This window comes from Pyrgilauda ruficollis, unplaced genomic scaffold, assembly GCF_017590135.1.
Source record: "Pyrgilauda ruficollis isolate IOZ18807 unplaced genomic scaffold, ASM1759013v1 scaffold59, whole genome shotgun sequence".
Taxonomy (NCBI): Eukaryota; Metazoa; Chordata; class Aves; order Passeriformes; family Passeridae; genus Pyrgilauda; species Pyrgilauda ruficollis.
The window spans coordinates 4,428,986-4,663,781 of NW_024527599.1; the positions used below are offsets into that span (position 1 = coordinate 4,428,986).

At 51.8% G+C, this 234,796-nt stretch overlaps 13 protein-coding genes and 2 non-coding genes across 20 annotated transcripts in view; 8 read left to right on the plus strand and 7 right to left on the minus strand.

Annotated features, from left to right (window-relative positions):
- FOXN1 (forkhead box N1) overlaps nucleotides 1-15,046 on the minus strand; it is an 18,340-nt gene extending 3,294 nt beyond the window's left edge. Inside the window, exons 1-6 of the mRNA XM_041482830.1 lie at nucleotides 14,927-15,046; nucleotides 11,533-12,027; nucleotides 9,348-9,458; nucleotides 5,549-5,676; nucleotides 4,691-4,787; nucleotides 1-183 (exon numbers count right to left, since the gene is read on the minus strand). The exon at nucleotides 1-183 is cut by the window's left edge and continues 25 nt beyond it. Of these exons, the coding sequence (XP_041338764.1) occupies nucleotides 1-183; nucleotides 4,691-4,787; nucleotides 5,549-5,676; nucleotides 9,348-9,458; nucleotides 11,533-12,027; nucleotides 14,927-15,046 (1,134 nt within the window). The remainder of the gene's footprint in view (nucleotides 184-4,690; nucleotides 4,788-5,548; nucleotides 5,677-9,347; nucleotides 9,459-11,532; nucleotides 12,028-14,926) is intronic.
- Nucleotides 15,047-54,177: 39,131 nt separating this feature from the next.
- On the minus strand, nucleotides 54,178-66,088 carry SLC13A2 (solute carrier family 13 member 2). Its single transcript, XM_041482655.1, has 12 exons — nucleotides 65,987-66,088; nucleotides 62,859-62,987; nucleotides 62,385-62,521; nucleotides 61,088-61,308; nucleotides 60,014-60,191; nucleotides 59,675-59,797; nucleotides 58,500-58,721; nucleotides 58,266-58,363; nucleotides 57,313-57,434; nucleotides 56,028-56,189; nucleotides 55,057-55,194; nucleotides 54,178-54,309 (listed from the first exon to the last, which is right to left on the minus strand). The coding sequence occupies exons 1-12, from the start codon at nucleotides 66,086-66,088 to the stop codon at nucleotides 54,178-54,180; spliced, it is 1,764 nt and encodes a 587-aa protein (XP_041338589.1).
- A 2,882-nt stretch (nucleotides 66,089-68,970) lies between these two features.
- SLC46A1 (solute carrier family 46 member 1) lies at nucleotides 68,971-73,886 on the plus strand. Its single transcript, XM_041482600.1, has 5 exons — nucleotides 68,971-69,291; nucleotides 69,676-70,528; nucleotides 70,888-70,971; nucleotides 71,903-72,059; nucleotides 72,596-73,886. The coding sequence occupies exons 1-5, from the start codon at nucleotides 69,058-69,060 to the stop codon at nucleotides 72,669-72,671; spliced, it is 1,404 nt and encodes a 467-aa protein (XP_041338534.1). The 5' UTR covers nucleotides 68,971-69,057; the 3' UTR covers nucleotides 72,672-73,886.
- A 950-nt stretch (nucleotides 73,887-74,836) lies between these two features.
- SARM1 (sterile alpha and TIR motif containing 1) lies at nucleotides 74,837-85,894 on the minus strand. Its single transcript, XM_041482897.1, has 9 exons — nucleotides 85,381-85,894; nucleotides 82,064-82,682; nucleotides 80,767-80,979; nucleotides 80,553-80,644; nucleotides 79,309-79,544; nucleotides 78,845-78,938; nucleotides 77,693-77,882; nucleotides 77,482-77,603; nucleotides 74,837-76,989 (listed from the first exon to the last, which is right to left on the minus strand). Exons 1-9 carry the CDS (start codon nucleotides 85,797-85,799, stop codon nucleotides 76,860-76,862), a joined length of 2,115 nt encoding a protein of 704 aa, XP_041338831.1. The 5' UTR covers nucleotides 85,800-85,894; the 3' UTR covers nucleotides 74,837-76,859.
- Nucleotides 85,895-86,954: 1,060 nt separating this feature from the next.
- On the plus strand, nucleotides 86,955-92,436 carry VTN (vitronectin). The gene is made up of 9 exons (XM_041482606.1): nucleotides 86,955-87,192; nucleotides 88,882-89,024; nucleotides 89,491-89,610; nucleotides 90,082-90,366; nucleotides 90,473-90,612; nucleotides 90,867-91,023; nucleotides 91,132-91,281; nucleotides 91,802-92,074; nucleotides 92,256-92,436. The coding sequence occupies exons 2-9, from the start codon at nucleotides 88,898-88,900 to the stop codon at nucleotides 92,372-92,374; spliced, it is 1,371 nt and encodes a 456-aa protein (XP_041338540.1). The 5' UTR covers nucleotides 86,955-87,192; nucleotides 88,882-88,897; the 3' UTR covers nucleotides 92,375-92,436.
- A 163-nt stretch (nucleotides 92,437-92,599) lies between these two features.
- KIF12 (kinesin family member 12) lies at nucleotides 92,600-96,517 on the minus strand. The gene is given in 17 exon segments (XM_041482891.1): nucleotides 92,600-92,664; nucleotides 92,797-92,933; nucleotides 93,032-93,153; nucleotides 93,230-93,313; nucleotides 93,400-93,571; nucleotides 93,747-94,006; nucleotides 94,094-94,198; nucleotides 94,310-94,428; nucleotides 94,515-94,650; nucleotides 94,864-94,955; nucleotides 95,192-95,327; nucleotides 95,413-95,547; nucleotides 95,642-95,717; nucleotides 95,869-95,990; nucleotides 96,072-96,150; nucleotides 96,277-96,401; nucleotides 96,404-96,517. Coding segments are annotated over 17 exon segments (2,079 nt in total).
- A 736-nt stretch (nucleotides 96,518-97,253) lies between these two features.
- On the plus strand, nucleotides 97,254-97,910 carry SEBOX (SEBOX homeobox). Its single transcript, XM_041482737.1, has 2 exons — nucleotides 97,254-97,538; nucleotides 97,662-97,910. Exons 1-2 carry the CDS (start codon nucleotides 97,254-97,256, stop codon nucleotides 97,908-97,910), a joined length of 534 nt encoding a protein of 177 aa, XP_041338671.1.
- Nucleotides 97,911-98,599: 689 nt separating this feature from the next.
- Nucleotides 98,600-100,929, minus strand: TMEM199 (transmembrane protein 199). Its single transcript, XM_041482599.1, has 6 exons — nucleotides 100,718-100,929; nucleotides 100,571-100,644; nucleotides 100,405-100,494; nucleotides 99,496-99,532; nucleotides 99,086-99,198; nucleotides 98,600-99,002 (listed from the first exon to the last, which is right to left on the minus strand). Exons 1-6 carry the CDS (start codon nucleotides 100,887-100,889, stop codon nucleotides 98,907-98,909), a joined length of 582 nt encoding a protein of 193 aa, XP_041338533.1. The 5' UTR covers nucleotides 100,890-100,929; the 3' UTR covers nucleotides 98,600-98,906.
- Nucleotides 100,888-108,274, plus strand: POLDIP2 (DNA polymerase delta interacting protein 2). Its single transcript, XM_041482738.1, has 12 exons — nucleotides 100,888-100,894; nucleotides 100,945-101,002; nucleotides 101,364-101,445; nucleotides 102,026-102,123; nucleotides 102,886-102,982; nucleotides 103,448-103,523; nucleotides 104,112-104,219; nucleotides 104,441-104,577; nucleotides 105,494-105,520; nucleotides 105,706-105,831; nucleotides 106,235-106,314; nucleotides 107,796-108,274. The coding sequence occupies exons 1-12, from the start codon at nucleotides 100,888-100,890 to the stop codon at nucleotides 107,908-107,910; spliced, it is 1,011 nt and encodes a 336-aa protein (XP_041338672.1). The 3' UTR covers nucleotides 107,911-108,274.
- A 1,877-nt stretch (nucleotides 108,275-110,151) lies between these two features.
- Nucleotides 110,152-116,136, plus strand: TSR1 (TSR1 ribosome maturation factor). The gene is made up of 15 exons (XM_041482422.1): nucleotides 110,152-110,289; nucleotides 110,367-110,470; nucleotides 110,757-110,973; nucleotides 111,054-111,188; nucleotides 111,502-111,929; nucleotides 112,187-112,346; nucleotides 112,645-112,814; nucleotides 113,094-113,290; nucleotides 113,701-113,863; nucleotides 114,089-114,199; nucleotides 114,510-114,642; nucleotides 114,986-115,102; nucleotides 115,369-115,509; nucleotides 115,618-115,692; nucleotides 115,788-116,136. The coding sequence occupies exons 1-15, from the start codon at nucleotides 110,184-110,186 to the stop codon at nucleotides 115,964-115,966; spliced, it is 2,436 nt and encodes an 811-aa protein (XP_041338356.1). The 5' UTR covers nucleotides 110,152-110,183; the 3' UTR covers nucleotides 115,967-116,136.
- Nucleotides 113,351-113,441, plus strand: LOC121361864. Its single transcript, XR_005956408.1, has one exon. It is a non-coding gene; the product is annotated as a small nucleolar RNA SNORD91 family (small nucleolar RNA).
- On the plus strand, nucleotides 114,690-114,782 carry LOC121361865. Its single transcript, XR_005956409.1, has one exon. It is a non-coding gene; the product is annotated as a small nucleolar RNA SNORD91 family (small nucleolar RNA).
- Nucleotides 116,137-116,464: 328 nt separating the features above from the next.
- SRR (serine racemase) lies at nucleotides 116,465-118,560 on the minus strand. Its single transcript, XM_041482423.1, has 7 exons — nucleotides 118,383-118,560; nucleotides 118,068-118,203; nucleotides 117,779-117,882; nucleotides 117,588-117,707; nucleotides 117,422-117,496; nucleotides 117,005-117,214; nucleotides 116,465-116,744 (listed from the first exon to the last, which is right to left on the minus strand). Exons 1-7 carry the CDS (start codon nucleotides 118,539-118,541, stop codon nucleotides 116,547-116,549), a joined length of 1,002 nt encoding a protein of 333 aa, XP_041338357.1. The 5' UTR covers nucleotides 118,542-118,560; the 3' UTR covers nucleotides 116,465-116,546.
- Nucleotides 118,561-118,618: 58 nt separating this feature from the next.
- Nucleotides 118,619-222,603, plus strand: SMG6 (SMG6 nonsense mediated mRNA decay factor). Of its 6 annotated transcripts, XM_041482420.1 has the most exons (20): nucleotides 118,667-118,726; nucleotides 119,161-119,186; nucleotides 119,569-121,321; nucleotides 123,157-123,349; nucleotides 124,025-124,135; nucleotides 124,834-124,940; nucleotides 125,559-125,637; nucleotides 126,347-126,457; nucleotides 127,040-127,252; nucleotides 141,626-141,687; nucleotides 145,240-145,385; nucleotides 169,095-169,211; nucleotides 169,729-169,897; nucleotides 178,146-178,347; nucleotides 206,224-206,400; nucleotides 209,318-209,467; nucleotides 216,268-216,421; nucleotides 219,610-219,821; nucleotides 220,072-220,153; nucleotides 220,562-222,603. In XM_041482420.1, exons 3-20 carry the CDS (start codon nucleotides 119,574-119,576, stop codon nucleotides 220,690-220,692), a joined length of 4,164 nt encoding a protein of 1,387 aa, XP_041338354.1. In that variant the 5' UTR covers nucleotides 118,667-118,726; nucleotides 119,161-119,186; nucleotides 119,569-119,573; the 3' UTR covers nucleotides 220,693-222,603. The 6 variants fall into 6 exon arrangements, with proteins under 6 accessions (XP_041338350.1, XP_041338351.1, XP_041338349.1 ...); XM_041482416.1 differs by lacking the exon at nucleotides 119,161-119,186 and having other exon boundaries at nucleotides 118,619-118,726; XM_041482417.1 differs by lacking the exon at nucleotides 119,161-119,186 and having other exon boundaries at nucleotides 118,619-118,726; nucleotides 209,321-209,467.
- Nucleotides 222,604-222,895: 292 nt separating this feature from the next.
- Nucleotides 222,896-227,411, minus strand: HIC1 (HIC ZBTB transcriptional repressor 1). The gene is made up of 2 exons (XM_041482690.1): nucleotides 227,061-227,411; nucleotides 222,896-226,367 (listed from the first exon to the last, which is right to left on the minus strand). The coding sequence occupies exons 1-2, from the start codon at nucleotides 227,110-227,112 to the stop codon at nucleotides 224,422-224,424; spliced, it is 1,998 nt and encodes a 665-aa protein (XP_041338624.1). The 5' UTR covers nucleotides 227,113-227,411; the 3' UTR covers nucleotides 222,896-224,421.
- Between the last annotated feature and the right edge of the window lie 7,385 nt (nucleotides 227,412-234,796).

The window sequence follows — 234,796 nt, forward strand, 5'->3', positions numbered from 1 at the left end:
AGCAACTGGGTCTTTCCTCTTCCATTTCTGAAGCTCCTCCTGCATCTTGTCAATCTTGGCTGGGTTCAGAGCCCACAAACAGCCCTTCCGAGAAGAATTCCCTGACTTGTTCTCAACTTTCTCAAAGCACTTGTTCAAAGACAAATTGTGGCGCACGGAATTCTTCCAACCATCTGGAGCTGTCTGGAGAAACAAACCCAATGTAAGAACAAGCTAAAAAAAAAATAAATTAAAAGCTAAAAAAAAAAAAAATTTAAAAATGCATGTGTGTATATATATAACTGTGTTTTGACTGGTGAGGTTACAAGAAATGCTGTTTAAGTTTGTGCCTTCTGCAGTGAGAAACTTGTACGTTAGAGGGAAGCCACAAAAATGTTACAGTCATGTTGTGTGGGAAGAGAGGGATCAGATAAAATAGTAACTGATCTTCTAAGCAAAAAGGTTGTCAGAGACCTGCTGGATCTTTAAGAGTGAACTTGCACATCACAAGAATTAAGTGTGCAAAAATTCGTGTTCTAGAACTAACCAGAAATCGATCAGAATCTATCTTAGAACACCTAGAAATATTTCCAACTCTTCATTAAAGTACTGGGTGCTACCTGGGCTCACATTCAGTGTCCAGGCAGACTTCACAGGGATTTCTCATGCCACTGTAGGTGTAACTTTGTGTGCTGGCCAATTACATAAGCAAATGGTTTAATCACAAGCCCTCCAGATGAGATACAGGTTTCCACAGCTCATCACTCATCTCTGTGCTTTGCATTTGCTTTTAAATCAGCAGCAGAAGCTGGATTGAAACTGGATCATTAAAATGATTATTTTCTTGTTTGCCAAAAATTCTCATATTTTCTTTTCAATTTCTCATAAGAATTGCAGGAATGAAACAGCTCTGAAATGTGGGGAGGTTGTTGGTGGCTGTTGATTCATATTCATGGATGCAAATATTTATCATAACTGTTTGTATCAAGCAGATAATTATTGAACAGAGAGCATGAGGAATAAATGTGGGTTTCCACAGTCTATTTTAAAATGTTAAAAATTAGAATTTCCCTCTTAGGTTCATTAAGGTTTTTTTTTTTCCATTTTATATTTTTTATTAATAGGATCCTTCTCTCATAAAAAGCCAGATTTTTGATAGTTTGATAATTTCTTTAATCATTGTCTAGTCCATCAGACTTCCTCTCAGACCATCTTTTATAAATGGATCTGAGCCCATTTGAAATTTTGGCTTTCACCAGGCAGACTGTGAATGTTGAACCTACTTTGATGAAATTATTTTATCGGGATTTAATTTTTTTGTACATGCTTTTATAAGAACTGTAAAACCTGTTGTTTTGTAGCTTGTAAAGAACCATTGTGTGGATAAAGCTTTATTGATGAGTTGAGGACCACATTTAATACTCAATTAATTAAAAAATAAATAGATGTGGAATTAAATACATACTATTTACTAAAAGAGAAACTATTTTCCCTTCAGAGCAGCAGAGTTTCTTCCATTTTGGCCCACCTGATGTCAGCATTTCACTATCCTGACTCATGGGTGAGACAACACAGATTGAAACAGAAAGGAAGAGAAGAGAAGAGAAGAGAAGAGAAGAGAAGAGAAGAGAAGAGAAGAGAAGAGAAAAAAAGAAACCCCAAACCTTTAAAGACTTTTCTGCCACAGAGTCATACTAAACATGACAAATCAAATATTTTCTCCCTTGCAGATAACATTCAAGTAACTTTCTGGCAGTTCCAAAAGTGAATAAAGCTGTTCCTCCCAGGCAAATGATGTATTTAGCTACTGAACAAGCTGACCTGGAAGAATATTCCTGTTTCTTGCCCTGCACAGAGGCTCCACACCCCCCTGTGTACCTAGACAGGATAATTGGTGTTTCTGCTCAGATGGGAGCGGCACGGGCTCCTCAGAGGATTTCAGAACGTGTGGGGGTGTAAATTAGGAGATGGTTTTAGAAACTGTACAAGCAAAAAGTACATGGATTGATTTTGGAGGCTGCTGCCAGGAGCGGAGCTGGTTCTTGCATTAAATTTGGGACTGCTGAGCTGTGAGAATTTGTTTGCCCAGGTAGGGCTTAACACCCTGAGTGTGTTAAGAGAAAAACCACCAGTTTTAAAAGCAGGTGTGATTGTTAAGTGAACAAATTTTGGCTGCTGGGGCTGCTCTTGAGTAGGAATCTCCTTGCTGTGGCTGATTTCGGCCATGGTTGCATTCAGCAGGTGAGGATAAAAGTGCAGAATCACAAAATCAGCTGGGGAATCCCAGAATCATCAAGGTGGGGAAAGCCCTCTGAGGTCACCGAGTCCAACCACTGACACAAGGCCACCAGCAATCCACGTCCCCAGGTGCCACATCTACAGCCCCTGAGCCCTTCCATCACACCACGGACCTTTCTGCCCTCTCAGCCCACTGGCAACAACTCCAATTAAAAAGATTAAAGCTTTCTGTTAGACTCACTAATCACTACAAAAAAAAAAAAAAAAAAAAAGAAGAGAAAATTATTGTCCATCCCCACTGATCCTGACCAGCTCTTGAAGTTTAAAGAGTTCAGTGATCTTGCAAAACCCTTTCTCTTTAAATCTAGGTCTCAAGAGAAGGGAGAGGTACATCAAAGACTAATTCAACTTTAGCTGCGTAGATTTTTTTTTTTTTTTAGGACGTAGGAGTTGGATTGCTCTGTTTCAACTAGAAATGAGATTGTTGCATCACAGAAACTAAATTTGCTGTGGCAGCGAATCCCAGTTAATTTGACTCGGCTTGTATCATCCCATGTCTCCCAGCAAGGCTCTGCGTGCACTTGCTCTCTTTTTTTCTCCAACCTAAATTTCTTCCCCTCTCCCTGTTGTATTCTGATTTTTAGTGAGCACTGGTAGCAGCAGCAAAACGTTCTTTGCTGGTTTTTATGTGGTTTTATTTTGCTGAAGAGTCTCCAAAAGCAGGGAGGATGGAGGATATAAATTTTTGCCATGTATTGTTAATTCTCTGCTGTAAAGACCAGAGGAGACAGAGACTGATGACTGTAAATGTAATGTCTGATTGCTCATTCTCCCCTGGTTATTTTAAGGATGTTACAGTCAAATACATTTGGCTGCATTTGTAGGTAAAATGCAAAAACAAAGCTGCTACAAAATAGGGAATGTTTGGGTAGCACCCCCTGCTCTATTCTTTTCCTACAGCAGTAACCTCACCCTCATCAGTTCTTAAATGAATTTTATAAAAAGACATGAGGTTCTGAAAAACCAGGAAGGGCCAGGATGGTGACACCTGGAGGAGCCACAGTCCTGAGTCCAAGGGATTCTGCCCATGCTGGCAGCAGCAGCTTTATTTGATTTAAAGCTGCTGATTAATTTTATAATCAATTGTGTTGTAAGGCAACAGAGAATTAATTTCAGTTTGATCTGGTGAATGGACATGCATGTGCCTGTAAAAATTATTAATAATATTTCTACTTCTCTGCTTGAAACTCCTGCTATTTTCCTGTGGATTCCCCTGGGATTTCTAACGGTAGATTTCTTTATTTTTTTCTCCCTTCTCTTGCTTGTAACAAATGATGGAGTACTTAGTGATTCCTTTGGGAGGAAATCTGGGAGTACAGGAATGTGATGGATCCTGCCAGTTCTTCCTCTGTGATAATGTGTATTTTCTTTGATTACTGACATATTCAATCTCCTTTTTTTTTTTTTTTTTTTTTTTTTTTTTGGTGTGTGTATGCTCTATTTATCCTCAGTGTCCAAAACCACTGCAAAATTGTATTGGAACATTTATTTTTCATTACTCTCAGTGTTCCTTTATTACAAATGTTTGAACTGCCTTGCTGTGGCTGTTTTAAATTCCCCTTGATTGCTGCAGGGCTATTTGCAATAGGAAACAGGACAGACTCACTGGCTTTATTTTCATTTTTGGGCCTTGCTCAGGGCTGAGCTCACCCACTGTGGACTTCAGTGAGGTGCTTTTGAAGAATCAGCAGAAAAAAAAAAAAAAAAAAAGCCCTGAGTGGAGCAGCACTTGATGATTCCATTACAATCTGAACTAATCCTCCTGCCCGTGGATCCCTGTGCTGAGTGAGCATTTCTGCTCCCTCTCCAAGTGTGAGGAGCCATTCCCTCCCAGCAGGGATCCAAATTTCGGCGGTGCTGCTGCAAACCATCCACCCCTTCCCTGCCCAGCTCACCGTGTCATTATGAGCTTAGTGCCATTATCACACCTGGCACTTTTCTTTGTGCAGGGCATGCTGTTGCCCAAGATGAATATCCCAGCTCCAGGATGGAGTGAGAGAACCTGGAATTCTCTGCTTCCACACCGGCCCAAAGGTGCTGCTGGTGGCAGAGGAAGCTACAAGACCAGTTCTGCCTGTGTTTGAGACCTGAGAGAAAGCAGTGAATGTGTTTTTTTAAATTATTTACCCTTTTTATGGGCTGCTGGTGAGGAATGGTCACTGTTATACACACAAGCTCACAGCTGGAACAGTTCTTAAAGTCTTCTTGAGTTAAATATTGCCACATTTCACATTTCTGCCTGGGTGCAAAAGGCTGGGTGGCTTGTGACCATGGGAGGATGTAGTGTGTAATTGATTTGGTATTAATCTCCAAAGAAATAATCCCTTTTCATAGCGGGAATCCCATCCCTTCCTCCCTCTGCTGACAGATAAGCTTAGAGGGAGATTCCCCTCCCCATCCCTGTGGAACTCACCTTAAAGTAAGGGAAGTGTTCCGTCATGAAATTGTAAATCTCACTGACTGGCAAACTCCCTGTCTTGCTGTTTTTGAGAGCCATGAAGATCAGGATGCTTTAGGGAGAGAAAAAAAAGCATTTTAGCCTCTTCTGCCCGACTCCTCACAACCAAAAATAGATCATTTTTTGCACTGTGTGTAGTTATTCTGACTTTCACTGTCACAGCACAAATACAAACGTGATTTTATGTTTCCACTCAGCTGTTTACAACAATCTCCTAACTTCTCCAAGCTCATCTAGAAGGTCCAACCTGGGTTTAAAATAAAAGAATACAGAAAGTAGAATCAAGACCTTCAAATCCTGCTGGTGTGTAGTTATTGAAGGTTTTGTTTGACTGGTGAAGGCCACAAAGAGGAGCAAACTGACAGTGACAGAGGGACAATTAAAATTTAATTGTATGATCTACTTTGGGGGCTAAACCCCTGTGGTGACTGCCATAGCTGATACATTTTCAAGGCATTTACTTGCTCAAGTAACTGGGGGAAAAATCAGTTTTAATACAGAACAGACAACTAAGTAGCAGCAGTCTTGTGCTGATGAAATTCGCAACACTTAAAATTTTGCATTAGAGAAACCTCTCACTATTTTTTTTCTTTGGGGAGTGATCAGGACTGCTCCCCTGCTTTACAACACTTAGTTTCTCTGCCTTGGCTGGCCCCAGAGCCTGGAACGTTTTGTGATCCACAGGGACAGGACAGAACACCCCGGGAACAAGACAAATAGAGCGAACGTGTTGCTGCAAACGATGCTGGAAAGGGGCCAGGGGTGAACAGGGTATTTCCTGTAAGGTGAGGGCTTGGAAAAATATTGGATTACCTGTAGGAGTAGATGGGTTTGGGGAACAGAGGCTGCTGAGATTCTTGGCTGCTTTGAGGAGCAATCCTTTGGTAGGGGTAGTGCGAGGAAGCGATGTAAGTCACGGGGTAGCTGCCTCCTGAGGGGTACTGGGGGGACAGCAGAAATGTTATTTATTTTAGCAACAAACCCCACAAAACATTCCCTAATAACAGCATTATTTATGAGGATACTGTACCGGAAAAAGTATTTTCTTTATTGCCTGCTATGAGGAGCTGTGTGCTATTAATTGTCCCCAGATAATTCTTAATTTTATAGACCTAAAGCTTATCTCCCTCCAGCCATCTCTTTTGAAGTATTTCAGCCTGCTCAGCCTCCCCTGAACATGCACACAAATAAGGAATGATGTCATTTTATTGACATTAAAACCCCAAACCACCAGAGTAAAAAGCTTCAATGTTCACATTAGAAAAACCAGCTGAGGAAGTAAAGCTGCTAAAAATGTAGGAAGAAACAGGGAAGTTTTGCTTGAGCCTTATTTGGTTTTGTGTGATATTTTTGGTTGCTTTTTTCTTTAGGTGGAGAGGGTACAGAAAGGCAAAAATTGAAAGCATATAATATCTGCTCCTAAGGGAATAGCATCCCAAAATCTCAGTTAAAATTACTGCTACTGTGCAAGGCAGGGAAAAACCCAACAAACAACAACAAGAACTTTAATGGATGCACCAGAATATATTTAAGATGAATGTATTATTATGGAATAAGTCAGTGTTGTCATTCCAGGGGTCAGGAGAGCAGCATATGTGACATTTTTGAGATGGTCTCACACTGCCTGTCTTGTGCTGAGGCTGTTGGGCTGCTCCCTGTCTGTTCCCTCACAGTCAATTCCAAAGAAAAAGCTTCTCCACAGGGCCAGGAGCTCATGTGCCACCACCTCAAGTGACTTTTCCACTCCATTTTCTCTATCAGAAAGCTGAAAAGAATAGCCAGGACCCCTAAAATCAGACAATATTTATGCCACTCTTGTCCTGGGGCCAGCCACAGAAGCTCCCTGAGGAATGCTGACCTATCTCTCCAGGAGATCCCTAAGCCTGTCCCAAGACACACTACAGTGATGGGATCACCAGGATAAAAAACCAGGTGAGAGATGAGATGATCCACACAGACAGCCTGGATTGCACCAGAGCTTCCACAGATTTGTCCTCAGTTTCTTAACACAGCACTTGGTCTTTTCCTTCTCTGAATATTCCACTTTTTTCTTCCTCAAATTACAGTTTAAACCTGCTGCAAAGAGACTTTCAGGAGCAAAGGAACGTGATTCAGAGCAGATAAGATAACATCAGCTGGCTCTCTGGGAGAGAGGAATTTCTGCCTCTTCCAGATGAATCTTTCCAGATGCCAGGGGTGAGGACATGGCCAAAATTAGAAGTCCTGTCACACACTACTAAAAAATCTAGCTGGATGCCTTCCCTGGTACTCAGAGGTTGCTGAGCCCTGTCCTGGTGTTTCACTGCTCAGCTCCAGCAGTCCTGTGCCATGAGGTTTGTGTGGTTCCTCTGGAAAATTATCATGTAGCTCTCAAGACTCATTGGGAAAAATCCCTTGGACATCTCCTTAGTTTCTAATTCTACTTGCTTTATTTTTTTTTGATCAATAGATTTGATTGCGCTTGGTCTTTGCCCCCTTAAAACAGCAAAATATTATTTATTTCCTCTGTGCTCTGAATAATTGATGTCATTTTCTCAGTAATTTTATGCTGGCTGCTGGCGTTTTTCTTGCCTGTTTGCTTTTATCTTCCTTACACTGAACTGCCTGAAATGGAATGTGGAAAACCAGGCTGAATAGACTCAGTTGTTTGCATGGTGAAAGAAATGAAATGTACATAATTAATCATGTCCTGCCTTGTTAAACTAAATATTGGGCACAATTAGAGTCTCCAGAGCAGCCGTGAACTAATTTTTGCGTGCACTGTGGTGCTCCCTGCCTTGTGCACAGATTTTCCCCCAAGAGCAGGAAACCAGGCAATTCCTACAACTGATTTTTATTTGTTTTGGTGGCTCTTTGAAAAGAAACAACCCTAAGATAGGGCTGGTTTTGATGTCACCATGAAAGGCCAGACCTGGGCGTTTTAGGGATTATTTCTGTTTTATTGGTTCCATGAATCCTTTTTGAGGGAAGGGAGGCTGGGGAACGGGCTGGGATGACAGGCTGGAGCTGGTTTTACAGTCTCCCGTGGCATGAGAGGTGTTTTATGGTGGGTGGGTGAGTGACTCCAGCCACTGCCTGCTGCTCACTCGGGTCAGTAATAACTCATTTTTCTTCTGAGTCACCACTTCTGTGTCCAGCCAAGGGGAAGGTGAGGCTGTTTTATCTTCTGCACAAAATTAATGAAGGGGCTGAATGCCTCTCATCCCTCTAATGAAAACTGGGGCCCAGCTGGAACATCCTTCACTCCAGGGCCCGTTCTCCAGAGTGGAACTTCCTCGGAGGGATTGAACTTGCGCTGCCCCATTCCAGCTGGAAATGTGAAGAGTTAATAATGGGGCTGCTCCACGCAGGAGGGGTTATTCCACTTTTCACATCTGCATCTCAGCTCTTTTCATTTCCCAGTGTGTGATCATGGCACGGGAACAGCAATTCTACCTCTTTTACCTCTTACAGCTTTGCAAATGATTATTTTTCAAATTTTGTTTTTATTTTATTCCTGAGCAGTAGAACACGTTGCCAGACTTTTTCTACACAAACACTAAGCACAGGTATTGAAAAGTCTGACAGAAACCTGCTGCACTTCAGAGATTTTGTCCCAGTGCCAGCCTGCAGGTGGATGGAGGATTTTCCTCTTGGTGCCTGTTGGGTCTTGCCTGGCAGCTGCCAGGAGTTTTAAATCTGGAGGTTTTTGGAATGTGATCAGTACAGAAACAGCACTGCTGTCAAACCAGAAAGGACAGGGGAAAGGTGCCTGCTGCAGAATGGATAAAGAAATTAAGGATATTCCACGAATTCATAAGATAAGTGGGGTTTCTGCACACAGAAATGGCATTTTTATAGTGAGTGAGATATATGGAGCTGTGACATATCCACAGTAGTTTATATCTGCAGCACAGCTTTTTTTTTGGCACCATTTTCTTCTAAAATAACAATAATGGATTTCTAAGTTAGGATGGTAGTGCAATATCACCTCTTAATTTATTTTATTTTAATTTTATTTATTTATTATTTTTATTTTTATTATTGCCAATTATGCTTCAGCTGAATAATCTTTCTCTGGGGATGATGTAAGAGACAAAAGGTTTCAAAAGGGGTGTGTGTGCCATCAAGCACAAGGAAAGTGAACATCATTTTCCTGTTCCAATTTTTCTTTAAAATATTTTTCTATGTTTGGTCTGAATTTTAACAATCCATTTAGTTTTTTTTTTTTTTTTCCTGAAGTTAAAGGAACTTAAGTTAAAGGAAGTTAGTGTGTCACCCTAGGACACACAGTTAATTAAGATCCTGAAATATCAAGAGTTACCATTAATTTATCTGGCTCCAAAGCAAATTTTCTTGAGTGTAATAATAAAAATATAAATATCCAGTACCAAGATTCAATTTCTACAAATTTTGGTTTGTTTTTCTTTTTTTTTTTTTTCCTCCTTCATGACCATCTTAAATTGCATTTAGCTGTGGTTCTTTTTAGATCTTATTCTCATAAACAGACTGTAGGCATATAAACACAACCCTGCAAACCCAAAAACTTAAAGATATTTTTAAATCCTTTTAAAAAAAAATATGATTACCACAATTTTTGTACCATTTGAGTGCTAAAAATCAGGGTGCTGACCTGATGGAAAGGGTGAGAGGAGCAATACATCTGCTGCACCTGGGGCTGGTAGCAGTACAAACCAGGCTGCCCTTCCAGGGGGGATGTCCTGAGCTTCAGGTCCGAGTCCTGCTGCAAAACAGCCAAGGGAGAGTAATCAGAGAGAACAGCTGGATTTAGAACAGGATGATTGGTCCCTGCCTGGGTTTGCCTTCCTTGTGTTGAGTTTTTGGGGATTAATTGTGTTTTAGTGAGGGTTAACAGAGGTTGGTTTATGTTTTAGTGGCAGATCTGGGATGAGCTGTCCCTGGGAAGGGCCAAGGCCAGGCTGGAGCACTGGGACAGGGCAGGAGGTGACACTGGATCATCTTTAAGGTCCCTTCCAACACAAACCACTCCACGATTCCATAAAGACACGAACCAATTCCTGCATTTCCATAACTACAACTCGAAAAAAGGAAATGATATGAACCAATTCCTGCATTTCCATAACTACAACTCGAAAAAGGAAATCCCAGCCCACATCCCATGCAGAGGGCGATGCAGGAAACGTCAGGCTCTGTTTATATTTTTATTTTTTTCCCTCCCTGCACACACAAACCTCACACTCCAGCTGTCATTCCTCAGTGTCTCCCTCGTTTTTCATTCTCCCTGATTTTATCTTGCAGGCTGGCAGTGCCTCAGCTGCCTCTGGAATTTTGGCATTAGCTGGAGGGTGAGGTCTGTAATGTACAGGAAGGAGGTGGCAGAGAGAAAAATCACACTGGGCTGGCTACTGGGTTCAACCAAGATGCAGGAAATGTGTAAAAATGGAGGAATTCAGTGAGAATCTTGTGTTTTCAAGAATCCAATAGCGCTTATCCTTCTGCTTTAAAACATGGCCAGTTTTAATGGCATTTTAGTCGGTCTAAAAATATTAATAAATAAACATATATACACATTATTTCTTATGTATATTTTATATATCATGCATGTTGTATATCTAATAAATATAAAATATTCAGTATTTTTATGTTATATTATTAGAGGCACAAACTAAACTTGGTTTGACATCCACTACTAATAAACATCAGTGTTATCTTGGTGACCACCAGATGAAGATTTTCAGAAATCCCAACTTTCCAGCAGTATGGAAATGATTTAAAAGTGGGAAGTTGGGTTCTGGCAGGACCCAACAGGGAGTAGCTACACGTGCTTGTAAAGGGCTCCTGCTCTGCTGCCTTTGCATCCTGCAGCCCAGGGATTTGGGAAGAAAATGGGAATATTTTTTTTTTTCATCAGCTGCTCATAGGTTTTGCAGCATTGAACTCCTCTGACCTAGATGAGTGTTTATCCAGGAAATAAGAGATTTAGATCAATTTCCTCCTTAACCTGGATGGCTTCAATCCCCAGGTATGTTCCCTGACAACATCTCTCCATTCCCCTGGTCTTAATCCAATTAAGACTTTTTTTTAACTCCTCTTTCATTTGGTAGCCCTGAATTCCTCCTCTCCCAGCCGTTCAGAACCAGCTCAGGGCTCCCCTCTGGCAGGTGGAGTTGTTCTTTCTGGCTGCAGGAGATGATCAAGATGCACTTTGCACCTTGGATCACAGCAGAGATATTGTGGAGACACTGGAGGGTAATTTAATTTGCTTTTCAGGGATCTCTGCCGCCCTAAGTAGGCAGTTGCCTCCATCTAGTACTGAAATTAGCCCAGGCAACTTTGCACTGCACATATAAACAGAGCTGATATTTATTTTTGGTGGGACTCATGTCTTGGAGTTTCTCTTCTATTTGCACTGAGAAAAGTGCAGGTGAGCTGTGGGACCAAATCTGCTCCACAGCCTCATGCTTGAAAATATTGTTTTGTGAACTTTTGTCTCTAGAAAACACCAGCTGATGACAAATTTGGACATTCAGGATTCGTGTACCCCTGTCTGATGGAAAATAATTTCTCCTTGTGCCTCTTTCCAAGGATTGTTTGAGGAAAAGCCCAGAAAACAGAGAATTTGGCCAAATAAACACGGATCTGCTAATAACCCTAAATCTAAACCCTACATCTGCTTTAATAACCCTAAAAATAACCCTAAATCTGCTTTCCCTGACCTCTAGCCTGTATCCTGACAGAACGACAAACACCAACGTAGCCACTACAACAAAAAAACCCTTCCAAAAGCGCATTTTTACCCCCGAAAAGAGGGAAAACAACAGCAGAACCCCACTGACCATGGCCTGGGAGCCGTGCTCCTGCCCCGTGGTGCCGTACTGGAGGCTGTCACACCACGGCTGCTCCGCAGAGATATTTGGGATGTGGGTGGGAAACGCCTCCGGCTCCTCTGCGGAGCCCGGCAGAGCCTCGAAGCCATCGATGCCCCGATGGCTTTTGAAGGGAGAAGCTTCTGGTGGCAGGGCCTGGTGAGCTTCCTGGAAAACATCCTCGCCGATCTGCCTCTTGTAAGGGTGGAAGGGGCTCCTGCTGCTCTTGAGGAAGCGCTCGTAGCTGCTGGTGCTCTCCTCGTAGCTGCAGCGCCGGAATTTCTCGGAGCTGAAGGATGCTCTGAATTTGTTCTTGCCGCAGGGGATCCCTTGGCTGGCAGGGAACCGGCCCTGGATGGGGTCCTGGCATGGGGAAGCAGGGCTGGGGCTGGCAGAGGATTCCGAGCTCGTCCGCTCCGTCCTGGAGTCCGGCTCGTAGGGCTGGCAGCTGTAGCTGGGGTTGTCCTGTGGTGGGACATGGATATTCATTTATGGAAGGTCAGGATTGAAGTCTGAGCAAATATTTTGTACTGTTTTCATTGTCTAAGTTATTTGTTTATAGAAATTTTAACATAGAAATATCTAGAATATATATAACATGTATGTATATAGCATTTATATTTTAATTACATTAAAAACTGCGATGGAATATGGACATTTATTTAAGGTCAGGATTGAGGTTTGAGCAAATATTTTATATTATTGTCATTGTCTAAGTTATTTATTTATAGAAATTTTAACATAGAAATATCTAGAATATATATAACATGTATGTATATAGCATTTATATTTTAATTACATTAAAAACTGCGATGGAATATGGACATTTATTTAAGGTCAGGATTGAGGTTTGAGCAAATATTTTATATTATTGTCATTGTCTAAGTTATTTATTTATAGAAATTTTAACATAGAAATATCTAGAATATATATAACATGTATGTATATAGCATTTATATTTTAATTACATTAAAAACTGCGATGGAATATGGACATTTATTTAAGGTCAGGATTGAGGTTTGAGCAAATATTTTATATTATTGTCATTGTCTAAGTTATTTATTTATAGAAATTTTAACAGAAATATATAGAATATACATAACATGTATATATATAAATATACAACATTTGTATTTTAATTACATTAAAAGCTGCAATGGAATATTGACATTTATTTAAGGTTAGCACTGAAGTTTGAGCAAATATTTTATATTGTTTTCACTGTCTAAGTTATTTATTTATAGAAATTTTAACATAGAAGTATATAGAATATATAAAACATGTATATATATAACATTTATATTTTAATCACATTAAAAGCTGCGATGGGATATTGACATTTATTTAAGGTTAGGATTGAAGTTTGAGCAATTATTTTTTATTGTCATTGGCTAAGTTATTTTATTGTTGGCTAAGTTATTTTCATTGTCTAAGTTATTTTATTATTTTCATTTATTTATAGAAATTTAAAAATATAAAATTTATATTCTAATTACATTAAAAGCTGCGATGGAATATTGACATTTATTTATTTAATGTTAGTATTTAAGTTTGAGCAGATATGTTATTATTTTCATTATCTAAGTTATTTATTTATAGAAATTTTTAAGTTGACATTTATTTATTTAAGGTTAGTATTTAAGTTTGAGCAAATATTTTATTATTGTCATTGTCTAAGTTATTTATTTATAGACAATTTTAAAATATGAAATTTATATTTTAATTACATTAAAAATGTAAGTATGGTAAGTATGAAATGACCAGCTCTAACCACCTTCATGCAGGGAAGCCCTAAAAAAACCTCAAGGGTTTTCTGGTTGCTTGGTATCCAAAACTCTTCATCAATTAATTACTAAAAGCAAGGCCAGGTTGGACTGGGCTTTGAGCAGATCTCCACATTCCATCACTTCCCCTCATCAAGGTGGCCACATCTCGGGTTTCTGTGTTGAGGTGACCCCGAGGTGTTAGAAATTCTCTTTTTTTCCCAGCCCCACGACAGAAGAAGAAGTTGAGATTCATCAGTTCTGCTTTTCAAGGTTTTTTTTATTTTATCTTATCTGTTACATTCTTTCCCTGACCTGCTGAGATCTGTCCTGCAGGTCGGGTTGTGGCACAGTGCCTGCCCTTGGGGTGGCGTTAACTTTTTATACTAAGAACTACTTTATTTATAGATTATTTACAATAATTTCCCAATACCTATCACCTACGTTAGTCTATCTCTACTTTACACCAATCCAAAAGTGTCACCACCACAGCAGAGGACGGAGGACAAGAAGGAGAAGAAGGAGAAGTAGAAGAAGAAGGAGAAGAAGGAGAGGTAGAAGAAGAAGGAGTAGAAGGACAGGACACACCCAGATTCCTTTATCTTGCCTCTTGAACCCCCATTCTAAAACCCCAAAATTCTACTTTTCCACCCCGTGACAGACCAACTATCATTCCACTCAAACCCTTGCGGCTTGTACATCTTCACACAAAGTTGGTAATTTTTTCCATGGGCTAAAATCGAAGGCACAGGTGTGTTTGACTCCGTTGCCTCTTGAACCCCCATTCTAAAACCCCAAAATTCTACTTTTCCACCCCGTGACAGACCAACTATCATTCCACTCAAACCCTTGCGGCTTGTACATCTTCACACAAAGTTGGTAATTTTTTCCATGGGCTAAAATCGAAGGCACAGGTGTGTTTGACTCCGTGCCAAGCTCTCTGAGCCCCCTGCCAGGGTCTCAAACCACCCGGGGCAGGCAGAGGAATGTCCTGGTTTTCCACAGCCATGCTCATTTGGAGGCACGAGACAGGCTCTGGGCAGACACTCCAACATCCCTGTGCCATCTCCTCCCTTCTGCCCTTCAGCCAGCAGCAGCTGCTGCAGTGCTCTGTGATCTGCAGGAGGAAGGCTGGAGCAGGGCTGAAGTCTGAAAATCTGAATCTGGCGCTGAAAATCTGCATTTCCCTGACATCAGGGATCAGCAAACACTGGGGAGCCTTTGGGAGGACGCACACCAGGCAGGAGCTGTGCTCAGGGAGGGGGAATGGGATGGCCTGTGCTCTACAAAAAGGCAGGCCAGGGTATTGAGTGCTCCCCGCCCTCTCCAAATCCCAGAAATCCCACAAGGAAAATCAGGATAAATCCAGTTCTTTTTGCAGGGGAACACAGCACAGCTTTCCCAGTCATTTTTAGGAATGGAACGGAACATTCAGCTGGAGTTTAAGATTAGCTGAGCAGCATAACTCAGGTTTCTACCCTTCAGGAATAAAACTTCCAGTATTTGCTCTGTCACCAGTAGGTTTGGTGAGATTCAGCAAGAGCTGAAAGTTTATTTTGATCTTTAAAGAAGGAGAACAGGCCTGGGCCAGTTGTACTCACGCTCTGCTGAACTGGGGATATTGAATCCCCCTGTGCCTTCATCAGGTCCTGCTGGTCCCTTTCCAGAGTGTCCGAAGGAGAAAATTTAATATTGGACTGGTCCTGGAGTAGCGAAACCATCACCAAACCCACGTCAGACAGAAATCCTGTGAGGGCAAAAATCAAATTACAATAAGCACTTTTTAAATTTCGTACTGTGAGACAAACCCCTTGCTGGGTGCACAGGCTGGGATGTGCAGCTGGAGCCATCCTGAGGAATTCCTGACACAGTGGAATTGTTTTTTAGCTCTTAAAGAAATGTTCTGGAGATGCAATTCCAATGAAGATGTGGCACGGGGTTTCTGTAGATTCACCACATAATTTTTATAAAAATAAGCACTTTCTTTGTTTCCTATAGGATAATAAATTAATGAAAATGTACTGTTTTGGGGTTGTGCAAATTTAGCAATGTCACTTTATTGAGAGATTGGGATATAAATGCACCCCAGCTGTTTTCAGAGAGACTATATTAAAAAAAAGGATATTTTTCTATCACTACTCAGACTGATGGATACAACACACTTATATTTTCATTTTGTTTTTTATTAGTCCCAATCCCTTCAGCCTTTATGTGCTGTTTGCATGACTTAAATGCATCTGAGATATGTAAATGACTTCATCATTCCATCCCTGTTTTTGTTAGTTGGATCTCCTCTCAAGTTCCCAATCTTTGATCTTTGGATATAGGAGCCATATCTGATGGTGTTCTTTGGATTAAAAGGAATAAATTTAATCTTCTGGTCTTTTGTTTTCCTTGTTCACTGTAACCTTAGAGTAAAACAAAAGTAGAACATGCATCCTTTTATGCCATGCACCAAGTTTGTAGTTACATGAAGGTGTTCATGCTCATAATTTCAATTTCAGGTGAACAAATCAGGGGGAAAAAAAGCCACTTTAATTCAAGAGTTAATCTGCCAGGTCTTTGCCACGTGTTGAAATAGCTGCTAGGTAAATATCTAAGGGGTTTGTTAGGTTTGCTTAACAAAGATATATCACCTAAAAATGTGGAAACCCTTTTTTGCCTTTATAGTTCAAAGAGAAATCTGTATTTATGATGAGCAGAACTGCACTGCCCGGGGGGATGGAGCACAATGGGGCTTGGAAATCAAGCAGGAGACCTGTAGTAGTACATCAGGGGAAAAAAAATGATGTGAGATGGAGTTCAGAACGTCTCAGGCTCTTCTCCCAGTGGCTTGACTGGAGGCTGATGAGGAGAGAGATTCCTCATCTTGAAAGAGGCAGGTGGGAAAACTGTCAGCTGGGAAAGAGATGCGAGTGTCTATTTGTAATTTGTAATTTGTGAGTGCTCCACGCTGGCTGCCCTCCCAGTGCTGCTTCCCCACTTATCTTCAGGTTATACAAAGCTGTCTCTGACCTCTCTTTTATACTGCAATTTTTCAGCCCAGCTGCCTCATTTGTGGTCTGGAGCATTACAGTTTTATTAAAAGCTTTTGCACAGGTACAGTTCTTGCCTGGTGCCTTCTGCATTGTGAGAAATTTTCCCAAATCCTTTCTGAAAGCAAAGGGAATTTGTCAGGGTTGTTTGGAAAATCAATACAAAAGGTCCAGAAAACCAAATCACTCTGAGACCTTTGCCAGGTTCTGTTGATAAATTGCATTTTGGTAAGGAAGGAGGAGTCTTAGTCACATTTTACACTATAAAAATTTCCCCCTCTGTAGGGAAACTGCTTGCATTTATTAAATGAGAAGCAGCCATAGGGAAGGTATTTTTCTTTTTTTACTGTTAAATGAGAAGCAGCCTTAAACAGTGTTGGGCTGACAATCTGTACTCAGTGGTGGTTTTGGAATGCCTTTGTCAGGAATCCATCCTGGAGGATCTGCCATGTGGGGATAAATCCCAAGGCTACAATCCCTGTGCTGCTTTCAGGTTCCACACTGGCACCTCAGTGAGAGCTGCAGCTCCAGGTTCTGCTCATCCTGGGACGTTGTGGAAATGTCTTGCTGTGAGAGAAAAACCTCTGGCCATGTACTTCTGATTTTTGTTTTATTCTTGGAGCCCAAACCTCTCACTTCAAAAGCCATTTGCAGCTTCATCCTTGCTGGTGTGTCTCACAGCAGGTTGCAAATGCAGATCAGTTTAAACTGCCAAATCGACATACTGAAAAATCTTTTTGCTGTCGCTGTTCATTAAATCTTTTGTTAACGTCCCTTAGAGACATTCTATTTTGTTAAAAGAACATGTAACTAAAAACCAACCAACAAACCAAAACCCACAAAAAAACAACAACAAAAAACCCCAAACCAAAACAAAAACCAACTCAAAACCACTTTGCATTGTTCACATAGATTTTAGCAAAGACAAATCACAACACTCACTGACAAATCTTCTTAAAGAGCAGAAATTACAGCCAGGGGAGGTTGCCAATAATCAGGATTACAATAAATCATTTGCAACAAACTGTTCCTGGGAGACAGAGCTTAAGGAAGTTGTGGGTTGCCTGGATGTAGGACGTGCTAAAGCAAACAATGATGCTTTGATTTGGAGAGAGGTATCTGATTATCCCAGCTGCAGCTGGAACCATTTCATGTCATTTTGGCTGCTGTAAATGTTGCGTGACCATGCAGGCTCCTGTGATAAGATAACCACCTCGAAAATAAGAAAAGAGTGAGAAAGTGTAACCTCAGCTGGTGTTGGGGTAAGCGAGGCAGCAGCAGCTGATCTATTAGCTCTGCATGACTGAGCCCGAGGCAGGAATCCACGGCCTGAACAATCCCTGGGCTTGTGTCTCCTCTGCCTCCTGCAGCCACCTGAACTGGCTGGGTGCTGCTGTGAGTGCCCTCTGCAGCCCCTGGGGCTGGGGCTGCTTCTCACAAAGGAGTTTGGATGTTCCTCAGCTCCCAGTCCATCCTCTGCTCCTGTGTGACCTGCTCACTTCTCTGCCCAGAACCCTAAATCATCATTTGCCTCTCCACATCACACTGATGTTTCCCAAATAACTCTGTGGGATCTTCTTTTCCCCCTCAAGTCTTTATGGAAAAAGGAGCCACGAGGTTTCAGAATCCCATTTTTCCTCTTACAGTTAAAAATCCATCACATGTCAGCCAATGATGTCGTGTGCCATACATCACAGAAGTGCCCAGAATGTTGTGATAACACTTGTCATGGAGACAGGAATTTTCTACACATAATTAATTATGGAAAACCTTCAGAAAAGGGATTTGTTAATAAGCATCAGCATTTTTTCGGAAAGGATTTTAATGAATTCAAGACTTTTCTAAGGTTATTCCTGCCAGGCTGACACTGGAGGTTGTGCTGGCTCATCAAAGCTGTCACTGCTTTGTTGATCCCTGACATTCCTGTCACTAAGGCTTGCCCTGTTTTTAGGAGACATTTTCAGGAACAGGATTGGAACCTGCACAGCCCAGCACTAAACTCTGGTTTGGCCACATGAATTCCTCATTGCTTCCTTGCTCCTCTTTACAGGATGCAAGAACCTTGATTACAGGATACTTGAATAACTTTACAGAGCTTCTAAGGACTGTAATTTCTTTTCTTCTGGATTTAAATCTGCCTGTGAATTTGTTTAATTTAACTGTGCTGGTTTTGCTTTCTTATTCAAAGGTTCTGAGCTCAATTCTCTCACAGTTAGCTGTGATTGCTGCCCATAATTGGCTACCTCTGGATATTTAGATATTTATTTACCTTTTTGCACACTTAGAGAAAAATAAGGTTAATGTGACAAAATCAAGGATGAGTGAAGAAAATTTGCACTTATAAGACCCTTTCTGCATCCAGTGACATGGGATGTGTTTGCTGCCAGCTAAGTAGTAAAGTACTGAATTCCTGTAAGAGAAGGATGCCATTTTTAATGAAATAATTCCTGAATTATCAGGGTTTGTTCATTAAGGACTACCTGTAGGCAAGGCTGCATACCAGGTGAGCACTGGGGACTAATTGCCACCATGTCCAGCTGTGCTGTCCAGCAGGAGGGGTTGGGAACTCTGGAACATCCAGGTGTCTCCTGGATGAGGTGGGGAGAGTGTTTGCAGCTGGTTTTTAATCTGCTCTAGGAACACATTTATAAAAAACTACAATTCTCTGAAAAAAAAAACAAACAAAAAACCCAAAAAAAACAAAACAAAAACCACCCAAAAAAAAACCCTTTAAAAGGCATTTATCCCACATCAGTTTTATGGGGGAAAAAAACTGAGGCAGAACCAGGAATTATTTGTTGGATTGCAGAAAATATCCAGGTGATGTTTCAGTGTGGTCCAGGTTCCTATCCTTACATCAGCATTTTAGTTTTTCTTCTTTACTTATATTTTATCCTGCATCTTTTACTTCTGACGCCAACAGTGAGGACGGTCTGTCCCTGCAGATAACTTTGTGAATTATTAAATTTTTCTTTTTTTCCTGGATGAAATGTACTAATTTCTCATTCTGAAGCCATTCCACACCTTAGACTGTACTGCAGCCCTTTCCTGAAGGATTTCTAGTTCTGCTGACACCTTTCTGGGATGGAAAGGCAAAAACACCTGTGGTGTTTAAGACGTAGGCACACCATGGTGGTTGCTGTCCAAGCACACAGAAATTCCCTCAAAATAGAGAAAAGCAGATTATAGAGCTTCTTCTCAGCTTCATTGCAGGTCCTGTTCGTTCTGGGAATGGATTTTACCTCTAGTTCTAAAGTATTAATTTATGCAGAAGTAGAAAGCCCGACACAAATTCACACTGTGGCTGAAATAACACTGTAAGGACTCCCCTGTTTCTTGTAGACTGGGCAGACTCATCATGTGGGAAGTTATAAATAGAGAAAAGTCCCTCACAGGTGCTGAACTTGCACAATCAGCCCGGCAAAGAGGGAACTCAGCACTGAGCAGAAACCAAGCATGGAGAAATGAAGCTGAGAAGGAGAATGAGTTTGTCAGGTGCACTTGGTTTTCCCCTCACCTCTTTCCTCCCCATCCTAAACACTAAAACACCTTTCCAACTCCACCAGTTATGCTGTAAAGTAGATGTCAGCTCTCCCTGCCAGCCCTGCGACTGGGCTGTGTTTTCAAACCCAATCCTTTGCATACCCTGTCCTGTTTTCTGGGTGAATGGTTCTGCTGCTTCCTGAAGGAGGGGTGTGAAATTTCATTGCTTTCTTGTAGACATCTAAGCATGAAGTCAGACACGGTTCCAAGGGCTGGGAGCAGTTAATATGATACAGAAACTGTGTGATTCTGTCATGAATAACCAGCTGGGTTGGCAGGAAAAACCAGCACGGGAGATAACGGCGTTCGCTGGCTGATGGCAGCAAATCTGTAACTGAGTCCTCTGGGCTGAATTCAGAGTTTTACTCTGGGTCTGGGCACTGCCAGTGAGGAGAGACCAGAAACACAGCAAAGCTATCAACACAACCATGTGGTTTATAAAAACAATTGCTAGGAGGAAGAAAGGCTGAGAGCAGCTGCAGCCAAGCAATGGGATGGTGGGTAAGGAGGTGCCTCCTTTGGCTCAGAAATTCACCTGCAGATTGCTGAAATCTGGGAGAATGCAGCAGGGAATGAGCACTTTGTCCTTCTCCAGGCATCCCTCACGGCCCCTGCACCTGTGCTTCACTCTTACCTTTTTTACAGCCCTGTTTCACACCATCATTTGTGAGCTTCAGTGTCCCTTTCTCCTATAATTATGTGTGCTGTCTCCCACGTGTTCCTTCATCCTTTCCTTTCCTTTCCTTTCCTTTCCTTTCCTTTCCTTTCCTTTCCTTTCCTTTCCTTTCCTTTCCTTTCCTTTCCTTTCCTTTCCTTTCCTTTCCTTTCCTTTCCTTTCCTTTCCTTTCCTTTCCTTTCCTTTCCTTTCCTTTCCTTTCCTTTCCTTTCCTTTCCTTTCCTTTCCTTTCCTTTCCTTTCCTTTCCTTTCCTTTCCTTTCCTTTCCTTTCCTTTCCTTTCCTTTCCTTTCCTTTCCTTTCCTTTCCTTTCCTTTCCTTTCCTTTCCTTTCCTTTCCTTTCCTTTCCTTTCCTTTCCTTTCCTTTCCTTTCCTTTCCTTTCCTTTCCTTTCCTTTCCTTTCCTTTCCTTTCCTTTCCTTTCCTTTCCTTTCCTTTCCTTTCCTTTCCTTTCCTTTCCTTTCCTTTCCTTTCCTTTCCTTTCCTTTCCTTTCCTTTCCTTTCCTTTCCTTTCCTTTCCTTTCCTTTCCTTTCCTTTCCTTTCCTTTCCTTTCCTTTCCTTTCCTTTCCTTTCCTTTCCTTTCCTTTCCTTTCCTTTCCTTTCCTTTCCTTTCCTTTCCTTTCCTTTCCTTTCCTTTCCTTTCCTTTCCTTTCCTTTCCTTTCCTTTCCTTTCCTTTCCTTTCCTTTCCTTTCCTTTCCTTTCCTTTCCTTTCCTTTCCTTTCCTTTCCTTTCCTTTCCTTTCCTTTCCTTTCCTTTCCTTTCCTTTCCTTTCCTTTCCTTTCCTTTCCTTTCCTTTCCTTTCCTTTCCTTTCCTTTCCTTTCCTTTCCTTTCCTTTCCTTTCCTTTCCTTTCCTTTCCTTTCCTTTCCTTTCCTTTCCTTTCCTTTCCTTTCCTTTCCTTTCCTTTCCTTTCCTTTCCTTTCCTTTCCTTTCCTTTCCTTTCCTTTCCTTTCCTTTCCTTTCCTTTCCTTTCCTTTCCTTTCCTTTCCTTTCCTTTCCTTTCCTTTCCTTTCCTTTCCTTTCCTTTCCTTTCCTTTCCTTTCCTTTCCTTTCCTTTCCTTTCCTTTCCTTTCCTTTCCTTTCCTTTCCTTTCCTTTCCTTTCCTTTCCTTTCCTTTCCTTTCCTTTCCTTTCCTTTCCTTTCCTTTCCTTTCCTTTCCTTTCCTTTCCTTTCCTTTCCTTTCCTTTCCTTTCCTTTCCTTTCCTTTCCTTTCCTTTCCTTTCCTTTCCTTTCCTTTCCTTTCCTTTCCTTTCCTTTCCTTTCCTTTCCTTTCCTTTCCTTTCCTTTCCTTTCCTTTCCTTTCCTTTCCTTTCCTTTCCTTTCCTTTCCTTTCCTTTCCTTTCCTTTCCTTTCCTTTCCTTTCCTTTCCTTTCCTTTCCTTTCCTTTCCTTTCCTTTCCTTTCCTTTCCTTTCCTTTCCTTTCCTTTCCTTTCCTTTCCTTTCCTTTCCTTTCCTTTCCTTTCCTTTCCTTTCCTTTCCTTTCCTTTCCTTTCCTTTCCTTTCCTTTCCTTTCCTTTCCTTTCCTTTCCTTTCCTTTCCTTTCCTTTCCTTTCCTTTCCTTTCCTTTCCTTTCCTTTCCTTTCCTTTCCTTTCCTTTCCTTTCCTTTCCTTTCCTTTCCTTTCCTTTCCTTTCCTTTCCTTTCCTTTCCTTTCCTTTCCTTTCCTTTCCTTTCCTTTCCTTTCCTTTCCTTTCCTTTCCTTTCCTTTCCTTTCCTTTCCTTTCCTTTCCTTTCCTTTCCTTTCCTTTCCTTTCCTTTCCTTTCCTTTCCTTTCCTTTCCTTTCCTTTCCTTTCCTTTCCTTTCCTTTCCTTTCCTTTCCTTTCCTTTCCTTTCCTTTCCTTTCCTTTCCTTTCCTTTCCTTTCCTTTCCTTTCCTTTCCTTTCCTTTCCTTTCCTTTCCTTTCCTTTCCTTTCCTTTCCTTTCCTTTCCTTTCCTTTCCTTTCCTTTCCTTTCCTTTCCTTTCCTTTCCTTTCCTTTCCTTTCCTTTCCTTTCCTTTCCTTTCCTTTCCTTTCCTTTCCTTTCCTTTCCTTTCCTTTCCTTTCCTTTCCTTTCCTTTCCTTTCCTTTCCTTTCCTTTCCTTTCCTTTCCTTTCCTTTCCTTTCCTTTCCTTTCCTTTCCTTTCCTTTCCTTTCCTTTCCTTTCCTTTCCTTTCCTTTCCTTTCCTTTCCTTTCCTTTCCTTTCCTTTCCTTTCCTTTCCTTTCCTTTCCTTTCCTTTCCTTTCCTTTCCTTTCCTTTCCTTTCCTTTCCTTTCCTTTCCTTTCCTTTCCTTTCCTTTCCTTTCCTTTCCTTTCCTTTCCTTTCCTTTCCTTTCCTTTCCTTTCCTTTCCTTTCCTTTCCTTTCCTTTCCTTTCCTTTCCTTTCCTTTCCTTTCCTTTCCTTTCCTTTCCTTTCCTTTCCTTTCCTTTCCTTTCCTTTCCTTTCCTTTCCTTTCCTTTCCTTTCCTTTCCTTTCCTTTCCTTTCCTTTCCTTTCCTTTCCTTTCCTTTCCTTTCCTTTCCTTTCCTTTCCTTTCCTTTCCTTTCCTTTCCTTTCCTTTCCTTTCCTTTCCTTTCCTTTCCTTTCCTTTCCTTTCCTTTCCTTTCCTTTCCTTTCCTTTCCTTTCCTTTCCTTTCCTTTCCTTTCCTTTCCTTTCCTTTCCTTTCCTTTCCTTTCCTTTCCTTTCCTTTCCTTTCCTTTCCTTTCCTTTCCTTTCCTTTCCTTTCCTTTCCTTTCCTTTCCTTTCCTTTCCTTTCCTTTCCTTTCCTTTCCTTTCCTTTCCTTTCCTTTCCTTTCCTTTCCTTTCCTTTCCTTTCCTTTCCTTTCCTTTCCTTTCCTTTCCTTTCCTTTCCTTTCCTTTCCTTTCCTTTCCTTTCCTTTCCTTTCCTTTCCTTTCCTTTCCTTTCCTTTCCTTTCCTTTCCTTTCCTTTCCTTTCCTTTCCTTTCCTTTCCTTTCCTTTCCTTTCCTTTCCTTTCCTTTCCTTTCCTTTCCTTTCCTTTCCTTTCCTTTCCTTTCCTTTCCTTTCCTTTCCTTTCCTTTCCTTTCCTTTCCTTTCCTTTCCTTTCCTTTCCTTTCCTTTCCTTTCCTTTCCTTTCCTTTCCTTTCCTTTCCTTTCCTTTCCTTTCCTTTCCTTTCCTTTCCTTTCCTTTCCTTTCCTTTCCTTTCCTTTCCTTTCCTTTCCTTTCCTTTCCTTTCCTTTCCTTTCCTTTCCTTTCCTTTCCTTTCCTTTCCTTTCCTTTCCTTTCCTTTCCTTTCCTTTCCTTTCCTTTCCTTTCCTTTCCTTTCCTTTCCTTTCCTTTCCTTTCCTTTCCTTTCCTTTCCTTTCCTTTCCTTTCCTTTCCTTTCCTTTCCTTTCCTTTCCTTTCCTTTCCTTTCCTTTCCTTTCCTTTCCTTTCCTTTCCTTTCCTTTCCTTTCCTTTCCTTTCCTTTCCTTTCCTTTCCTTTCCTTTCCTTTCCTTTCCTTTCCTTTCCTTTCCTTTCCTTTCCTTTCCTTTCCTTTCCTTTCCTTTCCTTTCCTTTCCTTTCCTTTCCTTTCCTTTCCTTTCCTTTCCTTTCCTTTCCTTTCCTTTCCTTTCCTTTCCTTTCCTTTCCTTTCCTTTCCTTTCCTTTCCTTTCCTTTCCTTTCCTTTCCTTTCCTTTCCTTTCCTTTCCTTTCCTTTCCTTTCCTTTCCTTTCCTTTCCTTTCCTTTCCTTTCCTTTCCTTTCCTTTCCTTTCCTTTCCTTTCCTTTCCTTTCCTTTCCTTTCCTTTCCTTTCCTTTCCTTTCCTTTCCTTTCCTTTCCTTTCCTTTCCTTTCCTTTCCTTTCCTTTCCTTTCCTTTCCTTTCCTTTCCTTTCCTTTCCTTTCCTTTCCTTTCCTTTCCTTTCCTTTCCTTTCCTTTCCTTTCCTTTCCTTTCCTTTCCTTTCCTTTCCTTTCCTTTCCTTTCCTTTCCTTTCCTTTCCTTTCCTTTCCTTTCCTTTCCTTTCCTTTCCTTTCCTTTCCTTTCCTTTCCTTTCCTTTCCTTTCCTTTCCTTTCCTTTCCTTTCCTTTCCTTTCCTTTCCTTTCCTTTCCTTTCCTTTCCTTTCCTTTCCTTTCCTTTCCTTTCCTTTCCTTTCCTTTCCTTTCCTTTCCTTTCCTTTCCTTTCCTTTCCTTTCCTTTCCTTTCCTTTCCTTTCCTTTCCTTTCCTTTCCTTTCCTTTCCTTTCCTTTCCTTTCCTTTCCTTTCCTTTCCTTTCCTTTCCTTTCCTTTCCTTTCCTTTCCTTTCCTTTCCTTTCCTTTCCTTTCCTTTCCTTTCCTTTCCTTTCCTTTCCTTTCCTTTCCTTTCCTTTCCTTTCCTTTCCTTTCCTTTCCTTTCCTTTCCTTTCCTTTCCTTTCCTTTCCTTTCCTTTCCTTTCCTTTCCTTTCCTTTCCTTTCCTTTCCTTTCCTTTCCTTTCCTTTCCTTTCCTTTCCTTTCCTTTCCTTTCCTTTCCTTTCCTTTCCTTTCCTTTCCTTTCCTTTCCTTTCCTTTCCTTTCCTTTCCTTTCCTTTCCTTTCCTTTCCTTTCCTTTCCTTTCCTTTCCTTTCCTTTCCTTTCCTTTCCTTTCCTTTCCTTTCCTTTCCTTTCCTTTCCTTTCCTTTCCTTTCCTTTCCTTTCCTTTCCTTTCCTTTCCTTTCCTTTCCTTTCCTTTCCTTTCCTTTCCTTTCCTTTCCTTTCCTTTCCTTTCCTTTCCTTTCCTTTCCTTTCCTTTCCTTTCCTTTCCTTTCCTTTCCTTTCCTTTCCTTTCCTTTCCTTTCCTTTCCTTTCCTTTCCTTTCCTTTCCTTTCCTTTCCTTTCCTTTCCTTTCCTTTCCTTTCCTTTCCTTTCCTTTCCTTTCCTTTCCTTTCCTTTCCTTTCCTTTCTTTCCCTCTCCCTGCAATGACAGCCTGGGTCACTTTATTTTCTTCTACCACATTATAAAGTCATTTAATATATTCCAATGTACCCCTTTCCTTTCTGTGGCTGTTTTGGTTCCTAGTTTCCAAAGCAGTTTATGGACTATCCACAATATTTTCTATACCCACAATATTTTTGTATAAGGTTATTTTTTTTAGAGTCCACCACTACATTTGAATGAAAAGGCAAACACCAGTTGGTTTTAACACCAGATGCTAAGAGTGGACATTGGTTAACATTTCCAAAAATGCGAGGAGCACTGAATGATACAACAAATAATGTGGGTCAGGGATTGTCAGCTGCTCCAGACCCAAAACACAAGTTGTGGCCCTGCTCCTTGTGGGTAATAAAAGATGATTAATGAGCAGCTGCTCCCATGAATTACCTATTGATAGCTCAAAGGCTCTGGGTGCCACCATGCACCTCATTAACTCTCTGGGGAACTTGTAGGGGGCACACAAAGGGGAAGGACTTTTGGGAGCCTCCTAATTTGTTTTAGGTTCCTTTTTCTCCCCGGGTGAGTCACGCTCATCTCCCTGGGACTTGAGAGTTCATCTTGGGATCTCATGCCATCCTTCTGTCTTTATGAGAAGGTGTGGATGATGATCCACCCTAATGGTTTCTGTTGCTGGCTGTGGCAGCATGTTTTATGACGGGTGTGGTACATTCCCATTTTCTCTGTTGTGCATGTACAGCCCCACCCGTGGCCACTCCCACCCTCCCACTGGGAATCGCCCACAGTAAGCTCTGTAATTACCTTTATTTGATCTGAGAAATGGATTTGGGAATCTTATTATTACTCAGCACAGTCGTAAGCTGAGTATGTTAAAAAAAAACAACAAAAAAAAAAAACAAAAAACCCAAAAACCCCACAAAAAACAAAACAGGAAAAAAAAAAAAGCCAACAACAAAAAACCCCTTTTGGATGTCTGATTCACAGCAGGGATGTGTTAAGTGCAGAAACATCAGAGACACCAGAAACCAAGCTCAGGGGCTGCTTAACTTCAGTTTGCTTTAGTTTTTCTTTGGAAATGTCAGACTACAATTTGTGTAAACACATAGAATTTCACCTGTTCTGAATTCCTAATGTCAGCAGACAGACCTGCCCTGAGTTAGAGTTTTGATTGGAACAGATTCTGTTAGTTTTACATGGAATTAAATGGAATCAGCTCAAACTCCAGCTTGTTCATGTTTTACATGTTTACTCTGGACTGTACAGTGTAGTTGACACAAGCCTCTGAGCTTCTCAGAAAGAAAAAAAAAAAAACCAAAAAAGGAAAGGAAAAAAAAAACCAGCCCAAAACCAAAACAATTTATGCAGCCAAGACTACAATTTGTGTAAACACATAGAATTTCACCTGTTCTGAATTCCTAATGTCAGCAGACAGAGCTGCCCTGCGTTAGAGTTTTGATTGGAACAAATTCTGTTGGTTTTACATGGAATTAAATGGAATCAGCTCAAACTCCAGCTTGTTCATGTTTTACATGTTTACTCTGGACTGTACAGTGTAGTTGACACAAGCCTCTGAGCTTCTCAGAAAGAAAAAAAAAAAAACCAAAAAAGGAAAGGAAAAAAAAAACCAGCCCAAAACCAAAACAATTTATGCAGCCAATTATGCAGCATTTATTTTGGGGCAAAACTCTGAAAAGGGAGGGAAAAAACATCCACCCAAACCCCAAGACTAAAGCTCCTGCTCTGACTTCAGAAGATCAAAGGTCTTTCAGCATCCTTGTAAGAAGCAGTAGCTAATCCAGGCACTGACAGGAGCTCAGCTGATGTGCAGTGGTGTGTCCTGCTGACACCTATTCCCAGGCATGCATGAGAAATGGGGCATATAAAGCAGGAAAATGGAGGAACAGGTCATGGAGAGTGACATTTGTTCCTCACCTTCCACTCCTGGCAAGAAGCTCCCTGTCCACAGAGCTACAGTGCTGTTTTTTCCCACTGCTCCATACTGGTTCTCATGTTCAGGTTTACTGGGAAAACTGGGCTGGTGGTTTGCTTGGATGAGCAGGAAGAGCTTTGGACAAGATTCTTCCTCACCAGGTTTTAAAGGAACAAAAATTTCCACTGAAATCCTAAATATAGACAGAAAATCTCTTTGCACGGGTGATGAATATTTGGTTGAAAGGGAAAATAGAAGGTAAATGTGCTGGGGTGACCTTTAGGGGTCTTAAAGTATTCCCAAACAGCATGGAAAAAGGAGGTGTAAAGCTCCCATGAGAGAATTTGTAGGTGATGGTGTTGTTCTGAACAGTTATGATGAAGATGAGGTGGGAGGAACAGCAAAAAAAAAAAAAAAAAAAAAAAAAAAAAGAAAAAGAAAAGGAAAAAAAAGAAAAAGATGAGGTTCAGTGATGGGGCATGAACCTGACAGGTTAAAGAAGAGTTAAAAACCATTGTTAACCAAAACAGGGCTGCAGTTCTGCACCAGCTCTGATATGAGAGGTCTGTTTTAAACACATAAACCCTCAGAATATTTCACATTTCAGTGCCATGAATTCTCTGCAGTGTAAAAAGTGACACAATTCCAGAAGTTACAGCTACAGCCGGAGCAAACACTGCTTAGGGAAAAGGGAGAGACAGAACAAAATTGTGGGTGAAAAAATAAAAAAAAAGGCAAATGCCTGATTATGCCAACAGTCTTGTCTCCCCCCACAAAACCACAAAGTCATTGCAACCCCAGAATCCAGCTGAGAACTCAGTTTTGTAGTTTAAAGCATTGTCTTTGGGATTGCAGGAAAAGCACGGGACAGGCTGAGGGGTAAATGAGGGCCAGTTTGGAAAATGAAAAAACCCTGTGGGAAAATACAGCCAGACATTGTTGTGCAAAATGAATAACACAGAAATGTGTTAATCCTTTGGGGAGGAAAAACTGCTGGGAAGATGAGATAGGAGTTGAAATTAGGAAGACTAAAAAAGTGGGGAGGGGGAAGAAAAAGCAAATCTTATATTAAAAATAGGGTCATGCATAAAGGCATTAAACTCCCCAGGAAGGGTTTTGTAAGCATTGGAAAACTTAATATTTGCTGCAAATATAAGTACAAAGGAAATTTCCAGGACAAGATCTGAAAAAGAGGGGAAAATATGAAACAGGCCCAGCTAAACCCTTCTGTTTTACAGTCCTGGGATGCAGCAGAGAATCTCAAACCTGTGAATTGCAGCCACATCATTCCTGCCCCCAATTTCCCTTCTCTGCCTCCACTGCCAAACGTCCAGGGCTGGTTCTTCCCCTTTTCCCTGCCCTCTTCCCAAGCACTCCCACCTCTGCTACACCCAGTGTTTTCATTTATCCCTTCAGCCTATTTCTGTCTCACAAACCCTGTGTCCTCACCACGAACACCAACAACACCAAGAGCAGAAATCCCTGTCCCTTGGTTTATAATATAATTTAATTCTATTCTTCCTCTACTTTAATTCTTTAGGGAAAATTCTTTGTGGAAGCTGTTTGTCCCGAAAGAAAAGCAAAACAATGTTTCTTTCTCCAGTTCTCTCCATTCCTGTTTGGAAACAGATTGTTCCAGGCAGCATGATTTAAATGTTTCAAGCAAAACTTTTGTAAAATTTGTTTGTCTGGGATGGGATTTTTCAGGCTGTGTGAAATTTTAGAGGTTTTTATATTGATTTTAATTTTTTCTCAGCAAAACCACAGAGGGGAAAATCTCAAAGTTGGTGATGTACAGAATTTTTTTTGAGGGATAAATGAACCTCTTCAGGACCTCAGTCTTGAAAGTATTTTATCAAGAGTAGCTAAGAAATGGAGACTATGATAAAAGTATTTTCCATGCTTAAATTTCTGGACTTTTTAATGCATATCTGAAGCAATAACCTCCTTCAAGAGCTCTGTTGGTGTCCAAAAAAGCATCTCTGCTTTCCACTGTTTCTGAGCAAGTTCCAAATTCAATAATTTTTGTGTGTCCCTGTTCTGAGTGAATCCCTTCAGGGTGAGCACGTCCACTGTACTGATAACTGAGACAACAAATGTGCTTTTACTTTTTTGCTATCCCAAATTATGGTTAATGAAAATATCTTATGGCAAAGTATGAATAAAGAAATATAAAATCTAGGTTAAATAAACCAGAAAATGCAAAGGAGGAATGCGATTCTGTGATTTTATGAACACTTCTCACTTGTAGGAAAACAAAACAAAAAAAAAAAATAGGGATTTCTTTCACCACAAAACCTGAGGTAATAACACCCTTGAAATAAGGGGCAGGAATTTCACAGAAAGAGCAAACATCCTCAAACTGTGTGTGCAAAAACAGTTTTGCAACAAACACTGAATAAACTGTTTCGCTGAGGAAATATCATTTAAGCAAGAATATTGAATTGTGCACAGGACCTTGAAGCTGTTACAAAATTCTTCACAGAGATGAAAATGAGAAGCAAGAAAATGGTTGAAATTAATTAAGAATCATCCAAGTCCTGCATTTTCCTTGAGCAGTTTATGAAGCCCAAGAGATTCTTTTTGGGAGCCTCATTCTCCCTCTAAACAGGGATTTTGTCCATTCTTAGTGTGAAAATTAACTCCTTTATTGTAACAGAAATTTTGGGGAGCAGCTGGCTCTAAAGAGGTTGGAATTATGCTCATTTCTTCTCTTAACATATTAAATTTCAGCGATACATAAAACATAAATTAACTGATCTAAGGGGATTACCACATTAAAGGCCGAGACACAAAACTAAACCTAATACAAAAGCTCTTCTGTTTTCTTATACATAAAAAATCATGCAAATCAAACTTTTTATGGGTGTTTGTTTTCAACACATAAAGCACAGCTGATAAAGAATATTCATTAAGGGACTAGAAATACAGTTTTGTGTTATTGCTGATGGGATCCTGTGGCAAGCAATTTCAGGAGAAAATAAAAAAGATATTTTAATATATTATCAAATAATATAAAGAAAATCTGCTCACAGATCTGTATCAAGTTTGATAATGGCAACAGCTCAACATTTTGCTTCCTCCTAAAGATCTCTGTGGGTAATCAAATTTTTACTTGTTCCAGTGTTTTTGCTTTCTTGGATTTTCTAAGCAAGTATAGGACTAAATTTATAATATTATGGTATTTTGGACATTATAAAGAGTGATGCAAAACCAGAACAAGGAGTCATGGATTTAGTAGGAGAAAAAAGATGTCAACATGGGAAAGTAGGAACCTGAACAAAGAGACTTTGTAGATGTTTATTCATAAATTAATGAATAAACTTGAAATTAAAGAACATGTTTTTATTTAAGGCCTTTTGCATTCACATATTTACACCCTCTGATTTCATATTTTTTCCTTTTTAAACCCAGAATTTTATATTGTGGCAGCTTGTCAGTTATTAAGTGGGAAATGTGTTTTATAGCCAAGGAGATTTGTGCCTGGGGTGAGTTTTATCTGAGTTTGTTGCAAAGGAATTTCTACGTGAGTTTTTGTCAGCTTTGGCTGCTCTTTGCTGGTGAAAAGGCACAAATTTCTGTGTGGAAGCAAGCTCATACTTTGCTTCCTTTGTCACATTTATTTTTGCGACAGAAGATCTCACTCCACATTTAAAAACCATTTTCCCCCATGGTTGGGAGCTTTTAGAGCAGAGCTAAAAAGTGTCTGGTTTTCAAAGCCTCGGTTTCCAATTCATACCGAGATTTACAGAGCAGAAATTTCACCAGAGAAATTCAGGAGGACTGGGCTGGAAGGGATTTCTGGAGCTGACCTGCTCCAGCCCTCCCTGCTCAGCTGGGTTAAAGTGGAGACAAGAGCAGGAAAACAGTTAAAAAATAAAAAGCACGTGCCTGGCTCCTCCTGTCAGGGAAATCCAGTGTCTGCTCCAAAGCTGTGCATGATGTTTGGCCATTAACATCCCTAATGAGCCCAGCATCAAACTCGCTCCACCAGGGTAAAGGAATTCTTATGGGTTCTCTCATTTGCTCTTCTTACAGTCTTTCTTTTTTCTCTCTCTCTCCGAATAAAACAATGCCACTTGTCACTTTTTTTATTGTGATCCCTGGTGTATCTTGGTTTTTTGTTTTTTTTTGGTTTTTTTTTTTTGGGAAATTCAATGCTGCTGGAATAGGGAGTTTGCAAGAATTGCAATTTTTATCTCATCAGGAATTCAGATGTTTGCATTGGCAGTTAAGAAATAAAGGTAAAAGCTTGACTCTCACAGGTTTCTTGTAAAACCACAGGCAAGTATTATAGATGCATCACATGCTTATTTTGCAGAATTTGAAGATGCTCAATTTTATAATGCATGTTGTTAATTAAATGAAGTTCACTCCTGACACTTCCCACCTTCACTTTCAGTATTCACAGATTCCACATTTTCATTCTCTCTTAAATTCCACTTTGCCTTTCTTTCTCAATTTTTTTTAACCTTAACAGTGTCTTTATATGTGGGAAAGTATTCTATTCCTGTATACCTGCCCTTTTACTATTTTTGCTGAACAGATTTTTATGATTAGCTTTTTCTGTGGGGGCTTTCAGCAATGAGGAACATCATCAATTTAAGCCAAATTTTGCAGCCTCCTTTGCAGTCCTGCTGAGCATTTCTGCATGGATAAATCTGACTTATTTTGCCTGTTAAAAAGAGTTTCCTGCTGTATTTTGTAGAGTCAGAGTGGAAAAGGAGCAGGTGACAGAATTATGCTGAGTTTTAGCTGTTATGTTTGCTGAACACTGAGCTGCAGGGCACTCTCACCTCTGTGAGGATGGGCAGAAATCTAGGAAATTTTACCTTTTTTAAGAAGAATTCTAGAGTGTTTTAACCATTAAATGATTTTTTTTTTTTTTTGAGGCAAAGAGCTTTTCCACACAGGTATTTTATGCTGTGTGCTGAAGTGGTATATACCCACAAACAGTAAATTTCCATAGATTTAAATAAGTGGTGTTATTGCTCAACACCTCACTAGACTGTGTGCAGACTATCCAAAAAAAAAAAAAAAATTACTTTGCATGAGTGGCTAATCTTGGGTAAGTTGGTCCTGGCTTATAATTTTTGAGTCCTTTGAAAGGTTCTTGTAAAAGATGTTGGACAATAATACTTGCTGCATGTTCCCAAAACAGAATCCAGGTGTCACAAAGCTGACCCCAAACCCATAGGGTAGAACAGGTGCTCTCTAGACACTCTGCATTTCAAAGAAAAAAAAAAAAAAAGAACCCATCCCAAATCTATTCCTCGGTGGAAAAGTAGGGCAAACATTAATTACTGACCTTAAAGCACAGTGGAAAACTAACGGGGCATTGCCAAGTCAGAGGATGAGAAATTCTGGAATATTAATGATGTTTGCCTGTGATCTCACCAGTGGAAGAATACCTGTGCTCTCACCTCCCAGAGGACAGGGCTGGGGCTTTGTCAGGGCTCCAGGTTCAGTGGCCCCAATTAATTTAGTTCAGGTGAATTTTAGAGAATCAGCTGAAATTACTGCAGAGCTGCAGGTCTGAGAATTGGCTGGCTACCAGTGGATTTGCAGGACTGAAAGGAGGAAAATCACTCCCTGTCATCAAAGCAGAAAGGGTGAGGGAATTACAGGTGGCAGATTTAAATTTAACTCCCAGAAAAGGACAAAATTTTAAACCCACTGGACTGAGGGGGAGGGAAAAAAAGGCAAAAGCAGAAAAGGAAAAAAAATTAAACTCACTGAACTAAGGGGAAAAAAAGGGCAAAAGTAGAAAACGACAAGATTTTAAACTTATTGAACTAAGGGGATAAAAAAAAGGCAAAAGTAGAAGGTATTGTGAATTTGCTAAGGAGGAATTGTCCTGGAAGTGTAGTTTCCCTGGATCTTGGCCTTGCAAGGACAGAATAATACAGATTATACAGCTGGGTGTTAGTGAGGCTGCTCTGCTTTTGCCTGTGATGTTCCCCTAAGCAAGCTGAGAAAGTGTATTTGAGATAAAACTCAAAGAGAGGAGTAAAGCTGGGTGGAGCAGAGCATTAGGAGGAGTTAGAGACTGGCTGCTGTCACAATGAAAGGGTATTTGGAGTGGATTTCTTCAAGAGCCTGCCACCACTTGGTATTTTCACTAATGACTTGAGTGATAGGCTGGAGAGGAGCTCTAATCAGATTTGGAGACAACTGGGGATGGGAGCCTTTGCCTCTCTAGGTGGAGGGCAGGATTAATATTCAAAAGGAGCCAGGAAAAAGAGTCTGCAGACAGCAAAACACAGCTCAGAGATAACTGAGCTCAGCACCCAGGCAGGAATAAGGAGCCCTGCAGACAGGGAGTGAGGGGAAAGCAGCAATTCTGCACGGGAACATCTCGGGGGCTTGGAGGGCTGTGAGCTGAGCCCAAATCAGCCAGACTGTGGCATAAGGGAACAGGGAGCCAGGCTGGCAGAAATGTGTTCTGTGAGACCTGGGAAGGGAAATCCTCTTGGTCAAGTGACAGCTGGAGGTTTGGGGTTTTGGTCAGAGCATTTCAAGAGGTTGCTCTCCAGTTTGAAGTGCACAGGAGAGGAGGAGGATGGTCAGAGCCCTGGGAATTCTGGCTTGTGAGGAAAAACTTTCAGAATTGATCTGGAGGAGAATTTATACTTCAGGACATTCCAGCTCTTTTTTCCCCCCCTTCTCTGACTTGCTCTTCTTTGCAGCAGCTCAGGAGGACAGTGCCTGGCTGTTTAATTATTCCAGCTGGGAAAATAGTAAATTATTTCCTTCTATGAATTACTTGCATTCCTGGGAGAACAGGTTCCTGTCTAATATTTCTGGCATCCTACCATTTGCCCACAGAGGGGAATGTTGCAGGGACCTGTCCTGGCAGGTCTGTTGAACCAGCAGTTAAGAGTTTGCAGGGCAGGGATACCTACCCATTCCAGGAGCAAAGTACTGGATAGGTGTGGAAGTTGTAAGCTGACACTGGATGAGCTCCTTTGAGAGGCTCTAACAAACTGGTGAGGCAGCAGTACAGAGGGAAACAAATTGGGTTAAAATGACAGCATGTTTAGCTTCATTACATGACTCTGATGGAACCTCACCCTCGATGCTTCATTCATTTCTGAGCACTTCACCAACAGAAAGATAATAATGCTCTGCATTGCAGTGGCCCTGTCTCATCCAAACATCTTTAAATGATTTTACATATATTTACCGAGCCTCAAAAGGCACTGCTGAGATTTGTAAAGGCTGCACAGGAATCACTTTGCTAACCACATGTTTAGGAGCTGCCTCCAGTACCCAGCAAACATTCAGCAGGGCCCAGAGAATGCAGGCTTGGTTTGAAAATGGAGGGAATTTAGATAAAAGACAAATAATGACCTTATGTGTTATTATTTTGTTCATAGAATGCAAAAAGAGGAACCATGCCAGATAGCTCTAAGCCCGTGCATCCTGAATAAAGTAAAGAATAATACATTCTAGCACAGTTGTTTGGAGCAGCCTGGTCTAGTGGAGGGTGTCCCTGCCCATGGAACAAGATGAGCTTTAAGGTCACTTCCAGTCCAAACCATCCTATGATTTTATGGTTCTGTGTGGGCTCTTTTAATTGCTTTTTAAAGGAATAATAGTGGCATATATTCCCCTGGGAAGGGGGACTTTTTTTTTTCCCCAAAAGGGTTTTTTTTTCCTTGCAAAAAAACAGCAAGCCCAGAGCTCTGGGTCATACCCAGGTCTCAGCTCTCTTGGCATGATGGAAACAACCACTGCTGGTAGCTCAGGTGTGACCAGGAGCCTTGGGTGCACAAGATGGGTGAAAAACCCCCCAAAATGGGCAATGTTATGGACAGGACTTAATTGATTTTAAAGAAAACAACAAGATTTGTGTCTATGGGGTGAGGAGACAGCTGGGGAAGTAGCAGAGGATGTGCTAATGAGGGCATGACTTGGATTTCTGTCTGAAGAGCTAATTATTGCCCCAGTCTTATCAGAAGTGGCAAAGTGTCTTTGATCAATAGGACTGGCCAAGACTTTGCTTTCAGTTTCCAAAATCCCAAGCAGCATCCTGGGGTTGGCAGCACATCAGGGCACAGATGCCAGAGTGACTCAGGAGGGAGAGCAGCACCTCACAGCTCTGATCCTGACCCACAAATCCATGGAATTGTTGGGGTGGGGAAGGACCTTAAAGCTTAAACCTTCCACCAGAGCAGGTTGTGGTGATTTAATCAGGGTAAATCACTTTATTCTGGCAGCTCCCAGCCTGCTCTCAAGCAGTGCCACCATGAAGAATTCCTTGGGAAGTCACAGCCCTGGCCGTGCTCACGGAGGCAGCAGAGGAGGATGTGATTTGTAGCTCCCTCCTAATCTGCATTATCTCCATAATTAATCTCTTTGTCTTTGGAGCTAATGATTTTTGAGGTGCAGGAGAGCAGGGAGGTGTGTTTGACCCAAATCTCAGAGCTGGGGCTGTCTGAGGAACGAGAAAGGGCAAGGCCACCACCAGCAAATGCTCTCTGCTGGGAAAAATCCACATTTCCTGGGCTTAGGGACACTGAGCCCCAGCTGCTGCTTCAGCAAATCTTCCTCACATCCAACCCAAATTTTCCTGACTTTCCAAGGGGCAGGAGCCAGCTCCAAAGCTCCAGCAGGAGCCAGGCTGGAGTGCTTTGCATGTGTAATTGTTTGGTTTGTAAGCAGTATCTGTAAAAATCCTTCGTGAGACACTCCAGTGCTTTGAGTCTCTGCTTTTTAAAGGGTAAATACATGAAGTGGTTTTACATTTTTAAAATTTTGTTTGGGTTTATTTGAAATTTTATCCTTTTTAAAATGTCTTGCATGGACTAATGCAGCACTTCTGCCTCCCAACCTATCGTGGTCACTTTGGGCTGTAACCAAAGGATCCCTTTGCTTCTAACATGAGTCAATTATCAATATTTTCTGCAGGGGCTTGGAAATTTCTGTTTCAGATTTTTTTGGAGGCCATAATCTCTGCCTCTCTGTCCTTGGTCATTTACCAGCACATGAAATCAGGTTATGGGAGTGATTTCGTGAGTGAAAGTAGTTCTGACACCACTTCTTGTCTGAAATATCTGGAACTTTGTAGCCAAAAATATCAGAATATTGTCATTGTTGTTAATGTTCAGTTTCCAGAAATACTAAAAAATTACATTTTCTTTTAATTTCTATTTTACAACACAGGTGCTCTGAAAGGACAGAGAATGGAAAGGACATTTTCTGATTTTTTAAAATGTATTTTTCTCATTATCCTGAGCTGCAAAAAAAGAAAACCCGTTGTGACCAGGGATGGATCTGAAGGATTTTACTCCATGTAGGTGAATCTTCCCTCTCTCTACACTTTCCTCTTTCAGATCAGTAAAATCAAATGTTTTGTGTGCTCCTGGCAGGTTCCTGTGCTGCACCTACCACAGTGGCATTTTACAGATATTTCCATTTACTCCCCAGAGTGCTGAACTGACTCTGCCTCTGGCACGTGGCTGCAGTGACACCCAGGAGCTCAGCAGCATCACACCAGAGTCTGTGCTCTTCTACAAGCCAGGACTTTCTCACACTCTGCTTTTACATCTGAAGCTCAGATTAGTTCATTTACATTAACCCTTCTTCTGCCAGTGCCCGTCTCCCCTCAGCAGGATAAACAATCTGCTTTCATGGTGTATTTTCTTGGCTTCATGCATCATAACTGGCTGGCAGAAAACTTCACAATCCTTTGCTCCTTCAGAAAATATACTTTATCTATCCAATAATTTTTTTCCTTTACGCCCATAATTAGTTATTAACAAAATAAATACATTTTCAGCCTACACCTCACCCAGTTCAACATATCTCATATAGTATTCAAATTAGAAACATATGATCCTGATAAACCAAACTTTTATAAAGTCTAATTCCCCAAGATTTAATCTGCTGTCCAGGAAGGCAGGAGGGTCAAGAGTTGAATGACAGATGGTTGTTATTTATAGGTTTAGGTAATTACTGTGTTTGTAACACAAACAGTCCCTTTCTTGCTGGAAATCTAACAGTCTGAAACTAAAAAGTGAAAAGAAAGCGATGTAAATAAATAAGAATTCAGTTTCTACTTGCAGTGCTCACATTCAGCCATTCCTGCCCTTAACACCTCCTGGCTTCTCTCTGGATGTGACTTCAGCCACCTTTCCATATGGGAATAAATCCAAACAAAGTTTTCATCCTCTGCTACAAACCACACGAGGCACAAGCACCAGATTTAAAACAGCAGCAAAGACAAGATTGGTTTCAAAACACAGAACTTCCCAAGGTTTGGATTCACCACTGGAAGAGTTTGATACAAATCTTTCAAGAATTGCTGAGACATGGGGCTTCCTGTATTTTTTCAGCAATACTTTTCTTGGTTTGTTGTTTAATTCCCCCTGTTTGTTTTTTTTTTCTTTCAGGTAATGAAAACACTTCCAGCTTTCTTTATAATTATGGAGCAGAAGGATTGGATTAAGCTGTACCCGAGACGAGAAAATCGACTTTTTTTTCCTTTGGGAAGTCACCTCCAATCTTCCTTTCTCCCAGCACCAATGGATCCATGGACTCACCTGGATCTCCCCGGCTCCTTCTCCTGCTCCTCTGCGCTGCTGGCTGGTAAATACCTGCAGGAGCTGCCGAGGAACAGGATGGAGGTGCTGACCTTCCCTTCCCTCAGCCTGGAGTTCTTCAAAGCCAGCCCCAGGGACTTCACATTAAATAGAGGAGCCAAGGCAGGAGAGCTCTGCTCCCCCTTCTGTTTGGCTTCCACGGCTGAGTTCTAAAAAAGCTGCACGGAGCTGTCAGAGGTTTCCTCTTACCTGGGTACTGAAGCACAACGGCGTGGTGCTGCTCCAGGACAGGATTAGGTCATTCAAACAGCCCTGCAGAGAGAGTGGAGCTCAGCGGGACGGAGGCTCCAAAGGCTGGAAAGATCTGATCTTACATCAGGTGAGAGAAGGCAGCTGGCTGGGCAAGCCAATAATTATGATATCAGCTCTTGTTCGCCTCAGGCACTCCTGCATTTAATAAGAATACAAATATGACTAAGCTGCATTTTTTTTTTTCTTCCCCCTTGTTCTCTTGGTAATTCCTCAGAGAAGTTGGGCAGGTATGGAGCTCTAACTGTCTGGAAAGAGAGTGCTCCCTCTCCACCTCTCTGTTTTCCTTTTGATTTAAAATACCCATCTGGTACCGTGTTTTGCAAACCTATTATCCACCTGTGGTTATTAAAAACACTCTTTCCTGGCATGGAGTTTGCCAGAGGATCCCAAAGCCTCCAGCTCCCAGAAGTAGGTGCCTTCCTTGCATTTGTTCAGCCTGAACTCCCAGCATGGAAAGGAGCCGTGGCTCCACGCTGGAATGTCAAAACATCTCGCACTGTTTAAAGCATCAGAGGAACACTACCAAACCAGGGCACTCAAGATTTTATTCCTCCCCAAAAGTGTCTCACACAGGACTAAATCAGAGGACTAGGTTAGTGTGGGCCTGATTTTGTACACACGTTTCTGTGGGGAGGCGTTTTTGTGCGCAGATCCGTGGAGAGGAGCAGGAACTGAAATGTGCAGTTGCAGGAACGTGTGTTCTGCTGCCCTTACCTGGCTTTGTGCACACTCTCCAATCCCCTGATCACACCTACTGTAATAACACTCACCTACCTCATAGGGTGTTGTGGGGATTAATTAATGTTTGTAAAGTGCTTTGAAGATGAAAAGCCCTGAATGAGTGCTAAATATAATTATCATCATTCCACAAAACAGTAGAAACATCTCCATGGCCCCCAGGTCGTTGTATAGGTACACCCATGTTTATCTCCCACGATTATGGTCAGATACTGAACAAGGCATTGAAACTTTGATAAAAATTCCCTCTCTGCTCTGGAGGATGCCTTTAAATTCATGTTAAGTCCATGCTATTCATGAAGTGTTTATTTGTGATGTCTGTTGGAGAATATTTCACACTGATCTGTGATAGAAAAGCTCTGCCAGGGCGTCCACATGACACAAAAACAGGAAAATCCATGTTTTCACCTGTGATGAATTATTTCCTATCACGAGTTTGCCGGTTTGATTTCATTAAATCTATCAGAGACTTCTGATACTAGAAATGAAGACTTTGTCAATTTATCTGCTGGATCTTCTAATAATGTGCAGTGTTGGTGGATATGCTCTTTCCTGTCTGGAAGATGCCAAAGATAGTGCTGGGTAATGACTTGACTTTCCCAAGGACTTCCACGTTTGATGTTCCTCAGAGCTGTGTGTCTAAAGCTGCCAGGGAAGGTTCTGGGATGACACTCCACATCTCCACTTCATTATTCCCAAATTCTGCAGCACCTTTAATCTCCAGCCCTCACTGTGATGGCTGGGACAGACAAACCTGAGGTGGTTTTTGTGTGGGGACAGCCCAGAAGCAAAGGCAGCCCCCGGTCTGGGTGTCCCCCCAGGCTCCTGGGGTGCAGCTGCTGGCCCCTAAATTTGCTGTTTTAACACCAGCCTGCTGGGTGTGCTCCCTCCAGCTGGAGTCAGTGCAGAGATAAGAGCCTGAATGAGAGTGAGCCACTGGCTGGAGAGCATTATCTCTTCATTCCTGGGATGAGTATCAAGAGGAAATACCCAGAGTGTCAGAATTTGCTAATTTTCCTGTTTCTTACCAACGTGGGTCACAGCCCTGGATCAGCTCCCACTTTTGTGGATGTGAGGAGCACAGCCCAGCACTGCTTCGTGGGGTCTCTCCTCTCCAGTGGCAAAACAGTTTTGTGGCATTTAAAACCAGCAAATTTTTCCCTTAGAGAGTTTTGTTTAAAGCAGTTTTTAGTTCAGGAGGTGCAGATGAACAACAGGAGAGATCAAGGTGTTTAAATCAGAACAACCTTGGTTTTGTCAGATCCAGACTAGACTACTGCAATGTGATAACTTTATATCTCTCCTTGGTCTGGGCTCTTATGGAGAGACTGAGCTGTTGATTTGCTGTACTGGCAGTGATGCTAAACTGTTAAATTCTGTTCCCTAATCTGACATTTAATTTTAGGGGGGAAGAATTAAAATTACAGCCATCAAAGTTGTAAAGTAAATATTCAAAAAGCGAGTCAGTGGAACCAATTCAGTGCTGTCTGTGTCCTCAGTCTGAAGTAACAATGGCAGGTGGAAATAGTTTCTATCTGCTTCCAAGGGCTCCTTGTTTTCCACAGTTTGATCCTTGTCCCAGAAGTTTTCCCTGGACTGGTGCTTTCTGCTTTCCAAAGGAAGTGGAAAAGCTGAGCTCAAAGCTGTGCATGACACCCTGTGTGCAATTCAGAGCATTTGATCAATTTTAACATTAAATATTCTTCGATTCCTTGACATGGAAAAGCACTGCTGACCTCATTATAAACCCCTCCTGCTATTTATAATTGACAAGAACAGTCTTGTTGATCTGGAAATTTGTCAACCAGTAGTTCTCTCTATGAACTTCACTTTTTGCCCAGCCAAAGCATAAATTAATCCCTTTGATTCAATATTCCTGCTTAATTTAGCAGTGGGATAATTGCTTATTTTTAATACATTGTTTATATTTTATTATGCAGTGATGGCAGCAGTATTTGTTATCATAAATAGCTTTGTAGGCTTACAATTTTTCTATCCTAACATTTGGATGATAAGCTTACAAAATGACTTAGGATGTAATCTAACCAGCTATTCTGCCACCATTAAATAGGAAAAGTGGCCCAGCATCTCTCCCTTGGGATCACCTGAGGGGAGACACACCTGGGTGTAACTTTACCCGTCTGCTGGGCTGCCTTTAAATAGTAGTTAGGACTTGCTTTTTATCTTCTGAGATATCCCTAGGGAATACACACCTTGGTTTAACCTACATACACTCCAGTCCATTTCTGTCCCTCAGAAGTAATCACAAGTGCATTTATCTGGCAGTTTGATGTGTGGAGAGAAACACATTGGCTCAGTTCAGCTGAGCACTGTCAGCATCCCAAATATTTCACCAAACCAGAGAATGCTTTGGGCTGCAAGGGACCTTGAAGACCATTTTGTTCCACCCCCTGCCATGAGCAGGGACACCTTCCACTAAACCAGGTTGTTCCAACCTGGACTATTTGTTCCACCCCCTCCCATGAGCAGGGACACCTTCCACTAAACCAGGTTGTTCCAACCTGGACTTGAGCAATTCCAAGGGTTTAAGAGAGTATAGTTCTCATTCCCTCTTCTTTTGGCCAAATTTATCTGTCTTTTGCCCTGTTATTGTTATAGAGGAGCTGTAAGCTGGAACAGTGAAGGATAAAATTCACCAGGGAGATCTGAATTACAGCCTCCAAATCTGGCACACCCAGAAGATGCTCTTTTGTTGGCATTTGCAGAACTTTCAGCTTGCTAATTGTTCAATCTTAAATTAAAATACAAAGAACCATCATTACACACGAAATATCATTTCCTGACCAGTGATTTAGCGCTGCCCATAAAGTGCAGCATGAGGAGCAGTGTGGCAGCCACTGTAAGGTGTCATTTTGTTATTCTGGAAATGAGGCTGAGCTCAAGATGGTGTTAGACTTGACTCTGTGCCTTTCTGCTCTAGGTGAAATTCAGGAAGGTGATCTAGACACGTGTTGCAGTCATTGTGTCACCAGCACTGGGCTTTGCATTTTTGACAAGACTGCTCTTAGTGTGCAGCTTTCAGTGCAGAAGGGAGATAATTAATTAAAGAGAGACAGAGATTGGGCTAATAATTGGGAGTAATAATCTCTGATTGGCCTCACAGGTTTATTTTGTCCCGTGCTTAGTTATTTGGTCCTTCTGTGTTCAGTAGCAGGACCCTGCATTGTTCCAGGCTAGCTGGAGCTGGATCCTTCTCCTGTCCTCAGGGAGGAATTCCCGTTCCTCCTTGGAGCTGATCACTGTAAAAATACAGAATTCCAGGCCTCAGAACCAGGTTGGAATGACCTGTAACAGATCACAAGCCTTCTTCTCTCCTCACAGAACATAGTGAAGAATTGGCAGCATTCTGTCAACTTTCCCTTTTTTGTTGACACTGCACTTCAGAAAAAGCCTTTTGTGATTTTTTTCCCCCTTTTTATTTTTTTAATTTTTTTTTTTTTTTTTTGCTACGAGGTTAACAGAAAGGGAGCAGGCTTTCCTAGCCTGCAGCTGCTGGATAAGTGGTAGCTTGGCAGGCTGTCTTTGTTTGTTTGGTCTTATGGCTTCTGCATTTTTGGCTGCCAGGCTGTTTCCAACATCACAGAGCTGTGCGGAGCGAGGCTGTCGGGGGAGTTCTGGTGGCAGGACAAGGAAAGGAGAGATCCTGCCTTCCACCAGCTCCCAGAGCATGGGAACTGGATGGATGTCAAAGCCAGGGGTGTAGAAGAAGGTGGCCAATGTCACAAGACAAGGAGGGAATCCCAGCAGTGCTGCTGATGTAGGAGGGGTTGTTCCTCTGTCCCGTCTGAGCAGGACCTTCCGAAGGTCAGACCCCAGCAGATTCAGAGCAGAATGCTGCTGCACCCTGGTTTTAAGGCCCTGAGGGACTGTGGGAGTTTCAAGAACATGTGGATCTCCAAGGGAGACCTTTGAACCACATGAGTCCTCCCAACCCAATCCTGTCACACTCCTGACTCTGAATATGTCATGCAGGTTTGGCCACTTAGTGCCCAGGCATGAGCAGGGAAATGATCACTCATCCATGACTTCATTCTGTTGTTTCTAAGGCTTGCTGCCTGCTCTTTTTATTTTCCATTTATTTTAGGCTGAGTGGTGATTTCAGAGGTGTGGAATAACCCACACCTTCCTCTAGTAATGCCCAACTTTTTGTTCTTGGGTTGGTTTTTTTTCTGTTCCTCCTTGCTGATGCTCTGTGGTGAACTTGCAGCATCATTTCTGGAGCTGTGGCAGAGCTCAGAAGCTGAATTAGTTTGTGAATAAGATGTTGCTTGGTGGTTCAGACAAAAATGTTTGCAATTCATTGCACTTCACAACCCAAGGTGAAACACTGTGCTCTGGCACTGTTCCTCTACAGCAGCAGCAGAGAATCTTGTTGGAATTGCTGGAGTCTCTCTCCACATCCTCAGCTTGCAAAGCCTCCTAAATCCCTTCCAAAAAAATTATGAATTCAGGAATATTGCTTTGGATTTTGCCTTGCTCAGTGTATTTTCTATAGAAGTCAGAGAATCCTTCAGCTAGAGATAAAACACAAAACCCTCTTGGCACCACAACCTTTAACCAAGTTTCTCTCCAGTTAGTGACATGATTGGTTCTAAACAGGATGATTAATATTTAGCCAGCTAGAAGACAGCTAACAGTGTTTTACTCCTGCCAGAGGCTTAGGCTAGCACATGATTATCTTCTTATAACTGGCTTGGCAGAAACGTGTGTGTGTGTGTTGGTTTGGTGCTTCTTTTCTTTTCTTTTTTTTTTTTTTTTTTTACCATGTCTAATAACCAGAACAACTGGTCTGTCTTCTTTCCTTCTTGGAGTGTGTGCTTGGATGTTCCTGACTGCTCCATGAGCAGCCAGTGCCAACACATGCACACCCTTTTTGTGTTTCTCCACTTCCACAGAATCTGGGGGAATGATTTTCCCAAGATTTCCCAAGTATCAATGGGAGAAATACACATGCATCAGCAGAACTGGGTTTCATCCAACCATCAGGGTTGTATCGCAGAAAATCTGGTTCAGGAGCACAACTCAAATTCAGCTCTTGAATCACGGAGTCCCAGGATGGTTTGGGTTGGAAGGGACCTTAAAGATCATCCCATTCCAAGCCCTACCCAAACATCAAGCAGGCTGAAATGTGAATTTTGTGGGAGCTCCTGAAGAGAGCACAGTTATACCTGCAGGACTGACAGGTGAAGCTGATGGGTGTGTGATATCACCCCTCCAAGGTGTTTTCTCAAATCCTACCAGCCATTCTTACGTTGATTTTGAAACAGAAAGGAGCACTGGGAAGAGCTGGCCTGGGACACTGGAAAGCACTGACACACTTGGGTTTTCCTGACCAATCACAATGCAAACACAGCCTGGGATGAATTATTTGAGCCAGACTAGAGCAGTGTCTGGGTTTAGGGAAATAAGCAGCATGTTCAGCAGGAAGGTTATGGAGTTACAGCTGTCTGTAGTCAGGCTTTGAGCTGACCTCCCAGCTCCTCTGTTCAGGACTTTGCAGCCATCAGGTCAATAATCAGAATTCCCAGGTTCCCCCAGTCCTGTCCAAACCATTTCCCCATCATTCCTGCACCATCTTCATCTTCACCTTCACCCCCAATAGTGGAAAACACAAAAACTTTGCGCTTCCTCAAACAGCCACTGAAATCATCCCAGAGGTATTATCTTAAAAATGAGAAAATGATTCAATGAAAGAAGGGGTGAATCACGTAAATACCCAGAGTGTTGTACCTCAGCAATGTCCCTCCCTTCTGAGTACAAAGCAAAGAACAAAAGCAGGCTGCTGCCTGGCATGGGCCCCTCCTAGATGACTTACTGGGACTGTGAAATCATCAGAAGCCTCAGAAAGAAGTGCTTAGGCAGCGTTTATAACTTGATTTTCTTCTCTTCAGTCCTCTGTGAGCGTGGACCTGCTCACTGTGTTTAGTCCACGAGATGGATGAGGAAGGCAAATATTTAATGCTCACAGAATTCTGGATGCCTTTTACATTTTAGAGGCTGACAATGGGTTTTTTTAGAGCTAAAACATTGCATGGTGGAAGGGGCATAAACATTATAAGGTCATGAAAATATGAAACCGCATTTTTATTGCTGAGGATGATTTTAAACACACTCTTAGAAAACAGGCAATGTGAAATCTTGTCTGTTCAAAGGGAGAGTTATAATGGGAGGTAAAAATCCTCAGCAGGCCATTAATTCCTCTCTGGCAGCCAAACCAAGATTGCTTCAGCACTTAGAGGAGCTTCAGTTAGAATGAAATATTGATCTCAGATTGCCAGATTTAAAATTAAGTGTGTGAGACACAAGAGTCACAGTAATCCACTCTAGAAGGTACTCAGTGCAAAGTGTGCTGTGAAAGATCCTAATTATTTTATGAAAAATCGTTGTACAAAAGATGAAAAGACCCAAGGAGGATAAAAAGGAAGTAACTGCAACCCTGAGGTTTCCATTCTAAATTCAGTTTAAAACGTTTCAGCTTTAAACAAGTGTTTTGAGTCCGTGTGATTCTCCACAGGCTTCAGTCCATGCAGCTCCTTAGGAAGAACAGGATCAGCTCTCCCTCATTGCCAGCCCTCTGTAAGTCCTGAGTTTTTAATGGTTTATTCAGTGAAATGGGAACACTCTGCAGCTACTCCACACTGCTGAAATGTCTTTGTCAGTGGTTTTTTTCCCTTTCTCATTGCCCTCCTCAGTTGTTTTTCTGCACTGTGTGCTTTTCACTCTGGCTCTTGTGACATCAGTGGCGAATGTCTGTGAGGAATTGCCTCGGGCCAGTGTGACTTTCAAAGGATAAGACAATTTGTTCCCTTGCCAATGAACAGTTTATTACATTTCTAATTATTGTTATTAGTCTGGCAGGTGGTGCCATGCATGATATTTTTACAACTGCCAAAGATGCAGGTACTTCTTTCATGATGAAAAAATAACCTGGGTAAGATTTAAAGGAAAACCAGGTGCTCTGCTGTTGTATGTGCTGGATCATTCTTTGCACTAATGTGGTGCATTGGTTATTTCCAAATCTTAAGTTGAAACATCCTGACTCCTGAAAGATTTTGTTGTGAGACCAATTGTAATTAGAGTGTGTTAGCAGCCCAGGTTAGATATGGAGATTTCTCTCCCTCCCTCCCTCCTTCTCAAACTCTGTGCTCTAATCTTTATTACTCTACTTGTTGTGCAAATTAAAGACTCATCATATTTATAAACTCTAACTCAGAGTTCACGTTAATCACTGCCTAAGAATATTAAATACCCCTTTCCCAATGAAGATCTAGGTTCCTGAACACAGAGATTTGACTTTCTCTGCTCTGTGGGGTTGCATGCAGCCAGATTAAAGACATAAAAATGATATAAATACTCTGTGCTGGTGCAACACCTTAATATCCCTCTGGAGCAGCCCAGTCCAGTTCCACCCACTGCTCCCTGTGCAGAGCAGTTTATAAACTCTGAGCAACCTGATCTAGTGAAAGGTGTCCCTGCCCATGGCAGGGTGTTGGAACCAGATGTTTTTTAATGGTTTTCACCTCAAACACTCCATTATTCCATGACAAATTGTGTCACTTGTGCCTTTCGCACTCTCCTGGTATTGTGTGGCAAAATACACTTTCTTAAAGCAGTTTCACACTGTTTATCCTGTAAATCCTGGATTATTTCATGTTACACTCTCACTAAAGAGAAAAAGTGAATTCAAAAGCAATAGAGAAATGAAACTGATTTATTCACTGATGGTTTCAACAGCCCAGCTGACAATAATTAGAAGGGCCAAAGTCCAGCTAGAACTTAATCTGACCACTGCTGTAAAAGGCAATAAAACTGTTCCTATAAATACATCAGTAACAGAGCAAGAGCCAAGGAGATTCTCCCTCCTTTACTGTCTGGAGAGGGAAGCCCAGTGACAGCAGATGAGGAGGAAGCTGGATCCATCCAGGGACACTGAGGGAGCTGCTGGAAATGCTCCCTGAGCCCCTTTCCATCATTCCCCAGCAGCCCAGGCTGGCTGGAGCTCGCTGGAGGTCAGCAAATGTGACACCCACCTCCAAAAAAAAAAAAGAATCTGAAGGGGAATGCAGGGAATTCCAGACCTGCCCTTGGTGCCAGGCTGTGGAGCAGACCCTCTGGAATGCCATCACGTTGCAGGGATGGGACAGGCAGGTGATGTGCACAGCTGGCAGAGATCCACCAAAGGCAGGTCCTGCCTGACCAACCTGATCTGCTCCCGACAGGGTCAGGGTGGCAGGAAAGGCTCTGACACCGCTTCCCACAGGATTCTCCTGGGGAAACTCACGGCTTGGATGGGTGCACAGCTGGTGGAACACTGGCTGGGGCCCAGGGAGTGCTGGGGAATGGGGTCAGAGCCAGCTGGGGCTGCTCACCTGTGCTGCTGCTGCCCGGGCTCACGCTGGGGCCACTCCTGGTGACAGCTCCACATCTTCATCAGCGGTTGGGTGAGGAGGGTGGGACAGCCTCAGCAAGATTGGATCTCAGGAAAAACATCTTCATTGAAAGGGCCGCCAGTGGTGGAGTCTCCATCGCTGAGGGACTGACCAGAGTGTGGCTGTGGCACCTGGGGACAGGGCTGAGTGCTGGCTTTGGCAGTGCTGGGCTAACGGTTGGACTCGCTGATCCTAAAGCTCTTTGCCAATCTAAACAATTCCTTCATTCCATGTTTGGATTCCATCAGCATTGCAGCAGCAGCTACCTTGTTGTTACTCACGTGGCTGCTGTCTTTACAAACACAAAGCAACTGTCTCTGTCATTCTCATGGCAAAAACAAACGTATTCTGGTAAAAAAATTAATTTATTCTTTTCATATATACCCTTCTTTTCTTCTCCATTTGCCCAGGAATATCAAACAATCCTATTCAGTAAAACCAGACACACAAATTTGCTATAATTAATGCAAATGGATTTCACTGAATTGTATTTTGGTTTGAGGAGTTAAAGAGGTGGGACACTCTTCAGCTCTGTCCCTCCCCTGATGTTTTATTGTGACAGGACAAGTTTCCTTAATGCCACATTTTTGCCCCATAAAAATGGGCCATAAACTTGCAGCGCCAGAAAATTAGGAACGTCCTGTAAGAAAAACAAACCAATAGAACAATTTAGTACAAAACTGAGCGGTTTTGTCTTTCTGTGACTCGCAGGAGCTGCAGCTGTGCTGGGATGGGTTCAGGACTTGGCTGACTTGTGTCTGCACCCGCCAGGGCTCCAGGTAGGAGCAGATCTTGCTGGAGCAGGGAGCATGGGCATGTTTTGGAGTCACTCCCTGCAGGGGCTGTTCAGCAGGTACAGGAGGCCAACAGTGGCACTGAGTCAAAATAGAGGCTGCAAAGATATTACAGAGCTGACTGCACCTGGTGTAGAGGGAAATAAAGATGTCAGTGCCCTCCCCTTTCCCCATCACTTGTCTCATATTTCTGAGATACAGGTGTGTGGTTACTGTGTAAACAGAGCAAAGATTTTTCTTCTAGGCTAATAAGCTGCATGTTTTGGTTTGGTTGGTTTTTTTTTTTTTTTTCCTTACAGTATCTCTGCCAAATTACAAAAGCTTAGAGTGTGAACTCCTGCACTTCCACACCCCTGTGCTCAGTTGGGAGAAAGGCTTTGGTTTCTGAGCCAGGATTCAGTCAGAGCCTGCCCCTCTGGCAGCTCTGCCTCAGCCTTTTCTGAATTTATTTCAGACACTTATTTTTGTCTTGCCCATGCACCATGTAATCCACCAACAGTCAGAGCATCTTAAGTTAACAGATAGTGCATGAGCATGAAATTGGTGCTTGTTTTTACTGCCCCATTCACCAATCTGTTGTGACTATCCAGGTAGCTCTGGCTGTGATAATTGATTTTTGCCAGTAATTGGTGGGGGGGAAACTGCCCTATCTGCACCCTAAAAGTCCTCAGAACTAATCCTGCTGATGCTGCTATCTGCCACAGAGCCTGGGTGATAAAAACATGACACAAAGGTTATTTTGGGTTATGTCCACGGGATCTTGTGGGCTGCTCTTTCTGCTGTGCCAGCTGCAGCTCCCAGTGCCACAGGAGCGCTCGCTGAGGTCTGAGGAGAAAAGCAAAAGCACAGGTGTGAGGAGGCTGCCATTGTCCAGCTGTGTTATCTGTGATGCAGACAAGTGATTTATGATTGCAGGTTTCGTGTAGCAGCAGTGACATCGCCAGAGGTAAGAGCGAGGAGGAAAACTCAGGCTCCCTTCGGGTGACAGACCAAAGGAAAGAGGATCCTTTTTCAGCTTCCTGGCAAGTCTCATCAGGAGAGTCCTAGAGCGAAAAAAGAGAAATGTGGCTTTCCTTCTGCAGTCACCAAACTGCCCCAGACTAAGCAGTGCTCACTGAAGTCCTCACTGGGAATGCTGGTGGCAGCATTCTAACTGGAGCACTCTGCACACACCCTGCTGCTCCATCCCGGCAGGTTCCAGCCGCGCCGTGCCCGGTGCACTGCCGAGGCCAGGATGGTGACTCGGCATTTCCTGGCTCAGGCTCCTGACCGCCAGGGAGGCCTTGCAGGCCCCGGGCCTGCTGCACTGCTCTCCCCTCCCATCGTGCAATTCCTTATTCCTGTGCTCTGTTTTCACGGGCAACCCCGACCGCTTCTCCTTGTGCCTGATGGAAAGGAACAAGAATCAGCAGAATGAATGAAATTTGGGTTTCTGAACTGGGAAATTACTGAAATTCCCTTCCAAAGAACGGAAAGTCCTCGATGGGGGGAAATTGGAGTTGCTCTGCTCCTCATGGACTGGACAGGGATCAAGGGAAGTGAGGAAATTCCTGGAGTGCTGCTAGGTGGGCAGGACCTGAAGCCCTCTGAATGGTATAAATTGGAAGCAGAGTAAGTTTCTGATGGTCTAACTAATTCTAGTTCATATTTCAGGTGCAGTGGCAACTAAAAGTAGTTGTGATTCATTGTTAGATCACAAATACCTCACACAGGCATCCAACATCTGAGCCTTGAAGCACTTGAATCTGGTCTGATTCATAAAAATAAATGTGTTCAACCCTTGAATTAATCATTCTGGTCCTTCTCTATTTTCAAGTTCATTTGGTTTTGCCTCTTTGATTTTTTTTTTCCCCTTTGGACAATTTTCATAAATGTTATTAAATGACTCTGCTGCCCTGCATTGCTTTTGAGAAGTGTTCCCTTGTTCCATCCCTTTTTAAGGGAGTTTTCCAAGGAAAATCAACACCAGCCCAGGTGCTTGGCCTGGATTTGGGGACCCTGGGCATGGCCTGGTGCAGTGTCTGCAGCCAGGAGGTGACACGTGGGGAGGGAACCTGCACCTCCTGCATGGCACCTGCATGGTTTCGGTGTGTTAATATGATTAAAGGATAAATAATGCTAAATGTCTCCTTAATAGGAGAAAATACCCAGCATTGACAGTAGTGATTAAGTTCCATTAAACAGTTGTTAGTTTGGACACCAGGTGATTAGTACATCCAAACCACTTCATTTCCAGACTTTGGCACCTTGCTCATTACTAACTCAAGCCATAAAGTTCAGTGAATCAAGTTGTAAATAGTTTTATAGGTCCCATGTTGGAAAAAAAAAAAAAAAAAAAAAAAAAAGAAGAAGAAGAAAAAAATTGAGGGTTGTGAAATTCCTGGACGATTTCAAGTTAGGTATTTCTTAAGTCCCCGTATTTCTGCTTTCTGTCCTTTAGTTATTCATCATTGCAGAGGGTTTAAACTCTGTTTCTGCTTTGGCAAGCACTAAATCCAGTGGGCTAGTTGAGAGCAGAGAGTTGTATTCCTAAAATAAAATAAACCAAATGGAGAGAGGGCTGCACACAACTGCCAACATGCCATAGTTATCCACAGGAGGAATTTCCTCAAGGACACAAGAGGAACAGCTTTTACAGCTCCTGGAGAAAGATCCACAGTTACCCACATGCTGCTAATTATTGAATAAAACACGGAACCTCATGTTTCTGTTTGTTTGCTGAAAATAATTTTCACCTTTTTGAGAATTATTTCATGTCCATTTTATGATAAAGTGTCCTTCCAAGTAGTTTTTGTTTATTTACTTTTATTTTTAATGAAAGTTTAGGAATTGAGTTGTATGTCCTGGGCATATTTCAGGATGTCAGTGCTATACAACAAGGCTCATTTTAATACCTCTTAAGTGACTGGGAGCACATTTTTGGTTTCTCCAAAGCAATTTGAGGATTAGAAAGATGTTCTGGCTTCATCCTGGTTCAGCTTTCAAATTGCCATGTGTCCTGTTAAGTCTGTTTATGATTTCAGTGACCCTTGCATCACTCCCATGCCACTTTACAAATTGCTGCTGAGGTGTTTATGGCCAGGTGCCTTTCCCAAATGTAAGCCATTTTTCAGGCTCCTGCCCAGAAACCATCAGCTTTTATGGTGTGGTCACAGAAATGGTGTTTTTTTACCAGGGCAAGGCCTCCCTGCTCCCTCAGCGTGCATGTGTGTGCCTGCAGAAACTCCGTGTGTGTGCAAGGCAAGGCAGGACAGCTCCATAACTGCGGGGAGAACGAGGAGGTGACTCCGAGTCACCCACTTACTCACTGCTGGAAACCTGTATTTTGTGGTTTTGCAGAGTAGTTTTTAGGCCAAGGCAGGCAAAAAAGACACAGGTCCCCTCCTCGTTACCAAATTTATCACTTGTGGAAAGCAAACTTGGTGTCAGCTGGGAGATGAGGAGCTGCAGTGGGAATCCCAGCTGAGCACAGCAGGTGCTGAGCTGGCAGTTTCACAGCAGATTGTGAAATTTGATCTCACAATGGGAAATGGAGCCACTCCTTGAGGGCAATATCTGGAAACATAATGGGGAACCACCCTTCAAAGGTGATCCGGGTAATAATGGGGCTTAGAAACACTTTCTACCTGCTTTGCTTAGAAAATTATGAAAATTTTTAATAGTGTTACTGGTTTTTGCACAAGCACACTATATTTAGCCGTACCTCGACTGGTCCTGAGCTCAGACACACCCAGTGAACTGCCCAGTGCCACTGCAAGGTGGAAACTGGTCATGGAATTCTCAGTTCTCCTTGTGTCCTGTTTGTTCTTCTCAGTTCTCCTTGTGTCCTGTTTTTCCCGATATTTTTTTCTGGAATTTGGGCATTTTTACACCCTCTGAGTGACTCCCACTGCAGAAATTCCCTAGCAAATCTGTCCTCACCCATGTTAATGAAGGTGGAACACCCAGCATTAATGCATTGGCCCCATGACACTCTGTGCTACTTGATGTCTCCCTCCTTTCTTCTTGAGATTGGCATAAAGATTGCACCTGTGCTCCTGCAGGTACTTTATGCACACCACAGCCTCTGAATAATGTAGACTAATAGAAAAGACTTCAAAGAGCCATAACAGAGTTTTAAAAGGGCTGGAAGGAGAGGCAGATGGGAAATGTTATAAGAATTCCACCTTTCCTGCTTAGCTAAGCAGTAATTTAGGAGGACATGTAAAGTCTACAGGAGTATTTCAAAGAAAACAAAAAGCAAACAAAAGCAGAGCACACTGCCCTGATGCTGGAGACAAAGGGAGGGAGAAGGGAGAGGCTCTCAGCAAATCATCTGCTCCAGTTTGGCATTTTTAAGTCCTCAGACAGAGGGTGAGCAGAGTAATGAAATCTTTTAGAGAGATTTGGGTGTTGTTTGGTAGAGGTAAACCCAAAGGGAAAGGAGAGTGGTGTAGCATTGACCTGAGCAAGTCATTATGTGATTGAAATCTGTTACCCAGGAGCTCATTAGCAACAGAGAATAAATGCCTTTCCTTCTGGAGCTGTGGAAATTCTGCTGGATCTCTATCTCACATCAAATTAAAACTCTGTCAAAGCCACAGGAGGATTAACACCAGGCTGTTCTTTCCAAGACAGTGATTTCCACAGCCACTGGAACCATCAGTGCTGAGGAATTAATGACCAGCAGACACGAGAATTATCTGGATCTTTGGAACTGGAAAAAAACTGCAGCAAGTCAATGAATTTGGACATTTTATTAATCAAAAATATATTGCACGCTGCCCTCCTCTCTTAATAATTAGGGTAGAGAAATTAAAAAGAAAGATTTTGAGGAGAACATATTGTTTTAGAGTGAAACTCCCTCATTTTCACTCTCATGGAAGCAGTGTGGAGATCCCACCAGAGTGGATTTCAGAAATGCACTCTGTGCAGAATTGAAGCAGGTAACAGAACAAAGGTTTCAGAGCAAACTTCAGGGGCACACGTTGAGTAACTGCTCTGCCTGAACCCAACCTCATTTATGGCAAAGTGCTTTTGGCTATTTGTCAGTTTGGTCATTAGGAATTTATCTGCTACTGAAAGTCAGCTCCAGCAGAATAGGGATTAGATATGGAACAGGATTACATAACAGGCTTTTGCAAAGGAAGATCTTGGGCTGCACAGTCCAAGAAAATTTGACTCAGTAATAATAGCAACATAATTGCTACTTTAAAGATAAGAGAAAATCAACTATGCTGATTTCTCTGATTATTTAAAGATATTGTAAGTGAGAACATGGACAAGCAGTTGATACCTGGAGGACAGAAGCAGTGATTTATAATTAAAAAAACCCTAAACTCTAGAACACAGGGGTACATTAAAAAAATCTTTAATTCAATCATACATACTTTAGGACACAGGGATTTTCTCCTTTTCAAGGAAAGGTCTTACCATGAACTTGCAGGCTGTGATCTGACATAAATAACAGCAGGGGTGGATGCTCTGGGAGAAAATTCATCTTTTACCTTCCTAACAAGGGGACTGCAAATAAATATATTTCAAAATAGGAGGGGCTGACAGTGATTTTTCACACAAAGCCCAGCTTGCTGTCAGTGCCCACAGAGTGTATAACAATCATGTGCACCTTGAACATTTACACATACACAGGAGAGCTGTGGGAGCACAGGTCTGTGCACTAAATCAGGAGCCCAGAGTCTCTCTCCTTCCTTTTCTCTAGTCACACCTCTCTCTTTTTTTTCTTGCTGCAGATTTCAGACTTACTGGAAAAGCACTGGGGGCAAACACCCCTGAAGAGGCAGAAAACCTAAAGGTGGGAGGGCTGGAAAGCCAAAAATCCCCTCATCCTCCTGCTGGGGTGACAAAACCCAACAGCAATCGGGCAATTTTACTGCTGTTCCCATTGGGAGGATTTACTTGTCCTTTTCCCCAGAACAGGCTTTTCTCTAAACCTCTGAGGGTGACAGCCCTGCTGTCCTTGCAGCTGTGGCAGGAGCAGTCCTGGCTCTGTCTGTCCCCAGGTCACAGGCAGGTCCCTGTCCTGTTTGCCCACGATGGGAATGTCTGCAGCTGGAACAAGGATGAAGCCCAGGTGTTGATGGCCATAGTTATGGTCAGGACTCCCAGGATGTTGAGTACAAACCCAGCTTTGGCCTAGGATTAGAAAAGAGAAGGGTTGTTAGCAGCCCTGAGCACTTTTCTCCTTCCTTGATGGTTAGGATGGTTTGCAGGGTTTGATTTTCTCTTTGGCCAAAAAGAGAAAATTTCTTTTCTCTCCACCAAATTATATTTAAGCTGGATTTCTTCACAAATATAATTTGTATAAAGGGAAAGGTTTCCATTGGATAAAACTCTTAAAACTTGAAGTCCCAAACCCTTTTAATCCACTTCTCTTCTGACCTGGTATTTCTCTCTAGTGTCACTTTGGGTTTCTTCTTGGATCAATTATAAGTTAGGGAAGTTATCAAGAGACATGACACTGCTGTCCTTGCATCTTTAGTGACTTCTTGAGGCATCAGGGCACCCGCTGAGATGTGCCAGGCTGTTCCCTGTCCCTGCAGAAGGACTGCCCAGGTGACAGGGCCCTTTGACACCCTCATGCTCTACATTTGGGTTTTTCAAGCAGTTAGACATTGACATCTCTTATTATAAAATCTTCAAGGGGCCCTGGCTGTTCTTTAAAGGCTCATTAGCACCTTTCTAAGATTCTCAGAGTGTATTAGAGACAGTGTGACCCTTTATTAATGCACACACATCTTCTTTCCACTTGACATAAGCCTGGCACACTGACTTTCTAATGCTCCTCCGAGAAGAACCAGCATTAGGAAAAGGAGAGATCAAACCTAGGGGTGAAAATTCTGGAAAGAAAGTGTTGGTTTTTTTTGTTTTTTTTTGCCTCACCATATCAATAACCCTGAGCTGTCCATAGGAGAAGACAATGGCATTGGGAGGAGTTGCCACGGGGAGCATGAAGGCCAGCGATGCAGAGAGTGTGCAGGGCAGCATGACATAGAGAGGGTTGAGGCAAATGGCTTCAGCCTGTGCACAAAAAGAGAGCAGAGATGATGGGTTTGACACCCAGAAATGCACAGAAATCTGGTTGTATTTGTCCGTGTCAGAAGGCTCATTCTTCCCCAAACACTGCAGCCACTCATTTTTTGGTGCTGCTTCAGACACTTCTTTATGCAGCAAATGCAAGAATTGATTTTGTGGTCAGGGCTTTGTATAAATGGATAAATAATGCTTATATTCAGCTCTAAACCCTGGTTAAGAACAAAATTAAATTATCAGGGGAGGCAGGTGAAGCTCTGGAGGTGAGAGCTTTGGTTTAAGGGCTGGTTGGAGTCTGTGGCCTATGCAAAAAGATTTTGGAGGAGCTCATTCCAGTTTCTGTCTGGAACCAGCTTTTCAGTTTGCAGAACTCTGTCTAGCCCAGCAACAGGAATCTCCTGTGGAAATGCAGAAGTTTGAATTAGGTCATGCTATCACCTTCAGAGACTTCTGCAAGGCCTCAGTGAGGGTGAAATACAGTCATGGAATGTTGCAGGCAAGGAAATGCTGCTGCTGCTGTCTCCGTGCAGAACAAATTGGAAAAAACAAGTCCAGCTGGCAGTGACCTCATGTTCAGGCCAGAAGGGAAAGTCTTCATATGCCAACGAATTTAATCCCTTTGCTTTTCCCCAGCAATGATTTCAGAAAGGTTGAGCTAAGCACGGTATGTGTCCGTATGTGCACACACAGATTTTTGTTTCAGGTCTGGTACCCCTGATGGGATACAGGAACCAGTGCTTGGATTTGCCAGCCAGTTAGTTTTGCCAGCTGAGGAGCTGAAAACTGTCCTTACAGGAGTATTTTGACATGCTGGGACTCACCATGGAGGCCAGAATGGGGAGGAAGAGGGTGGTGGTGGCCACGTTGCTGGTGCACTCGGTGAAGGTGGCGATGAGGAGGCACAGCAGGAAGGCAATGGCTGGGGGAGGGATGCTCTGCAGAGGGGTCAGTTTGGTGCCCAGCCATGCAGACAGACCAGATTCCTGCAGGAGAGCACAGAGAGATGCCAGGTTGGAGAGGGAAGAGCCACACCAGTGTTCTGTTGAAGTTCTCATGCCAATTCAGCCCTCCCTTCTCAGAGCAGTTCTCATGCAAGCTGCAGGAAAACACAGCCAGTGCTCACAGACAGGATTGTTCAGGAAGTTAAACAAACAAACAAACAAAAAAAATCAACATCATTTCCCATGGAGATCCTGCATTTATAGTGCATTAATAATTATGTCTCTCTTCAGATCATTACTTGTACATGATCAATATTTGAGGTGCTTTTTTATATATATAAGTGAAGATATTTGAATTAATTTCCTAAAATATTTTAATATAAATCTTATCAGATGCTGTAGTGATTTAATGTCATTTCATCACATTGTCTGAGATCTTGATAACTGTCTGAATCTTTTCACACCCTTCATCCTTGTCAGTCACTGGGAAGTAGCAGCATCCTCCCTGTCATTCTGGACTTTCTGCAGCAGTTTTTATGTATTTGTTTATTTATTCTAGGATAAATTAAAGTGATTTCCTAAATATTTCCTTTTCCAAACATGTACTTTGCCATTTTAATGTTGGTCTTTGAATTCTAAACTAATATTTCTAGGCACTTGAAGCCTTTTAGAATTTCTTTGTTGCCTAATAAATGGATTGTCTGTTCCATCACTTAAATCATTATTGAAAAATAATGTGTAGCACTGGACTTGTTCCTGCAGATGTTTTTTACCTGCTCCTGAAGTTTCTCTAGCAAGCTCTACATTTCTTTTCTAATAGTTTAATTTAAATCCTATTTCCATAAATCCTTGGTTTGAAATACTTTGGAGACCCCTCCTGGGTAAACCATCTCATCATGCTGGCTGCGCCAATTACACTTTATTTAAAACAACCTTTAATGTGTTGGGGCAGTTTCTTAATCAGCCAATTTTCCAGAAACACATTTAATGGTGCTGCCCTGATTGGCACAGGGAACAACCAGGGTTTGATGCCAGCACTCCAGGGATGGTCCCGCTGCCAGGAGCTGGGGAAAGGAGCATCTGACGCTCCGGGTGTGCCCTCTTGTGTCCTGGGAGAGCAAGGTGGAAGAGGAACCAGCCAGGAAGACACTCCAGGGAAGGTTACCTCACTGCCTTTGGCCAAGGCAAAGCCACCTCCCAGCAGGAACACGATGTTCCACGGCATCTTCTCCTGAACGACCTTCCAGTCCAGCAGGGGCGGAGGCACCCGGAACCTTGCCCTGCCCCCTGGAACCCAAAAGAGATTTTGTGAAGCCACAAAGTTACACTCCCCAAAGAAAGGAGAACTTCTTGGTGGGAGGTGAGCTTGGTCTGAAGGTCAGGGCAGGGCTTCCAGCTGTTGGTTTCTCTGGGTCTGGGCTGAAGGCACTTTAGGTGGTATTTCATGTTCAGACTCAGGTGTTTATTATTTCCTACCAGTGAAGCAGCCTCACAGCCATGAGTTCTGCAGCTTTTCATCAGAAGGCACAAAATGGCCAACAATCTTTTGTTACAGGGTCTTTTAGGACTAAACTCTCCAATTAAGAAAGGACACCTGGATTATGTCAGGAATCCCTCTGTCAGCAAACTCTGGAATTATCTCCTGAAGCTGGGAGCACCAGCAACAAGGGTTTTAGAACTTGACTTGCAAAAGCTCTAATGAATGATCTGTAGCTGCTCCAAGAAGCACAGTAGGAGGCAGGGAAGGGTGAGTTAAAGGTGTGGCAGCAATTCTGTGTGTTTCTGTTAAATTGTGTGCTCCCTCCTGAAGATTCCAGCTTGGAATCCTTTACAAATGGGAAGAACAGGAGCAGGAACACTGCTGGGGTAAGAGTTTCCTAATTAGTTGATGAGAAACTGATTAGTTGACGAGTTCCTGATTAGTTGATGAGCTTCCTAATAAAATGATGAGAAACAGAGAATTGTATATGATATGTGCTTTTCCAAACCTAAAGCACACAGCTGGAAGAGCAGCTTGAATTGTTATTTGATATTTGAAATTTCCTTTGTAAACCCAAAATGTGAACATTTCCCACAGAAATGTTCAGACAGGTGATTTTTGGTGCCTCATTGACTCACCTGTTTGCTCTTGGTCTCTGTCCTGGTTGGAAAAGCCAGAAGGGAGGATGAAGAGCAGCACTGAGATGAAGAGGGCCACTGTGGCATCGGTGACATAGCTGCAGCAGAGCAGTCAGGAATTTAGTCAGCTGTGATTTCAGCTGGATAAAATCCATTTAGTCAGCTGTGATTTCAGCTGGATAAAATCCAGCCTGCTCCATTTGTATTCAAAGTGAGGAGGAGAAGGGGCACTACCTTGTATTGTTTTTGTTGAAGAGAACTGTTGCCCAGCCTGGGATGAACCCAGGTTCTCTTGTAAACCACAACACCACCAGGAGAATGAAGAGGATTAAAACTTCTATTTCTGCAAAGCTCATTTTGCCCAGTTTCTTGTTCTCTTCCTTGATGATTTCATAGGCCTGTTGCTCCTTAGCCTTGGCAGCAGGACTGACACCACAACCAAAATTCTTCTTAAAACTGGAAGAAAATGGATGAGAAGTGTCAGAGAAATTTGCCAGGTAAACAGAGACTTAAGAATACAAATTTTATACTCAATCATAATGTCTGTATATGTATTTATATATGAATATTGAAATTAAATATATTGTAACTTGCAACCATGGTGAGTAGGAGCTGCAGGTCTTGACAAGATGATCAGAAAAAAGCTTCCTGCCCCTAAAAGCTCATTACTTAAATGTAAATAAATATCTGGGCATATGAGGGAAAAAAATTTATAGAAATCACAGAATGGTTTGTGTTGGAAGAGACTCTAAATTCTATTTCACCCCAATGAATGGGCAGGGACACCTTCCACTAGACCAGGACAATGTTAATGTGATTGACAAGGCTGTTTGATCACTTCGCTAGGAAGTAAAGAGTTGCCAAGCTTTTTAAAAGGACAGAAAATGTTAAAGGAGGAATTTGAAGGTGAAAATACCATTTCAGGTGTGACAGCACTCTTTCCATGTAAAATGAGTGACGTTGGGATGACACAAACGTGAAAAGCTGAGTGTTAAGCAGGCAGGCAATGCAGGCTGGTTGTGTGATCTGCTCCAGAACCAGCCCAGAACTAATCCTCTAGGTCTGAGCAACCCTGGTCACAAAGGCATTTACAGCTCTCTGTAGAAATCAATTTCCTGCTTTGGAGCACAGCAATCTCCCAGGACACGACAGCAATGCTGCAGAACAGGTTGTGTGCACTCAGAGCTCCCTGTTTTCGTCTGCAGAGTGCATTTAGCTGGGATTTGATCAGGTTCCTCAAAGGAAAATTGCAGAATTTTTAACAGGCACCGAGTGCTGTTCCGGTCTCTGTTGTGTGTCAGGACTTTGCCACCTGCTGTGTGGTTTTTCTCGTCAGTGAAGGGTCTCTGGTGTGGAACAAGCCCTGGTCAGAGCCCACCAGGTGCCTGGCAGGGGCGCAGGGTACTCACTTGAAGCCCAAGTACAGGATCTGCAGCCAAATCCACGCCAAAACCAGCAGCACCACCATGGTGGGGAAGGCGAAGGAGAACCAGGAGGCAAAGTTGATGATGCCACCATTGTCTTTATACATGCTGGAAAATGCAGGTGGCTGTTAGCATCCCAAATTCCACACTCTCTTCTGTCCTTCATTAATGAGCCGGGAAAGGGGAGGTTCTGTGGGGCCCATTAAGGAAGAGAAGCTCACTTCCCAGGAAAGGGACCAAACTGGCATTTTCCTTCTCTGTGCTGCCTGGGAGCCAGCTGGAGCAGAATGCTGCAGTTTGGAGGGTGTGTAATCCCAGACTTACTCATTAACTTGTCCTTGCAGCACCAGATTTGGGGTTGTCCCAGTCAGAGTGGCGATCCCTCCAATGCTGGATGAGTAACAAATGCAGAGGGACATTCCCTTGGACAGCTTCAGGTGTTTCTTCTCAATCTCTTCATTTCTCTTTCTCTCTTCCTCAACTATCAGGACATGAGAATTACCTAGATCCCAAGGAACAAAAGAGATGCAGGAGCTATATTGGACAGGAAAAGGCCTTTTAATTTTTAATTTAATATTTCAAGGCTAGGACACAATGGATTCAGAGCTGAAGGAACCAAAGTTCCTCCTTATAAGGCTGGAATAGTTAATTTTTTGATCTTCTGCCCATTTTCACTGGTTGTCTTGACACAGAGCAGTTTTTCAGAGGGGAATTTAAAATGTGTGCTAAAGTTTGAACCCACTGCTGACACCTCCTTGTGAATGAGGGTAATGTCTGAACTGCACATGGAGGGGAGTGAGGCAAGAATTCAGGGAATTGTAACAGAGCTGGGCTAAAAGGAACTTTTTCTGCACCAGCACCTGTCTGCTGGCACTGAGATTTATGTTCAGAAACTCTGGAATCACCTCAAAAATGGGGAGAGGGCAAGACAGCTGGTAAAGAGATATTGTTGTTTGATTGTGTACCTTTGGATTAGAAAGATCATTTTAATCCCTAACCTTCCAGCTGGAAACAGGCCAGAAATTTTGCCTTGGGAATCCCCTATGATATGATAAGTTACACAGTAGATAATAATTGAACTAACATAAATATGCAGGGAAATAGCAAGCCTGATATAAAGGCTTCCCCTAGTGGAGAATTTGTACTTTTTGTCAGTTTGTTGAGTAGTTATAACCTTTTTGTATTTTTGATTTAACTTCAGCCAAATCAGAATAATAATAACAATAATATAAATTGTAGTTTTGCCTGGTTCATGGAAGAGCCTCCTCAGGGCTGTGTGGTGCAGTCAGGATGCTTTGGGGACAGTCTTCTTTTAGGATTTACTAGGAACAGAAGCTACAACAGAAGAAAGGTCATCCTCCATCACCCTGAAGAAAAAACCACCCCCAACCCATTCACCTTTTTCCTCTGGCTCCTTGAAGCCCTCAGGTGACTTTTCCTGCAGCTCAAAGGCTTTGTTGGTGTGTTCAGACCCTTGGCCAGTGGAGCCAGACTCTGCCTCTGACTTGTGCAGCTGCTCCATCACGGCCTGTGCGATGGGGACCATCATGGCAGTGGTGGCTGTGTTGCTGATCCACATGGACAGGAAAGCTGTCACCACCATGAAACCCATCAGGAGTCTGAAAGGAGAAGGTTTGGAAAAGCCGGGTCAGAGCTCAGCCCTGCAACGCTCTTCATTTTTTTAGTTACAAAGTGCTGGGTTTGGAGAATGCTCAGCAATCCCCACCCAGCATTTCCTCCTGCCCTGGTTCGCTTTGTGAGTGACCCAGTTAAGGTTTAACATCAATTTCTCTTTTTCAACCAATTTTTTGACATTCCTATGGCTGAGAAAGTGGGAGCAGGTAGCTTGGAGCAAGCAGTTTATCCAGTCAGACCCTGCTTATCCCCCATCCTTCAGAGGAAGACATTTCTCAACAGCACATGTCAATGCATTATAATAGATTTTGCAGAGGGATTGCAAGCTGAATTTGATCCCAAATGGCAATCAGTTTAAGCCATAAGGAAGATGATCTCTTTCTTTTTTTCTCATGTTATTTTATCCCACCTCTATTATTTAAAATTCTCTTCTTACTCATCTAAAATTCTAATCCTTGTTTCAGTATTACTCTGTTATTTGTCTCAAAATTATTCTTTAGATGAGATGTAGATTACATATCAGATGAAAAGGGGTTTATCTTGTATGCATTTTTATTCTATTGCTTTGTAATTTCCTACAGTATTCCCTCTTCTTATGAGCTGAAACTGATTAAACAGGGTGGTGTAGCATGTGCATAGCTTAAAGTTCTAGTTTGGAAAACATTTGTTGTTTTCCAAACAATCATCCTCATATTTTCTCTTCTCTGTGCAATCAGCAGCAGGCAGAGAGTCCAGGTTCTCTGTGTTCCAGCTGTGGTTTTTCCTGGCTGTCCAAAGCTGTGCTCCTGGCCCAGCCTGGCAGCACCCTTCTCTTTCCAGCATTGACTCCCTTGTTGCTATTTCTCCACCTAAAAGCCTTTTGGAATTAATAAAATAAAATAAAATAAATAAAGACACACCAGGCGTGTAACACCTCAACATTTGCAAGGCTTGCTCAGGCACTAACTCACTTGGGCTGCAGGAAAGCAATTGCAGGGAAAGATTTGCAGATTCCCATCAGAGATGGGGTCTAATGCCATAAAATCCTGGATCCCACAGCATTTGCACCCCTGTCACTCACAGGGCTGGCCTGACACCAGTGATCAGCAGGACCCTCAGAGCCACTCGCTTGTGCAGGTTCCACGTCTCGATGGCGATGGCCATCACCAGGCCCCCCAAAAAGAGCATGTTGGTGTCCTTCAAGTACTCCTGACAGACCTGTGAGGTGGGAGAAGGGAGAGGGAAGAGTCACAAGAGATGGGGACATTTTCTGAGGGGGTTTGTTCCAAAGGCATTAGCAGGGAGTAGCTCTGGGTTGCATCTGAATGGGAATTTGTTGTGATTTCAGATTAGCAGCTCCACCCAGAGCTCACTCTGGGCTCATGCAAGTTCTAGTCCATGGAGAAGACAGAGAGTAATTATAATAAAAATAAGTTAAAATAAAATAATAATACTATCAATAATATAAATATAATGATGGTCATCATATAATCCTGGGGAATAATCCCAGAATAAAAGCAGCTGACTGATTAACACATGGAACAAAATCTCTTACTGTTGTTGAATCCATGATATTCATGAGTGGGAACAGCAGGACGGGCAGGAGAGCTGTGACAGCCAAAGGCAGGGCTTCTGTGCACCAGAAAAGTGCCATCACTATGATCACATAGCCACACATTGCCTCCTGCCAGGGAAGGGGACAGGCAGTCAGAACACGCTGAACATCGAACCCGCGGCTTCTCCCAAAGCCAAGGCCTCTCAATTGCATCCACTGCCTGATAAAGGGATCAGAGGAGGTTATTTCCTGTGCTTCTCTCCCATCTAGCCTCTGACCTATGCAGATCCTAATCAGATGTCAAACTGTGCAGCAATCAGAACTCTGAGGAGCAGATGAGACCTTCAGAGGGGCAACAATAGCGCCGGAGGAAAAGAGCACGGATGACTTTGGACCTTCATGATAAGGGATTGGCAATCACTGAAACGGCTTCTTGATTGTGCTGATGGTGTTATATTCTGATATCCTGATTGTGCTGATGATGTTATATTCTGTATTTATGTCCTTGAGTTGTAGAATCAGTTGCTGATCCAGCCAAGGCTTCTCCACCTGTTTTTGCACAGCTTTCAGGTCATGGCCCAGGTGAGCCACAGCTAATTCAACAGCCTGGGCTCCTTGTACTGTAAATACTTTTATAACTTTTCACTGGATTTTTAGCTTAGTAGAGACTTTGAGAGGCTTACTGGCAGACGGGTCACAGATCATTTCAGCTTCCACTGACTTTGTGTTGTTTGTTTGAGGAAAGTGAGATGCCCTATTTCATGTCACTTTTTCTGAGAAAACCTTGATTTAGTTCTGCTTTGGACAGCCACTCCAAATTTCATGTAAAAATGATTCAGCCAGTCCCTGTACACTGAAAATATTCAAAATTACTTGCCACAACAGTGGCATTTGGTTGGGCTGAGAAAGAATGTAAGAGGAGGTTTTGGTGTCTTCTGCATTTTGGAGCTTGCACAATTATGGGAGACACCAAAGCCAAAGGAAGAAAACCATGGATGTGTGGTCTTGGATAAAGGATGTCCACTAAAACATACTGCTCAGTATGAATGAAACTGTAGTGGTGCTTTTGGAGGCTGGATTACAGAGGATTAAAGCAAGGAGCTGGAATAATGGGTGGCAGGATTGAATTTGAGATGCTTGGGAACACGCTCAGGAATTCTGAATGTGGTGGGGAGGTTGCAGAGCTGCTGAAGGGAAAGGATGAGCAGGGAGCTGAGCAGTCCACAGAAAGAATAAGACAGCAATCTAGGTGTGAATTATCAAAGCAACCAGGCTGAGGAAATAAGTCTGAGATATTGCCAAAGATATGAAAATATTTCTTTTTGAGCCTTATTTTGGAGGATTGAGAACCTTAATTATTCATCCCACTGATCACTGAGAGCAATTTTCCCTTTTGACAATCCCTTTTCTCCATTTGTGTTATTAAAAGACACAGATGGGTGCCTTTTGAGAGACCCTAGCAGAGCTTTGGGATGTATCTCATAGGCACAGTGCCATTGTCTTCCTTGCTGCTGTGAACAGTCAAAGCTGGAAAAAGGGTTTTCCCAAAGTCAGCCATCCTGTAAGGACACTTGTCTGCCTTTAAACAAGATTTTTAGCATTGTTTGCCCTCAGCTATAATACCTCAGTGTCTAGTGCTATGTCATTTTAGGGCAGGTTAATAGATGAACAGAATAGAAAAAATGTGAAATTCCACCCTGTAGCTGCTGGCTCACACCACTGTGTGCAGAGGCACCAGCTTTTCCTGCTCAGCAGTGGCACAATTTAACCCCAAAAACCCCTTCTCAAAGGTTTCCTTAAGTCACAAAGGGAAAAATCCAGGACGTTTTCAATTTTTTGTCTTGTTGCTGACTGCCTAGAAACCAGAGAGAGTCATTTTCAAAGAGCAACTGAACCAAGACTGCCAAATCATTCCACAGGTATCTCCAAGGACTCACTGTATGTAACAATGCCTCCAGTAAGTGAGTTTGAACTCGTGGCCTTAGGACAAAAAAAAAAAAAAAAGAAAAAAAAAAAGAAGAAATCACTCTCTGTCTCCTTAGAACTTTCCTGATCCTGATCTGTTTTCACTTCAGTGACTCCTTTGCCCACTGAACGTTAACTAGCAAAAAAAGGTACTTTTTCTTTTTCTTTCTTTCTTTTTTTTTTTTTTTTTTTTTTTTCATTTAGCAAGCTTTTAAGTAATAATTTAAACTATTTTATTTGCCTAGTGAGGGAATGAGAGCTGACCAGCTGCCACACTCAGAGCTGAGTTAGGGAGGGAAGGGTTAGGGACATAGAGAACGGAACTTGGAGAAGGAATCTAAACTGGGAACCAGCAGGGATTGGGAGGCAGAGACCAGAGGGAAGAGTTAGGATTTGGTGTCCAAAGAGAAGTGACAGGAGGGGCAGTTTGGGATGAGATATTTCATGGTGCTGGGGTTGTAATAAGAGATCAGAGATCAGATCTTTCTGCATGAAGAGGTTGGGAGTGCAAGAAACAGTGAAGAAGCAGCAGAAGACTGGGAGTCTGTCAGCTCACAGCTCTCTCTTTAAATGATCAATACCCAGAAACACCAGACACTGCAGCTCCTTAGTCAACTTTTCCTGAAGGAACCCTAAGCCAGCTGTCTTCCAGATATGGTGTTTTCAATTTAAAATCTTTGTTTGGGAGGATTCTTACAGAAATAAGTTGAAGCAAGACTGAAATGCATGTTGTTTTCCCTCATGTATCAGAATGCCTTGTCTGTCTAAAATGCCTCTTCTGAGCAGCAGTGACCACAAGGAAAAGAATAAAAGAAGATGTGGACTGAACATTGTTAGAAAATGAAGAGGGGGATTAAAATTGAGCTTTAGGTCCACACTTTCTTCAGCACAGAAAGTCCTTTTCTAAATCAGCCAGATGCAAAGCAAGAGATCCAAAATCTCCCTCAGTCACTGAGTGCTCCTCTAGAAGATGCAATCAGAGATGTAGCTCCTCATCCATCTATGCCCCACTGCTGTTGTATTGCCCCAGTACACTCAGGAAAATAAAGAAAAGAGATCTCCAAGCAGCAGATGCAGGTGCTCTGAGAAAGAACCTCCTCACCCTCGAAAAGAGCAGCTCTGAGAAGTGGAGGCTTTTAAACTGAATTTTAAAAATTCCTTACCTTGGTGGGCAGAACCAGAGGCAGAGGGAGGAACACCAGGGGGACCAGGACGATGATGAGGTATTTCCTGCAGGCCAGCACTGCCTGCCAGGAGAAAGCCATGGTGCTGGAGCTGGCCCAGTGCTGAAAGGCCTGGAATCTGCTGCTTGGAGCTATATAAACACCAGGGAATATTAACCATTGACCTCGGGAGATTGGGTGTTGTTTTTGGAACTGTAATCGGAGAAAGAAGGAAGGGAACAAAGAAGGGAGGAGACAGTGAAAGAGTGTCAGAGCAGGAACTTTCTTCAGAGAATCTTTCAGAAAGTTGATAAATCCATCAGAGAATGAATTCCTTGTGGAGCAAGTGGGTTTTTGAAAGCATGACCTACACTTTTAAAAACATAATATTAATGATTTGGTCTCTCACAATGCCCTCTTTGAATAGGTACTGTTATTACTCCCATTTAAAAAGGGAAACTGCTCCCTCCAAAACAGCCTGAAAAATAATTTCAATTTTCAAAAAATATGGGGGGAACACTGAAAATGGCATCTGTAATGCTCAAATACAGAGGTGTAAAATGTTATATAAACATAATTTTTTATGATGTTCATGTTTGTTCCCTGAGAAATTCCCTTTGGCTGGCAAAACCCACTGCTGTCACCAGGTGCCACACCAAGTCCCCAAACAAAAAGGGACTGACAGTGCTTACCTTAGGTCTTAGTGGATTGGGAAACACTTGGCTACAGGAGATCTCTTTGCAGACACTGGGCTATTTTTATTTTTTTTTTTTCCCACATTTTTGATCCTGCAGGTTTATAGGCACAGCTTTGGGAACTTGCAGGGTGTATTGGGGCAGGGGAGAAATTAAGAAGAAAAGGTGCTGAAGGGAAATTAGCAGTGATTCTTGTCCCAGTTTCAGGCAACTTCCAAAATACAAGCTGTGAATCACTAGATTCTATACCTTAGCAGGAATAGTACTAAACATGTTAAGCCCAGAGGGTAATAAATTAATAAAATAATAATTAAATAAATAAAATAAAATAAGAACAGAGGGTAATTTCTTGTTAATACCACGCTGATGGCTTTATTAGATCATCCAGGTACATCCCTCAGCTAATAATGATAACATTTCCATTGGTTGCTATAAATTATCTTGGTACTGTTTATGGCTTACTGAGAGAGACAAAGGGAAGCACAGCCATTAGGTCATCTGTCAGCTCCACAAAAAGCTTCTGCTCTTTCTGCCTCTCCTCCCTTTTCTGCCTTTTCTCTCAAGAATGTGCTAATGATGGAAAATCAGCTGCCAGATTTGCAAGCTGGACTTGGGCATACTGCTCACAAACAACAGCATCACATTTCTCAGTGCCAGCCCTGAGCCTCAGCATCTCACCCTTGGTACAGAAAGAAAGAGAGAGCTTCCAGATTAATTCTGTTCCCCCACATCTTGCATCCATTGAATGTTTAATTACAAGGTGCAGTGGCAGCAGCCAACAGCAAGGTCATTTTTTTCTGCTTTTTACTCTTATTCCCTAAGGCTGCGATGGAAATCTAAAAGAACACCTCGTTTTTGCATCTCTGTGACACAAAGGTTGGCCTCCAGCTGCAGCCTCATTTGTGGAGTGCAAATACCAGTGGGGAAGGGTCTCAGCTGAAGAATTGTGCCTGTCCTTTAAAAGCAGCACCTCCACAGAGATGTTTGCCACTGTCATGTGAGTCACAACACTTTCAAAGACACTAAAAATTATTTCTGTTAGTGCTTTACTGCAAAATGAGCGGTTTATATCTTGTCCAAGCTTTTCCTGTGGCCCACGAGCAGCTCGGTGCTGTCAGAGGAGCGGTGCCAATTTACATTGGTTTGGAGCTGCTCCAAACTAATAACAGGTTAATAACTAATAAACAGGTTAATACAATACTCTGAATCATGTGCTTTGAATTCAAAGGACAACTTGGTCTTTGCGTCCTGATCTGCTCTTTGAGGCAGCCAAACCTTACAAGAAACCAATCAGCACAGCCAAAACTTTCTTTATTAACTGAGTTTCTAAGTTATTTTGTCCTTTATGAAAAGCAGTATTTTCTAACGTGCTGTGAAGTAACAGAAGTGATCACATATTGCTAAATACAATATTTTGCTGATCCTAGCGCAGTTAAAATGTTGACTTTTGTTTCGCTTGGTTTGTTGAGCCTGCAGAACACTGAGGGGAGCCTTCATCACACCCTGCAGCTTCCTCACGAGGGTGTTGGAGGGGCAGGGGCTGTTCTCTCCTCTCTGGTGACCAGTGACAGGACCCGAGGGAACAGCATGAAAGCATGTCAGGGGGGTTAGGCTGGATATTAGGAACAGGTTCTTCACACAGAGGGTGTTTGGGCTCTAGCACAGGCTGCTCAGGTAAGTGCTGCAGCCCCATCCCTGCCGGGATTTAACTGTGTGAAGATGTGGCACTTGGGGACAAGGTTTGGCGGTGGCTTTGGCCGTGCTGGGTTAACCTTGGACTCGAGGCTCTCAGAGGGCTTTTCTCGCCTCAGAAATGACATGGTTTTGTGGAACATCATCCCCTCAGAGCTGCACCTTTAGCACTTTAGGGCTTGCTGCAGCGCCAGCGCCGAGGGGTCTCGGGAACCGCCGCGGTCCCCGGCGGAGGGAGCGGAGCCGGTCCCGGGCAGAGCTGAGCCCGGACCGTGCTGAGCGGAGCCGAGCCGGTCCCGGGCAGAGCTGAGCCCGGACCGTGCTGAGCGGAGCCGGTCCCGGGCAGAGCTGAGCCCGGACCGTGCTGAGCGGAGCCGTGTCAGCCCCATCCCGGGCGGAGGCGTGTCAGTGCCACTCGGACGGAAGCGTGTCAGCCCCATCCCGAGCGGAGTAGAACCAGTCAGTCCCGTTCCGGGCGGAGCCGTGTCAGCCCCATCCCGAGCGGAGTAGAACCAGTCAGTCCCGTTCCGGGCGGAGCCGAGCCGGTCCCGTTCCGGGCGGAGCCGTGTCAGACCCGTTCCGGGCGGAGCAGAACCGGTCCCGTTAGGGGCAGAGCACCAGTCCCGTTCCGGGCGGAGCAGAACCAGTCCCGTTCCGGCGGAGCCTCCGCCCCTCGTGGCCGCCATGGCCGCTCCGCCGCCCGCCGAGCCCCCGGTGTCCCCCGGCCGGCGCCGCCTGTCGCTGCCCGCCGTGGAGCCGCTGCTGTTCCTGGCCACCGTGTCGCTGGGGCTTCAGGGCCCGCTGGCCACCCAGTACCTGTGGGACCGGCTGGGAGCCGAGCACGGCTACAGCGACCGCAACAGCACCGAGTCCTCCGGCTGCGGGGACGGCAACGCCACCGCCGACCCCCTGCGGCAGGTGGGGACACCGGGGAAACGGGGCGTCCGGGGGGAGCGGAGGCACGGGATGGATGGGGACCCGGGGGGAAAGGCGGGTCCGTGGAACTGGGGAGCCCCGGAGGGAGTGGGAGGCTCACGGTGAACGGGAGATCCCAGGGGAGAGGGAAGCTCTGGGGGAGCAGCGGGGAAGAGGTGCCCGGGCGAACAGGGAGCCCCAGGGGGAACAGGGAGCTTGAGAGGGGCTGGGAGTCCCTGGAAGCAGAGTCAGGAGGGAATGTGAGCCCCCAAAGGGAGCGGGGAGCCTGGAGGGGAAAGGGAGCCTGGTGGAAGCAAGGAGCCCCAGGAGGAGCGGGGAGCCCAGTGGGTGCTGTTGGAGCTCCTCAGCTGCCTGTTTCTCCTGCAGGAGGTGGAAGCTCTGGTGTCCCACTGGAACCTCTACATCAACCTGGGAGGTTTCTTTGTCAGCCTGTTCTCCGTGACTCTCTTCGGCGCATGGAGCGACAGCGTGGGCCGGCGCCCCGCGCTCATCCTGCCGGCTGCGGGCATGGCCCTGCAGACAGCCATCTACCTGCTGGTTATGTACCTGGAGCTGCACGTCGCCTTCTTCCTCCTGGGACGCATCCTGAGCGGCCTCACGGGCGACTACAACCTGATCCTGGCCAGCTGCTTCTCCTACGTGGCCGACACCAGCGAGCGTGGCGCGCGGACGTTCCGGGTGGCCATCCTCGAGGCGTGCCTGGGCACCGCAGGCATGGTGGCCAGCATCGGCGGGGGCCAGTGGCGCAAGGCCCAGGGCTACATCAACCCCTTCTGGCTGGCCTTTGCTGCCAGCCTTGCTGCCACTCTCTACGCCGCCTTCTTCCTCCGGGAGTCGGTGAAGCAGAAGAAGGCGGCCAAGCTGTTGACGCTGAGCCACTACAAGGCTGTGTACAGGCTGTACACGGCCCCGGAGCACCTGAGCTCCAGGTGGAAGCTGGCTCTGTACTCCCTGGCTTTCTTTCTGATTGTCACGGTGCATTTCGGGGCCAAGGACATCTATGTTTTGTACGAGATCGGCTTCCCTCTGTGCTGGGCTTCTGATCTCATAGGGTACGGCTCGGCCGCCAACTACCTGACTTACCTGAGCAGCCTGGCGGGGCTGAGGCTGCTGCAGCTCTGCCTTGAGGACACCTGGGTGGCAGAGATAGGATTGATCTCCAACATTGCTGGGCTGGTGGTGATTTCCCTTGCTACCACAACGCCACTGATGTTTACAGGTGATGCTGAAGGCTTAAATCCCCGTTTCTCAGGCTTTTGGTGAATTGGCGCTGGTAGTGTGCTTCACGGGGAGTTCGGGTACGTGGGGAAGTTCTGCCTTGTGCACCAGCAAAACTGTGGCTTGCTAAGCACAGTGTTGGCCAAACACTGAAGCTGGAAGTGCATCCACGTAGTTCCTAGAACATTAGGTTTCCCAGAACTGCAGACACAGACTGAAGTGCTTTATGAGATCCAGGAGGGTGAATTGTGTCTAAATATAGCAGGGAGACACTGCCAGCAGCTGCAGATTTCTGGGACTGACTTGGGAGGCTTTATTTTTCAGGTGAGCTTTCCCTAATGTGCTGTGTCTTGCTCACAGGTTACGGAATTCTGTTCCTTTCCATGGCAGCCACTCCAGTCATCAGATCCAAGCTCTCCAAGCTGGTCAGTGAGACAGAACAAGGTAAGGAATTGACCACTGTGCTTAAGCCAGATCCTGAAACACTTTTTTCTTGGAATATTGAAACCAGACTCTGGGGAGGTTAGGAATTCCCTGGCTCCTCTGGACTCCTCTGTGTCTGCATTCACCCTCAGGCCCAAGGTATTTTTTTTTTCCCCAAATAATTGTCATTCTTTGATTCAGACTTGCTGCATTTCTGAGATGAGAGCAAGGGAAGAAAAGCAGGAATAGTTCATTCATCCATACATTCATTTCCGAAACTTTTACAAGGAGCAAGAGTTAAAATGGATTATATAACAAGGAGAAAAGAGTCATTCTCCTGCCCATAACTTTCCTCTGTAGATCAGTAACAGTGGGGAGAACCAGGTGTTGTTGGAGGGTTGTATCATTGACCACGGTGAAAGATCACGGATAACCCGAAGGAGGGGCATATTTGCCTTTTGTCCAGTTATGTGTTTGGAGGGTTTGCACTTGCTGTGAAACACAGCACAGGAATGTCTCCAGGGCAGACAAGGGAGGAGGGAATCCAGGTGGCAACGATGCAGAGGTGATTTTGCAATACTCAGGTTTCTTATTTTAGAGCGGCGATGGCACGTACGGCGGATTTATGGTGCTAAATCTTGTGCTGTACTTAATGTTTAACAAGTGATAAGAGGTTCTCTGGCCTGGAGCATTTACAATCCAGCTGATGGATAATATCCTGGTCATCTCCTGATAGAAATCCTGCAGGTTGGTGAGGTGGTCGTGGCCACAGGCTGGATGTGCCGGGCCAGGCCTGTTGCACATTACCACACTTGATATTCACACACCTTTCTGATGGCAAGTGCAAACCCTTGGAAAGATTGGCAGAATGCGCTGAGGGTGATGTGTTACAGCTGTTTACAGGCAATAACCACCTGCCTATCTCACCATTAACCTCTTATCTCTTTTCCAGGTGCTCTCTTTGCTTCTGTTGCCTGCGTGGAAGGGCTGTGTTCACTTGTGGCTACAGGAGTGTTCAACTCTCTCTACCCTGCCACCTTGCACTTCATGAGGGGATTCCCATTTCTCTTTGGGGCTATAATCCTCCTTATTCCAGCAGCTATCCTTGGGTAATTTACTTCAAATGTTCAAAATTTGCCATGCAATGTAATATGGAAAATACTGTTTAGTCTTAGGATAGAAGCTGGCAGTCTTTAAGGCCTATTTTTCAGTTCTGGTTGTGAGAGGGTGTCTGGTGCTCCAGTAGAAAGAGGTGCAGGTCATTTCCTTTGGAATCTGAATCCTAGGGATAAACCTGCAGCCTGAGTAATGTAGCTCCCAATATTCAAAGTGCTTCAAAGCCTCACTCCAGCCTCAATGGAATCCAAAATCTGGAATTGAATTTGAAAGTTCTTCATGGAAGAGATGGAGCTCTCTCAGCAGTCTCTCTTCCTGTAATTTCTTTAGTAATTGAAGCAGAATTTTCGTTGTGATAGAAAACAAATCCTCTGGTAGGTTCTGGGAGAGGAAGTGTATTTGGATTTGCAGAAGTGCAGCAGCTCCTGCCATGGTCAGGAAACTTTTCCTCTGAAAACTTTTAAGGCTCACTCAATTCAGCAGCATCTCCATGTGCCTTTGGAAGCTGAAACTGTTCATTCTTTTCTAGGTGGATACAAATCTGGGATTCAAAACACGACTACAACAACTTCCAAGAGTCTTCCCTGTCCCCCCCAAAAGACTGAATTTAACACCAAGGAATTGGCCAGCATGGCAGTGTCCACCTGAAGGCTGCACTTCGTTCTTCCCTCAAAGGACTGATCAGTGCAGGAGGGACACTCTGCTTGTCCTTACTAACTTTTAAATGCCAAATAATTGGAAATCACAGGAGGAACTTGATTTGGAGCTGTGAATGCCTCCTCAGTGTTGTGTTGGCTCATCTGTCAGAGAAAACCCAAGAGCCAACCAAGCTGTTGTGGGCCTTTTGCAAGGCTGCCTCGTGGTTTGGGGTTTGGTGGGGCCAGAAGGCTCTGCCATGCTTTTAGTGGGGAGAGAGGACTGAGTTCTGCTTTAACTGCTGAGCATTTCCCCCTCAGGATATTCCAGATGAGCTGTTGGTGTGGGTGAGGCACAGGCTGAAGCAGAGGCACCCAACAGTGTCCTGCTGGGGGGGGGGGAAGATCTGTGCTCCAGATCATCATTGCAGTAAAAACCCAGCAAATGTGACATGCCAGACCACAAAACTCCTTATGGAGAGGGGTAGTTTAGCACAGGAGTGCTATTGCTGTCCTTACTGACTGAACCAGCTTTAGTTTTGCAAGTCAGAGGTGTCCTAAGAAGAGGATCTAGTTCATGAAGTGGTGGTTGGAGTGCCAGTGGTACGTCCTGCCTTGTCTGCAGCTCAGCCCAGGATCTCAGAGGTGGTTTTGAGAAAATACAGATCATCTGAGAATACTGCAGGGCCAGTAGAATAAATCCTGGGTTGGGAGGGACCCACAAGGATCAACTCCTCTAGGTGCCTTAATTGACAGTTGCCAAAAGCTATGAAATTAAGGAGAAAATTGTCAGAATTGTTCCCCCCTCACACTGCAGATCTGAGCCCCAGTTTGACAGGTGTGCCCCAGTCATGGGAAATCCCTGCTGTGCTTATCCAGAAGCCTTCCTCAGCAAGCTGGGATAGGACTAATGTCTTTAAGATTAATCTTTTTTGTTGTATGTGGTGTAATCTTGTGTTAATGACTCTGCTTGCCCTGGGATCTGTTGATGCCAGCAAGCAAACCCCATGTCCGTGGTACTTATAATTGTTCTTTCTAAAGCATTACCTGTGTTGCTGCAATCTTTTTTTCTCTTCAATGTACCATAAACCAGCAGTTCTGTGTACACTTAATTGCACATGCTGTTCAGGTACATGCAGTAATGACTTTACTGTTACTTGAATGAATAAAACCTCCATGCTCTTTTATGGTTCATAAAGCTCTGGATATCTTGTGCAGCTGTTGATATCGTTTGTCCTTGACTCATTTGAGGTTCCTCTCCATTATTTTACTTCTCAGTCCTTTATTGAAGACTGCAGTAAAGAAGGAGCAGCATGAATTTATCTGTCTCGTGGAGGATGAGTGTGTGAAAGTGAAAAGTCAGGGAAAATGCAGGTTTGGGACTTGCAAGCAGCCAAAACTTGCTTTTCCTGACCACCAGAGTAAAGCTTGCAGGAGAGCTTCACCTGAAACCTGTCCTTCAGTGTGCAGAAAATGTGAAATGCTTTAACCCAGCTTTGTCCCTATCCACTGGGAGTTTGTGGTAAAAGCAGAACTGGGGAGCAGAGAAGCAAGGAGGCTTTAGGAACTTGGTGTTATGCCACTTGCCCCAAGCAGTTTTGCCAGGGAAGGTAGGAGTTACAGGTCAGATTGCTGGGCTCAGCCTGGAATTGGCCTCCCTGAGGAACAGGGCATGCTGTGAATGTTGCAGTAGATGTTGGTGGGTGAACTGATCGTGAAGTGAAGCCCTCTCCACACCGTGGGTGCCAATTCAAGCAGCTGCTCAGTGATGTGCAGTGAGCTGAAACCTGGCTCTGCGTGGGGACAGATTCAATGGCAGCTATTATGCCTCATTAAAAAAATTAAACCAAAGTTTTTCTAGGCTGTCCTCCAAGAGTTGCAACAGTGGAGGCATGGCTGGTGATAGCAGGCAGTGTCCCTGGGGGTTCAGTGCATCAGTCCATGCAAAGGTGAGTGGGAAGTGAGGGGTTCCTGCAGGAATGGTGCTTGGCAATGTCAGTTCTGCTTCGTGGTGGCAAGGAAAAGCAAGTGTGAAAAGCCTGCAGGGAGAGAAGCATGTGATACAGACAAAGAGGAGGGGATTTACAGTAAAAACCAGATTTATTAATAATGCCTGATTGAATAACTCCAAACACTTTTGACGTGGCAGAGCAAAGGAATGAGGGAGGGCAAGGACAGAGGAATTAATTTCCTTGGGTCTGCTCCAGCTGGAAGGGCTGGGTATGGGATGCTTTGCCAGAAGCAGGGCAAGTTCATTAAGGTGAAGATAATGATGGGGAAACAGGAGGAGTCACAGTCCAGGCAGCTGGAGCAGGAGATGGGATCTCAGGTCAGGTGAGACACCTGAGCTGTGCAGAGCAAGTAAATCTCCAGTGAGGCTGATTGCTACAGAGCTCCTGGGATACAAGACACAGTCATCTTACCAGGTATTATTGCAGGGAGAAAAGTCCTTAGGACTGTTTGTGTGGGACTGCTCCAGTGGCCATGGAGGCCTTGACATTCAGTTACTGAAGGCTTTTCCCTGAAGCAGCTCACAAGAGGCTTTTATCCTTGGGCAGATTCACCTTTGGGCTCATCTGCTGCCTTCTTGTTACTTATTCTGGAGATTAGATGGATTCTAATTCTGATGAATGCTGGGCAAATATGGCTATTAACCTTTCACTGGAGAGCAAAGATGCCATTAACTGTGAGCTGATAAGAACTATCCATAAAGCACCAGAATTAACTTTATTTTTTTTTTCCCCTGATATGTTTGTGGATCAAAGCCAAAAGAAGAACGTGTTTGTGTTCCTGACAGTTAAAGCAGGGCTCCAGGGAGAGCCAGGAGGAGGACAAGGTGGCTGAGACTCTTTGTTACCTCCTGAAAAGTTTGAGTTCTTCTTGAGCAAGGATGGGAAGAGGAGACTGTTGCTTCTGCAAGGTGATTCATCAGCCTGGAGTGTGGAATGCAGGGATTTGTGCCAGGATGCCCATGGTTCCTCACCTGCAGTGTTGGCAGCAGGCACTGATGGTCCCGGAGCATCCTTTGCCAGCCCTTTGCAAAAACTCCACTTTTTCTTGATGTTTTAATGTGAGGAACTGCAAAAAGCCCTTATGGGTGTTGAGAAGAGGTTGATAGGAAGAAACAAGTGCTACTTGGAATTGCATCCAGCAGTGAGCAGAACAACCCCAGGGAGCTCAGCCAGGGCTGTGGGGGTGTGGTGGTCAGCAGAGAGATTCACCAGCTCCTGCTGAAGGCACAGAGCACAGGAGCAGGATAAAATACAGCTGTGGAGCAGGATAAAATACAGCCACAGTGTAGAATAACTCCACAAGCACAGCAATTAGCATCTTCCCTGCATGGGTTTCAAGTTTTCCAGGGTCACAGTCCAGCCCCCAGTGCCCTGAAAATACAGACCTGATAAAGTGATGAAGCTGAGACTTCAGATGGAGGGAAGGAGGGTATTTTAAAAGCACTTTTTGCAGGGATCCTGCAGAAGCTTCACGTGGTCTAACCCCAAATTTCCACTGCCAGAGGTAAGAGCACAAAGTGGTTTTGCAGCACTGGGAGGTGGAAGTCTTTTGAGGAGGGAAGGAGCTCTTGTGATAAAGGGACATTGCTGGGAAAGATAAAGCACTTCAGAAAGCCCCTGTGGGTTATCTTTCCCAAACACAAAGATTTTGTTAGGGCTTAGTTTTTATTTGCTCTTTCCTGCTCTCAGTTTCTGTCCACAGGAATATTCCTGGGGCACACAGCAGAGCCTCACCTTCCTCTCAATTGCTCTTCTCTCCTTTGTGTCCTCTTACGATAGATTCTCAACACTTCTCCGAGTTTCAGTCCTCCAAAGATTCTCCCTCTTTGGACGTGTTTCTGGGGGAAGCTGCAGCTGCTTGTGGGGGTCTGGATGGTGCCAGTCTCCCTCACACCCCATGCATGTCCTGCCACCCCACAGGAGGACGTGGAAGACACATAATCCACCCCAGAGTCCAGCCTGCCTTGGCTCCCCAGGCACTGGGGGAGTGAGTGCTGGGGCCTGGGGCTTGTGTTTGGAGGGAGAAGAGGGAGCAAGAGCCACAGGTTTTCTCTCAAAGGTGGGAAAAAGTCAGGAGGGATAAATTTGGACCCACACACACACAAAAAGGGGTCGCCTGGGAGTCTGTGAGGCTGCTGTGCTGGCTCTAGCTCTGCCCCAGGGAGGGCAGGCAGTCCAGCCCGTTGTCCGAGCCAGCCGAGGAGTCCCGGGAGGAGCGGCCCTGCAGAAAGCGGATGATTTTGTCAATCGTGGCCTCCTGGTACTCGTGGGACCACCTGTATCGAGGGGAAAAATGGGATGTTTACTTTTCCTGCCGTGTGTGGGGTGCCACAAGATAGCTCAGTTCATTTGGGCCAGGAGCCAGAGACCCCTTTCCTCCTCCCCAGCTCTCTAGGAGCTCCCTTTTCCCCAGGGGTGCTGCGGAATGCCCTGCCAGGCTGGGATGTACAAAGGGAAAGCAGGGGGGGAAGAAACCCAGGTGAGCTGTAAAACCTGCCAGCATCACTGCTGCCTGAGGATGTGTGTCCTCCCAGCAGTGACCCCTCTGTCACCCAGAGGAGTCCCAGCACAACACCAGCAGCAGGGATGTGGTGGGAACCTTTGCTCCCTGCGAGCTCTGGAGCACCTGGAGTGACTCAGTGTCCCTTTGACCTGTTCTGCCACCCTCATCTGTTTGTCCCAATGTCCTCGGGCTCTTTGCTACTCCTTATGCAAGCTGTTCTCCCCAGGTGTCAAGGAACCCCATGGCACAGGTGGCCTTTACTTACATGATACCATTAAATTTCAGGACAGCCCTCATGTCCTTGGGAAGCGTTTCTGGGTCTGGCCACTCAAAATGGTCTGTAACAGGTACAATGTTCTTGCCGGAGTTCAGGGCTGTCACAATCTCCTGCAGGAACAGAACATGCAGGTGCTCAGGCCCTCACCAACTCCCTCCCAACAATGTCCACACAGCTCCCACCTGGTGGCAGCTCTTACCTTGTGCACCCAGTCCTTGCACTCGGGGTCCTCCATGCATTTATCCAGTGCGTTTGCTGAGAGGACCAGCACAAAATTCCGGGCACTCAGGACGCTCTGGATCAGCTTATCCTCAAACTTCCCTGCCTCCAGCTTCTCCACGTCGATGAACACGCTGAAGCCGTGGAGCTGCAGGTGGACCTTCAGCAGGCTGGTGGCAAGAGGGGACAGCACCATGAGGGGACGTTTCATTTGCTGCCTCACCACATTGGCTGAGACACGGTGAGACAGAGGAGCAGGGAATGAGATGCCAGCTCCAGCCCAGCTGTCGGGGCACGTGCAGAGAACACCAGGAGCTCCCATTGACACCCTGCTGTGATCCCCTACAGCCACAGGAGGGAGGAGATGTCACTTTGCTTCCCCTCATCCTCTTCCCTGTTGTATTTGTGGGGTTCCCAGATGAAGGAAGGAATGATAAATCTGCCTCCATGTTCTTAGAAGGCTAATTTATTATTTTATGATACTATATTATATTAAAGAATGCTAAACTAAAACTACACTAAACTATACTAAAGAATACAGATGAGGAAAGGGTCACTCAGTGCCAAAGTGGTATTGTAGCAAGGTGACCCCCAGCCAGGGAATAATGTGCATTGACTCCAGTGATTTCAGAAGGCTGAACAATTGCTTTAATAAGTTATACTATATTATACTACATACTACAATAATACTGTACTGTATATTAGAGAGAAACCCGTGACCCCTTACAGACAGTCACGACACAGCTTTGACCTAATTGGTCAATCAATCAAAACAACCATCACCAGAGTCTAATTAAAAAATCCCTTTTGGTAAACAATCTCCACAACACATTCCACATGTGCTAAACAACAGGAGCAGCAAGTAGAGATAAGAATTGTTTTCTTCTTTGTCTGAGCTTCCTCACAGGCTTTCCCCAGGAGAAATCCTGGGAAGGTTGTGCCTGCTGCTCTCCGAGGAGAGAGCTGTGGCCACAAAGTGGTGGTGACAGGACTGGGAATTGGCCTGTCCACGTGTGCTGTGTCCCTGTTTGCCCTGCAGTTTTGGCAGCCTCTCCCTCCTCCCCATGCCACACTTTTCCCACAGCTGACCACCCACCTTCCCCCGGGCTTCTCCCTTCCCTGCAGGGCTCACCTGGCCAGCTGCGAGCCGGTGCTCCTGCGGTAGCTGATGAACACGTCGGTGCCGTCGGACGTGGTTTGCAGCGTGATGGGGGAGTGCAGCGTCTCTAGACAGCACAAAACAAACACCAGCAGTTACAAACCGCCCGGCAGCTCACCCCAGACACCCCAGGGGAGTGAATATGGGAGGGGATTTGAATATTAGAGGACTGGGGGGAGGAGGAGAAGTGTTTCGAAAGTGTTCTATTGTGGATTGTTGTGTGTGTGTAGTTTTCCCCTTCCTTTTGTGTCTATGTAGATTAATAAAGTGTTGTTTTTTTTCCCTCCATTCCCAAGTTAGAGCCTGCTTTGTTCTGTTCCCGGGTCACATCTCACAGTAACCATTTTGGGGAATACACCTCTCATGGGGGCACTGGCACTGTGCCAGTGTCAATCCATGACACCCCTCCACCCCCTTCCCTGCCGGGGCAGGCGCACCCCGGGCCGCGGTGAGGATGCGGACGCGGTGGAAGCCGGTGCGGATGTGGCAGTCCTCCTGCAGCTGCTGCTCCGTCACGCGGTGCAGGAGGTTGCGGTCGATGCCGCAGGTGAGCAGGTTGTAGGTGTACTGCCGGAATTTGGGGTCGATGCCCCCCAGCCAGTCGGCCAGGTTGCTGCGGTCGCAGGTGGAGTAGTTGGCGAAGGTCTTGAGCTCCGTCAGCTCGCGGAAGAACCTGGTGGAGGGACAAAGGCAGCGCTTGGAGACACGTGGTGCCGCGTCTTTTACTGTGGGGGTTTTGGAAGGAGTTTAGATTGAGTCAGAGACGGGAATTCTGAGTTGTTTTAGGGGATGTGGTTTGTTTTTCTTATCTTCTGCATAGGCAGGATGGGTGAGTTCGGCTCACATCTTTACCGCGTGGTTCAGAAGGTCACAAGACTTGCAGCTGCAAGATTTATTGGCCAATAAAACACTGCTAACAAGGATATTTATGCTTTTAACTTAATCCTTAAATATTTTATCTTATAGGCTCATGCTACAATGTAAGTTTTATTAACCAATTTTGTTATAACACACAAACCTACAGTACTGCATTCTAAACTTCTTGTTTACCTCTGTAACTACTTTTATTTTTTCTATATCTTAAACTCTGAAACTCTAAACTTACCTCTTCTTAACATGTCTCTACTTTAAACTATAAATCCACATTCCCACTTCTAGCACCTAAGTTTGGAAGCTTTTCCCAAGGTCTCAAATCAAATCCTATGTTTAATTCTAAGCTTTGGCTTACAGGCCCAAAGTTCTGAGAGTCCCCTGCCTTTCAGATTCCAACATTTTACCGGCTCAGGAGGGAGTGCAGCTCCACACTGGGGTGAAGGATGAGCTCCAGGGACAGGAAACAGAGGAACAGCTGCATGGGAGTGCTGGTCCTTGGGACACTGAGGTGTGAGGAGCTCAGCTAGGGGTAAGTTCCCATCTTTTTGGGTAACTTGCATGATCCCACCTGCCCTGTGCCATAGGTGGTGTTTCCCCCACCCACACCTCTGCTGTGCAGTGGTGCCACTACAGAAATCTCACTGGGACTGCAAAAAGTGCAGTGGAAAAGCCCTGGCAGTCCAGGTTTTGCATTGGAGGATCTCCATTCCTGTTTTTGTGAGAAGGGAAAGGCAGAGACCTTGTCCCTGGCTCTGCCACTGTGGTGATGGCCCTGAGGGAGTCCAGTGTGCCCTGGTGGTGGTCCTACCTTTTCCGAGTGATGCTGGAGTCCATCCCCAAATCCTTCTGCAGCTCCTGCTCTGTCAGCCTCAGGAGAATGTCCCCATCAACCTGGTGATCCTGCCAAGAGAAATCCAGGCTGGAAAGCTCCCAGGAAAAGCTGGGTGAGACGCTTACACCTCTGCTGCAAGATGGGGCAGAAGTGTCCATCCCTGTGTCCCTCCCCCAGCACAGAGCCCTACCAGGAATCTCTGGCAGTATTTGTTGAACCCGATCTGCTGCAGCCACGTCTGCACCTCGCAGGACTTCCAGTTGGGAACCGTGGGCAGGATGCGCCGGGGAACCTCCTCCCCTATCATCCGCAGCACCTTTTTGGCCAGGGAGGAGGTGGTGCTGCTGGTGGAGTAGCACACAATCCTCTTCAGGCTCTGTGTAGCCCCGATCTCACTGAAAATCTGGGGACACGAAGGGAGGAGATGTCACTTTGCTTCCCCTCATCCTCTTCCCTGTTGTATTGGCGGGGGTCCCAGATGAAGGAAGGAATGATAAATCTGCCTCCATGTTCTTAGAAGGCTAATTTATTATTTTATGATGCTATATTATATTAAAGAATACTAAACTGAAACTATACTAAAGAATGCAGAAAGGATACTTACAGAAGGCTAAAAGATACTAATGAAGTCTCTTGACTCTTTCCAGAGCCCCAGCACAGCTTGGCCCTGATTGGCCAATAAAACAAAACAATTCACATGAAACCAGTGAAACAATCACCTGTTGGTAAGCAATCTCCAACCACATCCCAAAGCAGCAAAACACAGGAGAAGCAAATGAGATAATATTGTTTTCCTTTTTCTCTGAGGCTTCTCAGCTTCCCAGGAGAAGAATCCTGGGCAAGGGGATTTTTCCAGAAAATATGACTGCCACACTTCCCAACAAGATGTGCTGGGCCAGGAGAGAACCAAGGTGTTTGGTGAGCAAAAGATACCGAGGTGTAGCTGCAGCTGTGGTTGTGGGTCCCAGGATGAGGATGAGAAGAGATGAGAATGAGAGAGATGAGAATCTTGACTCCATGTTTCAAAAAGTTGATTTATTATATTATATTCAAATGCTATACTAAAACTATACTAAAAAGAATAGAGAGAAAGGATCCTTCAGAAGGCTGGAATGGAAAAGAATGGAATAGAATGATAATAAAATCTTGTGACTGCTCACAGCCTCGACACAGGTGGCTGTCATTGGTCATCAAGTGAAAACAATTTCACATGCTGAGTAAACAATTAATCACAGAATTTCTAGGTTGGAAGAGACCTTTAAGATCATCAAGTCCAACCCATGTTCTAACACCTCAACTAGATCATGGCACCAAATCTCCAAATCACATCCCAAAGCAGCAAAACATGGAGAAGCTGAAGCTTCCCAGCTTCTCAGGAGAAAAAAAATCCTGACAAAAGGATTTTTCATAAAATATGTCTGTGCCAACGCAGCTGCGGCGCCCCTTCCCTTTGTCATCGCCTTCCTCCAGGCCAACCTACCCTTTACCTGTGTTTTCTTCTGCCTGGCTTTGATGGCAGCCTCGATGCAGAGGTAGAAGGCGGCGATGCACTGTGCCTCCAGCCGGGAGCTGTCCAGCAGGGGCACGAGGCGCTGCAGGTCCTGCGCCGTCCTCCCCTGCACGTTGTCACCGCTGCCCAGCATCTCGCGGGCGAACCGCTCGGGGTCCAGCGAGGCGATGAAGGGCTCCACCAGCGCCAGCGTCCCCGAGCGCTCCACCTCCTTCTCGATCTCCTTGTTGGTGGCCAGCACCGTGATGGCCAGGCAGGCGTGCAGCCGGATCAGCTCGTCGTCTTTGGAGAAGGCCAGCGGGAAGAGCCACTCCGCCGCCTTCTTCTCGATCATCAGGCGCTGGTTGGCCTGGCCCCCGTACATGGCACAGTTGGCCAAGGCCATGGCGCAGTGGCGCAGCACGGCGGGGTCCGTCCAGCGGCACCAGTACAGGATGGTGTCCAGGCCTCCGTCGGAGATGAGCTGGAAGCAGGTCTCCTCCGTGTGCTTGAACATGTGCTCCAGGATCCCAGAGACGCTCTGGGCCAGCTGGGGGATGTCCCGCTCCTTGGCTAAGTTCAGGATTACGCCCAGGCCGATGCGAGCGATGCGGTCCCTGTGGGGAGGAGATGGGGAGGAGGGGCAGGTGGACGTGAAAGGGGTGACAACAGTGACTGGTGTGGCCCATGCCTTGGTGACATTTATCCCAGGTGTTTCCCTGTAGGACACAGCTGCCAGGCAGGCAATGCAGCAAGGTGCAACAGGCTGGTGTTGGAGGAACCTGTGTGGGTCTGATGGAAGAATTTGTGATGGGGTGCACAGCCCAGAACCACCTCAGTGGATGCTCTCATGCTGGAGGTAGGATCTTCGTAGCAATTAACAGGCAAGGTGGGTTAATGCCAGGCTGGAAATGGATCTGCTGGGCCAGCATTGCTGTGGTGTGGAGCTGTTTTGTGTTTGGGACTGAAACTTGTTTGTCCCCTAAGCGCTGCTGTCAGTGCTGTCAGGACAGGGCTTTCACACCTGGATGAGCAGCCAAGCAGCCCTGTCCACAAGTGGGACACAGGGGTCTGTCTGTCTGTCCTGGGATGGCAGCTGGAGGGAAGCTCTTTATTTCCTCACCCTGCACTCTTCTGGAAGAGAACAGCAAGAGCCAGGGGTAGGTGGCCAAGGGCCACCAGCTGCTGCTTAGCCATGGCTGGTCTTGGGAGGCCTGTGCATAAAATGACACCTGAATGGGGCTGTGCCTTGAAAGTGCAGCGAGGAAGGGGAAAATCAGAGTCATAGAATGATTTGGGTTGGAAAGGATCTGAAAACTCAGCCAGGTCCAAACCCCTACCATGGGCAGGGACACCTTCCACCAGACCAGGCTGCTCCAAGCCCTGTCCAACCTGGCCTTGGACACTGCCAGGGATGGGGCAGCCACAGCTGTCAGGGCCTCACCACCCTCTGAGATGAGCTCTTGGCTCTGCTCCCATGAGCTTCCCTGGGTGGCAGCTCCATTCCTGCCCTCAGCAGAGGCTGTGTGGTGCTGGAGCTGCTCTGTTAGTGGCAGCTCTGGCACGGGTGCCCCATGCCCTGCTGCCCAGGAGGACAGTGGCACGCTCAGTCCCCAGCCACGGTGGGGTGATGGCACGCCAGCCTCTGTGCTGGCAGGCAGGAAGAGCATTTCTGGGAAGCCTGTGACCCACAGGGCTCTCACTGACCTTGGGGTGGGTTTGACAGGAAATGTTGTGGAGAGCCCTGGGAAAAAAAAAAAAAAAAAGAATCCCTCAGGCTGGGTCTGGCTGTGAGCCCGGACTCAGCCATGGAGCTGGATGACAAACACAGGTCCCCAACTCCCTCCAGCTGCAGATGGAGCCAGGACCTGTCCCGCTCCCAGCTAAACACCTCTGCTGCTGGGCACAGACTGGGAGAGTTCTGCAAGAGAGAGGCTTGGGCCCAAAGGGGAGCCCCACACCTCCTGGGAAGCGAGGGGCTGGAATGCCATGGCTACTCCAAGCCCATGGACTGCTCCTGGAGCAGAAACAACAGCTCCAGCAAATGCTTTCTCTTGCTAAGGAGCTGAGTGCTGAATGCAGAGCATGCCAGTGATGATTCCTGGGATTAAATTCCACCCTAATGGGCTTTCCTGATTTAGCTGCTGCTTATTTTTGCCTGCCAGTGCATGAAGTGAGGCCCAGGCTGCGAGTCCACAGCTCCAGCAAGAGACATCCCTCAGAAAGCTGGAGAAACTCTTCGGCCAGGCTCCCTCCACATCCTTTCCAGAGCCCTGGCTGGGCTGGGCTGGGGTGCTCTGAGGGAGGGCAGAGCTGGCAGGGTGCATTTGGGGTGTTGGAAGGGTGAGCTGCGTGTGGGTGCTGTGATTTGGATGTGTCAGGCGTGCACATGCACCTTTGTACACACACACACACACACACACCGTGCCCATGCTCTGACAGAGACATCCCAGCACCTCTCACCTGTCCTGGGCAGCAGCACATGCACTTGAGCTAGGGGCTGAGGGCTGCTGGCCAGCTGACCCCTCCTTATGGCTTCATCCCAGCCCTGGTCAGCAGCAGGGAGGCTCTGGGAGGTGGCTTTGTCCTCCTCGTGCTGCAGTTATGGCCAAAGGAGAGTCACGTCTTGGCCTTTGGGTCAGATGCTCTGACTCAGCTCAGCCTGGCTGAGGGGGCTCAGGAGGACACCCCAGTCCTCACCAGCACCCCTGATCCTCCTCCTTCCAGCTGTGGGGGAAGGGAGCAGCCCATGGCCATTGCCTGGACACCAGCACTGGCTGTGGGGGGATGTGGTGGGGATCTGAGGGGTTTGTGCAACTGAAAGCACCCACAGCAGGGAAATCTGGGGGGCTGGGGATGGGTGAAGGTAGATGAAGGCCAGGTTGGATTGATTCGAAGCACCCTGGTCTGTGGAAGGTGTCCCTGCCCATGGCAGGCGGTTGAGATGAGGTTTTTAAGGTCCCTTGAAGCCCCACGGTACTGAGGGGGCTCAGGAGGACACCCCTGATCCTCCTCCTTCCAGCTGTGGGGGAAGGGAGCAGCCCATGGCCATTGCCTGGACACCAGCACTGGCTGTGGGGGGATGTGGTGGGGATCTGAGGGGTTTGTGCAACTGAAAGCACCCACAGCAGGGAAATCTGGGGGGCTGGGGATGGGTGAAGGTAGATGAAGGCCAGGTTGGATTGATTCGAAGCACCCTGGTCTGTGGAAGGTGTCCCTGCCCATGGCAGGCGGTTGAGATGAGGTTTTTAAGGTCCCTTGAAGCCCCACGGTGCTGGGGGCTGGCAGGGTCTGAGGGGCTCTTTGCACACTCACCTGTTCTCCGCCACCAGGATCTGCTCCAGGAGTTTTCCTGCCTGGCACTTGGTCTCCAGCTCGGCGGTGTAGAGCAGGTTGAGCAGCAGGTCCAGGCCCCCCTCCAGGCGGATCACATCGCACAGCACCTTGGCCACGTCCCTCCCCACGGCGGGCATCCCCCAGGCCTCCTCCACCAGCCGGAACACCTCGGACAGCGCCGCCCGCAGCCCCTCGGGGCTGGCCGCCCGCGTGGCGTGGGCGACGGCCCGGCGGAGGACGGGCAGGACCCGCTCCAGCGCCTCCCGCGCCTCCGTGCCCACCCCGGGGGACAGCCCGCCGCCCGCCCGGCTCTCCCCGCCGGGCACCGCCAGCCGCTCCGCGCTCGCCATGGCCCGGCACCGGCGCAGGGCGTGCAGCGACAGCAGCAGGGCGAGCATCGGCGGCCGCTACCGCCGCATCCCCGCGGCCCCCCGCTCCTGCGGGTGGGGGGCACGGGACGGGGGGGATGCGTCCCGCTGCCCCCTCTGCCCTGTGGGGATGCGGAGATGGATGCGGAGCGGGATCCGCCTTCCCCGAGCCGGGCTCAGCATCCCGGTCCCCGGGGCTGATGTCACCGGGAGCAGGCGCCGCCTCTCCGAGGAGGGGCTCGGTGCCGGCAGCTGCGGCCCCCTCCCGCTGCAGAGCCCCCCGGAGCCCTCCTGCCACCAGCCCCGGAAGGATTTAGCACAATCGTGGATGTGGCACTTGGGGACGTGGCTCAGGGGTGGGCTTGGCAGTGCTGGGATAGCGGCTGGAGTCGGTCTTAGAGGGCTTTTCCGTCCTAAATGTTATGTTTTCCATCCTAAATGTTATGTTTTCCATCCTGAATTTTAGGTCCTGTGATTGTGGCCTTTCAGCGCTTAAATAGGGCTCATTAATAAAAGGGGAAGTGATTTTTTACACGAATAGATACCGATAGGACAAGGGGAAACGGTTTTAAAGTAAAATGTGAGAGATTTAGATTAGATTCTAGGAGAAAATTTTTACTTGTGAAGTGCTTGTTCAGGGAAGCTGCGGATGTCCCAACCCTGAAAGTGTCCAAGGCCAGGCTTGAAGCAACCTGGGACAGTGGAATGTGACAGGATTTAGAACTAGAAAATTTTTCATTTTCAACCCAAACGATTCTATTCCACAGCCCTCCCTGTCTGCCCTGAGCTGGGGCTCGCCCTGCTGTCCCCACAGCCCACATCCCCCACGGTGCCCGAGCTGCTGCTGCGGTGTCACCCCCATGCCAGGCAGGGACCCCCACGCTGATTTTGCAGGACACCCCTTCAGGACCCTCTGTGACCAGCGAGGGGGCACAGGGGGCAGGGAAAGGCCACCAGGCACCGTGCTGCTCACGGCAAGGCTGTGACCACCCTGGCTCGGTGTTTTGAACCCGTTCGGTATCAGCAGGAGGCAAATACCCATTGCTCGGTGGAAATTCAGAGCAGCTCTTCTGGGTGGGCTCTGGATTTGCATGATAAAAGAAAGAGCAGAGGCAGCCTGGGCCTCTTTTGTTTTCTCTTTTCCAGGCCAGACGTGCTCAGGGCAGAAATGCTTAAATGCTTTGGGCATTTCTCGGATGTGCTGGGAGGAGCAGCTTAAATCCTTGACTCCAAAACCAGGTTGTTGCCAGGTCAGCCTGAGACTTAAATTCGAGTTGATGTTTGCATGTGACGGAGTCGCTGATAATCCTCTCTGAATCCACTAGGAAGGGACAGAGGAAAGGGACATCATCCCACAAGGAAGGACGGCGAACGGGGCACCCCGAGCAGCGCAAAACTGCGGGAGAAGCTCGGCACAGAACCAGTAAGGAATTTCCTGATAAATTACTATTAATCAGGGGTAACCATAAGGGCTGTTGCAGTTTAGAGCAGCAGAGGGTTTGCTGCCCGCGGGCAGCAGAATTCAAACCATTCCCTTAGGCTTGTCCTGACTAGCCCAGAGAGCTGGGCTTTGTTTTGCTTTTAGTTTTGCTTTGCTTTGCTTTTTTTTTTTTTTTTTTTTTGGGGGAGTTTTCAGACCCAGCAGCCTGGGCTCAGGAACTGCAGCGGTTCCCAGCCTTGCCCTGGGGGATCAGCCCCATTTCCCGGGTTTTCCTCACTGGCTCTGCTCAGCCCTTGGCTGCAGGAGCTCCCCGGGGCCCCTTTACCGAACCAACCCCTCTCCTGGGATCTGCTCCTGGCAGGGAAGGGCTCGCTGAGCCTTCATGGCTCTGTGGCTGGTGGTTGGGAACCTGGAGCAGCAGGAGGGAGCTTTGTCTTAGCTGATCAGCCAAAGCAGCTCAGACAATGCCCAGCCCTTCTCCCCCAGAGCCTCCAGCAAGCCTGAACCCCAACAGGGCTGCTGTCCCCCAGGGCTGGTTCAACAGGGATGGGACGAAGCCCTAGTGCAGCACTGGGCTGGTGCTGGCATTTGGGGACAATGCCAGCCCTGCCATAGCTGAGGCCAGGGGACAAGGAGTGGGGTGAGGGCTGCAGGAGAAGTTCTGCCCCAAAAGCTGATGTCTGGTAGCTGCCCTCAGCTCCCCAGGCCTTCCAGGTGGGAATGCCTGTCTCAAAACCAAATAAAGCTCTTTCCAGCAAGATGCCAGGAGCAGACGATGCCAGGAACTGCCTGTGTGTGAAAGACCCCTGGAAAAGTGGGCACCCTGCTTGGGTTTCTCTCCCCCCAAATCTTGCATCACGTAAGGCCCAAAGCTGCACCACTGCTGCCCGAGGGCTGGGACAGATCCCTTGGAGCTCCTGTCCCAGCAGAGGCAGAAGAGGCAGGATTGCTGCAGCCTCGTCTGCATTTGCTCCTTGCCCCGATTCAATAAACATCCCAGAGATATCAGGAGCTGCCAAAACAGCTGAGTCGACATTAATTAGTAACTGAAAGATTGGTTGGAAAGGGAATGACGGGAGCAAAATACACAGGCTTTTGTTTGCCTTCTGCAGTGAAAGTGCTGAGGGCTCCTGCCCCTGGCCACTCACCTCTGGCCTCTGGTCCCCAGGCACTGAGGTGGCACCTGCCCCATCCCAAGCCACCCTACCTTGGGGCTCCCCACATCTGTTCCCAGCCCTGACATTGAGAAAGCTGAAATCCCAAGAATAAGTCCTCTGAAATGGTGATATTTTGGCCAAGCATAAGCCCAGGACTTTTCCCTTTGTCTTCTGAGCATTGCTCCCCCATCCGGTCTCATTTGGGTTTTTGGCTTTGCCAAGACCAGGCTGGGAAACAGCTGGTTGCTTTTACAGCATGAGGTATGTTATGAAATGAGTGTGGCACGACCTCAAAACTGCTTCCTGGCTCTGTCTTTCTGCTGTCCCTCCCCACTCTCTGTGAACAGTGCCCAACCTGCACCGGGGCTGGGGAGGAGCTGCTTACCCTCGTGGCAGCCCTGTCCCCCTGCAGACATTCCCAGTTCAGTGTGGGCTGTGGGGGAAGCTGGGTGGGTGGTCATCTCTGTCCCTGTCCCCTGTTCCGACCTTGGGCTGTTTGCTTTCCCCGGGGCAGGCTGAGCAAACACTGGATGCTGGGGCTCTGCCGTGCTCCAGCCCGCACAGTCGCAGGAGGGCTGCGCTCCCGGACACCCAGCATGAGGCTGCTCTTCCCTGCCCTCGTGCTGGCCCTGCTGGCCACCACCCGTGCTGCAGAAGGTGAGCTTTAGCCAGCCAACACCTTGCCAGGTGCTTTGGGGATGGAGAAACAGCAGTTCCTGGGCTGACGGAGGGGCTGGGCAGCCCGGGCAGGGTGGGGAGGGAGCGGGTGGTGGCCACGGCCGCATTGGCTGTACCCTGCAGGATGGGGAGAAAGCAAGTGGGTAGCACACGGGTGTCAGTGGTGCCTTGGCAAATCCCTGCCCATCACAGCTGGGCTGCCAGCACGGAACTGGGAGCATGGCACAGCCCAGTCTGTGGCTCCCATCCCAGCAGGACCTGAGTGGGAGCAGGGCAAGGAGCTGCTGTACCCCTGGGGATGGAGTTGACCATGAAGGGGAGGGGTACCCCCAACCAGGACATCCCCAAGTTTGTTTTCCCCCATGGGGCTGGGCTGGAGGGGAGGCGTGGGCCCCACTGCCCCTCTCCCCATTACCCCTCCTGAGCTGTGGGGTGGCTTTTGCAGACTCCTGCGAGGGCCGCTGTGAGGAAGGCTTCGATGCAGGGCACAAGTGCCAGTGTGACACCCTCTGTGTGTACTACCAGAGCTGCTGCAGCGACTACTCCACCGTCTGCAAAGCCAAAGGTACTGTCCCCATGGCCACCCTCCTGGCCAGGGCACAGGGGTGGCTTTGGGTGCTCCACACTGTGGGGTCTGTGCTGGGTCAGCTCTGCACCCACCTGTGGCTGAGGGGTGAAGTCAGCACCAGGATTTGTTGCAGCGCAGGGGGTTTTGAGAGCTGGCTCATCACCATCTGGAGCGTGGGATCTGTGCTAATTGGATAGATTGGTTAGGAGGAAAAATGTCTGCACTGAAAGGGTGTTCAGGCATTGGAGTAGGCTGCCTAGGTGGAATCACCATCCATGGAAGTGTTCTAAAAAATGTGCACTTGTGGCACTTGGGGACGTGGTTGGCAGTGCTGGGTTAAATTGGACTTGATGATCTTAGAGGCTTTTCCACCCTTAATGACTCCACGATTCTATAAATCTCTGTTTCCTGGGAGGGAGCATCTCCTGCACCCAAACCCAGGGGGAACCAACCTGCTCCCTCCTGCAGTGACCCGGGGAGATGTCTTTGCCTTGCCGGAGGATGACTACCTGGACTACAACCTCACTGTCGACTTTGTCACGGACGAGGCGCCCGTGGCAGACCCCACAGAGCTGCCCACAGCCCCAGTGCTGGTGGAGACCACACCAGAGAGCAAGCCAAACCCGGAGGAGACACTGCCAGAGGTGCCCAGCACCACCCCAGATGCGTCTGGGGAGCCTGAGGAGCTGTGCAGCGGGAAACCTTTTGATGCCTTCACCGACCTGAAGAACGGTTCCCTTTACGCTTTCCGAGGTACTTTGGGGACCTTCCCCAGGCACGTGGGACCTGCTGCCATGCTGTCACCCTGTGCTGGTGTCTGCAGTCCCTCCTGCTGCCCCTACCTCTCCTCTCTCCCTAGGGAAGTACTTCTATGAGCTGGACAAGACCAGTGTGAGGCCTGGCTACCCCAAGCTCATCAGTGATGTCTGGGGCATCGAGGGCCCCATCGATGCAGCCTTCACACGCATCAACTGCCAGGGCAAGACTTACCTCTTCAAGGTGGGCTGCAGGGCTAGAGGTACTCCCAGAGTGTCCAGCATAACCCCACAACCCACCCTATAGCCCCTTCTGGCACCTCCCAAACACCCACACACACAGTGGTTGCCGGAAACCCCAAATCCCTGTGATTATTCTGGGACCCCAAGCAACCACAGCCTCGTGATGGGGGTCCCCAGCATCCCCTCGCTGATCCTGGCAGACCTGTGGCTGGGGGATGTTGCACCTATGACCCCTCTCTGTCCCCCACGCCCCAGGGCACCCAGTACTGGCGCTTTGATGACGGAGCCCTGGACCCTGGGTACCCACGGGACATCTCCGAGGGCTTTGAGGGCATCCCCGACAACGTGGATGCAGCGTTCGCCCTGCCTGCCCACAGCTACCACGGCAATGAGAGAGTCTATTTCTTCAAGGGTAAGGGGGGCAGCTCCCTGCTCCTGGCACAGCCTGGCACCACTGGGCACAGGCTGGACACCCCTCCAGTGCTCGTTCCCTGCTAACACGCTGCTCATCCTCTCCTAGACAAGTACTACTGGTCCTACGACTTTGCCCAGCAGCCCACGCAGGCCGACTGCGAGAAGTCCTCCCCCTCCACGGTGTTCAAGCACTACGCCTTCCTGAACAGGGACAGCTGGGAGGATGTTTTCCAGCTCCTCTTTGGCGGCAGGATGCGTAAGGGCTGGGCCAGACCCGGGGGGAAGGGTTGGCAGTTCCCAACAGCGGGCACTGACAGGGCACAAGGCATCAGACACCCAGGGAGGAGAGACTGATGTCTGGAAACAAGGGTGGGCAGGATGAGCCATCACATCCTGCCCAGGCCATGCACAGGAACCCCCCAGGCCACAGCTGCACCTCCCACAGCGTCCCAAATCCCACCCTCACAGCCCTTATGCCCCCCATTACCAAACCAACCACCAGCTGCCTCACACCACGGTGTCACTGCTGGGGACTGTTTATTGTCACTGGAGCTGGAGATGCCACAGCAAAACCCCAGTCCTGGGCAGGGGAAATGAAAGACAGAAAGGAGGAGAAGGGGGCTCAGCAGATCCCAGCCATGGGGGGCACTCCTGGCTCAGCCTGGCCTGTGTCACACATCCCATCCAGGCTGGGATCCTTTGGAGCAGCTGCTGGGTGCTGCCTGTGAGCGTGGGCTCAGCACACCCCTCTCACTCACCCTCTGCTCCTTTTCCAGCTGGGGCAAATGGCCCGTGGTACATCAGCCGGGACTGGCGGGGGGTGCCCAGCCGGCTGGACGCTGCCATGGCCGGCAGGATCTATGTGGCCTCCCACCAGCCCCGCAGGAGGAAGTCTCGCCGCCAGCGCAAGAGGTACAACCACCACCGGTCACTGAACTTGGGATTCTGGAGCTGGCTGCAAAATGACCCCGACTCGGCAGGTGTTGAAAGCGATGGGCTGTCGGGCTCCACGTGTGAGATGCTCCAGAGTGTTTACTTCTTTGTAGGAGGTGAGTCTGGTCTGGCAGGATCCGGGAATGATGCGGGACCAGGGCTGCAGGGGCATGGGGAGAGCTCCTCTCTCTCTGCAATGGCTCAGGGCTTTGGGATGCAGTGGGAAGGTGCTGGCAGTGAGGGCTGGCAGCTCCCCAGAGCTGGGGACAGTCCTGACTGCCACGTCCCCTTCCCCAGACAAGTACTACCGTGTCAACCTGCGCACCAAGCGCGTGGACCTGGTGCGGCCGCGCTACCCCCGCTCCATCGCCCAGTACTGGCTGGACTGCCCCCAGCCCGGGGAGGACAGCACCTGATGGGATCCCTGGAGACACCAGCAGCACAGCCCCAGCTAGACAGAAATAAACTGTGAGGGCCACGTAGGCTGGAGAGCTCTGTCTGTCCATCCATCCAACCGTCCGTGCCGTGGTTTGTGCAGTCCTTGCAGTCCAAGGTCCCATGTCCCCAAGGGCTGTGGTTGTCCCCCCCAGGCTGTGCCAGATCCCTGATGCTGGCCCCATCCATGGCGTGCCTGTGGCAGCTCAGATCTGCTCTGCCAGCCAGTCCAGTGCCTCTTCCCACTGGAGGAGAGGGACGGTGCCAGCAGCTGCCAGTGGGGAGCAGCAGGGTCAGGTCTCCATCTCCCCGGGATCAGTGCACAGCCCCTCGTGTGAGTGGCTGTGCAGGGATGGGTGTCCATCCAAGGCCCTGCCTGGTCTCCCAGCACTGCCCTGCTCACCTCTGGGCTCTGGCAGCCCTGGCCATGGTGGTGCTGAAGGGATGACCCTTCCCTCGGGGCTGGGGACGCGCTCGGGGCCTGGCAGCTCCCGCTGCAGCGAGGGCTGCTGAGACAAGCTCCTGCTTCTGCCATGACTCCTGCCAAGAGGACACAGACCCTCACCTACTGTCCCATCACCCCCTGAAACTCCAAGGAATTCCTGAGCAGCAGCTGATGTCCAAGGAGCGGCTCTCACCGCTGCCTCTGGTGCAGCTGGGGGTGCCCGTGGGGGTGACGGGAGCCAGGCAGAGCCGTGTCCTCCTGTCCAGCACTTCCCTCAGGGGGGACTGGCTGTGGCACAGCGGGCACTGGCAGCACCTGGGGGTGAGCAGAGCAGTCAAGGTGGCTGTGCCACCCCTGTGCCACCCCTCTAAAGAGACCCCTGGGGCTGTACCTGGAACATGGTGGCATCAGCTGGCCCAGGGCAGCACTGCGGGCACCCTGGGCAGCTGGGGCGGCTGGAGGCGGGAGGGAGCTTCTGCAAGAGAGGACAGCAGTGGGTGGGTGGTGTGTGCATGCCCACCCTGCCGTGGGCAGGATGCAGAGCCCAGACCCCCCTCTCACCGGCAGCCGGGGCACAGAGCTGGGTGTGGTGTCGGGCCGCCGGTGCCTCTCCGAGTGCCTGGGGGGGACGTGGAGGGTGCAGGCACTCCGGAGCAGGGGCTGGCTGTCACAGGAGCTGCGGGTGGCCCTGTGGGATGGGCCAGCTGGGAGGTGTGGGGACAGACGGGGCTGCCTGGGGAGCAGTGAGGAAGCCCGGCAGGGCATTGGCAGCCTCCAGAGAGCCCTGCCCAGCCCCAGGGAGTCACTGAGGGAGGCTGGTTAGTGCAGGGTGCTGCCAGCCAGGGGCTCTGGCTGCCCTGGCAGCCCTTTGGTCCCCTATTCAGGGGTCCCACACAAGCCTCCCATACCTCATCTGCTCGTTCTCCACCACGAAGTCCCGCAGGAGACCGTAGAGACTGGGCCAGGCTGGGGTTCCCTCTGGTGGGAGCTGCCCTGCAGGGCCGTACCTGTCTCCCGAGCCTGCCCATGCTTTTGGAGGGTTCCCTGCGACCTCCGTGCTCCTCACCGGCACTCTGGGCAGGCTCAGCTGCTGGCGCAGGGAGAGGTTTTCCAGCTGCAGGGCGTGGATTTCTCGCTCCAAGGTTTGCAGCAGCTTCTCCCGGGACACCTGGAGGGGTGGGTGGATAAAGGGGTGGGTCCGGGCGGGTCCCAGCAGCAGGGAGAGGAGCACAGAGGGGGTCCCTGTCTGTGATACCCTGTTGGCCAGGGGTCTGGTGGTGACCTTCCGGGCACGGCTGGCGTAGTGCAGCGTGCTCAGGGTCTCTGAGAGGCAGCGTGAGGACGGGGAGATGCAGGCGACCTGCCAACGAGGAAGACATGCTGCTGGACTGTCATCCAGAGGGTCACCATCCTTTTCCAGCCCTCCCCTCCACGGGGCGAGACCCCTGCCCAACCTCCTCCATGGTTTTACCATCAGGGTGATGCCCGAGCCGCCCAGGGAGCGAGCCAGCAGTCGGGTGAGCTTGCTGTCCCGGTAGGGGATGTGTGTTCGCTTCCCTCGGGGTTTGGCCAACAGGGAAATGCAGTGTCCTGCCGGAGGGTGAGCCACAAAGGATGTGACAAAGCTCTGGTGGGGGCCAGCAGGGCGCTCCCAGGGCAGATTCCCCAGCCCTTACCCAGCGCCAGGAGGCTGCGGTTGATGCTGTTGGCCTCCACAGAGAGCTCCCCGCTGGAGCCAGTCTCCTTCACCCGCTCGCTGCCAGCCAGGTCCACGAAGCACAGCGTGCCCTGCTTGCTGGGGCAGGCACTGGCCTGGAGAACCACGTTGGGGGGTGATGCTTTGGCCCCCATCACCCCTTCCCCATGGCCCACAGCACTGGATCTTGGGTAGGGTTCCCAGCTGCTCACTCCAGCCCCACCCAGGTATCCTTGAGGAGAGCGTGACCCCCCCACCGTGGGGCTGTTTGCACCCCCGCGCTGAGCCCTGAGCCCCCAGCCCTGCCCAGGAGCAGGATGCTCGCTCACGGCTCGGCTGCCGACGTGGATGGTCAGAAGGGCGTGGCTGCGGCTCGAGTGCCTGTTGAGGGCATGTGCCGAGGTCCGGCGCCTCTGGGATCCTGCCGGGGGAGGAACTGATAGCATGACACCCACGTCTCTGCCCCAAGCCCACAGCATCCACTGCCCAGCACCCCCTGCCAGACCAGAGCTGCCCTTGGCTCTTCGGGGAGCTGCTCCTCTTGGCTGCCATCAGAGCGCCACCAGCCCTGGGGACAGCCTGTGGAGGGCTGCATCCCCCCACACCGGGTCTAACACGCCCTGAACATGTCCCAGCCCCGTGCCTGCGGCTCAGCACCTTGCAGCAGCAGGCTGACGATGGCCTCCAGGCTCTCGAATTCCACACTGAGCTGGTTCTCCACGTAGAAGCCGCGGGTTTTGCTCCAGCGCAGGGGCAGGGCGCACGGTGGTCCCGGGCTCAGCAGGTCCCGGACCTGGGATATGGCAGAGGGAAGGCACCGGGAGAGCGGGGCACAGGGTGCCAGCAGGGCCGGAGGGGGCGGCTGGGCAGGCACTCACCTGTTCGTTGTAGATCTCCAGGTAGGAAGCGCTGAGAGCCAGGTCAGAGCCACGGCTCCTGCTCTGCTCCAGGAGGTAGGTGAAGGACCTCTGCATCAGCCCCAGCAGGGCAGGGGACGCGGGCTGGGTGTCGCTCTGCAGAGATGCCAGGATGGTGAGCGGTCACATCGGGCACCCGCCCGCTCCCAGAGCCCATACCCGGGATCAGGTCAGATGGTCAGCGTTGTACCTGGCTGAGGGGTCCCATCAGGGTGTAGGTCTTCCCCGAGCCGGTCTGCCCGAAGGCAAAGACGGTGCAGGAGAAGCTGTGGAAGATGCCGAGCGTCAGGCACGGCCGCCGGCGGTGGCACAGCGATGCCACCTCCCGACACAGCCCGGGCAGCGCAAACGCGCCGGAACGGCCCGGCGTGGGGTGGGTGGAGGGTTGGGGTCCCCGGGGGGCTCTCCAGGACCCACCCGTCGATGGCCAGCTCCACCAGCTGCCTCATCCCGCTGCCTTCGAACACAGCCTCCTGCGAGGCGCCGGCGTCGAACACGGCGCTGAAGCCAAAGGTGGCATCGTGCCTGGCCGCGCTTACCTGGCCGTGGGGACAGCGGCGGCTCAGGGGGTGCCGCAGCCCTCCCCAAGCCCGACACCCCCACGGGGAGGTGGCACTTACGTGGACGGCGCCGTCACCGAGGCTGTGCACAACTTGCTGGTCACCTCGCCGCGTCTCCGTGCAGGTCAGTGGCCGGACCCTAAGGGCGGGGTGTGGACGGGACACAGAGGTGTCGCTGCACGGGGACCCTGGGGAGCCCTGCTGTGAGCTCGCCCCAGGCAGGGAGGTTCTTGCCGCGTCCCTGAGCCCTTCCGTCTCCCCTTACCTGAGCACCACTCTCAGACGCGTCTCTCTGCCCTCCACGGGCCCCCCCGGCTCCTCTCCAGGACTCCTTTGGGGAACAGAGGGCAGCGGGGTGGTGGGTGCCCCCCAGCTGGGGGGTTCTGCCCGCGGGCACCCCGGGGACCGGGGTAGAGGGACCCCCGGTCGTGCTGCGCTCGCAGCGTGCTCCCACCTCCACTGTGCCCTGAGGCCTGGCAGGGGACAGAGCTCACTGTCCCCGCCATGTCGCCGCAGAAGGACAGTCTTGTCTCCCCCTCCCAGCCTTTTTGGGATGCCACCCCCCGCTGTCTGTATCAGTCGGGCAGTCAGTGCCCAAGTCCTGCTGCTCCAGGACGGTGTGGTCTCTGTCTCCTCCGTCTCCCCGACAACTTACGGTCTGTCCTGGCCCCGTGGGAGCGTTCTGGTCCGGGGGTCCGGCTGGGGGTCCCCGCCCCACTCCCCCTGTGGTTCCATGCGGCCCCCAACACCCGGTGCTCGGGGTGCCCGCAGCGCCCGGCCGGTCCCGGCGGGAGCCACCCCCAGCCGGCCCCGGCTGCCCCGCACAACCGGTACCACCGCTCCGGTTAAACATTGACCGGTACCAGCCCTGCGGGAGAGCGGCGGTCGCACGGCGGGGGGCGAACGGGGGAGGGCGGGGAGCCGGGGAGGGAGCGCAAGGGGCGGGTGGCAGGTGGGTCCCCGAGCCTTGGGATCCTCACGGGCCCCACCGTGCCCCGACGGCGGTGCGGAGAGAGCTGTACGAGCAGCTGGTGGGGGTACGGGTCCCCGGGGATGCTGGGGGGTCAGTCGGGGCTGTCGGGGCTCTGCCATCGGGGGCGCGGAGCTGGGATCGTCCCCGGGAGCCCTTGGGAAGGGCTGGGGGGGGACAGCACCGCCCGCTCGGGGCGGTCCCAGCCCGCCGGGGGGGACCCGGTGGGGATAAAAGCAGGGGCGGCGGCGGGCCCGGGGGAGCCGGGCAGGATGAGCGCGGCCCCGGGCACCTCCCGCGCTCCCCAGCCGCTGCTCCGCTTCCCCGACGGGGCGGGCGGGCCGGGCGGCGGGCGGGCGGCGGGCGGGGGCGGCGCCCCGGGGCCGTGCCCCTGTCCCTGTCCCTGTCCGGGGGGGCCGCGGAAGCGGCGGCGGACCACGTTCAGCCGGGGGCAGCTGTCGGAGCTGGAGCGGGCCTTCGCCGCCGTGCCGTACCCGGACATCGCCACCCGGGAGCGCCTGGCCGAGCTCACCCAGCTGCCCGAGGCCAAGATCCAGGTGAGCGCAGGCGGGACCTTCCCCTCCATCCCTTCCTCCTTCCCTCCCGGGGCACCCTGCCCTCTGTAAGGCCACCCTGTCGGGGCGATGTCGGTGTCTCACAGTTCCCCTCGCCCGTCCCAGGTCTGGTTCCAGAACCGCCGCGCCCGCAGGATCCGTAGCGCCAAGCCGGAGCCGCCACCGCTACCGCCGCTGCCGCCGCCCGGGGAGCGGGGTCCCCCCGCGGCACCTCCTGACGGCAGCATCCCGTGCCCGGCCCCTGCCCTGCCGCCGCCGCGATCCCACAGCCCCGCTCGGGGCCTCCCCACCTCGCTGGGCTCCATCTCCGATCTCATCTACAGCGCGGCCATCACCAACCTGGGCGAGCCATAGCCGTGGCAAGGACCCCTGGCTTCTAGGGACCCTCCTGGCACCGCGGCCCCCCCGGATTAGCGCCACGATTTCATTAGGGTGTGGAATTACTGCCGGTCCCAAAGGCTCCGAGGATGTCATCCAATATCCTAAATGCTGGTGCGGCCACAGCAGGGACAGCTCCCCATCAGCTCCCTAATACCGACTAATCTTTGGGAAAAAATACCTTAATCTGAGGCCGTATCCACGGATGATTGTGGCGCGGCCGCCCCTAATCCGCAGGCACGTTCGCAGGTGCTGGCAGATCTCCCTGGATCGGATATTAAACCGTGTTTCCAGGGGGGCTTAGCTGCCATCAGAGCATTAATCACTGTGTCTGGCCCTGGCAGAGCGCCCACCCGGCAGGTGTCCGGGTCCCCAGGGCCTGCTGTGGGTGTCCCCTCCCCGCTGTGGGTGCACCGAGCTGGCTCTGCTCTCTGTCCCACAGCACCTGAGAAATCCCTGGGCTCAGTGTTGAGGGGTGCTCCCTCCCTCCCTACCTCCAGAATCTGGGCACCCTTTGGCAGGGGGTTGGGAGCACCGTGCATCCCTCACTGTGCAGGCAGAGGAAGGTTTGGACAGGAGATGCAGAGGGAGAGGGAAGATTCACATCTCAGTGGTGTCTTAGATGCCACATCAATGTTTCTCATACCAACAGACATCTCCCGACATGCAAGAACACACAGTGTTATTTATTCCCAGAATAAAAGGACAGGAATTTCCCAGAACAGAGATGGCAGGAGCTGATGCCGCTCTCTCTGCAGGGGTGGTCAGAGTCCAAAGCCGTTCCCTCTCCTGTTCTGCAGCTCTGGGATTTCCAACCCATGATTCATTTCAGGAGCAGGAAGCAAAGGATGAGCCTGAGGAGTGCAGCAGTCTTCCCACAGCAGGAACAGGTACAGACAGGACAAGATCTGTCCCAAATTAGCAGCTCCTGAGGAGAACAAAATCCTCCAGCACGAAGCCTGCAGTTCATGGTCATAGTTTCCCAAGGTCCCCTTCGAGGGTCCGCACCATCACGTACAGCTCGGCCAAGCCCACCACCGAGGCCACAATGACAGCTGACAGGACACGCTGGGGACACAAAAGACAGAGAGGTGACCCTGGGTGTCTGGCCTGGCCAGCACAGAGGGGCTGGCAGGGGCTGGCTCGCTCACCGCCGCTGTCTCTGCGAAGACGTACTGGCTGCCCAGGTAGGTGCAGGCAAAGGCGGCCACCACGGTGACAATGAAGTTGAAGATGGTGATGACAACGGCTTTCACGGAGCGAACTGGGGACACAGGGGTGAAGGAGTTGATTTTAGGTAAGGCTGGGGGGTAAGGCTGGACACAAGGTGTAATCATGCACAGCTGCCTCAGCTGGGAGATGTAATCGTGGGGAGTCACACGCTTGGTGCCTCCAGAAATATTGGTAAGAATGACCAGGAGGATCTTTTATTCAAGGAACACTTCAGTGCATGGAAACCTCCTGGTGAGATATTCCGAGAGGGAAGGGCTGTCCCCAGCTGGAGATGGAACAGTTCCCATGCCTGACCTGCCACATGTCAACAGGACAGGGAGCCACTCACCTTGCCTCCCGAACTCAGCCAATGGCCCGTTCATCTCCTGAAAGAAGGGATTGAAACAGCTTGTGATCACTTGTGTTTTCATGTTCATAGTAATGTTATTTCTGTGTGTGCAGAATAAAAGCAATGACAATGCCCTGTCCTGTCCCCAAGACTCTGAGCTTTGGGTGGGTGGGCTGTGGGGGAGCAACAATTTCACTCATTCCTCTGAAATTTTGCACAAGCTCTGCTAAAACCACCCTGGATTATAGACCACAGCATGGCTTGGCTTGGAAGGGGACCTTAAAGATCATCTTGTTTCAGCCCCTGCCATGAGCAGGGACACCTTTCACTAAATCAGGTCAAATCTGGAAGGGTCCAGCTTGGCAGAGAGCAAAGCAGATCTTCCCATGAGAGTTAATGTGCACCTGGATGCCAGGCACAGTGTGGAAGAGCAAATGGGATCCCAAGGAATGCCAGCAGGAAGGGATGCTGACTTGTCTGAACAGTCACCCTGCCAGAAGATCTCAGCTCTCTCAGGAAAGAATGAGTACCCACATATGATCTTGCATTTTCAGCTTTTACCTTGACATGAATAAGGCAATTTTAAAACTATGACAAAAATTTAACCAGCACAGATGCTCCCAGTCAAACATTTACGGCATGTGCTCAGTCTCCCAGAACAGAACCTGAGATCTTTGGCACAGTGAGCACTTCCCAAAAGTCAGTATGTCTAATTCACCACCCAGTTAACCCTGTCCTACCTCTGACCTCAACACCGGACCTGTTGTTCCTGGTGTGTTTACAGTGTGCTCTTCTCCAGCGCCTGCCACATCCCCTCTGCACTGCACTCACTCTAAGGGGGAAAACCTCCTTTGCTCTCAGGTGTTTGAGGGATGAATCCTGGCAGCAGGCGCTGCAGCAGCCCCTCACCTGGCCGGTGATGTTGCGGGTCATCCGCTGGTACTCCTCGTGTGCCAGCTTGGCCTTGATCCGCTCCAGCCGGGCCACCAGCTCGGGGTTCTGCGGGAGGCACAGACCCACCGTGAGGGCCGGGCGCGCCGCCTCCTCCCGCGACTCCCGGCCGGCCCTCACTTACCCGCGGCGGCACCGGCACCTCGGGCAGGTGGATCTCGCATCCTTCCAGCAGCTCGTGTAGGTGCAGCGGAGACCCTGCGGGCGGTGCACGGCGCGGTCACGGCGCGATCGCGGCGCGATCCCGGCCCCGCGGCGCAGCGCGGCCTACCTGCCTCCCGCAGCGCGGCGTGCAGCCTCCGCAGCGCGCTGAAAGGCACCAGCCCTCCTTCCTCCGCCAGCGCCGCCTCCAACTCATCCCTCAGCCCGGCGGGCAGCGCTGCTATCTCACCGTCCCGCACCGCCCGCCGCAGCCGCGGCCCGGCCCGCACCGCCGACGCCATGTTGGGCCCGGCCGGCGTTGCCGGGGCGACCGGGAGGGGTGAGGGGGAACCATAGAGACGGCGGGGCGGGGCGGAGCGGCGCGGGCCGCGGCGGGCGGGGCGGCCTCGTCGCGGTGAGGCCTGTGAGGGGCTGCGTGAGGGCATGGGGGGCTCTTGGGGGTGTTTGAGGGTGGTTGGGAGGGGGTGAGGGGAGTTAGGGTCTGTTGAGTCTCTGGGGGAAGACTGTGAAAGAGCTGGGGGCTGTCAGGGTACGGGTATGGGAGAGGGGGATTGGGTTAAAGGGACGAGTGGGTGAGGGTGTCCAGGGCAGTGGGGAGAGGGGACACTGGCAAAGGGAGCAGGGTCTGGGTTGCTCGGTGCATGGTGGGGCTCTTGTGGGGTGTCCCAGGACACACAGAGTGGGGAGCAGTGTCCCCCTGCGCTGGGGGCTGCTGCAGCCCCTGCAAAGCCTCCAAGCTGCCTCTCTGCTCCCAGGAACCGTCCCGAGGGCAAAGTGCTGGAGACCGTGGGGGTGTTTGAGGCCCCGAAGCAGCACGGGAAATACGAGACAGGCCAGGTAAGGGGTTCTGGGGGGCACAGCTGGCCCTGCAGGCTGGCGCCACAGGGATTGGGCAGCTGAGGGATTTCCTGTAAGGAAAAGTCAGCAGCAGGAAGCTGGGAGTTTCACAGCTCGGTGCTCCTTGTCTGTGCTGTGTCTGCAGTTTGTCAGTCATCTGACAATAGCAGCTTGATAAGAATCTGCAGCACAACACAACTGTTGTACAATGGTGTTTGCTCCACTGTCTTTGGGGTTTTCTCCCTCAAGGATTCCAAGAGACAATCAGTGAATTTGAGAAATAAAGAGTTAAACTTGTAATTCCCGTCATTAATACTCTCAGATCTGTTTGTGAGCAGTCTCTCCTTTCTGCTGCTCTGTTACTGCGTTACTCATTTAGCCCTTCCCTTTTATGGGATAGAGATGACATGGATTTCTTCTCCCATCCCAGACTGTTTCCTTCTTTCTGCCCTGGGTCATCAGAGTGATGTTTCTCCCTGTATCCCCATCCCACACATTAAACCTTTTGCAAATGTTTGTTGTTTTACCTCAGATAATGGATTTTTAAAATAATTCAGCTGCAATTACTTGTTCCTTCCAGCTCTTCCTTCACAGTGTGTTTGGCTATCGAGGAATAGTCCTGTTTCCCTGGCAAGCCAGGCTTTATGATCGTGATGTGGCTTCTCCTGTCACAGAAAAGTAAGGATTTGAGGGTTTGGACTGTTGGATTTGCATTTTGTAGTGAATTTCCTATTTGGGGTAGACAAGTGTTTTTAAGGAGGGGCAATGGCATAGGTCTGTTCGCATGAGTGTAAACTAGGAGAGGTCATTAAAGAGATACTTCATTATTAAGTATTGAGTATTATTAATTAGAGACATGATGGAAGTATGAAAGATGAAAATGTGTGTATGGAAGAAATAAAATTCAATTAAAAATTATGCTAATGGCATTCTGTATTATACAAAAAGTCCCTCTTTGAGTTAGATCCAGGCTCCTGTGTTACCATTTGGAGGCTGCTGTAGATTGTAGATTGAGTTGGGTTTGTCAGCTTCCTCCTCAACTTCAGCCCACTAAGCCAGGTTCATCCTTCTTGAGTTGCTGTTCAGTTCTCTCCCCTCTTGCATCTGTGTTTCCCCTGGCCTGTGATGAGTTGTGCTGGGAAGGAGTGAGGATCAGAAAGAAAATCAGAGGGCAGTAGGAATATCCACCCCAGAGAGGAGCCTACACTGAGCAGGAAAAACCTGTGAGCTGTTGGAGCTGTGTCAGACACCACTGATGGTCATCTCAGCTTGTCTGTCCTTGTGTGGGTGGCTCGTGGGGCTTTGGTTTGCGTGCAGCCAGATGATTACAGGCTGCAAAATACATCTTTCAAAAAATCATTGTTTATAAGTGCTTGGTGCTGGTAACAAGAATTTGCTGCCATGCTGGGCTTGAGCTCAGAGCTTTGCTTTTCTCTTTAGGAGCGAGAATGTGGCAGGCCATGGTTCCAAAGAGGTCAAGGGTAAAACACACACTTACTACCAGGTGTTAATAGATGCCCGGGATTGTCCACATATAGTAAGTAATGAGTAATCTTGGTATTGAAACTTGAGTATCTTCTACATGAGTGGTTCAGAGGGACAGGCACTGGAGGAAAATTACTGTGGTGGCTAACTGGATTGGTTAGGATTTTTGGGTAAATTTGTTCTTCAAGGCGTATTTTTCCTGAGAGAGATCATCTGGAATGTCACATGACTGTTTTCTGGATCATGTTTCCCCTTTCCAACCTCCTTTCCTCTTCCTGGTGCTGTTCCCACACTGTTGCACACAGGTCATTAGGAGTGTGGGCTGCAGCACTGAAAATGCTTCTCACTTGTTTGGGTGGGGAGTTAGCCCAGAGGAATTAAAGGAGAGAATTCTGATGTGAATTGGTTAAATGAAATAAACATTATGTGCTTTATAAACCACACTAATGAGCTGAAATATGACTGGAAACTGTCGTGCAGCAATGCACACAGAAAGACATAAACCTCCCTGTTTCAGTCCCAGAGATCACAGACAGAGGCAGTGACGTTCCTGGCAAATCATGACGACAGCAGAGCCCTCTATGCCATCCCAGGTGAGTGAAATCCTCCTGCAGCCTCTGCTCCTTGTGAGGTGAGGTCAGAAAAGGTATCAGTGGTCAGCCCCTGCCAGTGAACAGCAGTTCCTACAGGACATTCTGTCGTGGATCTGTCCATAGCTTAGGGCTGTGCTGGACACAACAGAGTGATGAGAGTACAGGAGGCCCTTTGGAGAGCTGCAGGTTGGGCCTCTGTGATCAGACACAGCCATATTGATTTGAGCTCTTGAGGCATAGATCCCATGCCATGTTGTACATGGGCTGTTCTACTTTGTGGTCAGGACAGCTGGATTTATTCCTGTCCTGGGCATTTCCTGCCCAGAGTGCTTTTGGGGCAGTGCAGGCACTTTGCAGGGCAGTGTATGTTTATCAGAGGAGTCACTCCATGAAAAATCTCACAGGAGAACACTGCCAAGAGTTATTCCTGGCACATCTCTTCCATTCTTCATTGCAGTTGTGATATTAGCTTTGACTTCTGCTGCCAAGGTCCTTTTTTCTCACCAGTGTGATCAGTTTTTCTGCCAGGAGACTTCTGTGCTGCTCTCTGCTGGGGAAGTTCCATAGGTTTTGGGGTTTCTTTTTCAGGTTTAGACTATGTAAGCCATGAAGACATCCTTCCCTACAGCTCCACTGATCAAGTGCCCATCCAGCATGAGCTTTTTGAGAGGTTCCTCATGTACGACCAAACAAAAGGTAAATTCTGGCTGCACAGGGAATTCTCCAGGGCCAGATGCTTGCAGTGCTCTATAACAAATACCCAAACCCCACCATCTTGGATATGGTATAAAAATCATGTCTGGCTTGGGGTTTGTTACAGTGAAGCTGCCTTTGAATATTTTACCATGTGAAAAGAATTGTGTTGAGGGGAGAGCACTCCAGCTACAGTGTTGCCTCTCACCTTTCCCTCCCCGCAGTGCCGCCTTTTGTAGCGAGGGACACTCTGTGTGCGTGGCAGGAGAAGAACCACCCCTGGCTGGAGCTCTCGGATGTGCACCGAGAAACCACGGAGAACATCCGTGTCACTGTAATCCCCTTCTACATGGGCATGAGGGTGAGTCTGTGCTGCTCTGGTAATTCTGCTGTTTGTTTCACTGGCTTGTTTTTGTAACACTGGTTTGCTGCCTGAAGGTGCCTTCTGCTTACTGGAGAAGTGACATTTAACCACAGTTGCCATTTTGTTCTCATGGGTATAAACATGAAACTGTTCTGTCATATATTTTTGGAGAACATCTCCTGCATATTGGCTTTTGCTGGTTATCAGTAGGATGATAAATAACAGTGCTAGCAAGATATTTGGGAAGACTTTTGAATTGGTCCTGTTAATGCCTCAGTCACATGAGGTGACACTGGGGCCACCTGCTCTGTAACAACAGCCACGTCTGTTATCCTGCCCAGTGATGGGCTGCAGTTCCCTGCCTGTTTCCTGCCTCTAGTTTGGCTTAGAGAGTTTGGCTAAAGCCTTCTGGATTTAGCTGATAACCGTGTGCTCTTTATAGCACAGAGCTTCACGTGGATCATCCAAAATAATGTGGCCCCAACAGACTCCTGAGTGGGAGAGCTGGGAATTCCCTCAGCGGTTTGTGATTTCTGAGCACGGCTGTTGGGGAGCCTGAGCTGTGGCAGCTGCACGTTTTGGTGTGGATTTGCAGCTTTTGTGGAGTGCAGCTGATGTCTGTCAGAAAAACAGGTGCCCAAAGGCAAGGAAAAGGGTGGTTTTAGATCTGTAGAAAGTGCGTAATTAACATGGAGATGAACCCTGGGGGTTGTCACGTGCTCCTCACAATTACCAGTGCCAGGCTCTGCTGAGGGAAGGCCTCAGAGAGCAGCTGTCTGTGCTCATGTGAGTTGTCTGCGTCACCCTGGCACAGAGTGAGAGCCCCTGTGCTGGTGCTGTGGTGACAGCTGAAGAGGTTTTTGGCACCACGTGTCCAAGGGCAGCTGCTAAAGTCTTTTGTTTCTCTTGACAGGAAGCCCAGAATTCCCATGTCTACTGGGTAAGTGTCTTTTGTATCACGGAGCAGCTAAAGGGAAGGAGTTAATTTGCTGTGGCATCACTGCAGCGTGATAAGCTTTGAGGGAGAGTAGCCTTTGCCTGGCAACTGTTTCCCAGTACCAGCTGTAGGTTATCAACTGGTTGCAGCTGATTCCAGCTCTTGATGAGAGTCTTCTTTCTGCCCAGTGGCGCTACTGCATTCGCCTGGAGAACCTGGACAGTGAGGTGGTGCAGCTGCGAGAACGGCACTGGAGGATATTCAGCTTGTCTGGCACCTTGGAGACAGTCCGGGGCCGTGGGGTTGTAGGAAGGGTAGGTACCATGCAGCTTTCTTTTTGGGAAACGTGACCCTTTGTTGGAGTTCTCTCACTTAGTTGTGTGGATTTGCCAGCACATTGCTTAGTGGGCACTTGAAATAGATGGAGTGGGGAGCTGGCAGTGAAAAAAGTCACGTGAGCTTTTCATCTGTTGTTTGTCTGCATGAACTGAAACTTCACACTGAGTATTAGAGGATGATCCTAAATGACTGGTGGTTGGAAAACTGGAATAATAACAGGATTCTGGTGCTACTCCGTGGACAAATTGTTTGCTGTGTAATTGGGAGAAATGCTGGGGTGTAGGTCTCTGTTTGGTTTTGTTTCGTGCAATATAAATTTCCTGTTGATGCCTATCTGTGGTAGAATTGCTGATGCCCAGTGGTCTCTTGTTTCCTCAGGAGCCAGTTTTGTCCAAAGAACAGCCAGCATTTCAGTACAGCAGCCACGTCTCCCTGCAGGCATCCAGTGGTCACATGTGGTAAGAAAAGAAGCCCTTATTGCTGCAGCAGTGTTTGGGGTGTAGGACCCCCAGCAGTGAGCTGCAGTGCAGTTTGCAGCCTGGGGTTGTGGCTGGAAGCTGGGTGGAAGTGGACTGGACAGGGCATAGTTGGTAGCTAAAATCTAATGAGCTTCTCTCTAGCTGTATCCTATTAGTGATAAGATGATCTGTTGGTTCTCTGCACCAGAAGGGTATCCAGGGTAATTTCTCCTCCTGCTGTGGTCTGTGCTAGACTGGATTTAAAGACATGAAGCAGTTACTCCTTTTGTCCTTGGTGCAAGAGCCAAGGCCTTGTGCTGGTGATTCCTTCAGCAGCAGGGGTGTGTGCTCTGGCATCTCCTTTCTTGAGAGAGGATTGGGCTTTAACTCCATCCCTGTGCACTTCTGTGTCAGGAATTGGCATACAAGGGTTTTCCCAGTTTAGACCAGGTAAGGACTTCAGTCTAACTGGTGTTTCAGTTTCTTCTTCTGTAACTGCAGGAGGGAAGTGCCCACCTGAGTTCTTTTCCTGTGCCTGGGGGTAGAAACAGCTTCCCTTTATTTGCCTTTTGGCTGGGTTAGCACATTTAGTGCCACCTCTGTGTGGACAAGGATTGCACAGCCACCTCTTGCCTTCTGTATGACAGGTCCTTCTGCATTTTTTTAAGGAAATCTCCTTCAAAGTTAGGTTGCATTTGAGTTGGGAAAAGCAGGAGAGCAGCTCTTTGCATATAGGGCATACCTTGTTTGCCATGTGAAGTGTTTTGAATTGCCTGAATGGATGCCCTGGGGAATAAAACCAGATGGTCTAGTAGATTTTCCCTCTCTGCATACATCCTAAAGACAAAGAGACAAAGGTTCTGCAGCTCAGAAGCTGCTCAGCTTGACTTCTGGTGTTCAGTTGTGTCCTCTCTGTCCTGAGAACCTGTTAATTTATCTCCACAACCCTCTTGTTGTGTTCTGCAGGACAGTTGTCTATAGTTCAGAGCAGTAAACAAATGGTTGTACCAGGACAGGCAGGTTCAGCTCTGAAATGCAAAGCTGAAGCTGTTCCAAATGACACCTGTGATGGGATTTCTTAATGTCATAGACAACCAGTGGAGCTCCTGCCAAGAAACACAAATGAATTTACGTGTGGCCAGTCTGTAAAAATAGCTCAGATGGCTCTGTCTGCTGGGGAGTGGGAGTTGGGTAAACACCACTGCAGGTGCATGCAGGGTGCTTGACTCCTGTGGGCTGCAATCATCACAGCTTTGTGCAGGAAATGTGTTGGGGATGTGCTGTTCAACTGCCCAGGAGTCCTCCACAAATGAGTTACCTTGGCAGCAGATGTTTGCAGCTGAGGCCATGTCCTTGCTGCTGGACCAGCCTTGCTGCTGGACCCCCAGGGTGTGGAAGAGCTCAGGTTTTACCTTTTTGCTGATGCTTCCTAGGTGTGTTTGTCCCTGGCCTCAGTGTGACCTCTGCCGTTATTTTTGCAGGGGCACTTTTCGATTTGAGAGGCCTGATGGCTCCCACTTTGATGTCCGAATCCCACCCTTTTCCCTGGAAAGCAACAAAGATGAGAAGACCCCTCCCTCCGGCCTTCACTGGTAGATCAGAGTGCCCAGAGCCACGGAGGCCTGTGTGTGCTGTAGACCTTTGCCTCCCCTTTATGCTGCAGCCAAGAACACAGAGCTTTTAAACATTTTAAACCATTTTTGTTTTAACTGTTGTCTGCCAGGGAGGCTTTTTCTGGAACTTTACTACTGGCTCTTCTCTCAGGCTGCTTGTAAAACATAAGCTGTGTTCCAGGTAACCCTTCCCTCTGTGGCACCTGCTGGGTTTTTGGGGCTGGGGGATGTAGATCTGTGCTGCTGCAGAAGACTGGCCCCCCTCAGCAGGACTGGACCCTTTCCAATGTGTTGTGACTTCTCTGCAATGTGAGGTTTCTCTAATAAACTGGCCCTTCCAGTTGCAACCAGTCTTCCTTCCTAAGCCAAGGCCGTGGCTTTGCATCCAGCCTGTCCCAGCTTGTTGCTCCCCCCGTGTGGAGTCAGCCCAGAGTTCTTGCTGCTTCAGAAGCAGCTGCTCCTCCTTTAGGGAACAGGAATGTGAGCTCAGCTTTCCTGCAGTGCAGCTGCTTTTTGGGATTCAGCCAGGGTTAGAGCAGCCTGTGAGCTCCACTCATGGCACAGCTTCTCTGGGCTTTGTGCTGTGATACAGAACCTGTTCTTTTTGGAGAAGAGGGTGCAGAGGGGACAAGGTGGGTGACATGTGGTGCTGTCACAGTGTCCTGTGTGTGCAGAGCACCAGGCTCTGTGCTGTGATGGTACAGGAGAGCTGAGGGGAGCCCTTCCCCTGCCAGGGCTTTGCTTTGCTGCAGGGATTTCCATCTCAGCTGCTCACACTGTGGCTGCATCCATATTTCCTTGTTAGTTTCTGCTTTGGCAGGAATGCTTGTTTTCACCTGGAATGCTGTGAGGCAGTGCTTGGCTTTCTGCTCCTGCTTGCTCTGCTTGGCAGGTTGTGATTTTTTGGTGGCATGTGTCTGGAGGGCCCTGCAGGACTGTGAAATCCCTGTAAGATGACAGTGTTTGGATGTGTGGGAAAGCCTGAGCAGCTCTGAGGATTGCAAAGATCATCAGCCCCCGTGGTGTGGGAGCCTTCTGGCTGCCTCTGGGTATCCAGACTTGTGCATGACTCTGAGGCAGGAGTACTTGGCTTGTGATAATCCTAGGAAGAGTTTCCAACCTTCCTCCTTTCCCTAGTCTTGCTTAAATGACAAGATGTAACTAACCCATGGGATGTTTTCCTTGATTTAGAAGTATCCCAGTTATTCCCTCTTCCCTGGAACCCCCTCTGAGCAGCCTGTTTGCCTTTGGCTCTGCAAGGCAGAGCTGAGGCAGTGCTGTGGGCAGGCAGCCTTGGGGGGACACTCTCATGCTGTCCCACAGGCAGTGGATTGCTGTTTAGAGAGACTCAATCACTGCAGTGTTTATCTTCACCTGTCTCTTCAGTTTTGTGTCTTCCTTCCTCTCAGGTAGTAACGTGCTTAAATTTAGACTTTCAAAGGTTTAAACAGCCAGTCTGCTTTTAGGGGTAGAAAAGGATCCCTAAAGACCGTTCACAGCTGACAACCCCACATGGCTGCTGTCATGCTGATTTCCTCTCAGGAGGAGGAGGTGGGAAGATGCCTCGAGTTCAGAGGCAGCAGGAACCTGCAGGAACCTGCTTCTCCCTTCCCATGCAGCTGTCCTGCCCCTCCCTCGGCTTGCTTCAGCTTTCCTGGCGATTGCAACACCCCTGCGAATGTTTGACCTCGCTGCTCCACCCCTGAGGGATGGAGTGATGCCGGGGCGGGCTCTGCTGGGGTTTGGGGTGATGTTCCATCGGGCTGCCTAGGAACGGGCATTCCTGCCTGGATAATCATTGCCAAGACCGAGGTCACACACCGGGGCACGCGAGGAATGTTTCCACTCCAGCAGGCTTTGCCGTCCTGTCCTGGCGCCTGGGCGAGATGCCAGAGGCTCGGCAGGGCCTTTCCCCAACCGCTTCATCCCCCCGGTCCCTTCCCGGAGCGCGGCCGAGCCCCGTCCCGCTCTCTGTGTAAATACCTGTACAAAGAACCAACCAATAAAGCGCTGAACGAACGCCTCTGCCTCCCGCCTCTCATTGCCCGGCGGCGCTACGGCCACCAACCCCGCTGCTCTTCCCTCCCCGCCCCGGGGCTCGCCCCTGCCCTTTCTCGGGGCTCTTTTCCTGGTCCCGGTCCCGGTCCCGGTCCCGTCCCGTCCCTCTCGCTGCCCACGTGGATCCCCGACGAGTCCCCGTCGCGCCGGAAGTGACGCACGGCGGCCGCGCCGAGGCGGCGGCGGCGAGGCGGCAGCATGGTGATGGCGGCGGCGGGCGCGCACCGGCCCGGGCCGCTCAAGCAGCAGAACAAGGCGCACAAGGGCGGCAAGCACAGCGGGTCCTCGCAGCGCCGCGCTGGAGGTGAGGCGGGACGGGCGCCCCGCGGGTTCCCCGCCGCTCTCGGCCAGCCCTGACCGTTCTCTTCCCCCCCACTCTAGGCCGCGTCCCCGTCAAGGCCCAGCCCCGCCGGCGGCTCCGCGACCTGAGCAGGGTGGACCGGCGGCATCAGGCGCTGCAGCTGCGCCGGCAGCGCAAGGAGGCGGTGAGACACCGGGGAAACCGGGCCGGTTGTTGCCGGGGAGCGGGAAACGGCTCGGTTCGAGTCTCTGCCGAGGGGGCTTGAATTGGGGTCTGGGCGTGGGCGATGCAGCCGAGCCGCTTCGGGCCTTTGCGGGGAGAACGAGCGGCTGCCGGGCCCGGTTCGGGTCAAACGGAGCATTACGGAGCGGGAGCGTTCGGGCTGCGGTGTGGGGGAGCCTGGCCTTGGTCTGGGGCGGGAGAGAAGCCGCGCTCGGCTCGGCATTCAGGCGCTGCCCGGGTCCCCGCAGGTGCTGGCGGAGAAGCGCAGCCTCGGCAGCAGGGACGGGCCCCCGCACCTCGTGGTTGTGGTGCTGCTGCACAGCAGGGCCGCGGCCCAGGACTCGCTGCGGCTGCTGCAGAGCCAGGACTCGGCCGCTGTGCGCGCAGATGAGGGCGGAGCTGGTGGCTTTGCCCTGCTCTGCCCCCGGCTCAAGCAGCGCTGGCGCTTTGTCACAGCCCAGCCAGGTGAGGAGGAGCTGCTGTTGGTTGGGTTCTTGGTTCTGGTGCCTCTGGCAGCCCCACTAATGGAGGTGTTTTGGGTGCAGGGGATCTCCACGCTGTTTTAGACCTTGCCAAGGTTGCTGACTCCCTGCTGTTCATCCTGGACCCTGTGGATGGCTGGGACAGTGCAGGGGAACACTGCCTCTCCTGCCTCTTTGCACAGGGGCTCCCCAGTTATGGTGAGAAATGTTTTGGGTTTCTGGGGGTGCTCAATTGAGATTGAGTGTCACAGTAATTAAATTTCAGGGCTCTGTCACCTTCAGTGAAAATAATTTTTCTCTTATGTTGGGGTGGAAGTTCTTTCAGTTTATGGCCATTGCTCCTTGCCCTGTTGGGCACCATTGAGATGAGTGAAACTCCCTTAACTCCCTTTGTACCTGTGGTGGAAATCTGGCCATTTGGGCTGCTGACATCCAAATATTTGCCTGTGTTTGGTAAAAAGAACAGCAGAAGGTTTAAGATTTTATCTGAGCTCTGTTCTCTGCTCACCAGCTTTGGCTGTCCCGGGAGGCACCGACCTGCCCCCTAAGAAGAGGATAGATGCCAGGAAGAAACTCTCCAAATGCATAGAGAAGCGTTTTCCCGAGGCCAAGCTGTTCCCACTGAACACGGAGCAGGAATGCTCTCTGCTCCTGAGGCACCTCAGCTCCCAGAAGCAGAGGCACCTGGCTTTCCGGGCCCGCCGCGCTCACCTGCTGGCCCGTGCTGCTGAGTTTGTGCCCAGCCAGGACAGCCACCTGCTTGGGACCCTGAAGGTGTCAGGCTTTGTCCGGGGACAGACCCTCAACGTGAACAGCCTGGTGCACATCGTGGGGCACGGGGACTTCCAGCTGAGCCAGGTGGATGCTCCCCCTGACCCGCTCTCCTTGAACCCACGGGTGCTTAAGGGACAGAAGAGGAGTCAGGACATGGAGGTTCAGGTGTGTGGGGTGAGAGCTTTGCCAGTTCTTTTAGAACACAAGGTTTCTAAACTTTCATTGGGGGAAATACAGCTGGGGGTATGGGGGTGAGGAGAGGGGAGAGGGAGTTTTGTCTGTGCTCTGCTGCTGGGCTGAGGTTCTGTGCCTGCAGTGTGTAATGGAAGTTACATCACAACATCGTGAAGGGAGTTTCACCTGAGACTGACTGCAAGCTTTTAGGTGTGTTCAGATCTAGGAGCTCTGCTTTTCCCCTTCAGGATGACTCTGGAAATGGTGCTGTTGAGATGGAGGAAGATGTCAAGGTGCTGATGAAGGCAGATCCAAGCAAGCAGGAGTCTCTGCAGTCAGAAGTGGTTCCTGATCCCATGGAAGGGGAGCAGACGTGGCCCACTGAAGAAGAGCTGCAGGAAGCAGAGGGTGAGCAGAAGCAATAGTTCTTATCTCGTCCTTGTTCCTCTTAGGAGGGTTGTTACAAACTTCAGTCATCAGGGTGGCTGTGAAGAAACATCTTAGTTGGGATGGCTTCCGTCCCCAGTCCCATCAGGTGGCCAGCAGGTTTGCCTGGCAAGTTAGCAGATTTTAGCTGTCCTGACAAATTCTGTGCTGGAAAAAAAAAGCAATTCTAGTCTAGATCTGGTTTTGGCTGTCCTGGTGTAAATGTTGCTGAGGGGAAGGAGAGCTGTTCCTGTACTAACCACTGGTGGGAATCCTACAGATTCTCTGAAGGCAAACAGGAGGGTGGTGAAGGTCCCCAAAGGCACGTCCAAGTACCAGGCTGCCTGGATTGTGGATGATGGAGAAGAAGGCAGTGAGAAAGATGATGATGATGATGACGACGAAGATGATGACATGGATGATGATCTGATGGAAGAGGCAGTTTCTCAGGTACCTCCAAGAGCTGATAGTACAGGTGATCTCCAGGCCATTATTGCATGTTCTGGAAAGATTCTGTCCTTCCAGCTTGCTTTGTCTATGCAAGGGCATGGTGCAGAGCCAGGACTTGCCTGGATCTCCACTGTTAAATCCCTGCATGTATCACATTGCTTCTTTGGCCTGTTAGACCCCAAAATGATGGGCTGGGGTCCCAAATCCCACAATGTGAGCACACCCAGTGCTGCATGCACAGCTCTGTGTGCTCACAGGCTCTGTGCTGCCCTGTGCCAGGAGGGGGAGAGCAGTGAGGAGGAAGCTGGGGAGGAGGAGAGCGAGACCATGACCGTGTCCGAATGCCTGCGGGATGACCAGTACGACGAGAAGATGGAGGAGGATGAACAGATGCTGGAGAGATACAAGCAGGAGAGAATGGATGAGATGTTTCCAGATGAGGTGGACACGCCACGGGATGTGCCTGCCAGAGTCAGGTAAGAACTGGGATGATTTCCTGGGAGAGGAGCTGGAAGGTGCCTTTCTGTTTAATTTGGTGAGGAAGCCTGTGATGTCTTAGCCGTGGTGTCTGAACCTGGCTGAAGGACTCTTGTGAAGATTCTTTTTGGCTCTGAGGCTTCCAGAGCAGGCACTAGTAGGCAGGGAGAGCTGGGTCCTGACCTGGCAGAGAGAGGAGGATGGCCCTGAGGCAAGGACAGGTCGTTTGGGGATTTGGCTGCTGGTTTTAGCTCTCTTTGCACCGACATCTTTCCTGAGGGCTAATGTTTGCTTGGCACCCTTTGTCCGCCCTGAGGGTGTGAGGCCCTGCAGACCACAGCTGGTGCTGAAGGATGGGATTCACCTCAGTTGATGAAGCAATTTTTCTTTCCTGCTCTCTGTTCTCAAGATTCCAGAAGTACCGGGGGCTGAAAAGCTTCCGGACTTCTCCTTGGGACCCCAAAGAGAATCTTCCAAGGGATTATGCCAGGATCTTCCAGTTCCAGGACTTCTCCCGAGCCAGAAAGAACCTCTTCAGGCAAATAGAGAAGGAAGAGACTGAGGGAGCTTTGGTAATTCCCTTTTGCTGATCTTTTTCCCTATTGTGTTCCTTTGCTCCCAGTAGGAGTGACTTTTCAGGGAGCTGGTTGGGTGGATCTTTCAGCCAGCTGGTTCTTAGCATGAAGCTCTAAGTTCAGACAGTTTTCTCCTGGATTCTCTCCCTAATCCAGGCACATCTTCTGACACTTTTTTTTTGTTGTTGAGAGAAGTGTTCACAACTGCTCCTGTCTTGGCAGGTGGGCTGGTACGTTACACTTCATGTCTGCAATGTCCCTGTCTCGGTGATGGACAGCTTCAAGGAGGGGAAACCCCTGGTCCTGTTCTCACTGCTTCCCCACGAACAAAAGGTGAACACAAGGGATATACCTTGGTAACCATGACACTTGGAGGGATGTGCAGCTCCCTGTTCCTTCAGGCTGCATGGCTTGGGGAAGGTTTGGGCTGAAATCTCCCCACATTGCTCCTGTTTCAGAGCAGGTTGAGGCACACAGAAGCTGCTGGGGGGGTGTTAGCAGAAACTGTCTGAGCCTGGCACTGGTGACCAGTGACCTTTTGGGACCCCATTTTTGTGGACATTCATCTCTGCTGCAGTGTCCTGTTGTTTTCTGCTGCCCACCATCCCCTGCCAGCAGCCCCTGACTGTGCTGCCTCTTCCAGATGTCCGTGTTGAACTTCCTGGTGCGTAGGCATCCTGGCAACAGCCAGCCAGTGAGGGCCAAGGAGGAGCTGATCTTCCACTGCGGGTTCAGGCGCTTCCGAGCATCCCCCCTGTTCTCCCAGCACACCTCAGGTTTGTCAGGGACTGGCTACAGCAGGAGTGGGGTTGGGAGTTCTGGAGCAGGAAGCCTGTGATGTCTTAGCCGTGGTGTCTGAACCTGGCTGAAGGATTCTTGTGAAGACTCACTCCTAGGCTCTGAGGCTTCCAGGGCAGGCACTAAATCATGGGGAGTAGAATGGCTTGGGAAAGGTGGTTCACTGATCCAGGCAAGGTCCAGGTTCCGTGCCAGAGGATCACCTTCATTCCCAGATACTCAGTGCCAGCAAAGGAGGGGTGTTTGTTGAACAGGGAAGAATGAGCTCTGGGGTTTCCCACAACTCTGAGGGCTGCTCTTGACCTTTCTGTTCTGTCCTAGCTGATAAGCACAAGCTGGAGCGTTTCCTGCGCCCAGATGCTGCCCTGGTGGTGACTGTGTACGCTCCCATCACTTTCCCTCCTGCCTCAGTGCTGCTTTTCAAACAAAGAAGTAATGGTGAGTTGATAAATGCTGAGGAGGTGATGCCTGGTAAACAAACTGTCCCCATACCCTGCTTACAAGTGCATCTCTCCAGAAAGCATGACTTGAAAAAGCTGTTCCCTTCCTGCTGTTTGAGATGAGCTCATCTCCATCCCTGTTGTCACTTGTCTGTCCCTGCTGTGGGGTTGCTCTGGGCCTGCAGCCCTTTGGGGAAGGGGTTTGTGGTGGGGAGGGGGTGATGGAGGCACCTGCCCTGGTGCATTGGTGACTCTGCCTCGCAGGAATGCACGACCTCATTGCCACGGGCTCCCTGCTCTCCGTGGACCCCGACAGGATTGTCATCAAGCGCCTGGTGCTCAGTGGCCACCCCTTCAAGATCTTCACCAAGACAGCTGTCGTGCGATACATGTTCTTCAACAGAGGTACAGCTGGTCTCTGGTGGGAGGAGGGGTTCTGGATGTTCTGTCCCTGTGGTTATGTTGGTGCAGCACAGCCTGTTCCTTACCTGCCTTTTGTGTTTCCATCTCCAGAGGATGTGATGTGGTTCAAGCCCGTGGAGCTGAGGACAAAGTGGGGACGCAGAGGGCACATCAAGGAGCCATTAGGTAGGTTAGATTTGGTGTTTATCTCTTGTTGCTGGCATGGTGTGATCCTCCTGTGCCTGAGAGACTGCTAATGGCCTCTTCTGCCCTCTGCCTAGGGACCCATGGGCACATGAAGTGCCACTTTGATGGGCAGCTCAAGTCCCAGGACACAGTGCTGCTGAACCTCTACAAGCGCGTGTTTCCCAAATGGACTTATGACCCTCATGTCCCAGAGCCTGTGCCGTGGGTGAGGAGTGAGAGTGCACTGCCAGAGCAGGAGGTGGAGATGGAATGAGTCTCCAGCATGGCTGGAGTTTGTGCCTTGGCTCCCTGGATGCTGTTGGCCCATGCACTGTGAGGACAGCACTGATGCCTTGGACGTGTTACTGCTGGGGTCTGTACAGGGGCAGCTGCTGCTCAGGTACCAGCTATAGCTATTTATTTTAATGGAAAATGTCAAAAATGCCTAAGTGCCTCTGTCGTGGTGGTGGCCAGGAGGCTGTGTGCACCCCTTGTCCACTGAACCCACTGGGATTGTTCCAGTCCCTCATGCCCTGCCACGTGGGGTGTGTGGGGATTTTGCTGTGTGGAGGAGTTTGCTGGCAGTTCCTGTGATGCTGAGAAAGAAGAGCCAAGTAGCAGCTGGGGAGGGTGACTGAGTGCAGCTCTCTGGAGGCCTGGGCCAGAGCAAGGCAGCTGGGGAGGGGAGAACAGGCAGTGCTTTGTTTCCAGGCCCCCCACCGAGACCAGTGCCAGCTGCCCTTGTCCCTCCACAAAAACTCCCAAACGTTCAGACTTGATCTGTTTTTAATAGCGCACAAACCACCGCACAAATTCAGAGTGAGGTTTTCATTCCATGAAACGCCGCTCCATCCTCATTCTGCTTTCCCAGAGAGGTCTGTGAGCCAGGTCAGGGATCTCAGGTCCACGTTTCCCCCACACAGCACGATGCAAACGTTCTGCACGTCCCGGGGGACTGCCTGGAACTGCTCCGAGAGCACGGCCGCCAGTCCCACGCCTGCTGTTGGCTCAACCAGCAGCTTCATCCTTTCCCACACCAGCCACGTGGCTCGCTGTCGGGACAGGGCAGCAGCTGTCAGCCCAGCAGCCAGCACAGGCTGCTCCGGGACATCCCTGCAGCACTCTGGGAAGGGAGGGCAGAGCTCCCAACAGCCCTTTCCAGCTGGAGACAGCGTGGGTGTCACAGCTGCAGTGGTGCACAGGGACTTGAGCTGCTCTGGGAGTGTGTTGGGGTGAGAGCAGAGCGGCAGGGCAGGGGTGGAGGCAGCTGCCTGCTGGCAGCTATCGTGAGAAGGGAGCTGGGAGCCTTTACCTTGATTTCTTCCTCTGAGACTGTCAGGACATCATCAACCAAATCCCTGATGATGGGCCACGTGTTGGGTCCGATGCTGGTTTTTACTGCGTCTGCGATGGTGTCCCGGGGGTGGAGGTTGGGGGTCAGCTCCCCTCGGACCTTGGACTGGTAACAGTCATCCACATTGCTTGGCTCAGCAGCAAACACCTTCACATCTGGCCTCAAAGCCTGGGGAGAGCAGGGGGAGCCACTTGGGTGACACCAGTGTGTGCCTGTCCCCTGTTTCTGTGTGCGCAGGGGGCTAAGCAGGCCCTGCTGCTCCTGCCATGCAGACTTTCACTGCAGGGTCTTTCTGTTTCTAAAGTTAAAAGCTGCTGCCTGCCTTGAGAGCCCTGCCCTCCCCACAGGGAGATTCCTGGATGAGCTGTTGCCTACCTTGATGGCGACTGCTATTCCTGCAACCATTCCTCCACCTCCAACGGGAACCACCACTGCATTTACCTGGGGTGCCTGTGCAGGAAGGAAATGTGAGGGCTTCTGACACTTTGTGTCTCCCTTTTTGCTGTGCCCCTGCAGGGGCTGGGCTGTGCATTTCCCTCACCTGCTCCAGCACCTCCAGGGCGATGGTGCCTTGCCCTGCAATCACTGCCAGCTCCTGGTTGGGGTGCACCAGGACTCCTCCTGTCTCCTGGACTACACTGGATGCTGTCTCAGCTCTGGACTAAGGGAGAGCACAGCAGTCACCTCTCACTCTGGCTGGGCAGCGTCCCTGGCCATCTCCCTGTGCCTTACCTTGTCATTGGGGTCACATGGCACCAGTGTGGCACCATAGGCACGAATGGCATCTTGCTTACACTGTGGGGCAGTCCGAGGCACCACGATGTAGGCAGGAATCCCTGTGGCATGAGAGAGGAAGTCAATCCAACAGCCCAAAAGCCACAGCAGCCAGTTCAAACTGCAGGAGCAGGCAATGCCTTGCCTGTGCCAGCTGCTGCATGGGTTCAGGAGAGGGATCTCCGGCCTCTCCAATGGAACCAGCTCTGCATTTACCCCGTGCCTGCCTCTCGGGGGTACAGGTTACCTTCTGCCTGGGCAGCACAGGCCAGTGCCTGGCCGTGATTGCCGCTGCTGTGTGTCACCACAGCGCGGGGCAGCTCCCGGCCCGTGCGCTGCCTTTCCTCCACCAGGCTCCGCACCGCGTTCAGCGCACCGCGGATCTGGAGGGAGAGCGCAGGGCTGTGTGTGCTGGGCTCTGTCCTCCTCACACCACTCCCCGAGCCCCGGGCAGCACCCGTGCAGGGGGCAGGAGCCGCTGCGTGTCGCCGCAACGCGAATTTCCCTCTGGCAAAAAGCGACCTTTGCCCCGGGGCTTCGCGGTGCCGCCATCCCTGCGCACCTTGAAGGATCCGGTCTTCTGCAAGAGCTCGCACTTGAACAGCAGCCTCCTGCCGGCCATGCGGTCCAGCGCGGAGCAGGTGAGCAGCGGGGTGCGATGGACGCGGCCCCGCAGCCGCCGCTCCGCATCCCGCACCTCGCCCAGCCCCAGCGCGGCCATGTGCGCGCTCCCGTGCGCGCCTGCGCGCGGCCGCGCCGGCGGTTTGTCCCTGCGCGGCCGCCGTCGGCGCCGCCCGCCCCCCGGCGCAGCCAAGATGGCGGAGGGGCTGGAGCGCGTCCGCGTCTCGGCCGCCGAGCTGCGGGACATGGTGGCGGCGCAGGCCCGCGCGGCCGGCGGCGGCCGAGGTGAGGGGCGCCGGGGGCACTCGCGACCCGCCGCTGGGCCGTTCCTTCCGCGCAGAGGCGGCTGCCCGCGGCCGCGCACGGCCCCGCGGCCGCGCTGCGCCTGGGGTAGGGCTTGGGGCAGAGCTGCCGCCCCGCACGGGGCTGTCCGGGGTGGGAGCGCACGGCACCGAGAACGGCGGGGCTGCGCGGCGGGCGGCGGCAGCCGGAGCGGCTTTGCCCCGGGATGGTCGGTCCCAGCCCCTCGGGGTCCTCCGGGCCGAGCCCCCGGTACCGGCGGGGGTTCGGGGCTGCGGGACGGACAGGGAGAAAGTTTAGGGAATGCAGCGGGGAGCAGCCCGGCTTCGGTGGGTCGGTTAACCGTGCGGGGTGCGGCCTGGGCTCTGTAACGAATTTTTTTTTTTTCTTTTTTTTTTTTTTTGTAAATACGGTTAAAGGAGGAGGAAAGGAACGTTACCGGATTGTGAGCAAGGGGGAAAGGCGTCTTTGACTCAAACGGTCCGGTGGCAGAGCGGGCGCTGCTGCGGATCGCAGCTCCCGCACCCACGGCGGGCTGGTGACTGTTGCTGAACCTGCCGTGATACAACTTTACTCTTGATGCTTGTGCTCAAGCCTGGTGTTGTGCTTTGAGGAAAAGCCTGTTGCAGGATGGGATTTGTGAATGGCTCAAGGCCAAGGATTTGGCTAGCTGTGTTAGACTTTCTCATTTTCTACTCTTTCTCTGTGATTTCTCCTAAATATTGATGTAGATTTTCAGATCAGGCAAGCTCTTTACCTTGACTTGAGTATTTATCATGGTATTTTTTGGTCCCTGGGAGTAACTTTCTCCTGTCTGTTTTCCCCAGAAAACATGAAGGAGGTGAAGGAGCCGAGGCATCGCAAAGACAACAGGCGCCCAGACCAGGAGATTTACAAGCCTGGCCTCTCCAGACTGAGGAGCAAACTTGTGTCACCAAAGCAGGAGGCCTCGGAGAAGGAAAGGAGCAGAGCTGAGGAGAACAAGGAGGAGAGTGCTGGGGACAAGGACTCTGTGGGAGTGGGAGCTCCAGCTCTGGAGGACTGTGACAAAAGCGATGGCCCCAAGCAGAACGGTCCTTCACAGGAAAAGGAAGACACAGAGACCAAAGGCGGCCTGCAAAGCCAGGAAAACTCATCCAAGCAGCCCATCGTGGATGAGTGGTGTCCAAAGACCCCCAGGAGAACCAAGAAGCCAGACCAACAGATCTACCAGCCTGGGAAACGCCTGCACTCTGCTGCTAAAGAACCCTCCCTGCAGTCGGCCAGCGAGGAGATCACCGGGAGGATGGAGCAGCTGAAGGTCGAGGGAGATGAGGAGGCTGAGAAAGGCACCGGAAAAGACAACAACAGGAAAATTAAATCGAGCAAGGAGGACAGAGAGGGGAGCCAGGCAGGGGAAGCAGTGAAAGCCTCCAGGGGGGATAAAGGGAGGCGAGCAGAGCGAGGTGACAGGGTGAGGAGGGCGGGGGATGAGGTGCTGCCGGGGAAGCTGGGCTCCACCAAGCGCTATTCCCGCACGGACAAGCGGCGCAGCCGGTACCGCACCTGCAGCACCAGCTCAGCTGGGAGCAACAACAGCACGGACGGAGCCCTGCTCGTGGATGGGGTGGAGAGGAGGCAGGAGCGTGCCAGGGAAAGGATACGTCCTAGGAAGCAGCTGTCCGTGTCCTCCACAGACTCCCTGGACGATGAGAGGATTGATGAGGCTGAGGTGTACGTGTCCAGCAGGAATTCGGACAGGAGAAGGCATTCGGAGCAGAGCCGAGCTTCCAGGAGTGAGAGTGAATGGAGCAGCAATGGCAGGGAAGTCAAGGGACCCTTTCGAGTGACATTTGACAGCAGGACCATGAACAGGGACATCAGCCTGGCAGATACAGATAAAAAAAAGTCCCTGAAGGCCTTGGAGGTTTCGGAGGCGAGGAGCCAGAGCAGGGAGCCCCAAGGGAGGGGCCGTGGGATTCTGTTCCTGCCTGCCAACACGGACCTCTCTGCCAGCTCCGTGGGTGTCCCTGAAGCCACTCACCCCGGGCCCAGGCTCCTGCTGGGCGGGGCTGGCAACAAAGGGCCCCGGAGCCGGGGCCGAGGTGGCACTGCCCGCCGCCTGTGGGACCCAAACAACCCGGACCAAAAACCCGCCCTGAAGAGCCAGACTGCTCAGCTTCACTTCCTAGACACGGATGATGAAGTGAGCCCCACCTCCTGGGGGGAAGCCCGCCAGGCCCAACCCTCCTACTATAAATTCCAAAACTCTGACAATCCCTATTATTACCCTCGTGCCTCTGGGCAAGGCCCCCAGTATCCCTACAGTGCATATTCCCTGCAGTATCCTATGGGTCCAACCAACGGGGTGTACCCAGGAGCCTATTACCCTGGGTACCCTGGCCAGGCAGGGCAGTACCTGTGTGGCCCACTCCCCCCTACTCCTCTGAGCCCCGAGATGGAGCAGCAGATGAGGAACATGCAGCAGCAGGAGCTCAGCAAACTCCTACGTGAGGCTGGGAACCAGGAGCAGCAGCTCAGCAACCTCCTGTCCAGAGACCGCATCAGCCCGGAGGGGCTGGAGAAGATGGCCCAGCTGAGGTTTGTGGGTAGGCTTAGAGGGGGGAGTGAGTCATTTCCAGGGTGAAATACAGGAGAAATGTGTCTCCTTGGGAATCTCAGTGCCTGGGAGATGTGGCACTGGGCTGCCAGTTTTTGATGTGCTGGGTTTGTTTGTTGTGTGCCAGCAGTGTGTGGGTGGTGGAAGGAAACTGGCTGAGGATGGATGTCACTTCCCTGGGCTGAGAGCTGAGCCGTGGCTTCTTGTCCTTGGTAAATGCCTTGCAGGGACACAGAGGAAGGAGCAGGACAATCACCTGCTGAAGACTTTTGGTTCTGCTGGCTCTTGCTGGAGCTGATGTTTCTCAGTTCCAGTGCTCTCAGTATTTGTTGTCAGACTTCTGCTTTCTTACCTGTCCTTAGTGTGTGCTCAGGAAGCATTTTGTGTGTTCCTGGTGCTGTCAGTGGCAGTGCCTTTCCAGTGCTGTGTAGTTTTGCTCTCGATGCCACTCAGCGTGGTGGCACTCCAGTGGGAGTAGCCTGGTGATGCCAGTCTGTCAGGAGAGAAGTAACGCTGTTGCTCTGGGGGGTGGTTAATATGGCTGTAACAAGTTTCTACTTGGCATCCTTCATGTTTATTTGTGATCTCTGTGTCTGCAGGGCTTCTCTGGAGGCTGTTTTTCAGAGCTGACTGACAGCAAATCTAGCAATTGAGCTCATTTCAGGGCTTGTTCTGTGTTTTGGGCACTTGCTCTGTAAACCACGGGGTGGAATATGTCTGTGATTGAAGCAACACTTGAGGTTTCAGGTCTTCCTCAAGGAGCTGAGGTTTCCCAGAGCTGTTGTGTGGAGGGAGAGGGAACACTGGAGTGCTGCTGTGGCCTGTGGAAGCCCACCCTGCCCTGGGAACGTGGGCACAGTTGACCCTGTCCTTGCTGGCAGTGCCCCTGGTGTCCTGCCTGTGTCTAAGTGCACACAGCCCCAGCTGTGTGGGGACTCCTACATGGCATCCATCTATGGAAATGTCCAGTTCCTTTGGTGTTTGTGCTGTCCAGGTGTGTGTGCAGGGTTTGGGGACTGTGTGGGGTCAGGCAGCCCATCCTGGCTCTGTGCTTTGTGCAGGAACCCACCAGCATTTTTCTCTTATCCTGTCAGGCTCTTCCAGGCATTGCCATCTGGCTTCACTCCAGACTTTACCATCCACACTCTCCTACTATTTCTGTAGGACTTGAAAGATTATAAGAATAAGGCAGGAGCAGCTGAGGATCCCCTTTACCACTAACTTGCCCCACATGTTTCAGTGCTGTTCCTAGCCTGCAGCTATTTTATTAAATTTGGGGGAGGAATTCTGCTGCAGCATCCAGGCAGGGCTGTAGGCAGCTGGGAGAGGGAATGTGATTTCTGGGACTCTGAGGCTTTATTTCCATTGTTCCCAATTCCTTCATTTTTGAGGAAGCAGAGTTTGTGTCTCTGCTGTGTATTTTGGTTGGATGAAAGAGGGGTGGGAATCATTTTAATGGCAAGATCTCTGTTGCTCTGTGGTTCTTTGTGTTCTGGTTCCTGGCCTGCACCTTGTGCTCAGAAGGAGCAGAGCCTTGTGTGTGTTCTCTGTGTTGGATCAGGAGTCACTTGTGCCTTGCTCCTTGCCAAGCCTTGATCCGTTCTGAGTCACCTGTACTAGGGAGATGCTCCTTTTGGATTTGCCCTCTTAGGAAAGGTGTTAGATTGCAGCAGCTCCCCTTCCCTGGGGGATGTGTGTGGAAGCCCTGAGTGCTGCTGGCAGCTGGATGTGAGCAGCAGGTGGTTCAGCACGTGTTCCCTGTGTTCCTGGGCAGTTGCTGTTGCACTGACCCCTCCCTGACTGTGTTTTGCTGTAGGGTGGAGATGCTGCAGCTCTATGAACGGTGCATCCTCATGGATATTGAGTTCTCTGACACCCAGAATGTGGACCAGTTGCTGTGGAAAAATGCTTTTTATCAGGTGATTGAGAAATTCCGGCAGCTCCTCAAGGACCCTCAGGGAGAAAATGCCCAAGAAATTAGGAACAAACTGCTTTTGCTTCTAGATGAGGTAAGAAGAGAGAAACATACCCAGATTCTACTAACCTTTGGGTGGGATTGACTGGTTTTTAGAAAGGGATGGTGTAATGAGGCAACTGGTCATCTTGATCTTATTCATGTCATCCTTATGCAAAGAGGATGCTCAGACACGTTATGGGGCAGGTGTAGATTGAGGTAGACATCTGTTACAATTTAAACCAATTTGTTTTGGTGTATTTGTGTTAATTAGATACTGATTTAAGCTAAAATGAAAGGAATGCCCTGAAGGGAAGCTAAACAGAAGCATTCCTGGAGGTGTTTGTGGCAACTTTACCAAATTTGCTTGGAAGTCATTCTATAAAACTGCAGCTCAGTTTAGTCTTTGTACCAGGTAGGCTGACAGACCTGAGAAGGTGTGTTTAAAATAATTAGGGTGAGAAGAGAAACTGCTGGAGGCCTTTAGTCCACCCTCCTCCTCAAAGCAGGACTCGTTAAACACTAAATCCAGTCAGTCCTGATCTTGTGTAGCTCAGTCTTAAAAACCTCTGAGGCTGGAGTTCCCCCAACCTCCTTGTTGTGTTTGAAGAGGAGCAGCCCAAACCTTGAGGAGATGGAGGTCCTTTCTTGCATGTGGCAAGGCTGATGTGGTGATTTTGTGCTTGTCTTTAAAAAGGTCATAACATCCACGTGTGTGTGTGTTTTGCAGGGCTCTTCTTTTTTTGACAGCCTCCTCCAGAAGCTGCAGGTCTCCTACCAGTTCAAGCTGGAGGACTACATGGATGGGATGGCCATCCGCAGTAAACCTCTCAGGAAAATGGTAGGTTGGCTTCCTCCTGGAGACTTCTCATCCTGGTAATCCTGTGCAAGGTGCTGCACTCAGTTTGCTGAGGGCAGGCAGCTGTATTCCAAACAGGTCCAGTTTGTTTGCAGGGAATCTTTCTCAGCTGCTGGAGAACTCTGCACTCTGGTGTAGTAACATTTCTTAGCTTCCTTTGCAAAGAACTTGTTTTGTACCAGCTCTGTGACCAGAGCTAATAAAGCAAAGAGGTGTCCAAAGGCACCCTGACCTTTTCTGAGGTATTGAACATGGTTTTTCCTGGCTGTGGAATCCAGAATAATGAGGGAAAGCTGGCAGTTGTGCTGCCTCCCTGACGTGTTGCCCTGAGCTGTGAGTGCAGGTGCAGGGACAGCTGGAAAAGGATATTTTAGTCCAGTTCCATTCCCACAGAGATGTGTTTATCCAACAGCTGTCCTCAAATTGGTCATGGACTGGACTCTCTCCTTCTGGAGAGAGGTGGGATGTTGTGTCAGAGAGGAGGTGTTTTGGGGATTGGCTTGCCCCTACAAATGCTGAACCGGTGCAATGGAACCTTGTCATTTCATCCTGCTGCCCTTTTGTGAGACCTCCAGTGTGTCACTGACCTCCTGTTGGCTCTGTACAGCCCCTGTGGGCTCGCTGGGTCTGCAGGTGAGTCAGGGCTGTGTCCCAGGTGCTCCATGGCTGCTCCTTTGCAGGTGAAGTACGCCCTGATCAGTGCCCAGAGGTGCATGATCTGCCAGGGGGACATTTGCCGCTACAGGGAACAGGCCAACGACACGGCGAACTACGGCAAGGCCCGCAGGTGAGCGCTCAGCTGCTGTGTCCTTCCAGCACAGCTTTGCCTCTGGATACCAGGGGTGGATGTAATTTCATCCCTGAACTTGCCACTAGCCAAGGAAGTCTTCCTTTTTAAAGTCTTTCCACTCCTCTGTTGTATCGCAGTCCTGTAAAGCTGAAGGGTGTAGCTGGGTTTTGCTGTTCCAGAGAGCAAGCTGCCAGATGCAGTCATCCTCCATCTAGAAGTGGAGGTGGTGGAAATTGTCCTGTGCTGATCCTGCAGTCGGGAGGGAGGGTTTAGAACACTGAGCCTGGCAGATTTGCTCTTGTATTTTCTGGTGGCTTTTGCATCCATATGCTCTCACTCCATCAGAACTTAGCAGCACTGGTTGCCCCCTGCTCATCTGTGGGGTGAGCCAGGGGTGTTTCCTTCTGCAGCCTTCTCTTGCCCAGTGCTCCATCCCTCCCCAGGGTGGGCACAGCTCCCTGTCTGTGCTCACTCCTGCAGGCAGAGGGCACTTGTGGAAAGGGCCAGTTCCCTGCAGAAATGCCAATTCCAAGGGGAGTTTTGCACCCTTAAGGACAAGGAAGGCAGCCTGATGTCCTTTCAGTGACCTTTTCTCTCTGGTTTTCCCTTCCCCAGCTGGTACCTGAAGGCTCAGCAAATTGCTCCCAAAAACGGCCGCCCGTACAACCAGCTGGCACTTCTGGCCATCTACACGGTAAGATGCTCCTCAGGCAAGAATGTGCAGGCACAGGGGGAGCCTCTGGGATGGCTGGGAGATTCCATCTGGTGGAGAAAGGCATTGTTTAGGGCAGTGCTCAGATGGTTTGGGTTTTTTCTTAAGAGAAAAAAAAGGCTGATGGCAGGATGTGCTGTGTGGATTCCAGCTGCTGTGGCTTCATGCAGCTTTGTCAGATACACGCTACTCCCTCAGGGATTTTGGGGACTGTTTTGTGGGCTGTTGAGAGTGTAATTGTTTTAAGTTGAAAACACAGCTCACTTTTTGGATGAGATTTTTGTGCTCAGAGCCATCTGTTTGCTGTCTTATCACTGAACCTGTGGGCACTGGTCTGAGCAACATGCACACGTGATTTCCCCGGGTTTCAGTTGTGCTGGCTACTCCAGCCATGCAGGAAAACTGGCTTCGGGGAACATGTGGCAGCAGATAATGGAAGCATCATGCTGGGGCTCAGAGGCTGGCAGGGATCTGCCAGTTCCCAACACTGGAAGATACTGGTTTAAAGTAGAGCAGTTCAAAAGCACCTTTCCTTCCTGGCTGGGAAGGACCTTTCTCACTGTGTCTGTCTGTCCCAGGCAGTACTGAGGGAGGGAGAAAGGGAAACATATGAGAACACTGGGGCTTTGAATGCCCCAGAAGGAGTGGCAGCTCTGAGCCACTTGTTTTTGTTTTGTTGTGTTTTTTGCAGAGGAGGAAGCTCGATGCTGTGTACTACTACATGCGCAGCCTGGCTGCCAGCAACCCCATCCTCACTGCCAAGGAGAGCCTCATGAGTCTGTTTGAGGAGACAAAACGCAAGGTGAGTCTTGCAGCTGGGCTGTGGGGTGCTGCTCCTGCCTATGCTGCAGAGCATGGAGAGAATGGTGGCCTTTGGACTTGGAGCCACTCCTTACCTACTTTTAAGAAATTTCATGAGCGAGGCAGCCTTCAGAATGATGGTTTTGGGGTGGTTTGGGCAGCTGAATCTCTTGTTTCTGGGTCACAATCTGATGTAGCTGAGCTCAGCAAGGGCTGTCGGTTGCTGTGGTTTGCAGCATGGCCTTGGCATGCAATCATTGCTTTATTCCACAGGTGCCCCACATCTGTGGGGATGGATAAGGGAGGCTGCAAGTCTTTGTGCCCCAGGGAGTGACCCCAAATACAGCACATGTGCTGCCACACACTCCTGGGACTGGACACAGCTTTTCTTGTCCTGGGGTAGCTGGAGTTGAAAACTGCTCACCTGCACTGTCCTGCAGAGTCAGAACCAAATTCTGGACGTGTCCATGAGTTACCGTTGTTATGAAGCAGGGGAAAGGGCTGATTTTTCCATGAATATGAAATGATACACTTCCCCTGACCCTTGATCCCTGGGTGATCTGAATGTGTCCTGTGTGCCCAGTCCGAGCAGATGGAGCAGAGGAAACACCAGGTGCTGGATGTGAGCCCCAACCGCCGGGGCAAGGGCAAGAAATCCACCCTGCGACAAGTGGGAGATGATGCCACCAGGCTGGAGATCTGGATCCATCCCTCCCACCCCCGCTCCTGCCAGGGCCGCGAGTCCAGCCGGGATTCTGAGCAGGACAACGGGCTTGGGAACCTCAGCCCCAGCGACGTGAGTACTGCAGGAGGCGGCGTTGGCTTCGGTCTCATGTGTTTGGAATGCAGTGGAATGACACTGGATCTGTTTTGCTTTCCTGTTGCTAAATTTTCCAGTGTTTTGGCTTTCCCTGTGGGAGCTGTGCCTGGGTCAGGCTGGGGAGCTGGTGACCTCGTGCCTCTCGTGTTTAAGGCATGTTGTTACCATCCCTTTCTTGGCAGCGCGCGCTGGCGTGGCTGATGTGGAACAGGAGAGGCACAAACAGAAGATGCTGTAAAATGCTTCTGCTCTGAGGGCTCTAACTTGGGTGAGGTTCCTGGTGGGAAATGAGGCCAGGTGCTGGAGACCAGGGTTAAAAGTGACCCTGGCAGTTCTGAGGCTTGTTCTGGAAGTGTGTCACTTGTTCCATTGCCAGATGATCACTGAGAATGTGAAAACTGCTTTCAATTTCCAGTGTAGGTGTTACATTTGCATAACTTGCTCTGCTGAGAGGCCAGAGCAGCACCTTTCTTTTGCAAGAATCAAAAATATAATTAAGTGATGGTGTCTCCTGTGAGCCTGTCCAGCTGTACCTTGCAGGAGGAGCACGGGTGAGCTCTGTTTGTCTGGCCCAGGAATGCAGGCAGAGGCAGTGGTGGTTGGGAGCTCATCCTCCAGGAATCTTTGCACTGCTCTGGCACATTTGACTTGCAAGAGAACTTGCCAGGGAGCTCTGGGCTGCCTGTCCTAAAATGGCTGTTAAGGATGGGAGTTTAGGAGAACTGGGAAAAGCTTCCCTGCACACTGTGGGGCCCAAAGCTTCTCAGATTTGTGCTTTTGTAACGAGTTTGTGACTTCAGCTGGGTGGAACTGGGGTGAAGTCTTGGGGCTTTGAAAGATAAGCTCTGGCACGTTGCTGCAGCATTTTTCAAATGTTCCTGCTGTTGGTTATTTTCCCTCTCCTCAGCTTTTCTTCTGGGGACTTTTGCTTTCTCAGCACCACTGAAAGGAATGTGCCAAGCTTCAGCTTCTCCATCAATCACAGATGAAGCTGCTTGGCACGAGATGCAGTCAGTGTTTTTGGGGCACTGGTGGGGGTTTCTCTTTTGCAGTGCTGTCACAGGAGGCAGAGTAGCAGCTGGCAAAGTGGGAGGCAGGGATGTGTTTGTAGTGCAGCACTTTGTGCTGGAGCTTCCCCTTGCTCTGTTCAGTGGGGTCTGTGCTCTCTGAAGTGCAGTTTGCTGGCACTGTCTGTACACACTGTCTGATATTTACCATTAGTCTTGATTTGTTTCTGTTTGAGACATTGGCTCCTGAAAAGGAGGAGCTTTCTGATCATGGAGAAGCCACATCATCAGAAATAGAATACCAAAAGTGAGCTGAGGGTTTGGGCACTGTTGGTTTTGGCAGCCAAGGTATTTATTCTCAAGCTGCCTGTGCCTACTGTGGGGCAGCACTGGAGTTGGCACAACTGCTTATGGGGCCATATCACCCAAAATAACCACGTAGAAAGGAAACCTTAAATCTGTGTCGCTGCCAAAGCTCCCGAGCTGTGAAGCCGTGGGCTGGATGAATTCAGCAGCTCTTGGGGAAGCTCTGGACTCCTTCCTCATCGAAGCTGTAGCCTCTTAGCCTGCTCGTCACACCATCCCCGGGTGTTTTGGAGCTGCTTGGCTGGAGAGGAGCCGAGCAGCCCCGAGTTGCCACTGTGTGGCAGTGTTTGGCCTTGGAAGGGCCCTGCGTGCCGCGACAGGAGCAGGAGCAGCCCTGGTGCTGGCAGCACCTCTGCCCCACATCCCCGGCCGGCAGGAAGGGAACAGCTCTGCTCCCAGGGGACGTGTGCCAGCGTTTGTGTGTCATTTTGGGGAAATGAGGCTAAATATGTCATTGCCTGCCCAGTCCCTTCCTTGCCAGCTGCAGCCCTTGAAAAGGCAGAGGCAGGCTGTTCTGTGCTGGCCCTGATAGCTGTGCTCTGCAGGTAGCACAGGCATCAGCCTCATGGCAGCTGTTTCTGGGCCAGAGAAGGGGATTTTGCAGGGCAGAATGGGTAAGTTCAGATGCCAGCAAGTAGAGATATAACAGCTCTGGATGCATTCTGGGCAGGGTGTGGGAGAGAGGCTGCTTCCACCCTTCAGCCAGAGGCTGTTCTTTCAAACCCAGCCACAGGTGGTTTGACTGTGAGGATGCTGGCTGTTCTACAGGTGGCAAGAAATCGATTAGGGATGTTTTCTGTTCTCAGTAGTCACTGTCTTCACTGTGCAGGTGGTGAGGTGCCAGTCCTGTGATGTGACACACTTTGCAGGGAGGTGCTGCACGATTGCTCTCTCAGGACCTGCTGGTGTGTGTGCTGTCCTTGTCAGCACATGCTTATACATCTCTGCTCAGGACTCACTCCACTCTCCCTTATGCAACTCTATACAAAGACCCAAAATTGCTTTATTTCAGGGTCAGGAGCCCACAGGCTGGAGTCAGTAATGTGGTATGGCAAGAGTGAAAAGGCCAGCTCAGACCACAGCCATTTCTGGGATGAGGGAAGCGTGTGGGGCTGGCAGTTTGCCTTGCACTGTGCTTTTAGGTAGAGGCTTGGCAGAGCTGCCTGTTTCACAGTTTGCTCCATCCCCTTTTCTAGGAAGATGCAGAACTGGAGGAACACACCACCTGTGCACACCAAGGGGTGTAAATCTGTGTTTGGCCCCTTCCCCCGTCACTGGATTTGGCACTGCTGGCACACAGGACAAGGGATGGTTTCAGAGTGAGTTGAGGAGGTGTTTGAGTTGCAGCCTGGCTGTTTGTGCTCAGTGTTTTGGCCACAGCCTTTTGGGGTTTTGTTCTGTGAACAGCTGCTCTCTGTGGTCTCTTGTACGTTTCTGGGTGTGCAGGGGCAGGAGGGCCCAGGCTGACTCTTTACCTGGCAATATCTGGTCACTTCGTGTGCAATTCCAATGAGAAATGCTAAAAAAGGAGGCTGAGCAAGTGAGCAGTTATTGGTGAGCTGAAGAGCTGAACCTCTGCCATTTCTTCTCTGCCACTGGTTTCATTTGCCATGGCTCTATATTCATCTTAAATCTGATAGTACCATAAGCAGTTTGCTCTGCAGGCTGTGAATTGGTAAAGTAAACAGGGCAAACGGGCTGTCAGTCTCTTGAGAAAGTGCTAATATTACAGTGAGTTTGAGATTTTAATCACTCCTGTCAGGAAATGCTGAGTTAAGGTTCTCACAATTGCTGCTGCCTGCTGCCTGTGCTCTGCAGTAGACACTTCCTTGTGTTACACACAGCGTGCAGGCACTAATAAAGATTGCTGCAGCTAAGATTAGGGAAGAGAGGTTTTCCCTTGGCAAGCCAGTAATTGAATAATACTTCTCTCCAGATGGCTGAATACTTCATCATCATTAAAGAATTAAGTCTCTTAGCCTCTTTGTGAGAGGTCAGTCTTGTAGAGCCATCAAAAGTTTGGTAGGGCCACCAGAAAAGCTCTTGGGAAAGCAAAGGCCAGAGTCAAGTCACAGTCCTGTGCATCAGCTGCAGGAACATTCCCATTTTCCTCCAGCTGGTCAGGGATAGAGGTTTTGGATTTGCCTGGTGCTGGGTGCCCCTGGAGTAACAGCCCCTTTGCAGTGGCAGAGAAATTGGGTTGGAATCATTAGCTCTGGAATTCAGAGAAGTTTTAATTTCCATTTCTTTACCCAGACTTTCTTCTCAGCAGCAGGGAGTGTGGAACACTGCACCAGGGCTTCCATGAGTGAGCAGTAAATACCACCATGAGGCAATTTTGGGAATGCATGTGCAGGAGCTTGGGGCTGCCCAAGCTGCTTCCTCAACAGAGACCTTGTGTCCTCAAAGGGTCCCTGTCCCAGCCAGCTCCTGCATGTTTCACATCCCTTTTTCCTCGGTGGTGTTTGTTGTTCCTGCTCTGTGCACTTGTTCCTCTTGGGCAGCAGCCACTTGGGTGACTGGGCTGGCTCCTTCTCCTGCCTGGTTTCAATCCATGCAGTTTTTCATCTGGTGGAGCTTGGGCTTTGCATCTGGAGGGATAAAAACTCATTTTAGTCTGGTAGCACTTGTGGTGAGGGTTTCTTGGCCATTCTGCTCTGTCGCCTGGACCAGTCACACACAGGAGCAGAAATGACCCAAGTTCAGAGCTGGGGTTTCCTGGATGTCACTGCCTCTGCTCCCTGGGAGTGTCTGGTTTGTTCAGAGGCTGTTGTGGTGTGAGCTGGGTGTCTCTGAGCATAGCCAAACTTTGCTCATGCAAATATACCCCACAGACACCCCTGTTTCTGAGAGCTTCCCCCTCCACTCTCAGCTCTTCCCCTCACCTTGTTACTCTGTTCCATTACACATGGCTAGAGGTAAGTGACAGGCAGAAGTGGAAATGATGTATTGCTGTAATGATGGTTGTTCTTCCATACAGATGCACAGAGAAGGGGCTGCTTGGGGAACTCATTATTTTTGGTGCATCCCTGCCAGGCTGGTGGGAGCATTTCTCCTCACTGCCAGCATGCTTGGGTGGTTTCACTCAGGACAGGGAAAGATTGATCTTTTCTTTGCAGACTCCTATGAATAATCTTTGCTGGATGAAGTGCAGGGCTCCTACAGGGCTCTCTCATTTGATCCTTCCATGGTGTCAGGTGGGCAAAGCCCTCAGAATGCTCCATTTTGGGATCTTGTGATCTGGAAGATGAGCCCAGGCAGCTGGGGCTGTGCCTGTGGCTTAGATGGGCAGGGTGAAAACACAGACTTGCTGCCTTCCCCCCACTGCTGGGGTGTGGCTCCCCAAAAAGGTAACCCTGCAGGCTGCACATTGTGCATGCTGACTTTTGCATGCTTTTAGGGTTTTTTTTAACCCAAAACTAGATGCTGGTGCAGAGAGTGGAGGGAATGGGACCCAGTAGCCCAGCAGTGCCTGCACACCCCCTGTGTGCTGCTGCTGGAGCTGGTCCCACAGCAGTTAAACATCTGAGCCCCACCAGAGCAGTGGTGTAGGTGTGTCCCCAAAGGGAGGGAGTGTCCCCTGGGGTTTTCCTATGGAAGGAGCCAGTGAAATACACACAAGCTCTCAGGGTGCCAGTGCCTTGTCACAGGAGGGTGGCTTGTGTCAGGAAGTTTGTCCCCTCTAAGGTTAGATGCTCTCTAGTATTGAAGTGAGTGATGCTGTCTGAGGTGTGCCGTGTTCTGGGCTGTCCTTGCTGTCAGAGGATGGCAGTGCTTCCCCCCAGCCTGCTCCTGACCCACACCTCTGCTGAGCCTCCCCTGCTGCACAACAAGAAGCAGAGATGCTCTCTGGGGTGGGAATGCCAGACACCAACACTCAGCTGAGGGCTTCCTTCCTTTATTTCTGGCCTTTATCCACCACCCACATGAGAGAACAGCAAGAGCTATTGCATCCTTCGTCTTTGTGCCCAAAGTGAGACTTGAGAGGGAGAAGTGTGGAGTTCCCTCTGTCCTGCCCTCATTTTCCTCACCCCCACAGGCTTGCAGGAAGCTGTTGGGTTTGGTTAGTCATTCATGGAGGTCAGAACTAGGTCTGGGGTTTTTTTTTTTCCCTTTGTGTTTAGGAAACAGTTTACAAACTGTTTTGAGCACGGGGGAGCTGGTGGCGTGTGAAAGAGGCTTGTCAGCCTCTTTACTGCTGGACTTGCATTAATTCTCTGCCCTGCCTCCTTTTCTGTAATCTCTTGGTTGGCAGCATGAGTATTTCTGAGTGCTTTCCCCTGCCTGTAACCCCTCTGCCTCCTGATATGACCTCAGCCACCAAACCACCTTGGGGCTTTATTTTTACTCAAGCCGTTTTGTTTCGCGTGATGAGGTTGCTTCCTTTCCCTCAGCAGTGAGAAGAGTTCTCTGCAGAGGAAGTAAAAGAGTGCCAGGCTGCAGTTGAAACTGGTTAAACACCAAAACCACACTCCTGGTCTCGCTGGGTTTGAGACGTGACACTCAGCCATGCAGTTCAGCCCTGGCTTTCTTTGCCTGCCAGTTGTGCACCATCCCTGCTTGCACTTCGTTTTTTTTTAATAAATTGTGTTTTCACTTCAAATTGCTGATAAAAACCTTCTCAGCTTCAATTCCTGTGTTAGCAATCCAACCAGAAAATGCTGTTTCCACTTTGCCTGGGCTCGTGATGTTCTGTGGATGCTCAGTGCTGCTCCACCAGAGCCCAATCCAGCCTGTGCATTCATGTCATGTAGAACCCAAATGATCCTTTCCAGCACAACTTGACCTTTTGTCACTACCCAGAAAGTGAAGACTGAGCTGTTTGTAACAGTTTCCAGAAGTTTGTGTTGATAATTTCCCCCCCTCTTCTTGTTTTTAGTTGGTGGTTTTATTTAACTGTGAAGAACAAGGCAGGGACTAATGTTGCCCGAATGGGAAAGAGCCTGGCATGTTCTCCTTCTGGCATCTGGTGCTAATGTGTGTGGTGGATCAGAGGTGGGAGCACTACAAGGACATCAGTGAGCTGTGCTTTGTGAGGGACTCTGCTCTATCCCTGTGCTCAAAGAGGCTGCGGTGAGGGGAGAGAAGCTTCATGTTCCAACAAGCTTCTCATACCCCAAAACCAAGTACAATCATCCAGAAACCGCCTTTCCCTGTCAGTCACTCTTTCCTCATTTCCTCTCCTGCTGGTGCTGATCAGGCAGGGATTTGTGTGTAACCAAACCCCTCCTGCTGCTGCACACGAGGCCTGTCTCAGAGCACTGGGTTTGATGATCCTGGTGCTGCACAGTGGTGTTGGGAGGGAGAGTTTGCACTTGAGGTGAGAATGCTGCCAGAATTGGCAGTGCTGGTAAAGGAAGTGAAATGTCTTAATAGCAGGATTGGGAGATTTTCCAGAGCAGGGTGAAGGCTGTAGACACAGATTTCTCTTGAGATTTTTTTTTGTTGTTAGCCTAACCTTGATCTTTGTCTGAAGTTGGCCCAGGACAACATTTCCTGCTGTCTGTTGTAGACTTTTTGAGATTGGCACCTCGTAACCCACAGCCAAACCTCTTAATTCTGCCATGGGGAATGTTTATTCCTCTTCAGTGTTGAATGAACCATTTCCAGACAGGCTTCTATCCACTGTGAGGTGGGTACTAGGAAAGAAACTTCCTTCCGGAGGATCAGGGAGTGGAACCTGCTGCAGTCTGTGTCATTTCCTCTGTCCTTGGCTCTACTCTTCCTCCCCAGCAGATTTCACTGCTGCATAATTCCAAGTGGAGAGGGAGATGCAGCAGGGTGGACAGCTACCTGTGGGAGCAGCCTGGCTGGGAGCAGCTCCTGTTGTCCCGGGTGGGGAGCGAGGCTGGAAGAGTGGGGATGTGGAGGTTGCGTGAGATCATGCTGTCATCCTTCTGGAAGGCTCTGCCTCTGCTCAGCCTGTTGGCCAAATGTCTCTTCTCTTGGCCCAACTCCATGCTAAGCCTTTCAGGGTTCGATCTCTTCAGTCTTCACCCTTAATTTCTCACATTATCTCCCTCCTTTGTGCTTTAACCCCACGGATAATCTACTCTGGAGTAGTGAAGGAGGCTGACAGCGCCCTGAGCTGCCTTAGCAGCTGATCTCTAACGGCCAGAATTCATCACACATTTCTCTGTGTCAGTTTTCTGTCACAAAAAGGTGACTGCTGTTTATTCCTGGCAAACAGTGAGTGTTTGAGTATTAGCTGCTTTTGGTCGGCGCTGCTTTAGTGCCCATGTGGCCTCCCCCTTACCTGCTGGACACAGAAAGCTCTGCCTGGGCTTTCAGTGCTTAACCAGATGCAGCCTTGAAGTGCTGAGCGTGTATCCTAAACGACCTGCAGCACCAGAGCCAATTTGTGAAAAGTTTTGTGTCAAAAGTGAACTTGATATCTCAGCTGAGGACTCTCTGGCGTGTTTGCATAGATTCAGAGAGTTTATGGTCAGCAGGGACCATTAGATCATCTAGTCTGATCTCCTGTATATCACAGGTCCTTAAATTTCACCCTGCTACTCCTGTGTGAAGCCAAATAACTTGTGTTTGGCTAAAGCAGTACTTCCAGAAAGACATCCAGCCTTGAGAATCCACCCTTTTCCTGGGGAGTTCATTCCAGTGATAATTGCACTGGTTTTGAGACGCTTTTGCCTTATTTACAGAGTGAATGTTCCCAGTTTGTTCCTATGCTTTGCTCTTCTGCAAGTGTAAAGAGCCCTTAAGTACCATGGAGGCACTTTACACCCAGCAATCCAATTGCCTCCCAGTCTTATTTTGATAACACTGAACAGATTGAGCTGTTGAAATTTTTCACTGCAAGGCATCAGTTCTAGCCTTTGAATCACTTTTATGGCTGTTTTTTTGGATCCTTACCAATTTTTCAGCATCCTTTTAAAAATAAGGGCACTGGAGCTGGGTGCAGTATTTCAGTGTCGTCCCCCACAGTGCTGTATTTAGATGTGAATGTGCTGCCCAGTCCCTGCTCTGCTTGCACATCCAAGGGATGTGTTTAATCCTTTTTGCTGGACATTGCATTGGGAATTCAGCCATTGTGGTCCCTGAAGGCTTTGTGGAGAAGCTGCCTTGGGCACGATCTCCTGGAGACTTCATTTTCCATGTGGTGCCAGATGAATAACATGACATTTGATGCTGGAAACCCCCAGATTTTGAAGCTGTTATAATAAACCCTGTGTGAATGTTCTGTAGCCATCGTTACTGCTCCAAAAGGGCAGTTTGACAGCAGAATTTCCTTTTGTTGATTAAAAATGTTGCTAGTGAGTCTCTACCATCCTCTTTCCATCCAGTTCAGTGAGGGTCCCTGAAGTTCTCTCTTTAAGAGGTTACTGAATCAGTTTATTCGTTTAATGATAATATTTTTTCAAGAATGTTGCATATTACTAATTCATGGAAACCAAATTTAGATACAAGCTTGGTTGAAAAGGAAGTAACACACATATAAATATTCTATTTGACCTGCTTTCATAGAGTTGAGAGTTCTGCTAGTAAATTAGTTACTAAATTATGTAGAATTTATTTAGAAGTCAGATACTTGTTCTGGAGCCAGTGAAGTTACCATAGCTTGATCTTTACGTTACTAAAGCAGATAATTTTCTTCCTTAAAGTTTTTCCTTTCACCTGCTCCCTGCTGGGATGAAGGAAGAACTCAAAAGCTCACTGCTTTTGCCAGGGAGCTTCTTAAATTCCTCTTTTTCTCTTGCTGGGTTGATGGCTTGTAACTCTTACAGCCATGAGATGTGTCCTGGAGCTGCTGCACTGCAAAAGACCAGGGAACTGCAGGAGTGTCTCAGTGTCTCTTTACCTGTAAATTAATTTTTTTGTATGCCTCAAGGCCATGATGCATCAGGGTTCCCTCTCTCTTCCATGTCACAGCAAATTGGATTTTATATTTGTGCTGTGTCTGATGTTAAGTAGCAGGATTTTCACTGGAATTGCTTTTACTGCTACAGAAATGAATCCATTTGAGGGCAGGACATTGCTCTGCTAAGCAGAAACCTGCACCAAACACGTGGCACGAAGCAGCCAAGGCAAGCCCTGTATCCATTTGTGGTTGCAGGTGGTATATGAAGAGAAGTGATTATGGTAATTAGCCCAGCTGGAATTTGCCCACAGCTCTGTGGGTACCTTGTAAACACTGCAAAAATGCCAGACAATTTTAACAGCCCTTTTGTCTCATCTCCTTTATGTAGGTAGCCATTTGCACAAAACCATTTCCACCAGCACTTTGGTGGGGTTGCACCTGTAGCAGTAAAAATTCCTCCTGCTATCCTGCCAGTCGAGCCCACTGCAGCATTCTGGGCTTTTCAGGAATCTCTGTATCAGTGTTGGACTGGGTGCTCTGAGAGAGCTGCCTGTGGAAAAAGAGGAATAATCTTAATGTGGTATATCTAACCCTTGAGCTGGGAGTGAGAATATGGCACGTTTTGAGTGCCTGGATGTTATTTCTCACAGTTCTCAGCAAGGAAGCTGTGCCTGGAAAAGCCTGACTGCCCAAGAAACCCTGAAAATATTTGGGATGAGTGTGGTACGTGTTTTGGAGCAGAGCTGTGTGGCTCTGTGGTCTGTATCCCAACCCCTTGTCACTGAGGAGACCCTCAGACTCAGGAGAACATCCTGCTGTGCTCCAGGCCCTTCCACTCCAGTGGAGACAGCACATTTGTTACAGGCAGTTTTGCATCTGGTCTCTTGATTAATGGACTTGTCTCTTGCAGCCTATTTTGACTCTGACACCGCTTTCTGCTCCACAGATGCTTTGCTGATGTTGAAGAAAGTTTGCCTCGCTTGATAAAGACCAGATCCTGGAATTTACTTCCAAACCTGAAGTAACAATTTTTAACTTGAAACGCTTTTTCCCCAGGAGTCACTTCTCCAGAATCTTTCCCTTATTTGGTGCCTCCTTCCCAGCTGGGGCTGATGCTCAGGTGCCAAAGCTCTGTGCGCTCCTTGCCCGGAGACAAACGGGTTCCAGCGCAGCAGCGCCGCTTCCCAGCCCTGATCATGGCACTCCATTCCTGTGCCCTGCTGTGGCATTTCCAGCATGGCTCTGCTGGGGTGGGGGGACACCATTTTCAGTGCAGGATCTGGAGGTTAAATGTTGCTTTCTTCTCTGCTGGCTGGAGACAAGGCAGACCTTTCCTGAAGCTGCCCGAGCAGTTCTGTGTTGCTGTCAGGCCGTGCTCCCCGTGGCCTCGAGGAGATTTGAGCTGGCTGTTCAGCCCTGTTGCTATCTCTGCTCTTTTAGCTGCTCCACAAGAAGTTGTTAGTCACTGTTGATTCCTTCCATGGCAACAAATCCAGTTGGGTTGGCGGCGAGGTGTGTGAATGCTCCCCAAGCAGCACTGGGCCGCTTCCTCTGGTGAGGTTGCCTCTTCCCAGGTGGATTTAGTCTGTCTGCACATGCTGACTCATGACAGCTGAAACAGCTGTTTTCAGCTTCAGGCACTACTGTGTGCAGGGACCCCTTCTTCTTCTTGACAGCTGGTTTGTTTTTGTAACTAATGCCTTCACTATATGCTCATAACTTCCATATTGGTGATGCCCGCTTTTCAGCTGGAAGGGCCAAAATCCAGTTTTTGACATAGTTTTGTTGTTGTATAAGCTTTTCTTGATGGGCTTTTCCCAAGTGAGCAACTGGGACGATCCAAATTTGGTTTCCTGTGCCAAGGAGCAGTGTTGCCCACAAAGGGCAGCAGTGTCAGTGTGCTGGGAGGCCTGGTCTGGCATCCTGATATTGGCACGAGGACCATTTTTGGGAAATCTTTGGAGGGGGCTGCTTTTGGGCTGCGCAGTCAGTGACAAGTTGTTGTGGGTCTCATGGTAGCACTGTCAGGTTAGTGAGCGTGCTGACAATGCTTTTGGGAATGTTCCTCTCCACCATGTGAATGCAGAGCAGCAGGTTACAGAACTTCCTTCCTCCTCTGTGCCAGGCCACTCATGGAGGTCCCTGTTTCCTCTCCCCATGAGAAGCTGAGTGTGATGGGAGGAGCTGGGAGGGCTCCCAGAGGCTGAGGGACAGGTGAGTCAGTAGAGAAACAGTCATCCAGAGAAAAGCCCAGTCAAAGCAGCCCCATGGCCTCTGCATGAACCCGAAGATGAAAGGTCCAAAGTTGAGCGATGAGCTCGTCAAAACCTCGAGGCTGTGAGAGAAAAAGTGGTGAAAAAAAGCGTGAGGTGCCTGCTTGAGATGCCACAGTGCTGGGGCACACAGGGCTCTGCCTGGGCTTGCTGGGGTTGTGATTTAAGCTGGCAAGAGGCACGAAACATGCTTCATTCCTGGAGGCAGGTATCACATTTCCTAAAAACAATTATAAGGAAGCACATATCTCTGTCCCAGTTCAGTGCTGGATGCTGGGGAGTGTGACTGGTTAGTCCTTGGGATTGCGAGTGAAAAGGCTGAGTGTGAAACTTGCTGTGAGAAAATGGGGGTGAAGCCAGTGTCCTGACAAGCCCTCCTGGAGATGGGTGTCTGTGGATACACTCTGGGCATGTCCCTGCTGGGTGTCACTTTCCATTCAAGGTGGGGAATTTTGGTTTTCCCCCGCTGCCAGTAAAGTGTGGGGATTGCAGAGCACTGATGGGGCCATGGGTGAATGTGGGCTTTGGAGGAAAATTTCTGCCTCATTTTCTTCCTTCCCCCACCTGCAGCCTGCTCGTGAGTGTTGCTATCCAGTAGGGATGGGTCAGGCCAGGAGCTCCTTCTCTTTTCCATATTCCCCTTCAAAGGATGCAGAGCATGGACCCCCTCTTCCAGCTCTTGCACAGGGTCTTGCTGTGGAGCAGAGCATTCCCCACCACCCCTCCAAGGCTCTTGCACTGAGCTGGAGGCTGTGATTCCTTAGATTCCTTAGGCTGTGTCTGTGATTTCAGCCTGAGCTGGTCACAAACCAGCTTTTTTGCCTCCACAAGCTGTTGCAAAAAAAACCCCCCAAAAAGCGACCTGTTAAAGGCTTCAAGCTCTCAATTACCATAGTGTCCTAAGGTGAAGAATCAGCTATATCCAGACTTCACTGGGAGAATGAATAAGGGCTTTGCTGTGCTGTCCCAGTATTCCCCAGTCTCTTCTGGGTTCCATCTGTAGAGTTAATAAAATGGTGGCAAATCAAGTTGAGTTCTAGTGTAAAGGGCTCTTTAGGGCAGCAGTAAAATAGTGAGTAAGCAAGAACCCCTTGCTGCAGGGGCCAGTTTAATTGGTCTGGCTTGTTTTATGAGACAGGTTTTATGTCTAAACTCGCACATGGCCCAGGAGCAGCTCTGCAGCAGGGCATCATTCTCCTGCATGGATCCTCCGGGAACGCAGCCGGGTTAATTACACCTCACTGAAGGTTCAGAGCAGCTGGCATCAGTCATGCCTTGAGCCCAGGGGCTCAGCAAATGAGGCTGGGAGGTGGCACCAGAGCTAGGATGCCAGTGACAATTGTCCCCTGCAGCCTGGCCTGGCAGAGAGCTCGGGAGGCACTGGTCAGTGCCTGCCCTGCGTTCTCTGGCGTGTGCCCAGCTCTTGGCTGGGCACTGCCACAGCCCTGCCAGGTGATCTTATCCTCCCCCTGTGAGGGGAGGTGGGGGAGTTGAGGCTGTAAAAGCCCTGGGTGGATTTGAGCAGCGTGGTGGTGCTCTGGGTCGCTCCTGGTCAGCGTCTCCCTCGCAGCACTCGGGGCCTGGCTTTTCTCAGCGCGCTGAGGCTGTGCAGGCACAGGCGAGAGAGGAAAACCTCCTGCTCTGGGGAAGGTAAAAGTGAGGCCAGTCCACTCCTGCTGTGACACAGCCACCCCCAGGGCCAGGCTGAGGGAGTGCTTACCCACCCACAGCCATCCTCAGAGCCGTGCAGATAAGGAGTGGGAAAGCCCAGAGCTGTGCTGAGCGAGCAGAGGTGGCCTGGAGCAGTAGTTAGTAATTATTCAAGTCAGGTTTTGGAGTCAGGGGACCAAAGCTGGGCAGGAAGCTGCCTTCACGCCATGTGCTATCAGCCAGCTCCCCTGTGTCCCCTTAGCTCCATGTCCATAGAATCATGGAATGGTTTGGGTAGGAAGGGACCTTAAAGGCCATCTTGTTCCAACCCCCCTGCCATGGGCAGGGACAGCTTGCACTAGAGCAGATTGCTCAGAGCCCCATCCAACCTGGCCTGGAGCACTTCCAAGAATGGGGCATCACAGCTTCTCTGGGCAGTTCAGTAGCTGTTGAAAATGCAGGGTCTCAGAGGCTCTGCTGGCACATCTGAACTCTGTCTCTAGCACCAGATAAATGAGGGGGTGCAGCATCACCCCAATCCTCCCTGGCTTCTGGAAGCTGCTCCTGGCAGGGCACAAACGAGTGTGGGTGCTGCTGCTGAGCTCTCTGTGCTGGCTGCTCTGCAGAAAAGTGCTGGGGAGGACATTCTGCTCCCTCTCTGCCTTGCCCAGCTGCTGCTCTGCCTCTGACACAGTTGGGAGCACAGAACAGGCTGCTGCTGCTGCTTGTGGGGTTGTTTTTCCATCGGTGGGAATGCTAGTGGGGAATGCTGCCTTTGGAGACTCCTTTTCCAGAACCCCTTAGGCTGTGCTAAGTTTTGAGTTGATGAGACAGTGGGGAGGAGAGCTTTACCTATCAGTGCCTGGGGTGCAGGAATCAGCTTTGGGTTGCTGGAGTGCAGATGAGGGGTTTGGGGTGCCCAGGGTGTGGGTTTGGGGCTCCCGGGGTGCAGCAGCCCTGTGCAGGATGACAGGACCCGGCAGAGGGTGCTGTGTCTCCACCGCCTCTCCCAGCTCCGCTTCCAGCTCCAGCTGTTTGGCACTTGCCTCTGCCTCTGTGCATGATGTTTGTAAGAGTTTGGGCATGTCCATTTGGTTCCCATCTCCAGTGCCACCCCCAGCATCCAGGCCAGGTTCTTCTGTCACTGGGGACATTCTTAATTCACAGGAAATAGGAGAGAGTTTAATTGTTTTCTCCTCTCTTTTTTTTTTTTTTCTTTTTTTTTTTTCCCATGCAGCTGAACAAAAGGTTCATCCTCAGTTTTCTCCATGCCCATGGGAAGCTGTTTACCAGGATTGGGTAAGTGTGCAGGATGTTTATTTTATTTTCCTACATTACAAGTCTTTTTGGAATTTAATATTGTTAGCAACTAAGCTGTGTTTGGAGCTGAGGGCACAGGGTGTGAATTCTTGCAGGCCTGGCCTCCTGGTTCTTATTCTCCTTACCCGCCCTCCAACCCACACTGGCTGGAGCTTGGGCTTTTCCTTTCCCCCACCTCAAAGCCCATTCCTGCCATGCCCCAGGACCCTCTGGCATAAGCTGAGCTCAGATGGTTCACACACACAGGAGGGGACTAGAGGCTGTTTTCTCTTCTCCCATCACCTAACTGTGCTCCCTCCACTTGAATTTCTGGGTTTAACCCCCTCTCTTCCATTGCCCTCACCCTGTACAAAGATGGCTCCTGGGGGTCTCAGTGGCTGTTGCCTGTGAGGATCACAAAGCTATCGAGGCAGATCCATGTGCTGGCTGAAAGCTGCCATCCAGAGCATGGCAAAACAAGCTTTACCCTTCATCTCCTCACTGCCATTTTGGTGAGAGCCCCATAGCTGAGAGCTGCCCTGGCTGTGGGAACTGGTTTGTACAAAGTGCCCTTGGCAGTGGCTGTCAGAAATGGGTTTCAAGTAATTGAACAGCTCCCCTTGAAGCAAAGCAAGCCTGATCCCAGCCTGGGCTGAGATCCCAGCCCAGGGGACACCCTTGTGACCCCGACGGCAGAGCTCAGCCTCGCAGCTGATGGGCTTCCCATGGAGCTGCCTCTGCTCCAGGTCCGGACTGGCCCTCGCTGTGTGGGAGCAGCTGCTGAGGAGAGACCCCATGTGGGTCTCTGCTTGAGCCTGCCAGGAGCTCGGAAGCAACCAGTCTCCTGAGCTCTCTTGACTCCTTCATTCTCCTGTGGAACTGCTGGCTGCAGGTCACAGGGCTGAGAGGCCTTTTCCAGGCCGTGTGGGTGCAAAGTGACAGCCTGTCCCTGCTGGGAACAGCTCAGATCCTGCCACACAGCAGCACCTCAGCACTTGCTGTCTCCAGTGCTTACAGGGGTGACCACTCAGGAGGGGCACTTTGGACCCTTCACAAAAATCAGGGGAGCAGGGGCTGGTGATTTGCTGGAGATCCAAGTGCTGACCTCTCCTGATCCACAAGGCACTGATTATCCACTCACGGGCCACCAGGCTGGCCTGCAGCAAGGAGGCACAGCTGGCTGTCCTGCCTGCAGGAAAAGAGGAGGAGAGCTGCCAGAGCCCAGGGAAGGTTCGGGAAGTGCAGGGTCTGTGCTGGAGGGCAGAGCATCCGGGGAGCTGCTGGTCCCCAGCGCTGTGGGGCCACGCTCGCGGTCGAGCTCCGGTTGAACGGATGCCAGCAGGGGATTAATGGGGATGTAGCAGAGATCAGTTGCACATTTGGCTCCTGAGGCTTTTGTGAAATTAAGATGCAGCGTTTCAGGCAGTTGCTTCCCAGGACAGTAATTTAGAAAACCCAAGTATGTTTAATGGTACAATATGCCCTGAAGTACTTAGAAGGGAACTAGAAAGTAATACCATGACACAGGAAGAGAAAATCGTCCAGCCCTGCTAAACAGCTTCCGTGCTTAAAATAGGTAAAAGGTGAGGAATAGCCAAGTCCTTTTTGGGCAGGATCTCTGGTGATTTATCTGGAAAAAATATGGAAAAGATGATGTTGTCCTAATTGGACTCTTGCTCCTAAAACCACAGGTAAGCAATTTATTAAAAGCTTCCGCTCGGCTCCTGACCTGCTGGTTCTGAGCTCAGTGGGGTTACTGCATGCTGTTCCAGATGTGCTGTGGTATCAAAGCACAGGTGGTGGAGCTGAGGAAGCCCTCACTCCTTCTTGTTGTTATTCCTTGGCAATAATCTTCATCTCCTCAGTAACAACCCATCCTGCAAAGGGCTCCTCCATCCCCAGAGTGCCGTCTGCCCTAGGAGGATGTTGCTGGATGCACTGGATGTGGTCTGAGATTTCTCAAAATTAGGAAGTCTTTAGAAGCAATCAGTTTGCTCTAATTCTCTGGCTGTGCCCCAAATCCAGGGAAGTTGCCTTTTGCAGGGAAAGCAGTGCATTTGTTCTGACAGAGCTGCTCCATTCTGCACAGCAACAAAGTACAAGGAGAGTGTTTGTTCCAGCCCGTGTTTTTGGGAAGGTGACAGAGACTTTGAACTGCTCCAGCAAACAATGCCCAGGGAGAGGGTACCCTGCTGGTAGGCAGACCCAGGTGATGAAAAGCACCCATGAAATATGACTAAGAAAGCCATTTCTGTCTTTAAAAATAAAGCTGTCACTGTCCTGAAGTCTGTTGGGGAAGCCCAGCAGAATTGCCCATGTGGGTTACCAGAAGTGGCTCATTAATCCAGCCCGTGGTGATATCACAAGATCTGAATCTCCTGGGGGGAAGAGAGAGGAAATTGCTATGGAGGCCCCTGAGGTCGCCTGCCCCAGCTCCAGATGCCTCACCCTCTGTGAGTTTTGGCTCCCTCACTCCCATGTGGGCACTTGATAATGTCACTGATAACTGGTGTGGGCACTTTCTGGGAGATACTCAGTCTGCTGGGTCTGGCTGTGGCTTTTTCTAGTGTAGGAACAACAATCAGTACAGCAAACTCTGCAGAAGAGTCACTGGGACAGGAGGACCTCCCCCCTCAGTAGTTCCCAAGGTTTTGGGCAGCTTCTTGGTTATAAAATTATCTTCATGGGATACCAGGTGAGGACTGTTGTGCGCAACCACACCTCAGTCACTTTTGGGGTTTGACCGTGCTCTTTGCAATAATTTCTGGGAGGTTGCTGAGGGTCCAACAACTTTGATAAGTGACCTCAGCTAATTCCCTGAGCGATGAAGAGTAGGATAAAGGTGTCAGATTTCCGTGGGCGCTTGTGAGTGGTGTTGAAAGCTCACCCCATCCCCAGGCGTGGCCCCGCAGCCGCGGGCTGCTGTGTCCTGACGCGCGGCAGCGGCTGCGGGGACCCGCTCCAGCTTTGACACTGTCAGCAGCTCCACCAGTCAGAGAGTCCCTGTCCTGTGGGGCTCGAAGTGATGAAGTTTAGGGGCTCAATCACAGTGCTGGGGAGTGTGTAGCCTGGGGGAGACAGGGCTCGGTGCCATGGGATCCGATGTTGCAGCGAGGAGTTCTGGAGGAAGCACGCTCTGGCTGGCATTCAATGCACTGGAATTGCCACATCCGCAATGTGGCACCAGTGTGTGCATTTTGCTGCAGCCTTGGGAGTCCCATGGGCTGCTCCTGGTCCAAGTGAGCTGCTGGCCCCTTGGCACCTCTCCCAGATTGGTAGAAGTCAGTAGAAAAAAATGGTTGGTCAGAAATGACTCATAAAGGCCGTGTTTTCCTGCCAAAAGAATGCTGCCTGTCGGTCACAGAGCAATCCCTCACTGCCCTCTCTAAGGAAGCAGCCTGCACCTTCATTCCCCACAGCTTCTGGCTGGGAGACAGCACCCCAGGGATTCCCCCTTCCCCAGGAGATGTGACACGGGCTGAGCCATGCCCACCTCCCACCCCTCATCTCAGGGCACAGCCTGCTCTCGACAGCCTCTCTCTCTGTCTGCAGGATGGAGACTTTCCCTGCCGTGGCCGAGGAGGTCCTGAGGGAGTTCCAGGTGCTGCTGCAGCACAGCCCCCCTCCCATCGGAAGCACCCGCATGCTCCAGCTCGTGGCCATCAACATGTTTGCAGTGTACAACTCCCAGCCCAAAGGTACCACGTGCTGCTGGAGGGGAAACTGGATGGGGATCAGCCATTCCCCATGTGGAGAAGGGTGGGGGACACACCAGATGGGGAGGTGGGAGTGGTGGTTGGATGCCTGTGGGTGTCAACACAAAGGGACCTTGGCTGGGCCTTTGGAGCTGGCTGAGGTGTCTGAGGAGTGAGGAGGCATCGCATCCCCCTGGAGCCTGAGTCATCAGCACAGAAGGAAAACGCTGCTTTATGGCTCTGCCTTCCCAGTGTTCAAGCTGGCCCTGCTCAGTGCCTGTGCTGGCACCAGGAGGGCTGGGACAGTCTCAGGCCTCAGCTGTTGGCTGTGGCTGCCTGTGTCCGTGCAGGTGGCTGGGGGATGTGATGCCACTCCCTGAAACACCGGGTTGGAGCCTGTGCCCCGTGGTAATTCAGAGAAAAACACAGATCTAGTATTAATTACTCTCCTCCTCTCACTTCCTCTATCCACCCAGCAGCCTGGATGGTCTCTGCCACTGACAAGTTTAATGTGCTGGGCAACAGAGGTGCCACCGAACCAGAGCCTCTTCACTGAGTTTAAAATGATGCTTCCAGGGATTGTACTTTTCCCTGTGTCCCCTCTAACATGCACTCAGCAGCAGGTAGCCAGTTCTGCCTGAGCTGTGAATTTGGGAGCAGGGATGGGGCTGCTCTCCCTGGGTGGGAGGAAGCAGCATTTCACATCCTGATGCCTTGGGATTTAGGTCCCAAATATGAAGGCCTCCAGCTGATGGATTTCAGCTAAGGCCAGCATGTGGGTGATCAGGCTGAGCCCCAGAGAGCTGCTGCTGGAAGATCCCTCCCTCGTGAGCCAGTTGGCCACTGCTCAGGCTGGTGGTCAGTGGCCAAGGTCAGCTGATGGAGCGAACCAGCACCAGCTGGAGGGCTGGGAAGTGGCTCCTGTAGCTGTGCCTGCCTTGCAGGCACTCTCCTCTCCTGGAGGGAGCTGTCAATCCCACTGGCAAGGCAGCCATGCCCTCCTGCCTGCCAGATGCCAGCCAATGATGGCGTGTTTATCTTTGAGCTGCAAAGTACTTTGCGATTATAAGCAAATGCCTCTGCGTGACAGTAATTATTGTATTCATAATATTAATAATACCCCTGGTAGGTGAATTAATAGTGGTGTCTGTGCCACAGACAGGGGCGGGTGGGAAGGAGAGGATGAGATTTGTCTGGGATGGATGGCAAGCCCCTGTGGCAGAGCTGGAAGCAATCCCAGCTCTCAAACCACTGGGCTGAGCTCGTCCCTCCACAGCCGAGTTGTGGATGTGTGTGAGTGACGGAGGGAGTGTTTTTTATCTCATGAAAAATAAGTATTCTCAGAGTTTTCTGCCTCCTGTGTGGGTAGCTGCCAGCTGCTCCCAGCTTTCGGATCTCTGGAGAAAGCAAAGCTGTTCCTGCCGGGGCCTGCGGGCTGCGTGCGGAGCAGGTGGCAGCACTCCTGGAATGCCCGCAGGTTGGATGGCACCACGGCTGCCATCTGATGCCAAGGGCCCTTCAGGGATTTCCCTGAGGGATCTTTGCTCTGGTGACCCTGAAATATCGCTGAGAGTGTTGTTGGCAAAGCAAACCCTGCTGTCAGCGCAAACGCCCCGGTGGTCTCGGAGCGCTCGTACGCCGAGCGCTGGCACAGCACAGCTTGGGCTCGCTGCCGACGCTGCCATCCTGGGAAGAGCTGGGTGCAGATGGAAATCAAAAGCAGAACAGCAAAGGGTCTGGAGTTTTGAAGGAAGGCAGGAATGTTGGAAGGATGACAGAGTCCCCTGCATGGAGCGAGGGCGCTGGCTCTCTCCCCGGCGTGTGGGCTGCTGTGGGCAGGGGCCTGGCGGGAGCGCGGCAGGAACGCTGTCGGGAAGGTGCGGGTTTCCATTTCCCAGCACATGAGTCACCTCCCTGTGCCGCAGCAGCAGGGGCAGCAGGCAGCCAGGGGGCCGAGCCGCCCCTGTGGGCCTGTGGGAGGCTGGCAGGACTCAGGGAGCAGTCCCACCCTGCCTGCATCCCAAACTGCCAGGAAGCGTTGCTGGGGAGCCGGCTGTAGTCAGAGCTTGGCTGTGTCCACTCCGCAGAGCTGGATGCAACTTTGCAGTTGGACCAAACAGCCTCCGGAGATCTCCTCCTACTGAAATCCTCCTGCAAATCTGGGAGCAGAGCGTGTCTGTGTCCTTCCTATCACTCAGTTTGCAGTAGCAGGAGGAGATACGTGGGTTTGGGGCTGGGAGGGAGGTCTGAGCCTCTCTTTCCTGCTGTCCAGGGCTGTTCTCTTCAGGGATGGCTGCTCCCTCCCTTCCCTGCTGTGCATTTCCAGGTCTCTGGAGCCCCAGCTACTCCTGAGAAACTTGTAAATGTGCTTGTTGCTCCATGTCTGGTGTGTAACAAATCCCTGGTGCCAAGATCCAGTGGCACTGGCAGTCATGGTGTGGTGTCACTGGCATAACCATCACAATGTGGGGAATTCTATGGAATTCTTAACCCCTGAATAAGAACTTTTAAGTAAAGAGTCAGGTATTAAGAAAAAGGGAACTTAACAATTAAATGCTGTGTTAAGCACCTGTCCTCCCTCTTCCTCAGCCTTGGACCAAACACAATCCTGCTCCATCTCAGCCTAAGTTTCTCCCATTTTTGGGTTGTGTTTCCTCTGTCCCTGACCTTCAGTGAGGCAATGGGCAGCACAGGAGGTTGGGGCTCATGCATGATAGTTTGTATCTGCTGCTGTTTGCTCTTTTACTCCTGTTCTTTTGCTGTGGTGTGGGTTGGCCGTGACCCTTCAGGGGTGCCCCTGTCCTGGCACGTGTCCCCTGTGGGGTTTGTGACATGTCCTCTGTGTCTCTTCTCCCAGACACTGCCACTTTTTCATAAACCAACCAACCGCAAGGTCACCGTGTGCACTTCTGACAGGGTGACTTTTTTTGTGCTGTGTTTAAACTGGTTTCAAAACCAGCCAGCTGTGAGCAGCACGTGGCATTTCACATCCTCCTCCCACGCAGCTCCCTGCTGTGGTTACCTGAACCCTGCAGTGGGTGCCAGGGCTCAGGTGAGCACAGGCAGGGCTCTGTGGCCCGTGCCCAGTGCAGCTGAGCTGTGCTTGTCCCCAGGGGCAGCACCAGGCACGCTGGAGCTGGTCTCAGCTGCCTGTGCAGCCGGGCAGCACTGGGAAGATCCTGGGAGATGAATTGGATCTGTTGTTTTCTCTGACAGAGGAAGCCAAAGAATTCCCACATGAAGTGCATCCCCTGCTGTTCAGCATCAAACAGTGTGTTCCTGCTTTGTCCTGGGAGGCCTGCAGCCACTGAGGGTCCCACTGACCTGCCTGCCTCCTGTCAGGAGCACTTCAGGTGTGAAAAAGCTTCTTGCAGACCTCAAACCCATGGGGCAAGGAGTGCCCACCTAGGGGAGGGAGGCAGAGAGAGGTGGCCACTCTACATGGCAGAGACTTGCAGTTGCTGGTGCTTCCCAGGATGGGACAAAGGTGACTAACCAGTGTTTTGGGCCATCCCGGGCTCTGGCTGGGGCGGGGCCGTAGTGGGGTGGCCCATTTTAACAGTTTGGTAGCCATCTGCACAACCAACTCACAGAGAAGTTTGGATCCCTTTATCCCGACCACAAGCACTCCAAGAATTTTAATTTTTTTTTAATTCTGTAATTTGGGGAAATAAAACTCTGGTTTCTGAAAAGACTAATTGAAGCCGTGCTTGCGGCAGGGGCATCTCGGTGAGTGGAGAGAGAGGAACCCCCTCCCAGCCCATCTGTGCCCAATTTACTCCGATCTGGCCTCTCTGAGGCTTTTTTCTTTCTCTCTCTCTTTAATAATTTGTTTTATAATTCCTGGAATCAAACCCATCTCAGACACACTGTTTTATTTTACTGTATTATTGGATTATACTTCCTATAAATCACTGGATGTTATTCATAGGCCACCACCAGAATAACTTCCCCTCTCCCCCCAAACCCCCTCCCGATGGCCCCGCATTCCAAACAAGCTCTCACCAAGGTGGGGGTGCAGCAGCACGGGGCACCCTAGAGACACTTCCCGGAAATCCCAGCAAATTTGCCTGGCTGTGGGTGTGAAGCATCAGGCTGCAGCACCTGGATGCCTTCTGGCACTCTGGGCCGGTCGCGTTGTGCCGTGTGGAGGTTGTTAGGAGGTCGGGCTTAGGTGGAAGTGGAGAGGGGAGGGGGCTGCCATATGTGCATCCTCAGCACATGTAGGGAATGAAGTTGTATCCCCCGGGGCCGAGCAGAGTCAGGGCACAGAGGCATAGTGAGGTTCTGGCCAAGTGTGTTGCTTTAGCTGAGGATTGGGAAAGTGGGAAGTGACAGTTTGGGCAGGGTGAGCCGTGCGTAGGGCATCTGCTCTGCCAAGGGCAATGGGCAAGGAGGAAAACCTACTAGCTGTGCCCTGGCAGAGGGACTGTGCTCGTGTGGGTTGTGAGGAGGGCTCAGTGTGGCAGGGGCAGGCTGAGCTTCGTTCTGCAGACACTGAGTCTGTCTTCTTGAGTGGAGCAGGGTTGGGTTCTCTGTGCAAGGTGGTGTCAGCTGGGAAACCTTGAAGGCTTGTGCAGAAAGGAAAGTTTCACAGCAGCAGCTTCAGAGCACTATCTGCGGCTTTTGCCACACTGGTGTTCTGAGGCCTGGGCCGAGCAGGTCAGTGCTGCAAGGGTTGGAGAGACTGCTGAGCTCAGAGAGGAGCTGCTGTCACACAGCTGTGACTGCAGCCTGGGCAGTTTGCTAAGGCACGTGGCCCTGCTTGCTCCTTGAACACCGACACCAGCTTGAGATGCAGATCTTGCCCAAATCTGGATACACACAAAGAAAGATCTGTAGGTCAGTGCAAATCCCCTGCAGCTCTTAAGCAGGTCCAGGACTTTGTGTTTTCATTGCAGAGGTCAGAGCCCTGAGATGAGGCTGTGCTGTGGTATCCAGCAGCCAGCCCCGCTGCCATTCCACACTACTCACAGCCCTGTGCCGGACACAGCAGGTCTCGCTTTGCTGACCACACCTGCTCAGGCTTGCAGCCTGAACCCTTAAAATATCCCTAGAGATGATGCAGAGGCTGGTGGTGTCTGCCCTCAGCAGATCCTCAGCTCTGACCATTGCTACGGGCTCGTTTCTGCCGCTCGGACCCAGCTCTGCTCAAAGAGCTGACTGCAGCGTCAGAAGAGGCTCAGAGGAAGCACCTTCTGATCACCTGCAGCATCTCCACCTCTTCTTGTGAAGCTCTAACCACATCTTTCATGTTGGAGCTGACAAAAGGTGGGGGCAGTTAAATGCAAGAGAGTCCAGTGCATTTGCCTGAGTTTAAAAATAAAGCAGTGTTGTGGGTAACTGCCTTGGTTTGGTGGAGTTTTAAAATTAGGCACAAAAGAAAGCTTAATAAACCTTAGGCTATAGATAGCACCAGAAGCAACTTGATCTTTCCCTGTCTGGGGAGCAGAACTGAGTCCTTTTCTCTGAATTCCTCTCTCTGTGTGGTAAATACACACTTCTGCTGTGGGCTGTGACACCTTTGGGCTAAACAGCCAGGAGGGTGATGAAGATGTCACATTGCAGGGCTGTGCCGGGGGGACGCTGAGCATCTGCAGCCCTGTGCTCCGCTGAGAGCAGAGCCTGAGGTCCCTCCACCTGCCTGGGGGGCTTGGTTTGCAGTGCAAAGCCCACTTGATGCAGGGAGGCTGGAGTTGAGCAGTTTGACATCTGGTTTTCTCTGGGTGCTGGGGCTTTGGTTGTACAGCAGTTTTGGACTGAGGTGTGTGCACTGAGGTCTCCAGCTGCACCTGGAGTCTCTGTGTGACTTTCCCTCTGAGACTGGGCAGTGCTGTCTTTAGCGAGGTGGTGTTAAGACATAACACTTCCCAAGGCCTTAAGTTTGGAGGAACTGGATGTTTAATTTATCCTTCCCCTCCTTCCACATTGCTGCTTGTATTTTTTTCACATTTGAGTGATATTTAAGAGAGGAAACTCAGAGGAAGGCTGGATGATTCTGGTGTCCATCCTTCCCCTTGCTGCCTGCCTTTCACTGAGGCTCCTGGGCGAGCTGGCTCTTTGATGCCACTGCCTTGGCAAAGAGCTTTTACACTGAACCTGTTGTTCAGTGATATCTGCTATTCCCTGTGTCCAGACACAACCCACACCCTGAGATGTGTGAATAGGAGGAAGGGTTGAAGTGGTGCAGGGAGTGCTACCTGCATTGCTCATCTCAGGAGCCACACAGCTTCCCGTGCTGAGCCTCCTAAGGGACACGTACGTGTCCAGAGATGGCAGCTGACCCTCCAGGGTTTCTCCTCTGAGCCATTGGGAGTGTTGGAGGTTGGCACAGTTGCTGGGAACTGTCGGCGCCTTTCCCTTCAGGGAAGGAAGCTGTCTCAGACTTGAGACACATCAGTAAAGTTCAGGTAAAATAATTCTGGCCCAGACGTGTCTTCAGAGTCTTGCTCTCGGGCTCTTGAGGCTGGTGGCAGCAATGTTTAGACCAAAGTCTTCCTTTGCTTATTCCCCTCTGTTTCCTGTTTAAAAGGCAGATTGTCACATATTTGGGGATTTATTTACCGTAATTGGAGTTATTTTCCTGGCTGCTGGCTTCTGCCCTCTGATGCAAGACTCCTTAGTGAAACGTGTGTCCAGAAAGCCATGTGACTTTTTTTTCCCCTTGCCACAAGTGCCAGCAGGAGATGCAATAATCAACGCGCTGCAGGGAATTTCCACTGGCAGTTCAGGTTTCTGAAATCTAGACGTTGGCTTGGGAGGCAAAAGATTGAGCAGGGCTTTGTGGCAGGGAAGGGAAAGGTTTCCAGCAAAATTGAGTGTTTGCTGGTGTGTCAGACTCTCCACTCCTGCCCTCCAGCTCAAGTGCAGCAAAGTCCACATCAAGTGGTGTTAGATGAGCTTGCTGGGGGCTTCTGCCTGGTCTGCCTGTCACACAAGCACATCCTTACATCTGCCCTTGAAGCTGTTCCACGAGGAGATAGCAGGATCTCATTTCAGGGCAACAAATCGAGGGGAAATGATTTGTAAACACAAAGCCTGAGTCTGCTTTAGAGCCAAGCTTCAGCAGCCCAAGCAGCAAATCAGGACAATCAGTGACAGGTGAGGTGAGGTTGGAGAGGCTTTGCTGTGGTTCCAAGGCATGGCCAGCTCTGCAAACACTGAATCCAGCCACTATTTGGATGAAGAAGCAGCGTTGCTGTGTAAAATGAAAGGCAGGAAATGGAGCAGTGGCACACTGTGTCCATCTGTCCTGCTGTGGAACAAGAAAAGAGGTGCTCAGGCAGCTGTCCCAGGTCTCTGCATCTCCCCAGCTTTGGTGGTGGAGAAAGGGGTGCCAAGGTGTCAGAGTGAGGTGCACCAGGTGCAGCAGCTTTGGTGAAGCTTTAGATGTTTGCAGCGTGACAGGAAGTCCTTTTGCTTTTGAAGAGATATTTCTGATTCTTTAATGTGCCTTGCACCTTTGATTTCCTCATGCTTTTAAGTAGCACCAAGTCAATTACTGTATTTCTGTTTAATTCTCTGAGAGAACACTGTATAATTAGGCTAATTATGCCGCTTTGTGAAGTTGTAAAACTCCTGATTGAGCTTGAGGGGCTGTTTTATAACCTTCCAGGTGTAGGCAGGGAGGGCTGTACCCTGTGCAGGTTTGGGTGCAGCCTGCCAGCTCAGTTCCTTCCCAGGGGCTGCCCCACAGGCTCATCCCCTGCCAGCTCCATCCTGCCTTCCTCTTCCCACATGCTGCAGTCCCTCTGGGAATGCTGTGCCCAGTGCTAGGGGGGATTGTTGGGATCTCTTCTTGCCTTAATGTTGAGATCAGGAATGGCAGCACAGCCGAGGCTGTTTCTGCTCTTGAGTGTATCTGAGGAGGTGGCCCCATGCAGGTTTAGGTGTGGAGATCTTTTATTTTCCCTAATTAGGCTGCATGTGCCCTGCAGTAGGTTCTTGGCAGCACAGAGCTGGCTCTGCCTGTGCTAAGTGACAGTCAGGAAGAAGGTGTGACCTTCAGGTGTCACCCTGGCTGTGTGATGCTCACTCCAGCCTCACCGACCAGGACAGTTTAACCCCAGCTGAGTGACAGCCCTGAAGACACATGGCCCATCTGTAATCGAAGGGTCATTTTTAATGCTGGTCAGTGTGGCTGATGATGGCTGTGGTGGCCTTAGGGCTGGCTGGTAGGTGACACACAGAGGGCACAAGTGATTTGTCTGTCCCTGAGGCACTCAGGTCCCACCCCAGAGAAGCAGACAGGAGCACATCACTGTGGAATGGGAAGGAGCTACCCCATGGGGATGGGTTTGGCTGTGGAGTTTCTCCATTCCCCCTTCTCCCATCCCTCCCCCCTGACCCTGGCTCAGTGACCTCCCGGTGCTTCTCCTCCGGCCCCAGGAGCAGAGCTGGGGCGTCTTGCGAAAGCAGCGCCTGCTCCCCGGGTAATGGCACGGGGATGGAGAAGGAGGCTCCGGCTGCCAAAGGCGGGTTGGGAACAGCATAAACCCTTCAGCCCGAGGAGCCAAGGGCTGACAACCCTCGTGCCTGGTGCTGGGAGCCGAGCTCGTCCCGCCCGGGGGGCCCCAAGCGCGCTCGGGGCCGTGGCGGAGAGCGGCCAAAGGCGGCCACATGGGCGCGGGTGGCTCGGAAAGCAGGCGCAGCGGAAGTGATGCTCCCAGAGCCATCTGCACGGGGAGCGGGAGACGCGCCCCAGCTGGTGCGAGGCCCTGGCAGCCCCGGGAGCTGCCGTCTGTTGGGCTTTACTGCTGTCTACGTTGAAACACGGCTTGGGAAGGACGGGAGGGGGGTCGGTGGCACGGTGCCAGTCCCGGTTCTCCTGGCCTTCTCGTTCCTCTCTCCTCCTCCTCCCCGCTCCCTCCAATGCTTTAAAGTCACATTTCCAGGCCAGACATAGAATTAATCTCTGGGCACTTCACATTGCTGGCAGCGCAAAGCAGGATGTGGGATCTTTTTTTCTCTCTCTCTGCGTCTTGGCTGACTTTTTTACCTCTCGAAGAATTTGGAAGGGCCGTGAGATTCCCCCCGCCCCCCCTCGCCTCAGTGCCGTGCAGTTTTTCAGCACGCTGATCACCCTGCTGTGGCTTCACCCTAATAGATTTCATATGCTGACACAGTTGACATCAGTACCAAACTATTTTACATGTGATCTGGTGTATTTCCTGAGGAAATCTGCAAGATATTTATTAAGAACTAATAAAATAAACCTCTCCATGAGCTTTTAGGTAGTTTTCAATTTTTCATGTCTCTCTCGTTTCCTCTTATCAATGAGTTTCTATTTTCTCCCTCCTCTCTGACCATTGCAAAAGGAAACAAAAATAAATGTTTTAAACCGTTCCTGAATGGACACTGGGAATATTTCTGTAGTGATGTATTAGCAAAGTCGTATTTTTAGGGCCGTATTGTCAAGACTAAAAATATCCTGCTGCAGTGCATCCTTTTTATAGGGCTTTGTGTGTGTGTGTGCTGAGCGTTGTACAAGTTTGCACCAACGTGCAAAGGTCTTTGTACTACTGCAGCGTTGCCTCCCCATCACAGCTGGACTCCATTAGGCCTTGGAAATTAGTGTAATCCTGGTTAAGAAAGGGGAAAAAAAAAAAATCAATCAATCTCGCAGAGCCGCGTTTCCCCAGCTGAGCCGGGATACCTGCGTGGCAGCCGCGCTGCGGAGGGCTCCAGCAGCCGGTGGTTTTGCCACGGCTTTCCTGCCACGGAGGGTGTTCCCTGACAGAGAACAGCGGCTCTGCTCTCCCTGCTTGCCCCGGAGCAGCGGGGTTCAGGCAGGACGGGCTGTGGGCTGCAGTCACCCCGTGGGTTCTGCTCATTTGTCACAGCCGGGAACCCCTTGGGGCTGCGCTGTGCTGGCAGGCAGCGCCGCGTGTGCGAGCGTAGCAGGGAGCGGGCTGGATGCTTCGCGTTCTCAGAGGGATTTTCTGCCTTCCTGCTATTTGTGTCTCCTTCAATTAGCCGCGATTGGAACAGAGAGAACCAAAGGTGGGCGCCGGGCTGAGAAGCCGCCTCCCCTGTGCGCTGCTTGCGGGGGGACCCCTGTGCGGCGATGGGAGGCGGCTCAGCCTCTCCGTCACGTGTGATTGATGCAGCCCTTTCCAAACACGATTTCCCCTCCGGCTCGCGTCCGCGGATGCCGGCGTGGAGCTGCGGCCGTCACTCTTGTCCCCAGCAGCCGGCCTTGCGTCACAGGTGGTGGGTGCAGCGGCTGACGGGGGCTGACGGCCGGGCCAGCGCCGTGCGCATGGCACACGCGCCGCGCTCCCCCTCCATCCCCTCCGTTTACTCGCCGTAGCTTTCCTGTCTGCTGCCGTCTGGAGAGCCACAGCCTCTGTGCTTCCTGTAGAGCAGTTCAGCGAAAGCAGTAATTAGGGCCCGTAAAAATTTATTTTATTAGCGAGAAGTGTTGGTGGGTAATTGGCCATAATTTGAACCCAGCCAGATTGGAGATTAATAAAAAAAAAAAATTCATATATATATATATATAGTAAAAAATAAAAAAAATCACAGAGAGATCTTTTTACCAGAAACACCAGGGCTGTGAGCTGGAAACCCTTCCCGAGGCGGGTGGGACGGGACGGGATGGCGGCTGCAGAGAGGGCGGCCGGCAGCGAGCGCCTGTGCTGTACCCGTCCTTGAGGGTGTTTGACACTGGCATGGGAAGAAAGGAAACCTTGTTTTCCAAGAACTCTGCTCTTTCTCAGCTTGATAAGCATTTAAAATAAAAGCTGCACAATTGGAATTGGCAGAGCATCCTCATTCTTTTGTCTGTCTGTTTATTTTTTTCCCCTCATCCCTCGACATGTGTGCTACAGCCCAGGGTTACTACACCCCGTGGAACCACAGGCCTGGAGCTCTGCAGGCGCTCGCCGAGCTCTGCCCACCCCCGGCCTGGCTCTTTGAAGCCTGGCAGAGCAACAGAGATCCAGCCCCGACCCTGGCAGCCTCCTGATGGCCAGGGCACTGAAGTCTGTGACAAAACGTGTGTTCTCAGCCCCTTTTGGCTCCCCCTTCGCTCGCAGGGCAGCAAACCCAGGGCTGTGCCTGGAGCCGGAGCGGTGGTTTGGAATCGGGCTGTGACTGCACTATATGGACCCGATGGCTTTGGTATTTATAGGCTTGGTTGGAGCAGCTTGAGCGTGGCCAAGGGAGCGGGAGCGGCTTGAGGGCCGACGCTGATCCCGACGGAGGGTGATTGGAGAACTCCCCGCTCCGGGAGGACGGAAGAGCCAAGCCCCTCTGCACACATGTCACGGGCGGTTACTGCCGCTTGAATCACACCAGGGAGTTACTTCAGGCTACTAGCCCTGCTTGTTGCTTTGGTGTAAGTTACTCGGGGCGTTCCTTCAGGTCCGTAGTGCTTGTTTTTCGCTTGGCAGCCTCGGGGCTGGGACCTGGTGTAACCGTTTCCCAAGGAATATTTTTGGTTTGAAAACTGAAGGTCAGCAGTTCGCAAGGGCTGCGCTTGCAGCCAACTCTGTGGTTCGCCTTGTGCCACCGGGCCAGCAGCACTTGAAATCCTGATCAATTGATCTGCAACAATATGAAACCACGAAGGGTGACTGCCAGTTAAAACTCCCCGTCTCGCCCCATTTTCCCCACCCAAAGTGTCTTTCTGCCCATATCCCCTTTCTTGCCGCCTGTCTCCCTCCCTCCCTTTCGGCTGTGTATTGGAGTTTTTGTCTATCTTTTTCCATCTCTCTGTCTCTTTTCATAACAGTTTTTAATAATGTTTTAGTTAGTTCCAGCCTTTTCCCTCAATGGATCCCATTGGAAAATACATTTGAAAGGAAACAGTTATACACTTCCCTTCCTTTGAAACTCTGTTGGCACCTTTTCCAGTGCAGTAAACCATACAACATGGATTTTCAAAGTTTCCAAACACAGACATGCTGGCGTTAAATTTATGAAAAAATATTTTATTCGGCTGTATAGTAACTATGAGTCTCCGAGCTGCTGGTCACAGTGAAATCGAAGCTCGCTTTGGAACTGCAACAGGTTTTCAAATCTCTGCAGGAAACGGCGCTGGAGCCTGCAGCTCCCTCGTGTCCTCCTGCCAGGAGACACAGCAGCAAACAAAAGGGGTGCTGGGGCACCCCATGGCGAGCCCACCAACCCCCAGCACAGCCTTTCCCTCTGTATGGCCATGCTGGGAATGCTGCAGCAACGGTAGCTGCAGGGAATATCACAGTTGTGCCAATCCTATCTCAAATCACGGGGGAGAAGAGGAATTTGGCATAAAAGCATGATGTCTTAGGCTTGTTAATGAATGTGGAGGGTTCAGGCTCTTTAGTTGCTGAGCGCCGTGGCGGCTCCGTCGCCTGTGTGAGCCCGCACGTGCGTTGGGAGCCGAGGCTCCGGCTCTGTGTGAGCTGTTGGGGCACCGAGATCGTATTTTCTAACAGGGGGGCTCGGATGTTAAACTTCCTGGAGTGGTTTCTCTGCGTGCTGTGGGTTTGTGCCTGTGGTCACGGCCCTTCCCGCAGGGAATCGCTCGCTCGACACCTGAGAGCCTCCCTTTGCGTGGCACCGCCCGCAGCTGAACTTCTTCCAGATTTCCACAGAAGACCACAGTCCCTGCTCACCACCAGAGGTCTGGTGGGTGAATCTGGCTGCATCTTCATGAGGAGCATTTTGGGGGGTTGTTTCCAAGCAGAGCCAGCCTCAAGGCTGCGCCCACTGGCACTTCAGCTATGATGTAAGGCACACAAAGCCTCCTGTGATAGACAAGATGATGACAAAGAGATCCCAGACTCAATTTTCCTGTTGGCCTTTTGCTTGTAAAATTTCTTTCTGTTCTCCTGGGAGTTTTCCAGAGAAGTCACTAATTAAGTGTTATCGTTGTGCTTGGTGCCACATGGAGTGTAGGAAAACCTACAAGATTCAGGTCCAAATAATGGTGTAAACTCACTGGTGTGTGCTCAAAGCTTGGGTTTGGGTGCCTTTTTTCATGGTACTGGTGGGGGACTGAGCTTAAGGAAAATTGCCAGATTTTCTAGTCCTTTGTCTGCCCACCTTGAGGTGCAAGAGATGGAGTTCTCCTAAAAACATGATCCTTCAGGAGCTGCCTTTGATCAAAGCAGAGTTGCCCAGTGTCTGCAAATTCCATCTCCTCTGTGTCACCAGCCAACCAACAAGTGAGGGACACAAAAATAGTTGAGCACATGCGTTGGGAGGAGTTAAGGGGACTTCTGGATCTCCGTGAAAGTTCAGCACCAATGTGAGGAATGGAATCAAGTTCTGCATCTTAATCCCCCAAACCATGACCTTGTCCTGCAGCCCTGAGGCTCATTGAACACGTGCACATTTCAGCACATCAGAACACTCTGCAGGAGGGTCTCTGCTGCCTGTTAATTTTCTGTGTTGACTGAAAATGGTACCTTGAGGGGAGAAAAAGTGACGTGTCTTTAGGATGGCTTTATGGTGAGTAAGTGCGATGGAGTTGACTTGAAGCTGCATAGATGCCTCCAAGTCTGGTGTTCTGAGATTTTTTTGCATGTGTAGTTTCCATAGTTTTCAGAAAAGCGAGCTCCCCTGTGGAACCAGGCTGACCTCATCTGGGATCCTTGGCTGGCACGTAAATCTGGATGCACCACACCAGGCTCTGCCACAGCAGGAATGCTGCATGTGTGGGGCTGGATCCTCTGGGGAGAGCAGCCACTGATGGTGCCAGCAGAGCAGTGAGGGGGCTGGAGAAGGGGCTGCTCTGCTGTGCCTCACTTGTGCTGCTTCAGCCCCCTTTTCCACCTGCTTTTCCCTCTCCAGTGCCTCACCTGGCTTGGTTTATTCTTCTGTCCAAGCAGGTGAACCAGCTTTGGTTGGAGTGGCATGAGAAAGCTGTCTGATAGTGAGCACCCAGATTTCCATAGGCCCCCACCTTAGCAAAGCAGGATGGAGATGGCAGAAGGCACACCCAGACCCCTCTGCTGTCCCCTGCCAAACTTCTGGTTCCTGCTCCAAGTGTGAAGGTGCTAGGGATTTTGCTGAAATGGTCAAAGAATTTTTAACTTGAGAAGAACAATATATTTTCCCTAACCTCATTCTGGCAAATGGCTGAACCTTTGTAGTTGAAATTTTCCCAATAAATTTAGCTCGAAGAAAGCTTTTGGCATGAGGGATTGCAGCCTAAATGGTTAAAGTTTGGCAAAGTTCTTAGGAGCTGAAACCAAGGTCTTATAATGGAAATTGTTAAGTAAGCATCACAGCAGGCAGAGTGGCTGGGCTGTGCCCCTCTTGGTGGGGTGTCCTGGGGCTGGGGGTGCCACTGCCATCAGCCAGGGAGGCTGGAGGGACCAAGCAGGGCTGGAGTGGGAGGTGAGGAGGCAGTTCAGGCTTGCAAGCATTTGATGAAGACCCTGGGATTTCCTGCTTCCCAAGAGCTGGGAGGAGGGCATGGATTTCGCTTCATGTTTTGGCATTTGCTTTGCAAACACTGGGCCCTCAGGAAGCCCTAAGAAGACCAGCAGCAAAGGAGGGAATGTGCTGAAAAGGAAGCTCCACGCTTTGCTGTTCCTGCCCCATCAAAGGCTCCTTTCTCTGAATGCTCCTGTCTGCAGGCACTTGCTCTCATGAGCTTTAACTGCAGGCTCAGAGCTCACCCAGGTTCACACCCAAGGAAGCCAGTTCTAGGCTGTCTGCTCACATTTTGCTGTCAAGAACATGCCCACCCCCAGCAAGAGCTTGGGGAGTGCAAAATGCTGCCTGTTATTTGCTGCTGTTATTTGTCCTTATTTGTAAACTTCCCTCAGGGCTGGAGGAAATCTCTTGGGAAGCTCTGTTCACACCTCCTCCCTGTCGTAAATAACATCTGACACAGTTATGGCTGGGCACACACAGCTCCTGGGGGGATGCTGGCAGCTCTTGCCATGCTCCTGTGTAACCCAGCCAGGCTCCCCAGCTCCTCACTGGCTCTTTTCTTGGGGTTCATAGCTGGCATCTTCAAAAAGAGCTGACAGATCTGTGCAGACAGAGGATAGGCCATCAGGGGGTTTCTTTTTTCATTCTGCATCATTGCAGTGCCCCTAAAACAATTTTCCATTTCTGTCATCCGCGATTTTTCTTCTTTCATGCAGCATTCCCTGTTTCATCTGAACGCATCCTGCTTGTGCATTTTATGGCAAATATTCTCTCCACAGGAAGAGACAGCTGGTGCCAGGCTGGTCTGGAGCTATAGATATGCTGATGAGCTGGCTTGCCAGCTTGAAGGGACACACTTCCTTATGAGCCAGCCAGGAGTTACATACATTTAGATTTGCCAGCCTTTTAGCTGCCAGACGGGTCAAATTCACGTTGCTGTCAGTTGTTGGCAGCAGAACCTGTGGCTCTGGGGATCTGCTGTGACACTGCTGGCACTTTGCTGTGCCTGTGTCACAAGTGCCAGCGTCAGAGCAGCTCCAGTGAGGGCAGTGCTGAGAAATGAGAGTTTCTCTGGCAGTTCTCCAGGTTTGCCAGCATGGATGAGCCTGGAGGTGCTTTTGCTTCAGTTGTGATGGTCAGGGACTGGCATGTCTCAGTGCAAGTGTGACTAGTGACAGCTGGGAGGGATGTGCCTCCCCAGGCAGGGGGAGTGTTTCTGGCTCTATATGGGCTGTTCCACATCCCAAACTGACTCCCACAGCCTCGCTGGGGTCAGGGGGGCAGAGCAGGATCCTGGCCTTGCTGGCTGGGTCAAGCACCCCAAGCGTGTAGGGAGAGCTCCGGAGTGCTGCTTAGTGCAAGTGGAAATGGCTTCAATCTGTGTTTTGACTGATGGGTCTTTTCAGGAAATTTCTGAGAATAACATTTCTAAAAATGGCTGCTTCTTTCCACTGATATTTCCTGGAAAAGGCTGTAGTTAATTTTAAACCACTATCCTTTTCCCTTTTCAAGTGGAAATGGCTTTGTGCTTGTCCTCAAGGCTAATGTCATTCTTTCTGACCTAGCCTGGGTTGTGTGGTGGGGAGGGACATTGTGCCATTGCCATTGCCTCCTCTTGCAGGTCCTGTTGGTCTCCCAGAGCTTCAGAAATTGGGGTGTTGGGGACACTCTGTGCACGTGTCTGCTTTCCCTGTGGAAATTAATAACTTCTTATTAAGTTAGTATTATTAATAGTCACTTCACAATGATGTTTTTTGTCGTTGACTCCTGGCCAGCCCTGACAACACAAGAAAGCTGTCCTAAAGTCATTCCCTAAAGCTTTGTTCATCAGGGTCAGGAAGGATATACTGAGCTGGTTATCGCACCCCAGGTGCAAGGATCCAGCCCTGCCTGGGCTTAGGGACAAAAAGAGCCAGACACAAGCTCCTGGATCAGCCAAAGGGAGCTGGCAGCACAGAGCTGTCTGGGGCAGGCAGCCCCTTCGTGTTGGGCAGAGCATGGCTTCCCCTGTGGCTCCTGGGCAGGCTCTCTGCTTCGGGTGGGAATATGTCATTAATTTTTATACCTTCCCCTGTAAACCATCGACCCTTTTTATGATGTCATGAGGGATTCCTTAATTTTGCAGCTGCTTCCTGGTTACGTCAGAGAAGAGCCTCCCGTCCTAGAGCCCAGCGCTGCAGTCCAGGACGGCTGGAAACAAATGAAGTGTTGAATATCTAATGGCTTCCACAGGGAGAGCTGCTCCATCCTCCCCAGGCCCCCGGCATTCCTCACCTCCTAGGCCTCCCTCCTTCCTTCCCTCGGACAAGTTCAGGGTTGCAGAGGGAGCTGCAGGCTCCTGGGCGGCCCCAGCTGCTCTGGGAACACGTGCAGCGAGTTCCCCGGTGCTGCTGCTGTGACCAAGACCCTCCCAGGGCCTTCCTGCCAATCCACAGGGGGACATCAGCACAGGGAGGTGGTTTGGGGGCATCCAGGTTATTACTGAAATCCTGAGGTTGTGTGGGAGGGGTCCAGCCCTGTGTGCTGCAGGTGGTGATGTTCAGCTCAGCCACGGTGCTGGGGGGGCTGGGGCTGCCATCCTGTTTGCTCAGAATCTGGGAGCATCCTTCCAGGAAAGCTGCCCATCATTCCCAGGGAATCAGCCAGGGCTGAGCAGTGCCTGCAGGTTCCCAGGCTCTCTCGGGGGCAGATGAGTGCATGTGTGACTCGCCAGTTCCCAGAGCTGGGAGTGCCAGTGACTCACAGCTCCCCTGCGAGGGGGTGCCGGGGAAATGCCCCACAGCTGTGAGCATCCCCCTCACTTCTGCTGCTTGATATTCCCGCGGTTGTGTGCGGTCTCCACCAGGCTGGGCCGGCAGCAGGGCCCTCCTCACCCGTTTCCTGCAGACAGCCCCACCCCAGGGGGCTGCCCTGTAGCTGTGCCAGGGCTGTGTCTGGCGGGAGTGACTCACGGGGAAAGCTGTGTCTGAGAGTGAGGGAGCAGAGGAATTGCCTTCAGGTGGTGTCAGCTCCGAGGTGACCCCAGCTCTGGTCTCTTCCCCTCAGGGCAGCAGCCAGCTGGTGAATCAGTTGTCTGTGCCTCCAGAGTTGATGTGCTGACACATCAGCCGGGTGCCTTCGCCCCCAGCCCTGTGCTCACCGAGCTCCTGCAGCTCCTGTGTCCCCTGGCCAGCCTGTTATGTCATCCTTGGGACTGTGTCCACAGAACTGTTCGTTCTTTTGAGTGCCTTCCCATACAGTCCTTCACCCTGTCACCAGGAAAGGTGGCTTCAGCTGTTGTTCCCTGGGAGCAAAGCACATTCCTGCTGCTCTGCCAGCACTGGGATCACCTGCTGCCAGCACTGTTCTGGGCTTTCCAGCCTGGAGCCACAGCTCAGGTGAGGACAGATAGGCCAGCATGGAGACTGTCCCCCTGGAGCCCTCCTGACCCTTGGCTGAGGCAGTCTGGTTGCTCCAGTCAAAGGAATCTGCTCTCCTTTGAGATTTGTTGGCTGGGATTGTTTTAACTGTGGAAGGTTCAGCGTTCCTTGTGTTTTGTTAGCTGGGATGGGTGGATGGAAGATCATGTCCTCTGCTTGCTTGTAAGCTTGGGGGTTGCTGTGGCTCCTTTCCACCCAAACTGGGGGCACACTCAGAGCAGAACAGCTGGGAGCCCTCACTCCCAGCCCTGCCCTATCCCTGTGAGCAGCCCACGTGTCCTGTGCTGGCTGTGCCCCGATTGTCCCTCGCAGGATTTCCTTCAGCACATGGCACTCGAGCAGCCACGAGAAGCTTCCTCCAGCAAATCCCTCTCCTCGTGGGCGGCTGCCCCTTGCTCTTTTCCCATTCCCATTTCCTGTGGTTGGTTGTGCTGCCCTAATAAAGGTTTGGCACTGCTGTTTTGCACACCCTAGTGGGAGAGGGGATGTGTTTATCACTTTTCCTGGAGATTATCTGTTTAAGCACTCTCTGACAGTTACAATAACAAGGGCAGCGCGTTGTGTTTCCCAGCAAAAGGACACTCGCTGCTGAAAGATGTATAGCACTAATTAGAAATACATAACATCCGGCCACATGGCAGCCTTCTCCCGGCCGCTCCATTTCCTGAGCTCAGACGACTTTGACGACAGTTGGTTTATGTTTTCCATGAATATAACGTTCTCAGAGAAGCACAAATTTCTCCCCGCTACAAAAGTCCCCTTTCTGTCTGCCTCTCACCCTCTCCCCTGTGGAACAGGTAGATTGATGGCTGCAGGAGTGCTGGCTCGGGCTCTGCTGCAGGCTGGGTGGGAGCAGAGCCCACAGACCCCTGGAGAATCCAGGTAGGAGCTTGCAGAGGGCGCTGCAGCTGCTGATCCACCCAGCTCCCTGCAATCCCTGCAGGAAACTGCCTCCTGCTAGGAAAACAGCGCTCTCTGTGCAGCCCAGACCTCAGCTGGGAAAAAAACCCTCTTTCCTACACGCAAAGAAACAGGAGGACTCCTCTTCTTGATCTTCAGAAAAACCACCCCTCGCTGGTTCCCAGTTCCTTTTGCTCTGTTCTTGCAGTCTGATGCTCATCAGCTCCCAGTTTTTCCATCCCATCCCTCTCCCTCACTCACCCTTGGGCTCTGCTTCAGAGCAGATCTCCTGAGCACCAGTTGGAGGAGCCTGGGTCCACTCCCCAGCTCAGGCACTCGTACAAGGACATTTTTACATTTTACCTGCTGGATGGGAGCAGGGCAGTTGTTCTGCTGCTTGTAACGCAGGTGAAGGGAGGTAGGAAGATGGAGTTTGCTCAGGGAGGTGAAATCTTAACACGTTTTAACTGTTGAAACAAATTCCTACTGAGTATGGAAAAACTGCTGTCTTTCAGATGTTTATAGCTTGGCTAAGTGTGGACAGATTTCTAGTAGGACAGGAAAACTCTCTGTTAAAGAGGTTATTCTGCAGCAAAATCTCAGATCCTTGTTCCAGGATTTACAGTTGCTAGATTAGCTGAAGGAAAAGGTTGTGTTTTTTACAAACAGGGGTAAGCCACTATCTTGTTTCCTAGCCTCATTCTCACAAGTGGCCGAGCTGTTTTGGCTGAAGATTTCCAGGAGAATTCAGGCTGACACAGGCACCTAGCATGGAAACTTCAGCAAAGTCTGGACTAGCTAGAAAAAGGGGCTGGCAAGTGGCAAGTGTCAGGCAGGGTGCTCAGGACTGTTGCAGCTCATGTCCTGCTGCCAGTCTGGCCTCCAGAGCCCTGACATTCGCTGCAAGGCTCTGCAGGGCTCTCATTTATTTATCTGGTGCACAAAGACAGATCTTTGAGGCAAATTCAGCCTATGAAGTGTGGGGTAGTACAAATCAGTCATTTCAAAGTGTTTGGTGACTGCTTTAAAATGCTCTACCTGCTCCTTCCTAGCCCCATGCAGCGTTCCACAGACTGGAGTTTTGCTGATGTTGATGTGGGGCTACCAGTGGTCAAGAAACAGCTCCAGCCTAAGGAAGCTTTCCCAGAGGAGGCTTTTTAGGCCAGCTCAGCTCCCTGCAGCATGGCTCCAGGGGCTGTGTGTTGGTACAACAGCACAGACGAGGGTGTGCGTTTACCCTGACTCGGTCTTGGCTGCGAGTGCAGGAGCCCTGACCTTAGGCTGTGGTTTAACAAGCAGTTATTGAGGCAGCAGTGCCAGCTTTGCCCACCTGCCTCTGCACCCACGCAGCACCTCTGAAGGCAGTGGCACAGCTGAGAGGTGACATTTGTGAGCCTGCTGAGCGCTGGTGTTCTCAGGGTGGCTGCGCAGGCGAGAGCTGAGAGGTGACGTGACAGGAGCTGTTTATCCAGGGCTGGCATTAACAGGGACGTTTGCTGGCTTACAAGGGGAGAAAGGTGGAGGGGGAATGTGTTGTGGTTGGTGGTGTTGGATGATTTCCTGTGGAGTGTCACTGCTGTGGCTGCTGGTGGCACAGAGGAGCCACAGCTCCAGCTACCTCAGAGCTTGTAACCTCGTGGCCCCTTCCTTTGTGTGTGATTTCTTTCCACAGTTGCCTGACACCTCCCCGGTGTGCCCCAGCTGTGCAGTGTGGCTGGGTGTGAATTGGGAGGGTTATCTGATTACAGCCCCATTTGGGGTTTCAGGGGTGGAAGTGGAGTGGATTTGTGGCAGCTTTAACTGTTGGGGTGCCATTGATGCCACTTGAAGTCTCTGTCACCGAGCTTTGGTGACAGCCTGCGGGGGTAGGATGCAGGGTTGCCTGTGGACCTGACACTCATTCTGCTTCACCTGCACCCACTGTGGATCTGGGGAAACAGATCTGGGAGTTACAGTTTGCCCTGACTTGGGCAGTCAGGATCTCTCTGCCCGTGCTTGTTGGTCTGGGGCAGCTGGTATCTCTATTTTTACCAGTGCTGTGCAACTGGAGGGACAGAAGTGACCTAAGTGTCACTCCATCCTCCAGAAACATCTCTTTCCAATAAGTTTGTGTGTTACTGTGCATTTCCAGCAGCACAGACATAATTACCAGCTCAGGTCAGAAGTAATGATGCCCTGTGGGCTCCAGAGCAGATTTGTTGCTCCAAACCTCACTTCAGCATATTTTCTACAAAATGTTTTCCTCTTAGTGCCAGGCTGGGCTCAGACGCTGAGTGGGTCCAGAGAGTTGGTTTCCTTATTGCCCATCACTCGAAACATTTTACAAGTTTCTGTTCAAACACCCCAAGTGCTTTGCCCTCTGATTGTACCCTCACCTTGTCTGTCTCCTGTGGCAGGGGTAGCCTGGGGTTTGTCCCCACATCCTCTGTTAGCCCTGGCCACTGGCTCCCAGCTCGGGGCAAGCCAAAGCTCCCAGCCTCCCGAGGAAAGTGGTGAGAAGGCACAGAGAGAAAGTTTCTCCTGATTTATGGTGCTTTCCTCTTTTCTGCTACAATTAAGCTCTTAAAGGCCTTTGCTGGTGCACGTTCAGGGGTCTTGAACGAGCACCCACCTGGATGTTTGTCTTCCTCTGCTGGAGGATTCTCCTGGGAATGAGACTGATGAGCTCATCCGGTGAATGAACTTTCAGGACTGGGGGAGTTTTGTGCGTTTTGTGAGTTTAATGATGAGCTGCACCCATGGTAGCTGAGCTGGAACTGTGTGACAGCAGCCTTTAAGTGTGGGTGTGCTAATGCTCTTAGCTGCAGAGTGGGCAGCTTTGCAGGCTGTACCAGGGCTGAGCATTGTTGGGGTACATCAGGGCACCGTGCCTTTATGAGCTGGTGGGCACACAGTTCGTGTTTGCAGCAGAACAAGATGTTTGATGGATAGTTCTACCTGCCACAGCTCAAGTGCAGGAAACTTTTTACTGTATTTTGGCTGTTAAATTTTGTGTGGGGAACTTGTAACCTGCAGCAAGAGCTGCTGGTGGCAGTGGTAAGGGCTGGGACCAAGCCTGGCCACAGCCACCACAGAGCTTTTGGAGCCAGTCTCTGAAATGCACCCTGAAATATAGGGTGCTCGTCACCTTCACCATCACAAACACTGAAGCAGATGTTTTAAGCTTTGCCTGTTTTGAGGGGGTCAGGATGTAGCTTTTGCACCAGCTCAGTTTGGGGGTCACTGTGAGCGCAGTGCCTGGAGCCCTGGGGGCTGCCCACTCAGAGTGTGGGGGTTCATGCTGAAATGACCAGAGATTTTCACCACCCAGGGGACTTGCCAGACTCAGGTGTGGCAGCTGGACCACCGTGGTCTTGTTGTGTGTCCATTTAAGACAAGAAGGGAAGACAGTACAGCATCTCACCCGAGCGCAGGGAGGGAGCGCGGGGAAGATGACTGTAATTTCTTGGACTGGACTGTGGCCAGAGCACTGGGACTAACACTCTTAATTGTGGGAAAGGCTTCATGAAAGAGATTTACTGTCCCAGAGTGGTCACATCTTTAGTTTTATGTTTCCTCCAAAAGCTGACAGCCCCTGTAGTACAGCACTTCCTACCATTGCTCTGTGGCACCAGCTCAGCCCTGGCTCCACGAGCAAAGCACCCTCTTTCAGCTACCAGGTGCCTTTGGTGCTGCCCTGGGTTACCCTCCACACTGGGTGCTGAACTCCTTGACAGCTGTAAGAACTGTCAATCAAGCCCTCAGATATTCCTCCCTATTTTTCCTGTATTTTCTTGGTGTGTTCTTGTCTTTTTTTGTATGTTTGTAACATCCCACCCCACTCCTCTGAAATTATCTGTCCTTAAAACCGCACTGTTTATTCTGTGCACCTCAGGTGTTTTGCTAGCCCCAGCTTAAACATGGTCACAGTGTCTTGCTCTAATCCTCTTGCTGTTTGCTCAAAATCCCTGCTCTGCCTCATCTGGGCAGTTCAGCTCCCAACACCTCCGTGCTGACGTGTGGCTGGTGCTGATGTCTTCAGCAGAGCTGCCTGAGAGCTGGGGGGCTCTGGGGGCTCTCCCTCCCTGTCTCAGCCCTGGGGCTTCACTCAGCCATTCAGAGTCAGTAGCTGTGAGTTTGTAAAAGTCCTCTGCCTGGCTTGGGGCATCTCTTCTCAGGTGGAAGCTCTGATGCTGCAGTAAGCCAGCGAGGAGCATCCTGCGCAGAGCAAACAGCACTGATGGGTAGGAGCCCAGTAAATGTGTGGGTACCCCCAGCCAGCCACTCCCCCACATCCTGGGAAGGTGTGAATGGGGAGTAGGAGAAGTTGGGAGGGCAGAGGCTTCCCTTAAGGCTTAAACCTCTTCTGAGAGCTCTGGGGCAGGCTGGCATGTCCCACAGCACCCCAGCCTCCCCAGCCTAACCCAGGGCTGGCTCCAGGCAGTTCCCTCGAGCCAGCTCCCCGCTGCTCTCAGCAGCCTCAGAAGTGGTTTCTGGCTGGGTGTAGATGTGCCGGGGGGGATTGCTCTCACTCTGAGCCAGCTCTCTTTGGAAGGGCTGTGGTTGTGTGGCATCTCCTTGAGTAACAGTTCCAATTAAGCTCTCTTGACAAGCTGTTGTGTGACTGTGAAACTAATGGGAGGAGCCCCCTCCTCAGTTGCTGAGGTTAAAACTCCAGCAGGGACAGAGATCAAACATGTAGCTAATTACCCTTTTAACACTTAAACATCCCTCCTCCTCAGGGGAAGGCATCAGCCCCAGCAGCAGCTTCTGTGCTGGGAGCCCTGAGTGCCAGCGTGGTCCTGGCTGGCCCAGCACATGCCATGGGGCTGGCCATGGTGTGGGCATGGTGTGGGCAGGGTGGCTGCAGCCTCTTCCCACTCCAGAGCAGCTACTCACCACCTTTCTCCTCCCTGCATGGAACAATTGTGTCTGGGACAGGTGTAAATTGGGGAGTTGCTCACCCCTGCCCCCATGGGATGCAGAAAGGGAGGCAGTGAAGGTGAAACCAGATCTGACCCAAACCCTCTTTGTCTCCTAGAGTGCATCTCTGAGGATTGCCGCTCCGTCATCCAGGAACAGGCCACGGCCCTAGGGCTCTCCATGTTTGCCCTCCTGGTGAGGAGGTGCACCAGCCTGCTGAGGGAATGTGTGCCAGGTAAGGGCTTAGCAGCAGGATCCATGCAGGGGCCCACGAGGCAGCCTGGTGGGGGTCAGGCCTTCATTGCCTACTGGTTTTTACATCCCTTCTCCTCTCTTGGGACCTTAGGATTCTCCCCCAGCATCCCAAGCTCTGCCTAGGTTTTAGCTAGATCAGCTGCAGGAAAGCCCCTGGTGTGTGCAGACAGAAATGTTTGGAAGAAAGGGATAGACTGAGGCCATGCTTTCTGCCAGCAACCGGAAAACTTCCTAAAACTGGGACCTGGGAATCCTGTCTCTGTGATTGGTGCAGTGGTACCCTGCTACCCTCAGTAAAAGGGATCACAAACACCCTGGCTTGCCCTCCAGGGCAGTCCATGGAGGGAGAACAGATCTGTCTTTGTGCTTGCTGTGGGTTGTGGCTGTTCCCTTGTGCGTCCCAGGCTGGGATGTTGGGATCTGTGTCATACTTTCCCAGTCCCTGCCTGAGCCTGGCTGTGGTGAGCTGCCTCAGCTCTCACGTCTTCTATTTGCAGTTCAGCCACAAGAGATGGAGCAGGAGGATGAGGAGGACGACATCAAGGTCTCTGCCTTGCCCCAGGACCTGAAGGAGCTGCTCCCCAGTGTGAAGGTCTGGTCGGACTGGATGCTTGGCCACCCGGACACCTGGAATCCTCCTCCAACGTCTCTTGAGCTCCCCAAACAGTACGTGCACCCTCTGGTTTCTGCTCCTTCCCTGAGCTCCTTGTGCCACCCTTCCCCCTTGCTCATGCTTTACTGCTGGCTGTGGCACTGTGACCTGAGCACCCAGGCAAGGCCTGCCCAGGGCATGTTGGGACTTTGTCACCCTTGGTGACACAGTGACTTCTTCCTTGATGTGTAAGTGGGGCTGGAGGGTGCCTGGCGGCTGCCCTATGTTTCCATGTGTTAGAAGATGGATTATGGGGTGGATTTTTACTTTCTGCTTAGGATGTGCATCTGGTTTTGTTGGGATCCCCTTCCTTTAGGTGTTCTGCTGGCCCAGCCAGCTGGACAGGCAGGGCCTTCTTCTGGACCAGAGGGAACTCCATTTCCAGCATAAGCATTTTGTTGCCTTTAGTTTGACTGAGTCAGACCAACCTTGGTTGGACCAGCTAGCCTGGAGCAGCTTGCCTGTTCCTGGAGCTCCAAAAGTCACCTCCCCTCTGCTTCAGAAACCGCTTGTCCCTACCCTACAACACACAAAAGGGTTAATTTTCTAAACTGGCCGATTTCAGCCCATTAGTCCATAATGCGGACTAGGCAATTTGCATATTTTTGGACAGAAAACTGAGCGAAGGGGCCAAGTATGGAGTATGCGAAACGGCATCTGAGCATGCTCCGTAGCTGCTTTCCCGCAGGATTTTCCATCTGCCTCCGGTGCTCTGGATCCAGAGCCTGAAATCACGTCTTATTGTTAATCCAAAGGAGCCAGAACCCTGGGTGATGGGAAGGAGCATTAAGAGTAATCCAGCAAAGTGGCTTAACCATTAATGGGTCCCCGCTCCGTGCGTCAGGTCCAGTCCCGCTCTCCTGGTTTATTGCCTCTTACTCCAGTTCTTTTTCATTTGGCTGAGGAAATGGAAATCTCACACAGGAAGTTCTGGGCCTCATTTTGTGGAGATGGAGTCTGTTTTCTGTTTGTCGGCTGCTCGGTGTGGGACCGCTGCCTGCTCATGTGAACTGCTGCCCATCTTTGGGCAGGAACTCAAACTGGGATCCGTCACGTGAGCCCGGCTGCACCAATCCCCCCTTCCCCTCGCGCTGCCTGCGCAGGGAGCCGCCGAGCCCTTGGCCACGGGCAGCCTCGAGATGGAATTTCTGATTGGCTTCACGCAGCCAGCGCTCGGCGCCTGCCCTGGGACCAGCTGCTCCCCCTCCTGTGGGGCACGGGGCTCTGTCCCCCCTGGTGATGGAGCAGGTGCCGGCTCCTGCTCACCCGTTGGGGTGGGAGAAGGTGGTGGTGGTGGTGGTGGTGGTGGCAGCCCACCCCAGGGCTCTTGGGGGAGTGGTGGGCATAGACTGTGGGCTCTACTCCCCAAAATCCTGATGTGTTCAGTGGAGGAAGTATCTCTTGTCTTGCTTGGCGTCTCCATGGAGGGTGTCCCACTTGTCTCCTCTTGTCCCACTGTGCCCATCCTGTCTCCCATGTTGGCTCCCAGCTCCTCCACTCTGGTGCTCTTTGGCTCTCATGGAGGATCTGCCTTAGCCATGCTTCTCTTCCAGCCCAGACCTCTTGTATGGATGGGTGTTGGTGGTCCAGGACTCTGGGACAGCAGTGGTTGAGCTTCCATGGAGATGCAGGTAGTCATGAACAGCAGGGAACCAGCTCTGCTCTTGGGCATGACCTGGAATTTGCAACATTTGCCCTGGGGATAGGAAAAGGAAAGGAGAGCACTGGGTTAGTGTTTCAGCTCTCTATTGACACAAGCCTGCTGGCTGCCCTGGGGCTCTTCAGGAACCAGGTAGAGCCACCGAGTCCAAGGGTTTAGATAGGAACAGCTTCAAAGAAGTTTAGAAGTAAAACATGGGTCAGAGCAGCAGGCGTGGTGGAGTAAGCCAAGGTTTATGGGCAGGGTGAGCTCAGGAGCAGGGAGAGCACGTGAGGAGCAAGTGCAGATGCCAAGTTACAGAGCTGAGTGAGGGGTCTGGGCCGTGTCACACATGCTCCCAGTGCTGGGACATGCTGTGACATCCACCATTGCCAACAGAGAAGCTGGTTGGATACTCTTAAACCACTTTCCTTGCCTCTTGTGATGGCATGGGCACAGAAAAATGATGTAGAAATCCCCTGAAGCACAGCAACGCCCTGCAGAGATGCCATGAATGTGCTAAAGCTTCTGGAAAAAACAGGCCTCATACCCACCTGGAAGCCCACTCAGAGCCCAGAGCTCGCATCAAAGTGCAGCTCATCCAGGGCCAGAAGGCTGGGCTGGGCTTGTGGCCAGCAGGGCAGCTTGGCAGGACTCAGCCAGAGCTTTGGGCTGGGGCTGTGTGTCCCAAGGCCTCTCTTGCCATGTTTGCAATCGCTCCTTCTTCATATGGGAGAGAGCTGGGGGACTTTGAGAACGTCTAAACTCAGCCCAGCTGTGGCAGTTGGTTTATTGCTTTCAGCTGGTACTTGAACCCGGGTCCTGGTCTTGGAGTCTTTCCCAGGTTTAATCCCCGGAGCTTTCTCTGCAGCTGTATGACACTGCGCTGACCCCGAATGAGGATAGGAAAATAGAAACGGTGCCAAGCCAGAGTCTCTTTTTCATTTGGAGTCTGGCTGTCTGCCCATGACCAGGGTTACATAATGGGAAACATAGCTGGGGCTCTGGAGAGCCCGCGTTTCACCACGCTGCCCAGACCTTCGCGTTCTGATGCTATATATCTTCCTAATTGTAGCTCGGATGCATTTATCACACTGCTGGATTTGAGTCCTTACAATAAAAAAAAAAAAAAAGAAAAAAAAAAAAGAAAAACCAACCCCACACCAAATTCCTCAGCTTGCTGCTTTCCCTCTTGGACAGAGGCGGAGGGAAAGGTGTGAGGGGTGAGCGCTGCCGAAAGCCAGCAGATGGATGTGAGCCATGCAGGAGTGGGCTCCGTGGAGTGGGATGAGAGGCTCAGGAGGCTGTGTCTTCACAGTCCTTTTTCTTGGTGGGAGCTTGGGAATGAACCCTGGTTCCTGGCAGGCAGCCTCTCCCTACCTGGGGGCTCAGCAGTCTTGAATTGAACCCAAGCGAGAAGCTCCGTCTTTCCCCAAATCCACCCTTCTTGGTCTGGTGCACTCCTGCAGCTCCTGGCCACACTGCATGGTCATCACAGCTCAGGGGATGCACTGGAACAGATTTTCAGTTGTTGGACTTCCTAACTACCTCTCTGTGTGAATTTGAGAGGTGAAAGGTGTCCTTCCTATTTTGGAAGAGGTGCTCAGTGAGCTTTCCATGACTCTTTCCTCATGTCTTTCCAGAATACGAGCTAAACTTAACCTTGGACATCTCTGCTTCAGTGCCTCAGGAATTGTGTGTCTGAACCAGGTGTTGCCAGGTCTCCTAGCAGCAAGCAGCTGTCACTTCTGTATCTTAAAATTAATTTCAGTCTTGATGTTTCATGGCAAACCTTGTGTCAAGTTCTCTGCAGGTGGTTGTTTAAGGCAGTTGGAGAAGCATCTTTCAGACCAAATGTCCCCAGGAGTGAATTGCAGAGATTGGGGTGTAAAAGCAGGGATTCTGGGAAAAAGGGAGCAGGGTGGCTCCTCTAAGGCAGAGATATTGGCAGCAGATGGGTCAGAAGGTGGATCTCCAAGGAGGCTGCTGTATAAGTGACTCTATCCCATTTTGGGACATGTGGCTGGGAGGAAGGTGCAGAGGGCTGGACAGAGCTGCTCCTTGCTCTGTTCTGTTGCCACAATTAATCCACTGCTAAATGAAGCATAAGAACTGATGGGGAAGCCACTGACTAGACACACACTGCTGCAGGGCTGACCCTGGCAAATCCATGCTCCTTCCACACGGGGCCAAGGGCCTCTCAGTTTGTGGAGACTGTCTGCAAGCATTTAAAAATGGTTAATTTAAACCAAGTATTAAATTAAATCCAAAAGCTGTGAGCACATTCTAGAGCTTACCTTCCCAGAGAGATGTGCCAGATCGCTCTCATCACTTCGCTCTTGTGGAGAAGTGTCACTGAGATGGCAGCTCCCACTGGGAGGGATGGACAGAGTCTTGCACAGAGGTGCCAAGACATTGCTGGAGTTTGCTGGAGACTAAATGGAAAATCCCTTTTGCAGATCCCATCCTCAGTAACTCCGGCCACCAGAGTTTCCCTATCGAGACATCAAAGCCAGGTTCAGAGGTGTCTCAGCAGTGTAAACCTGGCTGAGACTGGAGATAAAGTCGACCAAAGGAGAAGCCAAAAGTCTCTGTGGAGAAGGGGGCTGTGGCAAAGCAGGGGCTGGCTGGGAGGAGACTGCACCTCTCCTGGGTAAAGAACATCCCCCAGCTCCAAAGTGAGTTCCTGGGAGAGGAATGGGTTTATGGATGCCTGGCTGGCCAAAGGGACTGGGTGCAAGGCAGAGTGGGGGAAATCACTGATGCAGAAGGGCTGTGACCACCTCATCCTGCCCTGAGCCCAGACCAGGGCTGCTGAAGGCTTTGGGAAGAGCTCCCATGGCCAACCCTTTTTGCTCCTTGCAAAGGAGCCACTTTTAGTTCATCTTCCCTTGGTCCAGGAGGGAGGAAAGGCAGGAGGAGGAGGACACAGAGCAGCTCATCCGGCGGGCACCGGGAGCTGGCAGTGCCGGTGCCCGGCCCCGGGAGCAGCGGCCCGAGGCGTTTGCCATCTGCACGGCAGCGCGGCTCGGCAGCCGCCAGGAACACAATGCAGGGCTTCTTCTGCGCCGCGCTTTCCGGGTTTGTGCTGCAGCTGTGCAGTTTGGATGTTAGTGTTTAAACAAGCTGGTATTACACAGGAAATGGCCACCTCCACAGGCCCCCGCAGGCTTGTAACGTGGGGTCATTGTGCTTGATATTAATCACCAGGCAGCGCGCGCCCCCGGTGAGGATGGCGGGGATTCGGTGAGCATCAGGCTCGTCCTGGCATCCTCTGCTCTCCCCATGCTTCACTGCGTGCCTTTTGCCTTGTAGTGATGCCCATCTGGGCATCATCTCTGCCAGGAGCCCTGCCCAGCCTCGCCGGGGTGGCTCTCAGCCCCGGGGCTGCAGTCCAGCTCTCTGCAAGCCGCACTTGCGCGGCTCTCGCCGCTGCCTGGCCGGGCCGTGTCCGTCGGCGTTGCAGCTGGGCTGCGCTCACACTGACAGCTACATTAAACCTGGAATCCTGAGGCAATAAAAAAGAAATTAACTCTTATTTTTTTTTCCTGTCCTAGTGGAATAAGCAAATGTAAATGTGTCTGTGGGGAAGTGAATGAACCCCCGTTCCGAGGAAAGACCTCGCGCTCACCCCCTTCTCGCTTCCTCGGTTAAAAGCTCTGGGAGCCTCGTCCCTGTACCTGGGAGCTGCGTGCCTGGGCTCGGTGTCAGTAATTCGGGGCCTCCCTCCGCAGAGGGACGGTGAAGCCGTGGCACTGTGCATGCACAGAGCTTCCAGAAACCTGGAGCTGCCTGGGCTCTGCACAGAGGCTCCGGCACTGCCGTGCCGTGGGGTGACATAAGCCAGAAATAAAGCCTGGGGGTGGCCGTGAAGTGGTCCTGGGCAGAGGCAGTGGGGAGAAGGAGGCTGACAGGGCTCACAAGTGTTGTGTGACCTTTCCAGGGCAAGTGCATGTCCCAGCAGGAGATTCCCAGGGCTGTAGGTGTCAGTGTGAGCCGTTTGTCCTCACTGGTTTTGCCAGCAGTGGTGAATGATCTTGGTGGTGGCAGTGATGGGAGATTTGCTGCAGAGGAGGAGCTGCACCCGAGAGGGTGGCAGAAAATGGTCAGAATTGATCTCTGCAGTGCTGCTCTGCCATCACAGGAGAAAACCAGGGAAAAATGCCAACACTAGTTGTTTCTTGGCTTTCTGAAGGCTCTGCAGGGTGCTGCTGGGGTAGCAGTGCAGTGAGAGCTGGCTACCCAGGGAGCCAGCACAGTCTGAGGTTTGACTGAATTGAGCCCAGGGTGGGAATCTGTCACGTCCAGGGCAAATGGGAGATGTGGCAAGGCACTGTCAAGCTGTAGGTGAAGGATGAAGTGACAGGGGCTACTCTCACACTCAGGGGTGGTGAGGGGTGCCCTGCCTGGCAGTGCTGCTGAGGGGGAGAGGAAGGGACTGCTGGGCTGGGTGCCTGCAAGGGCATTAGCAGTGCCAGCTCAGTGACTGTTCCTGTGGCATTTTTCTGAGTTTGGATGCCAAGCCCTGTGGAGGGAGATGCTCTCTGTACTTTGTCTGTGCTGATATGCCTGCTGCCACCACCCTGGCCCTGCAGTGAATCCCAGTCCAGCCCAGCATCCTGCCACTGCCCTCTGTCTCCCTCTCACACTGCTGTCATCTTCATCCCCTGCCTGCAGCTCTGTTTTTTGGGAATACGGGCGAACTCTCTGCAATGTGTTCCTTTCCCCTCTCCTCTACCACGGCCCCATACACCTGGCTGTCCCAGCCCCCTGGAAATGTCCCCTGCATCTCTGCCTGTCCCCAACACCCCAGTGCTCTCATTCCCCAGCAGTTTTGGGCACTTTTCCCATTCCTCTCCCTGCTGATGCCTCTGCACCTCCTTCATCCCAGCGAGCCCTCGTGGCCGTGGGGCCCCACCAGTGCTATGTGACTGGCCTCAGGCAGCCAAGCCCAGTTGCCAGCAGGGCACTGGGGGAGGCTGAGCCTCCCAAGCCCTGTGCATCTCCCATGGGCAGAGCTCGCCTTGGAGGTGGCCCGGAGCAGCCCTATCACATCCGGTGCTTGTCTCTGCAGCCTGGGCCGGAGGATAAACTATCAGGGCTGTGGGGCAGTGGATCATTCCTCTTATTATTTTCTTCTTTTGCAGATAGGGGTCGTGGAAAGTTCAGTTCCTTTTAACCCTCGCAGCTCTGTTTATTTTCCAGCTGGTAGCACAAACGCAGCGTTTCCCATTACATCACAAAGGGCCTCGGACAGATCCCTCCGAAAAACGTGTTGCAACTGTTTATTTTTTTCCATATTTAAACATTTCTGACAGCCAGACCTGGCTGAGCCAAGCGATGGAGCTTTGTGAATGAACCCAGCTCCTGGTGTCTGTGAGCAGAGGGTTTTGAAGGACCTCTCCTCCTTTGCAGGACGTGGGCTAGGGCTGGCTCAGGGACGTGGGCGACTCTGCGTTACATGTGTGCTGATTACGTGCCGGGCTTTGATTAATGGCTCCTCATTCTGCCTGGCTCCCAGGACGCTCTTGAAAACAAGATGTTTCATTTCAGTGTGCTTTCCTGGTACATTGATTCCCGTAAATAACTGAGTGCAGACTCTGTCCACCTGGAGCAGTTCAAAGAGCAGGGGGCCTCCCTCCAGCCCTGGGCTGCCTCGGCCCGCACCGGTCACTGCTGCACCCCCGGGGATGCTGGATTCCCTGTGCTTTCCTCCAGAGGTGTGGGCTGGAGGAGCAGCCTACCAGAAGCCCATCAGCCTCAGTTTCCCCTATTTCCTACTTAAATCCCAGTTTACGTCCTTAAAAAAACCCAATCTGAGTGTTTGTAGAAACAGGAGGGGGAAATGCAGTGTGAGGCAGCCCGGTCAGCTGTAGTATCCCCATGCTTGTTGCTTGTTTCCCTGCTTTCTCCACACTGGGTCTCTCTGGGGTGCTGGGCCTCCCCTGGGTTGTGCTCAGCTGTGGGGATGTGTGATGGGAATGCATGGAAAGCAGGCCAGGGCTCCTGTGTTTGCACCCTGGACATCACTGCCACTCTGGGAACGTGAGACGTGGCAGAGGCAGCTTTGCAGGTCACTCGTGAGAAACACAACACGGCTTTAACCCCCCGTGGCTGGGGTTCAGCTGTGAAAATCTCTGTGGCTGCAGCACGTGGTCCAGCAGATAAGAGCTGTGTGAAGGAGAGGATGCTCCGGGCTGGGCTGGAGCCCCCCAGGGTGGATTGGAGCCCTCCAAGAGCCCCTTCAGCCCCGACAGCAGCGCGGGTGTTCGCTCTGTCCTTCCAGCAGCCTTTAAAATTGAGTAACATCATCTGGAACGAGCTGGGTTCTGCACAGGGAAACCGCTCCCCTCGGGCAGAGGTGGGCAGAGCGGCGGGAAGGGGACATCCCGGGAGCTGTCCCCACGCAGGGGACGGTGGCCGGGGTCAGCGCTGGCGGGCGAGGGTCGCGGCGCTGGCGGGGTCGGTGCCAGCGCAGCTGCAGCGGGGCTGTCCCGCGGGGCAGGGCAGCGGCGGTGCCGGGCCTCGCCTCGCCTCACCTCTCTGGTATTCGCTGCAGCATTGCAGGCAACTCCCAACGCATTCCAGCCCCGAATTGCTCACGTCTCTCCTCGTTCTCCCAGGGTCTCAGTAGATGTGTGGGCGACGCTGGCTGACTTCTGTAACATACTGACCACAGTGAATCAGTCGGAGGTGCCCTTGTACAAGGACCCAGATGACGACCTTGCCCTGCTTAGCCTGGAAGAGGATCGGCTGCTCTCGGGCTTCGTTCCCCTGCTGGTCGCCCCCCAGGAGCCCTGCTACGTGGAGAGGACCTCGGACAAGGTCAGCAGTAGGCCAAACATCCCCCCTCGATTCCTCCAGACTTTTATTCTTGGGAAGTTTTCTGTGCAAACGGAACACGATTAAGTCATTGAGAAGGGTGTTAAGGGAAAATATCGACCTTTCAGCCGCTGACATCCAGCTCTGTGTCATGAAAACCCCTCTCGACTTCCTCTGGTGTGTGTGTGCTCGCTGGCATGTTGTATATACGATCATTTCCTCACTTGTTTAAATAGTGCAGCTTGTGTTGGCAGAGCTCTCGGTGCACTCCAAATGGTTTGCATCATGCTTAAAGCACCCTCCCCCTCCCCCCGGCCACAAAACTCTGCCTTAGGAAGGCAGCCAGGACTTTTTTCCTTCTCTAAAGAGGAGAGTGATAAATAGGTGACTAGAGAGAAGCAGACACCATGTGTTAACTTACAAAAGGCTTTTAGGAATATGAAGCATTCCCCACTGCCCGCTCTCTATTTTCCTTTCTTTGCTCTAGGAGCCCATTCTAGGCTGAACTTTCCTTTGGCTGTTTGTTTTTAGAATAATGAAATCAGTTCCCTTGTTGATGTGGGGTTTTGGGTCTGCTCTCTGCCACCACCTGGCCAGGAGGGATCTGGAGGCTGCACTTGGAGAATGTGTCAGAGCCTGGTGGGGGATGGAGGAGGCACAATGGCATTTGTTTTGCACGCCCTTGGAGGCACGGCAGGATGAGAGTGGCTCTCAACAGTTTCCTGCTCGGAGGCAGAACTGCAGCTCCAGAAACGTGGCTCATCTGGGAAGCTGCAGTGTCCCCTCCCTGAGGGGTTGATGCTCCAGGAGGAGAAGTGGGGATGCAGAGCAGGTTTCTGTGGAGAGCCTGCGTGTGACAATGGCAAGGTGCCTTTCCCTGTGCCACTTCTTCTTCATGACATTGTCCTGAAATGACAGTGAGAAATTCAGGACCTTTCTCACAGAGGGACCCAAAGGTGCAAATTTCTGTTTCACTTCTCTGTCTGCCCCAACCTGTGCTCACAGCACTGCCTGCAGCACAGGAGCACAGGCTTCCAGTAAAACCAGGAGCCCTCTCAGTTTGGGGAAGCAGCTTTGTCCAGGAAGTGTCTGTGGAAGCCTGAATTTTCAAGGTTCTGTTTGACAGGGTTAAAATAAGAAGCATGCAGTTGCCAGTGCTGCCCTAAGGTTTGCCCAATGGCCAGTGTCCTAAGGTGGCCTCAGGAGGGTTCTGCTGGGGACAATCCAAGTGTCCCTATACAGAGATTCTTTTCCCAGCAGCCACAAACCAGAGCCCCCAGCAGGCAGGTGAGGTGGCTGAGCAGCTCTGGTGCCCTGTAACTTGTGGGAGGGGGTCAGTATTCCCTGAACTCTGCCTCCTCCAACCACACACCAGTTTATTTGGAGTGCCATCTACCTGCCCTGCCAGGCACTTGCACTCATCCTTGTGTCTTTGTCCTGTAGCTACACCTGAGCTACCGAGCTGAGTTCTCCCTGTCCCAGCTCCCTTTGGCTCTGGTGCTTTGTAAAGAAACTGCACAACTCCACAGGTGGGAGTTGGTGCCCCCACAGCTCAGCACCAGCCACCCAGGAACTCTGGAATATCAGGCATGGTGTGATCTTAGTTCTGCTGAAAAAGCAGCACTGATCCCAGAGGGAAGCAGCCAGGCCTGGCTGTGCCTGTACCCTTTTATTTCTTTCTGATCAGTGTTTTTATTAATGGTCAGACAGGTGAAACAGCAGGTGGGCATGTTCACTGTGCAGAGGACACCTGAGAGGATGAAGGGGAGGACAGTGAGTTAGCAAAGAGAGCTCAAAAGCCTGATTTCCAAGAGGAGCCTGGGTGAACTGAAGCTTTTCAGTCTAAAGGAAATTTTCGGGGAAAAGGCAGAGAGGAGAACAAGGTGTCCTCCAGCTCCATGCTGAAAAGCACAGGAAGGAACAGGCAGAAATTGTAGCAAAATAAATTAAGAAACTTCAGGAAAGGTTTCATACCTTTGGGTAGTTCAGCACTTGAGAGCAGTCTCCTTAGTGAGTCTTGAGGAACCCTCCAGCCTTGGAGATTTTAAAAGCAAGCTGGGTGACTCTCTAAGGTACAGCTTGGGTTGAGGTAAACAACTTGGAATAGGAGGCAAAGTGACCTCTTTGGGTGATCCTATCCCATTTTCTGCCATTTGAAATGCTCTAGAAAGAGGCTGCAGTGGCAGCTGCGTCAATGCAATGTTCCACAAATGTTATCCCTCTGCAGCATTAATGGAGGAATTGTTGGGCTCTGCAGGAGTGGGGTGTTGCAGAAGGCACTGCAGAGCCAGCCAGAACTGAGGCACAAACCCACATGGGAGTGACTGTGAGCAAGATACAGAAAGGCACTTTCTAGCAAAGAACCCCCCCAACCCAACTTAAACTTGTGTGCCATCTCCACTCCACCATCTGCTCCTTGCCCTCCCTGTAGCATACAGAGCCCAGTGAATCCAACTCCTTGGCAGTTCAGCAGTTCAAGGCCAGGGCGGACAGGGCTTGGAGCAGTCTGCTCCAGTTAGTAGGAGGTGTCGCTGTCCATGGCGAGGGGTTGGAACTGGATGGTCTTTAAGATCCATTCCAACCCCAACCATCCTGAGCCTGTGGGATGCATCTCTGGGCTGTTTGCAGTGGAAGGTCTGTGCTGAGCATGGTGGAATTTTGGGATCTCTGTCCCTGAGCCTCCAGCAGGCAATGGCAGCGGAGCAACTCTCTCTGGCACTGATTTTTTTCCCATACTGACTTTTCATTGCTTTTTAGCAGGAGTTATTTTTTGCACCAAATTTCTTTCTGTTGTGTTCTCAGTCTTGGCCCAGTTTTCAGCCCAAATTCTTTGCTGGAGAGGCAATGAGAATGTACTGCTCTTTATATGGCACAATGTGAATATCTTGTGGGTTCTGGTGTGCCAGAGTGACTCTGGGTCCTTCTTCTACCACTTGCATGGCTAGGAAGAGGCAGTTGGCTTTTACTACAAGGGTATCTCACCTTGCTTACTGATGCTCCAAATCCTTTCCCCATTTTTTTACCTTCTAGCTTCTTAATTAATTTGTAACATTTCAGAGGAAAAGAATCTGTTGAAAGGCAGAACCAGAAGGAATTGGGCTTAAAATGGTGTTGGGCTCTTTGCTCTACCAAGAGGGTGGTTGTTTTGTAAGCTGCATAGGACAAACACTGTGCTTCCCACTCCTTTTTGTTCTCCACGTCCCATTTAGCAGATGGAGTGCAGAATTCAGCCAGAGTTCCTCAGTAAGTTTTTGAGCATTTGGCCTGGCTCTTATTTTGAGTGAAAACGTTGTGACTCCGTTCGCTGCCATGAAGCCGCGCGTTCGAATTCCTGCTGGAGCCAGTGGGACACTTAGAGCTTCCCATCGTCTCTTGCACTGTCATTGGAGCTGTAACCAACAAAAGCTGGCTCTGGGGTGAGCAGAGCTCAGAGTTGTTTTCCTGGGTGTGTGTGTTGGGCACATCTCCACTGCAGCTTGTGTGATGGAACACCACCGACCGTACCAGTCAGCAGCAAACTATGCAGCCTGGTGCCTGAGCTGTCAGCTGTGTCTGCAGCCTCTGCAGCCCCAGGAGACACTGCCAGGACCTCCCTCACCCACCCTTGGACCCCAGGCAAGAGCAGGGAGCAGCAGCATGGCTGAGTTAAGGTTGGGAAGGGGGAAGGTGGCAACTGTGGAGTCGTGGTGCTGGTAATGGAAAACACTTGGGTCGTGTTGAGGTTAAAGAGAGCCCTGGTGATGGTGCGTGGGTGCAGCCCTGGAACCTGGGGCACGTCCTGGATTCCTCAGCTCTCACTGGATGCTGTTGTCTCAGGAGCATTCGCTCTACAGTGACCCCATGGCGCTCGTGGCAATGCTGGAAGAGGGCTGCAGATATCTCTGATGTGGAGCAGAGCGGGGAGATTCTCCTCTCTGCGGCATGGATTGCCCACATCCCTGCAAGCTCTTCATGGGCTCAGCGTGTGCATCCCCCAGGCCTGTTCCTGCAGCACACCCTCTGCCACATGCCCCAGCCATGGGCAGATGTGGAGGAGAAAGTGTTAATGTCCCTTCCCACAATAAACCTCTCTGCATGGGGGGTCCTGAAACCTGAGCCTGTCTCTCCTCCCCCAGCCCTGACACACGTTAATAAAAGGTTTTTAAACGCCAATAAAAAGGCAGCAGCCCCAGCTCACCAGGTCCGGGGCCCAGGGTCCTTGGGAAGGCACTTCACAAATGTGTTTTTTGCATTTTCAGGCTTTTGGCTGGTGAATAAGATTGAGGAGAAATACTCCTTCCCCTGATAACAATACAGTGAGACGCAGGATCAGCAGTGTGTGGATTAAAACCAGACGGTGCATGATTAATACATGTGCTTATAGGGCCAGTCACCGTGGTTCCCTCCTCTCAAACAGAAAGGCACTTTTTTTCCTTTCCCTCATGTGCATGCTCATGTGTGGAGTGGACTGTCTCAGATACTCACCACTCAACTGGTCTCAACCCTGTCTCACCTCACCAGGCAAATGAAAACCCTAAAGCGCGAGGCTCTGAAAATTAATTAGCAATATTTTACTTCCAGACCTACAAGCTGGGTATTGCGTGGCTCCTCCTGCTCTGGGGTGGCCAGTGAGCTTCCCACACTTGGTGCTGTTCCTTGTTTCACTCACCTGTCAGTGCAGATAGCCTAAATCCCAAGCTTTATTCTCCTTAGAAATCCCAAATCTCCTTCCTCTGCGCTGTCCAGCCCAGGTGGATAGTTCAAATGTGACCCTCTCTCTAGTTGCCCCAACATGCTCAAGATTAGGCAGTAGCCTTTGGATTAGCTTTTTAGGAGCTAATTATTATTTAGACTTGGGCTAAAATTAGTCCTGTCTTGTTATTCACTTCACTTATTTATGGTATTTCAGTCTTCCTAAGACTCTCAGAGATCTCTTGGCAGCATGTAGTCATGTCTCATGCTTCTTGGAAAGGGAGCTCCAGGTTTAAAAGCCCAGGAGGAGTAGCTGTTGGAGTGACTGGGCTCTGTCATGCCTCTAAACACCAGAATTTTTATCCTTTCTGAGACCTAATGACTCCTGGAATGCCAGGGATTAAATCCACCTTGGAGTGGCCACACTGTTGTGATTTTGGGAGGACTTTTTGCAAGGCATGAGAGAAAAGGTAACAAGACCAGAGCTCTGAGAGCACAAACTCTTTGTAAGCAGAGAGAAAACCCCAGTGAGCAAATGTAACTTGTTTTCTCAGCATCCTTTCCATATTCCCATTCCATAGCCTTGGAGCATCTCCCTCCAGCTGGCAGGCAAATGCTCTCAGCCCATGAGAGCGAGAGCTTCCAGCCTGGAGTTTGGTCCAGAGAGGAAAAGGGAAACTGTGAGCAGAGATCGGAGCCCCAAGTAGGAGAGTCCAATGAGGAGTCATCCTTGAAAAACTCCTTCCATTCCTGCCTGCCTTGGTTTCCAAACAAGTAGGGAAAGATCCCTGCCACGGGCAGCCCTGCTCGGAGCAGGGACTTGGCAGGAGCTGGCAGCCCCGAGGCAGCAGAGTTAGAGATGTTTACATTTTCTGACCAGTATCTGAACTCCATCCCAGCCTCGACCTTCCCTTTCATGTGGTGCCTTTGGATTGTAAAAGGCAATTAAACTAAATTATGGGCCATGTTGGAAGATGATGTCACGGGGTGATGGAGGAGAGGTGGATTTCATGCCACCATGAAGGTAGTGTGGGGAATATCACCTGCTTTGAACTCCTCAGCTGTCCTTGGCATCACCTTGAACCATGAGTGCCAGGGGGTGTGTGGGCACTGTGGGAGCCTCTCTCTGCCTTTGCCAGGTGCCTTTAGCTCAGTGGGAAGTGCCAGGCTCAGTCCATGTCCCCAGCTCAGGGTGGCAGAGGAGGCAACGCTGGTGTCTGTTGTGCTGTTTTAAATGCAGCATTGTAGCAATGGGCACAAGTTCTGTCCAGTGACTGCTGCAACATCTCCTAGGGTTGTGCAGGGCATCTTCCAGAGAGGAATCCTGTCCACTTATTGTTTGGCCTCAGTTTTTAATCACTTTTTAAGCCAGGAGAGTTCTGAGGATATTCTTAAAATTGAGTTTCTGCAGCTGAAGGTGAAGTGAACCGATGGCAAACAAGCACTAGCACGGCACAAGGACGCTGAATCCAGCATTGGAGAAATCTGCAATGTGGAATAATAGTTCAGCCTCTTGAAGGGGGGGGTGGGTTAAAAAGAGGGGAAAAGAAAAACCTGCAATAAATCTAGCGAGTGGAATCTGCGGGAAATGATCCCATCTGGAAAACTCCAGTGCTGGTGCTGCTGAAGGCTTAAGGAGCGATGCAGATTGCAAAAAGCAAAGCCTGCAGTCTGAGGATGACAGGCTGCTTAATTGATGTCCATTGCAACTGGTACTCTGCCAGTTTATGTTGGCCACCTGCCAGCGTGCTGTAATTTTGGGGCCAGGTGTGAAGCGTTTCTGTTCCATCTTGTTCCCCAGCACCTACAGAAGCCTCACAGATCTCACTCGAGGCTGCAGCCCTGTAGGAAACAGCTGTACAGGTATAGGTGAAAGGAAATGTCACAGCTGGGCTGGGAGCCCTCCCCTGTGCCTTGCCCAGGGCTGTGTTTGGGGGGCCACCCCCTCCCCTCCGCCCCCACACTGGCTTTGGGGAGGTGGTCACTGTCACAGGCACACCTGCCTGTCTGTCAGCAAGGTGCTTTGAACATCAGGGAACTTCTGGGAAGAATGTACAGGGCAGAAACCCCCTCTTCAAAGAGGAGCCCAGGGTGTTGTGTGTCAGTGCTGGGAATGGGGAATCCAGCCCGGGAGAGCCCCGGATGCTGGCCAGCTGGGGAAGCTGTGGCCATCTCCACTGGTTTTTTCTGCCTCGTGAAACCACAAGGAAATTTCCAACAGCAGGTCTTGTAGAAAGCACAAATCCTTGATTCTGGAAGGCTGAGGAGGATCCTCAGCAAATTGTCACCAGGCCCAGTTTCAGTCACTGTTAAAAACATGCTTTATTTCCCAGCAAAATTTGCTTTGTCTCAGTTTCCAATAATTGAATTTTGCTGTAGGTTGGGAAGTCATGGGTTGGTGCTCTAACTCTGATATGTAAATGTATCCCAAGTCCCCCCAGTTCCCATCCTATTTTTTATAAGCTGAATAGATGGAGTGAGAGGCAGGACAGTCTGGGGCATGGTTTGGATCCCCTGAGCTGCTCTCCTGGTGTGTTGAGCTGTGACTGTCCAGGCTGCACATGTTATTCCTCAGGAGGAGGTGACACTGTGCTGTCCCACTGTCCTCTATACCCATGGACACTCCCAGTGTCCTGCAGCCTTTGCTCCTTCCTGCAGGCACAATCTGGCATTAACTGTGGTAAATAGCATGGGGTTTGTTCCTAAGTAAGTGACTGAGCAATCCCCAGTTTTTGCCTGTTACTGAGCTGCTCTCTTGAAACCTCGGGAGGGTTTGAGTCAGTGTCTAATCTGCTGGCTTTATCAGGAGAGGTTTTCTTTGTCCAGGTCACTGAACCTATTGTTAAGCAGCATAAGCCCAAGCAAGCTTCCCTGCAGCCCCGCCAGCACTGCCCTCCTGTTTACACTGACATTTTAAGACCTCTGCTGACCAGATTTTAATCCAGGCCGTATCCTGTGCACTGCAGTCTCTGGGGCATAGGAGCTTTTCACATCCTCTGGCCTGGCTTTGCCGAGTGCTCGGGGCTGCTGACGCACGGCCGTGGCATCGGGCTGTGAAACAGCACTGGGGGCAGCAGGAGCTCAAAGCCCTGCAGCCCCTTTGCCACAGCCAAGTGTGAACAGGTCCTCCCCTAGCCCTGGGCAGGCAGGGTGGCGAGGAGGAGCAGATCTAACAGCAGCCCCCCCCGTGCAGAGCTGGGGTCCTGCTGCTTTGCCCGGGGCTGAGGGCTGTGTGTGGGAACTGCAGTCGCACTGCGAGGTGAGGAACCACCTGCCAACGTGTTAAGATCCAGTTACACGTGTTCTCTTCACCCTCTGTGTCAGTGAGAGGCAGAGTGGCTTTGTGGTCTGGGCACAGCTTGCAGGGAAGTACAGGGTGCTGCCTTCCAGGCAGCCCCATCTCCTGCGGGGGGGGAAGAACCAGCAGCTGGTGGAAACAACCTTCCCTGTCCCTGAAATGCCTCTTTCCTGGCATGGGGAGGGAAGGAGCGCTACCACGGTGCGTGGGGAGTTTTCTCAAGTGGCTTGTGATGTTTCCATGCCTTCCTCCCCAGCCTTGGATGCACCTCTGCCTCTCCTCCAGGCTCATCTTGGACAGGGCGCTTCAAGCGCAGTGTGAGCTCCAAGTGAATCAGGGTGTGAGCTGTGCACGTGCCCCAGCACGTGTCGGGTGCTCAGCCAGCCCTGCACAGCTTGGCTCTGCTGTCAGCTGAAGGCTCTTTTAAAGTGTTTTCTGGAAGTAGATGGGATCATCAGCTCGAGGCAGAGACTGACAGGATAAATCAGCCTTGTCCCACGCCTGGGGTTGGATCTTTCCGTGCGGATCAGATGACGCTCATTGTCCAGCGTCCTCACTTGTGCCATGGTCAGGCCAGGTTTGTGTAATGAGATGGGAAACTTACTTGTGTTTAGTCCTTTTGTCCTAAACTTACTAAAAAGTTTTTGTCCTTTTGTCCTAAAAGCTGCTTCCAGGGGTTCAGCACAGATTCTTGGGAAACGGGAAATGTCCTATTCAAGAAACTCGCTGACCGTGTGTTCCTGGAGTTGGGAATAGTGGAGTGACCTAGGAAAGGAGAGTCAGACCATGTGCAGCACCTCCTTGGAGCACACAGTGTGCACCCTTCACTTCCCTTGGGATTTTGCAGCGGGAAATGGCCTTGTTTCTGCTGCCCCAGCACCCAGGTAGCACAAAACCTGCCACCTCTCGGCAGGGCATCAGGCCAGAGAGTGCACAGCTCTGGCTGTGCAGAGGTATTGCCACAGCTTTAGTGTACTTGGAATGACATATTGGAGCCCAGAGCTCGTGGAATTTGCTGATTAGTCTATAAGTGTATTGAAAGGCCTCATTAAAACGCCATTAATGCTGGATCCCCTCCCAATGAGCCATCTCTTATTGCTACCCAGAGAAACTCTGAGGAAATGGAAAAGCTGCTTTGGCTGGCTGAGCTATCCCTGGGCATGAAGCATGGCCTGAGACAATCTTTGTGCTGCTCAGGTGTTACTGTGGTGCTCTGCATCACACAAGAGGTCCCTGGGACTCGGGGTTGCATCTTTGCCTCAACTTTGCCAGCTGGATACACTGCCATTGCTCAGACTCTTCCTTCTGATACTAAACTCAGTCCTTGACCTGACTCTTGGCCTCTGCCCATGGCTCAGCTTTAGAGGGACCCTCTTTCATGACACTGTTTTGTCTCTGCCCAACTGAAATGCTTAAATCCCATCTGAAGGCGAGGACGGCTGTGGTCTCCACCAAGGCAGCTATGGGAAGGACCTCAGGAAACCCGAAAAAAGACCCAATTAATAACTCCTCATTGTTATCCTGAATAAGAAAGATCCACGTCCTGCAGAGCTTGCCAAAGAAGTGGACGGGGTGGAATGCAGGGAGTGGTCAGCCCAAATAACAGATGGGGATCTACTCTGTCTCTATGGGAGACGGAAGGTGACCTCTGTCATTGAGCTTGGAGTCTGCTCCCCACGTTTCTGCTCCCAGCTGAAGCTTGTGTTGTTTTTGTGGATGCCAAATCTGTTTGCCAGCGCTGGGCTGGGGCTGGGCGAGGCTGGAGAGCCCAGCTCCCGTGGCAGGACAGAGCTGTCACCCCTCAGTGCCCTCCTGCTGTCGCATCCCAAACCCCAGAGAGAAGAAGACACCACCATAATCTTATTTATTGATTTTTTTTTTTCTCAAAGTCATTGAAGTCAAAGCGCTTCCCAGGCATTAATGAACGTATCTCCACAACACGTTGTGACAGAAGGAAAAGCAATTTCCTTGTTAGGGATTGGCAGCAGAGGTACACAGGGCTGAGGGACTGAGCTGGTCCCACAGGAAGCCTTGGCTTCAGGATGAGAACAAACCCCTGATACCCAGGATTTCAGGCCAGTGCCTCAGCCCCAGGCCACCCGTGTCCCTTAGGAAGACAGGGGGGTACTAAGGGAAGGTTCATTGGGAAGCATTCAAATTCTTCCCAAACACAGACCCCACATGAGCAGCTTGACTGCTGCTGGCCTGGCTGTGTCTGTGGTGGGACATGAAAAATGTTGGATATTTAATCCAGCAGATAATTTAATTGCATTTTTCCCCATAACATATTTGCATATATTTCCTTAAACATAAGGTAAAAGCCATAATTTATTTAAATTAACAAAATTTGCCTTAACATTTTACATACAGCATTTTACATAAAGTATTTTCTCCACCATATGTAACAAATATTTGTCTATATGTTTATATATTATGAATAGCGACAACTATGGTTCTTATTTGTAGTCATTTTATTGATTTATTTTTTTAAACTTTCCCAAAACTTCATTGTGCTTGGAATAGGTAGATTCACATATAAACACAAGCTCTCAGTATGAAGACAAATGTGTTTTCTGAGGAGTCACTGCCTGCCTGCTCCGTGAACAGCAGAGCAGATTTACATTCTGGTTCCGTATTTATCTGAAGCATAAACGATGTGATGTTTATTACAGCAGCCATTATTAGGGAAGGAAAGAGATTTATATCCACACACAGAAAAATATGGAGTTTGCTACATCCTTCTAGAGCTGTGTCACTTCACCTGATACCTGTTCCATGTGTGATTGAAGGAATATTTGCTACATCCTTCCAGAACTTTCACTTCACCTGGTACCTGTTCCACGTGTGATTCCCATGGAAAAGTGGCCCTGGAGCAGCTCCCCAGGGTGTGTCAGGGACGTGCCTGCTGCTGTGCATTTCTGGAGCTCATGCAGTGACCTCCCAGCTGAGGTGACGTGCCACATGTCTGGTGCTGAGGTCACCTCTGAAGATCATTTTTGTGCTCTTAAGTCACCCAGATGCTTCTGGAACTTGCACCCCTTGCCAGTTTTTATTATTAGCTCCCTCTAGTACCAGTAACTTTTTTTAGTTTTAATGAGTAAAGATTTAATCAGCAGTGGTCTGAGCTTTGCTGAAGCCTCGTGGATGAAATGCTCTCGTCAGCCCAGGCCGTGGGAGCCAAATTTGCTCAGCACTTGCCCGTTTTCACACTCATAAATAAAACTTCCATTTAGACATGAGCATCCTCACCAGTTTCCCTGGGACTTGAGTTAGTGACTGTCCTGATGTGGGGAAGGAGAGATCCTCCAGGTCTCCTCATTTGGGAAGTATGGAATACCTGCTAAACATGCCTTTCTTCCTGGGAGTCTGACCCTGTGGAGGTAGCAAAGCCCTCACCACAGCCACACTTTGCTCCACAACATCCTCCCATTTCCAGGATAAAATCCACCACTTTGGAGAATGGTTTATTTAAACGAGTTCATTTTTTATGTGGGTTTTTTTGTGCAAAGTGAAACATCTTGGCATGGTGAAGTGTGAGGACAGGAGAGAATTTGCTGGAAATTCTGAGAGACTTAGCACGCGTATGCTAATGGGATATAATTTCCACCCTGCCATGTCTCTCCTCATACATACTGAAGGGCATGGGCAGTTCCTCCTTGTGATGAAATCCTGGAAGCCTGATTTACGTGGCTTCAGGGCAGCCTGGTGAGGAAGAGGAAGCCTGGCAGCACTACCCCTCAGAGATGCCCCATCCTGTCTTGGGCAGTGCCACCCCTTTCTGCTGGCACCTCGCTCCTCCCAGAGCTTGCTCCCTCAGGCAGGATTCCCACTTTGCAGCTCTTCCCAGATTTCACCTCGGTTTCCCCCTTTTTAATAGGAATGTTTGGCCTCTTGCACTCGGGCTCGGGGAGGAGCAGCTTGTTTCTGTAGCTGGCCTGGTGCCAGATGTCATCACTTCAGGCAGTGCCACGCTGCACATCTTCAGCAGTTTGAAATGGAGAGACAGAGAGAGACAGATAAGATCAGCAGCTTTAGGTGATGGCATTGTTTCAAATAAACCATGCATGACCCAAAGCTTCCACTTCAAATGGGGAATGAAATTGCTTCATCCTTTGACAGCTTGCTCCATGAAAGAAATTTATCTTCACTTAATTGCTTTAGATCCCAAGAGGCTGTGTACAGTAATTTCTAGGAGATAATTATATCAAATTAAAAAAAATCTGTGACTATCCGGCTGCTGAGCATGAATGCAATGGCCAGAGAAGAGAGCAGGGAGGAACCACAGCTGAGCCCTGCTCACAGTGTCCCTCTCCTCATGGTCCACAGGCACTTGGAGAGCCCAGGAGAGTCTGCCTGCAAGGCACTGCGAGCTTTGAGCTGAGCAGCGAGCTTGGAGCTGGGAATTCTGCTCTCCCAGAGCATCTTCAGGAGCAGGGAAGCCTTTGCTTCCCTGCTGGGGCATGGCAGGGATGTGTGTCACCCCTGCCTTGTCCCTTGTGGACAGGACACCTCGCCAGGAGAGCTTGGCAGTGCCTCCATCCGCTTCGTTCTCCCGTGTGGATGTACAGTAGAGCTGAGGAACAAGAAAGCTTGTTGATTTAAAAACATGTATATTTAGAAGCAGAGTGTAAACTTCCTGCCCAGGCTGGGATTGGATTCTTGACTATGTTTGAGTTTCCAGTTTTCATTTCCTTTGCCCTCATACTTAACATTGTGTATCTCCCAGAGTGTGCCCCAGACTAATCTCTCTCTAACCCTCCCTTGCCCCGCATTTTTCTGCCATTATTTGCACATCAGTTCCAACTCTTCCAGGAAGCAGCATATCTCCTGATTGTCACTCCATGCCACGGCTCAGCCTGGGCTCCTGCAGGTCTCCTGTGTCCCTCTGGAAGTGACCTCAGACCCCAGCCAGCAGCAGATCTGAGCTGGGGACTGCAGCAGGGACAGAACTGCTGGCAGTTGCCATCCCTCAGAGAAAGATGAGCTCTTGGCACGGGTTTGAAATCCTGAAGGGACACTCATTCCTCTTGTTAGCTCATGGGAAACAGTCACTGACCAGTCCCAGCAGGGGTAAATCCATCCTCTAAGTCCTCTCTTTCTCTCCTTCACATCAGGCTTCACGCCCTCCCTGACTGCTCCTTGTGACAGCTCCTGCCCTGCCATTGCCTTTATCCTGGGACATATCCTGGGGACAAAGAGAAAGTTGTTCCCCCCAGGGCTGTGACAATTTTTGTGTGTGATCCTGCGTGGGCTTTGAAAGGGTTGACAACAATCCTGAGCCAGAACTGAGCTCCTCCCCAAGCCCTGTGATGTGCAGGCTGGTTTTTGAAGTGCGCTGCTGCTTCAGCTGTTCCCAGGAAGTCTGCAGGGGAACCGTGTTTGTACTAACGAGGTAAAGTCCCCGTGTGTTTCTGGAGGGGATCTGCTCAATGGGCTCTTTGATGTCATCTCAGTTTTTGGACTTAGATCAAGTAAATCTAAAAAAGAAAAGAAATGTTTTGGCTTAGCCCAAAACATTTGCACCTGAGCAAGATGACCTGTGGCTGTGCTGAAATCTGTGGCCACCAGTAGAGCTGTGGCCTGGAGCAGGGAGATGGAGGCTTCTACTCCCAAAAGCTGCCTGGGTTTTCTCAAGTGGTGGGAGAGTTGACATGTGTAAAGCAGCTCCTCAAAGCAGTCCTCAGACATAGCACTGTCCCCTGTGCTGATCAAGGTGCTGCTGATGGTCAATTTTATACCACCCTGGGTGCAGACAAAACTGGGTAGTTCAGGCCATTTGTGCCACACTGAACAGCCTCTCCTATCTTTCCCTGTGGCTCTAGAGCCCTGAGAAATGTTGTGTTGGGATGACTGCCCCTAAATATCCTCAGATTTCATGTGTTGTCTCCTTGTTCAGACCTCACAGTGCTGCCATGAGATTTATAATGAATCATAGGAGTGTTCAGTTGCAGAGGGGTTGGAACTTCAGGGTCTCTTCCAACCCAAACCATTCTGAGATTTTTGGTCCTGGCTGCCCAAGCCCAGCTCTCTGACATGTCACACATCCTGATCTTCAACTCTAGCTTGTTGTTACTTTTTTTTTTTTTTTTGTATGAGATGTCCTGACAAAGCTCAACACATCACAATGGGTAGCAGCTTCCACTGCTCTCCCTGACAACCTCTGCAGCCCAAAAAGCCTTTGTCCCTTTGTGTCCTCCTTCTGGGAATGGCATAAACTGGCAGAAGAGCAGTTAAGAAATGGAGTATCCAAGGAGCTCATCTGGCTGGAAGCTGCTGCTCACAGCAAAGACGGCATTTTTGTTTCAGAAGCCACGAGTGAAGGAGTTAATGATGATCCCAGATGGCTTCAGACTTTGCCTCTTGCCACCCCTTCCTGTTCCCCCAGGATCTCAGATGGTGGCGGGAGATGAAGTAAAATTCTAGAGTTTATTGTAAAGTTCATCCCTCTCCCTAAATCATGCTGGAACTTGTGTGTGCTGTGTTGGCAGCTTCAGTGGGATGCTACCTGGTAATTAATTAGTTGTCAAGAGACAGCCCAGAGCTTCCAAGTCTTTATATTCTTGCTAATAGAAATTGCTCTGATTACATTTTCCCCCTTGGCTGGAGGGATGAGGAGCAGGAGTGATGGTCCACGGGCAGCTGGAGCACGCCTGCCTGGCCTGTGCTGGGACTCCTGTGAGCGTGCTAGCACATGCTTCCATGAGCACAGACCCTGAGGGAGCCCACTCCTGAGCCAGGGCTTTGCCAGCCTGGTCTGCTCACGTTTCTCAGCACACACTTCCCCTGCCTTTGCAGGTGAGCCTTGCCACAATTCCCCTTCAGCTGCTCCTCGGGGTCTTCCCTTGGCATCTCCGTTCCCTTCCCCTGCCCAGGCAGAGGTGCTTTGCATGTGCTTTTAGAGCCTTTTTTCTGGGCTAAGCTTAGAGAGACATTCAGTGTCTACAGAGGTTCCTGGTGTTTTCCCTCAGCCTCGCTTCTGTTTCCTTTTCATTTTTATCTCCCTGTTCCTGCAGTTAGTTGTCAGCAGATTTAGGTTTTTACCTGCAGAGTGTGGTCAGGGAGCGAGAGGTGCCTGGATTTTGGGCTCAGCCAAGCAAGGCACTGCTCCCAAGCTGGGTTTACCTTACCCAACGGTTTGTTAAAGAATCATTTCCATTTTTGTGCACTAGTTTATGTTTCTCCCACCTTTTTTGCAGAGATTCTCTGCAAACAGCTGACAGTTCCCATTCTCCTCCTCTCTAGCCAATGTCTGTGTGTCCCCTAGCAGCCTGACACCTTGAGCAGCCTCAAAATTAGAATATTAGGAGCTGAACCCTTCTCCTCCTTCTCCTCCTCGCTGGCCAGTGGCTGTGTGTCACCTAGCAGCCTGTACCTTAGGCAGCCTCTAAATGAGAATATTAGGAGCTGAACTCCATCATCCATCCTTTCTCTCTCTGGTCAGCACCACCACCTTGGGGGCAGCAATGTATGACACCCCAGCTCTTTTGGGAGGTATCATTGCTCTTCAGCAGGTCACACTCATTTTCTGTCTCAATGCTGTGCCTAAAATCAAACCTTCCCGTGGCTCCAGGAGCAGCTGCCTGGGCAGGAGCTGGGAGAGAATCAACCCAGCCCTTCAGGCAAGTGCAGAGCCCATCCCACGGGTGCTGCAGCTCCTTGGAGCCCTGTCCCGGGGAGCAGCTCTGCCCTGGCTGCTCCCAGGAAGCCTCCGGGATGCAGCGCGGCTCTGCCGGATGCTCTCACGCCTGCCGGGGCCGTGCCTTCCCTTCCCACCCCCGGGGAGCCCCAGGGGCCGGGCTCAGACCCACCTGACACCGCCTTTGCAGCCATATGGTCCCTTCTCTTTGTGTTTGCTTTAGTGTGGGAGGGCTCCTCGCTGAACTCCTGGAGCTTTGTAAGCTATTGTTAGTGCCGACCCGGCCTGCAGCAGCCGTGGCAGTTTTACAGGCATGGCCCCATCCCTAACAAAGGCAATTAGGATGCTATTCTGTTGGAGCTTTGGGGATGAGAGGTTTCTAGTGTCTGGAAGGAGCAGTCTGGAAAGGGCATAATCTAATGCAGAAGATGAAGACAAAGGCATTTTGGAGGCAGGATGTGGGGGAAATGGGGGCATGAGATGCTCAGAGGGCAGAGCTGCTGTAGGATTGGGGGGGCAGGAGCCCAGCAGCTCGGGATGCACGGGTGGAGTGAGCAGGAAAACAGCAGAGATGCTGCTCTGGGCAGGTACAGGGAGGTGTTTCTGCTGGGGTGGGGTGAAGGGGGAAGGGGAAGAGTTGGGTGCTCTGTCCTTGGGCAGGAAATGATAGTTCTGGTGAGAAAAGTGGGGTGGAAAAAGCCCCAAGGTGTGACAACCACTAGAGTGTCACCCTGCAGAGTAGTGAGCAAAGGAGATGGAGGTGACAGTTGGGACAGGAGTGTCACAGGGCTGTCGAGTGACCTTGGAGGTGACACAGGAGGGGTGGGGGAGCAGGAAAGGGTCACAAGGGCCACCAGCACCATGTGGTTTGGTGAAATTCACCCAGGGCGAGTCAGGAGGCCGTTCCCAGTCACAGGGCTCGAGTTGCATTTCTTGCTGCTGGCTCCTTCCTCGCTTGGCTTTTCCAGCATCTGATCTGAGTGTTTGTTTGCTTCCAGTGATTTCAGTTGTTTTCTATTTTAGCTCCTGACCCCGAGTGCCTGGGCTGGGGCAGGCAGGCACCGTTTGAGAGCCGCCACTTGGCGGCAATAACTGTTCGAGCAGCACCCATCTAACCCCTCTTTTCACACACTCGGAGCTTCCCAAACATTAACCTTTGGATTAAAATTTTCCATGCTTGGTCTCTCCCCAGATGTGATGTCTGAGCTTTGGTTTGGGTTCATGTTTTTCCTGTTTGTTGGATTCGTATTATGGGAGAATGAAAGAAATACTTTTCCCATTTACAAAAAAAAGAAAAAAAATTATAGTCTTCATTTATTTGGGTTGTTTTTTTTTTTTTTTTTTTTGCATTCGGGGATTCACCAAAAATGGTTGAAGTTTGAAGCTGAAAATAATTAGCTTGGCTGCAGCAGGCTGTTGGGGAAGTGCCGCAGCTCCAGGTGTGTGACACCGTGGCTGCCACCAGCACAGCCTGCTCAGCCCACTCCAGGTACCTGCAGGCACTGCCAGCAGAGCCAGGAGAGCCTTGCTGTGAGTCAGCCTGAGTAACTCCAGATCTGCAAGAGGGCGTCTGGCTTTTTGTTTTTTAGAAAAGAGGGGAAAAAAAAGTTGTTTTTCAGACTCCACATGCAGGCTGCCGATGCCGGGGCCGCGCAGGCTCCCGGGCCGGGTGAGTCAGGCCCAGGGCTCGTCACCACACCGTTCCCAGCCCCTGCTCCTGCTGCAGCTCGTGGCACGGCCGGGAGATGACGTGCTGGGGACACAGCCGTGTGCTCACCCGGGTGGGAGCCCTGTGGCTCAGCTCCTGCCCCAAGGCCCCTGTGCAGCGTGGCTGTCGCTGCCCTCCTTTCATCTGATGTCACCACGGGGCTGCTCCGTTCCTTGTGCTGAAGCCAAACACTCAGATCCCACTCTTGACACCTTCTTCTCCACCTTGGACAATGCTCTGCATTTCCCTGCGTCGACTTTTTTTTTTTTTTTTTTTTGTTTTTGTTTTTTGCTGGCTGCTGCACCCCTCCTTTGTGCTCCAAGTCTGCTCGCTGCTCATCGGGTGGGGACCTGTGCTGCTCACACCAGCACTTGTAATGTCTGGCCTGCAGCTCTGCCAGAGGCCAGAATTGGCTCTCGGTGCACGGCTGGATCGCGAGGACGGTGTTAGATGGAGGGTGGAGTGAGTGAATACCCCTCTCTTCCTACTGTGCTTTCAGGAAATGTCTCTAATGCAGCTGTAAGTGTGAATGAAGTCAAAAGTATGGATTGGTGCCCCCGCTCCAGCCCACCCCACTTGTCGGGGCCCATCCAGAGTCCCCACCCTATTGTTCTGCTTCAGCTCCTCCGTTTCGGGGCAGGGGCCCTGCTTGCACTCAGCATCCCACTCCAGAGAGGAGGAGCTCTCCCGAAAACAAAGACACAGCGAATAGCTTTCCTTTCCCCACCAAGCCAACGTTCCAATTCCTCCTTCCCTTCCCTAGGTGTGTTTGCAGCTCTTGGCCCAGCTGGAAGCGAGCAACTACAAGACTCAGGCCATTAATCATTTGCCAGAAAAGCTGAGTATTGGGTATAAGTAGCAGAGCTGTGCTTGCAGCTTCCTTAAAGCAGAGCAGGATCTCCGTGGGCCAGAGCTCACGGCCAGTGCTGAAAATCACCTCTCTGCTAGGCTGAGGGAGCATGTCCTGCTTGGAGCAGCCCCTCCTGGAAGAGGACATGGGCTCTCAGGCACAAGAACGTCATCGGGAGTCCCCTAAGTGGCAGCATTTCACTGTAAAGCAGAATAGAGCGTTTGTCCCTCCCTGAAGCGGCTGCTGGAAATGGTGTGAGCCGCTTCCCGCCCTGCCCCGAGCCGGGAGCGTGCTGCCAGCGCGGTTCTTGCGGCAGGGGGGAAATGCCAGTGCTGGTAATATCTCTGGGGCTGTGGTGTTGCAGCCAGCCGAGCTGTGGTGGCATTTTTCTGGTGTTATTCCATTGCCTGCTGTATCCCCACCCTCTGTTTTCAAGGGAATTCAACGCTGGCCCCGACGGAGCAGTCGGAGGAGCTCCTCCCTGCACATGGCAGCCCCATGAGCTGCCCTTTCACCAGGGCTTTGTTAGTTCAAAGCAAAGCTGCTTCTCCTTCCCCTTTCAAAGCTGAGGAGAGGCAGAGTGCCCTGAGCTTCCCAGCAGCATCCAGGGCTGGTGAGGCGTGCGAGCAGCACCGGGGCAGCTCGGCACTGACGTTGCTCCGTCTGGCTTCTGGTTTGTGGAGCAGAGGTTTCTCATCCCATGGCTCTGACTCAGGTATCTGTTTTCTCTGATGTGGGCAGTGATGGAGCTTTTGCCCTGGGCATGCTGTTGTTTTGTGTCCCCCAAGGGGTGGTGAGAGTTGTGGGAGAGCTCCCTGAGTGCTGCCACAGCTGGCCAGTGCTGTGGATCCCTGGGATGGGAAAAGCAGCGTTGCAGGAGCATCATCTCTGTGTTCTAAAGCTGCCCTAAAACTGGTGGGATGAGCATCCAGCTTGTGTCCTAGACTGAAAAGTCTGAAGGAAATGAAGTGCACACACACCTTGACTCAAGCCAGTGCGTGCACTTTAACTCAGATTTTGGGCTGTTGCTGGGTGTCAGCTCAAGGACCCTCAGCTCTCTGCTCCACATCCAGCTCCACGTAACAGCAACACCAAATTCCTTTGGCACTGAATGCTTAGGAGGGATCTTTTGTGGTATTTCTTTAGCTGCATTTTCCTGGCCAAACAGCCTTGCCTGAATTCAATACCGTTGTGCCACTGGCACTAACCACTCTGACCAGTTTACCTAGAGAGGGATCCCAGTTCAGCAGGTTGGGATTATCACCCGCTGAGAACTGCTGGTGTTTGAGGAAGTGAAAACCCTCTGGGGAGGCTGCGAGCAGTGGCCAGGTGGGAGCTTTGCTGCTTTAGGAGGTTTTAGTGGTTCTCATTAAAACAGTCTCCTGTAGACTCAGTTTCCTAAAAGAAGAGGAGAAAATTCCAAACGCTTTCATCCCAGTTCAAGTATCCACCAGGGCAGGGAACTGTGGAAGTTATGGTGGGATCTCAGATGACATTCTCTGGAAAGAAAACTTAATAGAGTGCAAGTATGAAATGCTCAGGCCAGAGCAGCTGTGCCCTCTGCAAGGGCTTGGCCAGTGCCTGCACCTCTCCCTTGCCTGTTCTGGGTAAGGAAGGGCAGAGGGGGGAAATCAGGGGTCTGCTGGAGGAGCCCCTCTACTTTGGAAGCCTTTGGCACCTCCGTGAGATATTTAAATGACAGACAGACATATAGGGATCTGTAAATACTCATTTGGTGCCAACTAAACCACAAAGAAGATACAGCATTTGTGGTCCAAGGAAGTTTAAATATTTGTGGTCAAACTTAAAATTCGACATAAAACTCTCATCTGCAATGGAAGGCAGCCAGGAACTGCATGGAGAATGTATAAGCTGTGTAAACTCACAGAAATGGCTTCCCAGCCAGCTCTGCCAGGACCAGGCAGAATATTCCAGCTCTTGCTTCTCTTCCTGAAGCAGAGGTGACACTGGAAGAGCAAGAAGTGGATGGTGCAGGCTGGGCAGGTGGGGGCTGTCAGGGTGAGCTCTGGTTTGCACCTTTTTTATGCTGTTTTTATTTTGCAGATTGCCAGCCCTGCTTCCCCATTCCTGTTTTGTCATGCTTTTCCTTCCACCACCCACCTTCCCACTGTCACAGCACTCTGTGACACTGGTGCTTTGTCCTGTGGGACAGGAATCTCTGAGTTACTCAGTGGGTGAAATCATGGGGGAGTTTCTCGTTGTCTCCATGGGGAATCCTTGGGAAAGAGTTTATGCTGTTGGTGAATCTTCAGGGTTTGCTCCTCGTGAGCCCCCAGCAGGGCCAGCTCCCTCCTGCCACTGCTCCAGAGACGCATTCCAGAACAGGGAGGGTGCCAGATAACCACAGCAATGTCCCCACAGCATGGGGCAGCCTGCACTGGGCTCCTGCCCTTTTTTTTCCCTCCACATATCCTGCAGAAAGGGCTCTGTCTCAGGGCACTGTCGCAAGAGCGCCCTGAGATTTGCAATCGAGATGTTGGATTGAACATTCATCAGCCGCATTTCCCAAATTCCAGGAGAGACAGATCCCACTCCTGGCACAGCAACACGTCTCTGGTCACCAGTGTGGCCCCATGAGCAGATGCACCCAAAAAAAACCCCGGGGTGGAGAGGTGTGGGGGTGGCCCTGCCTTGTCCCCAGCGCCTCTGGAGTGGTGGCCTCAGAGGAAGGGCAGCGCGCGGCTGCTGAGAGCAGAGCGGTCGCCTTTCCCTTACTAAGCAATCCTCCCTTCCTCCACCGAAGAGCCTGCTAACCACTTTCTTATCTGTCTGAACTCTGCAAAACAATCTCTGGCAATGCAGGCATCCTCCGAAATGGCAGAGGAAATAAATTCCCCCAGTCCCCGAAAAGGAAAAGACTGGAGGCTCCTGCGGCAGGGAGAGCGGCCCATGCCCTGTGAAAGCTGTCAGTGGTGCCATGTTGGCTTTGCTGAGGATAAGGAGCTTGCCTTCCTCCTTCCCCAGCCTGGGACCACGCGTTAGGGATAGGATTTCAGGGATTTGTCTTCCCTGGTTCATGTTCCAGTAGGATTTGCAAGGGAGGAGCAGAGTGGGCTGCTTTTGGACTTGGCTTTACTCGTGGCCTGAGTTTTTCTCTTTCTTTCCTTGGGAAGTTTGGGGATGTGCTGGGAGCTGGGCTGGGAGACAGAAAGGCACTGAGGTGGCTGTAAAAGGGAGTCCCTGTGTGTGAGTCACTGTTTCTCTAGGAGTCATCTGCCTCTTTCACAGCTATGATTTTTTAGCCACTCAATTCACATGACAGACAATTTAAATGTGTGGTCCTGTGCTCAAGGCTTCACCTTGAAAAGCAGAAATGCCCTGGATATGTCACTGCTGTGGGGATCAGCACATACGGCCATGGTGGGTGGAAGCAAATTCTTTCTCCAGTGAAAAATTCCTTCAAAAATTCCTGCAGTGACTTATTGGAGGCACCATTTTGCTCTGTGGAGGAGCCCACAGCCTCTGCTGAGCTGTTGGCACCAATGCCTGAGGACACGAGGAGAATCAGACACTCACAAACCAGATGAAGCATCCCCATTACTCACTGGAAGCTTCCTGTATCCCATCATCTGCCCTGGGACTGCTCTGGGGGGGGGGTAAAATTAAACAAGCTGAAGAGCCTGCGAGGTGTTGGATGCAGCCTGGAGCCAACTGCTCCGTGCTGCAAATGCTGCTGCTCCCTGGATCTGACAATGAAGTTCTTTAGCACATTTAACAGGTGAGTAAGACATTAGGGCAAGTCTTTCCAAGCATCAGTGAAAGCCAAAAGCTTGGTTTGGAATCCAGCAGGAACTTTCCTCTCCAGGCTCTGTAGCTCCAGGGAAGCTGTTGGTCCTGGGCTGGGCTGTGTTAGCTCTCCAGGCCATCCTGGGCACAGGAACTTTAGGTGGATCTGGAGGATGGTTTTTCATCTGGAACATCTGCTTTGGCTTTGATGTTGACTCTTCCACAAAATAACTAAAGGTTCCTGCAGGACCCTCAGAGGTATTTTGGCTCCCAGCCCCAGAGCTGCTCACAGCTTCCCCCATGTCACTGAGTGTCACCCTGATGTCCTACAGCTGCCAGCAGTGACAGGTACCAGAACCTTGGCAGGAATCTGTGCAGGGTATTCAGGGCTTCTTCAGGTCTCTGACCCCAAAAACTGGGTGACTCAGCTCAGACCCATCACTTTGCACCTTTATGTCACCCATGTGTATTCTCTGCATCACTGCATTGGATGAGGCAAGCCTAGCAAGCCCTGGGGATGGTGGGCAGCTGGCTCCCTTTCCGTGCTGCTTTCCAGCTTCAAAGGCCATTCCTGGCTGAGCTGTGTGGCCTTTAAAGCTGGAAAGATGGAGGTGTTTGCCAGGCCACAGCACATCTGCTGTGATGACTCGTCTGAGACTGTGTGCCCCAGTGCAGAGGCTGGAGCTGTGCCTGAGTGAGGCTCAGGATGCTGGGAGAGAGTGTGGGATAAGACATGGCCACACTTTCTCTTTGGAGAGTGGTTCTCCAGCTGTGGCCACGGGGAAGAGCAACTGGAATGGTTCTTCTGGACTTCTCTGTCTTCCTTGGGTGTTTTCTCATGCTCCTCTCTGTGATGGAGCATCTGGCATGGATGTGGCAGATCCTTTCCGCAGATGTGCTTTCTGGTTGGTGCACAGGATCCAGCAGTGAGATCCATCCAAGCCAGAGGTGCCTTGGTTTGGTCCCTGCTGCAGTCACAGTTGCTCTCTCGGGTCACACACAGCATTGCAGGCACGTGGGAACCACGTCCACAGAGCCTGCTTGTGGGATTAGTTGAAATTAAAAGCTTCTCCGAGAGACCTGTGCCTGCAGGCAGCTCTCAGCTGCCGAAACCAGGGTTACACCCAGCTGTGAGTGCCTCTGCCCAGCTGGGATGGACACCTTGGGCCTCCCTAGCCAGGAACCAAACCCCTCCAAGCTGTATTTGGGGCTGGGCAGAGCAAGGGGCGTGGGGAGCGAGCCCAGAGGAGTTGGGCTGTGATGAGTCCAGGGCTGAACCCAGCCCAGCTTCTGTGCAAGCCTGTGAGATTAAAACCCAGAAGGGCCGAGACCAGAGGAGGCAGGAGCTTTCCTTTGTGCTCCTCCTCCGAGCTGGCTCCCCAGGGATGGGAGGAGGCAGCCCAGGGCACAGGGAGGCACTGAGCCATGGCCTGCCTGGATGTTTTGCAGGGTCAGTGCAAACGTTTCAGCTGGGCAGTGCAGTCGCTGCGTGGTTTAGATTGTTTGGGGCTCACTTGGTATCAGCATCGTTCAGCTCCTTCAGCTAAGACATGTTTAAAATGATGTGGCAAAAACAGTGTTATCCCCACTCTGGATCGTGCTGGAGCTTGGCTCTGAGTCCCTGTCCTATCCCGTTCCCATCTCGGAATCTGGGATGGGATCTCTCCACGCTATGACTCAAACTTCTCATGTCCTTTTCCCCTTCTGAATCCAGCTGTCAGGATGTGCTGGTGTCTCCCCCTCGCACATAGGAATGCAGAGCCGGCAATGGCAGCCTGTCCTGTGAGCAATCGCTTCTCCAGAGCTGCTGCCTCCTGTTTCCTTGTGGAGTCGCAGGTTTTGCCGAGGGAGAAGCTGCCAGGATCCCTGCACACAGCTCCAGCATTGCCTCCAGTGTGGCATTGCCGGAGCTGGCGCGGGGCAGCCCCTCCCGAGCGTGTCCCCCCGGGATGTGGCAGGTCCCCGCGGCTGAGCAGGGCTGCCCTGGCCAGCTGGCTGGGCTGCCGGAGGCTCTTTGGACTAGCTGAAGGAATCTGCATTCCTGCCTCCCAGTTGTTTGCTCTTTAGGACGCTGTGTAAAATTAACAAGTTGTAAAAGTTGATTGAAGGCGGCGGAGGGTGTGACAGCGCTTTTCGGAGCTGCGGGAGAGCGGCGTGCGGAGCGGCGGGGCCGGCCCGGGGGCAGAGGCGCGGCCCCGCCGGCCCCAGGCGCTGCTCTGACCCAAAGCGAGAGCCCGGCTGGTTTCTGCTGGTGTCACCCCCCCAGCACCAGGTGCAGGTGTCCCCTCAGGCACAGAGCTCACGGCTCGCAGAGCAAACCTTTCCCTCCTCTTAAATCTTCTGGAGGACATGTGGTGCTGTGGTGTGGGAGTCCTTTGCCCTCCACAGTGCTCGGGGAAGCTTTTCCCTTCTGCCTGTTTTATCAGTGGGGGGAAATACAGCTGAGACCATGGAGGGGATCAGCTTCATTAGATCTGGGAAGCCCTGGTTAGACTGGGGAACCTCACTGACTGCTGGCAGGAGGTGACACTCGTGAGGTCCTGGTGGCACTGGCACTGCAGAGTGGCTTTGAAAACACAACAGCTGGTACAGTTAATGCGCAGCCCTGTGGGTCTCAACAGGCAGTTAGTGTGTGTTAATGCGTGTCCCGCTGTGTCTTACTCAATGATCAGTATGTTAATGTGTGACCCATGAATTAGCAGTTGGCTAATGAGCCTCGGCAGCATGGCCAAGCAGCCGCCAGCCCCCAGTGGGTGGCTGGTACTGGAACTGGTGGTGAGCCTGTCTGATGGAGCAGGAGATTGGAAACATCTCCCCTCCAGCCCCGATGAGGTCAGGCTGGCAGTCAGGGCTGCTGCAGCCAAAGCCACCTCAGTCTCATGCCTGGCCCCCAGCCACGTGTCCCCGAGAGGCACCGCGGTGGCGAGGGGCTCTGGGGTGGCTCTGGGGAACTGAGCCCGGGTCATGGACGGGGGCACCAGACCACTTCAGCAATTCTCATTTTCGGTTTTCCTTTGAGAGCGGCTGCGTTCGTGTCAGGCCTATTTTCATACCCAGCAGTGACTCGGAGCCAGGCTTTCGGTTCCTGCTGTCGCACTGCACAGAGGGGGAAGGGCTCTATTCCCCGCTGGGGCTGAGGTGTCTGCTGCCACATCACCAGAAACATCCCCACCGTGTCATTGTCATTTCACACTGCCATTCCTTCGGGAAGGTGGGCACAGCTCCTGGTGTCCCCACCACACCCCGCTGGCATTGCCACACGCGCCGGCGAGCACCTTCACCATCGCGGTTATCCCGGCGCTGCCACTCACATTTCCACCTTGAAACAGGAAGTTTCTGAGCCAGGCGGGTTTCTCGGCGGCACGCAAGGTCCCTCTCTGCCGTTCCAGAGAGCCCTGGGTGCCAGTCACGGGTCACTTCTTTCCCAGCCTGGCTGCCGGCAGCCCGGGGCTCTGCCGCGTCCTCCCCGAGCGGGGCTGCACGTGACGGGGATGTGCAGAGCATTTGCTCCTTCCCTGTTTTTCATTCATGTGGGCTGGAAAAATGTGTTCATGAGACGAGTTGCTGTGGCATTATGTCATGGGCCTTTGGTTGGGCTCTTTTCCCCCCCAGCAGATGAGCTGGATTTAAGCATGTGCTTTGCTGGCTTGGCAGGAAATCTGGTGTTTCCTACTGGTTTCTTCTTCAGGAGAGGAAGGAGTGATCCCACCTGCCCTTGTCCCCAGCCCCAGCCAAGGGTGAAGGGAGCTCTTCTGCATTTTGCCCAATCGTTTGTGATCCAAGAGGCTCAGATTTGAGCCTTTGTGGAGCAATGGCTGCACTGCAGCTGTGCCAGCACTCAGCCCCTCCTGAAAACCTCATGGATGTGGCTTTTATTTCTAGAGATGTCTTGAGAAATCCCTCAGGAATGGGGTCAGGATGGGGCATCCGTCTTTTCCCCACCTATACAGGCAGTTCCTGCATCCCCTTCCCTGCTGCTGCTGTTCTTGGTCACATCCTGGCATCCCCTGGCACGTGGCTGGTGGTGGTGGGCACTCTGCTTGCCCAGCAGCCTGGGCACAACAGAACTGCAGATACCCAGACTGGAAAATCCCTGGGCAGAAGTTACACCATGTGAGTCAGGCTGGGTCTCCGTGGCATTAGCCCATGGAGCTGGGGGTGAAGCCAGTGGTGAGGTTTCCACCACTTCCCTCAGCTGCAGCCCAGAGCTCTCAGGAACTCTCAGGAGGGATGTTTCCCATGACAGCCATTCCCACTTCGCTCATGTTCTCTTTCCTTTGGACTTTCCCCTACACACAATCGTTCCTAAAGGAGAGCCAGGAGGTTGGGAATGTTGCTGTGGTGACACATGCAGGGATTTCTCCTGGCTGGATGTCACAAGCAGCAAAAGGCTGTCCTGGGAAAGAGGGTTCCCAGCAGCTCCTGGAGCTGCTGAGCTGCTGTCACCTTGTCCTTTGCTCCCCTTGGTACCGTAGGACAATTTTATAGCTGCAGAATCAGTGGTTATGAATCTGTTGGTCCTCAAAATATTAATTCTTGTGATCACCCTGTTCACACCACCTCCCTGCAGCAGCAGCTGCCTCTGTGGGGAGGACAGGGCTTCCCCTCCCATGCAGGTACAGGGGGACAGGAGGATTTCAGGGGGACACCTACCAACAGAGGCATCCCCAGCTGCGGGTGCACGAGGGTGGCTCGCTCTGGCAGTAGCCGAGGTGGAAGGTTGGAGGTCAGAGGAGGGTCAGGTTTTTGACACGCACGGCAGCGACACGGTGGTTAAAATTAGCCTGCAGAGAGGAAACTGGCAGTGCTGTGGAAGAGCAGAAGTTTCCTCTCACAGCAGCCTGGTGCAGCAGGGTTGGTGCCACTGCCAGCCCTGGCTCACCGAGGCACGTCCCCGCCGGGCACAAGCTGATGGCCACCACACCAGGACCAGGCCTGGCATCACACGCTGTGTGTCTCTGGCTGTGAGGCACCCAGCCCTCTCCTCAGCTTCAGAATCCCAGTCCTGGCAGCCTGCAGAGACCCTTTTGGGATGGGGGGTCTCTGAGACTGCTTTGGTCTACGAGCACAGCAAACCCAGGGTGGTTTGGGGCAGGGGAAACTCAGGCGTCAGCACAGACTTTGTGTCCGTAGTGTGTAGCACTTTTAATCTCGTTTGCTGACTTTCTCCCTATAAATCTGCAGCTCCCTGGGGGTGACACCAGTCAGCAGGAAGCACCAGGGGAGAGCTGTGCAGGTGCAGAGCCCTGCTGCAAGGGGACAAGGGCTGAGCCAAGGCCAGGCGTGGCAGAGGTGCCGGCTGAGGGTGTGCCGCGTGGGACAGGGCTGTGGAGGCACTGGGCTCCTGTGCTCTGGAAACTCCATTTGAGAGCCTCATAAATTGGATAATTACCCAAGCTATTGAGTTTCCTTCAGGCCAGATCCGTCCCAGCCTCCCCAGCAGGGCTCCCCAGTTGGTCTGTGAGATGGGCCCGTGGGACGGGGTCGGGCTGGAGGTGAGATGGGGCTCAGGTTTTCTCAAATGCCCCCACCCTCTCACTCTCACACCTGCATCCCTCCACAGCTTTTAGGGGGGAAACCAGCAATGAAGCCAAAAGGAAGCAGAGGAGTAGGCCACATCATTGATCTGTCATGCTTCAGTAGGATTTTCCCCCATTTTCTGGGGCTGGGCTTGGGGCTGGCTGTGCCCTGGGAGTCCTGCAGCCCTGGAGTGCTCAGAGGAGGCAGGACAGGATCGGTGCTGAATGTCCTGACTTTGCCTGCCTCCTTTTCCCTGGGGACTACAAAGCAAGGCAAACCCCTTCCAGCCATTTAGAAAAGGGGCACCCCTCACATCCCTGTGGTGCTGCCTGCATCCCACTGGGCCTTCTCTCCCAAACATTTCCCCCTGGTCGTTACTCATCCGCTCCCCTTTGCACTGACTTTGTTTTCCTTTCCCTCTCCCCAACCCCCTCGTCCTCACCCCGTAGGTTATTGCAGCCGACTGCAAGAGGGTCACAGTTCTGAAGTATTTCCTGGAAGCCCTTTGTGGACAAGAAGAGCCTTTGCTGGCATTCAAGGGTGGAAAATATGTGTCAGTGGCACCCGTCCCAGACGCCATGGGAAAGGAAATGGGAAGCCAAGAGGGAAAACAACTGGAAGATCAGGTACCGTGCGGGAAGAGCGCGCCTCGGTGAAGGAAGAATCACCCCTGTGGGGCCCAGCCTCTGCCTGCCCTGCAGCTCCCGCTATTTATAGCTGGCCTAGCTGCGTGTGCATTTTATGGGGGGAGGCAGGGGGGGCAAATGGTGCACAGCCCTTGTCTCCTGAGTGTGCTTCGCTCGTGCCCTTTCCTGCCAGCCCAGCCCGCCCGCCTCTATCTCGCACGCCGCTATGAGTTCCAGATGCTGCTTTTTTCATACCCAGGGTGGGGGCAGCTTTAATAACGTGCAGCACCACGGCCCCGGGAGAGGAGGTGGGCGAGGGGGTGTCAGGGTTCAGCTTCAGGATCAAGTTTATAGCCGTGGAGCTCGTTGAGCAGAGGCCTGAGCTCCAGCCTCCAGCACACGTACAGGAAGAGCTGACATTGGCGCCCCGTCCCTCCCCTGCCTCTCACATCCTGATGTGATTAAGGAATTCAACTCTTGTTTTTCTGCCCTTGCTTGTTCCTGTAGGCCTTGCTTCACTCCAGGCTCCGTGTGTGTGTTTAAGGGCCCTGCCAGCTGCTCTGCAGGTTGACTCCTTTCTTCTGTTTAATCTTGCAGTTGGAAAGGCCAGGGAAACAGGAGAGAGGAGCAGAGGCGTTGGGAACGGGAGGCTGGGTGGCCTGGTGCTGCCCAGGCTCACTCTGGCTCCCCTCCCTGTGCTGGGGCCGGGCACTCAGAGCCAGAGGGATGTCACCCTGAGCAGGGACAGCACCTTCTCTCTGTCCCATGGGAACTGAAAGTCAGAAAGCTCAGAGAAGCCCAGAGCAGTGCTGTTCTCAGCACCCTTCTTGTCCCAGCTGAGCAGGGGACAGCAAATCCCCAGGCAAGAGTTGTCTCTGTAAGGTGGGAGACCTGGATCTTTGTCCTGTTCTGGAGAAGGTGCTGGAGGTTTTCAAGCTGGCATGTGGGGGGTGTTTAGGTTCTTCCCAGTGTCATGACAGGGATTGTCCTGTTCTTCAGAAGGCTCCTTTTGTTGGCTCAGTCCCTCCAGTTCCTGCTGTGAGCAAGCACAGTATCAGGATAGCTCCCTCCTGCCCTGTCCCCACAGTCTCTGCTCAGCTGTGGGAATCTCTCCATGAGCTCGTTGTGCAACCCTGGAGCTTCCCTCTTGGGCTCTGATCTCAAGGGAGCTTCCAGTTCACCAGAGTGACCACCAGCACTGTGGGGCAGCAGGTCCTGACCCCCCCAGCAGATCTGCATCAGATAGAGGCTTGTCCCTGAGGCAGCATCCCCCCATCCCCTGTGGTCCAGGCTGTCCCAGCAGAGGGAAGTGAGCCTGAGGGCTCCCATCTTCCTCGTTCCCATGGCTAAAAGGTCACAGGGAGAGAAGAGAAGGTGGTTCTGTGGCCTGGGTGAAATGATTGAGTGCACGACTGTGCAGCACTGGGGTTGTTCTAAATTAAGACCACAAGTCCCTTCTGCTGACACGTGTCGTGGCAGCCTGCACAGGGCAGGGAGTGTGGCCCTGCTCTTATCCCTCTGGGCAGGGTCTGTCTCCTGCAGCCCTCCAAGGGCTCAGAGCAGGTTTTTCTGGCCAGGTGCCATCTGGAAATTCTACCCAGTCCCATCACAACCCTTGGATTTTGTGCAGAGAAGGGAGAATGGGTAGTGGCACGACTTGGGAAGGCCACCCATAGTCACTGGGGAGCAAGGTTGGCTGCATGAGGTGAGGGGTCTGCAGGCAGCAGTGGAGAGTTGGGCTCCTGAGCAGCACAAGTGGGACACATGTTGAGGAACAGGGACTTGTGGGCTCCCCTTTGGGTGTGGAATGACTGGGGAGAGCAGCAAAGCTTGGGCAGAGCATGGTTGTGGGTGATGGCCAGTTAGACACCAGCCACCATCTCCCACCCTCCTGTATCCAGAGATTTGGGAACGTGGGGAAAGGCCAGTGTGGCCTCCACCTAAGGTAGGAACAGCATGGCTCCTTCTGGGGTCTCCAGTTCAGGCAGTGCAGGCATACTGGGAGTGGTCTGCAGAACTGGTGGGGAAGGGTCTCCAGGAGAGGAAGAAGATGCAGTATGGTCCAGATGTGCTGGTGTGGGCAGGAGGCTGGAGAACCAGGGAGCCTTGAATTCAGCAAAGACAAGGTTCCTGGACAGCAGGAGCATGGCAAAGGCTGACTAGAAGTAGGGTGGAAATGTTAACAGAGGAAGTCATTAACTGTTGAAATGAGTGACCTTGAGACACAGTGGATGCTCCATCACGTGGAGCTTTAAAATCAAGATTTTTAACATCTCCTTCTGAAACATCTGTTCCAGACCAGCTGGAAGTTTTGGGGTGGGTGCAGGAATCTCTCTGGCCTATTCAAAGGTCAAAATGGAGTAGGGCACCTGAGTTAGTGGATCTGAGGTTCCTGTCAAGATGAGCAGCCCGTGTGCCCTGTGGGATGAGGCAGCAGTGTTAGAGCAGCCTTGTACTGCCCTGGTGCAGGGAGGTGGGAAGAAGCAGCCTGAGCAGGGATGTGCAGCCTGAGCAGCCAGGCAAAGCAGAGAGACAGGGAAATACCATGATTTCACAGAACTGGAGGCAATAAAACATCAGTGACTCACCCAAGGCTGTGGGAAGAGTTTCCCAAGGTGAGGAAGAGGGTGTGATTTTAGAACAGAGCATAAAGCTGGGCTGCCCTTGCCCAGCCTGGTTGCTGCCTTTCCTGCCCATTATCTCCTGTCTCACCTTGTCATTTCCTGAAGGTTTACTATTTATTTGGCTTCTTTTGCATGTTTAGAAATAGTCAGTTACCCATCAGCAAGGGGTGATGGACTGCCTGGCAGGGATTTGTCTGCTGGAAAAGGAAGAGCAGAACGAGAATGATCCCTGCCACCAGCATCCCTTACAGTGACTGCCCTCTTGTTCTTTTCTTTTCTGCATTTCCTGGAAGAAGGAGGATGATGTGAGGATTGAGGCCTTTGAAGATGACTCTGAGACTGAAGGCAGTGGAGGAGAGATGGACATCAAGGAGCTCAGAGCCAAAAAGCAAGCGCTGGCCAGGAAAGTGGCTGAGCAGCAGCGCCGTCAAGACAAGATTCAGGTAGGACGGGCTGATCCCACTTTGCTGTGCCAGCTGTTTTCCTACCTTGCTTCAAAGGTCTCTTGGGATGTCCCATGCCACCTTAACCTTCCTGGGTGTAATGCCATGTGCTGCCTCTGTGAAACCCAGCAGCAAACTGCTTTGGCCCTTTGGAAGGTCCAAATCTGGGTCGCCGTCCCCACCCTGGGTAAGAAATGTGGGTTTCTGCCCTTACAGACCTTGAAATTAATGTTTTGGAGACCCTCTTGAAGCCAGACACAGCTTCCCTATGGGTGTGCCAGCACACCCAGGACTGGCAGGGCAGTGCTTTGGCTGCTGGCTGTAGTGCAGTGTGTGCCAGGCAGCGAGCTGTGCCCCAGGGCAGCGGCTCCTCTGCATGTGTGCCAGTGAGCTGTGCCCCCACCCAGGGCAGAGGCTCCGTGACAGCGAGATTTGGTGAGAAATCAGCCTTCCTGTGCAGCGGGGCACAGGCAGACAAGGGAGAGGGTGGGACGTGAACGGCAGAGTTCACGCAGGAGCCAGCGGCGGAAAAATCGTCTGTGAAGGGCTGCTGCAGCCAGAACGTTGCCATCGTTATGGGGACAAACAGACGGGATGCAGGTGATCCTGGCCTGGCCCTGGCCTGATGAGAGCGTGTTTCCCAGTGGGAGCTGGTGAAGTAAACTGGTTGAACTGGGAGCAGATGCCTGGCAGTGCACCCTGTTGCTTTAAGAGCAATCTCTCATGCATGGATGGCTGTTGGCTGCCTCCTCGCTCGCAACCCCTCTTCCTCCAGCCTCACGGCCCAGATGAGGATTTCTCAGCAGAGGAAAAATTCTCCCTGGCTCCCCTCCCCCTCACCTCCGCCCTCTCTAATGCCCAGGGCCCTTCACTTCCATAATTCTTCATTTTCCAGCCTTGAACGTAAGCCAGACACATCTGTCTGGCCATATGCGTGAACTCTGCAGTGTGTGCCGAGGTGGTTGTAAAACAGGGCTGCTGAAGGCCCTACTGGGAGAGCCTGCACATGTGTACCCTCGGGCTACTGGCGCCGGGCCCAGAACCACTGCGCTTCGCTTTTCCAAACCCACCCCAACCTTTTCAGATTTTGCCTTTTTTCTCTCTTTTTTTTTCCTTTTTTTTTTTTTTTTTTTTCATTTGAATTCAGAGCAATCCATATCAAGGCGAAGGTAGAAGTTTGTGTGCCGGGAGGGAGGGGCCGCCCCCACAAGCCAGTCCATTATTGTTGGCAGGTACCTGGGTCACGTTAATATGAGGAGGAAGAAAGCAGCAACGAAAACGAGTGAGAGATTGGAGAGATGGGCTGTAAATTAAAGCGGCCTGAAGCCTTCCAGCCTCCCATGGTTGTTAAGCGGGAGGTGTAAGTAAATTCCCCACTTCCCACTGCCTTGTACAGACACAGCAAACAGGAACTGCACATGTTCGGGGAGGGCAGCGCGCGGCAGATCGCGGCGAGCGGCGCAGCTGCGGCGGGGCCCCCCGGGATGGCCGCTGCCCATTCTGCAGGGAGAGTGGGGGCTGCCTGATGTTGTCAGGGGCTTTCTCCCCCCGGCCTGCTCCTCCCTTCCTCCCCAGCCGTGCTGGGGCCGATGCTCGCAGGCAGAGAGAGGTCAAAATGAGGGTGTGGGCAGCTTCAGGGGCTGCACAGCTGAGAGCTGAGGTGCACTTGGAGTCTGAAGGCGCGGGGTGGAGGAGAAGTCCTTGGGGCTTCAGTAAAGTCATCCAGGCCGTAGCTGGCTGGGAATGGCCTGGAGCAGAACATGTGTGCTTGCCCCAGTGCTCTCCCTGCCCGGGTACTGACCACGCAGCTGGAGCAGCAGAGGAGCTCGAGTGGAAAATGCAGCTGGGGGAGGCCAGGTTGGAGCCAGCTCAGCATCCACCCCCTCCACTTTCCCTCTTAACCTGTGATCCCTGACCTTTCTGCTCTTCCCAACAGATTCAGTGTTTCATGGGAGCTGGGGACCTTTCCCTTCCCTGTTACAGCCTCTCATTCACTGCCTACCTAGGGAATGTCAGCTGCTCTCTACCCTTTCATTTTTTTGGGGACAAGCCACAGCTCCATCCGAGTCCAGCAGATGTGGCTCCTGGCTCAGCACACAGGACTCAGCTCCCACACAGCAGTGGGGACTCAGGTCCAGGTGCTGTGGAATCTGTGATGGTGCGTGCAGTCCCCCAGGGTGCAAAGCCTTTATCTCTTGGCTGTGTGGTTTCTTTCTGTGCCCAAGGAGAGCAGTGTCACGGCCTCTCCTGGGACTTGCCTACTTGTACTTCTCATGGATCAAGTCACTGCCTTCTCCCCTGCAGGTTTTCCTGCCTTTGCCCTGCTCCCCAGTCTCTGGCAGCCCAGCTGTGCTGCTGATTGACACCTTGAGGGGGATTTGAGCTTCACTGCTCTCCTTAGGTCCCTGTCCCTGTCGTGGCTATCTGCAGGACTGTGGCTTGAGTTGCTGGGGAAGCACAGATTCAGGCAGGATAAATGGCAAATGGGGTGGCCCTCAGCCAGCACCAGCTTTAGAGGGAACTCAGCTCAGCTCTATTCCCCTACACAAGCACAGACCCCAAAACCATTATTCTGAGAGGAAAGATAGACCAGAGCAGGGTCAGGTTTCTTGTGTTCCTGATCAGCTCTAGATACAAAGCAGCTCCCTGGCTGCACTGCCAGCCTGCCACTGCCCTCACCACATTCCCACACTGTGACAGAGCTGGTGACAGCTGCTGGCAGCAGGGATGCATCAGCACCGAGGTGAAAGACCAGGCACATCCCTGGGTGCTGCTCAGGCGTTTAGAGGGAGGAGAGACCAGGCAGGCAGGTGGACAAGAAGAGGTGGCAGCAACACTGCTGGGGCATGCAGCGCTCTCAGACAGGGCTGTCCCCAAGCCACAGCATGTCCTGCAGCTTGGCCAGCCCTTGGTCCATGCTGTTCAGCGTCCCCTGTCCTTTGTGCCGCCGCTGCGCGCTGGGAGCGGTCGAGTTTCCTGACCGGTTGAAAACATCCCACCTGAAACATAACAGGCTCTTCCTCTGGATGCTGCTATTGTTTTGCTCAGCATTACAGAAGCAGCTCAACCGGGGCGGCCAATTATGACATGTCTTCCCAAAATAGCCTCTCTCCTGTCCCTTCTGAGCCCACGGAACGGCCGCCCCCTTAAGATGCAGCCGCTCCTTTGTGGCGGTAGTGTGAGTAAGTGGCTAAATTTAGCCGTGTCCCATTCACGCTCTCCCTCCCCGCAGGAACAATGCCGCGGGCGCACACGCACAGCACCTGCCTGGGAGCGGGTGCCTGCTGCCTGCGGAAGGCGCACACCCACCCACGGCGGCTCCGCCACGGCGGCGGCCCCGGTGTGCTACCAGGCACGGGGCACGTTTACTCCCGAGGAAGACGCTGGGGACGAGCCTTGGGAGGAGGAAGCCCTGGAGCAGAGAGGCTTGGAGGAGGCATTGTTCTCGGCCCTGGAAAATCCGATCCCCGCGGAGAGCGCGGGGTTGGAAGGGGCAGCGGCGCCGGCTTTGCCGCGGTCGGGGAGAGGGTGGTGGCGGGACAGAGGTGGTGGCAGGATGGTGGTGGCCCTTCCGTCCTGGCGGAGCGGCGTGACCCCGTGTGACCTGTCGCTTTTCTCGTCGGCCTCTCTGCCACCCTGGCACCACGGGCAGAGGAGTTCTGGGGTCCGTGTGCGGATCTCCAGGGTCCATGTGGAGCCTTCTCCTTTTCTGTGCTGCTGGTGGAGACCCTCAGTTCGCCCCCCTGTCGCTCTGCACAAAGTTCTGGCTTTTGGGGGACCCGTCCCCTGCCCACGCTGGGAGCCTTCACCCGGGCATCGGCTTCCGGGGAATTCCCCAGGTGATCGCAGCTGATGGATGAGCTGGGAATTTGGGACCGTGTGTGCGGGAGTGTCTGCTCTCAGTGCTGCCACCAGCTGGGGCAGCCGGGGGAGCCACCTCGGCTCCGGCCCAGCTCCTGGGAGAAGCCCCCGCGGCCGGAGCAGCGCGATGGGGAGGGGGCTGCGGGGGGAGCAGGAGGCGAGGGGGATGGAGCTGGCTGCCCAGGAGAGGGCAAGGAGCCCCTGGTCTCAGAGGTCCACTGCCACGTCCAGCACTGTGGGGTCACCCTGCCACTGAGTTGAGCCAAGCCGAGCCTATTTGTTTAACCCAAATAAGCCAAAGCTAAAATGCGGCTGTCCCAAGACATTTGGGCCAGGGCGAGGCTGTACCTCTGCTGTTCCATCCACCCTGCACTCCCCAGGGTGGTTTCCAAACCCCACCTCCCAGCAGGACGCACAGGCCACCATCTCCCTCTCCTTGTTTTAGGGACGCTGAGGCACGGTGGGACCAGCAGCTCGCTTCTGGCAGCCCTAAAAGCACAGAAGCTGAGTCCCAACCATGGACATCCCGATCCACACCCGCATGCCCCCCTTCCTCCCCACGGACCGTGCCCCACTGACCGGCAGAAGGGTTAAGGCAGAACTGGCCTCCCCGGTTCTGCCGCACATGGGCTCCCTTTCATCTCTGGCGTGGGGCCAGCCAGCGTCCGCATGAATCACAGGCCACTCCTCTCTCCCCCAAACCCCTTGGCCGGAGGCTTCTGCAGCCTTTTACTCACACAAACAAAAATAAATCTCGCTGCCGGCCTCTGAACTCTGCAAAGGCGAGTTTCCCTCTGGCTCCCCGAGCGGCCCGGAGCTGTGCGCGGGGACTTGGCACGCTCCCCGCCGACCTCGCTCTTTCACTCCCGGCGCATCCTGTGTCCTTCTCTCACCGGGCGGCCCGGCGAGCGGAATGGGACGTGACGGCCGGCACAGGCGTTGCTGGTGGCTGCCAGGAATCGGCCGGGTACAGGGCAAATGCCACACACGAGGGTACTGCCCTCCCCGCCGCCACCCCCGGCCAGAGGGGTAGGTGAGCGTCCTTCTGACACTGCTGAGCTCACCTGCACGGGCTGGGGTGAGTCACAGGCTCAGGAACTGTGTTGGGGTACAGGCTAGGGTCCCCTCCTGCCACCAGCTCTTGTTCACATAGGACTGTCACTGTTCAGTGGAGATTGCGTGGTTTCATCCCCACTTCCTGCAGCTTCAGGGCCATTGACCTCTAGGGCAGCCCCACAAGGGACTTGCCACTCTGAGTCTCTGCATTGGTCGCTGGGGCCCTCCTCTATCTCCCCAAGGCAGGTGAAGCAGGCTCCAGTGCCTCCCAGGGACAAGCAGCTCCTCCCACACCCCAAAACGCTGTGGAGACACCCCAGCTGCAGTTCTCCTTGTGGTGAGGGGGCAGCTGGGGTTGGTTCCAGGCTGTCCCTGTCTGTAGCTCTTCCTGTACCACCAGGAGTGCCAAGGCAGAGCACAGGCAGGGATGGCATCTAGCACGTGGTTGGTACCGAGCTGCAGCCTGGGGACACTGGTGTGTCCTCTGTGTGATGGGCAAGGCATGTCCTCCCACTGGCATGCAGCAGACAGGACCTGGCGTGCTCCCTGCTCTGCCTGCCACCCTGAGGGTTTGTGGGAGCCACATCCCCAGGACCAGCACTGCCAGAAGGAGGGTGGGAGGCACGTGGTGAGGTTCTGCTTGCTGCCTTGCCTGGAGACACTTGTGGGAGGTGGCAGCATCAAGCCGCCTTGATTTAAAGCCAGATGACAACACTTGGAAATGAATTAAAAACCACTTCTTTCCATGGCCACTGCTGGCCCATGCAGCTCGCTGTTCCAGTGCGCCTCCGAGGGTTTGGCATGACTGAGGGAGGGTTGGGATCCTCACTGTGGGCAGGGGGAGCTCCCACACCGTTGGGCAGGACAGGGTTGGTGGTCACCACGCGTGCCCAGGGCACCTCTGGTGGGTCCGAGCCCTGTCTCAGAAGGGTTTGCATGGTGGATGTGTTCCACAGCAGCTCTGCTGTGCTCCATGGGTGACCGGTTCCTATTAGAGGCAACAAACATCAGCGAGTCCAGGGAAGCTATTTTTAAGCAGAGGAAGCACTAGAATAGCATCCTGAGTTTTTTAAGCCTGTGGCTTACTAAAGAGCCCAAGTCCTTCGAGAGCCTCGAAAGTCATACGTGAGCGCTGGGGTCCCGTTTTGGCAGCTGACTTTGGCCAGAGGTCCAGGTGCAGCCCAGAGGGCGGCCAGCGAGCCCCAGCAGACCCTCCCCCTGTGAGTGTGAGCACCTCTGCTCTCTGTGGGTGTGAAGGGCTCGACCAAGGACAGTGCTGTGAGTTTTCAGGGCTGGAACCCACCTGGTTTCCCAGCTGGATGGAGTCGGAAAAGGCAAGGCATGTGCAGGAGGTGGTAGGAGAGTGGAGGAGATACTCAGCCAAGAATCCCTACCCCACAGACCTCTGCCTGCCTGCTTGGGGTCCCTGTGTTAGGAGGCTGTTGGCAAGACTTATGCACCCCAAACTGGTTTGTTTTGTCTCGTGTCACCTTGACCTATTTCCATGTGAAGCCCCAGAACCCCTGTCCTCCCTCCCCCTTGGCACCAGTGCAGATGATCCTGGCAACTGCCAGTCCCATAAATAGGACAATTCCCAAAATACCTCCATTTTCAAGGCTGGTCCCAGTCCTCCCAAAGCTTGGACAGGGCTGTTTTTGTAGGAGAATGTTTTCTTGGAGGCTTTTGCCATCCTGCTCACATGTGTACTGTGGGCCTGCAAGAGCTGATGTTTGGGATGTGCAGGTGGGATGGATGCAGCCTCCTCCCAGTCCCCTTCCCGTGGATTTGTACGTGCCAGCCAGGCTTATCTTCTGCTCTCAGGGTCCACAGGTCATAGGACTGACATCCTCCTTACTCACCATGTGTCCTTCCTTCTCCTCCAGGCCGTGCTGAAAGACCAGAGCCAAATGAGGCAGATGGAGCTGGAGATCAGACCTGTCTTTCTGGTCCCGGACACCAATGGTTTCATCGACCACCTCGGCAGTTTGGTCACGCTGCTGGACTGCAGGAAGTTCATCCTGGTGGTGCCCCTGATCGGTGAGTAGGGCCAGTGCTGTGGTGGGGGCTTCTCCTCTCTCCTGGTGTGGTCTGTTCCTCCAGGCTGGCTGCCTCTCTCCATGCCCCACGTGCCCTCAGTGCCTGTGTGGTCTGGAGCTGGTCAGCTTGTGCCGTGGGACTAGACTTCATCCTGCCCTGTCTCATCCCAGTCGTTGTTGGCATTCCTTCAGCCCTTGTCACCCTGCTCCCTCCCTGCCAGCTTTCTGCCCACAGCACTCAGCAAACTTCCCCTGGTGCTGCATTTGGGGGTGCCAGGGGCTGGCACAAAGCAGATGGGTGTTAAACAGGATTTGGAGGGAATTTTGAAGGGAGCAAGGAGGAGGAATTGTTAAACAATCAGAGCAGATAGCTTATCCCAGCTGAGCTGGGGCTTAGGCAGGCTGAGCAAATGGCCGGCCTGTGTCCCAGCGTCTCGGAGCTGCTCAAGCCCAGCCCTTCTTTTTATCCTTATAAAGCTCGCAGTAAAACAGCAAGCTGGTTCCCGTTATTGGTAAACACTCACCCTGGCAGATAACGGCTGTGCTGCTGGGTGGTCTCCCGGGGTGGCGGCAGCCTTGGGTCCGTGCCTTTGCTCTGGTTGTTTGATCACGCTCCGGGCTGGAGGTGCCGCTGCTCCTGCCAGTGCCACCGCGGCGCCTGGCACGTCCCGGTGCCAGCCTGGCACTCACAGGATCCCCAGGGACAGCAGGAGAAGCTGGGGCAGGAGTGGGGCTGAGCACTGCAGAGCCCACATCCCATCCACAGCCCCCGGGGGCTGGGGACCAGCTGGGTGTCCAGGCGGTGAGGTGGCACAGGTGCACCCCGTGGCATGCGGGGGTGCTGCCCTCCGAGCCATTGTGGGGGTTCCTTCTCAACTCCTGGTGTCCAGCAGACAGCTCTGCCTGTCCCAGAGCCAACATCCAGCTGCTGCCCTTTCCCTCAGGCTGAGCAGGAGGGATTCCTGGGGCTGGCACCCCTGGGTGGGGAGAGCAGGGCTGGATGCCTGCCCAGCTCAGCACAGGAGCTGCCAAGTTGCTTCGTGGCTTGGCACTGCAGAAGCCAAGGGAAGGCAGTGAGCAGCACCAGCAGAGCCTGGGAAGCCCTGAGGGCTGTGGGGCATGTAAACACCTGGGAGAGCTGGGACCTGCCCTGGAGCCATGGCTTTGCCTCCTGGTGCAATCCAGTGGTTGCTTGGAAGCTTCTCCATCAAACCCCAGCCGGGGGCAGCAGGAGAGCTGAACACTCTGGTCCTCCCCCTGTGCAAGAGACTGCTGCCCTCAACCTGCAAAAGGACCCTGGCCTGTGCTGCCACAGGCACAACTGAGCACTTGTAGTGCCTTCCTGTCCTGCTGTCTTGTCATGTGGGAACGGGGTAACTCATCTCCCACTGCTGCCACAAGCCCCCCAGAAGCACCCCAAAGCCAGCAACTCCCTATCCATGCACTTGTTGGTCTCATTTCCCCTTGTCCCCCAGGACAGCCATCAGTATGAGCAGGAGGAAGCCATCCCCTGGGCCTGTGGCTGCTGGGGACAGAGGCCTTGGTGCCATGTCCCATGGGCACACTGGAGAGAGGCCCAGTGCCCTTCCCCCGGCACTGCTCCCTGCTCTTCCCGGGGATGCAGCAAGGGGTTAAGCGCTTGGCTTCTCGTTGGGTTTGTTTCTCTTGCTCTTTAACCTGCTCCGTGCTCCTTGAGCCTGACCCCGCCATGGAGAAGCCAGGCCTGGTGCAGAAGCACAAACAAGCCTCCCCTTTGAAGCCTGTTTAGCTTGGAAGCAGGAAGGCGGATTTCGGGAGGGAATACCAGCTTTTCCTGTTTGATGTTCCGTTCTTGCACGGCTCCCCCCACCCCGGGCCCAGCCGTGCATTGTGTGGAAATGGCAGCATCAGGTCGGTAGCAAGAAGAGTCTCCAGCCAGGGAAGAGCAAAGCAGCTCCACGCAGATTTAATTGGAATACCCAGACAGTGAGTGCCAGTCTCACCATGGAACAGAGCGATCACGCAGGCTCCCCGGGCAGTGATTCACAGCACTGGGGAGAGGCCTCAGACCCCGAGCTCTCTCCCCGAACCCCCCAAGGAATGCATAGTTCCCACTTGAACTCAGGACTTGGCTCCAAGCTCGGAAACAATCTTCAGAAATGAAGCCATGGCTCAAACACACACACACACACACACACACAGAGAGCGCGCGGAGGCTCCCTCGCACACACGTGCACACCAGCTCTGTGCACACGCAGCCCCAGCACCAGCACAGCCAGGGGACACTTGTTTGCACATCTGGATGCTCATTTGTGTGCCCAGCCCTGCTGCCAGCTGTGAGGCCAGGCATACAAGGGTGTGTCCAGATGTGCTCACGAGCGTCGTCGCTCGCACACACATAGCAGCTCTCCCAGCAGCCCCAGCACCCAAGGGCAGGTCCCTCCCGGAGCTCTGGGGTCCCTTGGGCTCGTCAGGATGGAGCAGCTGGAGTTCCCAACCACTTGGCAGCAGTACAAGGGGTTCCAGTCAAGGTGAACAGGCTGGGAATCCACCTGGATTCCAAGCTCGTCTCGAGGCAGGACAGATGCGCAAAGCCAGATGGGTGAGGTGTTGAAAGGAGCATGTTCCCTGCCAGGAGCACGGGGTGGTGGCTTCAAGTGGGAAAACAGGCCTGGGATTTGTGTGGGAAATAGTGCCAGGGTGGGAACTGCCTGCTTCCTGTTCCCATGTGCAGCCCTGCAGTCAGGGAGTGCAGAGGCAGGCAGTGCCACACGGGCAGGAGGCACAGTGCCACGGGCCATCGCTGTGCTCGGAGATAGAGCAGCAGGATGCAGGAGTTCAGGGTTTCCTGACACCCCCAGGCACGGACGTGCTGTTGGCATGATAGAGCAGTGTGGGCTGGGGGGCACAGCGATGCTCCCCAGTGTTTGGCAGGGCAGAGCCAGTTGCCCTGACCGGTTACCCTGCGGGGGTGAGGTGCCTGCGCTCTCGGGGCCCAGCCAGGTGACCCACGGAGGTGGAAGGCAGCAAAGCTTTTCCAGACCTGCAGCCAAGTCCAGGAGCACAGGGACACTGCAGCAGCTGAACCCAGATTTCCTGAGCCAGCTCCCAGTGCCCCGGCCCCGAGGCCTTGGCAACTTGCGTGCTCCAGCAGCAGGTCACGGGAGCACCTTGTCCCATAGTAACTGTACCTCCTCTTCCTGTTTGAAGTGATAAACGAGCTGGACGGCCTGGCCAAGGGCCCAGAGATGGAGCACCGGGCTGCAGGCTATGCCCGCCAAGTGCAGGAGAGAGCCAGGAAGTCCATCGAGTTCCTGGAGGAGCGATTCGAGAGCCGGGACAACTGTTTGAGGGCTCTGACCAGCCGAGGCAATGAGCTGGAGTCCATCTCCTTCCGCAGTGAAGACACCACTGGCCAGCAGGTGAGGGCATTGGGGAGCTCTTTGCCACCACCTCCTCAGGGAAAACCAGGGAGCCTGAGGTCCCTGAGCTCTGGCAGGGGTGGCTCTGTGCCCCCAGTTTGCAGGTGGCTGAGCAGACCCTTGTGTCTCAGCCTGGGGCAGCCCTGCTCTCACTGAGCTGTGTTGGGGTGTCTCCATGCAGTGCAGCAGTCAGGGTGGTGGGGGTACAAAGTTTTCCCTTCCAAGGGTAACCTTGCCCTTTCTTTTCCAGGGAAACAATGACGACCTGATTCTGTCCTGCTGCCTCCACTATTGCAATGACAAGGCCAAGGATTTCATGCCCTCCAACAAAGGTGGGACATCCCTCACATCCTCTTTGTCCCTTCTCTGTTGCATTCCACAGAGTCCTCCTGTTTCTCTTTCATGGCCCTTGGATCTGTTCCCTCCTGCATTTTGCCTCTTTCAACACCAAGGTGCCAGCTCCTGCCTCCGGTCAGCCCCAGGCTGAGGCCCTCCCACCTCATTGCCAAATGTCCCCTCATGGCACCTTGGGGATGCCCCGGCCTGTGACAAACACACCATAAACATCCACAGATCCATTTTTTTGTTGCAGGGCTGTGTCCAAGGCCCACCAGGAAGCTTAGCAGGGAGCAGGGAGGTGGGAGCCGGGAGCAGGGAGGGTAGGGGAGCACACCGTGGGATGGGTGGAAGGCCTGGGGCAGGTCTGAGCTTCACTGCGCTCCCTGTGTGTCTCCTTGCAGACGATCCCATCCGTTTGCTCAGGGAAGTGGTTTTGCTGACGGACGACCGGAACCTGCGAGTCAAAGCGCTGACCCGCAACGTGCCGGTGCGGGACATCCCCACCTTCCTCAAGTGGGCTCAGGAGGGCTGAGGAGGCCATGGGGGGCCCAGGGCCCCTGAGCGAGTCACGCAGCCCCTGACGGTGGGAGCCCGGCTCCAGCGGCCGCCTCGCCGCGCCGCCACCGCCGCCAGCCCACCACGAACAATAAACGCCACGTCTTCAACCCACCCCGGAATGGCCGTGCTGAGAAGGGCCCCCCGAGGGCAGAGCAGCTGGGAAGGTCATTGCTGTGGATGGTTCACGTGGAGGCTGGGCCGTTGAGGGTCCCGCCAGCCTTTGGGCAGTGCCAGCGCGGAGCTGGAGAGCCCCGCTGGCGAGGGAAGCTTTGGGTGAGCCCTGTGCTGGATCACCAGCCTTTTGCTTGGTTTGCTTGGGTGCAGAGAGCTCGAGTCACGCCTCGGTGGCTCTTTGGGTTTGTAGGCTGCGTAGGGCAGAGATTGGGGACACGCCGGCACAGACTTTGGGGTTGTTTAGTCCAGCCTGTACCCCTCGGAGAGGCCATGGATTTCAAGGGCAGGTTTCCCCCTGCCCCAGCCTGTTTGTTCTGCATGGCCAGACAGCCCCAGGTCCCCATCCCCCTCCCCACCGTGTGCTGCCCCATGCAGGAGCGCTGCTTGCAGAGGGGTTTGTCCTCTCCGTGGTGCAGGGTTTGCTTGTTGAGTTTCATTTTTTCAGTGTAGGTTAGTTTTCAGGTGTGTGCCGTGCCTGCTTTGCTGGGGGAGGCTTTGAAAACCCCCACAGCTGCTTTGTCCTGGTCCCCTGCCCACCCCAGCTGTTACTTGCCCCTTCTCTTCTCCTCCAGACCCCTCAGTCCTACCCTGCTACCTTGAGGCACGCTTTTGACCTAAGACTCAGTGTGAGGCTAACAAAATTCTCCAGGGACCCCAGGACCGGCTGTCCCATGGGTACTGTGTGTCCTCACATTGCCACAGGCTCCTCTTCCATGTGGGATGTGGCTTCTGCCTATGGCTGCAGTGTCAGAAAGACCCACAGAAATGCTCAACCCCACTATTTGCTAGCTGAGAGGGTCCATGGATGGAGCCATTGCCTCGTCCCTGGGTCATTTTGCACTTGGAGTTGGGGTTGGGGTGCTGCTGAGCCTTCCACGCCCCACATTGTCCCATCACCAAGTGTCCCATCCTCAGTGACACACCAGATACAGAAGCTAAGAGGGAGCATTAACCCCTGAACCAGAGCCCCTGGAGCTCTGTCAAGTCCCAGTCCCATGAGCCAGGGTGGGAGCAGCCCCAAGGCCACCCCTGTCCCGCTGGGGCGCCACAGCCGTGGGAGGGAAGTGTCAGAGGTGGCAGAGGAAGCAGCAGGACAGAGCCCAGCGTTTTCCTTTCCTGTGTGGGTGGCTCAGACCCAGAGTCTGCATCAGGAAGCTCAGTTACCCCTGTGGCAGCCCCCCAGCCCCTCGGGCAGGGCCAGCAGCAGGGTCAGAGCCTCAGCAGCGCGATGGACACGCGGCTTGTGCTGGGTCACCTGTGCCAGAGCAGTGCCCGGCCCGGGGCACCGGGCACCGAGACTTTGGGGTGCCCACGGCTGCTGTGGGGCACAGGGAGCCATTGGCACAGCACCCACGCCCCGATTCCTTGCCCACAGCCGTGCTGGCTGCCAGCTTTGCAGAGACTTTGCCTTCTCCTCCACGCCGGGTGTGTTTCAGTGTTTGTTTTCTTACGGTGCTGCCCCAGCGCTGCTTTCCGAGCCCTTTCCGAGGTACCACCAGCCTGGAGGGCCCTGCAGCTCTGCCAGATGTGTCACAGGCTCGGCCATGGGACAGTTTTGGTGCCACCAGACCAGGTGGCACAACGGCGAGCAGAGCTTGAGCGCCTGGGGCCATCCCTGCCAGGCTGCTGGGAGCCCTTGTCTTGGGGCAGCGCCCGCGTTCGGGATGTTAACTTGGTTTTAATAATTTTTAGTATTAAACGTGTCAGTGCAGCGTGGTGTGTCATTTGTTGTCAGCCCGTGAGTTGCTGCTGAGGTGGGGTGGGGGACACCAGGGAGGGACAGCAGTGGGACACATTGTAAGGATGACAACAGCTCTGTCCCACCTGCATCTGCTGCTGCCCCCCAGCTGAGCGGGTCTGGCTAACCAGATGCACAACAAAACCCCTTGGGTCCCCTCCCTGCAGCTCTGCACCCACAGGCGACCCCCGGGGTCACTCCCAGCCGTGCTCAGCTTCAGCGCTGCACCAGCCAGGCCCCTCCCCAGAGAAGAACGCGAGGCCACGCGTGTTAATGTCACTTTATTGCTCATTCCGTTTCGACTATAGAAAAAAAAAAGGGCGAGAAGCCCGTGTACAAATTGGACGTGATACAGGGGGGGCCGGGGCCCCGCTGGGCGCTGCCAGCTGTGCTTTGGGTGCTGCCACCGCCGCCAGTCACCCCACGGCAGCTCCGGGGGACACTGCCGGCCCCGGGGGACCGGGCCAGCCCCGGGAGGCTCGGGGGCAGCTGGGCAGGAGCGGCCAGCTCAGGCTAAGGCACAGTGGCTGCGAGGCCGGAGGCAGTCGCTGCTGGCGGCCGCCCGGAGCCTCGTGTGCAAAGGAGAGGAGGGGGCTCAGGAGGGGGGAGAAGCTTCACATTAGCCCCAACGGAGGGGTCAGGGCACGGGCCGGGGGGGTCCAGGCTGGGGGGACTTGGCCCACACCGAGCAGAAGGTGGGAGAGGGGCTGCGGTGGTGGCAGAAGGTGCCCGGGGGGGACTCGGCCCCAGGTCACATGCACCCCCCGGGCTCTGCCCCACGGCCCCCTCCTGCAGCCCCTGCCCACCTCCCGTAGCTGACAAACCAGAGACCGCTTTGTCTTTGTCATGGACCCCCCGGCCCGGCCCGGCCACGCTGGAGACGGGCGTCTTTGGCAAAAAATAAAAAAATAAAAAATAATCAAGGCGAGTGGCCGCCCGAGGGCGAATCCGCCGGGTCCCGGGGCTGGCCCGGGTGCCCCGGGCATCCCTGATGGCGAGGCAGGGCCCAGGGGCTCAGTCTGGGACAGGCCCTGCCCCACCTCCCAAAAACACGGGGAGCAGCCGGCTGAGCCCCTGCGCTCGGGACGGGAGGTCAGTGCTTGCTTCGGGGCGAGGAGCATCGCGATTCCCCGGCCTCCCCAGCACGGACGTGACCGCCGCTCCCCCGTCCCGCGCCTGCTGCTCGGACCCCACCGTCCCCTCCGTCAGTCCGTCCCCGAGGCCCCGCGGCGTGCTCGGGCACACAGCCCCGGCCCAGCGCTGGCCGCTCCCGCTCAGCACGGAGGCGTCGCTCCGGCCCCGACGGACGAACTACTCACGGCCGAGGCACAGTCCGGGTCCCGTCGCGGCAAAGCCGAGCGCCGGCGGGTCCCACCGTGGGGCCGGAGCGACGCGGCGGCTGCCGAGGGCGTCCCCTCGCCCGGGGGCAGCCCTGAGGTAAGGAGCGGGCTCATGTCCTCCAAAGCCTCGGGGCGCAGCCCGGCCTCACAGCTTGTGCGTCGCTGCCGCCCCGTGCCGGGGTCCCGGCACCCCCCACGGCAAAGGGGCGGAGGTGCCGCGGGGTCAGTCCCTGATTTATCGGCTTCTCCCGGGCAAGCCGGGGCGCTGGTCGAGGGACACGCCGTCCATCCATCCCGGAGCAGCTCACATGGGACCTTCGCTACGAGCGAGTTCTCCGGGACCGTCGGCAGCGCCTGGGGACGAGCACCCATCACCTCTCGCCCCCCCCAGCTCCACACGGGGCAGCGAGGGGAGCCCAGCGGCCCCCCCAGCCCCCCGGCCAGGCCGGTGCTAGGGGGGCGAGTATCGCTCTATGGTCCGGGCGGCCTCAGTGTGGAGGTGTGGAGCCTGCGCCAGCACCTCGGCCGCCTTGTCCTGGCTCAGCCCCAGGTGCTCAGCCGTGAACTTGGCCAGGGGGTAGAGGCTCTCCATGGCCTTGGGGTCGCTGAGGAAGTGCGAGGTGTGGGACAGCAGCTCGGCCGCCTTCTCCTGCTTGAGCCCCAGCTGGTCGGCGGTGAGTCGGGCCATGGCGTAGACGCTGTCGGGGAAGTCCAGCTTGGCTTTGCCGTCGGGGCCGGCCGCGTGCATCTTCATGTGGCTGATGAGGTTGCGCTGCTGGGCGAACTTCCCGCCGCACACCTGGCACTCGTAGGGCTTCTCGCCCGAGTGGATGCGCATGTGCTCGGTCAGGCGGTACTGGCGGGTGAAGCGCATCCCGCAGGCGTCGCAGGCGAAGGGCTTCAGGCCGAGGTGGCTGCGCATGTGGCGGGTCATGGTGCCGCGCTGCGTGAACTTCTTGCCGCAGATGGTGCAGGGGTAGGGCCGCGTCAGCCAGTGTGTCTTCTCGTGCTGCCGCAGCGTGGCCGGGTCCTTGTAGGACTTGTCGCAGGAGGAGCAGCGGTAAGGCCGCAAGATGTCACCCAGCCCTGGGCCACCTTTGTCCAGGAAGGGCACGGCCTGCTCGGCCGCCGCCTTGTGATAGAGCTCCTCTTCGTTGTGGGCCTCCACGTGGGCGTTGAGCTGCTCGGAGCTGGGGAAGCCCTTGCCACAGGGGATGCAGACGTACAGGTTGTCGCCCAGGCTCTCCGGCTCGTAGCCCAGGTGGTTGCAGTAGCGGTCCAGCGCATCGCCGGGCGAGGGGCCCTCGCTGCTGCCCGTCTCCTCGCTCGTGCTGTTGTCAGGCTCCAGGTCGTTGCTCTCCACGCTGGGGTAGCGGGGCTGAGGTGCCGCAGGCGGCGATTCGGCCTTCTCCTCCCGCTCCAGCTCCTTCTCCGCCTCCCCCTCGTCCAGGTAGGGGCCCAGGGGCTCGTGCTTCATCCAGCGGTACATCAGCTCTCGCCCGTCAGCGCGGGGCAGCGGGGGCTCGGCGCAGGGCGGCGTGCTGCGGAAGGGGTCGGGGGCGTGGGGGTGCCCCCCCGGCTCACCGCCCGGCGGGGAGTCCTTGTAGGCAGCGGCGTGGCTGCCCAGGAGGCCGGCGCTGACGGGGGGGCTGTCGTGCCGTGGGGGCAGCGAGGGCTCGCGGGGCTCGCTGGGCAGCAGGCGGTCGGTGGGCAGGAGCTGGGCAGAGGGGCCGGTGGGGCTCTTCTTGGAGAGGTCGAGGCCGCAGGGCGGTGAGCAGTGGCGCTCGGGCGGGCACAGCCCGTGGGGGTGCAGCGGGGCGCCCTGGGCGGCCGAGGCGTACAGCTCCCCGCACTGGGTGTTGAGCGGCGCCGCCGGCTCCACGGGCGGCAGGTCCACGGGCCGTGGCGTCCCCGAGTAGCAAGCCTGGATGACCGGCGTGGCGGCCCGCAGCCCGCGGCCCAGCTTGTAGGGCGCGTAGCCCCCGCGCAGGTGGCAGTACTTGCCGCTGCGCTTCAGCTTCTTCTTGCAAAGGGCCACCAAGCCGGGGATCTGGAGGTAGCTGGCGGCAGCCAGCACAGCACCCAGGCTCTGCTCGCTGCCCGGCTCGCACTCGGCCAGGCGGCCGGTGTAGATGAAGTCGAGGATGAGGCGGAAGATGCCGGGGCTCACCATCTCATGGTCCAGGTTGAGCAGGTTGTCGTGGACCACCAGCGACTTGAGGTAGGCGCTGCTGGCGGCCAGGATGTTCTTGTGCGCGCGGAAAAGCGCGTTCTGCACCACGATGATCACGTCGCACAGGAAGCCCTTGGTGCGCTGCGTGTTCAGCTGCAGCAGCAGCTGCCGCGAGTGGCTCGGCACCTCCATGGCGTCCAGCATCCCGCTCCTCGCCCGCCGCCCTGCAACACACCGGCCGCCCCGTCAGCGCCGTGCCCGGCCCCGCACGCCCACCGCAACGCGCGGGGGGCTCGACGTGCGCGTCCGGGGCTTCACCCACGCGTGGGGCGGGCGGCGTGGGGGGGGCGGGTCTCAGCCCCACGCACCGCTGAGTCCCGGCCGCTCTGCGCGGCCGCCCGCCCGGTGCCACCGCTTATATGGGGGCTCGTTTCTCGGCGGCTCGGGGGGGCGGGAGGGGGGCGAAAACCCCCGGAGGGTTTTGGAGAAAGTGACATCACCCGCCGCCGCCGCCAGTGCCGCGCCCCGGCCCCGCCAGCCGTGGGATCCCGCGACCCCGCGCCCACCTGCCGGGGGAGGGCAGGGGGGGACACCCCGACACGGTGCCCGCCACTCGCCCGCCGATCCCCGCGCCCCGCCGCTGTCCCGCTCCCCGCCGCTCCTCCCCGCTTCTTATGCGCCCCGGTCCCGGGAGGCGGCCGGCCGGACCCCCCGGGCGCCCCCCGCCCCCGTTTCCTCTCCCCCCCTCGAGGTGAGCGGGGGGACGGTCGGGGGTGTGTGGGGGGAGCGGGACCTCCCCTCCCCGCCTCCGTCCCGGTGCCGGTGCCCCCCGCCCAGGTGCGTGAAGCCAAGCGCCCGCGGAGCTGCTTTTCGGCTGATTTCCCCCGTATTTCGGGGTGTTCCCCTCCTCCTTTTACCTGGGCGTCCGGTGGCCTCCGCCAGCCAGCTGAGGTCTCGGTGAACTCTCATGGCTCAGCCCCGGGGGGGCCGCCGCCGGTTGCTGCTCCCCTCCACCCTCCTCTTCCTCTGCTGCTTCTCTTCCTCCATACCCCGCGCTCCCGGCCGGTCCTACGGAACGGGAGGAGGAGGAAGAGGAGGAGGAGGTGGTTGTGGAAGAAGCAGCAGCGGTTCCTCGGGGTTCCCGACGCCGCCAGCTCGGAGGTGAAACCCGGGCTGCGAACTCCCCCTGACCCCGGCCTGAACTCCGAGCAGCGCCGCTGGCTGTTAAAGGGACGGCGGGAGGTTTTCCTCCTCCCATCCCCGGGCGGGGCACCGACAAGCCGGGCCCCCCCCTTTACACACCCCTCCCTCCCCATCCCGGTCTCCTCCTCCTCCTCCCAGCCCGGCTTTTCCCTCCTCCCGGTCTTCTCCTGCCGCGCCCCGACGGCCCCCTCGGGGGTCTCTGTCCTTAGGACATCGCTCCTTGCCCGGGGACAGCCCGGGAGGGGCCGGGAGCCCCGGAGAGGGGGGGACCCGGGGTGTCCCCGGGCGAAGGGCGATGTGTCCCCCCCCGTCGGTACCGCTCGTAGGGCGCCATCTAGCGGCTCCCGGTGCGCTCCACCCCGCCCGGTACCGGCGGCGGCTCCTCCCCGCGCAGGTGGGACCCGACGGGGCGGACGGGGCTGGGGAACGGTAAAGTGGAGGGGTTTCGCTGGCCGCCCCTCCCGAGGGATGGACGCTGATACGCAGAGCGGGGCGGCACCCATGGGCTGGAAGGCTGCAGGGGTGGTGTCGTTTTGGGGTGCAGAGGGTGGAACGCCGTGTCCGATGAGTGGAGATGAGGGGGGAAAGGGTTCTGGGGAGCAGGGAGGGAAGGCAGAAGGGCGTAATTTTCTGGTGAGGGGGGAGAGCAGAGAGCGGGAGGGGCGCGCAGCGCTGGCGCCCAGATGTGCGGTGCCGGTGGCTCGGGGTGGGCTGGGGGCTTGTGGTGGTTTGGGATGAGGAGCAGGAGGAGGAGGAGGGGGAGGCAGAGCCACGTTTCCCCCGGCTTTATCCCTCCAGCCTTCGCTGAAAAAGCTGCTGGGCTTGGGGTGCAGCATGGGGTACCCCCCTTGGCGCCGGGGGAGCCGCCTCTCGCTTCACACTTTCACTTCTCCTTTCTCACAGCCGCAGCCTCTTGCACAACCTCCTGGTACAGCAAAGCATCGTGATGGGCTTCCCCAGGGCGGCTGCTAATCCTGGGGTGTCCCGCTGGCACCCCCTGGCCTGAGCAGGGCACCCCGAGCAGTGCTATCCCTCCCACCTGGGCTCTTGGGGCTTCACCCCATAACCCTGATCCCCTGGTGGATGGGAGCCAATGTGGTCCCTGGTGCCTGGGAGAGGGTTTGGCCAGCCCTGAATTTGGGACAAAAAGGGATGGGTGCCGGCAGGGAGGGTGCAGGCTGGCGGCAGCCCTTGCCCTCACAGTTCAGCATCACTCACCTGGAACTCACCCTCAGATTCCCTTCAGATTCAGCGCGTCCCAGTTCACCACGGAGACGTCACCCCTGGGACCGGGACGGAGTGTCACTGCCCGTGGGCTCATCCCAGGCTCACAAATTCCCCTCCTTGCTCCCCATGCTGGGCTCTTGCCCACAGGAAGCGCCGGGATCCTGGGAGCGGGACGTGGGCGACCCTCGTTAGAGCCGCGGTTTAATCCCAACTCCCCGGGCACTAATTTCTCCCCCCTCTCTTTTTTTTTTTTTTTTTCTCCCCCCTCTTCAATTAACGGCTGGAAGTGTTTCAGGTTCTGGCAGCGAGCTCTGGACGTCGCTGTGAGCGATGGCTCCCGCGGGCTCCGTCCCGGTAATTTATGGGGCTGAGCTGCATAAATCACGGCAGCGAGCGGCTCCCAGACAGCTGCATCCCCCGGGGCCGGCCGGGACCCCGGGCTGCCCCAGCTACCTGCTGAGTGACGCCGAGCCTCGGGGGCAGCGGCCGAGGGAGGGAGTGGAAAAACCCCTCACCTTTTCCACCCTCCTTTGCAGCTCCTCTCCCATTGCCGGCCTCTCCCAGGAGCAGAGGGGCGGATCGGTGCCCGCAGGGGTTTGGGGCAGGTGGAGGGGGGTTTCTACACGAGTATTTCCCCGTCCTATCCTGCTCAGCCTTCTGGAGGGATCCTAACACAGCAGCCTGAGCCAGCGTTCCGCACCCAGAGCTCTCAAAAGCTGCCGGGTGTCCCCCGGGAGCTGCAGCCCGTGTCCGGCTCCGAGGGACGGGGACGGCCGGGCTGCGGGGCCGCGGGAAGAGCCAGCGCCGGGGGCCGGCAGCGCGCAGAGAAAGGGGCATTTTCGCCTCAATGTGCTGAGCAGATTGGAACCAGCTCTGGTTAAGTCATTGGCTCTGTTGGGAGGTCTGAGCTGGAGCGTTTCCCGCCTGTGCCCCCTCCCCACGATCAATCAAAGTTGCAGCAAATTAGCCCAGATGCTGGGAGATTCGGTTCAAATCCAGCTGTGGTTTGGATCGCGTTCGCATGCCTGGCTTCATGTGGGACCTGGGCTTTTGGACAGGATACAGCCCCCCGGTCTCTGCAGGGCCCTGTTTCCCAGCGCAGCCTCTCCCCAAAGCCCACACACATGTCTTCCATTACTGCCGTTGGCCAGCGGGGCCGCATCCGGCAGCGCCAGGAGCCTGCAGCCCCCGCTGGCAGCTCGAGCTCCGTTTTCCCGGCGGTGCCGGGGTACAGCAGCCCCGAAACTGCGCCCCCCGCGCTGTGTGAGCAGGGGGATGTGTGTCCCCTCCGCCTGGGCCCGGCTGAGGCTGTGAAACTCGTGACAGTGCTGAGCCCCGGGTCACCGCTGCCCGTCTCCTGAGCTGTCCCCGTGCCAAGCCCTGCCTGCTGCTGCTGGGGGCAGCCACGGGACCCTGCCAAGTTCTCCCAGGGTGCCCCCCATCAGGAGAGGATCCCTGAAAGGCAGCGAGAAGGGCAGAGCTCCCCTGGCACAGCACAGCCCAGCCAGGGTGGCTGCTCTCTGCTGTGCTGGGTGGCATTACTGGGGTGGACAATCAGAGTGACAATGACAATCACCCTGTGGGGTGATGCCCAAGGGGCTGTGGGGCCCTTCTCTTGGACCAAGGCTTGATGGGGCAGTGGGACCCTTTTCTTTTGGGGTGACACTGAGAGGAGACACTGAGACACTCTTTTTTGTAGAGTGTCTGCCTTGGTCAGACAAGGACACCGATCCCTGCAAGGTGATATTTCATGGAGCAGGACAACCCTTCCTTGTTATCCAGGTACACAAGAGACAGTTAAAAAGTGGGACCTGAGATCAGGAGAGACCTCAGGAAGTCATCCCCAACCCCAGGAGGGCCACCCAGGGCTGGCTGCACAGGACCTTGCCCCGGTGGTTTTGGGTATCTCCAAGGACAGTGACTCCCGCACCCCCTGGGCAGCCCAGGCCAGCACTCCCCTCCCAGTGTGGAAGGGCTCCCTGATGGCCAGAGGAAGCCGTGGGACTCGGTCTGTGCCACCTGCCCCTGCTGCTGGCACTGGGCAGCACGGAGCTGAGCGTGGCTCTGCCCTCTCCACACCCTCCCTGCAGGGGTGTGTGTGCACTGACAGGTCCCTGGAGCCTTCTCTTCTCCAGCCAGTCCCAGCTCTCTCCTCATCAGGGAGATGCTCCATCCAGCCTTTTACTCTTCTTAGTGCTCCTTCCCTGGACTCTCTGCAGTATTTCCATGCTGGGAGCCCAGCCCTGGACCCAGCATTCCAAGACTGAGCACAGGGAAGGATCCTCTCACTGCTGTCAACCAACACAGACCAGGACACCATTCACCTCCTTCATCCCAAGGACACATGGTCAACTTCCTGTCCCCTAAGGTCCTTTCCACTGAACTGCTGTCAGCTGGACAGTCCCTGGGATATCCCAGAGTTCAGGGATCTTCCTCCCCACGAGCAGGGCTTTGCAATTCCCCTTGTTGAACTGGGGGGCAGTGAGATCCCTTCCTTATGGGGGGGTGTTTGGGAAGACAAGGACACCCATCCCTGTGAGGTGATGCTTTGTGGAGCAATGGGACCCCTTCTTTGTGGGATGGTGCCTGATGGGGTGACAGGACCCGTCCTCTGCAGGCAGATGAGGATCCTGTCCCTGTGGGTCAGGGTTTGGTGAGATTATGGGACCCCTTTCCTTATGTCTGATACTATTTGGGGGCAATTTTCAGTGAAACAAGGGCACCCATCCCTGCCAGGTGCTGTTTCCTGGGGCAGTGGCATCCCTTCCCTGTGGGATGACACTTGATGGGGTGATGGAACCCCTTCTCTGCAGGCGGCTGATGATCTCATCCCTGTGGGATGATGCTTGGTGAAACATTGGGACCTTTCCCTTACAGGTGATGCTTCATGGGGCAGTGGGACCCCTTCCTTGTGGCACAGTGCTCAGATCGGGTGAGGAACACTTCCAGCAGGGTGATATTTTGGGGCTTGAGGCGATGAGACCCCTTTCCTTTGAAGTAATCCATCGTGGGGCAATAGGATCCCCTCCTTGCGGGGTGACGTCCAAGCAGGTGAAGACCCCACCCCTGTGGAGTCACGATGGCACAACTAGACCTCCTTTCCTCTCTCCCTTCCTCCTTCAACCCCCTCATCCACCACCCGCTTCCCACGTCCTACAGGTGACCTCCCCCTCCCCACCCACATCACCGGCTCCTCTCACCCCCTCCCACGGCAGGGACACGGCTGTGTCACCGGTGGGAAGCCCACGAGATGGCAGCAACGGGCCGCGCTCCGGGATGCGACACCCCCTCCTCGGGGGCCGCGACCCCCCACTCCACGTCCCGTCACCTTGTGCGCGTCGTGGGACCGGGACGTGGAGTGGGGGGGGGGTCGCGGCCCCCGGAGGAGCGGCGGAGCTGCGCAGCCGGTTGCGGGTGGGCCGGCCCCAGTTGCTGACTAATCCCGGGCTGAGTCACGGTTGCGGCGGGGAGCGCTGCGGCAGCGATTCCCCACCTCCCCTTCCCGAACCGGAGAGCCCCGACGGGGCGAGCGCCGGTGCTGCGTGGGGGGAAAAAAAAGGGGGGGGAGGACAGGAGGGGGACACCCCCATCTAGCAGGGGGTGGGTAAGGCGTTTTGGGGAGTTCTAGGGGGGTGGCAGCTCCCCGGTCGGTGGAGGATGGGGAGGTGCCGGTGGGGTTGGGAGGGGTTAATTCTCTGAGCCGCTCCGCGGGTATTTGGGGGTGTGAGGGGTAAGGGAGTGGGGGGGTCGTGGCTTGAGGCCCCCGTAGCAGCGTGTGGCCTTGCAGCAGCGCGGCCTTGCGCAGCGGCGGATGCTGGCGGGCGCGGATGCTGCTGTCAATGACAACGCCGCTGTTGCTGTGGTTACCGGTGTGATGCTTCGCCAGAGCAGAGTGAGGTCAGACGGCTCCAGCAGGAATGGGGGGATGCATGGATGGATGGATGGATGGATGGACGCACAGGTGCATAAAGGGGGAAAGGATGCTCCCAAATCCCCCTGGATATGACTCTAGGCCCATCTTGGGGGGTGCTGGCACTTGGGAAGGAGCAAGGGGCCAAAATTAACTCACCCGTGAAGCCACAATCTTTTCAGTAGCACTGATGATTTTTGGGGGACACAACCCTGGTGGGAGCGAGGGCCAGGCCCCATTGTGAGGCTGGAGGGGTCAGGACAGCACGGTGCTGCAGTGGGTTGCTCACCCCATGTATTCTAAACTCACCCCCCAGCACTGCTTGTGCCATCCCATTGTCCTGCAGCGCTTTGGGGTGGCACCCGTGGGTGCTTGTGACACTGCAAGGACAGGGGGTCTTATGAGGGGGCACGGGGGAGGTGCTGCTGAGGACATTGCTGTGGGTGAAGGATGCAGGTGGGCAGGGGGCACCCCCAGGCTGGTGCCCGGGTCTGGGGACCCCTGTGTGACCCTTGCCATGACGGGGGGCTCAGACAGCCCCAGATCAGCAGCTCCCTGGTGATGCCATGAGGCCAGGAAGGGGCCATGTTCTGGCCCAGCAGAGTGCCCAGGGGCGATGGGGGTGCCTGGATGGACCCCTCGTGTCTGGGGCAGGGGTGCCCCACGCCGCACTCCCAGGGGGACAGGACCCTCGGTTTGTGTCCCAGTGGGTGCACGGCCCCTGCGTTTGGCAGCAGGTGGAGAAGGGATGTGGAGTGCTGGGTGCTGCTCCACTGCGCTCCTCGAGCAGCCAGGGAACGGGGGTCTCCGGAGGGGTCGGGGGGAGGGCCGGGGTCTGTTGCAGCCCGGACCCCCTGCCCGGCTCCGGCCCGCTGTCCTCCCCCCGCGCCGATATAAATAGTAGCGTCTTCCCGTTCCCTAAATTTCCTCGCTGACGTAGCGCTCACGTCATTGTGTAGGTTGATGCTTTTCTATGAATGAGCCGAGATCCCCGTTACTACGAGCCCGATCCTATAAAAGCCCCGCGCGCTGCGGACAGCGCAGCACCGACACCGGCGCCGGCCCCGCCGGGAGCCGCGGGGCCCCTGCCCGGCCCGGCAGCCGCGGGGCCCGCAGGAGGTAAGGAACCGGCTGGGCTGGCCCGCAGGTAAGCGGGGACGAAGCCCGGTGCGGGGGCGGGAGGGGGCAGCGGAGCCCCGCGGCACCGGGCGCTGCACCTGCCTCGCCGGGGCGGGGGTGAGGCGGAGCGGAGGGCGACGGGGAGAGGTGCGGAAGCGCATCCGTGTGTGGGGCCGTGCGTGTGTGTCCCGCTCCGCGGTGACACCGGCGGCCGCTGTCCCCTCTTCTCCGAGCCTCCCCGCAGCCACCCCCGACGGGACCCCCCAGCCCCGTCCCGCGGGGCCGCCGTGCCAGGCACTCGCCACCGCCACCTCCCTCGGGTTCCCCCGCAGCCCCGTGTCCCCAGCCCGGGTGCTGCCGGCTCCGCAGCCCGAGGAGGCGGGGGTCGATCGCCTTCACCCCTCTGCGTCTAAAGAGCGCGGAGACCCCGTCGAGGAGAGCCCGAGTCAGAGCGTCGGCACCTTGGCTCTAGACTGCTTACTGCTGCGTAGGGACAGGACAGTAACAGTCTACAGTCATGGCTACTGAAGCATGACCCACCGCCGGCACCGGCCCCGGCCCGCACCGGCCCCGGCCCCGCCGCAGCGCCGGGGGGGCGGGCGCTGTCCGTGGTGCTGAGCCGTCGGGGAGCGCGCCCCGACGGGGGCGGGGGGAAGGCGGGAAGGGGCGGGGATGGGGGGGTGTCCCGACCGTGGCTTTAGATTGTTACTGTGCCGCTGGGGGGGTAACAGTCTACAGCCATGGTCGCCGGGACAGGCGGACTCGCACCGCGGGCAGCACCGGCTCCCCCCACTCGCCCACCCCCGGGGGTCCCCGAGGCGGCGGGGGCGGGGGTCCCGTCGGGGGCGGCCCGCCTCCCGGGGCAGTAGGAGCTCACATGCAGGATGCAGCTCACCGCACATCAACTCTTACTGTTCGGGGGGGCGGGCGCCGAGCGGCTCCTCCTAGGCAGCGGGAACGATGGGGACCCCCTCCTCGGATCCCCCATCCTGGCCCCCGCCCCGCAGCCTCTCACCTGCCCTCCCGGCGGGGACCCGGAGCCCCTCGGGGACCGTCCCCGCCGGGCTCGTCCCGCCGCATCTGTCCGCTCGGCAGCCGGGGTCCCGTCTCCCCGTCCCGTGTCCCCCCGGCTCGCCGCCGGTGCGCGGGGGGACCGCGGGCCGCTCGCGGAGCGGGGCTGGCGGCGGGGCCGGC

What these genes read in the sequence shown, in the direction of transcription:
- SLC46A1 (XM_041482600.1), top strand. Translation starts at nt 69,058, where the DNA reads ATGGCCGCTCCGCCGCCCGCCGAGCCCCCGGTGTCCCCCGGCCGGCGC. An exon ending in CCGCCGACCCCCTGCGGCAG is followed by an intron (nt 69,292 to 69,675) that starts GTGGGGACACCG and finishes TTTCTCCTGCAG; the next exon opens with GAGGTGGAAGCTCTGGTGTC. An exon ending in ATTCCAGCAGCTATCCTTGG is followed by an intron (nt 72,060 to 72,595) that starts GTAATTTACTTC and finishes ATTCTTTTCTAG; the next exon opens with GTGGATACAAATCTGGGATT.
- SARM1 (XM_041482897.1), bottom strand. Translation starts at nt 85,799, where the DNA reads ATGCTCGCCCTGCTGCTGTCGCTGCACGCCCTGCGCCGGTGCCGGGCC. An exon ending in ATCCTGGTGGCGGAGAACAG is followed by an intron (nt 82,683 to 85,380) that starts GTGAGTGTGCAA and finishes TCCTCCCCACAG; the next exon opens with GGACCGCATCGCTCGCATCG. An exon ending in TCCAGCATCACTCGGAAAAG is followed by an intron (nt 79,545 to 80,552) that starts GTAGGACCACCA and finishes TCCCTCCACCAG; the next exon opens with GTTCTTCCGCGAGCTGACGG.
- HIC1 (XM_041482690.1), bottom strand. Translation starts at nt 227,112, where the DNA reads ATGAGAGTTCACCGAGACCTCAGCTGGCTGGCGGAGGCCACCGGACGC. An exon ending in GGAGGCCACCGGACGCCCAG is followed by an intron (nt 226,368 to 227,060) that starts GTAAAAGGAGGA and finishes GGTGTGTTGCAG; the next exon opens with GGCGGCGGGCGAGGAGCGGG.
- VTN (XM_041482606.1), top strand. Translation starts at nt 88,898, where the DNA reads ATGCTGGGGCTCTGCCGTGCTCCAGCCCGCACAGTCGCAGGAGGGCTG. An exon ending in CACCACCCGTGCTGCAGAAG is followed by an intron (nt 89,025 to 89,490) that starts GTGAGCTTTAGC and finishes TGGCTTTTGCAG; the next exon opens with ACTCCTGCGAGGGCCGCTGT. An exon ending in TTCCCTTTACGCTTTCCGAG is followed by an intron (nt 90,367 to 90,472) that starts GTACTTTGGGGA and finishes CTCTCTCCCTAG; the next exon opens with GGAAGTACTTCTATGAGCTG.
- SMG6 (XM_041482414.1), top strand. Translation starts at nt 118,687, where the DNA reads ATGGTGGCGGCGCAGGCCCGCGCGGCCGGCGGCGGCCGAGGTGAGGGG. An exon ending in TTGAGGAGACAAAACGCAAG is followed by an intron (nt 126,458 to 127,039) that starts GTGAGTCTTGCA and finishes CTGTGTGCCCAG; the next exon opens with TCCGAGCAGATGGAGCAGAG. An exon ending in GCTGAGGGAATGTGTGCCAG is followed by an intron (nt 169,212 to 169,728) that starts GTAAGGGCTTAG and finishes TTCTATTTGCAG; the next exon opens with TTCAGCCACAAGAGATGGAG.
- SEBOX (XM_041482737.1), top strand. Translation starts at nt 97,254, where the DNA reads ATGAGCGCGGCCCCGGGCACCTCCCGCGCTCCCCAGCCGCTGCTCCGC. An exon ending in TGCCCGAGGCCAAGATCCAG is followed by an intron (nt 97,539 to 97,661) that starts GTGAGCGCAGGC and finishes CGCCCGTCCCAG; the next exon opens with GTCTGGTTCCAGAACCGCCG.
- SRR (XM_041482423.1), bottom strand. Translation starts at nt 118,541, where the DNA reads ATGGCCGCGCTGGGGCTGGGCGAGGTGCGGGATGCGGAGCGGCGGCTG. An exon ending in CATGTGACCCCAATGACAAG is followed by an intron (nt 117,708 to 117,778) that starts GTAAGGCACAGG and finishes GCTCTCCCTTAG; the next exon opens with TCCAGAGCTGAGACAGCATC. An exon ending in GAATAGCAGTCGCCATCAAG is followed by an intron (nt 117,215 to 117,421) that starts GTAGGCAACAGC and finishes TGCTCTCCCCAG; the next exon opens with GCTTTGAGGCCAGATGTGAA.
- TMEM199 (XM_041482599.1), bottom strand. Translation starts at nt 100,889, where the DNA reads ATGGCGTCGGCGGTGCGGGCCGGGCCGCGGCTGCGGCGGGCGGTGCGG. An exon ending in AGGTGCCGGTGCCGCCGCGG is followed by an intron (nt 100,495 to 100,570) that starts GTAAGTGAGGGC and finishes TGCCTCCCGCAG; the next exon opens with AACCCCGAGCTGGTGGCCCG. An exon ending in TCTTCGCAGAGACAGCGGCG is followed by an intron (nt 99,003 to 99,085) that starts GTGAGCGAGCCA and finishes TTGTGTCCCCAG; the next exon opens with CGTGTCCTGTCAGCTGTCAT.
- POLDIP2 (XM_041482738.1), top strand. An exon ending in AGCCCTCTATGCCATCCCAG is followed by an intron (nt 103,524 to 104,111) that starts GTGAGTGAAATC and finishes TTTCTTTTTCAG; the next exon opens with GTTTAGACTATGTAAGCCAT. An exon ending in GCATCCAGTGGTCACATGTG is followed by an intron (nt 106,315 to 107,795) that starts GTAAGAAAAGAA and finishes TTATTTTTGCAG; the next exon opens with GGGCACTTTTCGATTTGAGA.
- SLC13A2 (XM_041482655.1), bottom strand. Translation starts at nt 66,088, where the DNA reads ATGGCTTTCTCCTGGCAGGCAGTGCTGGCCTGCAGGAAATACCTCATC. An exon ending in CCTTGGCCAAAGGCAGTGAG is followed by an intron (nt 56,190 to 57,312) that starts GTAACCTTCCCT and finishes GCTCTCCTGCAG; the next exon opens with GAATCTGGTCTGTCTGCATG. An exon ending in AGCTCAGGGTTATTGATATG is followed by an intron (nt 54,310 to 55,056) that starts GTGAGGCAAAAA and finishes TTCTAATCCTAG; the next exon opens with GCCAAAGCTGGGTTTGTACT.
- TSR1 (XM_041482422.1), top strand. Translation starts at nt 110,184, where the DNA reads ATGGTGATGGCGGCGGCGGGCGCGCACCGGCCCGGGCCGCTCAAGCAG. An exon ending in AGAGCTGCAGGAAGCAGAGG is followed by an intron (nt 112,347 to 112,644) that starts GTGAGCAGAAGC and finishes GGAATCCTACAG; the next exon opens with ATTCTCTGAAGGCAAACAGG. An exon ending in GCACATCAAGGAGCCATTAG is followed by an intron (nt 115,693 to 115,787) that starts GTAGGTTAGATT and finishes CCCTCTGCCTAG; the next exon opens with GGACCCATGGGCACATGAAG.